The sequence below is a fragment of the Kogia breviceps genome, chromosome 4, assembly GCF_026419965.1.
Source record: "Kogia breviceps isolate mKogBre1 chromosome 4, mKogBre1 haplotype 1, whole genome shotgun sequence".
In the NCBI taxonomy this organism is placed as follows: domain Eukaryota; kingdom Metazoa; phylum Chordata; class Mammalia; order Artiodactyla; family Physeteridae; genus Kogia; species Kogia breviceps.
The window spans coordinates 176,860,276-177,116,126 of NC_081313.1; the positions used below are offsets into that span (position 1 = coordinate 176,860,276).

At 53.6% G+C, this 255,851-nt stretch overlaps 13 protein-coding genes across 43 annotated transcripts; 3 read left to right on the plus strand and 10 right to left on the minus strand.

Moving 5' to 3' along the window:
* Positions 1-5,830: 5,830 nt before the first annotated feature.
* On the minus strand, positions 5,831-6,398 carry RETN (resistin). The gene is made up of 2 exons (XM_067032922.1): positions 6,263-6,398; positions 5,831-5,964 (listed from the first exon to the last, which is right to left on the minus strand). The coding sequence occupies exons 1-2, from the start codon at positions 6,396-6,398 to the stop codon at positions 5,831-5,833; spliced, it is 270 nt and encodes an 89-aa protein (XP_066889023.1).
* Positions 6,399-16,103: 9,705 nt separating this feature from the next.
* STXBP2 (syntaxin binding protein 2) lies at positions 16,104-28,864 on the minus strand. 3 transcript variants are annotated; one of them, XM_059062637.2, is made up of 19 exons: positions 24,380-24,493; positions 23,062-23,111; positions 22,703-22,784; positions 22,127-22,203; positions 21,922-22,000; positions 21,731-21,834; positions 21,175-21,323; positions 20,915-20,999; positions 20,697-20,827; positions 20,498-20,605; positions 20,154-20,211; positions 19,930-19,995; positions 19,759-19,839; positions 19,159-19,297; positions 18,561-18,670; positions 17,661-17,756; positions 16,854-16,939; positions 16,575-16,732; positions 16,104-16,254 (listed from the first exon to the last, which is right to left on the minus strand). In XM_059062637.2, exons 1-19 carry the CDS (start codon positions 24,414-24,416, stop codon positions 16,169-16,171), a joined length of 1,782 nt encoding a protein of 593 aa, XP_058918620.1. In that variant the 5' UTR covers positions 24,417-24,493; the 3' UTR covers positions 16,104-16,168. The 3 variants fall into 3 exon arrangements, with proteins under 3 accessions (XP_058918620.1, XP_066889021.1, XP_066889022.1); XM_067032920.1 differs by lacking the exons at positions 23,062-23,111; positions 24,380-24,493 and adding an exon at positions 28,860-28,864 and having other exon boundaries at positions 22,703-22,786; XM_067032921.1 differs by lacking the exons at positions 21,731-21,834; positions 21,922-22,000 and having other exon boundaries at positions 24,380-24,466.
* Positions 28,865-28,972: 108 nt separating this feature from the next.
* Positions 28,973-30,867, plus strand: PCP2 (Purkinje cell protein 2). The gene is made up of 4 exons (XM_067033322.1): positions 28,973-29,020; positions 29,601-29,733; positions 29,960-30,084; positions 30,693-30,867. Exons 1-4 carry the CDS (start codon positions 28,973-28,975, stop codon positions 30,810-30,812), a joined length of 426 nt encoding a protein of 141 aa, XP_066889423.1. The 3' UTR covers positions 30,813-30,867.
* PET100 (PET100 cytochrome c oxidase chaperone) lies at positions 30,867-32,425 on the minus strand. The gene is made up of 4 exons (XM_059062668.2): positions 32,344-32,425; positions 31,517-31,603; positions 31,333-31,365; positions 30,867-31,026 (listed from the first exon to the last, which is right to left on the minus strand). The coding sequence occupies exons 1-4, from the start codon at positions 32,368-32,370 to the stop codon at positions 30,943-30,945; spliced, it is 231 nt and encodes a 76-aa protein (XP_058918651.1). The 5' UTR covers positions 32,371-32,425; the 3' UTR covers positions 30,867-30,942.
* A 188-nt stretch (positions 32,426-32,613) lies between these two features.
* Positions 32,614-42,389, plus strand: XAB2 (XPA binding protein 2). The gene is made up of 19 exons (XM_059062611.2): positions 32,614-32,728; positions 33,822-33,970; positions 34,274-34,397; positions 34,631-34,828; positions 35,686-35,820; positions 35,900-36,064; positions 37,377-37,521; positions 37,995-38,146; positions 38,251-38,370; positions 38,480-38,611; positions 38,714-38,845; positions 38,949-39,062; positions 40,535-40,697; positions 40,808-40,998; positions 41,219-41,341; positions 41,439-41,610; positions 41,823-41,952; positions 42,085-42,188; positions 42,277-42,389. Exons 1-19 carry the CDS (start codon positions 32,678-32,680, stop codon positions 42,336-42,338), a joined length of 2,562 nt encoding a protein of 853 aa, XP_058918594.1. The 5' UTR covers positions 32,614-32,677; the 3' UTR covers positions 42,339-42,389.
* A 1,179-nt stretch (positions 42,390-43,568) lies between these two features.
* On the minus strand, positions 43,569-59,234 carry CAMSAP3 (calmodulin regulated spectrin associated protein family member 3). 4 transcript variants are annotated; one of them, XM_067032923.1, is made up of 19 exons: positions 58,945-59,234; positions 53,115-53,368; positions 52,693-52,815; positions 52,514-52,609; positions 52,308-52,340; positions 51,393-51,440; positions 50,979-51,117; positions 50,228-50,367; positions 50,049-50,142; positions 49,914-49,968; positions 49,689-49,762; positions 49,308-49,377; positions 47,764-49,171; positions 46,492-46,631; positions 46,122-46,411; positions 45,664-45,763; positions 44,424-44,536; positions 44,227-44,345; positions 43,569-44,137 (listed from the first exon to the last, which is right to left on the minus strand). In XM_067032923.1, exons 1-19 carry the CDS (start codon positions 59,090-59,092, stop codon positions 43,832-43,834), a joined length of 3,750 nt encoding a protein of 1,249 aa, XP_066889024.1. In that variant the 5' UTR covers positions 59,093-59,234; the 3' UTR covers positions 43,569-43,831. The 4 variants fall into 4 exon arrangements, with proteins under 4 accessions (XP_066889024.1, XP_058918587.1, XP_058918582.1 ...); XM_059062604.2 differs by having other exon boundaries at positions 47,764-49,222; positions 58,945-59,233; XM_059062599.2 differs by lacking the exon at positions 51,393-51,440 and having other exon boundaries at positions 47,764-49,222; positions 58,945-59,233.
* Positions 59,235-87,897: 28,663 nt separating this feature from the next.
* PNPLA6 (patatin like phospholipase domain containing 6) lies at positions 87,898-111,024 on the minus strand. 17 transcript variants are annotated; one of them, XM_067032935.1, is made up of 35 exons: positions 110,900-110,984; positions 110,691-110,768; positions 109,647-109,715; positions 109,219-109,306; positions 108,967-109,049; positions 108,685-108,782; positions 106,781-106,921; positions 106,529-106,688; positions 105,945-106,025; positions 105,593-105,721; positions 105,155-105,235; positions 104,906-105,068; positions 104,478-104,561; positions 104,062-104,171; positions 103,765-103,920; positions 103,601-103,678; positions 98,385-98,590; positions 98,064-98,195; positions 97,848-97,971; positions 97,274-97,387; positions 96,926-97,001; positions 95,050-95,190; positions 94,792-94,855; positions 94,337-94,505; positions 93,955-94,137; positions 93,668-93,786; positions 93,323-93,479; positions 92,923-93,039; positions 92,768-92,837; positions 92,207-92,323; positions 90,309-90,610; positions 89,190-89,306; positions 88,962-89,064; positions 88,748-88,857; positions 87,898-88,643 (listed from the first exon to the last, which is right to left on the minus strand). In XM_067032935.1, the coding sequence occupies exons 3-35, from the start codon at positions 109,671-109,673 to the stop codon at positions 88,572-88,574; spliced, it is 3,972 nt and encodes a 1,323-aa protein (XP_066889036.1). In that variant the 5' UTR covers positions 109,674-109,715; positions 110,691-110,768; positions 110,900-110,984; the 3' UTR covers positions 87,898-88,571. The 17 variants fall into 17 exon arrangements, with proteins under 17 accessions (XP_066889036.1, XP_066889034.1, XP_066889032.1 ...); XM_067032933.1 differs by having other exon boundaries at positions 103,765-103,932; XM_067032931.1 differs by having other exon boundaries at positions 95,050-95,193; positions 103,765-103,932.
* A 103-nt stretch (positions 111,025-111,127) lies between these two features.
* On the minus strand, positions 111,128-119,205 carry MCOLN1 (mucolipin TRP cation channel 1). Of its 5 annotated transcripts, none has more exons than XR_010840457.1 (15): positions 118,977-119,138; positions 117,289-117,494; positions 116,585-116,752; positions 116,333-116,498; positions 115,628-115,736; positions 115,287-115,383; positions 114,964-115,063; positions 114,653-114,759; positions 114,399-114,548; positions 114,150-114,251; positions 113,598-113,720; positions 113,014-113,229; positions 111,709-112,122; positions 111,460-111,590; positions 111,128-111,355 (listed from the first exon to the last, which is right to left on the minus strand). XR_010840457.1 is itself a non-coding variant. In XM_059062640.2 (14 exons), the coding sequence occupies exons 1-14, from the start codon at positions 119,005-119,007 to the stop codon at positions 111,319-111,321; spliced, it is 1,743 nt and encodes a 580-aa protein (XP_058918623.1). In that variant the 5' UTR covers positions 119,008-119,205; the 3' UTR covers positions 111,128-111,318. The 5 variants fall into 5 exon arrangements, 3 of the variants coding, with proteins under 3 accessions (XP_058918623.1, XP_066889042.1, XP_066889043.1); XR_010840456.1 differs by having other exon boundaries at positions 111,709-112,201; XM_059062640.2 differs by lacking the exon at positions 111,709-112,122 and having other exon boundaries at positions 118,977-119,205.
* Positions 119,206-120,738: 1,533 nt separating this feature from the next.
* ZNF358 (zinc finger protein 358) lies at positions 120,739-125,187 on the minus strand. Of its 2 annotated transcripts, XM_067032981.1 has the most exons (4): positions 124,860-125,187; positions 123,456-123,575; positions 122,797-123,197; positions 120,739-122,547 (listed from the first exon to the last, which is right to left on the minus strand). In XM_067032981.1, exons 3-4 carry the CDS (start codon positions 122,867-122,869, stop codon positions 120,815-120,817), a joined length of 1,806 nt encoding a protein of 601 aa, XP_066889082.1. In that variant the 5' UTR covers positions 122,870-123,197; positions 123,456-123,575; positions 124,860-125,187; the 3' UTR covers positions 120,739-120,814. The 2 variants fall into 2 exon arrangements, with proteins under 2 accessions (XP_066889082.1, XP_066889081.1); XM_067032980.1 differs by lacking the exon at positions 124,860-125,187 and having other exon boundaries at positions 123,456-124,283.
* Positions 125,188-130,603: 5,416 nt separating this feature from the next.
* Positions 130,604-135,112, minus strand: SAXO5 (stabilizer of axonemal microtubules 5). Its single transcript, XM_067033323.1, is given in 9 exon segments — positions 130,604-131,077; positions 131,483-131,488; positions 131,540-131,621; positions 132,216-132,428; positions 132,595-132,974; positions 132,976-133,045; positions 133,309-133,409; positions 133,515-133,540; positions 134,596-135,112. Coding segments are annotated over 9 exon segments (1,605 nt in total). The 5' UTR covers positions 135,110-135,112; the 3' UTR covers positions 130,604-130,864.
* On the plus strand, positions 134,895-152,000 carry PEX11G (peroxisomal biogenesis factor 11 gamma). 3 transcript variants are annotated; one of them, XM_067032988.1, is made up of 6 exons: positions 134,895-134,990; positions 143,125-143,333; positions 145,048-145,236; positions 147,621-147,799; positions 150,739-150,801; positions 151,424-152,000. In XM_067032988.1, the coding sequence occupies exons 3-6, from the start codon at positions 145,198-145,200 to the stop codon at positions 151,731-151,733; spliced, it is 591 nt and encodes a 196-aa protein (XP_066889089.1). In that variant the 5' UTR covers positions 134,895-134,990; positions 143,125-143,333; positions 145,048-145,197; the 3' UTR covers positions 151,734-152,000. The 3 variants fall into 3 exon arrangements, with proteins under 3 accessions (XP_066889089.1, XP_066889090.1, XP_058918645.1); XM_067032989.1 differs by lacking the exon at positions 143,125-143,333 and having other exon boundaries at positions 134,895-135,184; XM_059062662.2 differs by lacking the exons at positions 134,895-134,990; positions 143,125-143,333 and adding an exon at positions 143,598-143,685.
* Positions 152,001-153,876: 1,876 nt separating this feature from the next.
* ARHGEF18 (Rho/Rac guanine nucleotide exchange factor 18) lies at positions 153,877-216,808 on the minus strand. Of its 3 annotated transcripts, none has more exons than XM_067032990.1 (20): positions 216,684-216,808; positions 181,800-181,938; positions 179,900-180,012; positions 179,602-179,742; positions 177,977-178,227; positions 177,107-177,232; positions 175,314-175,431; positions 174,146-174,394; positions 172,254-172,330; positions 170,572-170,750; positions 169,687-169,778; positions 160,968-161,150; positions 159,736-159,873; positions 159,205-159,329; positions 158,451-158,507; positions 158,324-158,371; positions 157,723-158,202; positions 157,042-157,375; positions 156,140-156,256; positions 153,877-156,053 (listed from the first exon to the last, which is right to left on the minus strand). In XM_067032990.1, the coding sequence occupies exons 2-20, from the start codon at positions 181,865-181,867 to the stop codon at positions 155,899-155,901; spliced, it is 3,051 nt and encodes a 1,016-aa protein (XP_066889091.1). In that variant the 5' UTR covers positions 181,868-181,938; positions 216,684-216,808; the 3' UTR covers positions 153,877-155,898. The 3 variants fall into 3 exon arrangements, with proteins under 3 accessions (XP_066889091.1, XP_058918590.1, XP_058918589.1); XM_059062607.2 differs by having other exon boundaries at positions 158,324-158,374; XM_059062606.2 differs by lacking the exon at positions 216,684-216,808 and having other exon boundaries at positions 181,800-182,179.
* A 6,465-nt stretch (positions 216,809-223,273) lies between these two features.
* On the minus strand, positions 223,274-236,870 carry LOC136794144 (rho guanine nucleotide exchange factor 18-like). The gene is made up of 11 exons (XM_067033324.1): positions 236,762-236,870; positions 235,280-235,401; positions 228,603-228,868; positions 227,529-227,679; positions 226,738-226,852; positions 225,971-226,028; positions 225,596-225,640; positions 225,036-225,113; positions 223,996-224,098; positions 223,702-223,843; positions 223,274-223,323 (listed from the first exon to the last, which is right to left on the minus strand). Exons 1-11 carry the CDS (start codon positions 236,868-236,870, stop codon positions 223,274-223,276), a joined length of 1,239 nt encoding a protein of 412 aa, XP_066889425.1.
* Between the last annotated feature and the right edge of the window lie 18,981 nt (positions 236,871-255,851).

Here is a 255,851-nt window from a genome sequence, read left to right on the forward strand (position 1 = left end):
AAGAAAGAGGATGGTCAGGAACTTTATAGGAAGGTGTGTGTGTGTGTGTGTGTCTACCTGGATAAACCTCATCCTCCTATCTCCTCTTGCTCTCACGGGAGATGCTGTGGCACCCCAGAGTCCCATCTTTGGGGGTAGGGGCATCCAGCCTTGGAGGCAGGATTCCTAGATCCCACACCTACCTACTCACTGCCCTAGTCCCACCCCTCAGCTCCACCCTGAGAAGTTCTACTTCTTCAAGGCCCCTTGGAGGAGAGGAATGGATATGAGGCAATGGGACTAACCACTGGAACTCCACCCCTACCCTGGAAGTAGTTCCTCCTCCACCTGGGGACCGCTGACAGAGAAACACTCAGAAACACACCCACCCTCATCCACACATCTGCTCGCCTATCCAGACCCCCCCACACACTTGCACACACACACTCCTGAACACCCCCAGTCGCATATCTGCTCACGTGTACACATGGCATGCTCATTTGCATGCTTATACATATTCATGTGCTCACACTTTCTCCACTCTGTCTAGGTGTCTTAAATCTCTCTTTGTGTCTATCAGACCTTGAGAACTGGGGATTAAAATGAGACACAGTATACAAGGAATTTTTTCTTTAAGTCTAGAGCGGTGCCTTCTGATAGAGTATAATGTGGATTTTTGGCAGGGTTTTTAAAAATTGAAGTATAGGTGGTTTATAATATTATGTTAGTTTCAGGTGTACAGCATAGTGACTCAATATTTTTAGAGACTATACTCCATGGCTATATTTCCCTGTGCTGTACCATATATCCTTGTTGCTTATCTACTTTATACATAGTAGTTTGTATCTCTTAATCCCTTAAGCATACACTGTCCCTTCCTCTTCCCTCTCCCCACTAGTAACCACTAGTTTGTTCTCTATATCTGTGAGTCTGTTTCTGTTTTTTAATATACATTCATTAAAAAAATTTTTTTTAGATTCCACATACAAGTGATAACATACAGTATTTGTCTGGTTTATATCACTAAACATAATACCCTCCAAGTCCATCCATATTGTTGCAAATGGCAGAATTTCATCCTTTTTCATGGCTGAGTAATATTCCATTGTATATATATGTGTGTGTGTGTATGTGTATATTTATATACACATATACACACATATATATCACGTCTTCTTTATCCATTCATCTGTTGATGGACACTTGGGTTGCTTCCATATCTTGGCTATTGTAAGTAATGCTGCTATGAACATTGGGGTACATTTATCTTTTCAACTTAGTGTTTTCAATTTTTTGGATATATACCCAGGAGTGAAATTTCTGGATCATATATTAGTTCCATTTTTAGTTTTTTTTTTGAGGAACCACCATAATGTTTTGCATTGTGGCTGGACCAATTTACATTCCTACCAACAGTGTGTAAGGGTTTCTATTTTCTCCACATCCTCGCCAACATTTGTCATTTGTAGGCTTTTAAATAAAGGCCGTTCTGATAAGTTGAGGGGATATCTCACTGTGGTTTTAATTTGCATCTCTTTAATAATTAGTGATGTTGAACATCTTTTTATGTGCCCGTTAGCCATCTGTATGTTTTCTTTGGAAAGATGACTGTTTCGGTTTTTGGACTATTTTTTAATCAGTTGTTTGTGAACCACATGTTTATTGAGATATTTTACCTTTTGGGGGGGGTACTAAGTCTTCAAAACCGAGCGTGTATTTACACTTTAAGGAACATTTCAACTTGGACTGGCTACATTTCACTGCCATGTTGGGCAGTGCTTGTCTAGAATATTATAATTTTCTCCTGTTACTGAACTCAGGTTTGGCATCTCACCGCTCAAAAGCCGATACTCGAGAGACAAGTGTTGGTTGAAAAGAAAAGGTTGCTTTATTCAGGAGGCCAGCAACGTGGGGAGAAGGCAGACTCATGTCCAAAAGACATCTCTCAGCTGCCGATCAGGGGGCAAAAGCTTTTAAAAGGGAGTTTCAGGGGTGGATAGATGGAGGGAGGGGGCTACATGCAGAAACAGTAGAGTCGGCTCCGACAATCCCCTTGAAGTTGGTCATGCAGTGGTCTGATCAATGTCATCTGGATTGTTTTAAGTACAATTAATCTTCAGTTCCAGGGCTGGTTTGTTCCCATTTCCTCGAGGCCAGTTCTCAAAATTGTGTAAGATGGGGCAGCTTATGTCATGGCTACAGTCTGGTCATCACGTAGTTAACTTCCCGTACCTGGTAGGGGTTTTGGTATCCACTAAGCAGCTCAAAGCCTATGGTTCAGAATATTATCTATAGCCCTTGAGGAAAAACTAAAGGTTCTGACTTTGCTTAATGGCAAAACTATTATTTTGTCCTGTTTGACTGTTTTTCTTCGCTTCTGCATTTTTCATTTCTCTGATTAAATTTATTCTTTGGCTAAAGTTTTTCTACAGACAAGAGGCAGGCAGAGGACATGGGGGGAGGTGGTGTCTGTCCTGGGAAGGCCCCATAGGGTCCTTCTCTGTTACACTTCCTTTGGAAAAACTAAGTTTAAAACTTTCTATGTGTGGAAAGTCAGTATGTTTTAGGTTTAAAACATGTGATTAAATTCTAGATAACTTTGGAATGGTCCCCGAGATCTGACTGGTGAGGATAATGTTCTCTTTCCTAAAGTATTGCCAACCTTGTCTGTTCAAGGACGATCAATTAAATAATGTTTAGATGTGATGTCCTCCATCTTCTCTTACAAAGAAGTCAGCCATTGAGAGATATGACCCCACCCCTGCTGATGTAATAGCCACAGAAGAGATGGACCAATGGGGAACTGGCTCTGCTCTGATAGACAGGCATAGGGGGCGGGGCCGTGGCATTACACATTGCCCTAGCTCCGATGAGGCTAAGACCAGGCTCCAGCCCTCTGGACTTTGAGAAAAACGTAGCCCCGGAACTGGAAATCCACAAGCAACCATGTCATGGTGGCCTAAGAGGGCTCCATGGGGTTGCCTGACCAGCTCCTTTCATGGAGCAACAGTCTCGATTTTCTGTTAAGAAAGAAAACGTGTCCTAACCAGGTATTGATTTAAGGTGAGCACATGATCCAGGCCCAGCCAATCAAAGTCCAAAATTTGGCACAGGAGTGGGCAAATGAGCCAGACTCAACCAATGAGACTTAGGCCAGAGGCTTTTGGGATTCTTTTGTTTGCTTGCTTTTTTTGGTTGTGCCAGCATGCATGTGGGATCTAGTTCCCTGACCAGGGATTGAACCTGGGCCCCCTGCATTGGGAGCACACAGTCTTACCCACTGGACCACCAGGGAAGTCCCCAAGCCTGAGGCTTTTATTGGGTTAACGAGGAAAAAGGGCATTCTCTCTTTTTTCCCCTCTGTCAGACTGCCAGGATATAAGCCTGGTGCTGTGACAGGGGAGAACTTGCTTGAGAGTGAAGCCAGCACTAAGGAGAGCAGACCTGACAGGGAGTCGGGTCCTGGAGACGTTATCTGAGACCCTAGATCCAGCCATACCTGAGTCTGTTGTTCTAACCCTGAGCCTCTCAGTTACGTAATCCAGAAATGTCCTTCCACTTATGCTTGAGCTAGCTTGACGGGGGGTCTGCGGCACCTACAACTAGCACAATCTTGGCTACTACAGGGGGCTAGGCAGTTGGCAAATGAAGAAAGAGGCTTAAGAAGGGGCTTTGCCTGTTGAAGTCTGCACTCTGAGGCAGGAGGATGACTGTGTTGGAACTGAGACCTCTAAAGAGGCTCTTCTTGGGGTCCAGATATAGGGGGACAATTGTGGGTCTTGGAGACAAAGAGGCATTCGATGGGCAAGGTACTACACTCGCCCTCTCTGGTCCTTAACACTCTTCTGACTCAGTGGTCCCACTCCAACCCCATGGCCAAGGTGGGGTTAGGAGGAAGGACCTGGGAGGGGAATCCCTGGATTGGGGTCTGGTGGGCTCAGTGGGCACCAGAAGTGTTTGTGTGATCTCAGCTCACGACTACCATGATCAGACAGGTGGGTGTACCATCACAGGGGGTGGTTGTCAGTGGGAAGAGAGTCCAAAACATCCTGAAAACCACAAACCCATCCTGTCACCCATTCTCCAGCCTCTGGAGTGTGCTGCTGGGGTCTGTGACATTGAAGTCTTGGGTCCCTCTTAAGACTGGGCACTGGGGCTTCCCTCGTGGTGCAGTGGTTAAGAATCTGCCTGCCAATGCAGGGGACACGGGTTCGAGCCCTGGCCCGGGAAGATCCCACATGCCACGGAGCAACTCAGCCCGTGCGCCACAACTACTGAGCCTGAGCTCTAGAGCCCACAAGCCACAACTACTGAGACCACATGCAACCACTACTGAAGTCTGTGCACCTAGAGCTCGTGCTCCATAACAAGAGAAGCCAAGACAGTGAGAAGCCCGCGCACCGCAACGAAGAGTATCCCCCGCTCACCGCAACTAGAGAAAGTCTGTGCACAGCAACGAAGAGCCAACGCAGCCAACAATAAATAAATAAATAAATAAATTTTTAAAACGAATAATTAAAAAAAAAAAAAGACTGGGCGCTAAGTGTTCTGAAGTCTCTGTCTGCATCTCTCAGGGGCTGGATTTTGAGACTCCTGGGTTAAGATTCTCAGGAAACCGGACCTTGAATCATCTGGATTTGTGCCCGCAGCAATGCTGACGATTTGCCTTCTAGGGCTTTGACTCCAGACTGAGACCAATGTCATCCAAGCTGGGCTGGGGACTTGATGTCGGAAGCACGAGTGTCTGTCCAAGGCATACATGTGTCTGTGTGTCCCTAGGTCCCTCTCCACAGTGGGCATGTGTGTGTCTGTGGGTGTGGTGTCTTTGTGTGACAGTGGTAACTGGGTTGTGTACTGTGTGTGCACATGGCTGTGTGTAACTGTGTACATACGTGTAGCGTGTGTACCTAGGGGGTGTATTCACCTGTGTGTGTGGTTATTTGTTCAAGACATTTTCCTGAGCACCTACTATGTGCCATGCTCTCTTCTGAGCGCCAGGATACACCAAAGGGCAAGCAAGTCCCCTACCCTGTGTTTTCATATTTGAGTGTTCATGAGGGGTATGAATGTCCCTTGATGCAGGTGGGGAGTGGGGGATGGCGCTCAGGACTCTGGACTCAGCAATGGATTCAGGGATGCACCCTGACCCTGGGGCTGCTGGTGGCTTGAGGCCCTGGAGTGTATGTGGGGTAGGGGGTGGGGGTGTTCCTGTCCTGTCCAGACCCAGATCCCAGATGAGGCTTCATTGTGAGCAGTGGGGGAGAATGGCCCAGCAACTTCCCAGGAGGCCCGAGACCCTAAGGTGACGGTCAAGGTGGCCTCAAAGGTAACACTCTTGGGACCTCCCTGCTGGTCCAGTGGTTAAGACTCCGCGCTTCCAATGCAGGGGGCGTGGGTTCGATCCCTGATCGCGGAACTAAGATCCCACATGCCCACCCGGTGTGGCCAAAAATAAATAAATAAAGGTTACACTCCCTTCCCTCCTGAAGAAGGCCATGAGCCTTGGGTGTGGCTGTAATTAGAAAATTTAAGGCCCCATTTTCAGAAGTAGAAGTGGCGGAGAAGGGAGGTGGGGGGAATGGGGCGGAAGAAAGTCACGGCTGTTCCCCACCCCCCTCCCTCCGGCGCCTATGTGCCTTGCTCTTTTTGAAGATGCCAGCTCAGTCACCCACACCCCGCAGAAGACACAGCACAGGACCCGGGCTTTCTCCATCATCTTCTCGGAGGTTTATTTCCAGACCCGCCCCTCTGAGACGGGACCCCGCCCCTCTGAGACGGGACCCCGCCCCTCCGAGGCCTGGCCACGACCCCAGGCCCGCCCCCCCCACGCCCCCGCAAGCTCAACCTTAGGCTATTGGGCCCGCAGGCGACAGCAGCGAGCTCCGGTCCAATCCATGCCGGCGCACTGGCAGTGGCACGTGGTCTCGGCGCGCAAGTCCCACGAGCCACAGGCAGAGCCACAGGTGCAGCCAGTGACGGTGAAACCTGCGAGGGGGAGCGAGGAGGAGAGAGCTTGGACTCTGAGCCAGAGGCTGCGGGCCTGGGGTTCCAGGGGTCTGGCAGCGTGGGCGGCCGGGAGGCCGGGGGCCTGGACACCAGTGTCCTGAGGAAATGGGGTCCGGGAGTTGGGGGAAGGGACAAGGCTGGGAGTGCAGACCAGGACATTACAGAAGTGGAGGCTGAGACTCTGTGGTCCTAGAAGAATAGAGGCTGGACGTAGGGGAGGGGCTTATGGGGTACTGAGAACAGAACTGAGAGCCTGGACCACCGGTTCTGTACTCACCTGAGGGGCAAGTGACCAGGTGCCCCCTGGAGGTGACACTCTGGCAGTCCAGGCCAATGTTCCTTATTGCCTCAGGAACTATGGAAGGAGTGACGGGGGTAATTGTGAAACCGAGCTGCCCCTCCCCCAATCTCATGCTGCCCAGGCCCTGGTGGTTTGGAGGTGTGCAGGGGGCTCAAGAAAACGCCCCTAGGGCTTCGCTGGTGGCGCAGTGGTTGAGAGTCCGCCTGCCGATGCGGGGGACGCGGGTTCGTGCCCCGGTCCGGGAGGATTCCGTATGCCATGGAGCCTCTAGGCCCGTGGGCCATGGCTGCTGGGCCTGCGCGTCCGGAGCCTGTGCTCCGCAACAGGAGAGGCCGCAACAGTGAGAGGCCCGCGTACCGCAAAAAAAAAAAAAAAAAAATCAATCTTATTGAGGTATAATTTCCATATAATAAAATGCATCTATCTTAAGTGTTCAGTTGGATACATTTTGACAAGTCTATATACCTGCATATTGCATGAATGTTTTGTTTTTCCCAAGTATTGCTTTTTAAAACAATCAGGTGTAATTTACATACAGCGAAATTCACCCTTTTTACTGAGTTCTATGAGTTTTGACAAATGCATACAGTTGTGTAGCCACTGCCACCAAATACTTATAATTTAAATTATAATTGGAAAAAAAAAAGAAGTTTCCCAAAGATCTGAAGGAAAACTGTGTCCTGAAGTCACAGAGAGGGAGATATTCCTACCCGTACAACTGGTTTTCCTGTGCACTGAAGATCTTGTGAATATTCATAAGTGTTACCAGCTTGTTCTCACCTCTGTTAATGTACATCTGTCCTTGAAGTAGTTTTGAACAAAGAGGCCTGTATCACTCAGAGGACTGGAAACTGTTGCCACTTCTTGTGAAACTTCCAGAGGCAACCTACACTTCTGATTGGTTGCCTTGCTACATAACTTGGCCTAGTGATGATGTCGCAATGACAGGAAGCTCTGCCAATCAGAAGAGAATCATTGACACCTGCTTCCTGTCCCACAAGAATGACAGAAAATAAAAGTAAAAGCCTTGATAGTTATTAGAGAAATGTTAATCAAAACCACAATGAGGTACCACCTCACACTGGTCAGAATGACCATCATCAAAAAGTACAAACAGGGGCTTCCCTGGTGGCGCAGTGGTTGAGAATCCGCCTGCCGATGCAGGAGACACAGGTTCGTGCCCTGGTCCGGGAAGATCCCACATGCCGCGGAGCAACTAAGCCCGTGAGCCATGGCCGCTAGGCCTGCGCGTCCGGAGCCTGTGCTCCGCAACGGGAGAGGCCACAACAGTGAGAGGCCCGCATACCGCAAAAAAAAAAAAAAAAAAAAGTACAAACAGGACTTCCCTGGAGGCACAGTGGCTGAGACTCCGCCTGCCGATGCAGGGGACGCGGGTTCGTGCCCCGGTCCGGGAAGATCCCACGTGCCGCGGAGTGGCTGGGCCCGTGAGCCATGGCCGCTGAGCCTGCGCGTCTGAAGCCTGTGCTCCGCAACGGGAGAGGCCACAACAGTGAGAGGCCCGCGGACCGCAAAAAAGCAAACAAACAATAAATATCATATATATATATATATATATCTCAACATTGTATCACTGTGTTGTACACCTGAAGCTAACATGACATTGTAAATCAACTGTACTTCAATAATAAAAAACATAATAAAATTTTAAAAATTTAGAAAACTGTTGGTGGGAATGTAAATTGATACAGCCACTATGGAGGACAGTAAGGAGGTTCCTTAAAAAGCTAAAAATAGAGCTACCATACGACCCAGCAATCCCACTACTGGGCATATACCCTGAGAAAACGATAATTCAAAAAGAGTCATGTACCACAATGTTCATTGCAGCTCTATTTACAATAGCCAGGACATGGAAGCAACCTAAGTGTCCATCAACAGATGAATGGATAAAGAAGATGTGGCACATATATACAACGGAATATCACTCAGCCATAAAAAGAAACAAAATTGAGTTATTTGTAGTGAGGTGGATGGACCTAGAGTCTGTCATGCAGAGTGAAGTAAGTCAGAAAGAGAAAAACAAGTACTGTATGCTAACCCATATATATGGAATCTAAAAAAAAAAAGGTTCTGAAGAACCTCGGGGCAGGACAGGAATAAAGACGCAGACATAGAGAATGGACTTGAGGACACGGGGAGTGGGAAGGGTAAGTTGGGACGAAGTGAGAGAGAGGCATGGACATATATACACTACCAAACGTAAACTGGATAGCTGGTGGAAAGCAGCCGCATAGCACAGGGAGATCAGCTCGGTGCTTTGTGACCACCTGGAGGGGTGGGATAGGGAGGGTGGGAGGGAGGGAGACGCAAGAGGGAAGAGATATGGGAACATATGTATATGTATAGCTGATTCACTTTGTTATACAGCAGCAACTAACACAGCATTGTAAAGCAATTATACTCCAATAAAGATGCTAAAAACTTTTTTTAAAAAGGGGAATCATGTGGAGGCGGGAGGGAGGGTCTGACCACATCTTCCTGACAGCCTCCACCTCGTGCCCCATTTCACAGATGAGAAAACTGATGTTGGTTGAGGCTGAGTCACTCCCGTAGGGGAGATTTCAGATCCAGATTTGTTGGATGCCGAAGTCCTTATTTATTTATTTATTTGGCTGCAGCTCTTGGCTTGTAGGATCTTACTTCCTGGACCAGGGATTGATCCTGGGCCCCCAGCAGTGAAAGCACTGAGTCCTAACCACTGGACCGCCAGGGAAGTCCCTCAAAGTCCTTACTTTTAACCAAGGCATTTTTCCACCCGTACCATGAGGTGAGGGGTACATGGAGTGGTACCTGCCCCCTCTCCCCTGCCCAGCATATCCAAGCAACAAGAGCAGATGCCAAGGAGCTTCAGCGATGCCCTGGTGATGCCCGCGGAGGCTGCAGCCCCCTTCCTGGGAGTCCCAGCTCAGCCACTGACCAGCTGCATGACTTTGAGCAAGTGGCTAAAGCACCTCTGGGCCTCAGTTTCCCCGTCTGTAAAATGGGATTATTCTCAGTGACTACCAGGGCCTGGGTGACAATTAAGTGAGTACTCCCACCCCCGCAGCTTTACTGAGACACAGCTGACACATAACACTGTGTGCGTTTAAGGTGTATTACGTGACGCTATGATACGTGTGTTATGTTGCAACATGATTACCACATAAGGTTAGATAACATCTCCATCACCTCACATAAGTACCTCTTGGCGTGTGTGGTAAAGAACACTGAAGATCTACTCTCTTATCAACTTTCCAGTACACAATACAGTGTTACCTGTAATCACCATGCTGCCCATTAGGTCCCCAGAATTCATTCATCATCTAACTGAAATTTTGTCTCCTTTGACAAACATCTCCTCATTTCCCCCACCTCCCAGGCCCAGGTCACAACCATTCTGTTCTCTGCTTCTGTAGCTCAGCTTTTTTAGATTTCGCATACACATCTTAAAACAAACAAAAAAAAAACCCCAAAAAACAAACCAAACTCACAGAAACAGAGATTGGCAGTTGCCAGGGGCTGGGAGGTCGGAGAGATGAGTGAAGGTGGTGGAAAGGTCCAAACTTCCAGTTATAAGAGGAATAAATTCTGGGGGTGTAATGTACAACATAATGACGATGGTTAACAATACTGTATATTATGTACTGAAAAGCTGCTGAGAGAGGAGAATTTAAAAGTTCTCCCCAGGCGCGCACGGCAACTATGTGAGGGGGTGGATCTACTATCTAACCTCACTGTGGGTGTCATTTTGCAATGTATCGTCGACGAAAATAATCAATAAACTATAATAGGAATAGAAAAGAGGGGTTTTTTGGTTTTTGTGTTTTGGGGGGCCGCGCCACAAGGCTTGTGGGATCTTAGTTCCCCGACCAGAGATCAAACCCGGGCCCACGGTAGTGAAAGGGCCGCGTCTTAACCACTGGACCGCTAGGTCCAGTGTTTTATTTGAGCCAAACTGAGGACTATAGCCTGGAAAGACAGCCTCTCTCATAACTCTGAAGAACTGCCCCAGAGACGCATGCTTTTCAGCGCAGTTTTATATCTTGTCAGAGCAAAGAACATCAAACAAGTCAGGGAGACGCTCCTTCAAGGTTTCAAAAAAAGAAAACCCGGGCTTCCCTGGTGGCGCAGTGGTTGAGAATCCGCCTGCCGATGCAGGGGACGCGGGTTCGTGCCCCGGTCCGGGAGGATCCCACGTGCCGCGGAGCGGCTGGGCCCGTGAGCCATGGCCGCTGAGCCTGCGCGTCCGGAGCCTGTGCCCCGCAACGGGAGAGGCCACGACAGTGAGAGGCCCGCGTACCGAAAAGAAAACCCAAACAGATCAGCATGTACACAGCGAGTCAGTATGACCTCGGCGCCTGGGAAGGGAGTTTTATCATCAAAGGAGGACCAGCCCTGGCATCCCAGGAAGGGAGGCATTTAATCTTTATTTTGAACACGGACATTCTTGACTTCTGGTCAATGTGCCCTTTTCTTTAATAATTAAAGCAGGTGCACAAGGTAGTTTTCATAGGCCACTAACAGGCTGTTCTAGTTAGCATCAAATTCAAGTTAACTCATGTATAAGCCAGAATGACTTTCCCTATATCTCAATATGTGAACATTTCTTTGATCAGTATATATGTATTAAATCACTACGTTGTACACCTTAAGTTTATCTCAACAAAGCTGGGGGGAACACAGATGCCACATTTAAGTATTTGTCTGTCTCCGTCTGACTTATTTCATCCAGCAAGTACTTTATGTAAATCTATGTAGACAATACAGAACGATGCACGGTATGTAGTGGATGCTTCAAACTTCCCTTTTTTTCCCGGCAGGGGTGGGATCAATATTTTCCGAGAATTTCCCCAGCCGCAGACAGGGATCAAGGCTCTGAGTGGTTACTCAATGTGGAGGGGCCACCAGCCAGGACTTCCTCTTCCTGTCCTGTCTCCTCAGTACCTCAGCCCTGGGGACCCCGCCTCAGCCAAACAGGAAGAGAACTTTCCCACTTTCAGGGCTATTTCCTCACCTCCAGGAGTCTTTGCACAATATTCTTGGCAGTAGCTGTTGGTTAACTTGTGTTTTCACATTGTGAGCAACTTTACAGGAAAAAAAAAAAAAGGCGGGGAAGCTTGCCTTGCTTCCTTGACGTCTGCTGGGTTCCTCGGGGCCACTCAGCCCGTCCCCCAGACGCTTCAGGCAATTCTTGCTTTGGCTCAGTAGTTGTGGCTCGCAGGCTAGTTGCTCCGCGGCACGTGGGATCTTCCCAGACCAGGGCTCGAACCCGTGTCCCCTGCATGGGCAGGCGGAGTCTTAACCACTGCGCCACCAGGGAAGCCCGGGTGAATTCTTTTAAATGCATGGTCAGTTTTCGTTGTCTAAATGTACCGTAAAGTATTTAAACTTTTATTTTTTTTAGCTTTTTAAAAAAACTGAAGTAGAGTTGATTTACAAGGCTGTGTTAGTTTCAAATGTACAGCAAAGTGATTCAGTTATACACACATATATATATTCCTTTTTAGATTTTTTTCCATTATAGGTTATTACAAGATACTGAGTATAATTCCCTGTGCTATACAGTAGGTCCTTGTTTACCTATTTTATATATAGTCGTGTGTCTATATTAATTCCAAAACTCCTGGGAATTCCCTGGTGGTTCAGTGGTTAGGACTCAGCACTTTCATTGCTGTGGGCCCGGGGTTCCATCCCTGGTAAGGTGCACAGTGCAGCCAAAAAAAAAAAAAAAAAAAAAAGAAAAGAAATCCAAACTCCTAATTTATCTCCTCCGTTCACTTTTTTTTTAAGTAGAGCAAATTCAAGACCACCAACTTTTCCCTCCTGTTAACTTGGATGACATATTGTTCTAGAAGAGCCCCCTGCCCTGCACAGCATGGGCTGAGAACTCTCCCTGCTATGATGTGTCCCCATGTCCCCACAACCAAGAACGTCAGTGCTCCCCACCCCAGGGGTGCCCTCCTGACCTTCCGAAGCCCTGATGCTGACCTGAGGGATCCTTTTTTCTCACTTTGTGGAGTCCTCCTTCTCAGCACATCCTGAGAACCACCGCCCAGCCGGGGCCAGACCATTTTACAATATTAAATAATAATGATGTATTATTATATTAATACTATATTATCGTGGTATATATTAATATTATATTAATATATTATTATTGTGGCAGTCAGTGGTTCCTGGATGTTGCCTCTAAGCTTATACCATGACCACCGGTGACTCTGGGGTCTGTTCCCACCCCAGGCCTCCCCGATGAGCTCGTGTGTCCAGCTGCCTCCCGGGGACTAAGCGACCTAATCCACACCCACAATAACACGTAATAAAACGCGCTAGGTTGTAACTTTCCATACGAACCAACTTCAGTAGTTGCTGAGAGTCCTTTCAAGAAGGATCCCAGGTGATTCCAGTGGGAGGAATGACAAGTTTGAAAATAATCTTCAAGAGATATTGGCAATAAATAAGTAGATAAAATTTTAAAGTACAGAAAAAAAACATTGGGGAATTCCCTGGCAGTCCAGTGGTTAGGACTCCGCGCTTTCACTGCGGTGGCCTGGGTTCAATCCCTCGTTGGGGAACTAAGATGCCACAAGCCTCGCAGCGTCGGGAAAAAAATTATAAAACTAATTTTTTTTTAAAAAAAGGGAGAGATTGGAAGGAATCCATGTCTGCTAAAACCTTTATGTGGAGAGTTGTTGGAAACCAGGGACACCTCCCACCCGCCCCCAACCCACCGACCAATCCTAGGGACATGACATCATGAAGCTCCTGACGTGAGGCTCCACAGGACGCAGAGAGAGAGGGTGGATTTTACCCTCACACGAGGGTTTTGAGAATTCTGTGTAATGCGTGTGGAGGGCTTGGCAGGATGCCTGGGACATGGGCAGGGCCTGACACTCCCGGCTGCTGTGGCCCATTTTCACGGTGGTGGTCCGTGAATATTTGTAGAATCAAAACGTCCTGAGGTGGGAGGCTTTACAACATCATTTACGTACAAATAAGGGCCAGAGGCCGAGGCGATTTAAGCAACAGAGTTTCGCTGGCGCTGAGAGCTATGAGTAACTCACGACCTACTCCCCCTCTCCCGCCCCCGCCTTCTCTAATCAGGGTCACACAAGCTCGGGTTACAGGCGCTAAAAGCAAAGCAGCCGGCAAATTGAGCCACAGCGCCCCCTGGCGCTCGGAGCGCTGACCTCCCTAAGCGGGTCCCCGAGGGAAACCGCGGCTTTCCAAGGAGAAGAGTTTGGAAGTTAAACTTTTTAAAAAATTAATTAATTGATTGATTTTTTGGCTGCGTTAGGTCTTCCTTGCTGCGCGAGGAGGCGTGGCGGCTACTCTTCGTTGCGGTATGCGGGCCTCTCACTGTTGTGGCCTCTCCCGTTGTGGAGCACAGGCTCCGGACGCACAGGCCTAGCGGCCATGGCTCACGGGCCCAGCCGCTCCGCGGCATGTGGGATCTTCCCGGACCGGGGCACGAACCCGTGTCTCCTGCATTGGCAGGCGGATTCTCAACCACTGCGCCACCAGGGAAGCCCAAAGTTAAACTTTTAAAACATCTCTCTCCCACTCCGTCTCCCAGTCGAACGGCTTCCCTGCCAAGGCTGTGGCGGGGGGTGGGGGGGGCATCCAAGGCCGGCCGTCTCAGTGGTCTGAGATGACCCACTTTCTCCCCTGCACCTCATCTACTCGACAGCCTTGCACGTCCATCTTTCTGCCCTATTATGCGTTTCGCATAAATCTTAGTAGAATTGCTGAATAGGAGGGTTTTTTGCTTCTCCAAGGCCCTACCTACAATACTGTCCGTGCGATTTTTCTGGGAAGAGTGTCTAGATTTGTCTGAATTCTCAAAAGGATAGGTGACCTCAAAATCAGGGCCAAGTCTTCCGTGGGCAGGGAAGGAGGGCCTCAAGTGTCCTGTGTCTGCCCACGCCCCCCTGGTCCCAGTCTTGGAGGGGCCACAACTCCAGAGGAGACAGGATGGAAATGAGTAGTGCTCCACTGAGGGCCGATATACCCAATTTACCCACCCACCAGGGCACCCTCCCCAGGCACTTATCCCAGCTGAGCCCCATCACCAGCATTAGACTTCACCTGACCCTGCTCAGATCCTTTCTGTAGTTTCCCATCACCCCAGCAGGGGCCAAATCTTCACTCAGTCCCCAGGTGGCTCTCAGACCTTGTCATCCCTCAGGACCTTTCCCTCTGGCTCCATTCCGCTCTCTTGCCTTTGCCTCCACTGTGCCCTCCCCTCCCCTCCCAGACTCCTCTTCACTTTCATTCTCTTAAGTGCCACCTCCTCCAGGAAACCTTCCCAGGCTGCCCCTGAGTGAGTGGATTACCGTGTTCTTGGGGCTCCCACAGCCACCTGTGCCACAGACTGCCGGCCTGGCTGTGTGTCTGTGCCCCAGAGAGAAGGGCCTTCATCTGTCTTATTCAGGCTATGAGATTCACACCTCACTTTAGCTGAGTGTTATGGGCTGAACTGTGTCCCCAGAAAATTCATATGCTGAAATCCTAACCCCCATGCCTCAGAATGTGACTGTATTTGGAAACAAGGTTTTTAAAAGATAATTAAGTCAAAATGAGGTCATTAGTATAGACTTTAAGCCAATATGACTGGTATCCTTATCAGAAGAGGAGATTAGGGGCTTCCCTGGTGGCACAGTGGTTAAGAATCCGCCTGCCAATGCAGGGGACACGGGTTTGAGCCCTGGTCCGGGAAGATGCCACATGCCGCCGAGCAACTAATCCCGTGCGCCACAACTACTGAGCCTGCGCTCTAGAGCCCACGAGCCACAACTACGGAAGCCCGCACGCCTAGAGCCCATGCTCCACAACAAGAGAAGCCACCGCAATGAGAAGCCCGCGCACCTCAACGATGGGTAGCCCCCACTCGCTGCAACTAGAGAAAGCCCGCATGCAGCAATGAAGACCCAATGCGGCCAAAAATAAAATAAATTAAAATAAATAAATTTTTTTAAAAAAGAAGACGAGGAGATTAGGACACAGACACACACAGAGGAAAGAGCATGTGAGGACACAGGGAGAAGATGGCCATCTACAAGCCAAGGAAAGAGGCTTTAGAAGAAATCAACCCCGCCAACAGCTTGATCTTGGACTCCCGGTCTCCAGAACTGTGAGAGAATAATCTCTGTTGTGTAGGTCACCCGGAATGTGGTACTTTGTTATGGCAGCCTTAGCAAACTAACATACCCAGTGAAGGGTCTGATAAGTCCTGCAGTTAGGAACCCCTGTGAACAGCCTGGAGAAAGCGGGGGCGGGGAGGAGGATAAGCAGGGAGAGTTCTAACTCTCTGGTGTGGGAACTGGGCATTGTTTGCTATGTTCCTGTCCTCACACAAATGCAGATTCTGATCCTAGGAGCCTGAGAAGACGCCTGGCCTCGTGTAGCCCCAGGCCGCACTGAGACAGTTCCTGAAGGGCTGGGGGTGCTGGGATACATGGCCTGTTCTGCTTGTTAATACTACTACTGACAGTCCCATCGGAGCAGCCGAGATAACCCTAGTACCAGTAGAGGAACAGCTGCTGTCATTTTCCTGTGCCGTCAGCTTTCGGCGCCATTTCACCTCCTCTGCAAAGCCACTGCTGTCATTGGCCCCCATGTTTTTGGAAGGGGGACCCAAGAAGTTGGCCAAAACCTAGCAGCTAGTAGATCTTGGAGCCAATATTCAAATTAGAGCTTTGGATGCCCTCTGGAAGGACAACAGGGTAGGGTGGGGCCTGAGGCACAGCTCAGGGAATGGGACCCAAGGGTGGCAGTCCCCATCTAGCTCCCACGGAAAGAAAGTGAGGTGGGGGCCAGCTGGCAAAAGATGGGAGTTTATTTCTCTGAAACGGGAGGGGGGCAGGTCAGGCGGGGGCGGGAGGGTCAGGGCAGGGAAATGTCCTCCAGCTTCTGGTCCAGCGTCTTGAGGTCATCCAGGAAGCGGGTCGGGGTGAGGATGTGTGAGGAGCCTGGGCCGGAGGATGGGGCTGGGGTAGCGGCCTCGGCCCCTGACACCCCCCAGGTGGGGTGCTCGGGAAACCAGGCCCTGACCCTGAGGACTCAGAAGGCTCACCCCTTGGAAAGAGAGGGGTCCACTCCTAGGTGACCCCTTCCCTGGGAAGCCAAGCCCTAGCCCCTCAGGTATACGGTATCCTCTCACCCAGGCCCTGCGGAGGCTCTAGACTTTGGGGACCCAGAAGGCACGCAGCTGTCAGTCCCCCAGGGACCCACACACAGGGGCAGGCTCCCGGCCCCACCCCAGCCCGGGGCCCCAGTCCTGGCCACTCACCAATGAGTACCTCCCACTTGCCATCAGTGGCCCTGGTCACCTCGTAGGCGGCCCGCATCTCTGACATGGCCACACCGCCCATGATGTAGACGATAAGCCGGGGCCCTGCCCGTGCCTCCACGCCCGTCTTGTTCTTGTGCCAGTGGCCGAAGCGGGCGCTGTCCGGGGGAGACAGGGAGAGGTCAGTCTCAACAGCAGACCACCACCCCCATACCCAAGCCTCACCTCCCACGGGCCTGGGCACAGCCTGGGGGCGGGTGGGGAATCCCTGGGCCTCACCTGACGGCAGCCTGGGAGCTGGGCGTGGGCGCAGGGTCGGACACGAAGGGCCACAGCTTCCGGTCCAGCCGGTCCTCCACGGCATCCTGGAGCCAGAGGAGGAGGCTGAAGAGAGGGGCCCGAGCGACGGGGCCCAGGGTCTGGAGCCCCCTCCATAGCGTGTGTTCGTGGGCCAAGATCCTGGCAGACACCATGTGTGTGTCCAGCCCCTTGGCGACCAGGACCCTGGACCCCTAGCTTCTTAAGGACCCTACTCCTGCTCAGCCCCTCAGGGACCCAGGAGTGTGGACCTGCAGACCCTTGGGAACCCAGGACTCTGAGCTCCCTGCCCCTCAGGTACCCAGGAGCCTCAGCATCCAGAGTCCATGGGGATACGGGGGCCAAGGTCACTGGCCTCCAAGCGGGCGGAGGTGCCAGGACTCCACACAGACGCCAGGAAGCCAGGAAGCCAGGTCCCTCGCCTGGTCCTCTTTGTTGCTGCTGCTCTTGGTTCCCAGAATGGGTAGGACAAAGGGGATCCAGGGGGCTTTCTGGGGGGCAGGAGCGAATAGAGGGGGACAGAGGAGAGGACCAACAGGTGGAGAGGAAATGAAGCTCCCCTATGAGGGACCCCTCTGGCACCCCACTTCCTCCAGTGTGGGCTTGGGAGGCCCCCATGACAGAGCAAATCGGATGCCACAGGGATGCCCATAACGAAGGATTTCCCCTTAAGCCCGGGGGCTTAGGACGGTGAGCAGGAAGAGGGCTGAGTGTTGCCTGGACAGGGGCGGGGGGTGGGATCAGGCCCCACCCCCCCAGCAGCGGTACCTCCATCACATCCTTGATGATTGGGGTCCAGCGGGACAGCTGATAGGTGGGCTCCGAGCGCTCCCTCCGCTCCAGCCGGCTTGCAGTCCCAGAGTCCTACAGGCGGGGCGGGGCGGGGTCAGTGGGGGAATCAGGGAGAAGGAGGCGGGTCATAAATGGGGCTGGGGGCTTGTCGGACTTGGGAAGGTTGCAGACAGAGATGGAGAAAGGGGACAGAGAACCAGAGAGAAAGATAGAAGGAGGGAGGGAGACACAGAGAGAGACAGACACAGAGAGAGTGAGGAACGGAAAATGAGAGAGAGGGAGGAAGAAATAGAGCGGCAGTGAGACAAAGATGCGACAAAGAGATCAGGACTCAGAGAGAAAGATGGAGACAGATGTGGGAGGACACAGAAACAAGGGAACTGAGAGGTGGCGGACAGGGCGATAGACAGAGGACCAACGGGCGAGGGGAGAACATGAGAGATGCGTGTGGCCAGAGGTGGAGGCAGGGTCAGGGGAAGCGGGATGTGTGGAGACTGGAGCACAGGAAGCTGCCATGTGTGTCCCGGCCGGGCTGGTGGCCCTCAGCCCTCTGGGAGCCCAGGGTCAACTGTATGCCCCATGCTGGTGACCCGGCTATCCGCCCCCGGGACTCGGACCCCACGGCCTGGGGCTCTGACTACACCTCATTGCCCTGTTTCTCCTATGACTGCCGAGGCTGGGGACAGCCTGGTGCCCCCCAGTCCCCAGACCCCACTCAAGCCTCCCTGTCCTCCAAGAACCACATTATGCCCTGCATATCCCTGCCCTGGTGATGGGCCCTCCGTCCCCAGTCACTGCCCTCTGACTCAGTGCCCGCTCCCCAGGCGGCCCCACCCCCATATCCGCCTCCCCCTCCCAGTCTCTGACCCAGCATACCCCAGGGCTGGTGACAGTGCCCCCCAGCTGCTCCAGGTTCTGGATGAGGCTGCTGTGCGCCTGCACGTTGGCATGCTGGATCAGCTTGGCCAGGTTCTCCTCGCTCACACCTGGAGGAGGCCGATGGGCGGGCTGACGTGGATGGGATGCTCACGGGGTGGCGGGGGGGAGGGGGGGAGGGGGGACAGAGGTGGCCATGCACACTTCTGGGTTGAGGGGCTTGTGGTGGGGTGAGGGGGTGCCAGAACCATGAGCACCCTACAGTTCAGAGGCCCTCGGGACCAGGGGAGCCACCCGGGCTGGCGCGGGGGGGGGGGTTCCTGATGTTAGAATTCTGGATGCGAATCCCAGAGGGGGTAGTAGACTGGGGGATCCTCTGGAATCAGTTGAGGGGGCCAAATTTGGAGATGTCACAGGTTTGCAGGCTCTCCACGCCAACAGAGGCCAATGGAGGGAGGCCCAGGGTCCAGAGGGGTATCTGTGGGGTTTGGGGGCATCCTGAATACAGGGTAACTGTGGGGTTTAGAGAGTCCCAGGATCACTGGAGACTGCGGTGACTGGCGGTATACCAAGCCCACCCCCCTTGCCCCCTACCCACCATTCCGTAGAAGAATGTAGAGCAATAGAACCCGGATCTTGTCGTAGGCTGGCACCGCAGCGTCCAGAAGCACCGGCACGATCAGCTTCATGGCGTCCTTGATCTTCTCACCCTCTGCGTCAGAGCCCATGGCTAAGTCCTGTGGGACATGGGGGTCAGCCACTATGTGGGGGGACGGAGCAGGGCAGGGACATACCAGGGGCCTCGGCAAGACCTTTGGGCTTCATTTCATCCGACCACCAGGTCTCTGAAGGTTCTACACGTGTTCGCAGAGAGGCCCCACCCCTCCCACAGGTCCGTCCTCTCCACAGGCTCCACCCCCTCACAGCCCCAGCCTCTTCCCCATGGGCCCCACCCCTCACAGAAGCCACACCTCTCCATAGGCCCCACCCCTTACCCTGGTCCTACCTTTCCATGGGCCTGGCACCCCCACAAGCCATACGCTACCCCAGAAAACGCCCCTCCACAGGCCCCGCCCCCCCACACCCCGCCTCCCTCACAGGGCCCGCCGCCCCCAGACCCCGCCTCCTCCACAGACCCCGCCCCCACACTCCCAGCCTCCCCTCCACAGACCCCACCCCTGCCCTGGGCTCACCCCACCTGCTCCACACTGCACAGCTTCTCCACACAGCCCTTGAAGTGCTTCATGCAGTCATCGGCTAAATGCAGGTGTGTAGAATACTGAGGGGCAGGGGTGGGAATTGGGGTAACAGAGTCAAGGTGGAGACGGGGCGGCAGTTGGAGGGGGGCAGGTTCCCCGCCCCCGCTCACCTTGTTCAGCTCCTTCTGGTACTGTGGCATCTTTTTCAGGATGTGGGACAGGTCTTTGATGTTGGCCTGGGGACAGGGAGGAGCGTGAGCCAGGCCCTGCCTACCGGAGGCCCCTGCTGCAGGCTAGGGATCCAGACTGAGGCCCCGCCCCCATCTTTGAAGGGGGGGGCGTGGGAGGGGCGTTCCTCCCAAGCTGCCCACCGTGACACAGGCCCACACCCTACCTTGTCTGTGGTCAGCCTCTTGCTCTCACAGAATGTCTTCAGGAGCTCCGTGACCTTCCTGGCAGTGAGAGTGGGCAGGGGGGAGGGTGGGGACGGGTGCCAAGACCGTAGTTTGACGGCAGAGTTGGGGGGCACTGCACGGCCAGGGGATGGGAGCCAGGCGACACGGGCCACGTGCGAGCCCACACTGGGGACGCACAGGGGAGGCCAGCTGAGGGGTGTGGCTCGTGGAGGGGCGCTCACCCAGAGCGGGAGGCCACGTACCCGGTCCACAAAGGGGTGGGAGGGGGTGGGGACCGCGTGCGGAAGGGCCCACACCCTCGGCGCCCATCACGTGCCCGTACTTGGACACATCTGCAATGTGCATGTGCCGCAGGTCCACCCACAGGTCATCGTCCTCGTCCAGCAGCACGGCCTTCTCCCGGGCCTCGCTGAGCCCCGTGGTCTCATACCTGGGGGAGCGGGAGACCTGAGGGTCGGGAGCACTGGCTGAGGACCCAGGTCCGCAGTGATGGCAGATGGCGCGTCCCGGGGTCCACCCACCTGTACGTGTCCTGCTCGATGTCCAGAAGGTCATAGGCCATGGCCTGGAAGGTGAGCTCGTGCAACAGCGGGGACACAGGGTCGGCCGCCCGGTCCATGATGAGTAGCTGTGAGCGACTTTTCTCAGGGCCCTGGGGTGGAGGGGGTGGGCAGCGATGAGGACATTGACCCTGACCCTGGCTGGGCCCTCCCCCCACCTCCCCAGAAAGCCCCCTCACCTCGCCCAGACTGGGAGTGTCTGCCTTGAAGGCGTTCAGCTTGGCCAGGACGGCGTGGGCCAGCTGGGCCGTTTCCTCTGGGCCCCTGGGGGTGGGGTGGGCAGATGTGGGGGGGGGGGAGCTCAGGGCGTGGGGTTGGGGAGGGCCAGGCGCAGACTGGGGGTCGGGGGTGGGGTTAGGGAGCAGGGTGAGGACTGGGGCTGGGGTTGGAAACAGGATGGGGTCAAGGTCAGAGGGTGGCATCCAGGTGGGGTCCCCACTTGTGATAGCGGATGGCTGGGTACTCTTGCAGTGTGGCGCACAGGGTGGCGATCTGCTGGGCCAACGCTTCGAGCTGCCGTGTCCGCTCGCCGGCCCGGAAGGGGCAGTAGAGATTGTAGGTGCTGTGCGGGGCATCCAAGGAGAACACCTGGGAGGGCAGAGAGCCGCCGCTGGAGGTGTGCCCCTGCCCAACTGCAGCAGCGGCCACCTGCCGCTCCCTGGGGCTTCCTCTGGTCTCTGGAGCCTGCTCTGCCATCCAGGAGGCAGGCCTGGAGCAGCCCCCAACTCCTGTCTAGAGGAGGAGGTGGAGAAATACCTCAGCCCCCTCCAACTTGGGTGGGACGACGCTGAGGTGAGCTCTATGCTGCCCCCTGCCGTTGCCCAGTGGGACAGAACTCCGGGTGCCACAGCGCTATGAGCTCATTCCGCCCGGTGTTGGCTCCTTTGCTTTCTGATTCAGTGTCCCCTTTACTTGTCCCGGTGCCTGTTTCTGAGGGAACCTGGGGCGTTTGGTGACAGAGCCCCACCCCTGCCCAGGACTAGCCTGGGCTGTACCTGAGCCTCGTACGGGAGGAAGGCAAGGTGGATCTCTTTCAGCGTCTTCACCACCTTCGCCAGCCGGGAGCGGCCCAGCTCACAGAACAGGGGCTCGGGGCAGGCTGGCGTGGGCAAGAGGGGGCATCAGGCCAGGGCAGCCCGCACACCCCCTCGCCCTGACCCCCACCCCACTGGCTCTCCTCACTCACTGTCAGTGAAGAAGACATGTGCCGCTTTGTAGGTGAAGGTCGGGGTCCCCTGGAAGTCTGCGATCAGGGCCTGCACCGACTGAGGAGAGCGGATCACTCTCCAGGCCTGGCCCTTAGACCGACCAGCCCCTGCCCCAGCCTCCGGCCAGCTCCCTGTCCCCCATACACTGCAGACATGCACGCACACACCCGCTCACACAGGCACCTTCTCCGTGGGGCTCAGCAGATAAATGGCCTCCAGACTGGGGATGGGTTCTCGCCGTTTGTTGATGTCCTCCACAACTAGTAGCAAGAGAGGAAGGGGCACATGTGGATGGCAGTGGGGCCAGGGCACATGGGGCGTCCCTGACTCAGGGAGCTGGACACTTGGGAAGGAGGCTCAGATCCCGGAGTGAAGCAGGGTGGCTGCACTCCCTATGGGTCCTAAGCAGGAGGTGCACACCCATGGGTCACACGGCTAAGAGTTACATGGCCAGGGTCCTGCACATTCGGGGGTCACATAGTCATACCCCCTGGGGATCGCCCATAGAAAGTTATCCATTCTGGACGTCACGCACTGAGAGTCCTACATGGGGTTCCACACACAGGGGCTGCACAGCCAGGGAGGCTGACCCCTTAGGGATCACAGCCAGGGAGCCCTGCAAGGGAAGTCTGCCTATCATGGGCTCCCAAATCAGGGCTGTCTGTGCAGTAAGCTGCATATTGGGGAGTTCTGGAGAATTTGAGGGGATCCCACACTCAGGTCCCATCTGGGCAGCATGGGGTGGGAGTATCCACTCACTGGTGATGCCCTCAGCCAGGATGTCTGACATCTTGCAGCAGGACGACAAGATGCGCATACTCGGGTGGTCCATGATGAGCACCTGTCCAGATGGACGGACAGATGGAGCGGTGGACAGACAAGAGGGCGGGAGAGGCTGAAGCTGTCCCTGAGGAGGGGCTGGGGCCGTGGGCAGGCCTGACAGCTTCAAGAGCTGGTTGAACACGAGGACCCAGGACCCCATCCCCAACCCACCCCATCCCAGACTGGCCCACCTGACCCCACCTCTGTGGACCAGCAACCTCCTTAAGGAGTTGGAGGGAGTCCCACATTCAGGACCCCCACATGGGTTTGGACAAGGCATTCTGTCTCACGCCTACCTTCCACTCCCCATCCTTCTTGACGCTCCGAATGACTCCGCTCAAAATTTCTGCGGGGAAGTGAGGGGCAGGCTCAGGATGCCAGGTCCTCTGGCCCCATCGTGCCCCCAAACCTTCTGGGTCCCGGGCTGGACCTCCATCTGAACTCACATTTACTCCTCCGCCCAGTCCTGTGAGGTAGCTCCTAGCCACCCCCAATTTATGGACAGGGCCACTGAGGTTCAGAGAAGAGAAGTAAGTTGCATAAGCACCCTCAGCACTTAAGTGGCGACTGCCTGAGGCATAAGTAGCCACTGCATAACTATGCTTTAGATAAACGAATAACTGGAAAGCCAAGACTCACATAACAGGTCTACCTGCCTCCAGAGCTCTCAGCCTCCCTATCTGCTACTCAAGTACTCCTGGCCTGTGTACTTCAGCCACACCCTCATTCCACCTCCATCAGTTTCCCCTGGACCAGAACACAGAACCCCTGGATCCCTGGTCTGCAGCATGCCTGGCTGTCGTCATCCTATTACCCAACATCCAAGACTCAGTTTCCTCATCTGTAAAATGGAATCAGCGATTCTCCTGTCTCCCTATTAACTCCTATGTAGGAGGCTCCTTTTTCAGTTGGGGTTTGGGGGGTTTGAGCCACACTGGGCCCTGCCTAGTGGAGGGAGTGGATAGGCAGCCCCGCCCGGCAAGAGTGTCGTGTCCACAGTTATCGTGACGGGCAGGGCGGAAGGAGCCGCTGAGGCCGGAACTACCGGAGGTGGGGGAGGGGGCGACCTCCACCCCTCCCCCAAGAACCCAGCCTGCGGTGCCTGGATGCCTGGGTCCTCACGCTGCATGGGGCTCTTAGCGACCGGGCAAGGAAGAAAGCGTCCCCCACCCATGGACCTGGATAGGGGCCCGGACGCGTACCCTGATCACTCTCACCACCTCGGGTCGCTGATCAGCGCACCCAGGCCCGGCCCCCGTCTGCACCAGGGGCCCCAACAGTCCAGCTCGCCGGACTTTGCCCCGCTCACAGATCCGGGAGTCTGGATGTCCAGCTGTGCCCTCCCCCCCGCTGTCACCCTAAGGGGCCCAGGAGTCCCTGCCCAGCGCCTGTCTACGCCACCCTTAGTCTGATTCCTTTGGGTCCCCGGAGTTCTGTCTCCCAACTTTGTTCCGCTCCCTCAAGGGAGAGACGGGACATCCAGCTGAGGCCAAGTCCCCGTCCGCCCCCTCGAGCGTCAGGTGCTCGACGCCCAGCCAGGCCCCCAACTCCCCGCCGCCTGGGTCCCAGAATCCGTGCGCACCCGGCCCCCCGTCCCCAGGGGGCGGCACTCACTTTCCCCCACCACCGCCTTCAGCCCCGAGGGCGCCATCTTCCCCTAGGGGCGCCGCCGCTTCCGGGTCTGTCCCAAGGTGGGGGCGTGGCCCTGAGCGTCATCCACTTGGAGTCCGCCCCGCGGGGCCTGGCTCCCGCCCCCTTCGCACCTGGCCCCGCCCCGCCGTCGGTTTTCAGAGAGGAAGATGGGTTCCGTGTACAGCCGACCCGCGAATGAGTCCACGCAGACGCGCATCAGGTCGCCGGACGACGCACTCACAGAAGTGAGCTCAGACACACTTCCCTCGCTTGTGTGCAGCGAGCAAGTGGGATCGCAAGGCAGTAATAACCTCTTCATCTTCCTCAGGCACAGCTCCACCCTGCCCGAAGTTTCTCTCTGTCTGAAAGATACTGTATGCCCACCCGGAGCCGCGGGGCCACAAACCCGTGACCCACTTATCTAATGTACCCGAGTTTAGCAGCAGCAGCGGGCTTAGGCAACACTTGATAAACTGGGGAGGAGGCCTGGAGGGATGGTTGAAGCTAAGCCTGCAACTACTGTGTGCTAGGGACCTGTGCCAGGTTCCCAGTCGATCCTGCCAGAGACCCTGACGGGAGATGCGGGATAGACAATAAAACAGCGGCTCGGCCGGACCCTTGTCCAAGGCCACGTGATGAGTAGGTCTATTGCAATCTGAAACACGAGTCTGTCCCAGAAGGTATGCTGGTCATGGCCTTGCTGATACGCACGTGGATTCAGTGGCATGCTCAACCGCTTGCTTACTCTCTCTCTCTCTCTCTCTCTCTCTCACACACACACACACATCCCCACACACCTCAATTCACGCTCGACTAGAAATTTCAGGGCCTGCCCCTGCTGTGCACCAGCAAAGGGCTGACACCTCGTCATGCAAAGGGCCCAGTCCAGCAGCACCTCATCCTTTAAATGAGGATTTAAAGTGTGACACACGTGTGTGAATGCAGAGTCCTAAGCTGGTTCAGTCCCGAACCTGTGTTTTTATTTGGCCATGTTTCTTAAGAGTCGGCCAGGTGCCAGGTCCTCTGCCACTTTCATGGGATAGGCATGGGACTGACCACAGTGAATAAGACCAGAAAGCCTGCCAGGCAGCACTTAAAGTTGAATGGAGGAGGAGGGGATAGAAAATGATCGGTTATGCCTTGAGGAAATAAACAGTGACCTGATAACAAGTGCCACGGTGGGGGGCGCTTTATTGAGGTGGTGCCGGAGGGGTACCCTATGGGTGTGGCCTTTAGGCTTAAGCCTGAATGACATCAGGGGGCAACCATGCAGAGAGAAGGGAGGTATGAGCTCAGAGGAGTGGCTGGAGTGAGGTGAGCTTGGAGGGGCCACGGAGGCCAGACCTCTGTGGGACATGGTAGGACCAACCTGATTTGCCTTGGATTGAGAGGTTCACAGGACCCAGGACTTTCAGTGCTAAAACTGGGTCAGTCCTGGGCAAACCAGGATGGCTGTTCTCTCTATGTAGGAGTTAGGGGTTTTCTTTCCATTTTCCTTTTATTTCTTTCTTTCTTTCTCTTTCTCTTTCTTGCTCACCTTCTCTTTCTCTGTCCCCCTCCCTCCCATCCTCTCCTTTTCCCTCTTTCTTTCATAGTTTTATTGCAATATAATTCACATACCATACAATACGATCACTGAGAGCATACAGTTTAATGGCTTTTAGCATATTCAGTTGTGTATTCATCACCAATTTTTTTTTTAAATTTATTTTATTGACGTAGAGTTGATATACAATGTTAATTTCTGCTGTACAGCAAAGTGATTCTGAGAATATACATATATGTATATATATATATTTAAATTAATTATTTTTGGCTGCGTTGGGTCTTCCTTGCTGCGCGTAGGCTTTCTCTAGTTGCGGCGAGTGGGGAGCTACTCTTCATTGCTGTGCATAGGCTTCTCATTGCGGTGGCCTCTTGTTGCAGAGCAGGGCTCTGGGCTTGCTGGCTTCAGTAGTTGTGGCACATGGGCTCAGTAGTTGTGGCTCATGGGCTCAGTAGTTGTGGCTCACAGGCTCTAGAGTGCAGGCTCCGTAGCTGTGGCTCACGGCCTTAGTTGCCTCATGGCATGTGGGATCTTCCTGGAGCAGGGCTCAAACCCGTGTCCCCTGCATTGGCAGGCAGATTCTTAACCACTGCACCACCAGGGGAGTCCCTATGTATATATTTTTTTCCATTATGGTTTATCACAGGATATTGAATATAGTTCCCTGTGCTGTACAGTAGGACTTTGTTGTTTATCCATTCTATGTACAATAGTTTGCGTCTGCTAATCCCAAACTCCCAATCCATCCCCCATTCCCCCCCTTGGCAACCACAAGTCTGTTCTCTACGTCTGTGAGTCCGTTGTTTTGTAGATAAGTTCATTTGTGTCATATTTTAGATTCCACATATAAGTGATACCATATGGTATTTGTCTTTCTCTTTCTGACTTTATTTAGTATGATAATCTCTAGGTCCATCCATGTTGCTGCAAATGGCATTATTTCATTCTTTTTCATGACTAATATTCCATTGTATATATTTACTACATCTTCTTTATCCATTCCTCTGTCAACGGATATTTAGTTTGCTTCCATGTCTTGGCTATTGTAAACAATGCCGCAATGAACACTGGGTATATCTTTTTATGTATCTTTGCATGTATCTTTTCAAATTATAGTTTTGTCTGGGTATATGCCCAGGAGTGGGATTGCTGGATCGTAATGTAGTTCTATTTTTAGTTTTCTGAGGAACCTCCACACTGTTTTCCATAGTGGCTGCACCAACTTACATCCCCACCAATGGTGTAGGAGGGTTTCCTTTTCTCTACACCCTCATTAGCATTTGTTGTTTGTAGATTTTAAAATGATGGCCGGTATAACCGGTCAAGTTTAGAACATTCCCATGATCCCAAGGTGCTCGGGTTTTCTCCCGAGGACAGTGGGGGCCAAGAGAGAGTTCTGAGCAGGGGAAGGAGGGGACCCTTGCAGCTCCTGGGAGGAAGGATGGATTGCAGGGGCAAAGGAGGGAGCTGGGAGACCCTGAGGAAGCTGGGACCACCTCTAGCTTCTCAGCCTGTGCCCTGGTGGTGAGGCTCTGTAGGGCCTGCCACCTCTCATTATACTCAGTGAGGATGACCAAGGTCTGCTGCTGTCACGGGCTCAAAGCTGCCCACGGAACAAAAAAAGTGTGTTGAAGTCCTAACCCCCAGAACCTTAGAACGTGCCCTTATTTGGAAATAGGGTTTCTGCAGGTGCAGTTAGTAAAGATGAGGTCGTGCTGCAGGAGGGTGAATCCCTAAAGCAACGTGACTGGTGTCCACGTCTTATGACAGCCGTGTGAAGGACACAAGGGGGACATCTGTGACAACACAGGCAGAGACTGAAGTCCTGCTGCTACAAGCCAAGGGACACCAAGGGCTGCCGGCAGCCACAAGAACCCATGGAGAGGCAAGGAAAGACCCTCTTCCATGCTACAGGAGTATAGCCCTGTCAACACCTCGATTCTGTACCTCTGGCCTCCAGCACTGTAGGACAATAAACGTCTGTTGCTCTAAGCTACCCAGTTTGGGACATTTTATTAAGGCAGCCTGGGAAACTACTATGTCCGGGGAGGAGCAGGACATCACGTTGGCATCTGGGTCTTGGGGCCATGGAGAGGGTGTGAATGGGGGCTCCGGATGGTGGACGGCTGCCTGGGGAGGAGGACCCAGCTTTTCAGTTGAGCAGAGGTGATGAGAGCGTGGCCCATGTATTGCGAGAAGAAACGTTAACTGGTTTCCAGAAAGGCATCCTGGGGGTGGGGTGGGGTGCAGGTGGGATCCTCCCAGGAGCAACCTCTCCCAGGGCACTGAGGGAGAGCCATAGCTGCTCAGCGGAGGGGGCAGGGGCTTTCCTCCCCCAGGAGTCTAGCCTCCAGTCCCTAGGCCGGGCTGGGGAGAAAGATCAGAGGAGACAGACCAACCTGGCGTTGGCGGTGGGGAGACAGGAGCTACCAGACCTTCCTGTTTGCGGAGTAGGGGGGTGGGCAACCAGACCAGGGCACAGTGAGTAGAGGAAGGGTGGCCAGGAGACAGAGGCCAGCCGGTGGAGCCTCAGCGGTCCTCGCGCCCAGCTTCCCCTCCTCCCACCACCTGCGGATGGCAACTGCCTTTCTGGCAGATAGCGGTGGGCAAGCTGGATAGCTTCAGACCTCACCTCGGCTGCCCTATGGCCCTGTCCTCTCCCTGTGGGGCCCAGCCAGCCCAAGCTCCCCACTGTGGGGGCGCTGCTTTGGCCGACTGCTGCACCCCACCTCAGAGTCCTTGGGCCCCGGTGAGTCCTGCTGGGCCAACAGTGTCCGAACCCAGGTCACCCTGCCTCCTCCCCCCAGGGCAGCCCCGGCCTCACGCTGCAAAAAACAATGATCTGGGTCATCTTTACGGGGCTTAAGCTTGGGGGTGGGGAAGATGGGGCATGAGCCGGGGATTTGGGGCTGGGTATCCACTCCCCGCCACGTCCCAGTCTCTCAAAAAGCCTGCCTTCTCTGGCACGGGGCCAGCGCAGAGGCCAGTGGAGAGGTGGACAGGACCCGGGGAGGGGAGCAGGGACAACGATGGACCAGGAAGAGAAAGAGGATGGGGGCTCGGCCTCCTGCGACAAGGTGAGCAGGCCCCGCCGCTGCCCCCCCCCCAACTCAAGGACCCGTGAATGACAAGGTTAATTAGTTTGTAGGGCACCTAATTAGCAAGTGAGTCTCCTGGGTGTCCCCCCCCACCCCGACCCAGTTGCCGCCCAAGAAGGTGCTGGTGGGCGGGAGGGTCCGAGTGCCTAACCCAGCCCCAGGGCAGAGGTCAGGGCTCTTAGTGCTGACACCCTGTGATGTGAGGGATGCCGGGACTTAGGAGCTGTCAGGGGGATGTTCCCCTGGCTTGTGTCGCAGCCCCCGGGGCCACCCCGCAGTCAGGCCCCAATCTAGGACGGTGGCCCTCTCCCTTGGGGCGGCACCACGTGACATGGCACTGCTGGTGCGGCCCCTGGGGCGGGGGCCGGGATCGGGAAGGAGACTCATGTCTCATTCGGAGCAGCTCCGCAGAGCCGCACATCGGCGGGCACCATGGTGAGAGCCACAGAAGGGGCAGGGCGGGCCCGGGGGTCGGGGGGGGGAAGCTAGCCGGCCAGGAGGGGAGCTGAGGGCTCCTCCAGCTGAGGGGCCGGCCGGACTGGGTGTGTCTGTCCCCCAGGCGGGCTCCCCAGACCAGGAGGGCTTCTTCAACCTGCTGAGCCACGTGCAGGGCGGCCGGATGGAAGAGCAGCGCTGCTCACTGCAGGCGGGGCCGGGCCCAGCCTCCGAGGGCCGTGAGAGTGGGCAGGGAGGTGTGCGGAAGTCGGTGTGATGGGAGGGCGTGGATGGGGCAAGTGGCCATCTGGGGGACCGGTGGGCAAGGGTCTGAGAAAGTGAGCAGGCAAGTGGGGACAGAGATGCCTGTGGGTTGGGGGCAGATGTGAGCATGCTTCCTGGAGAACGTGAGTGGGGGTAGAGGGATGGGTTGGGGGCCTCCAGCTGGGCTGAGTTCTTCCCCACGGCCTCTGCTTCACGCAGACAGTGGCCCTGCACCCGAGATGGACAGTCTCATGGACATGCTGGCCAGCACCCAGGGCCGCCGCCTGGATGACCAGCGTGTGACAGTCAGCGCCCTGCCTGGCTTCCAGCCTGTGGGCCCCAAGGTAGGTGATGTTCTGCCGGGGCTGAGGAGAGACCAGCCACACTGATCCCTCTATAACCCCGCCTCCCATCCCCACCCCTGTCCATCATCTGCCCCTGGGGATGAGCGCCTGGTAGGAGTGCCCACCCTGCATACTTGCCAGTCACAAGACCCCAGCCAATCCAATACCCCAGTTCAGAGGTAGGACAAAGGGCCAGACAGGGCTGGGAAGAAATCAAGGTCATGCAGGGGGCGTGTTAAAGTCAGAGCTGTGGCCAGAACTTGTGTCTCCTGCTCTCAAGTCTGACAACTTCAAGGAGGCGAGACAGAATAGACCCGCTCCTGGGAAGACAACTTGAGGGTGGAGAGCATGCGAGCTCATGCCCAGGACACATCCAGACACCCATGTGTCCATGTCACACATACTCACCCACAGCTTGGGTTCTGATCAAGATCCCAGGGACGTCCCCAAGACCCACCAGCTCCCAAATACCACCCTAAATGTTGAGTAAGTGAGGAGTGGAGAAGCTCAGGGATGGTGGGGGCAGATGGGGGAGGTGGGACTCCAGCTGCCACCTGCACTGGCCAGCACTGCCCTTGGCCCTCCGGCTGACCCCTCTGCATCCACAGGATGGAGTGCAGAAACGAGCCGGGACTCTCAGCCCCCAACCCCTCCTCACCCCTCAGGACCCGACTGCACTCAGCTTCCGTCGAAACAGCAGCCCCCAGCCCCAGACACAAGCTCCCTGAGGGCCTGAGGCGTCCTGGGCCCCACCTGGCCCCCAAAAGCAGACAATAAAACACTTCCACGAGCAACGAAGAACCGTGTATGTGTGTCATTCTGTGGGTGGAGAGGCAGATATTCAGGCACTTGGAGGCCTCAGGACCTCTGCTGGGCAGCACGCAGGAGCCTTTCCTCCCGCTGCTTCCGTATCCTTTCTTTGAATTCTTCTAGCTCTTGGCGCTGGGTAAGGGAGTGGGATGGGAAGGAAGGAGGGGCGTACACACCTCAGGGCCTGGACCTCTTTCTCAGCACCTGCCCCCCTTAATCCCCCAGACCACCACTTCACAGTTCAGTGACTACACTGGAATCCCGTGCCAATTATAACCCAGGTCCAAGTGGGATTAGCTTCAACCTTCAGGGAGAGGGCAATAAGGAAATCACGTGTCCCTCCACTCTTGGTTCCCTGCCCATGACCGAGGGTCCCATCATGGCCACGGGAACCCATGCTCCTCCCTCCTCTGGTGGGAGGAAAAGGAGGTTGCTTACCTGGTCTTCCTTCTCAGGGGGCCACAGCTCCCTCTGTAGGGACAAAGTCACAGCTGGATACACAAGCCAGGAGCCTTCAGAGCCCCACTCCCAGGGCAGGGTTGGCTCAGGGGAGGTAGACACTGGTCCCCATCAAGTTGGTGCCCCATACCCTCCCCCACCCCCGGAATGAACCTGTGCCCACCTTGCGCTGTATGACATAGTCCTCAAACCACTCGGCCTGATTGGCAATCCAGAACATAGCCACAGGGAAGGTGAGGTAGATGGTCATCTAGAAGGGCAGGGGCGAAATAAGAAGAGCTAGGAGTCACCCCCACCACCCCAAAACTGTGCAGAGGCTGCTTAGAGCCTGGAGGATCATCCTCTGACAGAGACCAGTGCTGGTCTCTACATATACCTGGCTGGTGCTTCCCCAGCGCCCCCAGAACCCCAAAACTCCCATCAAGGGTACAGAAGCCACACACCTTAAAGTCTAGCCTCCATAATCCAAGAGCCCCCTCCAAAAGCCCCCTCCAAGTCTGGGAGACGCCCTCTCAAAGAAAGACACACACACTCACACATACACACACACAGTCGCCCCAGGAACAGAAAAGCTCGTACTACAGTAAAGGCATCTCTTTGAGACCTCATTATCCCACCCCTAGTTAGATCCCGGAGCACACCCAGACCCAGGCTTCATTCTTCAGAGTCTACTCCCCTAACTTTAGGAGTATACCTATGAGAAAGACGGACACCCACTATGACCCCGAGAGCTCCCCCAGAACCTGAAGCCTTCCTTCTTAGAGCCCCCTCCCCAGATCACCCTTCTCAGAAGGCTTTCCTCACACCAGCGCTCCCAGAGCCCCGAACCCTGTGCCCCCTTCTCTGGGGTTCCAACCGTAAAGGTTCCTCTCAAATTTCAGGAGCTTTCGCTCCAGAGAGCCCTCTCCCAGAGGTCCCCCTTTTCAGAGCCTCCTCCTCAACCAGGAAGACCCCGCGCCCAGGCCTGCAACCGCTCCATTGCTCACTGACCCGAAACACCTCTAGCTTCACCCCCATCTCGCTCTTCTCAGGCTTCAAAGCCGCTTCCGCCCAAAGCCAACCATCCTGCAAGACAGCAGCTCATTGGGAGTCCGAGGGTTCCACTGCTGAACCTGATTGGTCCGATGAGCTTCGCGATGACGTCATATTCGGGCGCTTCTTCTCTGCTTCCGGTAGCTAGACGTCTACGTGAAAGTCAACAACGCAGGGCGCGCAATGGAAAAGGGTTCAACCAATAGGAACTGGGCCTGGTTCGAGGGGGCGGGCCTTCAGCCGTAGACGTCATTATAACGCGACTCCTGCGCGTACCTGGAGTGCCGGAAAAATGGTGGTGACGGCGCGCCTCTCGAGGCCCGAGCGGCCGGACCTTGTCTTCGTGAGTCCGCGGCGGGCCCGGGGGTGGCCTGCCTGGGGGCACTGGGTCTTAGATGCCTGAGGAGATTCGGGCCTGGCCGCCCGGGGGATTTAGGCCAAAGTTATGCCGGTCTGAGGGCAGGAGGACCCTTACGGGCCGGAGACCGGATCATGATGTACGGACCAGGCAAAGGAGCAAAGGTCTGGTGCTAGAGCCCAGGTGACCTGAGTAAAGAGCAGGTGGTTGAAGTTAAGGGCTTGGCGTCCCGGGCTGAAATGGGAGTGGGCGAGAAGGGAGACTCGCGTAGCTCAATCTTGAGAGGCCTGGTGTTTGAAGTAAAGGCACGACGACCAGTCCAGTTCTCTGGTTTCAGTGGTAAAATCTTGGTGTCTTGGGTAACGGTCTAGGTTTGGTCCTGAGCGTTATAGTTTCTGGGATAAGGGCATGGTGTCTGGACCGGGAGAACCCTGGAATCAGAAGTAAAGACCGGGTGATGTGGAGCTGATCAGGCGATGGCCCGTGGAATTCTGAAGAGTCAAAGGCTTGGTGTTTGAAGTAGAAGCCTGGCATCTTCACTAGATTCTTGGTGTCTCGAGTTAAAGGCTAGGCATCTTGTACATACCTTTCTTTCTGAGATAAGGGTCTAGCTTCCAAGTTCTGGGGCAGAGTTGAGCTAGACTCTGGCTAGTGGGGGCCTGAGGTGCCAAACGTCTGGTGGCTGGGAAGAGCCGTGCTGTGAGGAGGTGACGCTTGACGTCTAGGGCAGAGGCCTGGCGTCGGACCAGGGTCTTGGTGGCAAAATAGTCTGGTGATCTGGGCCAGAGAGTGGATAGCTTGATTAGGAAGGCCAAAAGAGTGATGTCTGGGTGACAGTCTCATATCTGGCCTAGAACGCTATGACCAAGGAGTCTGATGGTCTGGGTCAGATTGTAGGCAGTGGTATTCTGAAGGGTCTGGACCAGACTCCTGGTATCTGGGTGTCTGGCGACCGGGCTCCCGATGGTGGGGAGTGCGATCTGAGACCTGGGGAGGGGTCTGGAGTTTGGAGTGGAGTGGTGCTGCGCGCAGGCTCTGAGGACAGGTCTGTCTTCCCCCCGTACCCCGGCCCTGGCAGGAGGAGGAGGACCTCCCCTATGAGGAGGAAATCATGCGGAACCAGTTCTCCGTCAAGTGCTGGCTACGCTACATTGAGTTTAAGCAGGGTGCCCCGAAGCCCAGACTCAATCAGCTGTATGAGCGGGCGCTGAAGCTGCTGCCCTGCAGGTGAGATCGGTTGCAGCTGCCCTGCTTGCCCCAGCCCCACACCCACCCCACCTTATTCAATCACCCCAGAACTTGCTAGTAGGTCCCACATGACTGCTATGTGTTGTGTTGCCGAATATACATCCCCTGATCAGTGAGCACACCTCCCCTGACGTCCCGGCCATTCCACCATCGCAGAGACTTGTCACCCCTCCCCGGGCCCCTTCTCCCAGCACTTGTCTCGTGGGGCAGGATGAAGGGTCCCGAGATCCATAAAGCTGACCAATCACTGTCTGCCCCTCCCCTCTCTCCCTACCCGCCTAGCTACAAACTCTGGTACCGCTACCTGAAGGCGCGCCGGGCACAGGTGAAGCATCGCTGTGTGACCGACCCTGCCTACGAAGATGTCAACAACTGCCACGAGAGGGCCTTTGTGTTCATGCACAAGGTGGGGAGGGGGCCTGGCTGGGCCAGGGGATGAGTGGGGAGGTGGGGCTCAGAGTCCACGGAGGTGGACAGAGCAGGGGGTTGGAGTCCTGTGGCCTCTGTGCACTCAGGGTTGAACGAGACTTGGTTTCAGGGGGACGGGAGTTCCGGGTCCTGCTGCAATGGACATCTGATGTCTTTATGGGCTGGTGGTAGTGCCGGCAGCTCAGACCCTGCCTCTCCCCACACCTCCAGATGCCCCGGCTGTGGCTCGATTACTGCCAGTTCCTGATGGACCAGGGACGTGTCACACACACGCGCCGCACTTTCGACCGTGCCCTCCGAGCGTTGCCCATCACACAGCACTCTCGTATTTGGCCCTTGTACCTGCGCTTCCTGCGCTCACACCCCCTGCCTGAGACCGCCGTGCGGGGCTACCGGCGCTTCCTCAAGGTAAGCCCCTCAGAGGGCGAGATGGGGCCAGGCTCAGGCAGGTGGGCCAGTTCCCCCAGGTCAAGACTTCCCGGAAACCGGCTCGTTGGGACACTGTCTGCCCTAACAGAATACGGGAACAAGGCTTCTTAAGACAGGCCTTTGTTTGTGAGTTCTGTGTTTAATCTCCAGACAGTTTTCTAGTAACCATGTCACGTATTAAGACAGGTGCCAGGGACAGTGTGGCTAAGACAGTTGCTATCTCCGTGGAGCTTTCAGTCTAATTTTGCAGACAGATACATATTACCTGACGCATAAATCAGTAAAACTGCAACCATGGGAGGGCAGGGAATAGGAGATAAACGACTAGGGAAACAAATAACAGGCAGGGCTGAGAGTCGAGGTGCAAATAGTGGGGAGGCATTGTGCAGTTTTCCTGAACTTATAATGTCTCTTATGTGTCGTGAAATGTTTAGCATAGTGCTGTTTAGGGGCTTGTGATGAAAGCAGGTCTTGGCCTGTGCAGGCTGGACCACTAGGATGTCTAAGCTAGGCCAGTCAGGACTGAGACTGGACCAGTGGGGGCTGGGGGTGGACCAGTGAGGCCCAGGCTGGAACAGTCAGGGCTGGGGGTGGACCAGTGAGGCCCAGGCTGGAACAGTGAGGGCTGAGGCTGGACCAGTCAGGGCCCAGAGTGGACCAGTCGGGGCTGGAGCCGGACCAGTGAGGCCCAGGCTGGGCAGGTGTGGCTATGACTGGGTGTGCAGGGCGAGCTCTTGTCTGGGACAGTGGGGCGGGTGGCTGACAGAAAGTGGGAGGGGGCGCAGTGGCGTGGCCCCGTGGCCCCACTGACAGCTGGCGGGTGGGTGGGCGCCCAGCTGAGCCCCGAGAGTGCCGAGGAGTACATCGAGTACCTCAAGTCGAGCGACCGGCTGGACGAGGCCGCACAGCGCCTGGCCACCGTGGTGAACGACGAGCGCTTCGTGTCCAAGGCCGGCAAGTCCAACTACCAGGTGGGCCCCGGGGAGACGGCTGGGCGGGAGGGCTCGCCCCCTCAGGGACAAGGCTGACGCTCCTTCCTGTGCCTTGCAGCTGTGGCACGAGCTCTGCGACCTCATCTCCCAGAACCCAGACAAGGTGCAGTCTCTCAGCGTGGACGCCATCATCCGCGGGGGCCTCACCCGCTTCACCGACCAACTGGGCAAGCTCTGGTGCTCGCTGGCCGACTACTACATCCGCAGCGGTCACTTCGAGAAGGTGTTTGAGCACGCGGGGCTCCGGGAGCGGGGCGGGGTCTCCCTCCGGCACGCAGTATTGGGGGATGCCTGAGGACACGCGTGTAAGCAGAAGACGTGCACATGGACCGCTTGGGCACACGTGTGCGTGTGTGCGCCGCGCACAGTTGCCTTTCTGAAGGTGGGGAGAGGCAGGCATCACGGCCCTGCCGGCGAGTGCACCCACCTCAGGCCAGCCAGACCTGGATCTCTCTGCTCTGGCCTAGGACCTGGTTCAGCTTGGGTGTCCTCATTTGCAACATGAGAGTGACGGTCACTTCCTTGCCTACTGGGACTCAGGCACTGAGCGGGTGTCCAGTGTGAGGGTCCCTCCTGAGGTGTTGGTGTTTCTGTCAGTGTCCATGTTGGCTGTTCTCCTCATCGGGCCATGAGTGGCGAGCTCGGGGTCGCGGGGGGGTGGGGTGTGGAGCTCCGAGAGGTCCCCGGAGGGGCTGGCTTGGGACTGGCTGGGGAGGGCTGGGCCAGGGGAGCAGAGTGGGACGGAGGAGCTGGAGTCGAGGCTCAGAGGGGGTGGTGAGGGGCTAGGGAAGGGGGGGCCCTGCGGGCTGAGGGGGGTCTGGCTGTGTCCTGCTGAGGGGAGCCGCCAGCCAGCCAGCCGTGAGCAGGACGTACGTCTACCAGGTGTGTGTCTTACAAAGACCCTTCAGGCTGACACTTTGAGTGGAACGCACAGGCCGAGGCCGGCAGCAGGAGACTGGCCAGGAGGCTGCTAGAGCCAGCGGCCAGGCAGAGGCAGAGGGGCAGGATCAGCCAGGGACAGGGGTAGAGTGACGGGCCCGCCCTTGGTGGGGATGCGCCTCGCCCACGCCAGCACTTTCCTTTCATGCTGCCTTCGGGGGTTGGTGGGGGGGGGGGTGACGGGGAGAATGTGAGCTGCAGAGGGGGGTTGGGCAGGCGTGAGGGATACTTTGTAGCAACGATCGAGCGCTCCGTGGCAGGCTGAGGTTAGGGTCCCTGCAGGGTGGCTGGTCACCAATTGGGTCTCACTGAGGCCAGACCCTTTACGCGTCTCACTCGAGCCCCGCAGTGACTGCGTGAGGGGCTGTCAGTGTCGGTTTACTGCTGAGGAGCTGAGGCCCCCAGCTAGCTCTGGCAGAGGAGGGGAGGGGGGCTCCGACCACGGCTGTGCACTGACGGAGCTGGGCAGGCCCGGGGAAGGCCGTGTGGGGGCTCCGATTTGGGACTGGTGCCAAGGGCGGTGCTGCCGGGTGCCCTGTGTGCAGGAGGTGGGCACACGTGCCTCTCCCGTGCCAGCACTTTCCCCATGCCCACAGGCTCGGGACGTGTACGAGGAGGCCATCCGGACCGTGATGACCGTGCGGGACTTCACCCAGGTGTTCGACAGCTATGCCCAGTTCGAGGAGAGCATGATCGCGGCGAAGATGGAGACTGCCTCGGAGCTGGGCCGGGAGGAGGAGGGTGAGCAGCAGGGGCGGACCGCAGGGGTTGGACGGGTCCCAAGTGGCTGGGCCAGGGGAGATGTGGGTCTTGGAGTCAGAAGCCAGCAGGGAGGGGGTCTGAGTGGGCAATGCGGGTGGGATCTCGGTGGGTAGCCAGGACCGGGAACACGTCTCGGTGGGGCTTGGGCCGGACACTGGCGGGAAGGGAGGGCTGCGTGGACAGCAGGGGTGGGGAGGGGGGCCTGGGCCAGAGCTTGGCAGAGAAGAAGGGCTGGGGGGAATGGTGGGGATTGGAGGGGGTTCCAGAGTAGCCTGGCCCCGGGGCAAGTGTGAGGTCGGGGTGGCCCTGGGGCAGCTCAGGGAGGGAGTGCCCGGATGGACAGTGGGGGGGAGCTGGGGGCTGAAGGGAGAGAGAGCTGAGAGATGGAGGTGGCCAGGGGGCCGCGTGCTGAGGCCTCCCCCCATGCTCCCGGCTTTTCCCACGGGTCCCAGACGATGTGGACCTGGAGCTGCGCCTGGCTCGCTTTGAGCAGCTCATCAGCCGGCGGCCCCTGCTCCTCAACAGCGTCCTGCTGCGCCAGAACCCGCACCATGTGCACGAGTGGCACAAGCGCGTGGCCCTGCACCAGGGACGCCCGAGGGAGGTACGTGGCGGCCCCGCCCCCAGGGGCATCACCCGCGCCCCGCCCTCCCCGACCAGGGCCCCGACCAGGGCCCCGACCAGCCTGACCCAACCCCCCTTGCCCAGATCATTAACACGTACACGGAGGCCGTGCAGACGGTGGACCCCTTCAAGGCCACCGGGAAGCCCCACACCCTGTGGGTTGCGTTCGCCAAGTTTTACGAGGACAACGGGCAGCTGGATGACGTGAGTGCCGTGTCGCCTGTGCGCAGTTGCGCGTACGAGTGCTTACAGGTCCCCCGCCCCGCACCCACAGGCGGGCGGGCTCTCAGCCTGGCCTCTGCCCGCCCCACAGGCCCGCGTCATCCTGGAGAAAGCCACCAAGGTGAGCTTCAAGCAGGTGGACGACCTGGCCAGCGTGTGGTGCGAGTGTGGCGAGCTGGAGCTCCGGCATGAGAACTACGACCAGGCCTTGCGGCTGCTGCGAGTAAACACAAGCCCGGGCTGGGGCGGGTGGGGGAGCCTCAGGGTGTGCGGTCTGGTCCTGGACACCCCCCGCGGGTTTCCCCTGCTGGCGCTGCCCATGCAGAAGGCGACGGCGCTGCCCGCCCGCCGCGCTGAGTACTTCGACGGCTCGGAGCCCGTGCAGAACCGCGTATACAAGTCTCTGAAGGTGTGGTCAATGCTGGCCGACCTGGAGGAGAGCCTCGGCACCTTCCAGGTGAGCTGCCAGGATGGGATGGGGGCGTGGGGTGGGGCACGCCCCGCGGGGGGCCGCTGACTCCACCCCCGGGACACACTCTGACCGGCCCCCTGCCCCACAGTCCACCAAAGCCGTCTACGACCGCATCCTGGACCTGCGCATCGCCACGCCCCAAATCGTCATCAACTACGCCATGTTCCTGGAGGAACACAAGTACTTTGAAGAGAGCTTCAAGGTGAGGGGGCCCCGGACGGCCTTGTCCCCTGCCCGGGCTGCCGTCACCGCCGATCGGGAGGCTTACACAACAGAGATGTGTTTTCTCAGTCCTGAAGGTCGGAAGCCCGAGATCAAGGTGTCGGCAGGGCTGGTTTCCTCTGAGGCCCCTCTCCTTGGCCTGTAGAGGCTGCCTTCTCACTGTGTCTTCACGTGGACACCTTTTTGTGTGTTTCTGGTGTCCCTTCTGTGCCCAGATCGGCTTTTATGAGGCTGTCAGTTGCATTGGAATGAAATTTAGCCTAATGAGCTCTTTTGTTTTTTTAAATTTATTCATTTTTGGCTGCGTCGGGTCTTTGTTGCTTGGTTCGGGCCGTCTCTAGTTGCGGTGAGCGAGGGCTGCTCTTTGTTGTGGTGCACGGGCTTCTCATTGCGGTGGCGTCTCGTTGCGGAGCACGGAGTCTAGGCACGCGGGCTTCGGTAGTTGTGGCACACGGCCTCAGTAGTCGTGGTGCACGGGCTTACCTGCTCCGCGGCTTGTGGGATCTTCCCGGACCAGGGCTCAAACCTGTGTCCCCTGCTTTGACAGGCAGATTCTTTTTTTTTTTTTTTTTTTTTTTGTGGTATGCGGGCCTCTCACTGCTGCGGCCCCTCCCGTTGCGGAGCACAGGCTCCGGACGCGCAGGCTCAGCGGCCATGGCTCACGGGCCCAGCCGCTCCGCGGCATGTGGGATCCTCCCGGACCGGGGCACGAACCCGCGTCCCCTGCATCGGCAGGCAGGCTCCCAACCACGGCGCCACCAGGGAAGCCCGACAGGCAGATTCTTAACCGCTGTGCCACCAGGGACATCCTCTCAGTTTAACTTAGTTACTTGTTTAAAGATCTTATCTCAGAACACAGTCTCGTTCTGAGGTACGGGGAGTTAGGATTTCAACTTGAATTTGTGGGGACACAGGTCAGCCTGTCACAGGCACGGAGTTCTGCCTGTGTGTGCGGGGGTGTCCCTGCCTTGCTGCTCACGCGATGGGTTGTAGGCATGTGGGGTGTCTTCCATGTGCACGTGTACGTGTGGCGGGGCTTTGCCCCACTGCCTGAGGTTTCGTCGTGTACATGTGGAGACTGTGCACATACACGGACGGGGAGGTCATACACGCACGCAAGTGCCCCCTCTGCCTGAGTGGCCGGCCCCGCCTCTCTGCCTGGGTGGTGAACCTTCTTCCAGGACACCGGGCTCCAGTGTCTGCTGAGCTGAGGTTCCACCCTCCTCTTCAGCCATAAAGTCACTGATCTTACTGAGTCCTAGTCCAGCTCTGTCTTTGGGGTCCTTGCAGTCTCTCCAGGGAGACAGGCAGCACACAGACCCTCTTGGCTGGGCTTTGATTGCATGATCACAGGGAGAAGTGGGATGGGGAGAGGTGGGCAGACAAGGGGCCCACTTGCCGAGCCCTAAGGAGTCTCCCCCTGTGGACTCACACGGCTCCCCCTCGGGGCAGGCGTACGAGCGCGGCATCTCGCTGTTCAAGTGGCCCAACGTGTCCGACATCTGGAGTACCTACCTGACCAAGTTCATCGCCCGCTACGGGGGCCAGAAGCTGGAGCGGGCACGGGACCTGTTTGAGCAGGCGCTGGATGGCTGTCCTCCCAAATACGCAAAGAGTGAGGAGGGCCAGGCAGGCTCGGGGGCGGGGGGTGTGTTGGAGGGGGCATCACGGGCCCAGCCACTGACCTCTGACCCCCTCCACACCCCCCACTGCATCCCGTCACAGCCCTGTACCTGCTGTATGCGCAGCTGGAGGAGGAGTGGGGCTTGGCCCGGCACGCCATGGCCGTGTACGAGCGTGCCACCAGGGCCGTGGAGCCCGCCCAGCAATACGACATGTTCAACATCTACATCAAGCGGGCGGCCGAGATCTACGGGGTCACCCACACCCGCAGTATCTATCAGAAAGCCATCGAGGTGCCCGCCGCAGGGGGTGGGGTGGGGAGCTGGGGGTAGGGAAGAGGGAGAAGGGGTCCTGCATTCAGGGTATCTGAGCGAGCCTGCACGCGGCATCTGTGGGGAGGCCCGCCCGCCCAGGGGCCGGCCTGGTGTGCTGGGAACCACCGGGGCTCCTCCAGAGGGGCGGCCCCCTCCGCCTCACATCCCACCCTCCCTGATCCCTCCCGACTCCGCCCAGGTGCTGTCAGACGAGCACGCCCGGGAGATGTGCCTGCGGTTCGCGGACATGGAGTGCAAGCTCGGGGAGATCGACCGCGCCCGGGCCATCTACAGCTTCTGCTCGCAGATCTGTGACCCCCGGGTAGGGACTAGGGACGGGTCCCGGGCCCGTGGGTGTGGGAGTCTGCGGCTGAGCCAGCCGGCTCACGTGCCCCGGCCCCGCCCCCGCCCCTCTGCAGACAACCGGGGCCTTCTGGCAGACGTGGAAGGACTTCGAGGTCCGGCACGGCAACGAGGACACCATCCGGGAGATGCTGCGGATCCGCCGCAGTGTGCAGGCCACGTACAACACTCAGGTCAACTTCATGGCCTCCCAGATGCTCAAGGTGTCGGGCAGCGCCACGGGCACTGGTGAGCAGCTGCGGCCCAGTGGTGGTCTCCCGGGTCTGGGAGCATCAGCGTCTCCTCTGTCTCCCCTGCCTCAGGCTGGGAACTCCTCGAGGGCCGGGGCCTCAGGCCCAGGTCGGGGGGCGCCCAGCAGCACCCAGACCGAGGCGGGCACCTAAGGCAGTGGTCGAGGACAGCCTGCCCACGGTATCTGACCCCCACGCTTCCCCCCGCAGTGTCCGACCTGGCCCCCGGGCAGAGTGGCATGGACGACATGAAGCTGCTGGAACAGCGGGCCGAGCAGCTGGCGGCTGAGGCTGAGCAGGACCAGCCCTCGCGAGCCCAGAGCAAGATCCTGTTTGTGAGGTGAGGGCGGGGCGGCGGAGCCGGGACCGGCAGTGAGCCAGCTCTTCAGGAGGGGAGAGGTGGGGAGGTTGGGGGGCTGCCGGGCCCAGCTGAGCAATGTGGCCCCCTCCCCCGGCCGCCTGCCTTCCCCAGGAGTGACGCCTCCCGGGAGGAGCTGGCCGAGCTGGCCCAGCAGGCCAACCCGGAGGAGATCGAGCTGGGCGAGGACGAGGACGAGATGGACCTGGAGCCCAATGGTAAGAGGCCAGCTGGCCAGGCGGGGTGGGGGGCGGGGGCGGGACCCCCTCCTGGAAGGTGACCGAGTCCTCCTCGCCTCACCCCCAGAGGTGCGTCTGGAGCAGCAGAGCGTGCCGGCCGCTGTGTTCGGGAGCCTGAAGGAAGACTGACTCCCGTCCCCTACCCCTTCCACTGCTCCCCCAGTGAAGCTTGTGTTTGTACGTTCTGGTCTGAGCCTCCTTCCTCCCTGACCTCTCCTACTGCCTAGGTGCCCGTGGGGATTGCCAGCTCAGTGCCGCCCTGCCCCCCACCCCACCCCCCCAGATTGGCCGCTGTGGGGAGGTGGGGCAGCTGGGCTCCGGGCCAGAGCACACGCTCCACCCTAACCCCGCAGAGCCAGTTCTGGGCTCCGAGAGGCCAGTCTGTCTGCTGCCTGAGGCCCTGAGCCTGGAGGGGGCCCCTGTCCCCCTCCCTCTCAGCAGGTAGAGATACTCAGCCTCCCCACCACTAACCCTTCTTCCCTGGGGGAGGGCACCCCCCTCCTCTTGGGAAGAGACTGGGCTGAGAGCTCCGGAGGCAGGCGGGCCCCGACCAGCGCTGTGATCTTAGCAAGACGATTCTCTCCCTGGACAGCTGCCAGGAGCCAGACCTCGGCCATGGGCCGTGGCCTAGGTGTATCCTTAGTCCTAAGCTCCGGGAAGCCATTAGCGGGCTCTAAGCTAGTAAAGGATTTTAAGCATTCAGGGACTTAATCAGATTTGTGCCCTGAACAGGCCAGGCAGGCTGCTGTGGGGACCGGCTTGTGGCAGGAGGTGACTGGGGGCACAGTCACGGGGACTGAGAGAGGCGAGCGAGCCAGAGAGGCCCTCAGGAGGTGAATGTGCGGGATCCGGTGGCGCTGGAGAGGCTGAGCTGCAGGGAGACCCGAGCTCCGCCCGGCTCGAGCTTGTGATGTAGCTCCTCCACCTGAGACGTCCGGCAGCCATGCCAAGGCGGCAACCAGAGCCTTGGACGTGGAGCTCAGAGGAGAGAAACAGGAACCCCCGGCCCAGAGGCGGTCACAGAGCCTAGAAACGTAGGCAGGCAGCTGGAGGGGAGATCACGTTTAGCAGTTGGCCAAGGACCAAATGCCAGGAGGGGCCGATAATAACAGCCACACTGAGGAGAAAAGTGAAGCGAGTCGAGGTGGGGAGGGCTGGCTGGCCAGAGGCCTCGGGTGCCCAGGAAGTCAGTTAAGAGGCAGCTGGGAAGCGGGTCGTGTCGAGGGGGCAGAGGAGAGGCTGGAGCAGGTTCAAGAGGGAACGGGAGACAGGGAACAGCCAGCGAGTGTGGGAAACTGTCTCGGGCAGAGATGTCACCAGGCACCCCAGCCAGCCTCGGGGAGACGCCAGCAGTCGAGCTCTCTTTAAATTACTTTATTCGAGAAGGTGGGGAGGACAGACGAGGGACTGAGCTGAGCCCTGAGTCCCTGAACCTCCCAGCTCAGCCCCCACAGCAGGACGGGACCAAAGTAAGGGGGTGGGGACTCCAGCCCCACCCAGGCGAGGTCACGGTGGGGACAGACAGGACCCGGGCGTACCGACGGACTGTCCTCTGGGCTGTCCCCCGGGAGGGCGGTGGCCAGAGCACATGGGGCCCGGCCTGCGGACCACCCGGGATGGGGCTATTTAGGGGTGCTGCTGCCCTTCTTGGGAGTGGTGGGCTTCTTGCTCTGCCAGAGGTGCCCCTGGATGGTGAAGGCATCCACACTCATGGACATGGTCTTGGCGGGGATCTGGGTGAAGCGCTTTCGGTCTGAGTTGTACTTGTAGATGCCCTCCACCATGGCGGGCGTGACCGTCCGGGGGCCATAGCCCGTCAGCCGCGACAGCTCCTCCGTCTCCCCGGACAGCGTGTACAGGGCCCGGAACTGGCAGCTTGAGTCGCGGAAGAGGATCAGGAAGTGGTTGGCCTTGCTCTTCTCGATCTCCTGGGTGGGGGGGCGGAAGCAGTTAGCCAGGCCAGCAGGGCCCCCGCGACCCGCCCGCCGCCAGTCCCCCAGCCCCGGCCCAGGCCCACCTCAAGAATGCGGTTCTTCTGCGGCTCGTTCACCTTGCCCGCCAGGCAGCAGTGCGACAGGGCGTTGTGGATGATGAACTTGTTGGACTTGGCGCTCGGCTCCTTGTACAGCCGCGGACCTAGGGGCCAGGGCGGTCAGCAGGGACGACCGGCGGCACCGCTGGGGCCCGGGGCTCACCCCCCGAAGTCCCACCTACCCGTGTACTCAGGCACCGAGGCCGGGGAGGAGGCGTTGCTGCCGTTTTCCCACTCACGTTCTCGGCTGCCAGGCAGGCGACTTGGGGACATGAGGCTGGATGGAGATGGAGCCCTGCGGGGGGAGGGGTGGGGAGGGGTGCGGTCAGCGGCGGACGAAGCCTCCCAATCGGTGTGCGGTGGAACCCGGGCAGGGCGAGCCCAGGATGCAGCCGAGCAGGCAGGATGCATCCACTGACATCTGGGCTCCCAAGGCCACACAGGGCCCTCTTCCAGCCCCGGACACGTTGCGTACGGGAGCAGAGTCACGACCTCGGGTCCCGTCTCTGAGGTGTGCGGCCTTGCATCTTTGGTGGCAAATGCACACCCTCGTAAGGCGCTCTCTCTCTCTCTCTCTCACACACACACACACACTCATTCTCACACACACACACATTCTCTCACACACACATACTCATTCTCGCTCACACACAGTCTCTCTCACACACTGTCTCACACACACTCATTCTCTCACATTCATTCTCTCACTCATTCTCACACACTCATTCTCACACACACATTCTCACACACACCCATTCACACATTCTCTCACATTCTCTCTCACACACTCATTCTCACACTCACATTCTCACACTCACATTCTCACACACACATTCTGTCACACACACTCATTCTCTCACACACACACATTCTCTCATTCTCTCACACACACATTCTCACACACATTCTCACACACATTCTCATTCTCTCACACTCACACTCATTCTCTCACACACACACATTCTCTCACACACACATACTCATTCTCGCTCACACACAGTCTCTCACACTCACACATTGTCTCTCTCACACACTCATTCTCTCACACATTCTCTCACACACTTATTCTCACACACTCCTCACACTCACACTTATTCTCACACACACTCATTCTCTCTCACACACTCATTCACACACACACATTCTCACACACTCATTCTCTCTCACACACTCATTCTCTCACACACACACTCATTCTCTCTCACTCACACTCATTCTCACACATTCTCACACACTCATTCTCACACACATTCTCACACTCATTCTCACACACATTCTGTCACACACACTCATTCTCACACACACATTCTCACACACACACACTCATTCTCTCTCTCACACACACACTCATTCCCTCTCTCTCTCTCTCTCTCTCTGAGGCCACCTGGAACACAAACGCCTGCCCGCCCAGGCGAAACTCACCGAGACGTGGGCCTCTTCACGCCGAGGTTATTGGGGGCCTCGTTTGCCACGGTGGACAGAGACAGGGTGGACTGGGAGTAGACTTTGCTGAGCCGAGAGCCTGGGAGCAGAGGGTGTCGGGTCAGGCACCACCCGAAGTCCCCTTAACCTCCACATACGCCCAGGGGACCTTAGTTGGCCAGCTGGGGAGGGAATGTGCGGTCAGCCCTGTCCCAAGACCCTCGCCCTGCGCAGCCTCGCTGGAGAATGACCTCCCCACCTCGCCCCACCACGCCAGGCTGTGGGAAGCAGCCCTTCACCTATGAAGCTGTGGAGAGAACCCCAGGCCAGCTCTGCCCACAGCCCTTACCCCGCTGCAGCCCCACATCCTTGTGGAAGCCTTGACCCCTGTGAGCCCACGCTTCGGCCCTGCGGATGTACCCTGCACCGCCCGCCCCACATACCCACGGGGGCCTCACCCAGCAGGCCGCGGGCTGGGCTCCGCGCCAGGGCCGAGTCATCACAGCAACCGGAGCGTGGCCGGGGGGCCCTCCGACCGCCCCGGCCTGGCCCCCCGCTCCCCGTCGCCCGGGGCCGCAGCACCTTGTCGAGGTCATCCATCAGCTTCAGCTGGGCCCGGCGTTCATACTCGAGCCGCGTGAAGTCCCCCCGCCGGGGGCCCACCTCCTCCTCGGCTGGGGCCCGGGCAGCAGGGGCTGCGGTTGAGGTGGGGGCCGGGGGCCCGGGGACTACTTCCTCCTGGGCCAGCCTGCAGATTGAAGGGATTGAAGCAGTCAGGTGGTGGGGACGCCATTGGCAGGAGGCTCCCCAGGCCGGGCCCAGCCTCACCTCGCAGCCTCCTCCCTCCGTTGCTCCTTCTCGGCCTCCTGCCACTGTCTCCGCCGCCGTGCGTCCTCCACCCGCCGCCGCTGACGCTCCAGCAGGCTGGCCCTCTTCTGGGCCATCTCGTCCTCGGGCTTGTCTTCATCCTGGGGGCAGGCACCAAGTGTAGCTGGCTGTCCCTCCCCTGGTTCGGCTGGAGTCTGATCTTGTATCGACCCAGCCTGCCAGCCGCTCGCCTGCCCTTGAGTGTTTGTAATTGGTCTGAAGGCGCTTGGTGGGCACCTGCTGTGCACACAGCCCCATGCTGGGTTCTGGGCACAGCAGGCGCTTAACCCAGCGAGGAAGGCAATCAGGTATCACACCAACACTGGAGAACACCAGCAGAGGCTGCCGTCAGTCTACACTGTGGGGAGGGACCTATCCTGGCCTGGGGACACCGAGCGGGGCCTCCCGGAGGAAGCAACCTCAGAGAATGATGATGACTGAACTGGGTGGGGGTGAGCAGCGAGGAGAGCGTTCTGGGCAGCACGAATAGCAAGTGCAAAGGCCCTGAGGCCAGAACAAGCCTAGCAGGTGTGGAACAGCAGCAAGGCCAGTGTGCCTGGGATGCAGAGCTGGGGAGGATGCCATAGGATGAGGTCAGGGGCGAGCAGAGCCTAGGGCCATGGGAAAGACTTTTATTCTAAGAGCAAAGAGGAGCTACAGAAAGGTTTTAAATAAGGGGGTGACAAGGTCCAATTTATATTTTAAATAAATTTTGCTGACCGCTCAGTTGAAAATGGCCAGGGATTGGTGTGTGGTGAGGGGTGGGCAGTGGAGACCAATCGGGACGTGACTGCAGGTGTCCAGGTAAGAGGTGGTGGCCCAGGCTGGGGATGCCAACAGGAAGAAGAGTGATTGGATATGGAAGGGTCAGGAAGGGGAACCAGTAGGGGATGAAGGAGGGAGCAGGAGGGAGGGGATACCATAGAGGACCCTAGCCCCATCTGTCTGTATACCCACTCCTGTCCATCTGTCCGTCACCCGCCCATACGTCCGCCCAGCCCTGTCCCACTGTCTACTACCTGCTCTCCCTCTGTCTATCCACCCACCCCATCTATGTGTCCATCTGGACATACACACCTTGTCTGCCAGATGCCACCTGGCTAACCACCCATCCACCTCTGTCCCACCCCCCCCGCAGCTCCGTTTGTCCATCCATTGGGAAAGCCCTATGCATGCGACCACCTGTCTGCCCACCCGCCTGTCCCCTCCCCCACCTGCTCAGGTGACTCTCACCTTATAGAAGAATCCCAGCCCGGTCCGGGGCTCTCCCTCTGAAGATGCCTCTTCTTCTAAGGAATCCTCAGCACCAGGGGGGCTCCCATCGCCCTCATCCTCAGCCGTGGGCTCTTCCAGGCTGCTCAGCGGGATCTCGACGAGGCCGGGCCGGGCCGCGGGCTCCTCGGGAGGCGGCCCCTCCGCCAGAAGGATAGAGGAGCGCGTCTGCACGGGCACCTGGCTCGGCGAGAACTTGCGCAGGTGGGGGAGGCTGTCCACGTCGTGGGGAGGCGTGAGCACCCTCGTCAGGGGCGCCAGCCGCAGCTCCGCCGGCCGCGCGTGCTTCGGGCTCCGGGGTGTGGGGCTGGGGCCGGGCCCGGGGCTGCGCCGGGCCGCTGGAGCACGCCGGGCGGGGCTGGGGGACGCGGCTTTGGAGCCCGTCGTGGGACCAGGGATGACCCACGCGGCGGGAGGCGGGGCAGGCCCGGAGGGCTCTGGCGGGGCCAGGAGCCGCTGCTGCTGGTCCGTGAGCCTCTGCATGTCCCGTTGCAGCGAGCTCAGCGCTGCACTCAGCTTGCTGACGGCCCGGTTATAGTCCCCCAGCCCTTCGGGGGGCACCGGGCCCAGTTCCGGCGAGAAGGTCACTGCCTTCGGCCGTGGCGACGGCTCACCCTGGCCCTCGCCTGCCGGCCGCTCCCCGCCAGGGGCCAGGCCCGGCTCCGCCTCTGCTTCCCCGCCGGCCTCCCGCGGCTGCACCTGCAGAAATGCACTCTTGCCCAGTCGCTGGCGGTGCTTGGCAAAGATGGCCTCGATCCGTCGCTTCTGAGCCTCTATGGCCCGGCGTTTCTCCTCTAGCCGGGCTCCAAGCTCACTCATCTCCGAGCTCAGGGCCTCTGGTGCCACTGGGGTGGCGGCTGCCGGGGACCCTGCCTCAGCCTCGGCCTTCACCAGCTGCTTCTTGCGTTCAGCAAAGCTGGTCATCTTCACTTCAGAGTTGCTGGCCGCTGGGGACGAAGCCGCCGCCTTCGGGGAGCCCTCGGACAGGGCTGGCGGTTTCGATACGTCCCCCGCTGGGCAGGGAGACGGTTTTGAGAGGCCCTCGGGGTGGGGCGAGTAGGTGGGTGCTTTGGTGGGCCCGTCGGGCAGCGGTTTTGAGACCCCCTCGGGTGGGTAGGGGGAAGCCAGTGGCAGTTTGGAGGACCCCTCGGGAGAGTGGAGGTAGAAGCTGCCGTCGGCAGCCCCATCCGGGAGCAGCCGGGGCTCGGCACTGTGGATGATCTGCAGGGCCTCCTCGATGGTAGGCAGGTCGCCAGTCTCCGGGGCTGGTTGGGTGGGGGTCCGGGCTGGCACGGAGCGCGGGGGACCCAGGCTGTCTGAGCTGACGGAGCGGAGTAGGACGGGGTCTCCCATGACAACATCCACGTCGCTGTCCAGGCCAAAGGGAGTGCTGAACGACATGGCCTGGGAAAGGGGACGGCTGGGCGGCCGGAGGGAGGGGTCAGCCCCTGGGACAAGCCCGGGCCCCACCCGCTCCACTGCCCGGGCCCTTGCGATGCGCTCACCTGAGCTGACGGTTCCAGGCTTTGCCGAGGGCCTCCACGTGGGACATGGACGGGGAGGACTTCAGCGAGCCTGGGGAGGGGCAGTGAGTGGTCACTCAGTGCTCACTCTGGGGGGTCACTGGGGACCCTGGGTGAGTCAGCCACGGGTTGTCAGTGGGTGAGTCACTGACGGGTCATTGTGCAGATGGATATCTGTGGGTGGTGTCACTATGGGGTCCTGTTGAGCCACTGGGGGGGTCACTGGGGGGACAATGAGTGTCACCAAGGAGTCATTCGGGTGCCAGAGGGACCCGATGGAGGGGTCTAGAGGGACAGCATGAGGTCAGCTGGGGCGGCCTTTGGATGGGGGTCTCCGGTGACAAGCCGTCTCCCTGCCCTCACCTGTGGATCCTCGGAGCGGGGACTGGGGGCCGCCGGGTGACAGGAGTGGGTGGCGGAAGTTGAAGACAGGAGAACTGCCAAGAGATGCGCATCAGCCGGGGGGGGGCCCTCTCCCCCTCCCTCGCCCCTCCCGGGAGCGGAGACCAGATCACCTCCCTTCCCCGTGCCCGCAGGAGGAGGAGCCCACGGTGGCTGTGTAGTCTCAACCCAACGGGGGCGTGGTACCTGCTGCCGCTGTTGTTCTGAGGTGGGGAGGCCTCCGCGGCCCTGTGGGAGGCAGCTGCGGCACAGAGCAGAGGGTCAGGCAGGGCTTGGCCTCCCCCGCCCCCATGCCCCCCGGAACCCAGGGTCGGGCCTCACCGTGACCATCAGGCAGATCCTTGACCTGCACGAAGTCGGGTTTCAGCACCTCAAAGCACATGAACAACTCCGCTAGCAGCACCATCAGGTTGATCTGGGGGTGGAAAGCAGGGTCAGCCAACCAGGCGCACGGCCCCCGGCACCCCCCCTCTGCCCACAAGGCCCCGAGATGGCCTTACCTTGAGGGGCGGTGGGACATAAAGCAGGTCCTCGAGAGAGAGCGGGCAGCCCCGAGGAAGGCGGGAGGCGCAGAAGTCCTGCACCAGCTGGAGGTTGTACAGGCTGTCCGCCACAGACATGGGGTCCTTGAGGCACACCTCTGTAAGGACAGGATGCCTGCATCCCCAGCTCTAAGGGAAGGAGGATGGGGCCCCGGGGAAGCGGGGGCCCAGCAGCCAACATGCACAGAGGACCTCTGACCAGCCAGGTTCGGGCCCCTTCACAAGTTGTGCACCGTGACAGGCTGTTCCTCAGGCCTTTGCATCCGCTGTTCCCGCCACCTGGAGTGCTCGTCCCCCAAGAACTCATCTCAGAAAGCTTATCCTGACTACCCAGTGCCCTTCAGAGCACCTAACACCCGGAACATTCCTCTCGATGAACTTATTGTCTTTCTCTCCCAACTAGGGTGTGAGCCGCCTGAGGTCAGGAACGTGTCTGTATTGCGTTGGCTGGATCTCTGGCACCTAAAACGGGATCTGGCAGTTTGTACTCTTATCAGTATTTGCTGCAGGAGTGAATTGTGTAAAGCGCAGAGAGGTGTAGACACTTGTGCAAGGTGACACAGCTCATTACGGGAAGAGAGAGGTTCGAACCCAGGTCTGCCAATTCTGGGAGCTGCACTTATAATCGCTGCACTACTCTGGGGACAGACGCCAATGCCTGGGGGCCAGGCTTGCAAGGACGGGGTCTGGCTCAGGCGCATTCACTCACCCTCGAGTCGCAAGAGCTGGGGACAATAGCAGTGGATGGTGGCGGCCAGCGCAGCCCCACTTGCCAGGTCCTGGAGGCTGGTCACGGTCGGAAAGCAGGGGGCGCGTCGGGCCACGGCGCGGTCCTTGCGATATCGGATCTGTGGGTGGGAGCCTGGTCAGGTCAGAGGTCAAGCTGGTCCACCGCCCCCCCCCACCGAGGTCAGCAGTCATGCAGGCTGGGCGGGGAGGCCTGGGGTTTCCGCCACGAGGGGGCGTGAAGCCGGGGGTCCCAGAGCCAGAGTTGGGGGGGGGGCCAGCCTGGAGCAGGGGAAGGACAGCAGCAAGAGGCAGAGGCGGTGTCTGCGAGCAGCCAGGCCAGCAGCGGGGGCTGGGGACAGGGACTCCTGGGACCCTGGGGTGGGGGATACGTTACCATGGGGGGTTTGCTCCCCGACTCCTTCAAACAGAAGGCAATTGCGTGCTGGGGGGAGAGGAGCAGCTGTCAGCGGGGCGGGAGGGGTGCTGACTTGCTGGGCCCCCAAGCACACCTCCGGCGGGGGAGGAGATAGCCCTGACCCCTGTCCCAAGCCCTGGCCATCCAGCTCCCTGACTGCGCCCTGGCCGGCTTTGGGGACCCCAGCTCCTCCCAGCCGGGAGGGACCCCAAAGAGCAGCCACTCATGCAGGGAATCCTCTCCCCCCAACAAAAGACCCAGGTCCCAGCTGGGGGAGGGGATGCAGAGGAAGCAGGAAGGCAGGAGAGGAACCCCCAACCCAGGCCCTAGTGTGGGGGGAAGGAGGCCCTGAAGTGAGCAAAGGCAGGGACTTCAGCCCCAAACCTCCCCCCCGCCACCTGCAGTGGTCACTTTCCCCTTGTACTTCAGGGATGGACACCCCACTGCCCCCAAAACTGAGACCAGGGAGCTGTCCTTAGGGAAGCTGGAGTCTCAGTTAGGAAGGTTCTTCTACCCTCTTTGGGGTTTGAGGCTCTTTCTCTTGGCTAGAGGCGTCTTCTCCATATGCCCTGCCTGTTGGGGTCAGGATCCATGTGTCTGATGGGCTGGGGTCCTCCCTCTCCCCACCGTGGCTCAAGTGGACAAGCCTCTTGATTACTGGGAGGTGAGTCATGTACCGGGGAGAAGTCTGTCCTTTCAGGAACAGCAGAGATTCCCCCCTTCCCTTGGTTCCCAAAGGGTTTCCTCTCTGTCCCCCCAGGGCTGGGGCCCTACTTCCTTTGCTCATATCTGGGGAGAGATAGGAGCGGGAGCAGGACAGGCAGGCAGAAACAGACACAGACAGACAGCGACAAGCGGGGCAGGCAGACGGGGCAGACAGACAGCCCCACTTACAGGAACCAGCTTCCAGTACCAGCGTGTGGGACACTGATGCCAGAGAGGCAGAGAGGAGAGTGGCAGGGGCGGCAGAGGGGAGAGGGCAAAGAGAGAGAGTCACCTCCAGTGCAGGAATGGCCTCGAGGCACAGCTCCAAACCTGCCCACCCAGCCCTTGAGGGTCCGCCCTTCCTTCCTTCCTTCCATCCATCGCCCCAGGCTCACCGAGGCCTGCGCTGGGGCCACCCCATCGGCAGGGGCCGCGGGAGATGCTCTCTGGGCAGCTTCCTGCTCCGTCTTCTCCTGCAGCCGCCGGATGGTCTGGGGAGCAGCGAGAGGTCAGTGCTCCAGTCACTGGGTGATCCTGGCCCCCGCCAGCCCACCTTGGCCCAAGCCCCACCTACCGTGTCCACCCAGAAAAGGAGCTTGTGCTCCAAGCTGGCCAGGGCCAAGGGACCAGGCAGTGTCTTTGTCCACTCCAAGGCGAAGGCAACCATGAGGGCATCAACGACAGCTAGGTGGGCTCCCTGTGGAGGCAAGAGCTGAAGGGTGAGACCAGAGCGCCTCCCAGGGAGAAGAAAGAGGAAAAACCTGGAGGTGGGAGGGGCTTGAAGTGGGAGGGGCTTGGGAGGCAGTCCAAGCTTTGAGGTCACAAACTAGGCCTTAGGGATCTGGTGGGCCGGGTAGGCAAGTCCTCAGAAGCCAGAGTTGTTGTGTTTTGGGAGACGCCAGGCTTGGTAGGAGGAGCCTGGCCTAGTGGGAGTAGCCATGAGGGGAGGAGCCAGGCCTGGTGGGCGGGACCTAACAAGGTAGGGGCGTGGCCTACCATGAGGATAGGCTGGTGCCTCAGGTCGGCCTCCTGCACCGGGCGCTCGGGCAGCGCGGGCACCATGCCCCTCCGCGCCAGCAGAGCCAGTAGCGCAGAGGGGCTGGGGGGCGTCTCGAGCTGCGGCAGCGCCTGGCGCCAGGCCCGGCAGTAGAGCTCAGCCGAGAGCAGCAGCCGCGTCACCGGGGGCTTCACGTGCTCCTGCGCATACTGGTCGGTGTAGAAGGGCTCCCACAGCTCCGAGGGCACATGCTCTGCCGGGGCGAGGAGGGGGGATGGATCATGGTGGGTCAGGGCCACCGGACATAACCCCTCCGCATACATACAATTACATGGACCCAATTAAAAGGGGGGGGGTCGTTGCGGGTCTGGACCAGGGAGGATGGCACCGGGATGGGTAAATAGGGCACCTGGGCTGAGACACGAGGCGCAGGTGTGGGGGATTTTGCCAGAGGAAGGGGTGACGGTGTTCCAGGCAGGGGGTCTGCATACAAAGGCGAGAAGGTGGGAGAGAGCACATGCCTCGGGGAGATGGAGGGCTCTTGGACCCGGAGGAGAGGTGGCGGAGGCCAGATGGGCGGGGCCTTGTAGCCACCCCTCTCGCCCTCACCTAAGCACTGCACAACATTGTGACTTAATCGATCTCCCTGGGTGCCCTACACCACCCCAACGGCCTCGCTTTGCCTTAAGGCAACCCTAGGAAGAAGCAGCCAGGGCACACGTGGTAACTCCGCTTTACAGATGAGGAAACCTAGGCACCAAGAAGGCCACACAGCTCTGGACTGGGATTCAAACCCAGGCCTTAAGCAGTGGGTGGGATGAGCTGTGGAGTGGGGGGCTGGCTGGCAGGGCATGCAATGGGGGAGGGGGACAGACTGCAGACACTTTGTGTGGGGGGGCCTGAACTTGGTGACTGAAGGTGAGTGGGGGAGAGGCACCCAGGGCCCCATTGGGAGTGAGGAGGAAGAGAGAGAGAGGGAAATGGAAGGCAAGAGAAAGAGGGTGGTGGCTGAGATGGCGGTACAGGAGGGGCTGGAGCTTAGAGGCAGCCACAAAAACCCTGAAAGAGAGGGGCAGGGTAGGAAGAGGCTTGAGGAAGCCGCATGTGGACGGAGGAGGGGTGGCAGAGCCCCAACCAAGTGGGACCCGAGGGTGGGGAGGAGAAAGATCAGAATAAGCCTTCAGGAAGATCTGGGAGGTAGACAGGAGGCAACAGAGGCCATCGCGGTTGGATGTGCCCTTATGGGTCTTCCAGGGAGGCCCCAACGCATCCCAATCAGAGCTGCTGCTTTGTATACTTGGGCTTCTGCGTGTTTGAAAGGATGGGAGGGGGCAGGATTCTACTGCTTAAAAACATTTGAAGGTGTCGTACCAGGCCTTCCTCAGGTGCCTGAATTCACAGAGATGCTCTCCAGAGGCCCCTGCCCTCACCTACAAGGACCCAGGCACCCTGGCTTTCAGCCCCTCCCTGCCCCCCCCCCAAACTCACACTTGACCTTCCTACTTAATACCCAAACCCTGTGTAGAGTTGGGCCATCTCTCTGCCCCCTGAAAGAAGAGTTCTCCAGACCTAGAGATTATCATATTATGTGAAGTCAGTCAAGGACAAATATCATATGATATCCCTTATATGTGGAATCTAAAAGAAATGATACAAACGAACTTATGTACAAAACAGAAATAGACCCACAGACATAGAAAACAAACTTAGGGTTATCAAAAATGATGGGCGCGGGAGATAAATTAGGAGTTTGGGATTAACATATACACACAACCATATATAAAACAGGTAAACAACAAGGACCTACTGTATAGCACAGGGAACTATACTCATTATCTTGTAATAACCTATACTGGAAAAGAATCTGAAAAAGAATCTATATATGTGTATAACTGCATCACTTTGCTGTATCCTTGAAACTAACACAACATTGTAAATTAACTACACTTCAATTAAAAAAAAAAAAAAAAAAAGAGTTCTCCAGGTTTTCTTTCCTTCCACCCTTCCCCTGTCCCAACCTCCCTGAGCTGCCCTTGCCCTCCTAGCTCCCGGCCTCCCCAAGGCCAGCAGTGGCCTTCCAATGCCCACTATCTTGCCTGGGCTCTCTGCCGAGTACCTCCTTCTTCGGGAAAACTTCCTCCCCCTGGAATCTTTTTCTCTCTCTCCCACCACTCAAGCCAGGCCACCTCCTGACATGCCTCTTTGATGCTGGGCTCCCAACAGCTCTGTCCGAGCAGCCCTGTCGATGGACTTGCCCCCGCTACTATGATGGCTTCCATGGCCATCTGAGCACTGCCACCGCCCAGGCATCGCCCATCATGCTCAGCGTCTTACTCCTGACGTGCTCCTTCTCTCCGTCCCCGTCACAGTGAGAGATCACCACCTCTCCTTCTCTCTCCCCGCTCCAACATCCAAGCAGTCATCTGGTTTCAGCTCCTGGCATCCCCTGAAGCCAAACCCTCCTCCCCCTCTCTCCAGCTCCCGGTGGCTTCCTGCTCCCATCAGCAAAATTAAAGTTTCTTTCCTGCAGGGCTTGTCAGGGCCTTGAAGAGGACAACTTGATCTAGAGCTACGGACAGCTAATGTTTATCAAGTCCTTACTTGACACCAGTCTGTCTCCACCTGGGCACAACCGGCATTTGGGACTGGGTAACTCTGTGTTCAGTGGGGCTGAGGTGTGGGGAATTGGGGCGGATGGGGGGGTGCTGTCCTCGCGAGTAGCAACAACCAGAAATGTCCCCAGGCACTGCCAAATATCCCTTAAGTGACAAACTCATCTTTGGTTGAGGACCACCGCCCTATACTATAAAGTGTTCTATTGGGCATTTACTGCAGAGCAGTCCTGTCCGATAGGAATAGAATGTGAGCCACACAGGAAGTTTAAAATTGTCTGGGGCTTCCCTGGTGGCGCGGTGGTTGGGAGTCCGCCTGCAGATGCAGGGGACGCGGGTTCGTGCCCCGGTCCGGGAAGATCCCACGTGCCGCGGAGCGGCTGGGCCCGTGAGCCATGGCCGCTGCGCCTGCGCATCCGGAGCCTGCGCTCCGCAACGGGAGAGGCCACAGCGGTGAGAGGCCCGCGTACCGCAAAAAAAAAAAAAACATTGTCTAGTCGCTACATTAAAAAAGTAGCAACAAGTAACATTAACTTAGTAATATATTTCACCCAAAATATATACAAAATATTATCATTTCAACACGTCATCAACATAAAAACATTATTAACGAGGTATTTCACTTTTTTTTTTCGTACAAAGTCTTCCAAAGCCACTGTGTACTTTACATTTACAGCACCTCACAGTTCAGACCGGCCACGCACTGCTCGTGGCTACCACACTGGACAGCGCAGCTGAAGCGCAGCGAGCCCGTGGGCCACCGCCGCTGCCTTGTGTGCATTTGCTCATTGCATTATTCCAAGACTTATTCTTATCTGTTGTACAGATAAGAAAAAAACCGAGGCCCAGAGAGCTAAGATGACTTGTCCAAGATCACAGAGCTAGTAAAGGGCGGAGCCAATGGGACCCTAGTTCCCTAAGCATCACCTGGAGGTCTGGCGGCCCAAGGGACTGCATGTGGTGTTTCCCAAACCTGCATAAAGATGCCACCCTTCCTTATCTCTGAGCCCGAGTTCTGTGGGGCCCACTAGCCTGCATTCCTGCCCAGCCTCCTCCCGCCTGTACCCCTGGGCCATCAGAACTACCCCTTCCCCCAGCCGTTATTCCCCCGGGGCAACTGCATATCTGATCTCATCTGGCCAGTCCCCAAACACCTTCCACGGCTCCTCAGGGCCCTCAGATTCCCCATCCATGGCCTGAGGGGCCCTCATCACTTGCACCAGACTCCCTCACCTCCCTGGCCACTCCTGGCCACCACTGAGACCTGTACACTCTTCTCAGAGAACTCCCTCTTGGTCTCCTCCCCCTGGAAAACTCCTACACACCCTTCAAGGTTCAAATGCTCCCTCCTCTTGGGAGCCTTCCTTTCTCCTCCCCTCCCTGGAAGATTTCAGGGATTTCCTCCCCCATCCTGCTCGCTGGAAGGCCCGCAGCACGCCTCGACGTTAACTGGACATCACCGACTTTATCACTCTAAGCATCAACGATCTGGTTTCCAGTCTCATCCCCCTCTCTCCATCCCGAGCGCCCAGCACTGGCCTGGCACCCAACAGGCATCAGTAAAGAGTCCCAGAGTTCATGAACCAGGCAGGGCTCTGCTCCCCACTTCCTGCTCAGAGCCTGGGGTCCCACCTTCCTCAGTCCCCCTCTGTTTAGAGAACGTGGGGGGGGGCAGATTCAACGTGACCTTCGGGGAGGATGTCACACAATTGCGGGGGAGCTGGGTCAGTGAGGACAGAACCGGGTGAGTCAGGGTGTCCCCCAGGGACCTCACTCTTCTTTCTGGGAAATGGAGCAGTAATTTCTCTTCTGTCCCCTGACCAGATGATGAATAATATTATCATTAATAAAAATACCGCTGGTCATGGCAGCAGGAATAGCACCATCCACTTAGTGTGTACTGTGCGCCAGAAACAGAATTATCCTGTGGTCAGTCTCTCTCACCTTGTGAAAGGAGGAACTGGGACCCCTATCACCCCAGCACTGCCCTGGCACTTAGTGGGTGCCCCGCAGACATTTGTGAAATGGATAACAAAGTGAACAAATGCCTTCTTTTATAGAGGACTAAACAGAAGCTTAGAGAATTGGGTTAATTCGTCCACATTCTGCTGGAGCGTGGGACTCAAAGCCAATTCTGATTCCCAAAGTTGAGTCCTCTGTGGCCTCATAACCTGGGACACGAGGGGCTGGGGCAGACCTGGGTCTCTCCCCGCCAACCATCCCACCCCCTCACCCCCTTTCTCAAGCAGATCCCTGTGGGTGGTGAGCCCCAGAGTGGGCCCTGCTTGGGAGGGTGCAGGGAAAGAGACTGGGAGAAAGACAGGCTCAGGCGGAACCAGGAGAGGGACAGCTGTCACCAAGACCCACACCCAGAACAGGTTGATCTGGGAAGGCCACTGAAGGTATGATGGGCTGTGCTCAGCTGGTGCCAAGACCAGTGGGCAGGGCCAGTGGGAGGGCAGGGCGTCCCCCCCAGAAGGCCCAGACCTTAATTAACTCGTCTTCCCCATGGCCAGGCCCTGACTCTCAGCTCTGGCATGGGGCCATTACTGAGCCTTCCCTGGGCCGCAAATCCTAGGGACCCATTCGCATCCTCCCCGGTGGGGTGGCCTCAGTTCTTCACACACGTGAACCGGGGGGAGGAAGTGGGAGAAGGCCCTGCACCCGGGCCCCCAGCCCCGGCGATCTTGGATAAGCCATTTCCCTTCTGCTGGGCTCGCCCGCCTCCTAAGCAAAATGGGGCAATAAGTCACAGCTGCCAGCCGCCGGCCGGGGCCGTGGAGGCGAAACAGGGGCTTCCCGCTCCCCTCACCGCCCGCAGAGCAGGCAGGGCCGACGCGGGGTGTGCGTCCGGGCTGGACGGGGGCGGGGGTCCTCGCGGGCGCACGATGTGAGTGTGTAAAGGGGGGAGGGCAGCCAGGCGAGGCCCGCAGTGGGAGACAACACTCGGCCCACAGACGCTGCCCGGGTCACCTGGGGGCCGGGACGCCCAGGTCCCGGCGCGGAGCTGGGCCGCCGGCCCCACCCCCACCGCGCTCCCGCAGCCGGCCGGGCAAAGTCCACCGCCTGGGCCGAGCAGGAAGCCCAGAGGCCCGGCGCGCAGGGGCCCGGGCCCGGGGACCCCCGGCGACCGGCGCTATTGTTCCCACGGCCCCGGCCTCCCCGGCGCGGCGCCCCGCCCCCCGCACCTGCCGCCCCCTCTCCCCCGGCCTGGTACCTGCGCCCCCGAACGCGGCCCGCAGCACCCACGCCAGGCTGGCCGCCGCCTTGGCCCGCGAGAAATCGTACTGGTCCAGCGATTTGATCTCGGGCACAAGGAAGGTCCTCCGCAGCGGCCCGGGCCCGGGGGGCGCCGCCTCCACCATGGCGGCGCCGGGGCTGCGGGCACCGGCTCCGCGCTCGCTCGGGCTGAGCTGGGCTGGGCTGCGCCGCGCTAGCACCCGGGCCGGGCCCGCCGTCACCACCACCGTCACCGCCGCGGCCGCAGGCGAGCCAGGTGCGGCCGATCGCGCTCGCGACGCTGCGTCGGCCCCGCCCCGGGGCGGAGCCCAGGTGCGCCCCGCCCCCGGGCCTGGCCCCCGACCCTGTCCCCTCGCCTCTCCCGGCCCCTCGCCGCCGCAGGGTGAGGCGGGCCCAGACTGCGGTGGTGGAGGGGAGGCTGCCGAGGAGTGTGTGCGCGCGCGCGCGCGCCTGTGTGTGTGCGCGCGCGCGCTGGGGAGGACGAGGGTCCCTCCGCTTGCGGGTGTGTGTGCCTGCCCAAGTGTGTTTCCTTAGATGTGAGTGCGAGCTTGTCATTCCCGGCCTGGAGGCAGCGCGCGCGTGTGTGCACCTGTTTCTCATTGTGTCTTGTGAGCGTCCGAGAACGTGTGTCTGTATTCGCGTCGGTGTGTGCATCTCTGGACGTGTTTGGGTGGTGAAAGGAGGGTGTTGAGTGTGTCGGTGTGTCCGTATCTGTGCGAGTGTGACAACGCGCGCGTTTGTGTGTCCTTGTTTTTCATGTGTGTTGTGTGTACAAGGATCTGTGCTGTGTAGGTGTGGGTGTCCTGAGGATTCAGGAGTGTATGTGTGTTTGTGTTTTGTCGGTGCATTTGTGAGTTTGCCGATTTGTGAGCATCTAAATGTACTCTTTTGTGTCAGGGTGTGATGAATGTCAATGGAGGAGTATGTGCGACAAATTGAGAGTGTGTGTAATTATGCAGGAGTGTGACTGCTTGTATCTGTGAGTGTGGTTGAATGACTGTTATTGGGTATATTTGCAAATGTCTGTGTGTGCATTTGTGGTATCAACAGAATTTGTTGGGGGCCGGGCTCCAACTGTGTGTAAATGAGGATGATGGATTTGTATCTCAGTGCCTTTGTATATGAGTCTATGAGTATGATTGTGTGCACACGGGTGTGTGTATGGGGGTAGCGATTGTGGAATGTGTTTTGCTCTTATATGTGTATTTACATGTGAGTGTATTTGTGGGTGACTGTGTTTGGGTATATGGTGTGAGCTAAGGTGGTGTGACAGGGTGTGTAAACAGTGGAGGTGGGTATAATTGTGGAAGAATGTCCATTTCTGGATGCATTTATGAGAGTACCTGCGTGCCTGTTTCTCTAGGAGCTGCATATTTGTGTGAGCAAATCTATGTGTGGTATGAGCTTGATTGTGTACATCAGTATGAAGGGGTGTCTGTGTGAGAGAGAGTATATTTGTGTGTGTGTGTGTGAACGCAGATATTTGTGTACACGATGCAACTGTGTGGTTGTTACCTGGTATACTTGTAAATGTCTGATCCTCTATTTGTGGATATTCAATATTTGCTTGTGTGTTCCATGGTGGTTTTTTGTCAAGATATCTACTTAACTGCCTCTTAACTGTGTGTAATTGTGAATGCACAAGTGTTTGTGTTTGTGAGTGTTAGGTCGTGTATGTCCCAATGTGTATACCTGAGTGTAGTTTCGTGTGTATAATAAGTGTACATATGTGTTAGGGTTTATATGTTATCTGTTTATTTGTTGACATGTATCGCTGAGTGTATTTTGTGTATTGGTGTGTGTGAAGCTGGTGTTTACATCTGTGTGGATTTGTGGATATTTGCACGGATCTGTGAGTGTGAGTTTGACGAGGTGCACATGTATAAGTGTGTGTATCTGGTTTCTGAATGTAAACTGAGTATCTGAACGTATCTCTTTATGTGTAAGTGCATTTATGGGTGCCTGGTTGTGAACATATGGCTGTAGTGTGTGAGTAGGTGTACATGTGTACGGAGTTGTGTTTTGAATGGCTTTGTGGGTGTGTAAGGGTATTTGTGTACATCTAGATGCACTTGTATGTCATATATAAGTGAGACCAGGTGGGTGAATTTTTACAACTACGGCGGGGGTTTCAATCTATACACACACACAGAGAACAGTGTTTTCTTGACTGTATAAAATTCTGTGAGATGAGGGCTTCCCTGGTGGTGCAGTGGTTAAGGATCCACCTGCCAATGCAGGGGACACAGGTTCGAGCCCTGGTCTGGGAAGATCCCACATGCCATGAAGCAACCAAGCCTGCGAGCCACAACTACTGAAGCCCGCGTGCCACAACTACTGAAGCCCACGCGCAGCAACAGAGACCCAACGCAGCCAAAAATAAATAAATAATTTTAAAAAGAAAGTAAATGGAAAAAAAAATTTTGATGAGAAATCACTACAGCAAGTCAGGCTCCTGAGAACCACCCCTCCCCCCACCCATGGTGGTCCCTGAGCCCCAACCTTTGTAGAAATTCCCCATCCCCTTAACATGCGTTGCACAGGCGTGTCTGAGGCATGGGTGTCGTGGTGCGGGGCAGTGGGTGGGTGTGCCTGAAGGAGGGGAGCTGGGGCGTGGGCCCTCCTGTCGGGATGTGCCCGTGCAGGAGCAGGTGTGGGCGCACGCACCAAGGGGCCAGTGTAGATGTGTTTGAGCGCACGTGTGGGATGTGCGTGGTGCGTGTGCCCTGGCTCGTGTCCCAGCGCCCCCCGCGAAAGACCCGGACAAGTCCTTTTCGCACTGGGCTTCCGTGTCCCCATCTGCGGCTCTGCCGGGGGGTCTGGGGCGCTCAGGGCATGGGGAGGCGACCTGGCGGGGAAGGGCATGCCATCATGTCCATCCCCACCTGGGAGCGTGGCGTGTCCTGCGGGCGCACACGTGTGTTTGCTTTCCCTGGGGAGATTCTCGTGACCTTTGTGGACCCCAAGGGCAAACATGGGTGAAGACTGTGCCTGCCGCTTGCTGGGACACTCTGCCGGGGGGGCGGGGGGGGCGCTGGGACCACGCAGGCAAAGGTTTTCCCGCCTTGGGAGGCGGCCCGCAGGCCCTCAGGCGGCCTCGGAGGCGACAGCCAGGGGGCTTCCGGCGGCGTCAGAGCAGGAGCCGGGGGCCTCCTGGAGCCCAGCCCCACACCGGCCGGACTGGAAAGCCTTGCTGGGCTGGACCGCCCCACCCACGCCTGCTGGAATCGACGTCCCACCTCTCCCCGTGGGACTGTTCCTGGGGCCCAGGCAGCTCCGGACACACTGGCTGCCCTGTGTGCACCGGGAGGCCCCTTCCCCGCCGTCCCCTTTCGTTCTCCCGGCATCTCTGCTTCCAGCCTCCTCGCTCACCCGGGGCCTGGCTCTCAAGCCTCCTAACTCATTCGATGGGCCCTGGTTTTATTAAGCTGGGGGTGGGGATGACTTAGAGGCTTTATAGGTCAGGGGTTCAGGACTAGGTTTAGGGAACTGTATGAACCCCAAAAAAGTCATCTGCAAAATTCTGCACGTGTGTGCACTTCGGAGATCATGCTAACAGGTAACAACTTCCGAGAGTATTATATGCCCAGCACAATCTCATCTAATCCTCACCGCCTCCCCAGCACAGTGAGTATTATACCCATTTTATAGACAGAAGAACTGAAGCCAAGAGCCCGGAAGTCACATGGCAAGGAGAATGGAAGGAGGCTTTGAGCCCAAGTCACCTGGATCCGAGTTCCACCTGCTGAAACTTCCATCCCGAGTCTGGCCCACCTTCTCTAAATATCTATGACCTTCAAATGGGGTTGGGCGAGGCCTGTAGTTGTGGGGATCTCAGAGCAGAGGAGGAGGGTTGGGGTCCCCTCTCTGTGCCTCTAGCCCCAAGCAAGCTGTGCTGATGGGATTCAGGTATGGCCACTGTTTCTGTCCTCCTCACCCTGACAGGATCGCACGGTGGTGGCCCCTCTGAAGGTTGGCCAGAGTAGAGGGAGATTATTATCAGACCCCCAGGGACCTCAGGGAAACATTTCTAAAAGATTTCAAAATAATGTTTTTAAAAACCGAAACGCTATTGTGCACGTCCAGGACTGCCCCCGTCCTCCATGACGCTCCCATTGAGAGGCAATAAACAAATACCTCAAAGACATCATTTCAGAAACGGACAAACTATTGGGATCGTAACAGGACAAAGCTAGTGTACTGGAGGTGGGGCTGCTTTCATTTGGAACAGGGAGGCTTCTTTGAGGAGAGGGAGATGGGTAGAGACAGGAGTGACGACCTGGAACAACTAGTTGGAGGGAGAGCGTTCCAGGCAGAGAGCTGCCAGGGCAAAGGCCCTGGGGCAGGCACCAGCTTGGTGCTCGGGATGGGTCATTGCAGCTGGCTGTGAGTGAAGGACATAGGGGAAGATACTGGGAGGCTTTGGAGTGTTTCTCCAATTCTTGCCAGTCCAGACCAATGTTTGTCCCCCAATCCCTAAAATGCAATAAAAATGAATTTCAATAGGAAAATAAGGTTGAAAAAGGCATGCATGGGACTTCCCTGGTGGTCCAGTAATTAGGACTCCAGGCTTCTACCGCAGAGGGCATGTGTTCCGTCCCTGGTCGGGGAACTGAGATCCCGCAAGCCGCACGGTGAGGCCAAATGAGAAGAAGACATGCATAGTGCCAGAAACCAAGGAACATCTGACAAGGATCAAGGATGGGGGTATATTGTGGGTCCACAAGAGCCAACTGAAAGAGTTGCCGATGGCTAAAGCCAGAGCCGTGTGAACAAAAAATTAATATAGTATTGGATTATTATAACTCCAGGAATAAAATAAATTGTCCATGAGTTTGCACTGATACAAAGAAATGATCGGATACGTTAACGAATGAAGGACAGGTATGGAAGGTTTCCAGATAATTTATGTAGGTGCTTCACCCTGAGGGATGGCTAGAACTGCACACAGTGATTTCCTTCCAAAAGGAACAGTGAGTAAGGAGGGCGGAGGAGGGGGAAGAATAACTTGTCAGTGGAGAAAACTGCCAAACACACTACATCACCTGGCTGGGTGATTAAGGTCAACACCAAAGTCATAATTAGGTTGGTAATATGTACTCTTGAGATGTTGTGATGAAACTGGCACTTTACCTCTGTGATCTTTCTCCCCACAAACCCATAACCCTAGTCTAAACATAAGGGAAACATCAAAAAAAAATCCAGTTGAGAGGTATCCTCCTGTATACCTGACCATAATCCTCAAAACGGTCAAGGTCATCAAAGACAAGGGAAGCTCAAGAAACTGTTCCAGCCAAGAGAAACCTAAGGAGATGTGTCAACTAAATGTCATGTGCGATCCTGGACCAGAAAGAGGACATTCGGGGAGAATCGAAGGAATATGAATAACGCGTGAACTTTAGTTAATAATAACGTATTGATATTGGTTCACTAGTCCCAGACTAGTGTAAGATGTTACTAATAGGGGAAACTGTACGTGTGTGTGTTGAGGGAGAGACTATATGGAAACTGTACTATTTGCTCAATTTTTCTGTAAATTTAAATTTGTTCTAGAAAAGTCTATCAATTAAAAAAGAATTTACATGGAAAAGAAATCTGAAAAAGAATATACATATACATACACATATATGTATACGTGTGTATATATGTATAACTGGATCACTTTGTTATACACATGAAACTAACACAACATTGTAAATTAACTACACTTCAATTTAAAAAATGGTTAAAGGGGACTTCCCTGGTGGTCCAGTGGTTAAGACTTCACCTTCCAATGCAGGGGGTGCGGGTTTAATCCCTGGTCGGGGAGCTAAGATCCTACATGCCTGGTGGCCAAAAAAGCAAAACATAAAACAGAAGCAATATTGTAACAAAATTCAATAAAGACTTATAAAAAAAAATGGTCCACATTTTAAAAAATCTTAAAAAAATCAAAAATGGTTTTAAAAAAAGGAATTTATAAAACATGCAAATCACAAGCCCAATAGTCCATAAATGACGAGGCCCAGTTCTAGAAAGTTTCTAAACGCTTATTATTTTCTGCACTCTCTTATCTGCATGGGTAATCAGCTGGATGGGACCAGCACTGGTCTGTGGATTGATCTGAGTGGTTCTAGGACAGTGTTTCTCACCCTCGGCTCTATTGACATTTCGGGACAGGTCATTCTTTGCTGTGGGAAGCTGTGCGGTGCGTTGCAGGATGTTTAGAAGCATAGCTGACCTCCACACACTAGATGCCAGTAGCAGCCACCCTCCAATTGTGACAAGCAGAAACGTCTCCAGACATTGCCAAGCGTCCCCGGCAGCCTGAATTAATCACTCTCCCATCGAAAACCAAGCAGGTGTGCAGGTGATGAGGTCAACTCTGGAAACTTAGGCCAGAAAGACCTAGGCATGTCTGCGAGACTCAAGGCTGCCTTTGACGGGCTTGGGATCTCCAAAACAATCCTACCCGTGCCAGGTGGACCACAGAAGCGTGCTTGGCTTAGGAGGCCAATCCTAGGGTGTGGCTTTGGGACTAGAGAGAAAGCAAGGATCCGAATGTGTTTAAGGGAAAGAATTGAGGAGTTCCCTGGGGGTCCAGTGGTTAGGACTCGGTGCTTTCACTGCCGAGGGCCCAGGTTCAATCCCTAGTTGGGAACTAAATCCTGCATGCAGCCAGACCAAAAAAAAAGAGAGAGAGAGAATTGACAGGACTTGCTGATTGATGGGGGGGAGGGGGCGGGTAGTTTTGGAAGATGCCCAGATCTCTATCTTTTGCAACTGGGGAGACAGTGGAGTCGTGGGCTGAGATGGGGACATGGGATGAGAGGCCGGGTTGGGTGAGGGAGGGGAGGATGATGAGTTTCGTCTTGGACAGGTTGAGTTTTAGGTCCCAGAGGGATGGAAGGAGGGCAGAAGTTCATAATCTTTTACAGATCACGATGGGTGATGCCCCGTGTGCTTCCACGAATGTAAAATAGTCTCAAAGGGATAATTTGGCCCGTTTTGTTCCTCACACAAAAACACAGCAGAGCCTTTTTTTTTTTTTTTTTTTTTTAAATTTGGTTGTGACAGGCATGCTCCTTAGTCGCGGCGTGCATGTAGGATCTAGTTCCCTGACCAGGGATCAAACCTGGTGCCCCCTGCGTTGGGAGCGCGGAGTCTTAACCGCTCCACCACCAGGGAAGTCCCACAACAGGGTTTGAAAGTCACTAAAATGCCCTTCAGCAGGATAAATAAACTGTGGGACATTCAGACGACGGAATGTTATTTGGTGCTAAAAAGAAATGAGTGGGCTTCCCTGGTGGCGCAGTGGTTGAGAGTCCGCCTGCCGATGCAGGGGACGCGGGTTCGAGCCCCGGTCCGGGAGGATCTCACGTGCCGCGGAGCGGCTGGGCCCGTGAGCCATGGCCGCTGAGCCTGCGCGTCCGGAGCCTGTGCCACAGCAGTGAGAGGCCCGCGTACCGCAAAAAAAAAAAAAAAAAAAAAAGAAAAAAGAAAAAAAAGAAATGAGCTATCAGGCCATGAAAATAGATGGAGGAACTTCGAAAAATGCACATGACTAAGTGAAAGAAGGCAATCTGAAAAGGCTGTAGGATACAGACTGTATGATTCCAACTTTACGACATTCTGGAAAAAGCAAAGCTATGGAGACAGTAAAAGGATCAGTGGTTGCCAGGGATTGGAGGGGAAGGAGGGATAAAAGGTGGAGCACAGAGGATTTTTAAGGCAGTGAAAACACCCTGTGTGATATTATAATGACAGATACATGTCCTTATACATTTGTCCAAACCCATAGAATGTACAACACCAAGAGTGAACCCTAGTGTCAATTATCGACTCTGGGTGATGTTGAAGTGTTAGTGAAGGTTCGTCGGTAGTAACAAACGTACCGTCTGGTGGGAGACGTTGATAACGGGGGAGGAGGCTATTCGTGGGAGTGGGAGGGGGCATATGGGAATTCTGTATTTTACGCTCAGTTTTGCTGTGAACTTAAACTGCTCTAAAAATTAGTCTATAATAAACACATGCAATGGGACACATATATAAATACGAAATAAATAGCCATAAATACATACTTGGACATTTAAAATATACCTAATGGGAAGCATGCGGTGGGGGCGGGGGAGGATAGAGCAGGAGCTTGGGATCAATGTACACACACTACTATATATAAAATAGAGAACCGACAGGGAACTCGACTCAATATTCTGTAGCAGGGAATTCCCTGGTGGTTCAGTGGTTACAACTCCGTGCTTCCAATGCAGGGGTTGCGGGTTTGATCCCTGGTTGGGGAACTAAGATTCCACATGACCATGCAGTGCAGCCCTCCCCCCCAAAAAAAAATCTGTAATAACCTATACGGGGAAAGAATCTGAAAAAGAATGAATGTATGTATATGTATAACTGATTCACTTTGCTGTACAGCAGAAACTAACACAACATGATAAATCAACTCTACTCCAATAAAATTTTTTAAAATACCCAATAATACCCACACGACCACACTCGTGGATGCAAGTATCTGTATGTACGTGCGCACACACACACACACACACACACACACACACACACACACACTCACTCATGCACATTCTCGTTACTGATGTAGGTCAAGGGAAAGAGATTATCTCAAGTGTGCCTTCTGTCCTCTGCACGTCCTTGATAGGAAGAAATTTTCTATCCACTTCATTCCTTTCTCTCTTTCCCTCCTCTGGGAGGAGGAGGTCCGTGGGCAGACAGAAGGGAGGAAGTGACTTCGCAGGTTAGAAAAGCAAAGTCTAAGGTGATCGTAGGGGAAGGAGGAAGAGGGGGGAGAGGGAAGGGGGCTCTGATTGCTCTTTGGACACTGGTGAAGCCTGTGGGGTTCAACACAGATGAAGGCTCTGTTATCATCCTCTGAATTCATTGCTGTTCCCACCCGCCCTTTTCAACTCCAAGGGCACAGCTAAGGGACACACTGGAAAAAGCAAATCACACAAGTCTTGTGATGGCCCCATCTGCTATGATCCCATGGCGTGCGAGCCCCTCAAGAGTCATGGGGTCAGGGCTGCGGACACCCTGTGGAGTCAGAGAAATTGAAGCCCCAACGAAAATGAGACACCGCCTGAGGAGCAAGCAGGTGAGAGCTTCTGGAAGGTGAGAGAGATCACCAGTGTTCAGGGCTGGCTTGGAGGGTCCGCGGGAGAAGGAGTGAACAGTCACCGGTAGATGCGAGGACATAGCGATCAATGGTGACCTCTGGGAAAGTGGTCTCAAGGGTATCTGTGTGGGGAGGCCCAAGGGAGGGAGTCAGATGAAGAAGCGAGATGAGAGAGAGTGGAGACTTCAACTAAAAGTTCCCAGCCACCAGCCATGCCTATGCTCTGCTCTCTCCAAAGCTGTTCTCCCCGCCCCAGTTCCATCCTTCCTCCTCCTAGCACCCTCCCTTTGTCCTCCTTTTCCACTTCCTATCATTCCCCAAACTTAATCCCTGCAGCAGAACTGTAGACTATTAGAAACCAAAGAGGTACAAACTTCTGTACCTCATGTAATGTACAACATGAGAAATGTAATTACCACTGCTCTATGTTACATACGAGAGTTATTAAGAGAATAAATCCTGCGAGTTCTCCTCACAAGGAAAAGAAATTCTATTTCTTTAATTTTGTATCAATATGAGGTGATGGACGTTCACCAGACTTATTGTGGTAATCATTTCATGATGCATGCTTACAAGTCATTATGCTCTACACCTTAAACTTAGACAGTGCTGTATGTCAGCTATACCTCAATAAAACTGGAAGATAAAAAAAAAACCTCTGGGGAAAACAAAACAGAATATTAGACACGAAAGGAACTCAAAACATTGGCTAGTACAAATCTTCACCCAGAGCTCAAACAAACGCCCCCCCCCCCAACACACAGAGCATCTCTGTCTCCTCTCATCCAGCCTATCCTCGATTCTTTCCATGAACAGGGAGCTCACTTCTGAGAGAAGCAGCCCCTTCTAGCTCTGCTGGCCAGAGTCATTCCTTTAGCAGAATCATGCATATAGTAGGTCCTCAATTCATGCTTGTGGAATCTGTTTCACTGCCCCCCTCACCTAGTTTCTCAGCTTCCCCATTAAATTATGTATCCAAGGCATGAAGATACTTGTCAAGGTGTGAGTTATGTGTAGCATTGTAGGTTTTCATTTAGAATATATTAATTAAAGAGCGTCTACGTGGCCTTAGAAGTTGGAGATTCAAGCCAGACAAAGACAGACATAGTCTCTGCCTTTGCGGAGCTTATGTTCTAGTGGGAACAGACATTGAATAGCTGCAGACACAGTTCGTTAATTACAGTTGCAGTGAGTACTCTAGAGGAAGAGATGTAGGGTGACGTGTGGACAGGTAGACCATACAGCAAGCAGTCTTGATGTATGGCCAATAATCGTGTTACACCTCTATAAGTAAAACTGGTCACGCAAAATCACTAAGCCAGTAATATGAACAAATCTGTTGCTTAGGGCCAGAAACTTACCACAAAGAGGAACCGTGTGGCAGATTATCAGAGTAATGATTTAGCCAGGCGACTTGTTTTGGCCAGCGGGACAATAGCAAATGTGGCAGGAGCAGAGGTTTGTAAAGAACTTTCACACTGTCATAAAGGAGGGGATATCACTACAGGCCCTTCAGACACTAAAAGGTTAATGAGGGGATTTTTATGAACAGATTTATGTTGATAAATTTGACAGTTTACACGGCATAAACAAATTCCTTGAAATGCAAGACTACCAAAGCTTACTTAAGAAGAAATAGATAGAGGAGATTGGTTCAAGATGGCGGAGTAGAAGGACGTGCTCTCATTCCCTCTTGCAAGAACACCAGAATCACAACTAACTGCTGAACAGACAGGAAGACACCGGAACTCACCAAAAAAGATACCCCGCATGCAAAGACAAAGGAGAAGCCGCAATGAGACGGTAGGGGGGCGCAATCACAATCAAATCAAACCCCATAACTGCTGGGTGGGTGACCCACAAACGGGAGAACACTTATAGCACAGAAGTCCACCCACTAGAGTGAAGGTTCTGAGCCCCACGTCAGGCTTCCCAACCTGGGGGTCCGGCAACGGGAGGAGGAATTCCTAGAGAATCAGACTTTGAAGGCTAGCGGGATTTGATGGCAGGACATCGACAGGACTGGGGGAAACAGAGACTCCACTCTCGGAGGGCACACACAAAGCAGTGTGTGCATCGGGACCCAGGGGAAGGAGCAGTGACCCCAGGGGAGACTGAGCAGACCTACCTGCTGGTGTTGGAGGGTCTCCTGCAGAGGCGGGGGCTGGCTGTGTGTCACCGTGAGGACAAGGACACTGGCAGCAGAGTTCTGGGAAGTACTCCTTGGCGTGAGCCCTCCCAGAGTCCGCCATTTGCCCCACCAAAGAGCCCGGGTAGGCTCCAGTGTTGGGTTACCTCGGGCCAAACAACCAACAGGGAGGGAACCCAGCCCCACCCATCAGCAGTAAAGAGGATTAAAGTTTTGCTGAGCTCTGCCCACCAGAGCAACAGCCAGCTCTACCCAGCACCAGTCCCTCCCATCAGGAAACGTCCACAAGCCTTTAGATGGCCTCATCCGCCAGAGGGCAGACAGCAGAAGCAAGAACTACAATCCTGCAGCCTGTGGAACAAAAACCACATTCACAGAAAGATAGACAAGATGAAAAGGCAGAGGGCTATGTACCAGATGAAGGAACAAGATAAAACCCCAGAGAAACAACTAAATGAAGTGGAGATAGGCGACCGTCCAGAAAAACAATTCAGAATAATGATAGTGAAGATGATTCATGACCTCGGAAAATGAATGGAGGCAAAGATCGAGAAGATGCAAGAAATGTTTAACAAAGACCTAGAAGAATTAAAGAACAAACAAACAGAGATGAACAATACAAGAACTGAAATGAAAACTACCCTAGAAGGAATCAATAGCAGAATAACTGAGGCAGAAGAACGGATAAATGACCTGAAAGACAGAATGGTGGAATTCACTGCTGCAGAACAGAATAAAGAAAGAAGAATGAAAAGAAATGAAGACAGCCTAAGAGACCTCTGGGACAACATTAAACATAACAACATTCACATTATACGGGTCCCAGAAGGAGAAGAGAGAGAGAAAAGACCCTCACACCGGTTAGAATGGGCATCATCAGAAAATGTACAAACAACAAATGCTGGAGAGGGTGTGGAGAAAAGGGAACCCTCTTGCACTGTTGGTGGGAATGTAAATTGATACAGCCACTATGGAGAACAGTGTGGAGGTTCCTTAAAAAACTAAAAATAGAGTTACCATATGACCCAGCAATCCCACTACTGGGCATATACCCAGAGAAAACCATAATTCAAAAAGACACATGCACCCCAAGGTTCATTGCAGCGCTTTTTACAATGGCCAGGTCATGGAAGCAACCTAAATGCCCATCGACAGACGAATGGATAAAGAAGATGTGGCACATATATACAATGGAATATTACTCAGCCATAAAAAGGAATGAAATTGGGTCATTTGTAGAGACGTGGATGGATCTAGAGACTGTCATACAGAGTGAAGTAAGTCAGAAAGAGAAAAACAAATATCGTATATTAGCGCATATATGTGGAACCTAGAAAAATGGTACAGATGAACCGGTTTGCAGGGCAGAAATGGAGACACAGACGTAGAGAACAAACGTATGGACACCAAGGGGGGAAAGACGCAGGGGGGTGGGGGTGGGGGTGTGCTGAATTGGGAGATTGGGATTGACACGTATACACTGATGTGTATAAAATGGATGACTAATAAGGACCTGCTGTATAAAAAAATAAATAAAATAAAATTCAAAAAAAGAAAAGCAATATGCAGGAAAGTGTGACTAATACGACCCTGTTTTTATAAAACCAACAACAATAAAAATACTTCATATACATGTACATATTAAAAAAAGAAGAAATAGATAACCTAAATAGGCCTGTGTCTATTAAAAGAGAGAATTTGTGATTAAATACCTTCCCATAAAGAAAACTTCATGCCCAGATTCCTTCACCAGTGAATTCGACAAAAGTGAAAGAAAGAGATAATACTGATTTCAAACAAACTCTTACAGAAAAAGAAGAGGAGGGAATGCTTCCCAGTTACTTCTATGAGGGTAGCATTATCCTGATGCCATAACCAGATAAGGTTATTACAAGAAAAAAAATCCCACAGACCAATATCTTTCATGAATATGGACACAGACAACTTTTAAAAAATATTAGCGAATAGAGTTCAGCAATATATTAAAAAGAAAACACATCACGATCAAGTGGGGTTTATCTCAGCAATGCAAGGCTGGTTCGGCATTAGAAAATCAACGTAATATGTATATCATTAAACTAAAAAGGAAAAATCATATGGCAATCACTATCTCAATAGCCCAGCTTACCTACCATACCTGTCAACGGACATTACAGAGGGTCAGTCAATTTAACACTCTTTCCTGATAAAAACTCTGAAATCAAAGCCAACACCATGCTCAAGGTGAGTTCTCACAGAAATTTCAAAGAAATGAAGATGGCCTATATCACCGGTATTGTTCAGCTTTATTTCTAACAGTGCTAGCCAATGCAACAAAGCAGGAATCAGAAATGACATGCAATTAATAGGAAACAGAGACAATCCATCATTGACACGATTGTCTACTTAGACAACTAACTGAAAATTATTAGAACTAACGAATGTGGTCAGTTACAAAATAAAAATATGAAACAATAGCTTTTTTTTAATTAAAAAATTTTTTTAAAATGCCTTCCAGGCATACCTGGATTAATGCTATATAAATGTATTAAAGTTAACTCCATGTAATACATTTTAGAAAGACTGTCATCCAGATTTCCCCATAATTTATTCCAAGGTACTAATGTGAGCAGTTTGGGAGATCATTATTACCTCACCCAAATGCCTGTGTTTTTTTAAAACATCTTTATTGGAGTATAATTGCTTTACAGTGGTGTGTTAGTTGCTGCTGTATAACAAAGTGAATCAGCTATACATATACATATGTCCCCATATCTCCTCCCTTCAATAGCTTTCCTAAATGCCAGAGATGATCAACTTATAAAAATATATTTATTCACAATAATAATCAAAATTAAGATAAAACCAACAAGAAATGTGCAGGACAAGTGAGATATAACTCAAGAGGGCTTGAATCAAATGGAGAACTAAAACCTATTCCTGAATGGGGTATTTTATGTTATAAGGTTGCTGAAATTCTCTGCATTGACTTATAGGTTTAAAAAACTTACAAATAAACATTCCAGTGGGCTTGGGGGAAGCCACTTGGGAAAAGACCTTGAAGACTGACCTAGAATATATCTGGGAGAATAAATAGGCAAGAATATCACAATAAAATTTTGGAAAAGAAGAATGAAACCTACTATAAAATGACAACAATGTAAAAAGTGTGGTACTATTATAAGAATAAATAAACATTAACAGAAAAGAATAGACTCTAGTCTTCAGCTGTCTATATATCTCTCTCCTTATCTACAAAATGTAGCATAATTTATTTTTAAAATATTCAATAATAACTCATAATAAAGATGGCATTTCAAATTGGTGGGGAAAGGATGGAATATTCCATAGATGTAACTTAGACAACTGGTTTACCTTTTGGGAAAGAAATTTAGTTCAAACCTTACCATACATCATGCGACAAAATAAATTTCAGATGAAAAAAGAATTAAGAGTAAAAAAATGAAGCCATAAGGGACTTCCCTGGCGGTCCAGTGGTTAAGACTCCACACTTCCACTGCAGGGGGCGCGCTTCCAATCCCTGGTCTGGGAATTAAGATCCCACATGCCGTGTGGCATGGCAAAAAAAGAAAAAAAAGCCACAAAATAAGTTGGTATAAAATATTTGCAACATTAATTACAATGGAGTAATATCTTTGTTTTATGTGAACATCTAAAACAGGGGTAGACATTAGGACTTCCCTGGCGGTCCAGTGGTTAGGAATCCGTGCTTTCACTTCTCTGGGCCTGGGTTCGATCCCCGGTCAGGTAACTAAGATCCTGCAGGGTGTGCCGTCGTTCAAAAAATAAATTAATTAGGGCTTCCCTGGTGGCGCAGTGGTTGAGAGTCCGCCTGCCGATGCAGGGAACACGGGTTCGTGCCCCGGTCCGGGAGGATCCCACGTGCCGCGGAGCGGCTGGGCCCGTGAGCCATGGCCGCTGAGCCTGCGCGTCCGGAACCTGTGCTCCGCAACGGGAGAGGCCAGAACAGTGAGAGGCCCGCATACCACAAAAAAAAAAAAAAAAAAAAAAAAAAAAAATTAATTAATTAAAAAAAATAAAAATAAAACAGGGTTGGGCAAACTATGGCTCACTTGCCAAAACTGGCCCACTTGCATGTGTTTGTATGGCTTGCAAGCTCAGAATGATTTTGACATTTTAAAATGGTTTTTTAAAAATCAAAAGAGGACTATTTGACAATACCTGAACATTATAGGAAATTTAAAGATCATGTGTCCACAAATAAGTTCTATTGGAGCATAGCCACGTCCACTCATAGACATCTCGTCTTCTTGCTTTCGAGTTACCAGGGCAGAGTGGAGTAGCCATGACTTAAACTATGGTCCATAAAGCTGAAAATAGTTACTAACTTACCATTTGGAAAAAAAGTTAAGATTTCATGGATATTAGAAAAGGCATGAACACAGAACCTTAAGCCATTCTGGTTAGAGGTTCAACGTTCAACTCTGGGCTTCTTACTCAAAAACTCAGACCGCTGACCAAGTCACTCCATCCTCCTGTGCCTCAGTTTAAAGTAAGGGGCAGGGGCTTCCTTGGTGGCGCAGTGGTTGAGAGTCCGCCTGCAGATGCAGGGCACACGGGTTCGTGCCCCGGTCCGGGAAGATCCCACGTGCCACGGAGCGGCTGGGCCCGTGAGCCATGGCCGCTGAGCCTGCGCGTCCGGAGCCTGTGCTCCGCAACGGGAGAGGCCGCAACAGTGAGAGGCCCGTGTACCGCCAAAAAAAAAAAAAAAAAAAGTTACCTGTGTGGGCTTCCCTGGTGGCGCAGTGGTTGAGAGTCCGCCTGCAGATGCAGGGGACACGGGTTCGTGCCCGGGTCCGGGAGGATCCCACGTGCCGCGGAGCGGCTGGGCCCGTGAGCCATGGCCGCTGCGCCTGCGCGTCCGGAGCCTGTGCTCCGCAACGGGAGAGGCCGCAACAGTGAGAGACCCGCGTACCGCAAAAAAAAAAAAAAAAAGTAAGGGGCAAAGTCAGATTGTTGAAAGGAATAAATCAAAAAGTGATTTATGAAAGGCTTAAAACAGAGCCTCGCACATAATACACTACATGGATGTGAGCTATTCGGTTTTCAATTGCATCAGTAGATATTTTTAAATTGTGATCCTGTCCTATGTCTTCAAGTGTCCTACGGAGTGAGATTTTTCCTCCACTGCTGGTGGTGAGGATCATTTTTTCCAAGGCCACTTGGCAAAATGCATCAAGAACTTTAACAAAACCACTTATTTTTATTATTTTTAAATTTTTTCTTTATTTTTTTTTGGCTGTGCAGCACAGGTTGTGGGATCTTAGTTCGCCTGACCAGGATTGAACCTGTAATCTCAGCAGTGAAAGCGTGGAGTCCTAACCACTGGACTGCCAGGGAATTCCCCAACCACTTATGTTTAATCCAGTATTTCCACATCTGGGATTATTTTCCCTAAGAGCATAAGCAAAGAAACAATAAATATGTGTTGCCTATTTATTTCTTCACTAATGATTGGGAGTCATGTAAAGAAATCATCACAGAGGCAAAGAAAGATGAACATACAAGGATATTCATCCCAATTTCATTTATAACAGTGAAAAGTTAGAACCAACTTAAATGCCCAGCAGGAAAGAACTGGTTAAATAATTTTGCAGCTGTGTTGGCAGGGGAGAGGAGGAGGAGTCCTGTTTTAGAGAAATATTTAACAAGTTATTTTCTGGGGGCTTTAAAAATTATTGAAATAGTACAATCTCATTGTAAAAAGGGTCAAACAATACAAAAAGTGAAGATACAGAAGTTCCCCCTTTAACTGTCACCTTGCCACTTCTTCCAAAGAGGGAACCACTGTCAATTATTTGGAATAGATTCCCAGGGTGTCTTATGCATGTACATACTTGTGTATCATTCGTGTTCTTTAATATAAATGCAATCAGATGGTATACAATGTTGTGTTTTTTTTCCCACTGAGCAATATACCAGTAATATACACAGGGATTTTTCCATGTCAGTAATATAGTTCTATCTCATTCTTTTAAATGGCTGTGCTGCGTTCCCACAGTCTGCTGTGCCCTGATTTGTCTATGCCCCTATTGTCCATCATCAAGACTGTTTCCCATGTTTTGATTTTATGAGCAATGGCATCATTGCAAGCAAGTCTTCGATGAGCACACATCTTTGGGAACGTATATTCATGGGATCAGTTGTTGGCTGTAGAGTGGCCAGAACAAAGGTGATGTGCTTTAAATATTTTGTTCGACCACAGTCAAGTTCCGTTCCAAAAAATTTGCAATAATTTACATTTCCCCCTCCTGACAGTGTGGCAATGATTATTATTCATCCAATTCTCCATAAGACCTGATGCGTGCAATATTTTTAATGTTTGCCAAGTTAAAGAATGAGGACTAAAATTTGTCTGATTACTAGTGAGACAGAGCATGTTGCTGTCTTCTTTTTCTTTTTTCTGCTATTTATATTTCTAGCCTGCTTACACAGTCCAGATGATGTAGGGGTTAGGAGTATGGACCCCACAGCCAAGCTGCTTTGAATGAAGCTCAGCTGTTTAGTGGCTGTGTGACCTTGGGCAAGTCACTTAACCTCTCTGTTTCTCATCTGTGGAATAGAGATAATAATAGTATCCATCTCACAGGGTTGAGGATTAAATTACTTTGTGTATATAAAGCACCTAGAACAGTATCCAGTATGCAGTGAGCAGTTAATAAAACATTAGCAATTATTGCCCTTTTGCCTTTCATTTATGTTGCAAGTATTTCCTTCCAGGCTGCTGATTTGTTGGCCCTTTTGTCTTTGTTCAGCGTGTTTCCATATCATCAAATCTGTCTGTCTTTACATTCATGGCTCTGAGTTTCAATAAAAGCAAAACTGGGACATTTAAACTGAACATAGAGTAAGAAACTGGGAAAAGAGAAGAAAATATTAGCAGTGTCCACCTCGGGGCGATAGAATTCAGATGACTTATGCTCCTTTTTTATACTCCATGTTTTCTGAATGTTCTAATGAGCATATATCATGAGTATATATTTCCAAATGAACACATATTACCTTTATTTTTATGTTTTATCTGTTTTAAAATTTTATACTAAGCACACTGGTAATCATTTTATAGTGAGAAAAAGCACACACACACACACACACACCCGCCCAATAAATGTTGTTTACCTTAAAGGACCAAAAAAAAAAAAAAAAGGAGGCAGTTAGCTTGGGACTCCACACTTAACCCCACCCATAACCACCAGAGGAAAGCTCCACCCCTGCGGGCTCCGTCCTGGGACCAGACGACCAAACATTATAGCAGGACCGCCCCCTGGTGGCAAAGAGATGAGTTGATCCAAGAAGGGGTGTGTGTGTGTGTGTGTGTGTGTGTGTGTGTGTGTGTGTGTGTGTGTGTGTGTGTGTGTGTGTCTTGAGTTGGGGACTAAAATTATGTAAAAGACACAGGTGAGAAATCTGAGTCACCCAGCTGGCAAGGGGCAGCTCCCCATCCCACATGGAGAAATGTCCAGGTCCCTGTTTTTTGTGTGTTTGTTTTGCTTTTTGGTCGCACCACACGGCTTGTGGGATCTTAATTCCCTAACCAGGGATCGAATCCGTGCCCCCTACAGTGGAAGTGCAGAGTCCTAACCACTGGACCACCAGGGAATTCCCCCCAGACCCCTGGTTTTTTGTTTGTTTGTTTTTTTGCGGTACGCGGGCCTCTCACTGTTGTGGCCTCTCCCGTTGCGGAGCACAGGCTCCGGACGCGCAGGCGCAGAGGCCATGGCTCACGGGCTTAGCTGCTTCGCGGCACGTGGGATCTTCCCGGACCGGGGCACGAACCCGCGTCCCCCGCATCGGCAGGCGGACTCGCAACCACTGCGCCACCAGGGAAGCCCCAGACCCCTGTTTTTAATCACCAAGTCCTCTGCTCCCAAAGGGCCCCTGCCCTGTCAGTGGATCTAATTCACATATCATACAATTCACCAGTTGAAAGTGTACAATTCAGTGGGTTTTAGTGTATTCCCGGAGTTGTGAAACCATCATACTGTCAATCTGAAAACATTTCCATCACAGAATGCGGAGAAACGCGAAACCTTGGGCACGGTTGGTGCGAATGTTAATCGCTGCAGCCACTATGGAAAACAGTATAAAGTTTCCACAAGACATTAAAAACAGAACTATCATATGGTCCAGTGATCCCACTTCTTGATATACATCCAAAGGAAATGAAATCCTTATCTAGAAGAGATATTTGCACTCCTATTTCATAGCAGCATTATTCACAATAGCCAGGGTATGAAGACAACCTAAGTGTTCCTTGATGGATGAATGGATAAAGAAACTGTGATATATATATATTCATTCCACTGTATATGTGATGGAATATTATCAGCCTTTAAAAAGAATGAGGTTGGGGGGCTTCCTTGGTGGCGCAGTGGTTGAGAGTCCGCCTGCCGATGCAGGGGACACGGGTTCGTGCCCCGGTCCGGGAAGATCCCACATGCCGCGGAGCGGCTGGGCCCGTGAGCCATGGCCGCTGAGCCTGTGCGTCCGGAGCCTGTGCTCCGCAACGGGAGGGGCCACAACAGTGAGAGGTCCGCGTACCGCAAGAAAAAAAAAAAAAAAAAGAATGAGAGAACTTCCCTGGCAGTCCAGTGGTTCAGACTTCGCCTTCCAATGCAGGAGTTGTGGGTTCGATCCCTGGTCAGGGAACTAAGATCCCACATGCCTTGGGACCAGGAAACCAAAACATAAAACAGAAGCAATATTGTAATAAATTCATTAAAGGCTTTAAAAAATGGTCCACATCAAAAAAAATCTTTTAAAAAAATAAAAATTAAAAAGTGAAAAAAATTAAATATATAATAATATATATATTTTTTTATTTGGCTGCATCGGGTCTTAGTCGCCGCACGTGGGATCTTCCTTGGGGCACGTGGGCTCCAGAGTGCGAAGGTTCAGAAGTTGCTTAGCTGCCCCGAAGCATGTGTGATCTTAGTTCCCCGACCAGGGATCGAACTCGTGTCCCCTGCATTGGAAGGCAGATTCTTAACCACTGGACCACCAGGGAAGTCTCAAGAATGAAATTCTGTCATTTGCAACCACAAGGATGAACCTGGAGGGCATTATGCTGAGTGAAATAAGCCAGAGAAAGACAAATTGTACGGGAATCTAAAAGAAAAAAAGTAGAACTCATAGAAACTGAGAGAAGAAAAGAGGTTGCCAAGGGCTGGGGGTGGGAGAAATAGGGAGAGGCTGGTAAAGAGTACAAACTTTCAGTTAGAAGACAAATAAGGTCTCAGGATTTAATGTATAACATGGTGACTACAGTTAATAACACTGTATTGCATAACTGAAATTGACTAAGAGAGTAGAATTTAAGTGTTCTCACAGAGAGAGAGAGGGAGAGAAAGAGAGACAGGGAAAGGTAAACATGTGAGGTGATGGATGTATTAATGAACTAGTTGGGGAGGCATCCTTTCCCACTGTGTCCATTATCAAATCACCACATTGGACACTTTAAATACCTTACAGTTTTGTCAATGATACCTCGATAAAAAGAGAACATTTCCATTGCCCCAGAAAGAAACCCTGTGCTCCTTAGCAATCATTCCACATTTCCCCCTCCCACCAGCCCCTGACAACCAGCAATCTGTCTTTCTCTAGAGATTTGCCTGTTCTGGATATTTCATATTAATGGAAGCAGTCATACAAATGGGATAATACAGTATGTGGCCTTTTGTATCTGGCTTCTTTCATTTAGCATAATGTTTTCAAGTTTCATCCACATTGTAACATGTATCAGTACTTCATTATTTTTTAGGTCCAAATAATGTTCCATTGTATGGATATGCTACAGTCTGTTTATCCACTCATCAATTGCTGGGCATCTGATTGGCTATTAGGAAGAGTGCTGCTATGAAATTTCACGTACAAAATTTTGGTGGACATATATTTTCATAGGAGTGGTATTGCTGGGTCATATTTTGACTCTATGTATAAGAGGTCTTTTAACTCAGCTTCCCAGATGTCTTGGGGTCCAACATTGCTGTCACTTCCCTGTCGGATCTCTATACGGCCATTTCCAGAGACCTGGCCGGACACACACACACACACACACACACACACACACACACCCCTCTTGTGAGCCTGGCTCCACCAGCTTCCTCTGATTCCACTCTTGTCCAGCTCCTGTGGGCTGCAGGGCAGACCCTCAACCCAGAACCCAGGCCCTCACTGGAACCCCAAGATTTCTTAGCATTAGCTAAGTCTCAGAGAGAAGTAGTCTGAAGCTCCAGTGAAAGCCCAACTAACTCTGTTAGTCATGAATGTTTGTTCACCAAATGTTTTTCAGTGCTCTCTCTTCTGAGAGAATATGGTAGAGCTGTTCTGTCCTATCCGCTCTTGGTTGGGTAGGACCATGTGACTCGTTCTGACCAATGAGAAGTGAGCAGAAATGCTGTGTCATTCCTGGGCCAGAGTATTTAACTGCTGGTGTGAGGCCCGCCAGAGAGCTTCCTCTGCTATGGTGACCTGAAACATTCCAGAGAGTTGCCACTTCGTCACCTGGGTCATGGAGTGCGGCACATGGGAAAGAATCCCCAGGTGACCTGTGATGGATATGTCCTGGGAGTGAGAAATCAATTTTGTATTGCTTTAGGCCCACAGGTTAGCATCATCGAAATTATCCTGACTAATGCACCAACCCATCTACATCATGGTACCTGGGTCCAGCTAAGGGCTCTCTATTAGTTTAATAGGGCTGCCATAGCAAAGGACCACAGACCGGGTAGTTTAAACAACAACTTTGTCTCTGGAGGCTAGAAGTCCCAGATCAAAGTGTTAACAGGGTTGGTGCCTTCTGAGGGCTGTGAGGGAGAATCTGTTCTGTGCCTCTCTTCTAGCTTCTTTTTTTTTTTTTTTTTTTTGCGGTATGCGGGCCTCTCACTGCTGTGGCCTCTCCCGCTGCGGAGCACAGGCTCGGGACGCGCAGGCTCAGCGGCCATGGCTCACGGGCCCAGCCGCTCCGCGGCACGTGGGATCTTCCCGGACCGGGGCACGAACCCGCGTCCCCTCTCGACCACTGCGCCACCAGGGAAGCCCTCTCCTAGCTTCTTAAAGTCTCAGGTGTTCCTTGGCTTTGTAGATGATGTTCTCCCTGTGTCTCCACATTGCTGTCCCTCTATGTGTGTCTGGATTCAAATTCCCCCTTTTACAAGGACACCAGTCGTAGTGGATTAGGACCCATCTGAATTACCTCCTTTTAACTTTATTACCTCTTAGAGACCCTATCTCCAAATAAAGTCCCATTCTGAGGTACTGGGGATGAGGATTTCAATATATGAATTTGGGAGGGTGCAATTCAGCATAACATTCATTATTATTCATTCATTATTCATTCAGCATTATGGAGCATAACAAGCTCCATTCCAACTCCAAGGTGCCAGGGGTCCCAGCCCTCCCAGCATCAGTGAGAGAAGGTAGGAGACATTGATGCTGCGTGACCACGGGGCTCCTTCTAGATCCATGGAAGACTTCTTTCCTGAGGGTCAAGTGCTGTCCACAGGAATGCAGCCTAGCATGGAAACCTCAATAAAGCCACTTCCCAGGGAGATAGCATAGGTTGGTGGGTAAGCTTATGAATATGAATCCTGGCTGCATCTCTTAGCCACTGTGTAACTTAACCCCCTCTTTGAGCCTCAGTTATCTCTTCTATGAAATGGGATCATAATAATAATATGCCCTCCACAGAGCTATTGTGAGAATTCAGAGAGAGAATATGCATGCATCAGCATGAGGCCTGATATATGGCAATCTCTCCAAAAATGAATTATTATTGTTATTGCTGCTGGTGGTGTTCATATGTGCTTAAGGGAAAGAGGACATTATGTGGCTTCAGGGTGGGGGTTCTCGAGATTCCTAGAGAGTGGGAGACATCCCAGGTATCTTTGCTTTACCTTCAGAGCTTGACCTCATTTGACAAACATGACTGAGCACCTACTATGGGCCAGAAGCTCTTCTACACAAGGTTCTTCCAGTGCTGGAACTTATATTTGGTCATGTCTCGAAAGACAGATGATAAACATGTGAAGCGACTGTGGTTAACGAGCATGATTAAAAGGCAAGAAAGGGACATCCCTGGTAGCACAGTGGTTAGAACCCGCCTGCCAATGCAGGGGACACGGGTTCGAGCCCTGGCCCGGGAAGATCCCACATGCCATGGAGCAACTAAGCCCATGCGCCACAACTACTGAGCCTGGGCTCTAGAGTCCACAAGCTACAACTACTGAGCCCGTGTGCTACAACTACTGAAACCCGCGCGCCTAGAGCCCGTGCTCTGCAACAAGAGAAGCCACGGCAATGAGAAGCCCGCGCACCTCAACGAAGAGTAGCCCCCACTCACCACAACTAGAGAAAGCCCGCACGCAGCAACGAAGACCCAAAGCAGCCAAAAATAAATAAATAAAAATTTTAAAAAACAATAAAAAATAAAAGGCAAAAAACGGGGCACTGGGAGTGGGGAAAATGCTTTAAACAGTAGCTTCAGACAATCTGAAGGCGGGATATTTGAGAACAAACATTTCAGCTACACAGAATAAAGAGCAAAGTGCTCCAAGGCAGGAATCTATGGAGAGCTGAGTAACAGAAGAAATGCTATAGTGGAATTGAGGGGCAAGTGAGGGTGGAGTGGGGGGCAATTAGGGTGGAGACGTCAACAGGGGGCACGCTTGGGCTGAATTTTCAGCTTAATGTGCCCCCCACCCCCAGCATCTGGAAGGGGCAGGGATGTCGGGGGCTCGGAGGGGGAGGTAGAGAGGGGTGGGCTTAAGCAGCACCTTGGATAGCGCTCTCGCTGTCCGTGGTGCTGACATCCTGAGACCTGTTTCTCCAGAAGGAAGAAGCCATTGATTCAACAATGGAGACCTATCCTCGAGGTGCTGAAGTTCCAGGTACAAATAGTCAGAACATCAGTAATGACCAGCTGATCGTCCTAGTAACAACTGTAATTCATGGAGAGTCTCCTACTGGCTCAGCCCCTGAACTTGGGACGGAGCTGTGATTGGCAAAATAATGTCTACTCCCCTCCAAATAGGTATGTGTACTAATCCCTGGAACCTCTGAATGTGTCACCTTACATAGAAAATGGGCTTTAACCCACGCACCTATGGTCACCTTATCTTTGATAAAGGAGGGAAGGATATACAGTGGAGAAAAGACAGTCTCTTCAGTAAGTGGTGCTGGGAAAACTGAACAGCTACATGTAAAAGAATGAAATTAGAACATTCCCTAACACCATACACAAAAATAAACTCACAATGGATTAAAGACCTAAATGTAAGACTGGATACTATAAAATTCCTAGAGGAAGACATAGGGAGGACACTCTCTGACATAAATCGCAGCAATGTCTTTTTGGACCAGTCTCCTAGGATAATGGAAATAAAAATGAAAATAAGGAAATGGGACCTAATTAAACGTAAAAGCTTTTGCACAGCAAAGGAAACCATAAACAAAATGAAAAGACAACCTACAGAGAATGGGAGAAAATACTTGCAAACGATGCAACCGACAAGGGATTAATCTCCAAAATATACAAACAGCTCATACAGCTCAATATCCACAAACAACCTAATCACAGAAAAGGGGCTTTGCAGATATGATCTTGAGATGGGAGATGATCCTGGATTACCCAGGGGGGCCCAATGCTGTCATGAGATCCTTATACGATGGAAACAGGAAGGTCAGAGTCAGAGAGGGAGGTGGGGTAATGGAAGCAGAGGTCAGAGTGATGCATGATGGGAAAGATTCAGCCGGCCATTTGAAGGCTTCGAAGGTGGAGGAAGGAGCCATGAGCCAAGAAATGCAAGTGGCCTCTCGAAGCTGGAAAAGGCCAGGAAACAGGTTCTCCCTCAGAGCCTCCAGAAAGGAATTCAGCCCAGCTGACACCTTGGTTTCAGCCCAGTGGAACCCATTTCAGACTTCTGACCTCCTGAATTGTAAGGTAATAAATGCGTGTTGGTTTAAGCCACCAAGTTCATGGTAATCAGTTTACAGAAGCAGTAGGGAACTCATGAAGGAGCCAAAGCTTGGAAAAGCCAGGTCTCTTCCTCTCGAAATCTAGGAATTGGAAGAAGTGGGAATTCGAACCAGGTGGTCTGACTCCAGGTCTATGTCCTTCACTGCCTCATTATGCTGAAAATATCTTCCCTGGTGTTATGGATTGAACTGTGGCCCCCTCCCTTCCAAATTCGTATGTTGAAGTTCTAATCCCCATGCAGTGAACTGAAGGTTTGTGCCCCCCCCCCACAACCCAGTTCATACATTGAAATTGTAACCCTTAATGTGATGGTATCAGATGGGGCCTTTGGGAGGGAATTAGGTCATGACAGTGGAGCCCTCATGAATAGGATTAGTGACCTTATAAGAGAGACCCCAGAGAGCTCTCCTGTCCTCTTTCCATCAAGTCAGCAGTCTGTAACCCAGAAAAGGGCCTTCTCCAGAACCCTGATCTTGGACTTCTGGCCTGCAGAAGTGCAAGAAATAAATTTCCGTTGTTTATATTGCTTTACAGTAAGAAGGAACAAGGTACTGATCCATGTTTTAATATGGATGAACCTCAAAAACAAGTTGCTAAATGATAGAAGCCAGATATAAAAGATTATATTTTATATGATTCTGCTTGTATGAAATACCCCCCGCAAAAGACAAATTTGTAGAGGAAAGCAGGGTAGGTGGAAGGTGTGGCAGGGCTGGGGGAGAGACAGGCGGCTGCAATGAACTTGAGGGAATTTGGGGGGGGGGTGATGAAAATGTCCTAAAACTTGATCGCAGTGATGGTTGTACAACTCTATCCTTTTTGTTTTGTTTTGCTTTGTTTTTTGGCTGCGTTGTGGCATGCGGGATTTTTCATTGCGGCGCACGGGCTCTTCGTGGAGGTGCGCGGGTCTTCTCTCTCTAGTTGTGGAACGGGCTTAGTTGCCCCGCGGCGTGTGGGATCTTAGTTCCCCGAACAGGGATCGAACCCTCATCCCCTACACTGGAAGGTGGATTCTTTACCACTGGACCACCAGGGAAATTCCTATGGCACTTTGTTATAGCAGCTTGAATGGACTAAGACACCCCAGTAACTCAGAACGTGAGTGTTTTTAGAGAAAGGACCTTTAAAGAGGCAATTCAGTTAAAATGAGGTCAGTGGGGTGGGCCCTCATTCAAGTGACTGGTGTCCCTGTAAGAAGAGACCAGGACACAGACACACACAGAGGGGGACCATGTGAGGACACGGGGAGAAGACAGCCATCTACAAGCCAAGGAGAGAAGCCTCAGAGGGAACCAACCCTGCCGACACCTTGGTCTCTGACTTCTAATTCTCCGAAACTGTGAGAAATGGCTGTTGTTTAAGCCCATCGGTCTGGGGGTACTTTGTTATGGCAGCCCCAGCAAAGCAAAATACCTGGGGACTCTGGGAAGCTGCACCCCAGCTCTGGCCTAACCTAAGCCCCCCTGAAGAGTAACACCCCCAAAATCCACAGAGGCACCAGAATTAGGACGCTAGACCTATCCCAGCTGGTTCAAATCATGAGCTATTTCGAGGTGAGGAGGGGACTTCAGAGGACCATCTAGGGTCAGGACATACATGGGCCGCAGGGCTGTGCTCGACGGTCACAACCTCTCTGGACAACTTCACCCATCCACACGGCACCAGTCTCCACCGCTGTCCTGACACCTCCAGACATGTTCCCGGCACAAACCTCTCTTCAGTTCCCATCCCAAATGTCCAGAGCCCCCGCTGTGTCCCCTGGATTGTTCCTCTGGCTCCTCAAACTCAACATGGTCAAAACAGAGCGCAGCATCAGTGTCCCCGGCTCCTGTCCTTTCCCCTCACCCTCATCTCAGTCAAGATGCCCTTCCCTGTGGAAAAAGGGACCCCCTATACTGCTGGCGGGAATGTGAATTGGTGCACCCACCATGGAGAACGGTACGGAGATTCCTTAAAAAGCTAAGACTAGAACTACCGTATGATCCAGCAATCCCACTGTTGGGCATATATCTGGAGAAAACCATTAATGCGAAAAGATACATGCACCCCGATGTTCCAGCACTGTTTACAATAGCCAAGATGTGGAAACAACCTAAGTGTCCATTGACAGATGAACGGATAAAGAAGATGTGATATACATACACAATGGAATATTACTCAGCCGTAAAAAAGAATGAAATAAAGCCATCTGCAGTAACATGGATGGACCTAGAGATTATCATACTAAGTGAAGTAAGGCAGACAGAGAAAGACAAATATCATATGATATCACTTATATGTGGAATCTAAAAAAATGATACAAATGGGGCTTCCCTGGTGGCTCAGTGGTTGAGAGTCCGGCTGCCGATGCCGGGGACATGGGTTCGTGCCCCGATCTGGGAGGATCCCACATGCCGCGGAGAGGCTGGGCCCATGAGCCATGGCCTCTGGGCCTGCACGTCCGGAGGCTGCGCTCCGCAATGGGAGAGGCCACAACAGTGAGAGGCCCGTGTACCACAAAAAAAAAAAAAGAAAAAAAAATGATACAAATGAACTTATTTGCAAAACATAAACAGACTCCACGGACATAGAAAACAAATTTACGGTTACCGAAGGGGAAAGGTGGGGAGGGATAAACTAGGAGGTTAGGATTAACATACACACTGCTATATGTAAAATAGATAGTCAACAAGGAGCTACTGTATAGTACAAGGAACTCTACTCAATATCTTGTAGTAATCTATAAGGGAAAAGAGTCTGAAAAAGAATATATGTATATACATATATATATGTGTGTGTGTGTATGTGTGTGTATAACTGAATCACTTTGCTGTACACCTGAAACTAACACAACATTGTAAACCAACTATACTTCAATTTAATAAAAAAGAAAAGGGAATTCCCTGGCGGTTCAGTGGTTAGGACTCGGTGCTTTCACTGCAGGGGTCTGGGTTCGATCCCTGGTTGGGGAACTAAGATCCCACAAGCCGTACGGCGTGGCCAAAAATATAGTTTTTTAATTGAAAATAAATACATGTAAATTTTTTTAAAAAAGATGCCCCTCCCTGGCCACCTATGCCAAGGTCCCTTCATCCTCCTAGCCATCCCCTGCCCCGAGCTCCCACCAAGCACTAATCTCTAAGTTCTGCCAAAATTTCTTGTACACGTTTCTTGGGTGTTGTCCCCTCCCCACCGTCTCTGTGTCCACTGTCCTAATTTCGGCCTTGTCATCTCTCCCTGGTCTCTGGCCCCCTGCCTCCGCCTCCTCCAATCCATCCGCTTCCAGAAACAGATCTGACCGTTCTCTCCTTTGCTTCAAAACGACCCACGTGCATTGCAGGTGAGAACATAAAGTGGTGTAGCTGCTGTGGAAAAGGGTTTAGCACTTCCTCAAAAAGTTGACCATAGAATTACCATATGTCCAGCAAATCCACTTCTGGGTATCTACCTACAGGACTGGAAAGCAGGGATATTTGTACACCTGTTTTCACAGCAGCACGATTCACAACAGCCCCAAAGTGGAAGCAACCCAAGCGTCCATCGACGGGTAAATGGATAAACACGACGTGGTCCATCCATACAAGGGAATACTATATAGCCTTTAAAAAGGAAGGAGATTCTGACACATGCTACAACACGGAGAAACCTTGAGGACATTATGCTCAGTGAAATAAGCCAGACACAAAAGGACAAATAATGTATGATTCCACTTACGTGAGGTCCACAGACAAGTCAAATTCCTAGGGACAGAAAGTAGAGGGGTGGGGGCCAGGGGCTGGGGGAGGGGAGTAGGGAGTGAGTGTTTCATGGGGACGGAGTTTCGGCCTGGGAAGGTGAGACACTTCTGGGGATGGACGGTTGCACAATGTGAATCTATTTGGTGCCACTGAACTGTACACTTAAAAATGGGTAAAATGATAAATTTTATGCCATACGTATACATACATATGTGTGGGGGCCTAGAGGTGAATTCGGGGATGGCCACTCCCAGTGGGGGAAGCTCAGCCCGAGGCTGGGGGCACAGGTCATGTTGACAAGCTCAAGGCTGTTTCCGGCCCCAGCCCTGGCCATCCTGAGCATGGAAGGTGGGGCGAGGTGCCCCGTGAACCCAAAGATGACATACGGCCGCTCCCGAGAGGGAAAGGTTTATTGGTGTGACTGATCAAGGGTCATCAGTGCAGTGCGGCCCCTCCCCCGGGGGGACAAGCCAGTCCAGTGTGTGGACCCTGGGGGCTGGGGGTCAAGGGGGACCCCGGGCGGGGGGGTCACAGGCATAGCAGCAGGCAGAGGGGCAGTGAGCCGCCCCCAGAGGGCCCACCCCTAGTCCAGCCCAAGGGGGGACCCCTCTCGAGGTCCTCAGGCATCCGCAGATCTGGGGGCGTCCTGCGGCAGACAGCTCCGGTGCCGGAGGACCGACTTCCCCTCCTCCTGCAGGGATAGGGGTGACCCCGAACGTGACACACAGCCCGGGACACCGGCACAGTCAGCCGGGTGTCCCCACCTTGTGGGGGGCCCGAGCCGCCCGCTCTCACCGTCTCGGAGGCAGTGCTGGGGCTTGCGCCCTCTGGAGAGCCCCCTTCGTCCCGCGAGCAGTCTGGTCCCACGTCCTCCTCGTACTCCGTCAGGCAGTCCGACTCCTCCCCTGGAATGGCAGTAGGTCAAGTTGAGGGTGCCCGGGCTGGGCTGACCTCTCCAGACACCAGTACACCGACCCCGGGCTCCTGGGGATGCCCTCAGCCCCCTCACCATCTGCGCAGCCGTCGGAAACAGAAACATAGCTCGTGGGGGGCTCGATCCGGGACACGATCTCTGCCAAGTCGGTGAAGCCGGAGCTGGGGAAGGCGAGCACCTGCGGGGAGGTGTGGGTGAGGCTCTCGGGGGTCGTCTGAGGTCTGGGGGAGACCCAGAGGGGACTGGGGGCGGGGGATGTGTTGTCAAGAGTGGCCCCGCCGGAGAAGGAGGGCGCAGGCTTACGTCTGCACGGCGGCTCTCATTAAGATCTGCAGACCGTCGGTCCGTGAGCATCTTTTCAATGATGTCGCCCCGGGTCCAGCCCCCAAACACGGCCTTCCCGTACTGGTAGCCCACATCCTGCAGGAAACGAGGGGGGCTGGGGCCATGTCTGCAACCCCCGGGGTGTTCTTCTCTGCCTCATCTTCTCTGCTTATCCCCACCCTGCCTGCCCCTGCCCTGGCCCCTCCAAAGCCTGATGCTCTGGCGGAGCTGGCATTTGAGACTACACTGATTTCAGAGTCGGCCATACGTAGCACACTCACCCCCATGTCCCCTATCCTGTGCCCCTGCCAGACATTACCAATCACTCTTTGCACATTCTTTCCCACTCAGCGCCATGCAGTGTGCCAAGTACCAAATGATTCGAGATGGCGGTGTGCAGGCTTATTTCAAGGTCTGCAAATATGCGGTATACCTGTAAATATCATCATCTCCCATGCCCATAACAGACATCACTAATCCAGCATGGCACGTCTCCCCAGTGAGCCCAGAAAGGGAAATCAGACATTTTTACTCAGGGCTCTGGGCAGCAGCTACTGATCATATTCTTTTCTTTCTTTCTTTCTCTTTTTTTTTTGGCCACGCCGTGCAGCATGCGGGATCTCAGTTCCCTGACCAGGGATCGAACCCGTGTCCCCTGCAGTGGAAGCATGGAGTCTTAACCACTGGACCACCAGGGAAGTCACAGCTACTGATCATTTTCAGTTGGCATGGGCTATGACACATTTTTCTGGGTCAATGGCACATTATACAGTGCTCCATCCTGTGTATCCCAGACTTGGCATTGGACGTCACTAATTTTTAATGGTTCTCATTCCCACCTACACAGAAACGGCATTAGAAATCTCTACAGCGTGCTTCAGGCAGCGCCGCTGGCACATATTAAGAAACTTAGTTCGCACATACACATGTACATCCCCTTGCCATACTCACTGCAGACATCACTGATTGATTACCGTTCTATTGCCCACGGATCCCAAATGGAGCCCTAGAATCCTTCCCCTCATGTTGCTCTGGGCTTTCAGTAGTAAAGCTCTGCCGGCCCACCACACTGGCACCAAGTGGCTCCCACCCGCTCACATAGATCTGGTCGAACTTCCCGAAGTCCATGGTCTTGAAGCAGTCGATGGGTGGGCGCAGGTACTCGCAGTACGAGCTGGACTTCACGACCTCCAGCTGCCGCACGCAGGACACATAGGCCAGCCGAGACTGGATCTCGGCCATGTCTGGAACCTTGATCTTGTCTGCCCAGGGGTTCAGCCGCTTCCACAGCAGCCACCAGCCAGAGAGGCTGTCCCCGTAGGTGCTGAGGTCCGTCTCATCCTGGCTTCCCACGTCGATGGCGATGACTGTCTTGGCACCCATGCTGCGAGCAATGTCCGCTGTGGGGCAGGGGGGGTCAGGGGGCTGTTATCCACCAGGACTGAGCCAGGGAAGTTCAACCCAGCCCCACAAACACCAACATGCACGTGGTCACGCAAAAAAAAAACCAAAACCATGCGAACAACATGCAGGCATGCAAAGGGTATGGCTGTAGAGGCCGATGATGTGGAGGAAGGGACGGGTGTTGGAGCTTTTAGGTCTGGGGAACCAGGGCCAGAGGAATGGAGAAGATGGAGGCAGAGGGATAAAGTCACTGGGGGAAGAGACACAAGGTCAGACACGTGGGGGACAGAGATACGGAAGGAAAGTAACACGGAGAGACAGATTATAGTAAGGACACCAGGAGGCAGAGATGAAGAGATCAGAGTCATGGAAACAGATGGAGGGTCAGAGATGGATGGAGACGTGGGAATAAAGACATCGGGAGACAGAGCTGCGGGGAGAGAAATGCAGGAGACCCGAAACAGCAACAGAGATTCGTGGGAGAGAGAGATATCAGGGGCCAGAGATACGGAAGGAGAGAGAATCCAGGTGGAACGAGGGATCTTGAGGCTGAGACGAGGGACACAGAGCAAAGAGCCAGATCAAGGAGATTCAGGAAGCGGGACGGATTGGGTGAAGGGGGGGGTGATGGCGCGGTGAGGAGGGTGCTGTAGCCATGGGTCTGTGTGCCCCGCTGAGGGCCCCTGAGTGGGTCTGGGGGTGCCTGGGGGGTCATGGACAGGGTCCTGTAGCCAGGTCCAGTCCCCAAAGACACCTGAGTCTCCATCAGACTTTGCCCGTGTCCCTCACAAGCTTGTCTGTGTCTCTGTGTGTGTGTCTGTGTCTCTGTGTGTGCTGTACTCACCCCTATCAGGTATGTGCACGTCCCGTCTGTATGTTTGTGAACACACCCACCTCTGGGTGTGCTATGCCTCTGTACACATACCCAGGACTGTTTGTATTCCTTTCCCGTGTCCCTAGATCAATGTCTAAGTATGTTTCTTTGTGCGTCCAAGCGTGCCCGTCCACCTGTGAGTTTGTACACACTTGCTCATGCACATGAGGTGGCGTGAGTGTGAGTATCTGTACAGAACGCCTATGCAGGAGTTGGCAAGCTGTCTGTAAAAGGCCAGAGAAAAAATCATCTCGGCTTTGCAGGCCATATCGTCTCTGTGGCAACTACTCAACTCTACTGCAGACATAACCACAGACAAAGGATAAACGATTAGGTGTGGCTGTGTGCCAATAAAACTTTATTTACAAAATCAGGCAGGGGGCCAGATTTGGCTTGTGGGGTGCAGTGTGCGGACCCCTGATCTATGGGACCTCAAGCGCCTGTGTAGCCAGCGTAGGTGTCTACTTGTGTTTGCACGCCACTGGGTGTGTGGAATTTTAAGTTGCAAACCCCCTGCCTCTCATCTGCATGCTTCAAGTGAGTGGGTGTGAAAGAAAGCTCGTCGTGGAGGTGCCCCGCCCACCTGCGCGTGTCCACGCTTGCCCTGCGTGTGCGTGTCAAATACAGCACGTGGGCGCATCCTTCACCTGCACACACCCATGCCTGCCATGAGCTTGCCCGCGTGTCTGTGCACGGGGACAAGCAAGTGGCTACTTGCCTGGCAGGTTGTTGATGTAGCCGCCGTCCATGAGGAGGTGCCCGTCCTTGGGGTCACACAGCGGCGGCAGGTATCCCGAGAGTGTCATGCTGGCACGCACGTATCGCCACAGGGAGCCTGCCCGGCAGGACACACAGACACAGACACGCACGGGCACACTCAGACACACTTGGAGGCCCGGCCAGCCCGGTGGGCTCGCTGACCCGGCACGTTGTTGACGTAGCACCCGTCCACCAGCAGGTGCCCGTCCCTGGGGTCGCCAGGCGGGGGCAGGTAGGGGCAGTAGGAGGCACTGGCCCGGATGTAGCGCCATATGCAGCCTGCGGGGACTGGTGTGAGGGGGTGAGGCGCCCGATGAGTCTCTCGGCCTCCTGCCCGCGAGGACAGACATACCTGGGGCCTCTGGGGCGTCAGTGGGTGATGATTAGCGCTCAGCACTCAGGCCAGGAGGGATGGTCACTCATGTTAACAATGTCCCAGATGCTCGCCTGCCCCTCGCCCACACCCCCTCCCCACATGGCTCCCTACAGTGGTTTGGGTGGGGCCGGCTGGGGTACCCACCATCTTTGTGGACACGCATGGCCGAGGCGGTGATGTCCGTGGTCACGTTGAAGTACGGCAGCCACAAGTCCTACAGGGACAGGGGTTGCGGTCCAGGAGGAGTGGGGACTCCAGTGGGGAGGGGCGGGGGGGGCAGGCGTGGGGGAAGAGTGCACCTCGATCTGCTTGTCCTGGAAGACACGGTGGATGCTGCGGTTGAAGGCCGACCCCGTGAACATGGAGGTGACGGGGTAGGTGAGGTCCAGCACGGGCTCCAGAACTGAAGTCATACTCTAGGGGCAATGGGCCAGCGGGGGGTCAAACAGGAGTCACTTGGGGGTCACTGACTAGGCAGTCCCTAAGGGGCCTGATTTCTCCAGCTGGGAGCTGGAGACTAGGGTCACTAGCCAGGAAGTCACAGGGAAGACATCCAAGGTCCTGGAGGTATCTCTATAAAGGATCCAGGTGGGGTCCACAGATTAAGACGGGGAGGGTCAGGAGAAACCCAGAAGCCCCTCTAGGGTGAGGTTTCAGGGTGCTCCTGGGGTGGGGGGACCCCCTCCCCGCAACACACACCTTGGCCCACTCTCGGGCGCGCTGCTTAGTGCGGCTGGCGCTCCGCTCCTCGGCGTACAGGGCCCCGATGAAGGAGCCGATGGACGTGCCGCCCACCAGGTCGACAGGGACCCCCGCCTCCTCTAATGCCTTCAGCACCCCGATGTGTGAGCAGCCCCTGCAAGGTGCAGACCCAGTGACCCTCTGGAGATCCCCTAAGCCCCACCCCCAGGAATCTTATCCCTTCTCCCTCACCTGCTAGGAAGGTGGTGCCGGCCCACCCCTATGGGATCGGTGCCCAGGGAATCAACTCTACCCCTCAGGGCCCCTGGCCCCGCCCCTGCCAGCGCTGACCCCGTCCCTCACCTGGCCCCGCCCCCGCCCAGCACCAAGGCGATGGTGTTGCCTGTGAGCACCCGCGCCAGGCGGGAGAAGTCGCTGTGCCGGTCAGCGCGCCTCGAGAAAACCTTCTCGTAGAGCTCGTGCTGGTGTGAAAGGAGAGAGACGCGGCCCATGAGGATGCGGGTGTAGGAGCCGGCATCTCGACCTCCAAGACACTGCCCCGGCCCCACTGGTCTCTAGGCCACGCCCCTCCAGTAGCCACGCCCCTGAAAGGTCCTGAGAGCCGACCAGTCCCCTGCAGGGCCCCTCACCAGCTTGGCGGGGCTGCGGCGCGAGAAGAGGCGGCGTGGACAGCGCAGATGCAGGTGCCCCGAGCACCAGCTGCGCATGTTGAGCCACTCCACTGTGCGCGCGGGGCCCGGGCCCTCCTCGCGGTGCAGCAGGACCAGCTGCTTGAGGGCGCGCACCGCCGTGTTCTCCAGCATCTGCTCCAGCTTTGGAAGGGGTGGGGGGAGAAGGGGGAAGCATGGAAGTCACTCTCACCCGTGGTTTCCTCCCTGCCCCTCCCACACCTGGCCTCATAGTTCCTGGTCACCTAGCCCCACCGGTGAGGGTGCACGTGGCCCGGCGCAGGCACCGGAGGGCAGGGGGCGGGATCCCAGGGATGGGGGTCACTGTCAATGGTCTCCGGACCTGGCCAAGCGTGGGCTCCTGGTCGCCAAGGCCCACGATGAGGATGCAGTCGGCCTGGCGCAGGCAGCGCACGGTCCAGGGCGTCAGTGATGCATCCGTCTGGTAGAGCACGATGCGGTGTGTGTCCTCCTGCTGGGCCAGCCACCCTGACAGCCGGAATTCTTGGATGCTAGGATGGGGACGGGGGAGCGTCATCTGGGGCTGGTCAGGGATCTCTGCCCTCAGGGCCCATGTAGCTCCACTGCTCTGGGGAGGGGGACCTGGACATTCAAGCCCCACACATCTGCATCCTCCAGGGGCGGATTCACTACACTGTCTCCCCAGTGACCAGAGGGATGGGGGGGGCGCATGCTCCTTGTTTCACAGCCTAGATCTCAAATGAGATCTGAAAGAATCCTACGCTTTGAGTTTATCCCTCGCACCCCACCCTAACCTCCTGCACCCCCAACACACACCTGTCCAGCGCAGAGGCCCCCAGGCGTGCCCGGATGATGTCACTGTTGAGGAGAAGTGTGGGGCCTGGGGATGGGTGAGGAAGGGTGTTTAGGAACCCAGGTCAACGGAGCTGGAGGACCCTCCGCTCCCACAGCCCTGTTCCAGCCCCCCAGCCCCACCTCTGACCCACCCAGGCGACTCCATTCATTGGCCAATGCCCCCACCCACACGTGCCTTGCCCCATGTAGACCGAAAGCCTGCCCTTGCCCACGACTGACCAATGGCTTGCAAAGCATGCTGCAGCTCCAGCATAAAGGCCACCATGGGCACCTCGGCACACACAGGCAGCACCGCCACCGTTGCCAGGTTGCTGGCTGGGTTGGTGAGTTCCGAGTGAGGGGGAACACCTAGTCCCGAACCTGCTGAGACCCCAAAGGATGGTATTTGCTGTGCAGTCCTGTGTCTGGAAAGGTCAACTTTCCTCTGCCTTCTCAGAAATCCCTGTTCCTTGTTCCTCAGCTGAGGCTTAGTGATGCCGTAGTGAAGGTCGTGTCCTCAATCGTAGCCTCACAGCCTCAACCACTGTCCTTGATAAGACCTGGCTATCTGACCTTCAGTTTTGGCCCAATATCCTCAGTGGCCTCCATTACACAACTGTATAACCATTTCTGTTTTCCACTCCACCTGAGTGCACTGATCTGTGCCCCTACCCCACTCTGGCCTTGGGGCCTCTGGCCGCTAAAGGGACTTGAACACAAAACTAGACGGAAATAAATATATTTTTGATGCACTGATTGCTTCTCAGCTTCTCTACTTACACTTTAGACCAAGCCATCAACGCCCATCTCTTGACCGGACTTCTCCCTGCCTCCTCTCCTCCAGTTCTTCCTATAGCAGCCTGGACAAGTTCAAGTGCCTTTCGACGGCTCCCAGTCCCTGCATGACTTGCCCCCCCCATCCCTCCCCCTCACTCACTTTCCTCCTTGAAGTGTTTCACCACCACACCCTGTGTGCAGAGCCTTCAGAGTTCTGTCAGCGTCTGGCCCCATCTCATTTATCAAGTCTCAGCGCACTGTTCTCAGAAAAGCCTCCCTCCCTCCTCTAGTCATACCCCATTGAAGACCCTATTTTGTTTTCTTCACAGTACGTTATCCAACATTGTACTCTTTCTTTGTATTTTAAAAACTGTATCTTGCTTCCGAAGCTGTAAACCCTTCTAGGGCCTTTGTCTGCCTTGTGCATTCTCCAGGTTCCCAGAGGTCTGAGATTTTAAAGTCCCCGCCCCCATATCTGCCCCAGAATCACACCAAGGGCGGTCCTGGCAGCCGGATGGGAGAGAACATGTACTTGTGTGTTTGGTGAAAAGACTGGGGGAAAAGGGGAAGACGCTGGGCATGGGGGCAGTTCTTGGCCACGGCTCACCCCCGCCCCGACCCTCAGGATCCAGGTGTCAGGGCTGATGGGGCAGAAGCCCCTGGGGGGAAAAGGAGAGTAGAGGTTGCCAGGCTGATCCAGGGTCAGGTCACCATAACATAGAACCTCAGGTCCATATTTCTGCACATCTCGAATCTGACTCAATTTCCCAGTGTATCCTAGCTGACGGAAACCACATCTCCCAGCATGCCCTGGGAAGGTCACCACCACCACCCCCAGCATGCACTGGGACAGGGACCATCTCCCAGCATTCACCGGGACCAGGAACCACATCTCCCACCAGGCTGGTCACCTACGAAGCCACTTTCCAACATGCCCTGGGCCCCAAACACCACCCCACAGACTACATTTTACCAGCACACTTTAGTCTAGGTTTCCCCTTCCTAGTATGTGGACTCCATCCTCCAGCCAACCCTGACACCCAGAACCAAGCTTGCCCTAAAGACTCCTCCTTTCAGAACCACTGATACTTCCGATTCCATTAACAAGCCGGCCCTGGGTCCAGGACTCCGTTTCCCAGCATGCCCAAGAACCCGAACTGCAGCCCACAGCATGCACCAGAACTCCGGATTCCCACTTCCTGCTTGAAGCCCCGCCCAGAGCAGGTTATACGCAGGACTCCACTTCCCAGCATGCCCTGGGCTCATGGCTCCCTCTCCTAGCTCATTCTGGGCGTTGGACTAGATCCCTTAGCATTTTCCGGCGCCGGCCAGCTCTCACCTGGGAAGGGTCCTTGCAGCTGCTGCAAATTCCCCAGAATTTTCTGGCTCAGCAGGTGGATCAGGCGGGTCACAACCTGGGGCGTTGGAGGCCAGTGGTCCAGTGAGACTGGAGGAGGAATTCTGCACCACCTTTTCCTCCTCTACCAGGGCGCCTGGGTCCCTGTTACCTGAACGCCCCCCCCATGAGCCCCACCCTCACTTGGAGGCTTCACCTCCTTCCTAAGGGCTCCACCCCCATCTAACCCCCCCCTCCACACATTAGGCCCTGCCTTCTCTGGGTACCCGCCCCCACTCCCATCTGTCCAGCCCCCATTAGGAGAACAGCCCACAACCCAGCGAGCTGCACCTGCGGGTATCGACGTTTGATGTGGCCCAGGGTGCCCTCAGGGAGTTTGGCCAGCTCTGTGTCGCGCACCGCGTGCACCGTCGTGGCACGTGGCTGCCTGGTCAGCGCCTCCACCTAGGGGACAGCGTGCTTAACCAGGGCTGCGTGAGCCAGGAGCTTGATAGGTAAGGGGGAAGACGACCGTGGGTGCAGAGAGGAGGCCGTACCGAGTCCCCCCCACCCCGCCCCAACCCCCAGATGGGGGTGGAGAGAACCAAGCCTCACTACCCATCTCGGGGCTCTGAGGAAAGGGAGAGGACAGGAGGACAGGGATCCACACAGGCGAGGGTCCCCTCTTCTGATGGAGAGAGGTCTGGAGACTGATTCAGATCAGACTCACCACCCTGATGAGGTTGCCCCCATCGCCGCACCCCATGGAAAGGAGCTGGGGAAAGTGGATTGCAGGAGGTCCTAGGTTGGGGAGGGAGCGTTCTCTACCCCCAACAGGTTACCAGGGTTGAAGTGTATGTCAGGCGTGGGGGGGGGGAAACTGGACTGGGAGAGGTTAGAGGTCAGTGGGTGGGGCCGAGCTCACCACTCCTATGAGATCCCCGCGGCCGTACTCGCCCACCAGCTCCTTCTTGCCATTGCCACGCTGGATAACACTCCGCAGCCGCCCATTGAGCACGATGTAGGTGCAGTCGGAGCGGTCGCCCTGCCTGGGGTGGGGGTGGGAGGGGCGGGTCAGACAGGGTAGGTAGGGGTCCTCGTAGTCAGGGCCTGAGGGGAGAGGTGGGGGCGGGGCCCGCACCTGTACAGTGCGCGTCCCGCCTCCACCGCTGTCCAGTCGATGGCGAAGTCCATCTGGCGCACGAAGGGCGACATCCTCGCGGCCACGGTCTGCGCGGCGCTCAGCACTACGCTGGGCTGTGCGCGCATGATCCTGCAGGCGAGGGGCAGGGGTGCATGGGCCGGGGGCTCCCTAGAACGGCCCTCAGGGAGTGGAGAGGGTGGGTGACGGCCTGGAGGTGGGCCAAAGGCTGTCCAGAGGGACGGCCTCACGCGGGGAAGAACCGAGTTGGTCGGGGCTGCCTGAGCGTCACCCCCACCCCAATATCGGGCCCAGTCATACTCATAGAAGTCGGACTTGGAGATCCGCAGGAAGGTGCAATCACGCTGGGCTCTCAGCGTGAAGATGAGGGGCTCGCCGGTGAGCACGGCCAGCTGCCCCACCAGCTCCCCGGGCTGCACCACGAACAGGCACACGTCTTCGGCCTTGTCGATCATGCGCTGGTAGACGTGCAGGCAGCCCCAGAGCACGAAGTGCAGGCTCACATCCTGTAGGGCAAGGGCCAGGAGATGGGCACAGGGGCACCACCTCACCCACAACTCAGGTCAGTGCACTCCAGAGGAAAGGTTAAGGAAGGAAAAGTTGGAGGGAGTGAAGGCTTTCCGTAGCACTGAGCTGAGCAGCATATGTATCTGTATTCCCACTCAGCACCAAGAGCAACATCGCTTAATGGATCACCCAACTCAGCCCAGATTAAGGCCCATGAGTTCTTTTCAACACAGCCAGCAAGAGCCAACGAAGGCCGGCGACACAGGAGCGTGGCTGAGCTTAGAGCCTCTTTGCTTGTGCGGGGCAACTGCATAGCTACATGAAAAAGAATAAAGTTTGATTCTCACCTTATGCCATATTAAAATGGATCAAAGACATGAATCTGAGAACTTAAACTATAAAACTCTTAGAAGATGGGACTTCCCTGGTGGCGCAGTGGTTAAAAATCCGCCGGCCAATGCAGGGGACACGGGTTCAAGCCCTGGTCTGGGAAGATCCCACATGCCGCCGAGCAACAAAGCCCGTGTGCCACGACTACTGAGCCCCCGTGCCACAACTACTGAAGCCCGCGCGCCTAGAGCCTGTGCCCCACAACAAGAGAAGCCACCACAATGAGAAGCCGGCGCACCATGATGAACAGCAGCCCCTGCTCACTGCAACCAGAGAAAGCCCACGCACAGCAACGAAGACCCAACACAGCCAGATACATACATACATAAACCTCTTAGAAGAAAACATAGGGGTCAATCGTGGTCACACTGAATTTGGCAACAGAATCTTGGATATGATACTAAAAGCCCAAGCAACAAAATGAAAAATAGATAAACTGGGCTTCAACAAAATTAAAAACTTTTGAGTTTCAAAGGGCACTATCAAGGAAGTGAAAGGACAACACACCGTATGGGAGAAAATAATTTGCCGATCATATATCTGCTAAGGGTCTGGTATCCAGAATATATAACGAATTCTTACTACTCAGTACTAAAAAGACAAATAACTCAATTTAAAAATGGGCAAGGGCTTCCCTGGTGGCGCAGTGGTTAAGAATCCACCTGCCGATGCAGGTGACACGGGTTCAAGCCCTGGTCCGGGAAGATCCCACATGCCGCGGAGCAACTAAGCCCGTGTGCCACACCTACTGAGCCTGCGCTCTAGAGCCTGCGAGCCCCAACTACTGAGCCCGCGTGCTACAGCTGCTGAAGCCCGCGCCTACAGCCAATGCTCCACAACAAGAGAAGCCACCGCAATGAGAAGCCCACGCACCGCAACGAAGAGTAGTCCCCGCTCTCCGCAACTAGAGAAAGCCCGCGTGCAGCAACGAAGACCCACTGCAGCCAAAAATAAATAAATTAAATAAATTTTTAGCAAATATGGGCAAAGGCTCTGAATAGACATTTCTCCAAAGAAGATATATGAATGGCCAGTAGGCCCATGAAAAGATGCTCAGCGTCATGAATCATTAGGGAAATGCAAATCAAAACCACAATGAGATGCCACTTCACACTCACTAGGATGGCTTGAATCAGAAAGTGTTAGAGAGGATGTAAGAAACTGGAATCCTTACACACTGCTGGTGGGACTGTAAAATGGTACAGCCACTGGGAAACAATCTGGCAAAAATTTTAAAAGTCCTCAAAGAATTAAAAATAGAGTTGCCAGGACTTCTCTGGTGGCACAGTGATTGAGAATCCAGCTGCCAACGCAGGGGACACATGTTCAATCCCTGGTCTGGGAAGATCCCATATGCCACGGAGCAGCTAAGCCCGTGCGCCACAACTACTGAGCCTGCGCTCTAGAGCCTGAGAGCCACAGCTACTGAGCCCACTGGCCGCAACTAATGAAGCCCGTGTGCCTAAAGCCTGTGCTCCACAACAAGAGAAGCCACCGCAATGAGAAGCCCATGCACCGCAACAAAGAGTAGCCCCCGCTCACTGGAACTAGAGAAAGCCTGCATGCAGCAACAAAGACCCAACACAGCCAAAAAAAAAAAAAAAGAAAAAAATAGAGTTGCCATATGATCCAGCAACTCAACTCCTAGGTATCTACACAACAGAAATGAAAACGCGTCCACAAAGACATCTGCACATAAACACTCATAGCCGCATTATGTCTACTAGCCAAAAGGTAGAAATAACTCAATGTCCATCAACTGATGGATTAAGAAGCAAAATGTGGTCCATTCATACAATGGAACAGTAGTCAGCCGTAATAGAATGAAGCAATGACACATGCCACAACATGCATGAACCTTGAAAACATCATACTAAGTGAAAGAAGCCCAGACACAAGGGGCCACATATTGTATGACTCCACTTATATGAAATGTCCAGAACGGGCAAATCTATAGAAACGTAAGATTAGTAGTTGCTTAGGGCTGGGGCTGTTTAGGAGGTAGGAGACTGATGGCTTAAGGGTATGGTGTTTCTTTTTAAGGTGATGCTCTAAAATGCACAGTGGCGATGGTTGTACAACTATGTGAATATACTAAATACCACTGAATTGTACTCTTTAAATGGGTGAATTGTATAATGCATGAATTACATCTCTAAAGCTATCACCAAAAAAAAAAAAAAAAAAAAATCCCCTTTGGGAAGTTCCCTGGTGATCTAGAGGTTAGGATTCGCCACTTTCACTGCTGGAGCCCGGAACCTGGCTTCAGTCCCTGGTCAGGGAACTGAGATCCTGCAAGCCATGCAGTGCATCCGAAAAAAAAAAAAACTCCCCTTTGCTCCCAGTTCCCTTGTTCCACTCCATCCCCGTTGACTTCCTTTTGTTTCCTACAGATGGACTAGCTCTACCACAGGACATTTGCACAAACTGTCCCCTCTGCGTAGAATGCTCTTTCCTTCCCCTTGCACCTAGTTAATTCATCCTCATCCTTCCTCCTTCTCTGGAGGTCACTTCCACAGAGACACTGCCCTGACTAAACCAGACGTTGTGGAGCTGAGAACATCTCCTTTGTAGCACTAAGCACGTATGACTTAGCAACAATTTGTGTAATCCTTTGACTGTAATGTCTGTCAGAACTGTGAGCTTCCCAAAGGCAGGGGACCCCACTGGTGTTTCTTGCCTCTGCAACAACCCTGGGACACAGCAAACGCCCCTCTCCCCTCTGGTTAGGCTGCCCAGCTGGATGCTTCTCTGTCCCACCCTTTCAAATAAGGAACTGAAACCGCCCAGAGACAGAAAGATTCCTTCCTCATTCATTACACAAACCTGTCTGACACCCCACAAAGCCCCAGATGAGTGCCAAAACACTGCAAGGATCCCTGGGAGAGGCACAGGCCCAGCAGACATACACACATGCTGGAACCTTCCAAGATAGAATTCCCAGACTGGGTTTGGGATATAAACGGGAGTGACTCATAGTAGGCAGCCATTTGTCCTCACACTGGGAAGCATGTTTTTTTTTCACTGCAGGACTTCTCAGAGCCTTGACTATGCTAATAATGCTCGCTGGGAGCTGCCAAGAAGGGGTAAAATAACGTGTGTTTCTCCAACATGTTGCACACAGACCCCTTGTGATATGGCTGTTCCATGAAAGACACTTTGGGAAGTGTTTGTGGAAAGCGAGGCTTTCTCAACCTTCGCAACACTGACATCTTGGACTGGATAACTCTGTTGTAGGGGGACTGGCCCATGCAGTCTTGCATCCCTGGTCTCTAACCCATTAGACGACAGTAGCACCCTCCCAAGTCAATCAAAAATGTCTCGACGTTGCCAAATGTCGTTGACAATGACGCTGAAAACTATTGGTGTAAAGTTTCAGAGGGGGGCACAGCAGACCAGCTTTGTCCCCAACAAAGTCCTGAAGACCCTGAGGAGCCTGGTGTGTTAGCAGGCCGGGCTGGGGCTGGGGCCGGGCTGGGTTGAGCCCAGCAGAGGCTCCCAGATAAGCAGGGGCCCGGGGCCCCTGCAAGGGCCATGGTGTGACCACACTTCCTCAGCCAGTGCCCCAAGTACCTCAAACAGCTGGCACAAAACTTCCTCTGCAGAAAGGAGCCCACCCTGCAATGAGCAGCTCAACGCGATAACTCAGTCAACTGATCACGTGATATAACAACGACCCTTAAATCAACCATACTCCAAAAAAAAATAAAAAACAAACAACAATAACCACCCAGCCAGATAATAGCTGGGCCACCCCCAGCCCCTCCCCCAAGCCCAGGGCTCCTCCCCTGAGCCTGGGGCGGTGCTGTGGTCTCAACGCCTAAGTCATGTCACCCCTACTGTCACCCCCACCCCATCCCCCGACTGGGAGCTCCTGCTCCAACCCTCCCCTGGCCTGTCACCCTTGCAAACCCTAGTAGCTGCGAACTGAGTATTTCCTGTTTCATCCTCACGATTTCAGCAGATAGTTACGACACTCATTCCGCAGGCGAGGAAGATGACAAGTTTCTAGATGATTCACCCAAGGTCACACAGGGAGTCAGGGCAGAGTCCAGATTTCACCTTTGGCTTCCTCCCTAACCCTCCTCCTCTGTGCTCCTGGGCTGTGACGTCACAACGGGTCTCAGTTTCCCCCGCGCGTGGAATGGACGGATTAGTGGGATGCACAATTTCCCACGCCTGTGTGTCACCAGGAGGCACTGAAATCCAGCTCGTGGGGCTAGTTCCCAGCCTCCAGGTCCAGATTCTGACCTGCTCCCGTTTACTGAGTGCCCCCATCCCAGCAGGGACCCAGGAATGAGAAGCAGACAGAGCAACAGAGTATGTTGTAGAGTTGAAAGGTCAGAAGATAGAGGTTGCAGAAAATGCCAGGACAGGGAAGAGAAATCTAGGGGTGGGGGTCCTAGTGTGCAAGGTTCAGGGCTTAGAGGAGAAAGGTCAATATGTCCAGAGGACATGGGGAGGGAGGGCTGTGAGTCGGAGTCATAGGAGCCAAAGGCCAGGGGTCGGAAATCATATACTGGGAGGTCTACATCTAAGGTGAAAAGGCAAGGATCAGAGATCAGAGGGAGAGGTCTTGGGTCAGGGCCGCATGATCAGAGTTCAGGGCTCAGCCTCACCTGGTCCCCCTGGCGGGCAATGATGGTGCCGGCTTTGGTGTGATGCAGCAAGACTCGGCTATTCAAAAGGGAGGGGTCCTGGGGAGGAAGGAAAAGGGGTTGAGACTGGCCCAGCCAGGCCTCCCACCCCCAACCCGGTCCCCCAGACACCCTCAGCTGCCCACCTCAATCCGCATCAGCTTGGCCAGCTCCCGCTTCGCCGCCTCAAAGATGCTGCTCGTCTGGCGGCCCTGGTAGGGCCCGAAGGGACACCCGCCGGTGGCCGACTCATCCTCACAATAGCTGTACTCACAGGCGCCGGCTGGCTGCTCCCGCGGCTCCTGAGTAGGGGTCTGTGTGGGGCAAGGCCTGTGATCTCCCTGCTCCCACCCGACCTTCCTCCTCGGGGGACTCCCCCTGTGGCCAGACCAGGGTCCCAGGAGGGGACTGGGCTGGGGTGGGGGAAGAGGGCAGGGCCTTACCCGAGCCGGGGCTGCCTGGGGCCCCCCTGAGGCCTCTTCCTGCAGGGACACGGAGATCCGGCCCCGCTCATATGCCATGTCGAAGTCCGAGCGAGGGCCGCCCTGCAAGCCTGAAGTGGGCAGGGGGCGATAAATGCAATAAAGATGAGAGTGACCACAGCTGGAGTCTAAGCAGGCACTACCTACGTACCCGAGGCCACAGCTACACAGACACGACTAATCGATCACCGCTCTGGCCCTTGCAACCCTTCTCACCACAGCTGAGAGGGCGCCATCTCGACGACTACCCGCAAAAGAAGACATGAGAAAGTGTTGCCGATATTCCCATTTCACGGATGAGAAAAATCGAGACTGGCAGACCTGCATCCAACCCAGAAATTCGATGGCCTCCCCCCACTCCACTTGATGCCCCAAACCTGAGATGTCCACTGGCATCGAGATGCAGCGACTCAGCAAGGGGGCCGAGGGGGCTTCCATGGATGTGGGCTTCACTGGGTCCCCTGGGGGAGACGCGTGTTCAGGCTCCTGCCCCTCAGAGCACCCAGGGCTGGGGGTGGGGAGCTGAAGGGGGCCTGGGGCGGGGTCAGCTCTGGGTCCCTGGGGACTGGGGGACTAGGAAAAGCGATTCCAGTGGGCCCAGGGGACTGAGGCCAGGGGTCCTGGGGGAACCAAACAGGAGTCACACCTGGGTACCGAGCTAAGCGGGTCCCTGGGGGGCTGGGCAGGTCAGGTGGGAGTACCTGAGGAACTGAGACAGGCAGTGAGGGGCGGAGCCTGGGCTTCTTGGGAGTGGGCTGGGCCAGCCTACTGTTCCTGGGGGTCAGGCAGGGGTCGTGTTGGGTACCTGCAGTTCCAGGCAGCGGGGCCCCGGTGGGGTCAGGTGGCCGGCCAGGCGTCTCCCTCGCCTCCTCAGTAGCCGAGGTGCTGACTATGCGCTTGGAGCCACGCACAGGGCTGGTGCGGGCTGGGAGGCCCGGGCTGGGGAAGAGGCGGAGGGGCTGGATCTCCTGGGGGCAGAGGGGATCCTGTGGCGTGTCCGGGGAGGCACACGCCACACACCCCTCTGGGCCCTGGTGCTCTCCACGTAACTCACATGGCTGAAGAGCTCATTGGTCAGACCCAGGTAGTTGTGAAGTGCCAGGAAAGTGACCCGCTGCAGCCTCACCATGATGATCTTTGTGGGCACGGTCGTCAGAGGAGGGGGCCAGGGAGAAAAAGGGTGAGCCACGGGGCTTAGCGCTAAGGGGGTGGGGTCGTGGATGGGGAGATGGAGATGGAGCCAAGGTCAGAAGATCAAGGTCGGAGCAGGAAGGGGCTGGGCAGGGCCCCAGGAGCCAGGGAGAAGCGTACAATCAGGCGGCAGAAACCTGGGGACGTGGGGCTGGAGGCAGCTCATGGGAGGAGTCAGGGAGGTCCGGCTGCCCAGGGCCGATAAGCACAGCTTCAGTGCCTGTTGGCTGCTGGGTCCCAGCCCCCAGGAGCCTGGGATGGGTGGGGGGGGGTTACGGAAGGAAGTGGATGGCCCGCTGACCTGCACCACCCGCACCAAGCTCTCGGGATACTTGGTGAAGACGGCTGAGAAGGCCTCGACCGGAAGCCGCAGCACCGTGGAGTCTCGGGCCGCCCGAGCGGACACAGTGCGCTGGGGGTGCTGGTGACCCTGGGGGTGCGGGGGGCACAAGGAGAATCAAGGTCAGGGGCTGTGAGAGCCCCTCTTCCTGCTCCCCCCCCCGACCCCTCCTGATGCCACTGCCTTGAGGGACCACTGGCAACATCAGGGACGCATCAGAGAGGGGGGCCCTGGGGGTGACCCTCGCTCACCCAGCCGGGTGGGCGTGGCCTCCCGCCGAGCCTCCCCAGCCCCCTCCGTACTGGTCACTCACGGTGATGACATCCAGGATGCTCAGAAGGCTGTTGACACTGTCCCCAGGAACCACTTCCTTCACCACACACTCCTTCCCGTCCTGAGACACGGGGGGGGGGGGGGGGGGGGGGGGGGGGCGCTGACCAGTGCTGTCCCTGCCCTGCCAGCCCACAGCCTGCCCCCGACCACGCCACTGGTCCTCATTCCCCCTCGGTGATCACTGACACCCGGACCCCACCGAACCTTCCGACCAGCATCACTAACCCTAACCGGCGACCGTGCAGGCCACCCCAGACGCCCTTGGACACCCGTTGCCAGCTCCTGCCTGCACGTCCCAGAAGACCACCAACCCTGGAAGTTCCCTGGTGGTCTAGTGGTTAGGATTTGGCGCTTTCACTGCCGTGGCCCGGGTTCAATCCCTGGTGGGGGAACTGAGGTCCCACAAGCTGCGCCTCGCGGCGTTGCCAGAAAAAAAAAAAAAAAAAAAAAAAAAGCCCAACCCTGCTGACCAAAAGCACTGCCCGTCCCCAGTGACCGCTGCACCATTGCTGATCCCCGCCACCCATCTCCCTGTGGTGCCCCCCGGGGTGGAAGGCCACTCACGGGAGCCGGCAGACAGAGCTCCAGCAGCCCATCCTGCACCACGTAGATGCTGGCATCGGGCTGGCCTGGCCGGAAGACGTAGTCACCCTGGCTGAGCCGCTGGAAGACCATGTGCCGGCACAGCTCCAGGAAGAGCGGCTTCTCAAAGTGGCCCAGCACCCTGTTGCATAGGGGCCGGGGAACGGAGAGATGCAGGAGGAGGTCAGGTCAGCCCCAGCTCTGCAGCCCCCCCGCCGGCACCCTGACACTGACCGGACGTTCTTGAGCATGTAGAGCACCTCGGAGGGCAGGTGGGAGTTGGCTAGGTCGCCCTCGGTCAGGTCAGCCTCCAGCACCGCAGGTGGGGGCTCCTTCCGCTGCAGCGTTGGCGCCTCTTTCTGGATGCGCAGGATCCTGGTGGGAGGGGAGGGGAGTGAGGTGGGGGTGAAGAGCAGGGAGGGGGCTCAGGAAGACCTGAGACCCCCCCACACACACAGCCCTTCCCTGGGGTCACCAGAGGAGGGTTCAGCAAACTCTGGCCCGCTGGCCAAATTAGGCCAGCCCCCTCCTTTTGTAAATAAAGTTTTATTGGCATGAGCTATTAATACATTCGTTCATTTACATATTGTCTGAGGCTGCCTTAACGCTACAACAGCAGAGTTGAGTCGTTGCAGTAGCGTTGCGTGGCAGCCTGCAAAGCCCCAGATGTGGCCCCAAAAAGAAAAAAGTTGCTGACCCCTGAAGCAGAACCCTGAGGTCACCCTTCACTGGTCACAGGCTCCCTAGATGGACCCTCTCATTAAGCAGGCCCCTGACACAGCTTCCAAGATATGGGCAGACCCCAGAAAAGCACCTCTGTTCATCATGGGACCCCAGATATTGCACGCCTCCATCATGTAGCCTCCGTCATGTAGGCAGAGCCCTGGGGTAGCTTCCATTATATCAGGAGACCCCAGATACAGCCTCTCTGATCCTTGTAAAAATCCCTGAGATAACCCTTCCTCCCCAGTCTCAGACAACCCTGAGATAGCCTCTTTGATGGTCACAGAGACTCTTGAGATAACCCTGGTTACATGCAGAGAATCCAGATACAGCCCCTCTGCTAACCGTGGACCTAGGAGAGCTCCTCCTGGGAAGTCACAGTTGCTACTGAAGACAGTCCTTCCACTAGTCACAAAATGCTCAAGATAGACCCTCTAGAATGAGCTTAAACTGAGTTAAACTCCACATTACAGAGAAATCCAGAAAAAGCTCCTCTTCTGATCAGGAAGATCCTTAGGCTAGCCCTTGCCCAGGTCACAGAGAGCTGAGATATCTCTCTCAAGGTCATGGCAACATCAGGGTAGCTCCTCAAGGGTGTGCAGACACTGAAACTGCTCCCAGGGGGTGGACAGACCCTCAACTAACTGTGGAAGATCTACAGATAGCCCTTCTACTCAAGTCATAGAAAGCCATGGGATAGCACATCTGTTGACCATGGACATCCCTGGAATGGCCCCTCAGTGTGAAGAAACACTTGAGACAGACCTTCAAAATAGACTCTGTGATGTCAAGAGACCCCAGAGCCAGCTCCCAACTTGGAAAGATCCCTGAGAGAGCCTTTCTCAGAGACCCTGAGGGAGCCCTTTGCTGATGACATGCCCTGACATGCCCTTCCCGTGTCTCTAATCCCAAAAGATTCTTGAGATGACTCCTAGGGAACAGAACCCCCTAACACAGCCTCCGTGTAGTGTGGGAAAAATCCAAGGGAGGTGACAGAGAGTTGCTTCCCAATGCAGAGAGACTGCTGAGATTACCCCTAAGGAACAAAAGCCAGAGACAGCCCCTCCTGCAGGTCCCAGAAAAACCTGCAATAACTCCAGTGAGACTCTGGAATAAACCCTCTCGTGTGGGGAGACCCCAGATTTGACCCCTAAGGGTATGACAAGACATCGGAGATAGTGCCTGGAGATTAAATAACTCACGGATGCCCCTGTGGCAGGGAACATCACTGAAAGAGCCCTCAGGTGATACAGACAGCCTGTCCGGTGGGGGAGAGCTCTGAAATAGTCCCACTGACATGGAAGGACTCCTAAGACAGTCCGTGGAGTTCACAGAAGCCTGAGATACACCCTTCAGTGTGGGATGATCACTCAAAAAGCCCTGGACAGCCCCAAGTACACCTAGCACAGCCTTACTTCTTAGCAATGTTGAGCATCTTAAGTTTCTTCTTCATGCGTGGCCGGGAAGTGGTGGAGACGGAGGCATCCACCAGCGAAGAAGTGGATTGTGATACCTGGGAGGATTAAGGTGAGGGGGTGGAAGGAATGCGTCAACTGCCAGTTCAGACCCTAGGGAAGAGGGGGGCAGATCCAGAGGCCCTTGATCAAGGAGGGCGGCCGGCTTTCTAAGAAGTATAACCAAGGGAAGAGCAGGGTCTCTGTGTGGCCAGTGGGAGCCTCAGGGGTTCCCAGACTCACCTTCCGCATAATCTTCCGGCCATAGAAAAGCACTTTATCTCTCTTCCGGAATCGATACCGCGGGCCATCCGGGGCTGGGGTTTCTGGGGATAAGTGCGGAGAGGGGCATTCTGAGCTCTACGCACACTCTGCACGGTCAGAGATGGGGACGCTGCGTGCAGGCTCCAGCAAATCATATCTCTACTGCCTCAGGGGCCCGGACATTTCAGCTCCCATCCCTCAGCACTCCCAGAAGGCCCTCCGGGTCCTTACTCGGCACTCGAAGCCTCCGTACCAGCAGGAGGATGAGCACGGCCGTGACCAGCACCGCGACTCCAGCCCCGATCATCACGCCCAGCACCTGCGGGACGAACGGCACTGGCTGCGCGTCGCATACCCGCTCCGCCAAGCCTGCCCTGGGGGCCGGGACGGCCGGGACCTCACCCCACAGAGCCAAGGCCGCCCCTGACATCGCAGTCGGCCCGGGCCTCGACGTCCCCATCTGCAAAATGGGCCAGCGCGGCTCCCTCCCATGGGGAGCAACGCTTTTTGGAGGCTCGGCGTCCCGCAGTGCACACCGGGAAACGTAGTTCCGCCTGAACGGACGCAGACTGGCTCTCGCGGGACCGCGATGATGCGCGCTGAGCACGTCGGGAATTGTAGTCCCCGCGGCGCCACACACACAAACTCCCAACCCTTACCATTCCGGTTTGCAGCGGCGCCTCCATCAGTTGTTTCAGGCTGGGCGGCAGGTCTGGTAGTTCAGACTCCTGGAGAGTAAGAAGCAGGATGAACCCGGGCAAGTTATTACTCTGGGCCCGCCCCTCCCCTGCTGCAAGCCCTGCCCCCTTCGTACCCACTGCTGGGGCGGCTTCTCCGCAGGCCTGCGGAGCAGAGGGGTGGGGCAAATTGACCTCGGGGCCCGAGCTAGGGAGTAATGTGGGTCCCCGGGTCCCCACCAGTCTCCCCTTACCTACGCACCAGGCCGACCTGATGCCCCACTTATCCAGACCCACCCTGGGGCCAAGGGCAGCCGGCCGGGCACCCACTGTTAGCAGCCAGCGAACAAGTCCCTGAAGGGGCACGGCTCTCTCCAGCAGGTGGCTCCTCCCCAGTCTCTGCAGGATTCATCAATCCTGATCCACCGATCCCTAGGTCACACCCCAGCACCCCCTGCGAAGACTGGATGCCCGCACCCCACGAAAACTGGGCCCGAGTCTTGGGGCCGGGGAGATGCCTGGCTCCCGGCCCAAGCCTGGCCCCGGGGAGACAGAGGCTGGGGCACGCGGGAGTGCAGCCGGGAACTCCTTCACAAGGGGTCGTGGTGCAATGCCGAGGTCTCAGTAGCATCCTGGGACGCTCGGAGTGGGCTGGGCTCGCAAAGTGTTACTGGGTGATGCTGATTTACTGTCACGTAATAGTAAAGTTATGGGGCCTCCGATGGTGCGGAGCGTCACTCGGACTCCAGGAACGATGCTGGCGCCATTGCTGGGAGACGTAACCAGGGACGCTGGAATTACGGGTGGGTGGGGGGTCACTAAGAAGTTACCGAGAGATTCTGAGGACTATAGGACTATTACTGGGAAAACCGGGAGCTGGTTGGGCACGTCCCTGGAGTCGTTCGAGCATGATACTGAGGAATGCTGTAATATTACTGAGACTTTTCTGGGAGGCTGAGGCTGTTTCTAGCGCCATTCGAGTATTAATGGAAATTTGGGGGAGTCACTGGGTCCTTGAGACATTACCTGTAAAATTCACGGGGGACTAGTCCTCTTCCACCCGAGGGTGCACCTGGCTACCGGTGCGAAAACACCTGCCGGAAGCTGAGGGGTGGGGGGGATGGGAGAGTCAGAAAGTCGAGAGCTACCGGGAATCGCCGGAGGACACACCTTGGGAAAGCCGACGGCTCGCTAACAACCCACGAAAGGACGGGGCGAAGAAAACCCGGACTCACCCAAAGGGCCGCAGCCGGGGTCCACTCTGCGCCAACTCCGTTAGCGTTCTGCCCAGCGCTGCAAGCGCGGCCCCTTTAAGTTATTCACCTCAGGGCGTGCCACAGCCCCGCCCCCCGCCATGCTTGGAAGGTCGCGCGGAGCCAGCCACACTGAGCGTGGCGACGCTTTAAAGGGACCGGAGACCAGTTGGCGCAGGGAATACCCCTCCCGCTAGAAATGAGAACGAGTTAATTTTCCCGTTTATTTAACACCCACTCTAACCCTCCCTGTCCCACTCCAATGTCCGACCCGACTAGCTCAGGCCCTCACAGGGCGCGACAAGAAGCCGGTCCTTGAAAAGCAAAGGCTAAAATAAATAAGCATGGGTCTCCGCAGTCCGGGGGCTAATGTCCTATGACGGTCGGGGTCCGGGTCCGAGTCAATTCACTAGCAACGAATGCTCCTCCGAAGCGTCCCTGGAGGAGGGTCGGTGTCAGCGGAGGCGGAAGGCATCAGTTCCCTCAGGCCCGCTTCCCTTCCCCCCAGCCAATCCCAAACCCAAGCCAACCCGGCCTCCAACCTGCCGCAGCAGCAGAGGAGGCTGCAGGCGGAGCCGCTCCCACGGCGGAATTTGCCGGAGGTGGGGCTGTCCTGGCACTGCGCGATGTAGGCCTGGAGCTCGCTCTCCTCTCCGCCCGCTCCGCCCGGATGCTGGGGAGAGATGCCCGGCGGCCCGGCATGAAAGTGGCCTCTGACTTCCGAGGCCCTTGAGATGCGCCCTCCCCTCCCCCTCCTCCCCCCTTCTCTCCAGTCATCTGGATCTTCTCACCGGTCCTCGCGGACCAACCAGGCTCCCACCTCTGGGCCTCTGCACCGTGCTGTGCCCTCCACCTGCTGTTCCTCGTGGTTTGCTTCACCCGGAGACATTTCCTGACTACTGAATGTGTGCACACCCTGAATCTTGGTCAGTTGGTGCCCTCCGCTGTGGCTCCAGCGCCTCGAGCCGCGCCTGACTCAATCTGGGTGCTTGACAACCACCCACTTGGGGGGGGGGCGGGGTGCAAACATCTGCATTCCCAGCAGCAGTGAATGTTCTGGCTTTTAGCCTTGTCTTCATCTCTCTCAACCTCACAGGGCCAATATCTTCTCTCCAAGTCCTTTCTGGCTCTAGGTCTTTACTTTGGCTCTTCCTTCTCCCTGGTGCTCTCTCTTTTGAGCTCCTGTCTCATCAATCCAGAACTTCCTGAGATGATGGAAAGGTGTGATATCTATGCTGTCCAAATCTGGTAGCTGCTAGTCACATTGGCTTTGGGGCGCTTGCTCTGTGGATGGTGTGAGTGAGGAACTGAGTTTGTAATTGTATTTCATTTTCATACTAGAGACTACTATTGGACAGCACATTCTAGAAACTTTCCTGGACTCAGCCCAATACGAGTCTAGAGCAGGGGCCTCTCTGTAACCTTCCATACTTCCTTTATACCTCTCATCAGTTGGCTGTTATACTCCCGTTTATGCATCATTCATCCTGCCCACCAGTCTTGGACAGACCATGTATGCCTCTTTCCTCAGATGCCTGGTACCCAGCACCAGGCTTGGCACACAGTAGGCTGTCACATGTGTTTTCCAGAAGATCCTGTCTACCTGCCACGCCCACGTTCTGCTCTGAGCCTCGAAGGCTGCAGGACAACCACCCTTCCCCGGACCCACAGGACAGAGGGGTTGGGAGCGGGGTTTCCGGAATGAGACAGCCGCAGGATGAGCTGGGTTCCACCACGTGCTTGGTAGCTGACCTTGGGCGAGTCACTGAAATTCTATGGCTTGGTTTCCCTGTCGGTGACAGCAGACGCAGGAACCCTACCTGGCCCGAGCCCCACACCTTGATAAAACTGAGTGTGGCAGCTGTGACTGGGACAGTATGGGTCCCTCCTGGGCCCCCCAATTCCGAGCCACCCTCTCCTCTGGCCTCGTAGAGTCTCCCACATTCTCTCCCTGGGTCCTCCTCTCTGCATCCCGCCGTGGCCAACCACGGGGGACTCAGAGCCCGAGTCTGGGGCATGCACACGTGCATGCACGGCCCCACGGGGAGGCAGGGGGAAGGCAGGCCGGGGAGGGGGCGGGTGGGCCGGCAGCTGACCTTGATGGTGTCGTAGGCACCGGTGATGAGCGCGATAAAGAGGCTGAGCACCATGTAGATGAACAGGCTGATGAAGGAGTACAGGTAGAGCTGGGAGAACAGCCAGACCAGGCTGCTGCGGCCCTGCTGCGCCTGCATCGCCGCGAACGTCACGAACATGTCATCCCCGTTGATGAGCGAGAAAAGGCACTCGGACACCATGGACAGCGAGCGGAACTGCCGGCGGGCAGGGGGGTCGGTGGTCAGAGGGCGTTGTGGGCACGGCTGGGGGCCGGGGTTGGGAGCTTTGTGGGGTCAGAGGGGACAGCGTACAGAGTACCAGTAGTCACGACAGGGCCACTTAGAGGGGGGGGTCACTGAATAATGACAAGATCATAGAGTCAAGGCTAGGGTCACCGGGGATCAGAGGGAACAGTGGGTAGAACTGCTGCAAACTTGCTGGTAAGGAACCAGGGGTCATTCGGTGTCACCAAGTCAACAATAGATAGACCAGGAGTCAGGGGGCCCGGGAAGTAAGATGGGGAGCCAGGGATCCCTCATCTGTGGGTCACAAGCGCCACCCACAGGTCCCGGCCAGCCCCTACCTTCACATGGTAGGGCCCCAACACAATCCAGCCGCAGAAGCAATAGCCCAGGTAGATGACGGCCACACAGCAGCAGAAGCGCATGACGCTGGGCAGGGCCACCCGCAGCGTGGCGATGAGGATCTGCGGAGGGGCGGGGGTTGGGGTCGGGCGAGGGTGGGGGGGGTGTCAGCAGTGGGGACAGGACCACAAGCCAGGTGGCCGTGAGCCTGCGGATGGGGTGAAGCCTGCCCAAGGGCGTGACGGGGTGACCACAGAAGCTGGGCTGACCACCGACAAGGCAGGGTGGTGCCGAGTGGGCCCGAGGGCACCCCCTGGCTGGACTCAGCTCGGGGCAGGAGTGTGAAAGAGCAGGCTCACGTGACCCCTGCCCAGGTGGAGTCAGTGACAGGTGTGCCTGCTGTGGGCAGGTATGGGGAAGAGGCTCCTGGCAGGTCATCTGCAGGGGCTGGTGATGGCAACACGTGTCCGAATTTATCTGGGGGTGGGGGCGGGAGTTAAGGGACACGTGGCTGCCCCCGGGAGGGCCCCGCCTGCATGTCGGAGGCTTACGTTGTACTTGTGGAAGAAGGTCAGGTAGCGGATGACGCCGACCCAGACGAGCAGCGTCGAGGTGCCCAGGAGGATGCTGCAGACATCATAGCTTGCCAGGTTCTAGGGGCGGGTTAGCAGCGTCAACCCCATCCAGCCTGGCCCCTCCCTGGGGATGGGGCCCCGGGCAGGCATCAGCAGGGGTGGGGGGGGGGCCAGGGTCTGGAACGAGTCCCCGGGGCTCGGGGGCAGGGCGCGGGCACGACCCACCTTGGCTTCAATGCCGATCTTCATGATGGTGCCTGAGATGGTGAGCACGTCGCTGGTGACCAGCAGGATGTACCAGCCGTTGACGAATTCCAGCCGCTCCCACAGGCTGATGACCTGTCCCCGCTGCCGCCGCATGAACCTGACGAACTCCTGCAGGGGGAGGTGGGCGGGGTGAGGGCCGGTCCGGACACGGGAGGCTTGCCACCCCGGCCTTGCTGGTCCCAGAGCTGGGTGAGGCTGGGGGCGGCTCTCACGTTCTGCAGCAGGAAGCCTCGGAGCAGTGAGCGGGCGCACAGCAGGAAGGAGAAGGCACAAGTGAGGATCACGACCACATCAAACAGGAGGCGGAAGCTGTTGTCTCCTGTGGGGAGGGGGCCGAAGGCAGGGCCAGGAGTGAGGCAGCTGGGCCAGGCCTAGGGGGCTTCAGGGCTGGTCTGGGTTGGTCATCAGGCCCATGGGTTTCTCTGGGTACGGCGGGAGTTTGGTCCGGGCTGGTCTGGGGCTTAGGGAATTCCTGGGCAGGTTGGGGCCCCTGCTCAGTGCCAGTCGGGGGCTTGGGGCTCACCATGGCCGAAGACGCTGGGGTGCTTACACTCCTGGATGTGGGCCTGGGTCTCCAGGCTGATGGGGATACGCCCGCTGTGTGCCTTATTGTCAAAGGTGATCTGCAGGGGTGTGGCGGGACGGGACGGGACGGAGTAAACCTCAGCAGACCTAGGCTCCCAGAGGCGCGGGACAGATGGTCTCTCCGGCCCCAGCCTCCCCCATCACCCCCACGCTGACCTTGGCCGAGGGTCCCCAGCTCCAGGACTCAGAAGTCCCACGCCCCCCATGCCATCCCATCACTGGCCGGTCCCTCGCCCCACACCCCAGGCGCTGAGGGCTCACCAGGATGCTGAAGGTGTAGCAGTCTGGGATTTCATTGTTGATCAGGCTCTGGAGGTTGATGGTCTTCAGCTGGAAGTGGATGGTGACGTTGATCAGCCTGGGTGGGGGAGGCTTGGGTGAGGGGGAGGGGGCTCTGCCCACCCCTCCGGCCCCAGGCTGCCGACACTCCTGCCCCACGCTGACTCCGCAGCTGGCCGAGGAAGTGCTCCCATGGCAGCGTCGGCACGGCCCGCCCCTGCCCCCGCCTGGGGGGAAGCAGCTGCCCCTCCCCCCACCCCCACCCCTGAAGATGCCTGGAGTCCTGCCTCCCCCGTCCTCGGCCCCCCTGGGTGGGGCAGTACTTGTGGAATTTGAGCGTGAGGTTCCTGTAACTGGTGCTGCCATCCAGGAGGGAGAGCTCGTCACTGGGGGGCACAAGGGGTCTCTCGGGAGGGTCCACCCGGATACAGTCTGAAGACAGGGAGTCAGGGAAGGGACACTGGGGACAGGGGAGGCACAGGCAGGTCTCCCCACAGTCCCCGACAGACCCCTTCCCTGCTTTCCTTCCCCCTTCATACTTCGACATTTGTCGTTTGTTCCTGCTACCTCCCACCAGGGTCATGCCTGGTCTGTCTCACTGCCTACACCCACCCTAGTGCCTGGCGCTCAGTGGGCCCCCCAAATGTTTAGGGAATGAATGACAGTGAAACGTAACACTCAGCTCCTTCCACGGGCCAAGCATTCTGCTAATCATCAAATTATTAACAATAGTGACCACCCCATCTCCTGGACGAGCAGGAGGCAAAGTGGATTTCAAAGATTTTTGTTTTTGATGTGGACCATTTTTAAAGTCGTTATTGAATTTGTGACAATATTGCTTCTATGTTTGTTTGTTTGTTTCCGGCTGCCAGGCATGTGGGATCTTAGCTCCCTCATCAGGGATCGAAACCACATCCTCTGCACTGGAAGGCAAAGTCTTGACCACTGGACCACCAGGGAAGTCCCTAAAGTGGGATTTTTTTTTTTTTTTTTAATCCCGACAGCTGAGCCCTGCCCGGCCCACTCACCAGTGACGACCATCGGGTCGATGTCAAAGGTGTCATTGGCTGGGTCCACGTGGCCCCGGTGGTAGTAGCACTGGCAGAGGGCCAGGGCTGAGCCATTGGCCCAGGGCCCGCCCCCGCCCTGCACGTAAGCATACCGACCCAGGGACACGTCGGGGAGCATCAGGTACTGTGGGCAAAGGAGGGGAGGGTCAGTCAGCCCCGCCTGTTCTCCCGGGCGGGCCCACCTGCCCATCTGCTCCTGGTCGCCCGCACCTGGTCTATGGCGTGGAAGATGGCCTGGTACAGCTGCTCCCGGGTGTAGGCCGCGAAGGTGTCATCCGCCCCGTCCGAGTAGCCCAGCAGGAAGAGGTGCCGGAAGGCAATGGTGTTCTCCTCCCGGAATGTCACCGCCAGCTGGTTGCTGAGCCCAAACAGGATGAGCTGGCGGGAGGGACGGGGAGGATTGGCACTGCCGGAATAGGGTCTTCCACGGCGCATGAGTGGAGGCAGAGAAAAGAGAAGGCCCGCCCCATGAGGGCATGAGCGCCAGACGTCCCCAAGGCACAGCACAGAGTGGCCACTCGCAGAACTCGTGGCAACAACGGACGTTCATGAAACGTTTACCGGATGAACGTTCGAGAGTCAGCACAGCATCAGACTGCCAGGGTCCGAGGGCCACCTTCCAAGGCTCAGCTGCTATGTGACTTTGGACAAATCCCTTAACCTCTCTGAGCCTCAGCTGTCCTATCTACAGAAAGGGGCAAGAGCAGTGGCTAGGACCTCCGAGGGCATTTATGAAGCTTAAAGGAGCTGCTCCCATGCAGATCCGAGAGGCCTTCCTGACGGATCAGTGCCACTGTCATTATCATCATATGGGGCTGTGGGGTCAGGACTAGGCTCTGACTCCAAGATTCTCCTTCAAGGAAAATAGCAACCACAGGTGGCACTCTGTGGGGTGGGGCCCCTGAAGGTCTCACCTGCACTGTGACCACCAGGATCTTCACCACCTGCAGCATGAGCTTGAAGGGCTTGCGGCCCTTGGCCCGAAATTTATCACAGGGGCTCATGAAGAAGTACTTGAGACGACGGCGGAGATCCTCCTCTTCTGGAGGGGTTGAAGGGGTTGGGGAAGGCCCCACCCGGGTCCCATACCCAGGTTTGGGTGTCAGGAGGCGCTCAGTCTCTGTGGGATGGGAGAGGGCAGTGGGGACCAGGCCTAGGCAGGTTCACCTGCTAATAGGGGAGGCAGGTCCCAAGCTCCAGCCAAGAAAGAACTCTGAGAGATCTAAGGAAAATCAGAAAACCCGTAACATTTTAGGGATATATGCAGCAGTGCTGGCTCAGTGGCTTCAAGTTACTCAGAAGGGCCTGCGTTGATTCTTGCCCCTGCTCCAGGGCAATCAGCTTCCCTGAGCCTCAGCTACCTCGTCTGCAAAACGGGGCAATAAAATCTCTCACCAAGAAGCTAAGGATTTGACACTTACAAAGCATTCGGTCTCTGAGTCTCAAGAATTCCTCAATGAATAGAGCCTATTCTATTTTTTTGGTTTGTTTTTGGTTTTTTTTGGCTGTGCCATGCGGCACGTGGGATCTTAGTTCCCCGACCAGGGATTGAACCGGGCCACAACAGTGAAAGTGCTGAGTCCTAACCACTGGACCCCCAGAGAACTCCTGAATAGAGGCTCCTCCAAGGACCACTTATTCCTTTCAATCCTGACCAGTCCAAGAGGAAAGCCCAAGTTTTCAGCAACGGCTCGGGTCATAGCTGGTCACAGCAGCCCAGAACTGTTCCTGACACAACCCACCATCCCCACTGGGAGAACCCCGCTTCCTTCCAGGGTCTGGCTGGCCCCCTGCCTGGCATGGCCACCAGGATGAAATGTAGGCACTGTCAGAACCTGTCCGGCAAGGAGAGCCAGCCCCTGGTCCCTTTGGAGCTCAGATGCTGTCGTGGTTGTTTACAAGATAGTTGGATGGGAAGCCAGAGGGGAGGTTGCCTCCCTGGCTGGGATCACAGCTAATCCATCCCAGACTCTACCAGCCAGGACATCTTTCAGGAGTCTGAAGCTAGCTTAAGAAGGGAAGATCAACACAAAAGGCATTCCTCCATGCTGCCCTGTGAGAGGCGACTGGGCTTCATTGTGTTTGGAGATCTGAAATTGAGTTAGGCGCCTGCGCTTAAGGTGGAAACCCCGCCCCCAGCACGCCTGCCTAAGTTTAGAGAAGCTGAACATTTGCCTCCTGGTTTGTGGAAGGAAAGCCTGGGAGTCTGACCGTGTGGGTTGGAGAAGCTGGGGCCCGCTGTCGGAGTTCCAGCAAAGCTGAGCAATCCGAATCTAGGCTCAGAATGCAAATCCTGGGACCCTCGCCGCCCGAGTCGGAAAAGCTGGCGATCCGCCAGTTGCCTGAGCTGAGGTACTCAGAGCAGAGCCTGGGTTCAGAAAGGGCGGTCGGAATCCCGCCACTCCGAGGTCGGAGAAGCTGATGCCCACCCGCCCCCCAGTTCTAGGAGCCGTCTGCCCATATCTACGCCAAGGGGACGCTGAGAGGTCAGCACTGGAGTTGAGGAAAGGGAAACCGGGAGCTCCGCCGCCCCGCGTCGGAGAAGCCGCCCGCCCGTCCGCCGCACGCGTTCTGGGACTTGCGGGGCCGCTCGCGCCCTCACCTGAGCCGCGCGGGCCTACGGGCCCTGCCATGCCGGGGCGGGGAGCGCCGAACGCCGGCGGGCGCGGCGGTGCGACCGGCGTCTGAACACCCGCTGCTGTCACTGCGGCCTCGCTCCCTCGCGGTGCAGCTTCAAACCCTCCCGCGTCAGCTGACTCGAGCCCCAGTCACATGACCAGCGCGGCCCTGGAGGCAGGTGACAGGATCCGGTCCCTCCCCCTGCGCCACGACGACCCCTGCCGAAGCAGCACGCATGCGTGCCTCAGCTGGCGACTTGCCCTTAGGAGGTCCCGAGGTCCTAGCGCCGACGGGCGGAAATGTGCTGGGGGATGGGCTGGCTGCTGGCTCCGTCCTGGCTGCCTATCATGCGCCCGTCAGTGCTAACCTCTTGACTTACATGTCCAGTGTTTGACCCCTTTCCCTCCGCGGTGTTGGATGACGATCCTATCTCAAGGCTGCCCCGCTCCATCCTCCCAGAAACTCTGCGTTACTCTCAACCCCCTCTCATCCAAACTGTCATGAAACCCTACTTCATTTCCTAATTACATCGCAAATAGGACCACTTTTCCCCACTCCTATGGCTATAAACCCAGAGTCCCCCAACATTCCCTATGGCCTGGACCACTGCAACAACCTTCCTGATCTTAGGCTCCCATTCCGGATCCCCGCCATTCCACTCGCCATCCAGCAGCCAGAAGCATCTTCAAAAAATAATTCATATCGGTCAGAACCTGCTGGTAGCTTCCCATTTCTCTGGGATGACAAGAAACCTCCCCACTTCAGTCTACCAGGGCCTTCTGTTCTGGCCCCGCCTAACTCCTCCCCTAGCTCATCTCTCAATGGCCTCAGGGCCTTTGCACAATCTTGCCCTAGAGCATAAAGGTTAAGAACTTAGGCTCTGGAGGGCAGACAATTTGGGTTTAAATCTAGGCGCTCCCAACCACTTCTGGGTCTTCCAAAAAGTCCCTTAAACTACATGTGCCTCAGTGTCCTCATTTGCAAAATGGGAATACTCATCGTTACCTGCCTCATGGAGCTGCTGAGAGAATCAAATGAGAAAATGCTAAAGCATAGCACAAGCCTGGGCAAACGGTACTGATGGTTAAATTAGAGGTTATTGGGATTATAAACTCCGTCCTTGGGAAGGCTGTCTGCCATCTAAATCAGAAGTCTTGTTACGCTTCTTGTTGAATGTACCACACTCTGTAATTACATTTTAAATGTTTCTAAACTTGGTCTCTGAGCTCTGTGAGGGCCAAGGCCATGCTTATCTTGCTCCTTGCTGAGACCCAAGCAATCAACAGATGTTTGTTGAATGCATAAATGAGTGACCTCCTTTGTCCCGTGGTGTACCTGCAATGTGGGCTTTGAAGGGCAAGGGATAAGTTGGGGAGCAGACAGGGCAGGGCCGCCCACATGGTTTCATATCAGACTCCACTATCAGCCTGCTAGACGGTCAACATGCCAGAAATCCCACCATTCCTGGGAAAGCCAACTCCAAAAGGAAGGGAGTTAGACCACCCACAGGATAAGTCTGCCCCTGACTGGGGCGGCCAGGTCTGGGGGATCAGAGAGTGGCGACTGCTGGGTGGACCAGTGTGAGACCTTGTGGGGGAAGCTAGGAAGCCTGGAGGGTATTGTGGGGGGAGCCAGGACATCGACGTCCTATTTGTATGTTTGGCTCTGGCCATACCCTCCCATCTCCAGAAGAAGAGGCTGTGCATGAGAGAAAAAACAGCAACAGGAGAACCACAACACAGAGCCAGGAGGCAGTGGGAGGATTTTACTAACTGCACAACACACAACTTTCCCAGGCCCCCGTGGGTGCCAGCGTGCCCTTCAGCCATCAGGCCCCAGCAGTGCCCCTTGCTCCTGCACCCACTCGGGACTCTCGCCGGTAGGGAGGACTGGGCTGACAGTGTCATGGGTGGGAGAGCCGGGGTCAGGGTGGGACTCAGAGCTGGGGTCAGGGCTGGGCACAGGATCCGGGTCGGGGCTGGGACCAGATCTGTGATCAGGGCTGGCCACAAGGTCGGAATTGGCATTGTGCCCAGGCTCAGGGTCAGAAGATTTGATAAAATCAGGGGTGGGGGTAGATCCAGAGCCAGGGATGGGTTTGGGGCTGGGATTGGGGGGGGAGCCCAGCGCAGAGCCAGGGTCGGGGTCAAGGCCAGAGCTGGGGCCGGGGCTGAGGCCCAGGCCTGAACCCAGCACAGAGACGGCATCAGGACCCAGAAGGGAGACCTGCCCCGGCCTCAACATCGAGGCGGGGCTGAGGCCCAAACCGGCGGCGGCCGCAGCAGCTGCAGCGGCCGCGCCCTCATGCACCCGCTTGTGCTTGGTGAGGCTGGAGGCTTGGCCGAAGGCCTTGCCGCAGAGCTGGCAGCGGTAGGGGCGCTCGCCCGAATGCACGTGCAGGTGTTGCAGCAGTGCCGAACTCTGCCCAAAGGCCTTGGAGCAGTGGGGGCAGGCGTAGGGCCGCTCGCCGGTGTGGATGCGCAGGTGATGCTGCAGGTTGGAACTCTGGCCGAAGGCCTTGCCGCAGTGGGGGCAGCGGTAGGGGCGCTCGGCCGTGTGTGTGCGCTGGTGCTGCAGCAGCGCGGAGCTCTGGCCGAAGGCCTTGCCGCACTGCGGGCACGGGTACGGCCGCTCCCCCGTGTGCGTGCGCAGGTGCTTCAGCAGCGCCGAGCCCTGCCCGAAGCCCTTGGCGCACACCGGGCACTTGTGCGGCCGCGGGCCACCGTGCGTGCGCAGGTGCTGCGCCAGCAGCGAACCGTGCCCGAAGGCTTTGCCGCACACGGGGCAGTGGTGCGGCTTCTCGCCGCTGTGGCTGCTGCGGTGCTTGAGCAGCGTGGAGCGCCAGCCAAAGGCCTTGCCGCACGCCGCGCACTGGTAGGGCCGCGCGCCCGTGTGGATGCCGCGGTGCTGGGCCAGCGTGGCGCCGTGGCTGAACGACTTGCCACAGTCGGGGCAGCGGTAAGGCTTCTCGCCGCTGTGGGTGCGGCGGTGCTGGCTCAGACCCGAGCTGCGGCGGAAGGCTCGCCCGCAATCCGGGCAGGAGAAGGGCCGGGGCGGGCTGGCAGGTGCAGGGAGCACCGCGGGGCCGGCGGCCAGGACCTCGGGGGTGGCAGTGAGGTCGGACGAGATGGGGTCCAGGTCTGGGGTGGCAGCGGGACTGAGGGTGTCGCTGTTAGGGTCGAGAACCAGGGGGACGGGGCCGATGACGTCTGGGTCGTCAAAACTTGAAGACATGGGGTCGAGATCTTGGGGATCCGAGTCACGGATCCCCGAGATGGAGCTCGGAGCTTCCACATCGGGATCCAGATCCTCGGAGACAGGCTCCAGATCTTCATAGCTGGGGTCCACATCTTCAGAGACAGTGTTGAGGTCTTCCGGCTCAGGCTCTGGGTTTTCAGAAATTGGGTCCAGCTCTTCCCTCTTGGGGCCTAGGTCTTCTGAGTCGGAGTCAAGCTCTTCATAATTGGGCCTCGGGCCTTTGTGGCCTGGGTTCCTGACGAGGACTGAACGCCGCATCCCGGGTGTGGAAGTGCTGGCTGCTTCCGGGGCAGGATCTACAGGGTGAGGGCAGAAGATGAGTGGAGGTAGGTTCTGGAGAACCGGGGGTCTCTTTTGGAGCCTGAGCAGGGAAGGGAGAGGAGGCCAGACCATGCCCCAGATCCCACTCCGGGGCACACACACGGATCATTCTCTTGTCCTGTACTGCAGGGAGATTTTGTACTCACCCCTGCCAGGGCAGGGAGAAGAGGGACCCTGGTGGGACATGGGGAGGTGGGGGGGGGACTCCCTTCTCAGCCCCACACCTGGATAGAAGTCGTGGGACCCAGCACTAGAGGTCTCCAGTACCCAGCTCCATGGCTCTGCCCCTCTCTCCATCCTGGGCTCCTCCTCTCGCGGGAAGCTTGGGTCCTGTGGAGGAGAGAGAGTCTAGATACCTATCCCCTTGACCATGGCCCCTTCATGGGGAAGAGGGTGGGTGTCTGGGTTCCCATGCTTTCTGCTAAGTTCATGGCCTGAATTCCAGTCCCATAGTTGGGGGTGGCATGTTTCGGGGTTCCTAGTAGGGAGGGTGACCCCTGGCTCACCTCCTAGAAAAGAAGCATCCTGACCTCTGAAGCCTCTATCTGGGGGATGCGTGGGGCGGGGGCAAACAACAACCGGTACTCCTCACTGGGGGAGTGCAGAAAGACCCCTGGCTTGCTTCCTGGGGAAGAGACAACGTGAATTCCAAACCTTACAATTCTGGGGTGGGACTGAGTCAAAACACCTGTATTCTATCTTAGATAGAAGATCCTGAATGCAGATTTCTAAAGCTAGAGTGAGTGTGGGGATATAATATGTGGGACAAGCAGGGAGACCCATGGATCCATTAGCCAGGAGAGTAGGGACAGGTGTCCCTGTTTGCCCAAGTAGATAGAAGATCCTGAATTCTAACCCCTAGCTGGGGTGGGCAAAATAATACCTGGGGCTCCTCTTGGGTTACTGGAGGGACCCTGAGCCATCTCCTAGGAAGGGGAGCTTCCTGAGTGACTGACCCCACGACCGACGTACGGGAATGGGCGCCAGGAACTCTGGTCCCCACCTGGAAGAAAGATCCTGAATTCTAGCTCCATGGCTAGAAGTAGGGAGGCGGGGGGCAGAGAAACAAGCTGGGATCCCTTCAGGGGAGCAGGAGGAACTCAGGATTACCTGAAGGGGAGGTGATGCCCACCCCATGGCTAGGCCTTGGGGAGAAAACAACAAATAGATCTATTCCTGGGAGACAGGGGAGGACCTTTGCCTCTCCTTCTGGGGAGGGGGGCCTCTCGAGCCACAACCCCAGACCTGGGAGTGGGTATGCAAAGAGAGAGGCCTGAGTTCCTAGTTCACCTCCTTAAATTCCACGACGGAGGGTCAGGGGACAGTGCTGAGTCCCCTCCTGGATTCCCAGGGGCAGGGGGACCCTTAGATTCGCTCCTGAATTCCCATCTCTGAACTGCATGCTGGGAGGAGAAATAACTGGGGTCCTTCTCTGAGTTCCTGGGGGGCAGGTGGAACCCTGGATCACCTCCTGAGGAAGGGGCTTCCAGAACTCTGGACCCCAAGACGGAAGAGTGAGGGAAACAATAACTGGGGTCCTGGGGGAGGGAGGGAACCCCTGGATCCCCCTCTGGAGGATGGGCCTCCTGAACTCCTTACCCCAGGCTGAAGGGTGAGGAGAACAATACCTGGGGCCACTTCTGAGTTCCTGGGGTGGTGGGTCTGGATCGCCTCCAGGGGAGGCGGGCGTCCTGGACTCCCGCCCCCACCCCAACTGAGGGGTTCTCCCCCCACCCCCATACCTCCCGCTTGACGGCGCCCAGCTCGGGCCGGGCCCTCCCCCGGGGCCGCAACGGCGGAACCGGCGCGCTAGGCCCGCGGGTCGCGCGGCCCCCTCCCATCGCGCCGGCGTCTCTGCTCTCCCGGGCCGGGGCTGGCGGCGCGCGAGGCGAGGGAGGGAGGTGGACAGAGGTCGCCCAGGGCCGCGCCCCGCGCCGGGGCCCGCCGCCCAACCCCCTCACCCCCGCCCCATCGCGGCCGCCGCCCGCCCGACCAGCTCACGGGGACACTCACCCAGCGCCCCTCGCCCCAGCCCGGCCCGCCGCGCCCGCCGGCGCCCCCAGGGCCCGCAGGAAGCCCCCCGCCCGCCAGCCCCGCCGGCGGCCCCCTCGGCCCTGCGGCCCCGCCAAGCGCTCCCGGGGAGCGAGAGGGGCCGGCCGAGGGCCGCAGCGGGAGCTGCTGGGACTTGTAGTTCGCCCGCGTCCGCCTCGGCCGTCGCCATCGTTGCCCCCGCCTCCCCCCGGGCCAGCCTTTGTCCGGGCCCGGCCACCCGGCCGCTCGGCCGCGCCTTTGTCTGCTCCGCGCCCCGCCCGCGCTGTCCCCGCCGCGGCCTCTCCTCTTCTGCGTCTCTCTCAGCCGCTCTCGATTCCTCTCCGCCTCTTCCTCTCTCTCTCTGTCCCTTCTCTGTCGCTCTGTCCCTTCTCTGTCGCTCTGTCCCTCTATTTCTGTGTCTCTCTCCATTTCAGTCTCTTTGCCTCTCTTGCCCTCACTTTTTCCTGCCTCTGTCCCTCTGTGTCTCTATCCTCTTCTCTCTCCCTGTCTCTGCCTCCTGCCCAGGTCTCGGACTCTCTCTGGTTTCAAGAAACACCGAACATTCCCTCTCTGTCCTGAAGACTGGCAACGCACATCAGCATAGTCAAGACGCTGAGAATTTACAAACTTGTGTATCTTTGCTCAGTCCAGCATCTCCCTCTAAGACTCCTCCTCGAAGGAAAAGAGTTGGGGATACTGAGTGTTTCCTCCTCCTCCTCCCTGGTCACGCACCGCTGTCACTGGTGGACTCCCCGTGCCCGATGCTCCCTCTGAAGTCTAGACCAGATCTGGGAAGCACTCTGGGCTGACTTTACCTGGAGACACAGATCCCTGTGAGGAGGGAGTGAAATACAGCCCCGGCAGCTGGCAGCTGGGCTGTGTGAGGTTCTTCCCTGAACATAAACAACGATCCCAGAATATAAACAATGATCACACAAGGCCGCTCTGTGACCGCGTCTGAGCCGAGATAGACACAAGGACACTCTGCAACCGCAAAAATGAATACACACACCCTCCTCTCCCCCTACCAACTAACTCAGATGACTGCAGCTTCTTCCCAATGACTGCCCCATGTCCATCCTCCCACTTCTGAGATAAGAATCACCAAAATACCCAGTCCCAGTCGCCGACCTGCTCCCTGCTTGCTGACAGCACCAGGCTAGAATTGCTTCTACTCTCCTCTTCTTAAAAGTACCCAGCACAAGCCTGAATCCTATAAGATGCCCTCCTGTCCCCCAACTCTTCTGGAGATGCCCCATGGTTCCTCCCTGCTATGGGATCTTCCTTGCTGCGCAAGCCAAAAAAATTTTTTTTTGACTACAGGTGTGCTTCTGATGGTCTTTGACTGGTGAATTTGGACAACACCTACCCTTGCATGCAAATCGGGCCTCCGGGAGACTCTGCTTTTCCTTCCAGAACCTTCTAGATCTGGTCTGAACTTATGGCCTGAGACCTGCTTTCCAGCTCTCTGTGGAGAAGCCAGCAGCAGATCTGAGAGACTTGAGACTGCAATTGGATTATGTTGCTTGTTCTTCATCCTGCTGGATGATCCCATTACAAATAATACTTGTAATGACAGCTGTCTGAAAGAACAGTCTGCAGACTGAAACCAATCTATACCAGGATGTAGAGGTGAGAGACAGAGAGACAGCTCTAGCTATATTGGTTGAGCTCCTGGACATAGCCATACCTGAAGCCGGAAGCCCACAGTCTTTCAATATCACGAGCCAGCAGATTTCCTGGGTATTTGAGCTAGTTTAGTGGGTTTCTGTCTCTTGCAGTCATGACAGTCTTGACTAATTTGGACATGATTTCCAGAAAAGGGAAGGGTATTGAAGGAAATAACTTAAAATGTGAAATTGGCTGAACAAAGGTGAAGTAGAGGGCCAGGGCCACCTTGTCATATATATTCATTATAAAGTGAATAGGGCTTCAAGATCTGTGCAGTGCACAACCTCCCCAGATATATGTGGCAGCCCTGTAGAAGGACCTTGCTCAGGAAACCAGAAATCTGTTATGTTGAAGAAAAATAGACGATTAAATTATTGCCCATTTTATCTTCGCACTCTGTGTGTCATCTGAGACTGTGGCTCGAGTGGCTTTGGAGGAAAGTATCAGGATGCTGGAATATGTAGGAGCTTTCATGAAGTCTTCGCAAAGTCTTATAAGATAGACAAGCTACCTCTATGTGCTCCTTCTTTTTTAAAGTAAATTTATATTTATTTATCTGGCTGCACTGGGTCTTTACTGCTGCACATGGGCAGTACTCTTTGTCACGGTGCATGGGCTTCTCTTTTTGCGGTGGCTTGTTGCGGAGCACGGGCTCTAGGCACGCCGGCTTCAGTAGTTGTGGCTTGCGGGCTCTAGAGCGCAGGCTCAGTAGTTGTGGCGCATGGGCTTAGTTGCTCCACAGCATGTGGGATCTTCCCCGACCAGGGCTCGAACCCGTGCCCCCTGCATTGGCAGGCGGATTCTTAACCACTGCACCACCAGGGAAGCCCGCATATACCATTCTTAAAACAGGCCCTCGTTCCCGGTCCGGGAAGATCCCACATGCCGTGGAGCGGCTGGGCCCGTGAGCCATGGCCGCTGAGCCTGCACATCCGAAGCCTGTGCTCCGCAACGGGAGAGGCCACAACAGTGAGAGGCCCGCGTACCGCAAAAAAGACCACAAAAAAAAAAAACAAAAAAAAAACAGGGCCTCTCACTTGGCTGCAGCTCAATAAACAGTGCCTAAACTTTGTTAATGTCTTTGGTATTTTTGTTGCAAGTGTCAGAAACCCAGCTGTATCTGCTCAAGCAGAAAGAGATTTTATTGACTTAGAAACAAGAAAGTCTGTAATTAGGTCTAACATCAAGCCTGCTAATTCCTCATCAGGCATGCTCTCTCCCTCGCCGCCTCTCAGTCCAAGCAGTGGCAAAAAACAAAAGCAAAACCAATACAAAACAAAATGCAAATCCTAATGATTAATCCCCAAAGGAAGGGGTGGAGGTCTTCCCCGCAACTTCTCACGTTAGAATTTAACAACCCTCCGACTGGCCCATTTGAGTCACATGTCCAGCTGGGAACCAATCACTGTGCCCAGAGGGATGGAATGCTGTGATTGGATGCCTGGGTGATTTGGTTCCCCAAACCTCACCAGGATCTTGGAGTCTAGAGCCCAATCTTGCTGGATCCTATCTCCTAGCAACAGACCAGTGCCTGCCCAGCCCCATAGCATCTCTCTTGCCCCAGGTTACAATCTAGAGGGCAGAAAGACTCAGCCAATAGGCTCTTCCCAATGAGGGAAGTTGTGTCTTTATAGACAGGTAGTGTTCAGTGTTCAATGCTTGAAAGGCTAAGGCATTAAGAGCACACCAGATCTCTGATAATCGCAATCTTATCTCCCCATCTCAGTACTAACTTCCTTAGCTTGGGGCAGAGAATTCAGCCCTAGCAATCTCACAAAATTGAGCAGGTGCTAGATTCTGCTTTAAGAAGGTGCTCATAGGGACCTCCCTGGTGGCACAGTGGTTAAGAATCTGCCTGCCAATGCAGGGGACACGGGTTCAAGCCCTGGTCCGGGAAGATCCCATATGCCGTGGAGCAACTAAGCCCGTGTGCCACAACTACTGAGCCTGTGCTCTAGAGCCTGTGAGCCACAACTACTGAAGCCCACGTGCCTAGAGCCCGTGCTCCACAAGAGAAGCCACCGCAATGAGAAGCCTACACACTGCAATGAAGAGTAGCCCCCACTCGCTGCAACTAGAGAAAGCGTGCGTGCAGCAACGAAGACCCAACACAGCCAAAATTAAATAAATAAATAAATATATATATATATATAAAAGAATGGTACACGCACATTTTATTTACTCCTTGTAACCACCCCACGAAGGAGGAACTGTTGCGATCCCCATTTTACAGATGAGGAAAGTGAGGGTCAGAGCATGAACTCATTTGCCTAGGGACAGAAAAAGACAAGTCTGCTGCTTAGCAATGATTACCATTGACAAAATGTTTTCCTTTAAAAATTAATGTTTTCCCATGTTCAATCCTATTTTACTCATCTTATTTCATAAGTCTTTTTAGTTTTTGTAGTTCATATGAAATGCCTTTTCTGGGGGGTAAGTGGGATATCGGAGTGATAGACAGAAATCCATAGAATACATCCAGAATCATCATAATGTAGTGTCTTTCTGTACTGAAGACATCTTGAGTAAAGTGTCTGTTTTTTTCCTGGCAAACCCATCCTGGGGCTGGTCAGTTCCATTGTTAGAAAATGCTTCAAGTTGTGCTGAAATCTGCTTCCTTGTAACTCCTACCCATTATTTCTCATCTGATGTCTCTGTTGTTTAAACCATTCCTAGAACCAGGCAGGAGCACACATAATCGTGCAACTGGAGCTACATGGAATCAAAGCAAGTTTTCTGAGCTTCCTGGCAGGCAAGGCAAAAAGGAAATGCTTTTTGTACATGTAGTCTGGTTAACAAGCAGACCGGTTTTGCCAGGAGAGCCTAATTTTATCCTAGGAATCATTGTGGGATGGGTTTATTGCAGTGGTTCTCAACCAGGGGCAACTTTTCCCCCCAAGGGACATTTGGCAATGTCTGGAGACAATTTTGGTTGTCACAACTTGGAGGGGGAGAAGGAATGTGCTACTGGCAGGTAGTGGATAGAGGTCAGGGATGATGGCAAGCATCCTACAATGCACAAGACAGCCTCCAACCGCAAAGAATGATCCTATCCGGAATGTCAATAGTGCCGAGATTGAGAAAGCTTGTTTTATCATGAGGTAATTCAGATGAGTGTCATCTGCATTACTAGTGGAAGATGAGTGTCATCTACCTCATTAGTGGAAGCAAGCAGAAGAGGTGTTCTGCCTCTAGCAGACCCTCTCATGGTCAACATGGATACCATGACTGCAGCCAAAAGGTCCATCTTGTCCCCGTGGGACCCAAAACTAGACTCCCCCTCCTTCCTGTGGAAATGACAAGGTGGTCTCACAGAATTGCTGCCCATGGGGAAAGGGCTCCTGGCCAGGCTTGAGGTTGGCTCTTAGTGGCCCATTGGATCGGGGGCCTTGGTCTTTAAAGGTCTGTCTACAGGGTCAGGGAGCCGTGTTCATTCCCTGAAACCAGATTCTCAACAGCCTGCAGAGGCAGGGCCCAGGCATGGCCACCAAGGCCCATCTTATCGTCCCAGACAGATCTGGCTTCGTGGTGCTGATTCATCAGACCCCAAGACTTTCAAGGTGGGGTGCTGTCCAAGGTACTAGTCCTTGACATACTTGATGTCCTTGACATACTTACCAGCTTCAAGGCTCCACTCCATACTCCTCCTTTCCACCCTTTTCATTCTGTCTCTGGCCGATCACCTACCCCCTTGGGCCTGATCACATCCTGATGACTTTTGTTGATTTGCCCCTGGACCCAGCTGTGATCTGGGGGCCAGCTGCCCAAGCAGCCAGTGCACCAACCATTCAGCTTCCAGCCTCTGCTCACAATAGGGGACATTGCTGGGCCATTCTCAACATGTCCACCCTTTCATGCCCCCTCTGAGCCTCACCCAGTCTCTCAATGATTGAGCTCCATCCTACACCCTCCTTACCTTCATCCTTGGAAAGGAAGCTCTCCCTTCTTGACCCCCAGCCATGCACACTAACCAGTGTGTACATTTCTCATTTATAACAATCTAATGAGAGAGAGAGCTATTATTTATCTCCATTTTACAGATGAGCAAATAGAGGCTCAGAGAGGTCAAATGACTTGCCCAAGACTACTTTCCAGGACATGGAGGCGTCAGGATTTGCAGTCTGTCCATTCAGCCCCAGGAGCCTACATTCTCAACCTCTCACCACACTGCCTCCGTTCAACTCTGTAACTCCATCCTCCCACACCATTCAGAACTTCGGGCAGCGAGAATTCCCTGGCGGTCCAGTGGTTAAGACTTGGCGCTTTCACTGACGTGGACCTGGGTTCAATCCCTGGTTGAGGAAGTAAGATCCCACAAGCCCTGTGGCACAGCCAAACAAAAAGAAAGAAAGAACTTGTGGTATCACCTGAACACCTTACAAGTGTTGGACCACCAAGCTTTTGCACAAACTGAGATGGCCTCCCTGCCCAGAGTGGGGTGACACCCAGGGTCTGCAGAAGTTCGGGGCTTCTCCATGGAAGTCATTCTCTCCCGTACATTCTCTCACCAACCCCACAGACACCCTATCCTCTTTCATGGCTGATTGATGGAAAGTTGTGGGATGTTGCCAAAGTGGTGTTTATTGCTGGCTACGGGCATGGGTAGGTAGGGGTCTGGGGGGCCCGAGGGTCCACCTTCCCAGCCCCACAGCCCCACTGGCGAGGGGAGCCCAGGGGCACATGACTCTCCTGCAGGTCGTCCCATCTCAGCACTGCTGGGCCCTGGTACTTGAAAGCAAACTCATCCTTGTTTAGGGTTGAGAAGAAGCGCTGTCTACCCAGCAGGGGCTCCAAGTGGCTATGCTTGCAGTGTGGAGTCAGGGTGGGGAGCCTGGCAGGGCAGCCTGGAGGATGGCTGGCCCACCCTGGCCACCCTGTAGTTCCTGCACCACCTTGGGGGCACAGCTCAGTGCAGTTTGGCTGATGACTCGGTCCTGGGGAGGTGGGCAAAAGGGAACCCCAGGTTGGGCTGACCCAGGAGCTGGATGAGAAGCTGGAGAGAAAGCACGTGGGGCCCCTGGAATGACCCCAGGGCTGGGTTGACCCTAGGTGACTCTGAGCTAACCCTCGGCTTGGAGTATAACTGTGGCTGGTGATACGAAGATGACCCTGACATGACCCTGGGGCTGGGGTGACCCTAGAGTGACCCTGAGCGGACTTGACACTAACTCTGAGTCTGAGTTGATGCTATAATTTTCCTGAGATAACTCTACACTGATTTCGGGGGTTACCTGGTTAGAGAGACACCCCTTCCCACTCCCTCACCCTCTGTAGCATCTCCTCAGTCACGGAGGCTGGAGCTATTCTGTGTGGCTTCAGCACCTTCTGGTTCATGGTTAAAAAAAATCTGTTTCTGGAGATTTGGGAGGGGTGGCTGAGCTGAGGGGCTGAGGGAGGAAAGGCAGGGCCCAGGGGGAGGGGACATGGGAGACTAAGGATGGGGTAAGGGTTCAAGGGCGACGCCTGGGCTAGTGCCGAAGTTGTCAGGGGAGGAGGATGGATTATGGGGCAGGGAGGATGGGGCAGCCAGGGTAAGGCTGAGGACGCCAGGGGCGGGGCAAGGGTAGACTAGCGAGGGTCGGGGGCTGGGGGGGAGGGGTGGGCAGGAAGAATAGGCTAGCTGGTCAGGGGGCGGAGCCAGAGTGTCGCAGAAGAGGAGGGGTAAGAGTCAGGAGAAGGCGGATATGGTGAGGGGCGGGGCCAGACCAGAGGGGCGGAGTCATGCAACGGTGGGGCCGTGACGGGGTTGTGGGGGGGGCGTTGGGAGTCACGATCACGAGGGAGTGGGGTTGTTCAGGGTCAGAGCAGGTAATCTCGGCTCATGGGGTGGGATCTAGCCCTTAAGGAGGCGGAGCCAGACTCGGGCAGGGGGAGGGGTGGGATCGGCCGGGGGCGGGACCACAGCTGGGGCAAGGGCGGAGCTTCCGAGGTGGGGCCTCGCTCACCGCCTGTGCCCTGGGGCAGGTTGCTCTGCAGTAAGTGGAGGTTGAGCGCTTTCGGCGGCTTCTGCATCCCAGAGAGTAAATAGTCTGTGCCCATGGAGGTCTGGAAGAACACACGAGCAGCGACGGCTCTCCTAGGGTTGTGGCGGCTGGGCGGCTTGGTCGCGGGCAGCGGTTGTAGGACCACATGGCATCTGGGAAGCTCCCGGTGTCAGGGATGTCCCATGGCCAGGACGGAGGGCAGAAGTGGGCGCTGTGTGACCTTGGACGGCTCACACTCTCTCTGGGTCCCACGTGATGGCGCTGGGAGTTGGTACTGTTATCTCAGTTTACAGGCAGAGCCACTGAGGTTTGGAGTGGTTAAGCGACTCACCCTACATCACGCAAACAGATCCAGGAGATCCCCGCACACATGTCAAGCTCCCTCCCACCTCAGGGCCTTTGCACTTGCTATTATTCACTCTGCTTGGGAAGCCCTTTTCCCTGATGAGCCCTGCTGCCTTCTTCCCCTTCCTGCTGACCTGGCCGTGGAAGAACTGCGTGGAGGTGGTGAGGCTGCCCGGACCAGGGCACGCATTTCCTTCCAGGATGTGCGACTCCGGAGTCTGGTCGTGGTGAAGAACAAAAGGCTCTGCCAGTGGCACAGTAGGTCCTGAGCAGCTCTGAGAGGCTGCTTTGGGAGCGAGGGGCGGGGCAGGCAGCAGGCTCTCACCGGGCTCCCGGGCATAGTAGAAGTGTTTACCCTTGGTGGTCCTGTCAGTGGAAGAGGCCATCTCCAGGTCAAATAGTCACACAGTGGATGTGGGCTGAGGCCTGGGCCTTGTCATACCTGCCGATAAGGAGGTGGGAGAAGGAGGACCCATCTGATCTGGGCCCTTGCAACTCCCAGGAAAAAGGAGAGAGGGACAGACTTTCCAATGGCCGAGCTGTGGGGTGCTAATTGTGGGAAGTGTGGCATAATAGTGGGTCTTGCCTGTGGGTGATGGAGAATTCAAAGGCACAGCATGGGCCCTAGAACCTCAGGTGACACGTCCCACATGTCGTTGAGAGCCATTTGTCCCGTCTTAGTAGTAGGCCATGGTCCCTTCGTACGTGTCTGGGGGCAGAACCTGGGGCCTGTAGGCTTGTTTCCGCTCTGCACACATGGGCCCATAGCCAACCTTGAAGTCTCCCAGTTCTGTGCTGGAGGAGGCCTGTGGGAGGACAGGGGTGAGAAGAAGGGTAAGACCACCCAGCGCCCACCTCTGCCCCTCCCACCCCCACCCCCCGCCAGCAGCACCAGCCCAGCCTCAATTTACCCTCTTACACGTCAAGGCAGGTGGGCCTGGAGGAAGTGCTGTCATCCTGTCTCCTGTGCTCCCACTCCAAAAATAATAAAAAAATAATGAGAACAAGGGCGTTCCTTGGTGGCCTAGTGGTTAGGATTCTGGGCTTTCACTGCTGTGAGCCGGGTTCAATCCCTGCTCGGGGAACTGAGATCCCGCAAGCCGCGTGGTGTGGCCAATAATAATAATAATAATAATGACAACAAGAATAGCTACCAAGTTTTGAGCCCAGTACCTAGGTTAAGTGCTTTGCACCTCATTTGGGGGGCCGATATTATCCCCCCCACCTGAAGCCTCCTTGAAGCTCGGAGAGGTCAAACAACCTGCCAGAAATAATAGAAATTCAGAACCAGGTGAAGTCAAAGCCAAGTGACAATCCGTGAACCCAGCTTGGAGGGTCTCTGATTAGTGATATCTACCAGAAGGTCCTCTGTATCACAGAATTGGAAAATCATATGCATGACAGCGACCCTTTGTTGAGTGCTCAGTATTTGACAGGCATATTCTGCACTCGGGGCTCTTCCGGCTTCACCAGTAACTATAAAGTGGGGCCCTGTTGCACCCACTTTGCAGATGAGTGAACTGAGGCTGGGAGAGGTCGACTTGCTCAGAGTCACACAACTACTAAGGTCGCAGGGCTGGGGTGGTGGTGGGGGGCACTTAGCAGATTTGTCTGAACCCAAACCAGCTTTCATGACTTCGGGCCACCGCACAGCACCCTGGAGAGATTCGGGAGACATGCCCACTGTGTGGATGCAGAAACTGAGGCTCAAGGAGGTTCCAGTGTGTCTCAGCCTCTGCGCTATTGCCATTTGGGGCTGGATAATTCTTTACTGTGGGAAGCTCTCCTGCGCGTGGTAGGATGTTTAGCAGCATCCCTGGCCTCCAGCCGCTCCCTGACGGTACCACCTTCTCCCCCCCACACCCCCACGCCCAGTCGTGAAGACCAAAATATGATCCCCAGGCATTGCCAAATGTCCGCTGGGGTGGGCACAGAATCCCTGCTCGCCATGAGAAACACTGTGTTGGGTAAATTGCCCGGGCGCGCTCTCACCGGAGTGGCAGGAGGGCTCGCGGAGCTTCGGGCAAATGTCGTGGAGCCGGAAGAACTCCTGGTGCGCGGTGGGCGGGATGGGCAGCTTGGCTCGGTCGCGGGACGGCACCGAGTTGCGGTCGAAGATGAGGCGCGCGCCGCGGATCTGCTCGCTGGCGCGCTCCGGAAGCGCCGGCCCGCCGAAGTGGGCGCGCGCGGTGGAGAGGCCGGTGCGGGCGCGGGAGTCCGCGTGCGCGTGCAGGTTGCTGGCCTGCAGGGCCAGCGTGCGCTCCCGTGCCAGTTCCCGCTCTCGCTCCCTTGACAGCAGCGGTGACGCGGGCGCATACGCGCAGTGCGTCTCCGACAGGAGCTCCTGGCCGGCCCAGCGCGCGTCCTGTTGGAAGAGCGGCCCACGGGTAACGTTCCGGTAGGCGGGAAAGTCCCGGTGCGACGTGGACTGCTTGGCGTCCACGTGCAGCCGCGGGTCGCGACCCAGCGCAGAGTGCGAGGCCTTGAGGAATTCCAGCCAGGACATTGGGCACGGCAGGAGGGGTCCCGCGGCTATCGCGGGACGCGGCGCCACCTGTGAAGGCGCGAAGGGACTGAGCAGGTGCCCGCGGGGTCAATGCTGCCTTTTACTCCTTTCTATGTGCCAGGCACTGGACATCATAAGAAACAGGTGTAGAGGATTCCCTGGTGGCCTAGTGGTTAGGACTCCGGGCTTTCACTGTGGGGCTCGGGTTCAATCCCTGGTCAGGAAACTGAGGTCTCGCAAGGCCGAAAAAAAGAAAAAAAAAGAAACAGGTGTAGCCCCTCTGCCTGCCCCCAGGGAAAGTAGAGCTATAAGTCATCACTCATATGGCACTTATAGTGTGCGAGGCACGGTTCTAGGCCCCCAGAGGGGGTCCATCATTAACAGACCAAGAGCCTTGCTTTTGTGGAGATGGACATGGGGCCCAGAGGGGACAAACAATAATGTATACATGTAATCACATAACTTGCAGAGTCAGTTACAAGCTGATAAGTGCTGTGGGGAAGAAAGTCACACAGGGTAGAAGGATGGGGTTTTGGGAGGAAGGGTTGTAGTTTCAAATAGTCAGGGAAGGCACCACTGAGATGACAGTTGAGCAAAGACCTGGTAAGAGGGGCAGCGGGGCATTTGGGTATCTGGGGGTAAGAGCATTGTGGGCAGAAGAAACAGCAGGTGCAAAGGCCCTGAGGCTGGTGCAGAGAAAGGGGAAGAGCTGTAGAATGAACCAGTGCATTTGACAGTTTGCTGCTGGAACCCACTCTCCTCACTCTCAGTGAGTTGTCAAGGCCATGGCTCTCCGCTCCTTCATGTCTGGGAACCCGCTTCCGTCTCTCTGCCCAACCCTGGCCACTGTCCCATCTCTGCCACCCCCCCCCCCACTGGTTTTCCTGCCCTCTGCAGTTGTCCCAGGTCCTGACTATTCTTTCTGTCCTCAAGCTGTTTGAGGATTACACACCTCCTACTCATTTCTCTGGGCTTTTAGCTCCGGGCTCCCAGCACCCCACTTAGCCGACTGCGACTTTCTGGTCTTTGCTCAGAGCTGAGGTGTCTCCCTCACCCTCCTCTCTGCACCTTAGAGACCAGACCCTTGGATGCCACCAGCACCCCTGGCTCAGCCTCACCTCCTGTGGGAAGCCCTCCTGGATCACTTCAGCCCACAGCTATTTGCTCATGTCAATCTCTTTAGAAAACACATATCAAAGGTTTTAACGAAACCACGGTGGTGTTTTTTTTTTTTTTCTATCATTTCACCACCTAAAATAAAATACATGAGGGTCAAGAAGATTTCAGATAATCTGTGGGAGAATCTGACAACTGAAATGACTAGCCGGGTCACCTTGGAATAAGTAACTGGGCTCCTGTGAGCTTCGTTTTGTTTCCTGATCAGGGATGAGGAGAGTGTACTTACCTCGAGGAGGGGCATGGGGGCTAATGAGTCTTAGAAGCTGTGCTTGGCATGGGCCTGACCCTTGAGACTCCCTCTGGCCCCGGTCTCCCAGAGGATGCTTGGATGTTCCATCTGAGTCTGCATCCAAGTGTGGTCCAGCCCTGCCCACTGTGACCCAGTAAGCTGCCTGGGGCAATGCTGTCACAGTGGCCCCCCAGAAACCCTGGGGGTCAACGGGAGGAAAATCGGGAGCGAGGCCAGAGGATCTTGCCCCCTGAGAGCTCAAGGGAGCCTGGCCCGTGACTTGGCTTCTCGAAGACTCAGTTGTATCATCTGGAAAACGGGGCTGGGAATGGCAACCACTTCAGTGTGGAGGATTTGATGTCAGAGGCCGCTGATGTCCACAATCCCCATTTCTCCAGGTTTTCCTCCTTGTCTGCTTTCTAACACTCTTCTGCACAGGATAGGCCAAACTGTCTGAGTCACGGTACCGCTTAAGGCCACTCCAGGGCTCACATACCTGCAACGTAGCCTTAGAGACATCCGTGCTCCCCACCTCCAGCCCCAAGACCACCAGGAACACACATGTATTTGAACACATAGGGCTTGTCACTTGTTGCAGCGGGGAGGGCATACTCTATGGACCTATCAGACTTGGGCTTGTCTTAGGTGATTCCTGGGAGGTTTCAGTAAGCGGGGCTTTGCTCCGTGTTGCATGCTTTTACTGGTTGGAGATTTGACTTCCTTTTTTTGAATGTTCCGACAAATAAAAATAATATATAAAAACATCAGGACAGGGAAGGGGGGCGGGGAGATGGGAAGTTGATGCTTATTGGGGACAGAGTTTCAGTTTGGGAAGATGAGAGAGTTCTGGAGATGGATGGCGGGGATGGCTGCACGACAGTGTGAATGCACTTAATGCCACTGATCTGTGCGCTTAAAGATGTTTAAAATGGTCAGTTTTATGTATATTTTACCACAATACAAAAAAATTTTTTAAAGGAGAAAGCAATTTCTTAAAAAAAAAAAAACCTCACAAACAGATGAAATAAACATGTAAAGGTGGTGAAACTGTCCCAGTTCACGGTGCCCTAAATCACCTACTGAATGGGATCCTCCCTCCCTCCCTCCCTCCCTTCCTTCCTCTCTCCCTCTCTCTCTTTCTTTCTTCTTTCCTTTCCATATAGTTGACATAACACTGTGTGAGTTTAAGGTATACAACATACCGATTTTTGATACATTTCTGTTGCAACATGTTTGCTATTGTAGCCTTAGCCAACACCTCTATGGTGTCACATAACTATCCCTTTTTTCTAGTGTCTGCAACAATTAACATCTGGTCTCTTGGCGGGTTTAATGTTTATAATACAGCCTGTCGTCCCTGTACTTTGAATTTGAGCTCCAGGACTTATGTACTCAGTGGGTTCCTTTTCACTAAATTCAAGCAAAGTGTTGTTTTGTCCACTGGGTCGAGGTCCCATTACCTGCCCCCCAGCCCACGGCTCTGCTGAGGGCTTGGGCCCAGCCAGGGCGATGCAAATATACATTTTCCCTGCCTGCTGGGCAAAGGAGGACCGAGGAGGGTGTAGATCCTGGATGCTGTCAGGAAGCAAGGGGGAGAGGTAACACTCTTACAGAGAAACAATAATTTTGCTCATGAAGTCTAAGGAATGAAGTAAGATTAAAGCAGCGATTGGCAAAGACACAGAAGTCATTTAGATTAGCCGGGAAATGTCTGGCCGCTGTTGTGATTTGGACAATGTTCATGTTTTGTCTGTGTTCAGACACCATGATGGAGTGGGCTTGTTTTGTCTTGTTCCACCACGGTCACAGAGTGGCCTTGTCCAGTGTGGGCGTTCTGTGAAATTATTCGTGTCCAGCAGGAGAACACCAGCGTCTAGCTGTGATCACCAGGCCAGGCCCTAAGCAACCACAAGGCCGGCTGTGAATGCCAGGCCAGTTCCTGTCTCTTTCCCAAAGGTCAAGCTCAGCCCTAACCCGATGGTGGCAGACACTGGGAGGGTGGGGCCCTGCCCACAAGACTCACCGCTGTCTCCTTGGTGCCTAGAACAGAGCCTGGTGCACAGCAGGCATCAGAGGAATGCCTTGTGTTTTTACAAGGTCCATGGGGACAGTACAGCCTCAAGAGAAGGGATCCAGTCACTCATGGAGCCGCTCCACAGCCCAAGGGCCCCCTTCCCTCTGTGGGCCTTGGGCTTGGCTTGGACTTTTTCTGCTCTCTGTGTGTGTGTGTGTGTGTGTGTGTATAGTTTTTGTTTTTGTTTTAATTTTTTTGGCCGTACCATGCGGCTTGTGGGATCTTAATTCCTCGACCAGGGATTGAACCCATGCCCCCTGCAGTGGAAGCGTCGAGTACTAACCACTGGACCGCCGGGGAAGTCCCTGGATTTTTTTCTGCTGATGGAGCAGTGTCCCCAGTTAGGGGGCTGGGGAGCACACAGACCCCTGCCCCCAAGTCTTAAGCAAGGAGGGCTGTGGTCAAATGTGAGGATTAAAGAGTCTCTTGGATGTCTTGGGGAAGGCAGGCCCTCGGGGGGAGGCTGGGGCTTGGGGTCCAGGTGAGAGAGAATGGGGGCTGCCTATGAAGGAGGATGTGGGCTGGGAAAAAGTGGATGGATTCCAGGGATATTTTGGTGGCTGTAGGGACATGGGAGGGGCGTACTGAGGTAAAGAGGTGAGCGTGATATCCAGGTCTGTGCCTGCGTGATGGGCAGGTGAGCCTCGAGATGGGAGTACAGAAGAGCAAGATGATGTTGGTGTCAGTCTGGGAGTAGCTGAGTGTGAGGAGGCTTGTAGGATTTGCAGGGGAACTGTCCAGGGGGCAGGTGGGAGCAGGAGACAGGGCAGGATTGGAGAGAGATGGGGGAGAGGCCAGCAAAGAGGTGGCTAGGGGAATCGTGGGAGTGGATAGGATCTCCCAGGACAGTGTGGATGGAGCAGAAACAGTGAGCTTTCCCCCCACCCCACCCCCCCCGCACGCACAGGCTCAGCGGCCATGGCTCACGGGCCCAGCCACTCCGCGGCACCTGGGATCCTCCCGGACCGGGACACACACCCGTGTCCCCTGCATTGGCAGGCGGACTCGCAACCACTGCACCACCAGGGAAGCCCGGGAAACAGTGAGCTTTTGACAGGGCGCTGAGCCCCACAGGCAACACCGTTTACTGAGAACCTATTTTGTGCCCTGCTGTGGGCATCTAGCTGTGACCTAGACAGATCAAAAGCCCTGCCCTGGTGGAGTTCACATTCTGTTGAGGAGAGACAAATAACTAGACAACCAGACAAATAACTAGATGACTAGGTTAAGCAGCAACACAGACAGTTATGTTAGGTAGTGTTACCAACTAAGAAGAAAAATAAGGCAGCGAGAAATGTGGGCAGGAAGTGCCCAGAAGGGTGTGCAGGGGAGGTCCCATGAGAGGATGACATTTGAGTAAACATGAGGAGGAGGGGAGGGAGGGAGCCATGTGGGTATCTGGAGGGAGAGCCTTCCAGGCAGAGCGAACAGCACAGGCAGAGGTCCTGAGTCAGGTATGGGCTGCAACTTCAAGGAACAGGAGGAGGGCAGTGTGGTTGCATAGGAGTGAATGAGGCTGGAAGAGTAATAGGAGTCGAAATCAAGAGGAAATTTTTGTTTTTTTAAAGGAAATCAGTCAACATCATTAGTGATTAGGGACATGCAAAACAAAACCACAGTGAGATACCACTTCACAGCTAGTAGGAGATGTGCCATCTGTCTCTCCTTACTGGTAAGCCAGCTTATCTTTCCCTGACCTCTATTTATTATTTTAGCCTCAGGAAAAACAGGAGAGCAGACGCAGTCTTTCAAAGGAGGAAAGTATGTGGAGGCATTTCCTCAGCTGTCTAAGAAGAGGAAGAAGAAAGCTGATGCACTATGAGAAGAGGATGGAGGTGGGGGGAGTAGGTGGTAAAACGTATGTACGTTAGTCCGGACTGATCCCATGCTGGCACGACAACATTTTTGGCTATGCTGGGTTAAAATGTATTATTAAAATTAATGGTCCAAGTGTTGGCATGAATGTGGAGAAATTGGAACCCTTGTGCATTGCTGGTGGGAATGTAAAATGGTGCAGCCACTGTGGAAAACAGTCTGGTGGCTTCTCAAAAAGTCAAACATTGTTACCATATAATCCAGCAATTCTGCTCCTAAGTATATGCCCAATGGAATTGAAAGCAGGGACTAGAATGAGTACACGTATACCACGTTCATAGCAGCACTATTCACAAGAGTCAAAAGGTAGAAACAACCCAAGTGTCCATCAACCGATGAGCAGATAAACAAAATGTGACAGAGCCAGAGCATGGAATATTATTCAGCCACAAAAGGAATGAAGTACTGAGACATGCACAACGTGGATGAACCTCGAAAACAGGGTCAGTGAAAGAAGCCAGACACAAATGTTCACATATGGTATGATTCTATTTATATGAAATATCCACAATAGGTAAGTCCATAGACACAGAAAGCAGATGGTGGTTGCTAGGGGTTAGGGAGAGGAGGAATAGAGTGACTGCTTGAAAGAGTGACAGAGTTTCCTTTGAGGGTGATGAAAACATTTTAAAACTCTAAAGGTGGGGGCTTCCCTGGTGGCGCAGTGGTTGAGAGTCCGCCTGCCGATGCAGGGGACACGGGTTCGTGCCCCAGTCCGGGAGGATCCCACATGCCGCGGAGCGGCTGGGCCCGTGAGCCATGGCCGCTGAGCCTGTGCGTCCGGAGCCTGCGCTCCGCAACGGGAGAGGCCACAACAGTGAGAGGCCCGCGTACCACCAAAAAAAAAAAAAAAAAAAAAACCTCTAAAGGTGGGATGTCTGTACAACACGTGAGTGTGCTAAATGCCACTGAATTGTACATATATATATATATATATATATATTTTAATATTTAGTTATTTATTTTTATCTGGTGGCTCTGGGTCTTAGTTGCAGCAGGCTGGCTCCTTAGTTGCGGCTTGCAGGATCCTTAGTTGTGGCATGTGAACTCTTAGTTGCAGCACAAATATGGGATCTAGTTCCCTGACCAGGGATTGAAACTGGGCCCCCTGCATTGGGAGTATGGAGTCTTTTTAAAAAAAATTTTAATAAATTTATTTATTTATTCATTTATTTAATTTTTGGCTGCATTGGGTCTTTGCTGTTGCACGTGGGTTTTCTCTAGTTGCTGAGAGCCGGGGCTACTCTTTGTTGTGGTGTGCAGGCTTCTCGTTGTGGTGGCTTCTCTTGTTGTGGAGCACCGGCTCTAGGCGCGTGGGCTTCAGTAGTTGAGGCTTGCGGGTTCTAAAGCGCAGGCTCAGTAGTTGTGGCACATGGGCTTAGTTGCTCCGCAGCATGTGGGATCTTCCCGGACCAGGGCTCGAACCCGTGTCCCCTGCATTGGCAGGCGGATTCTTAACCACTGCGTCACCAGGGAAGCCCTGGGAGTGCAGAGTCTTAACCACGGTGCCACCAGGGAAGTCACTGAATTGTATATCTTAAAATGGTGAACTTTTTGTTATGTGAATTTCACCTCAATTTAAAGAAAAAAAAAAAAAAAGGAAACAGGCTATGCTAACTTTTTGAGAAAATGTCTTTGATTTTTTTGACCGGCTAGTCCATGCAGACTGCGCAAAATTCGAAAGCTACAAAACAGCACAAAGGTGAACATTTTAATCTCTTCCCAGTGACAACCAAAGAATGTTGCTCACTGTCTGGCTCTACAAGGACTGAGTCATTGGCAACTGCAGTCACTGACCTTCATCACACCCTGACAGGAGTTCAGGGCCGAAGATGAGGAATGAGGCTCTCTCTGCTCGGGGAAAACTGGCAGGACTTCAGATAGATATTTTCAGGACAAATTTTTTATGAGCCTGGATTCTTGCATCTTTCCAAACTAAGAAAAGCACTAAAATCATTAACTGCGGTATTTGCTCCTTGTGACCAGAAGCAACCTTCTCCTGAGATGTGTGATAACACATACCCTTCTCCAAAATCACATATACAGACCTTCCCCCCACCTTTTCCTCAGAGCTGACTGAGGCTGTGTCTAGGGCTACAGTCCTCAGTAAATCCCTCAATAAAACGGAAACTTGGGCTTCCCTGGTGGCGCAGTGGTTGAGAATCTGCCTGCCGATGCAGGGGACACGGGTTCGAGACCTGGTCTGTGAGGATCCCACATGCCGCAGAGCCACTAGGCCCGTGAGCCACAACTACTGAGCCTGCGCGTCTGGAGCCTGTGCTCCGCAACGAGAGGCCGCGATAGTGAGAGGCCTGCGCACCGCGATGAAGAGTGGGCCCCACTCGCTGCGACTAGAGAAAGCCCTCGCACAGAAACGAAGACCCAACAGAGCCAAAACTAAATAATTAAATAAATTTTAAAAAGAAAACAAACAAAAAAACCCTGAAACTCACAGCTCTCACGGTGTGCGTTTTTATTTCAGTCAATACTAGCTACCCAGTTATCCTCTCTGGTGCAATTCCACTTATCAGATTCTTGTCTATTCTTCTAGAACGGTTCTATGCGTTTCCTTGACTTTTTTTTTTAAGGGGTATAGTATGTATGTATGTATTTATTTATTTATTTATGCATTTATGCATTCATGCATGCATATCTTAGTCCCAGGGACTGAACCTTCGTCCCCTGCAGTGGAAGCACAGCGTCCTAACCACTGGACCGCCAGGGAATTCCCCAAAGTTTCCTTGACTTTCTAAAAATGCCTTACATGATGTGACAACAACCATCCATGCTCCCTACAGACAAGTAGACAATGCAGAAAGGGTGAAGCAGGAAAATTAGAGAACTCCCTTCCCAACCACGGCAAACAGGTTGGTGCTTTTGCTTGAAATATTTTTTTGTGTGTGGGCAGTTGGTTACCTTTGAAAACACGGGTAGCTAACTCCGAGGGTCCACCTGGGTGCACAGGCCCTGGGGAGCGCACACGTGGCGGCCCCAAGGTTGCAAACTCTGTCCCTTCCAGCAGCAGACACACGGTGACGGCCCCGACACATAGTCGCGGCCGCGCCTGCGTAGAACGTCCCCGGGAGCGCGCAGCCTGGTGCCGGGTCCGCCCCCTGGCGCGGCGCGCTGACGTCACGGTGACGTCACGGCGGAGTCGCCATGGTGGCCATGAGCGGTCTGGCGTCGGCGCTGGAGTCCTATAGGGGCCGCGACCGCCTGGTGAGGCTGGGGTGGAGCGCGGCCAGAGGTCTCGGAGTCGGGCCAAAGCCCCGAGACCCGGACCCTGAGGCCAGAGAGGGAGCGGGGTCACTCAGGATCCCCTAGGGCAGAGGCCCTGTCCGCGAGTAGTGGACATGTAGGTTGTTCCGGCCACCCCATCGCGACTGGACATTTACAGTACCAACCAAATCCTCACGTTTGCACATTGGGATCCGGCCGGATCACTGTGGCTGGTCGTTGTGTGTCCCAAACAATATCGTATGCGGATTTAGGATGTTGCAGGGTCCCCTCTGGCTGGACATTTGGATCCTGAAAAATCCCCTATAGCCCGGCACTTAGGTTGTTCTGGCCAATTCAACCTGGCTGGACATTTCCATGCCAAACAAATCCATGTCTGGACATGTAGGCTCGGACTAGGCCACTGTAGTTGGTCCCTGAGCTGTCCCAAACAATCTCATATGAGGATTTAAGATTTTGCAGGGCTTTCCCTATGGCTGGATGTGTAGGATCTGACCACATTCCCTCTCGTTGGGTATTTAGATTGTTCCTTCCAGGCCCCTGAGGTCAGACTCTGAGCCTGTCCCAATCAGTCTCTTACAGGTAGGCATTCAGGTTGTACCAGGGGGTGTACCAGTAGCTGGGCATTCAGGTTCCAACCAAATCCCGTATGATTGGGTGTTCAGGTTTTAACAAATGCCCCAAGCTGGACATTTAAATTGCAGCGTTTTTGCCATTACAAAGGGGCTGAAAAGGAATTACAAGTAAAAATAATATATAAAACAACAGGAAAAAGTATCTTCTGAAAAGCAGATGAAATCAAGATATAAGGGTAGTGATGCAGACCCAGTTCACCATGCCCCAAATCACCCACTGATTCCCAAATCACCACTGGGCTCCTTCCCACTAAAGTAATAAAAACAAATTATCCTTTTGTCCACTGGATTGAGGCCTGGTCACCTTTCCAATCCACAGCCCAGCCACAGAATTTGGTGCAGCCAGGTAGATGCAAATATATTCCATACATTTCCACCTAGCCCTCCTACATGCTGGGAAAAGGAAGATCTAGGAGGCGGGAAATGGGGGTTTCTTTTTCTTGTCCCCATCACATATGTCTCCAAAGACTGTGCCATTCAGTGCCATAAGCCAATACTCTGTTCGTTTCCCAGTGCCTTTGGGGCAATGATGTCATGTGTCTCCATTGATCCCACCTACAAGTATCCTTTTCAACTTTTGGCTTTTACTGGAAGTTTGTTGATTGAGACTTTTCCTCCCACTTGATCTTATGGGGTCCACGGCCAGGTCAGGGGTGATCCACCTCAGTCCTGCAGCAGGGCCATGCTGACTGCTTCTGGTTTCCCACAGATCCGAACGCTGGGGTACTGCTGCCAGCTGGTGGGCGGGGTCCTGGTGGAACAATGTCCTGCCGGGTCAGAAGTGGGGACACGCCTGCTGGCACTGTCCTCCCAACTCAGCCACTGCAGGACCGTCCTGCGACTCTTTGATGACGTGGCCATGTTTGTCTACACTAAGCAGTACGGCCTGGGGGCAGAGGTAACAGGGCGCATTGGGCTGAAGGGAGGGGGTATGGACCCCGGGAGGTCAGCGTCTTATGGACTGGTCTTTATAAAGGCAATCATGTGGGCAGTTTATTATTTTTTTCAATTTTACTCTTTTTTTTTTTTTTTTTTGGCCACACTGCACAGCATGTGGGATCTTAGCTCCCTGACCAGGGATGGAACCTGTGCCCCCTGCATTGGAAGTGTGGCGTCTTGACCACTGGACCGCCAGGGAAGTCCCCAATTTTACTTCTTTTGGAGACGATCAGATGTTCTCATTTCAATTTTAATTTAAAAAATTAGCTCATACGTTTGCACATCCCTAAAGACTACATAATTTTAAAGTCTCTCTCCTTCCTGACCCTCTGGGCCGCCAATTTTCCTCCTCAGAGACAGCCACTGTTGTCAGCTTCTTGTGTTTCCTTTATGAGATCTCCTGCACCTGCACAGGCAAATACCCATTGCTTACATAAATAGCTGCATGCTATTTACACTCTTCTGCCACTTGCTTTTTTCACGTAACAGTACAACTTGGAGGTCATTCCATATCAATCCAAAAGAAGCTCCTTCCAGGAATTCCCTGGCAGTCCAGTGGTTAGGACTCCACGCTTTCACTGCCGAGGGCCCAGGTTCCATCCCTGGTTGGGGAACTGAGATCCTAGCAAGCCACATGGTGCAGCCAAAAACAAAAACAAAAAACAAAAAAAGAAGCTTATTCTTCGTTATGGCCACATAGTACACACATATGGCCAGATGATGATTTATTTAACTGATCCCCTGTAGGACGTGTAGATTAATTACATCTTGCTGTTACAACAGAACCGCATCATTTCACCGGTGGGTCTAGAGCAGTGTTCCTCATCCGGCCTGGATGGTGGTACGATCTTGTACCCCCCAGGGGATGGGCTGAGAAGCTGCCCTGGGCCAGCCTGGCTGAGTCATGCCCCCCTTCCTGGGCCGCCCCGCCCCTCCTCACTGCTCTCCAAGGGTCTCCTCTCTGACCCACTGACTCAGATGCGCCCCCAGTGCCCGTGGCCTGGTCATCTCCAATCTCAAGTGTTTCCCTGGACTTTCCTCCTGCCTTGACCCCCGTCTCTTCAGCTTCCTGTGCATCCCCCCCATCTCCTCTGTGAGGACTCCCCTGAGTCCCCAGGCAAGGGGTGGGGGGCTCCCTGCATCTCCTATGTCCCTTGGCCAGAACAAGAACCTCTTTTGTTGGCCCCCCCGGCTCCCACCTCCTGCCCTGGTGAGAATCTCCTCCCCAGCATAGGGCCCGGCCCTTGCTGCTTCTCAGGAAACACCAGCGGAATGAGCATGTTGGGGTGGGGGTGGGAGGCCCCGTCCCCACGGAGGGGTGAAGTGTGCTAGGACACCCCAGAAGGCCTCAGACAGGATGGCGGAGCTGGAGTGGGATCCAGAACCCTGAGGGAGGCAGGGTCACAGCTGGCCAGTAGGAAGGAGGCGGGCAGCGAGCTTCGGTGGGGCCTTGGCTGGGAGGGCGGGGTTCCTGGGAAGACAGAGAAGAGGCAGAGGGTATGGCAGGCAGTGAGGATGACGAGGTTAAGGTGAAGGACTTGGCTGGCGACCCGAGCAGCTTGGAGGCCTTGAGGGGGCCGCGCCCTGAGGGGCGGAGCCCGGGGTAGAGGCTCCGGCAGCCTCAGCTGGCCCTGCCTCGCTGGATGCAGGCAGGGGTTCAGGACTCAGGGTTGGAGGGCATGATGGGATTTGCAACTCAGCAGCCTGAGGCCCATCCCTGTATGAGATGGGGCAGCTGGCAGCTTCCTCTAAGAGCCTCAGTTTGCCTGTTTGCAGGGGTGGTGACCCCTTTCTGCTTTGGGGCAGGTGACTCAAGCCTTGCAGCGCAGTGCCTGCTGGAAGTTGGCACCGGGTGTGTGGCAGCCCACCCGGCCACCCTGATCTGCCTGCTCAGGGCTCCGTGTGGGGCTGCCTCCCCTGCTCCCCTCGCAGGGTCCCGTACCTCACACCCACGCACAGGAGCTAGGAAGGCTCTGATGCAGGGTGTCCCAAGTTGTCCTACACGGGAATCACCCGGGGACTTAAAAAAAATTCCTGGCGCTGGGGCCCACCCCAGCCTTGGTGAGGCGGAATCCCTGGGGCTGGGGGCTGGCTGTGGCGTTTGTGAAACTCCCTGGGGGATTCCACTGAGCGGCTGAGCTGAGACCCAGTACTCCACTGGGCAATGTTGACCACACTGCTGAGAAATCAGGCCTTTCTTCTCCTGCAGTGCCAGCTACAGGCCAGCCCGCCAGGCCTGGACACTGCCCTGTGACTGCCACCTGGCATGGCCTGGGCCCCTAGCATGGGCAGCGGGTAGGTCTGACCCCAGGCCCAATTCCCCCATCTCTCCCGGTCCCTCAGGAGGACGCCATCTTTGTCCGCTGCGTGTCTGTCCTGGGCAACCTGGCTGACCAGCTCTACTACCCCTGTGAGCACGTTGCCTGGGCTGCCGACGCCAAAATCCTGCACGTGGAGTCTGCGCCGTGGTGGGCACTGAGCACAGCCCTCTGGGGCCTCTCCCTGCTCCTGGGGATTGCTAGGTAAGCAGCGCTGCCGCCCGCCAGGGGGCTGGAAGGGAACAGCTGAGATTCCCCGGGCTGACGGGCAGACGGGCTGCAGGCGCGGGGGTCTTTGCCTCCTCTGCTCTCCCTCCTCACCACCTCACTGTCTCCGTCCCCGATTGCTGCCGAAACAGATTTCCACAAACTCGGCGGCTTTAAGCAACACAGATGGATCATCTTAACGGTTCTGGAGGTCGGAAGTCCAAAATGGGTCTCGCTGGGCTAAAATCAAGGTGTGGGCGGGGCTGAGTTCCTTTCTGGGGGCTCCAGGCGGGAACTTGTTTCCTGGCCTTTTCCAGCTTCTAGAGGCTGCCTGCATTCCTTGGCTCGTGGCCCCATCCTCCATCTGTATTTTGGTTTTTGTTTTTTGCTTTTTAAAAATTTTATTTATTTATTTATTTATTTATTTGGCTGCGTTGGGTCTTTGTTGCTGCGCACGGGCTTGCTCTAGTTGCGGCGAGCGGGGGCTACTCTTCGTCGTGGGGCACGGGCTCTAGGCGTGTGGGCTTCAGTAGTTGTGGCTCGCGGGCTCTAGAGTGCAGGCTCAGCAGTTGTGGCTCGCGGGCTCTAGAGTGCAGGCTCAGCAGTTGTGGCACACAGGCTTAGTTGCCTTGGGGTATGTGGGATCTTCCTGCAGCAGGGCTCGAACCCGTGCCCCCTGCGTTGGCAGGTGGATTCTTAACCACTGCATCACCAGGGAAGCCTGCGGCTCCTTTTTGATGTAAGCTCCCCTCGCAGCCACAGTGGCTGTCGTGGAGCTGGCCCATCTCTCTGGGCATTGGCTTTCCCCACGTGATTGGGCTGCCTGGGCTGGGCTATGGCTGCTCTGAGGCTTCAGCATCTCCTCAGGCTGCCTTGTGACCTCCGGCCCCAAGAGACTTCCCGTTCCTGCTTAAGGGGCAGCCTTGGTTCCCTTAATTTTTTTTTTTTTTTTTTTAGATGTTGGGGGTAGATTATTTATTTATTTATGGCTGTGTTGTGTCTTCGTTTCTGCGCGAGGGCTTTCTCTAGTTGCGGCGAGCGGGGGCCGCTCTTCATCGCGGCCCCTCTTGTTGCGGAGCACAGGCTGCAGATGTGCAGGCTCAGTAGTTGTGGCTCACAGGCCCAGTTGCTCCGCGGCATGTGGGATCTTCCCAGACCGGGGCTCGAACCCGTGTCCCCTGCATTAGCAGGCAGATTCTCAACCACTGTGCCACCAGGGAAGCCCCCTTAATTTTTTTTTTTTTTTTTTTTTGGTGTTACGCGGGCCTCTCACTGTTGTGGCCTCTCCCGTTGCGGAGCACAGGCTCCGGATGCGCAGGCTCAGCGGCCATGGCTCACGGGCCCAGCCGCTCCGCGGCATGTGGGAGCTTCCCGGACTGGGGCACGAACCCGTGTCCCATGCATCGGCAGGCGGACTCTCAACCACTGCGCCACCAGGGAAGCCCCCCCTTAATTTTTTAAATAGACTTTTTCTTGGGGGCAGTTTTAGGTTCACAGCAAAACGGAGCCAGAAGTAGAGAGTTCCCATATACGTACCCTCTGCACACACACAGCCTCCCCTACGATCCACACGGCACCCCAGCACGACATTTGTTACAATCGATGAACCGACGCTGGCACAGCATAATCACCCCACGTCCATGGTTTACATCAGGGTTCACTCCCTGTGTTGCCCGCTCTATGAGTTTGGACAAATGTATCATGACATGTATCCAGCAGTGGAGTATCGTACAGAGTCTTTCCACTGCCCTAAAAATCCCATTTTTAGGATGATTATGCTCTGCCTGTCATTCCATTCATTTTTAGAGCTTCTGGTTTCCCCCTCATTTCTCTGTATGTGGCGTGAACAAGGGTGTGGGGCTTGGGAAGCATTTAGTGGGTGCTCATCATGACCAGGGGTTCCTAAGACCCCAGGGTGCCCGAGAGTCATGTGGGAGGTCGTTGAAGTGTAGGTGCCTGGCCCAGGCTCCCAGAGGTTCTGATTCTTCAGGTCTGGGGGCCCAGGAAGCATCATTTTGCCTGAGTCCCCCCCCCCCCCGGTGGCTCTGATGCAGAGCCACTGACCTCACTGCAGGTGCTGCCCTCTGTCCCCTCCCCTCAGGGGACATGTGCCCTGGATGGGTACCCAGTGGCGGAGAAGATGTGAGCAGGCCCAGGACGGACCTCTGAGGCAGGAAGTCTGGCTGAGGTCGGCCTTCCGAGCAGTGGGGCGCGGCACATTCGGGTCCCTGCAAGCCCCACAGCCCAGGCTGCAGGCTGCAGGGCGCAGGGGCCGTGCAGAGTGGCCCGGTTGGACACCACAAGGGCCCCAGAGCCCCCAGGGAGCACTAGAGGATGCCCACCTGATGGCCGCTTCCTCAGTCTGCAGACGCCAGCCCTCAGGGCCCGGAAGGCCATCTAGTTTCAGACAGGTCTGGCCGGTGTCCAGGGTGTGTGTATGTGGGGGGGGAGGGGAGGGGACAGGCCTGGCGCCCATCTGGACCCCATTTCCCTGGTGAGCCAGCCAAGGCGCAGGGAGGGGAACAGCTTTCCCAGGCCAGCTGTGGGCCAGCCTCGGTGTCCTCATCCACCGAGGGGCGGCTTCCCGGCTGGGCCATCAACCCTGCACGTGGCACAACGTTCTTTTGAGCTGTGGTCCTGGGGCCAGTGGTTCAGAGGCTGGGCTGGAGCCTGACCCGCCAGGTCAGAAGCACTGGACGCTCCCAAACCTGCAGCCCAAATAGGTGGGGGGCCTGCCTTAGGGATGAGTCCCCAGGAGCTTCCGAGGCACGGCTGCTCTGGGGCTCCAGAAGGGTGCAGGACACATGCAGCCACCCACCGGTGAGGCTGGCAAACTTCACAGGGAACCCGTGGCCACAGTGGCAGGCGGAAGCCTCCCCTCAGGCCTCTGCGCACCCCACCCGGCTTCTCCAACCCCATCCTTTGTGGCGTCGCAGGTCCCTGTGGATGGTCCTGAAGCTGAGACAGAAGCTGAGGAGCCCCCTGGCAGCCCTCACCAGGTACGACGTCCGGGGTTTTGCCCAGGAGACAGGCCGACTTCTTCCTGCAGGCTGGGTACCCCAGAGGGTCTCCCCAAGCCAGGGAGGTGTTCAGAGTCAACATCGATCAGCCCTGCCCTGTTGCAGGCCCCGTTGTTGTGGGGACATGATATGTGCCACGTCGAGGGGCCTCGCTGCTGCCTCCGGGTGGATGTAGCACTTTTATAGATGGGGAAACTGAGGCTAGCTGGAGGCCCCCTAGGCAGGAAGTGGCAGAGCCAGGACTCCAGGGCTGGGCCTTCACGGCCGTGTCCCCATCAGGGAGGATGATGGGAGATGGAGTCCATTTGCTGAGGACCGAGGTCAGTCACTGTCTCATCCTGGGAGAGAACACGGGGTAGGGCCACGCCCAGCACAGGCCCAGAAGCTGACCGCCCCGCTGCCCAGCTCCACGGGTTCAGGAGGACGGAGGTGTGGCCCTGAGACTCGCGCTCCCACCGTGGGCTCCCTCTGGCGAGTGTGACCCGGACACAGCCCCGCCAGTCCTCCTCCTTCCCCAGCGCTCCTTGCCCTGCCCCTGCGGGGGGCGGGGCGAGGGGGCGCCCAGGCCTTCCCTGAGCGCCCTCCCCCTCCGCTCCCACAGCCGGCTGCCCCAGGGCAAGCGGAGGGCCGCGGAGGCCCAGATCCGGTCGGAGGTGCTGACCCTACTGAGCAACCTGGCTGACCTGGCCAATGCGGTTCACGGGCTGCCCCCGGGCGTCCTGTGGGCCGGCCGCTTCCCCCCGTGGCTGGTGGGCCTCCTGGGCACCATCTCCTCGCTGCTCAGCACGTACCAGGCAGTCGGCGCCGGCGGCCAGGCCTACGCCCCGCCCCCTGACGGACCGGGGAGCCGGGACCCCGACGGCGGCCCTTCCCACGGAGCAGGGGTCGCCCGGGAGGGGCCAGGTCTTTAATTGAGCAGATCAAGGCCGGGCGTGGGGAGGCGCGGCCAGAGGAGGCGCAGAGCAGCCTGGGGCACGAGCCCCCAGGGGGGCGGGGGTGTGGGGGCGGAGTGGGTAGACCCGGAGGCCGGGTGCAGTGGAACAGGCACCCGCCCGGGCCGGAGTCCTGCATCCAAAAGGCGAGCCGGGGAGCCGGGTTGGGATGGCGGGTTGGGATGGCGAGCGCCAGGTGGGCCTGAAGAAAGTGGAATGAGAATCAATTAAAGGCGGTGGTGCTGGTGCCAGGCCAGGTGCGAGAGCTTATTCCTAACGCCCCGGTCCCTCCTGTCCACTCACTCACACGCCCTCTCTCCCGGGCGGGCGGGGGTGCCCCTGGGCCTTATTTTAGGGAGGGTGTGCAGGTGCCCCTGTGGGCCTGGGTTCAGCCTCCCGCGCGCTGGAGCCGCAGTGGGAAACCACACTTCCCCGCCCGCCTTCTGGAGCATCCCTGGCTGGTGGTCCCCTCCGACGCTGCCAAGCGCAGCCCGCCGACCCTGAGTGGCCCTCGGCCATGGAGGGCGGTCCTCCCTCCCCGCGGGCTCGGGTACCCCGGCCGTGGATGCTGCCTCCACCAGGCTGTGCCCGGGTCTCGTGCTCCTGGGCATCGCGGGGTGCCTGTCACGGCCGAAGCATCTCACAGCCACCGCCTGGACCCAGAGCTGCCGTTGTCCGTTCAGAGCTGGTCTGAGCATTTCGTGGGCTCTGAGCATCTCTGGAGACGCCCGAGGCTCCTGTCTCCCAGCTCGTGGGGAGCACGGCCGGCAGGACAGGACGAGCTTGTTTTCCAGTCTGACGTTTGAGCGGCCACACGCACGTGGCCTCGGGTGGCCTCGGTGGGGGTGGGCGGCCCACATCTGCCCCTGGCTCTTGCCTGCGACCCTCTGCATCTGAGTCCTGGCGGGAAGGCGGAGGGAACGGCGCTCTCCCTCACAACTCAGAAGCACCAGAAAGAGCCAACGGACCGGCGGGGTTCACAGTCCCTAAAGCCTCATGTGGTTTCAACCGCATTTCGTTCTCTTACAAAGAAGGTACGTGGCTGGGCAGAGCTGGGGTGGGTGCAGGGACCCCCCGGCCCCATCCAACGGGGGGGCTCCCTCTGGGCTAGGGGAGGGGGTCCCTCTTCCCTCTGGTAAAGGAGGGGGCACGCTCTGCCTTCCCAGCACCCAGAGGCACCAGCGACATCAGGGTGGGGGTCAGAGCAGCACCTGCCTACCTGTCGGGAGACTCAGTGAGTTAACACCTGGAAGGCGGCGCGTTTGTCAGGGGACCACGCGAACACCTGGATGTGTAACACAGCAGGTCACAGGCGCCCCAGGAGGCTGGCGTCCCCCCGGGGCCAGGGCAGCGGGGCGGGGACGCAGCTGCACGGCCTCAGGCACAGCTGGGTGGGCTGGTGACGAGGAGCTCCAACTGTCGTGTGGCCACACCCCCTGCCCCGCGCCCTTCCCCGGGCTGGCAGCTCAGCCGCAGGTTGGGGTGAAGCAAGACAATTCCAGGTGACGGGGCCCTGGCGGATCTCCAGCCGTTACGCAGGAAGGCTGACACCCCGGGACCACGGGGGCGGCCTAAGTGGGAGGGGACCGGCCAGGGCGGGAGGACCTGGCGGCGTTCTCCGCACCCTGGCTTCGTCAGCGCTCCCCCTGGGGGCCACTGTAGCCACCTTGGCACTGGCACTGCCTCCAACTCTGTCCAGCTGGACTCACCGTCTGGGGCTTCCTCACCGGGAACAGAGCAGGCTACCTGGCTTGGGCTCTCTGTGCAGTCCATCCAACCACTGGTCTGAGCTGGTGCCCAGCGGTGGGAAGGTGCTGTCACTTGCCTGGGAGGTGTCCCCGCCTCCCTACATTCCCCAGCCCAGCCTCCGGGCAGGGGGAGCAGTGCACCCAGCAGGAGAGGTGACAGCGGCAGAGAGCACTGCTGTGATGTCTGGGCCCACATGGGAGGGACAGGGCATCACAGCCTGGTTGCCAGGCGGGCCCTGGGCCTGGCGTTCAGGCCTCCTAGTGCGGCAGAGGGTCCGAGGCTCCTCTCCTCCCCGCCCCCCAGCCCCGAAAGCACACTGCAGCACCAACCTTTGGGCAGGTGATCCTAAAACAAAACTCCAAAGAAGCGCCACTCCGGTCAGCTCATCTCAGACACGTTTATTGCTAGAATCAGGTCTTGAGCTCTAGGGCGGTTCCGACATATATCACAGTGAGGAAATGCTGCCATCATTGTAAAAATAATCGTCGGGTGGACTAAGGTCATGGTCACGATTAACGTGCACAGATCCCACAGAAATAGGAACATCTGCTCGACCGCTAACTTTACAAATAAGACTGGGCTCTACCCGGGAGTGACCTCGGGGCCCTGGTGAGATGTGCCCACGGTGCTGCCCAGCTGCTGGCACCACCCGGAAATCTCCTCGGCTGATACCCACGTGGCCTCGAGCCGCTGACCGCCCGAGGAACCCTCTGGGAGGGTCACAGCGGGTCTGCGGGCAGGGTTCGCAGCCCAGGAATGTCTCTTCGCGACAGGACAGGAACTTAAAAGTCAACTTTTCTAAAGTGCTCTGATGCGTCTCAGTACAAAACACAAACACTGATTACAGACGTGGCACAGATGACCTGGACGTGTCCTGGGGCAGGGAGGCTGCTGCTCTTTGCTGCTCGCTGGTGCCGCAGGCCCTTGGGCAAGGGCGAGGTGGGGGAGGTCCCCAGAGGGTCAGGAAACAGCTCGGGAGAGGTCCGGAACCACTGTCAGTTCCCTGTCACTGCTGGCTGTGTCACCTCCCACCTGGTGCCCGGGCTCCTGTTCCGCCAGGACTCAGTCTTCCCGCCAATGCTTCAGGAGGTACTGGGCTGTGGGTTCCACTGGGGAGCCTGGGGTGCAGGAAAAGGCCGGAATGCCCCGCCCCCCCCCCGCCTGGCACCCAAGCCCACACTTGGCCAGAGCTGGAACGTGGGTCTGACCCAGTTGCCACCCTGGGACTGTTCCTGGACATGCGACGCCATCCCCGACACCTACAGCCTCGCCTCGAGGCTGGACCGGTGGCCCTCTCCCTTCTCCTGGGTGTTTGTTGACAATAAGCTGCGACAGCTCACTGGACGTGAGGTGCCCGCGAGGCGGCCGTCTGTGCGCTCGCTGGCAACAGTCACCACCCAGGCCACGTGGGTCCCTCCAGCGTTCCGCCCCACTGCTCTTCGGCCCAGCATCTGCCCATGGGCTCGAGACACCAGCCCTAGGGGCTACCCCCCGACAGCCCTGGCACAACTGGCTCATCTCATGGGGATGGAGGACCCTCCACCGGGGGCTGGGACCCTCAGGTGTGTCCAGCCCCGGCTGAAGCTCTGGACTTGGCTTCCTGGGCGCCTGGTGTTCGAGAGGCCCACAGAACCACGCTGCCTTGCTGAGGCGCCTTGGGAAAGCACCGAGTTTGACAAGAGCAGGTTTTAAAAACCTCCACCAGATTAAAATGAGCTACGGTCAGTCCCTTCCAGGTCAGCCCCTTTCAGGACGAGTTTCTGCACCTGTAGGACCCGCCAGGCAAGCCATCAGCCAACCTCTCTGGCTGCCCAGCCCTGTGGCCCTGTCCCGGGAGAGCTGCGTGCCACCCCTGGCTGGGCTCATGTCTTGGCCTGGAGGTTCACCATGAACCCACGCATGGAAGTCAATTCTGCCTGATTCTGTGGACAGAGCCATCACCACTGGGCCCCTTCTGGTGCCGTAATGACTCGCCCCAGGGTCTCCTGGTGGCCATGGAGCCCAGCCTGGGCCAGCATCTCCTCAGGCCAGGGTCTGGCCTATTGTCATGCTCTAGGTGGAACCACCACAGTTGGTCACTACCTTGGAAACACAGCCTGGAGTCGGTCTCTCCTCTACCCAAATGGGGCGCTACGATGACAGCTCCATGGGTTAGCTTTGGTTCAACCTTCCGTTAAAAACTCTCCTTTCTGTATTAGAAAAAATAGGTTTACAAAGTTGCCCAGGCACCACTGCTAATCCTACAGAGAGCCTCAGGATGGCAGGCCAGCGCTGCCCCGGCCTGGTGGTGGTTGGCGGAGGCCTACTTGGGAAGGGGAGAGGGCCGGGGGTCGCGTCCCCAGAGGGCACGGATGGTGGCGGCACAGGGAGGGGTCTGAACCCCGAGCCACGCCCCCTAGAAGAAGATGACATCTTCCTTGCTGGCTTCTTCCTTGTCGAGTGGTGTGGAGGACGGGGCCACGGGTGAGAAGGATGCCCCCCAGGCCTTGAGGGTGAAGTACTCGTTGGGGACGTCAGCCGGCACCGGGGTCGGGGCTGGGAGGCAGGAGTCTGCAAGAGAGAGGGGGTTGTGGGTGTCAGCAGCTGCCAGGCACCGTGGGTGCCAGGGGGTGGGGGCGGGGTGCAGGCCGGCTCACCTGGGGGTGGCGTGGAGCTGCGCAGGACGGGACTCAGCGAGCGGCGGCTCCGAGAGGCGTTCTCCTCTTTGCCCATGAACTTGTTGAGAAGCAGTGGCTGCTTCAGGTCGAATGAGGCTGGAAGCGGGAGGAAGGCGCCGGCTGGGGTGCTCGGCTTCGCTCCAGGCGCAGGAGCGCTCTGAGGACCCGGGCCAGGGCCTCATCCCACTTCTTGCCCACACCTTCCCCAGCGCCCGTTCCCAGGGATAGATCCCACTCAGACGTTCGGCCCCAAATTCAGTGACAAAATCCAGGGCAGACACCCCTGCCCGACCACAGAAGGCCCTGGAGTCATTCAGCCTTTGGACCAGAGGCCCTGTGACCCTGCTGCCCAGTGGTCCTGGGACACAGGCCCTGCTCCCCAGGCATGTCCCAGGGACTCTCCCCCTGGGCTTCCCTACCAGGGACCACCGGCTGCAGGCTGCTCTGGTGCAAGGGCTGAGTGTGCCATCGGCGGAGCAAGGGCACCAGCAGAGCTGGCGGCACCTGGACCAGCGCAGGGCGGGGCTCAGTGGGGGAGCGGGAGCACAGATCACCGTGCAACGTCCTGCCCGACTTCCCGCGCCGCGCGACTAACCGCGCAAAGGTTTCCGAGGCTCGTTTCTGAATCACCAGCATGTTCCCTTGTCCCCGATCCCGGAGTGAGGGCCAAGGTGGGAACAGCAGCCGAGGTTTGATGTTTCCATTTTTTTGCTCTTTGAGATGAAGGACCTCCACGTGTGTGTGTGTGTGTGGGGGGGGGCAACCTCAGCTGCATCGCCAGCTGTGCCTTGGCGTCTCCTCCCGATGCCCCCTCCAGAGGCGAGGGGCCAGGCGGGCCCGGGGCAAGGTAGGGAGGGGGCTGCCGGGAGGCCCCGACTCACCTGAGCTCTCCGAGCGGTGGGAGCCCCGGCTCTTGCCGCCCTTGTCCTTGCCGCCCTTGGTGGAGGCGGCCAGCTTGGTGGGGATCTGCTGCTGCACGGCCGCCTGCCTCTGGATCTGGTTAGTGGCGCTAAGCAGCTGGATGGGCACGTCGCTCTTGGCTGGCCGACCCTCAGCCGGGGTGCTGTCCCTGCGGGTCACCTCGGGGCGCTCTGCGTACTCGGGCCCGGCACCAGACAGCAGCGAGCTCACCCGGGGCCCTGGCGCTTTAGCCAGGGCCGCGGGCCCTTCCAGCCCTTCCCCGTTGAAGCTGGGAGTGTGGCTGGGGGGCTGGGCCTGAAAGAGCGACAGAAGACACCAACGGTGGTTCCTCCGGGAAGCCCTTCCGTGTCCTGACAAGGAGCCACGCCCCGCAGATTCGCATGGCGCCCGGGTGGGGCGGGGTTTTGGGAGATATATGGACCCGGCCTGCCTGCCCGCCCAGCTCCCGGGTCAGGGGTGGCTTAACGGAAGCTTCTTAGCTGGGAGGGTCAGATCTGGGCAGAGGCTGACGCCGGCCCGACGGAGCTGCCATTTACCGCCTGTCCCCAAAACACAGCCACAGCCACGCATGTGCTCACGCACTCACAACTCATAGACGCGCCCGCGCCCACACGGGCCCAGGACGCACCCCCAGCGCTCACCTCCGCTAGCACCTCGGGCGGCAGCGCCCCGGCCGCCCCGGGCACCGTGTTCTGCTTCTTCACTCTGCGCAGCAGCTCCAGCCGCTCGCGCTCCCGCCCCACGGCGCGCTGGGCTTCGCGCAGCCGCTCCAGGTCGTGCTGGTAGGCCTCGCGCTGGCGCGCCAGCTCCTCGCGCTCCTGGCCCAGCTGCTCCTGCACCCGCAGTGCCTCGCTCTCGCGCTGCTGCAGCTGCGCCGAGGCCAGGGCCAGCTCCTGGCGCTGGCGCTCCCGCTCTCGCTCCCAGTGCTGCTGCTGCAGCCGCAGCTGGCCCTGCAGCCTCTGCACGCCCGCCAGCTCCTCCCGCTGCTTCTCGAAGTTGCGCTGCCGCTCCTGCTCCAGCAGCAGGTTCCCGCGCGTCGACTGCAGCCCGAACTGCTTCTCGCGCTCCTGGATGGCCGCCCTCTGCGTCTCCACGTAGCTGTCCTGCTGAGCGATGACCGCCTGGGGGAGGGGCGGGCCGGTGAGTGGCCGGCTTTAGGAAGGGCCCGGCCTTCCCCCAGACCGCAGCCTCAACCCGGAGAAGGGCACGTGCGGCCTGCCACGTTCCCCGAAAGCTGCGTACCTGGAGGCTGAGGAGCAGCTGGGACAGTGTCTGGATGCGCCGGACGAGCTGCTGAGAGAGGGAGAGGGACGTTGGCGCCCCGTGCCGGCCCAGGGTCGGGGGGGAGGACGCACAAACCCGCGCTTACCTCCGACTCCAGGAGGGCAGGCAGCCGGGGGCTGGGCTCAGCACCTGGTGCCTCCGCCTGTGGAAACACGGCATCACAGCACAGAGAGAGTCTAAGGGCCAATCCAACTCGAGCGGGAACCGCGTATTATCGCGAAGGCATCCCCTTAGCATGGGACCGACGAGTGCCAGCCTTGGTGTCTGGAAACTGAGGGCACAGGGTGGGGGCAGGGTGGCCTCCGGGAGGTGCGAGGGCGGCGGGCGGGCTGGGCCTGGCCGTGGGGCTGGGGTGGTAGGGGGTGGTTGTCGGAAGAGCCCAGGCCTCAGACCTCAGAGGTGGCCAGAGGCAGCCGGCCTCCAACTCTGACCCCAGCGCTTGGCAAGGGTGGGCCTTCTGAGTCAAAGAGGAGGGAACAGCCAGTGACCTCGGCATCCGGCCGCGGGGGCGGGGGAGGACACCTGTGCAGACGCTCGTGGTCCCCGCATGGTGGCTCTCACCTGTTGCTGAGGCCGCCGCCCTGAGCCCACCCCTCCCCTGCCTCCCACCCTGCCCTTGCCGGGGCCTGCGGGGAGAACCAGGAGGGTCACCCGGCCACACGTCAATCTGCACATTAACTACGAGTCACCGTCAATCGGGACGACGCTGCTCACTATTTGCCCTGAGACGGAAAAGCCAGGCAAGCCAAGCACGGGCTGTTCACCCTCGCTGACGATAATGAAAAGCACTGGGGCCGACTCTGTATGGAGCTCGGGAACATGCCAAGGGGGCAGCGTACCGCCTGCGGTGCTTCCTCGGAGGCCCCCGGGGCGTCGCCGAGCCTTGAGTCCGGGCTGCCCGCGGGGCCCTGCCAGTCTCGGAGGCTGGGGTTGCTGCTGCAGATGTTCTTCTGAAAACTGCCATCTGAAACCCCAAGCCAGGCGCGTGAGAGGCCGCAGGTCCCGAGGGGTCTGCATGCCCTGTTCCCCACCCTGCCCCCAGCCTGGGTAGGAATCGCGGCCGGGCTGCTGCCTTCCGACCTGGGCAGAAAGGGCGGCATCTGGGGCCCAGAGACCAGCGCAGGAACTGGCCTGGGTGCTGCTGTCAGAACGTGACTCACCACCCTTGGAAAGTTCCAGAACCCTGACCCTGGAGAGTTTATAGAAGGTTGAGGGGAATCAGCAGCAGAGATGCTGAACAGCAAACGTCTGGGCTTTGCCAAGGATGCTTTGTGAAGGGAACGTTTTAAGAAACTGCACATCCTCCTGAACCCGCCGACCTCCTGAGGTCCCCAGAAGCTCCAGCCCCGAGAGGAGGCGGCGCCACTCACTCTTGCTGGGGCTGCTGGCGCTGTCGTAGCCCCCGGAGGCCTCCACCCTCCGAGCTGGGGACAAGGAGCCGCCCCCATCATCCACCTGGCCGTTAGCGCTGCCCAGCTGCCTGCAGATCAGGCTCTGGATGTCCTCGACTGTGGAAGGAGATGGAGGGGAACCAAGTCACCCTGCGGCCCTGCCGTGGGCATCAGAGCAGGGCGCAGGGACCCGGGCCACGGCCTTGCAGGGTGTCGGTCACCCCCTCTGACTCTGTGCGCCCCCTATACAGGTACGGCACCCAGGATGTGCCAACCTGTATCTACACGAGGCCAGACCTCAGGGCGCTCCAGCCCCCGGGCCTGGTGCTGTGCTGGGCCCAGGAGGGAACTCGGTGTGGCCACTGCCCGTGTGCTGACGGTCATACAGAAGGTCAGGGGCCACGGGAGGTGGCCTTGGGGAAGCAGGGCTGGTCACACAAGGTGCTCGAGGACAGACGGGCTTTGGCCAGGTGAGGAGGTGGGGAGGCTATTCTAGGCCGAGGCACAGGACATGAGAGGGTCTCGGGAGCCCAAGAACAGTGATGCCTGGAGACATGGGAGGCATGGCCGGAGGGAGCAAGGCTGAGCAGGAGTACAGTCCAAGCGGGACCCCTCGGGCCTTTTCACTCTGATGGAAAATTCTGGAGGGCACGGCTGTGTCTGTCTTGCCTGCTGCTGAAAGAACACTGCTGGCCCTCCTGCCTGACTGCCCGGCAGGAGCACATGCCCTGGCCTAGCATGGGGCTCAGCAGCTGTGTGCAAGCTTCTAGGAGCTCCACAAGGACCCTGTCAGCTCCCGGAAGCAGGCCGCTTACCGGCCAGCGCCCTCCCGTGGCTGTGCAGCCAGGAGCCCCTGAAATGACCCACCAAATGTGTATGTGTGTATTTTTCTGGGGACAGCAGCATCAGTGACCCACTCATCAGAAAAGAGGAACCATCTCAGTCAATTTGAGACCCCCAGGTCCAGCACCGGGAGTGTTTGTTGAGTGAATAGGAGATGGTACTTTAAATCTGCGGCGAGAGGTCTGCACCCGACTGGGTCCAAGGACCTTCCAGCTCTTAGCAGAAGAGAGGCAGACAGAATCATGCGCCCGGACAGGGTGGCCTGTGGGCCCCACAGGGCTGTGTGCCCAGCCTGGGGTCTCCCAGGAGCCCACCAGGCAGCACAGGGAGGGCGGGCAGGCGCTCAGCGAGGGCTGGTGGCTACTTACTCTCACTCATGGCCGACTTGAGAATCAGCTCCCCCTGCAGGTTCTCGGGGGGCTCCCCTCCCCGGAAGAGGAGCCGAGCCGGGGCGAGGTCCTCGAGGCCGCTCATCTCAGCCATCTCCAGGTAGATGTGCTGCTTCTCACTGAGGCTCTGGGCGATCTGCTGGTCTTTAATGTTAAGTCGCTCTGCAAAGTGGCGATGGGCGTGGCGGTCGGCCTCCTCTGGGGTAGTTTCCCCCAGGAGCCGGTGTAAGGATGCCTCATAGGGCCAGGCGGGCCTCCGGGAACCCTGCTGATCCACGCCCTGCCCGGAGCCGGACCTCTCCCTTTGTCCAACATTCCCGACAGGCAGGCAAGGGTGTGGCCCTGTCTCCAGCTTGTTTCCCTCAATTATAAAAATCAAACACGGTGGGGGTATGGGGGGGGACCCTAACGGGCTGATTTTTATTAGTTTGGGACAAATTGAGAGCCTTATAAGAGTTAGTTTTCTAATCTTCTTACAAGTCTCTGGGTTTGATACTTTTTTTTGGGGGCCGCACCACGAGGCATGTGGGATCTTAGTTCCCTGACCAGGGGTTGAACCCGGGCCCCCTGCAATGGAAGCATGGAGACTTAACCACTGGACCACCAGGGAAGTCCCTATACCTTTTTTTTTGCTGCCATGACTACGAATTATTTTATTAGACTTTCTCACTGGTGATTGCTAGTATAAATATACACATCCCATTCAGCTAAATTATTGAGCTCTCTTACATTTCAAATAGTTTTCCAGTTGATTCTACAGGATTTCCTAGGCAGATAATCATGTCACCTGCAAAAAATAACTCTGCCACCTCCCTACCAGTCGTGATCTCTTACTTCCGCTTCTTCCCTTACTACCCTGGCCGGAACATCCAGGAGGAAGATACTAATGGTGAGAGTGGGGGGCTGGGGGGTCCTGGCTCGCTCCTGACTTTGGTGGGAGTGTCCCTGATGGCCCGGTGTGAAGGATGAGATTGGCTTTTGGTCCAAGATAATAAAGGAGATCTTGGTGAAGGAAACATCTATTTCTAATTCACTAAGGCTCTTGTCAGGAATGGGTGATGAGGAGACATTCCTGTACGATTCTGTGGAATCCATGGACATGCATCTGTGCAGGGCATGTATTTTATTACCCTCTGGCAGAAATAAGAGTTAGAACGGGACACACTGGGGAGGAGGTGAACCAGCCCCGAGGGACCGGCGGAGCCCTGACAACATGGGAACAGCCCTGAGGCTGAGTGGATGTGCCCCTACTTTCTAGATGTTGGCCTTCTACCACTATTTGCCACGTGGCCGACAGGCTCTTGGTGCTCCAGCCTGGTGTCAGGCCTGAGCCTCCGAGGTGGGAGAGCCGAGTTCAGGACACTGGCCCACCAGAGACCTCCAGGCTCCACGTAATATCAATTGGTGAGAGCTCTCCCAGAGATTTCCGTCTCAAGGCTAAGACCCAGCTCCACCCAATGGCTAGCGAGCTCTAGTGCTGGATGCCCCATGCCACACAACTAGCAAGACAGGAACACAACCCCACCCATTAGCAGAGAGGCTGTTCAAAAATCATACTAAGTTGACAGACACCCTGACACACACCACCAGATGCGGCCCTGCCCACCACAAAGACAAGATCCAGTCTCATCCACCAGAACACAGGCACCAGTCCCCTCCACCAGGAAGCCTACACAAGCCAGTGAACCAACCTTAGCCACTGGGGGCAGACACCCAAAACAACAGGAACTATGAACCTGCAGCCTGCGAAAAGGAGACCCCAAACACAGTAAGTTAAGCAAAATGAGAAGACAGAGAAATATGCAGCAGATGAAGGAGCAAGGTAAAAACCCACCAGACCAAACAAATGAAGAGGAAATAGGCAGTCTACCTGAAAAAGAATTCAGAATAATGTTAGTAAAGATGATCCAAAATCTTGGAAATAGAATGGAGAAAATACAAGAAACATTTAACAAGGACCTAGAAGAACTAAAGAGGAAACAAACAATGATGAACAACACAATAAATGAAATTAAAAATACTCTAGAAGGATTCAGTGGCAGAATAACTGAGGCAGAAGAATGGATAAGTGACCTGGAAGATAAAATATTGGAAATAACTACCACAGAGCAGAATAAACAGAAAAGAATGAAAAGAATTGAGGACAGTCTCAGAGACCTCTGGGACAACATTAAACACAACAACATTCGAATTATAGGGGTCCCAGAAGAAGAAGAGAAAACAAGGGACTGAGAAAATATTTGAAGAGATTATAGTTCAAAACTTCCCTAACATGGGAAAGGAAATAGTCAATCAAGTCCAGGCAGCACAGAGAGTCCCATACAGGATAAACCCAAGGAGAAACATGCCAAGACACATATTAATCAAACCATCAAAAATTAAATACAAAGAAAAAATATTAAAAGCAGCAAGGCAAAAGCAACAAATAACATACAAGGGAATCCCCATAATGTTAACAGCTGATCTTTCAGCAGAAACTCTACAAGCCAGAAGGGAGTGGCAGGACATATTTAAAGTGATGAAAGGGAAAAACCTGCAACCAAGATTACTCTACCCAACAAGGATCTCATTCACATTCGACGGAGAAATTAAAACCTTTACAGACAAGCAAAAGTTAAGAGAATTCAGCACCACCAAACCAGCTTTACAACAAATGCTAAAGGAACTTCTCTAGGCAGGAAACATAAGAGAAGGAAAAGACCTACAAAAACAAATCCAAAACAATTAAGAAAATGGTAATAGGAACATACATATCGATAATTACCTTAAATGTAAATGGATTAGATGTGCCAACCAAAAGACACAGACTGGCTGAATGGATATAAAAACAAGACCTGTATATATGCTGTCCACAAGAGACCCACTTCAGACCTAGGGACACATACAGACTGAAAGTGAGGGGATGGAAAAAGATATTCCATGCAAGTGGAAATCAAAAGGAAGTTGGAATAGCAATTCTTATGTCAGACAAAATAGACTTTAAAATAAGGACTATTACAAGAGACAAAGAAGGATACTACAAAATGATCAAGGGATCAATCCAAGAAGAAAATATAACAATTGTAAATATTTAGGCACCCAACATAGGAGCACCTCGATACATAAGGCAAGTACTAACAGCCATAAAAAGGGAAATTGACAGTAACACAATAATAGTAGGGGACTTTAACACCCCATTTTCACCAATGGACAGATCATCCAAAATGAAAACAAATAAGAAAACACAAGATGTTTTAATAATGACACATTAGACAAGATGGACTTAATTGATATTTATAGGACAGTCCATCCGAAAACAACAGAATATACTTTCTTCTCAAGCGCTCATGGAACATTCTCCAGGATAGATCATATATATCCTGGGTCACAAATCAAGCTTTGGTAAATTTAAGAAAATTGAAATTGTATCAGGTATCTTTTCCAACCACAACACTGTGAGACTAGATATCAATTAAATGAAAAAAACTCTAAAAAAATACAAACACATGGAGGCTAAATAATACACTACTAAATAACCAAGAGATCACTGAAGAAATCAAAGAGGAAATAAAAAAATACCTAGAAACAAATGACAATGAAAACACGATGACCCAAAACCTATGGGACACAGCAAAAGCAGTTCTAAGAGGGAGGTTTATATCAATACAGTCCTACCCCAAGAAACAAGAAAAATCTCAAATAAACAACCTAACGTTACACCTAAAGCAATTAGAGAAAGAAGAACAAAAAACCCCCAAAGTTAGCAGAAGGAAAGAAATCATAAAGATCAGATGGGAAGAAGTGAAAAAGAAATTAAGGAAACAATAGCAAAGATCAATAAAACTAAAATCTGGTTCAATGAGAAGATAAACAAAATTGACAAACCATTAGCCAGATTCATCAAGAAAAAAAAGAAGACTCAAATCAATAGAATTAGAAATGAAAAAGGAGAAGTAAAAACTGACACTGCAGAAATACAAAGGATCATGAGAGATTACTACAAGCTACTATATGCAAATAAAATTAACAACCTGGAAGAAACGGACAAATTCTTAGAAAAGCACAACCTTCCAGACTGAACCAGGAAGAAATAGAAAATATAAACAGACTAATCACAAGCACTGAAATTGAAACTGTGATTAAAAATCTTTCAACAAACAAAAGCCCAGGACCAGATGGCTTCACAGGCAGATTCTATCTTCTCTATCTTTAGAGAAGAGCTAATGCCTGTCCTTCTCAAAGTCTTCCAAAATATAGCAGAGGGAGGAACGCTCCCAAACTCATTCTACGAGGCCACCATCACCCTGATACCAAAACCAGACAAAGATGTCACACAAAAAAGAAAACTACAGGCCAATATCACTGATGAACATAGATGCAAAAATCCTCAACAGAATACTAGCAAACATAATCCAACAGCACATTAAATCATGATCAAGTGGGATTTATCCCAGGAATGCAAGGATTCTTCAATATATGCAAAACAATCATTGTGATACACCATATTAACAAACTGAAGGATAAAAATCATATAATCATCTCAATAGATGCAGAAAAAGCTTTTGACAAAATTCAGTACCCATTTATGATAAAAACTCTCCATAAAGTAGGCACAGAGGGAACCTACCTCAACATAATAAAAAGGCCATATATGACAAACCCACAGCCAACATCATTCTCAATGGTGAAAAACTGAAACCATTTCCTCTAAGATCAGGAACAAGACAAGGTTGCCCACTTTCATGACTATTATTCAATGTAGTTTTGGAAGTTTTAGCCACAGCAATCAAAGAAAAAGAAATAAAAAGAATCCAAATTGGAAAAGAAGAAGTAAAACTGTCACTGTTTGCCACTGACATGATACTATACACAGAGAATCCTAAAGATGCTACCAGAAAACTACTAGAGCTAATCAATGAATTTGGTAAAGTAGCAGGATACAAAATTAATGCACAGAAACCTCTTGCCTTCCCAACCTAAGTGTCCATCAACAGATGAATGGATAAAGAAGATGTGGCACATATATACAATGGAATATTACTCAGCCATAAAAAGAAATGAAACTGAGTTATTTATAATGAGGTGGATGGACCTGGAGTCTGTCATACAGAGTGAAGTAAGTCAGAAGGAGAAAAACAAATACCATATGCTAACACATATATATGGAATCTAAGGGAAAAAAATGTCATGAAGAGATTAGTGGTAGGACAGGAATAAAACACAGACTTACTAGAGCATGGACTTGAGGATATGGGGAGGGGGAAGGGTGGGCTGTGATGAAGTGGGAGAGTGGCAGGGACATATATACACTACCAAATGTAAATTAGATAGCTAGTGGGAAGCTGCCACGTAGCACAGGGAGATCACCTCTGTGCTTTGTGACCACCTAGAGGGGTGGGATAGGGAGGGTGGGAGAGAGGGTGATGCAAGAGGGAAGAGATATGGGAACATATGTATATGTATAACTGATTCACTTTGTTGTAAAGGAAAAACTAACACACTATTGTAAAACAGTTATACTCCAATAAAGATGTTAAAAAAAAAAAAAAAAGAAACCTCTTGCCTTCCTATATGCTAATGACGAAAAATCCGAAAGAGAAATTAAGGAAACACTCCCATTTACCACTGCAGCAAACAGAATAAAATACCTAGGAATAAACCTACCTAAGGAGACAAAAGGCCTGTATGCAGAAAACTACACAACACTGACGAAAGAAATTAAAGATGATACAAACAGATGGAGAGATGCACCATGTTCTTGGACTGGAAGAATCAACATTGTGAAAATGACTATACTACCCAAAGCAATCTACAGATTCAATGCAATCCCTATCAAACTACCAATGGTATTTTTCACAGAACTAGAACAAAAAATTTCACAATTTGTATGGAAACACAAAAGACCCCGAATAGCCAAAGCAAACTTGAGAAAGAGAAACGGAGCTAGAGGACAGGCTCCCTGACTTCAGACTATACTACAAAGCTACAGTAATCAATACAGTATGGTACTGGCACAAAAACAGAACTATAGATCAATGGAACAGGATAGAAAGCCCAGAGATAAACCTACACACAAATGGTCACCTTATCTTTGATAAAGGAGGCAAGAATATACAGTGGAGAAAAGACAGCCTCTTCAACAAGTGGTGCTGGGAAAACTGGAGAGCTACATGTAAAAGAATGAAATTAGAACACTTTCTAACACCATACACAAAAATAAACACAAAATGGATTAGAGACCTAAATGTAAGGCCAGACACTATAAAACTCTTAGAGGAAAACATAAGCAGAACACTCTATGACATAAATCACAACAAGATCCTTTTTGACCCACCTCCTAGAGTAATGGAAACAAAAACAAAAATAAACAAATGGGACCTAATGAAACTTAAAAGCTTTTGCAAAGGAAACCAAAACAAGATGAAAAGACAACCCTCAGAATGGGAGAAAATATTTGCAAACGAAGCAACAGACAAAGGATTAATCTCCAAAATATAAAAGCAGGTTGTGCAGCTCAATATCAAAAAAACCCAAACAACCCAATCCAAAAATGGGCAGAAGACCTAAATAGACATTACTCCAAAGAAGATATACAGATTGCCAACAAACAGGATGCTCAACATCACTAATCATTAAAGCAATGCAAATGGAAACTATAATGAGGTATCACCTCACACCCGTCAGAATGGCCATCATCAAAAAATCTACAAACAATAAATGCTGGAGAAGGTGTGGAGAAAAGGGAACCCTCTTGCACTGTTGGTGGGAATGTAAATTGATACAGCCACTATGGAGAACAGTACAGAGGTTCCTTAAAAAGCTAAAAACAGAACTACCACATGACTCTGCAATCCCACTACTGGGCATATACCCTGAGAAAACCATAATTCAAAAAGAGACATGTACCAAAATGTTCACTGCAGCACTGTTTACAATAGCCAGGACATGGAAGCAACCTAAGTGTCCATCAACAGATGAATGGATAAAGTAGATGTGGCACATATATACAATGGAATATTACTCAGCCATAAAAAGAAACGAAATTGAGTTATTTGTAGTGAGGTGGATGGACCCAGAGTCTGTTGTACAGAGTGAAGTAAGTCAGAAAGAGAAAAACAAATACCGTACGCTAACACATACATATGGAATCTAAAAAAAAAGAAAAAAAAGGTTCTAATGAACCTAGGGGCAGGACAGGAATAAAGATGCAGACGCACAGAATGGACTTCAGGACACAGTGGGGGAAGGGTAAGCTGGGACGAAGTGAGAGAGTGGCACGGACATACATACACTACCAAATGTAAAATGGATAGCTGGTGGGAAGCAGCCGCATAGCACAGGGAGATCAGCTCGGTGCTTTGTGACCACCTAAAGGGTAGGATAGGGAGGGTGGGAGGGAGACGTGAGAGGGAGGGGATATGGGGATATATGATTCACCTTGTTGTACAGCAGAAACTAACACAACATTGTAAAGAAATTATACTCCAGTAAAGATGTTAAAAAAAATTTAGAACAGGATGAAATGAATACTATGTTAACATTATACTTTCAGGGGTCAGTGGGATTTCTCTCCCTGATTTCTTTTGGACATTTTTATTCCTTAACACCCTCAAACTTGCACCTCTCCCCACAAAAAGAAATAAAATACATACTGCCTAATTTTATGTCCTTACTGCTCAAATGTTACCTGTGTTAAACACAAATATCACAGTGAGTGAGAGAGAGGAGGGGAGTTGACTGAGACCACAAAGTACTGAGATGGATTCTTGGCAATGACCTGGCTGAAATCTCACAGGAATCTGTTAAAACCGGGGAACAGAATAAGCACGATGTGGTCCATCCATACGATGGAATATTATTCAGCCTTAAAAAGGAAAGAGATTCTGCCACAGGGATGAACCTTGAAAACATCACGCTTGGTGAAATAAGCCAGTCACAAAGCGACAGATATCGCCATTTATACGAGGTGTCTGGAATAAGTAAATTCATAGACAGATAGGCAGCAGGACAGAAGTTCCCAGCTGCTGGAGATGGGGAAAGCACGGGAGTGACTACTACTGGGGATGGGGTTTCTTTCTGGGGTGATGAAAACAGCCTAAAACTGACTGCGATGGTTGTACATCCTTTTGGTATATACTAAAAGCCACTGCATGGCACACTTTAAATGGGTGGCTGGTAAGGTATGTGAATTTTTTTTTTTTTTTTTTTTGTGGTATGCGGGCCTCTCACTGCCGTGGCCTCTCCCGTTGCGGAGCACAGGCTCCGGACGCGCAGGCTCAGCAGCCATGGCTCACGGGCTTAGTTGCTCCGCGGCATGTGGGATCTTCCCGGACCAGGGCACGAACCCGTGACCCCTGCATCGGCAGGCGGATTCTCAACCACTGCGCCACCAGGGAAGCCCGGTATGTGAATTTTTGAGCCCTTCTCGAGCGAGGACAGAGGGAGCAACCCTAGCGCCCCACCCCCCTTTCCCACACGCCCTCTGGAAGATTGCTACCCCAAGGCAAATGGCCCACAGAACCGCAGGACGTGGGACAGCCCACAGCAGCCAAACTCCTGGTCCCTTGGGCGGTTCTTCACTCCATGGCCAGTTTTGATGGGATAGAACAGAAAGGCCGCTGCCGGGCCCAGGAGGGCTCTCGGGGCCAAGTCACCAGACAGGGGCCATGCCGTGGGTGCGGAGGTCACACTGACCCCATCCCCCCCACCCCGCCCTTACCTTGGAAGTCCCTCAGCCTCACGGCGCGGGCCTCGATCAGCTTCCTCTCCTCCTCGGCTTCGCTGTAGGGGCCCTCCTCCTCGTCCGGGCAGCTGCAGGGAGAGGGGACAGATGGGCGAGCACGCTCCATGGACTGGCTGCCTCTGAAACAGCACTGAGGTCTGCCTGCAGATCTGGCTGCAAAGAGCATCTCTGATGTGCTGATTTCGCTTGTAAACGGTCAACCGTGCAGGATAGAAACACAGCCGTCGGCAAGCATCCGGTCTCAAAGTGTCAGGACGTAACCGGCCACAGGTTTTAAATGTCTGGTGCAACTCGCGGGGGGTGGGGGGGGGAGGAGGAGACAGAGCAGCTCATTCCCTGGGGACCTCCCAGCTACAGGAGGCTGCAAGGCCAGCAGAGCCGCAAGTTGAGTACTGAGGGGGCTCTGAGAAGCTTCCAGGCATAAAGAGAGGAAGCAGCGGGCTGGGCACGGGGGCCGGACACCGTCCGTCGGTGGACCAGGAGCCAGGCACAGCTCAGAGCCACGGGGCTGGGGTCCTGAGGGGTTCCCTGGTCCGAGGAGGAAGGACAGCCCCCCGTGTCAGGTGGACAGCCCACCAATACAGAAGGTTAGAGCTGCGGGCGCCGCATCCTCCAGCCACAGACGTCTGGGCCTCTTTAGCCACTGTCGGAAGGGGCTGAATGGCGTCTTCTGTCTGCCCTTAGGTGAGGGGACGGACAGAGCACCCAGGTGGAATGACAGGGAGGGGAAAAGCGAAGGGGTCTTCTGCCTGCGACCCCCAGCACCCTCACAGGCGCTCCAAGGTCTCTGCTGATTTGCCAGCCACCAAAGCCAGGGGCACAGCTGTCGGTGGAGGGAAGGCCCACCCGGGCCCCTCTCACCTCTCCACGGCCCTTCGGATGTGAGCCATCCAGGTGTTCCTGTCCTCCTTGGAGCTGGTGTAGATCTCGTACATCTCAGGCCCGTGCAGGGAGGCGCTGATCAGAAACATGGCTTTCTCCTCGTTGGCCACCTCCCTCACGATGAGCTTTTGCAGCGAGATGATGGGGTGCTTGGAGTCCTGCACGGGTGGGACGGGGCGGGGAGGGTCACCCTGTAGCTGCTGCAGCCCCACAGCCGTGGAGCCATGAGCCGGCGGAGAAGGGGACTGGGGGGGAGCGGGGGAGGCGTGCACCCTGCTTAGCCTCCAACAATTCAAAGCAGAAAGATTTTGCCACCCGGGGGAAATGGTGGACACTATCGCAACAATACCCTCACATCCTTTTCATGTGCCTGTTCAACGTGCTTAAAAAATGTTTTATAATTGCTAATGCACGTACACCGTATAAAACTCACAAGATACAAGAGCAGGCAGTCTGTGATGACAAATAAATCCTCCTCCCAACCCTGTGCCCCAAACACCCAGAGCCAGCCAGTATTCCCAATCTGTGGTGTGTCTGACAAGAGACAATGCTCTGACCGACCAGTAAAATGCACAACTTTAACTGGTTGTTATGGGCTATACTGCATTTCCCCCCCACCCCCCACTAAATCCAGATGCCGAGGTCCTAGCCTCAGAATGTGATGGTATTTGGAGACAGGGTCTTTAAAGAGGTGATTAAGTTAAAGCGAGGTCATGAGGGTGGGCCCTCACCCAACAGGACTGCTGTCTTTCTGAGGAGAGGCAATCAGGACACACACGCACACACGCACACACACAGAGCGCGAGCAGGGGAGGCCGTGGGGAGCAGACAGCACAGCAGATCATAGATGTCGCATCACCCTCGTGAGCGAACACACAGCACACATGAGGTGGGCTGGCGTCGGGGCGAGACCACCCTTTGGCAAGACAGCGTGACCTATTTCTGGAAACTTCCTGAGAAGCTAGTTTAAGTCCCTGGGAAAGGGGCGAGACTCTGGAGTTGAGTGACAAAGGCCACCTTCCTCTCCAGGTGAACCCAGAGGCAAACGGGTTCGCTGAGCCCCTCCGCAGCAGGTACCCATGGGTCACCCAGGCGAGCAGGGGCGGAGGCCGGGTCCCCGGTGGACGTGGGCCGGGTGGGATGGGCGGAATCCCAGCCTGACTCCGAGTCCTCCGTCCGCACGGAGCTCCCGGCCAGCTCGGCTCCCGGGATGCGTCTGTTCTGGGACCCGCGTGCCGTGAGGCTAACGCGGTCGTAGCTCCCGGGGCAGAGGCTGCCTGAGCGCCCATCCTCAGCGATGCGCTAGCTCCCCGGAAAGGAGGGACAGGCTCTCCCGGCGAGGTTGCCCGGGCCTCCGAGAGCCCGGGCGCCTGTGAGGGGAAGGGCCACGGAAGCACAGAGCCCGGGCAGAACTGGGCAAGATGTTGGCGTGACCCTGAAGCCGCCTCAGGCCACCGGACAGGAGCCCATTCTTGGCAAATTCTACTCCTGCCTTGCTGGCACCTTCTGGCCCTGGGACGACGGGGTAACATGTGGATGTGCTCTTCTAGCCTCCTTGCTCTTGTGCTGTCCCCCTTCCCTGGCAGTGGGGCGGTCCCCCCTCCCCGGCCCGTGCAGGCAGCTTTCGAGCGGCCCTTTCTGCGAAGGGACGGGACACATACCACAGAAGCAAAGACGTATTTTTGATCCTTTTCTTGTAGCAGCAGAAGCACATCCGTCAACAGGACAGCAAGGACATCTAAGGGGAGAATGCAGAAGGAAACATCTTACAGGGTCCCACCGGGCAGAAGCGGAATCCCAGGCCGGCACCACAGCCCGTGGGCACCCTTCAACCTGACCCCACCCCATCACCCTCCTGGTTTCAGATTTTTTTTTTTTTTTTGCGGTACGCGGGCCTCTCACTGTTGTGGCCTCTCCCGTTGCGGAGCACAGGCTCCGGACGCGCAGGCTCAGCGGCCATGGCTCACGGGCCGAGCCGCCCCGCAGTATGCGGGATCTTCCCGGACCGGGGCACGAACCCGCGTCCCCTGTATCGGCAGGTGGACTCTCAGCCACTGCGCCACCAGGGAAGCCCCTGGTTTAAGCTTTTAACGCTGAGCCCCTGGACGCTCGTGACCTGCTTCCTGCCATAGCAAAACTCTCATGCCCACATGCCCGAGCTTCCTGGTGGCGGCAGGCTCGGAGCCTTGTCCCTGTAGGGACATGGTGCGGTGGCCCGCCCGGCAGAGCTGGTGCACGTGGGTGCTAATCCCGAGCTGTGTTTCCAACAGGAGCGCTCGCGCTGCGGGAAACGAAAATACCGCCTCCTTGGGGAGCTTGTTGAGACACCCCATCCCAATCAGACGCCCTCTCCTCACGGAACTCTCTCGCGCCGCAGCCTGCTGGGCTCCTCTAAAGCACTTACTGTGCTTTTCACTGTTTTTGTGCTTACTTCTCTTCTGCCCACCAACTGGAGCCCCACGTGGGCAGGGGCCTCTGCCACCCATCTCGGTGCCTGGCATGCAGGGGGTGCTCAACTGTAAACTGTATCTTTTGGCTGCTCACCTGCTCAAATTAAGAACAAGCACATCCTGTCGTCTGGCTACCTGCGACACCCCCCAAAGATCTTTAAGAGGCTGATGCCAGTGGACAGGTTAGGATGTTTCTAGAGGCTCATGAAATGGATAAGAAACTCGGGGATGAGGCCTGGGCGCTCTCTGGTCTGGAACCACACCACGATCTTGAAAGTAGGGCGTGGAGCTCACCCCGAACAGCGGGTGGGATGCTGGGGGCCACAGAGGTCCGTGGCCCAGGTGGCATCCTCTAGCCCACTGGGGCCCATGACTGTTGTTTAGAACCCTGGGGCCTCTGCTAAATCTGGGGTGTCCTGATACCCCAGGTTTCTGTTCAGGAGTCAATGACTCGGCGTGCCCTCTTCACCCAGCGGCCTTCCCTGTGTGCACCACACCATCTCAACCATCGGACACAGAGGGTGCTGGTACGACCACCTCCACCTCGTTCCTGCTCTACTTCTGTGCTCGACCTGACTCAGCAGGTAACCTCCCTTCAGCCACGAAGCAGCCAGGCTGCAGTGGCTCTGTGCCAGCTGGTGCCCGTCAATCCAAAATAGTGCTCACTCATCCAAGAAGGTACCCAAGACTCCAAGGTGGTGGCACCGACCCAGGATGGCGTCCACCACTCCAAGGTGGCGCCACTGATCCAAGATGGCACCCACCGATCCAAGATGGCACCCACCACTCCAAGATGGCACCACTGATCCAAGATGGCACCCACCACTCCAAGATGGCGCCACTGATCCAAGATGGCACCCACCACTTCAAGATGGCGCCACTGATCCAAGATGGCACCCACCACTTCAAGATGGTGCCACTGATCCAAGGTGGCACCCACCGCTCCAAGATGGCGCCACTGATCCAAGATGGCACCCACCACTTCAAGATGGCGCCACTGATCCAAGATGGCACCCACCACTTCAAGATGGTGTCACTGATCTGAGATGGCACCCACCAACCCAGGATGGCGTCCAGCAGAGGTGACTGGAGCGGGACTTTACCTTTTAGGCGCCCGGACGTGGTCTTCCAGCACAGCGTGCCCTCCAGGTGGAGCTGCCGCCGCAGCATGTCCTCCTTAAGGAAGATCAGCCCGTTCTTGAGCTTGCCGGAGGACTTGAGGTCCATCTTCCCCACGATCTCCCTGAGGCGCTGGCCTTTCTCACACTCGCTGACCCTGGTGTCCACTTGCGAGATGATGCCTTTGATGAGGTTCAGGGCCTGGATCAGGTCTTTGTGGTCCTCGGAGTCAGCTGCCACACACAGCAGAGTTAGCGCTTTCCTTGGTCTGCGTCCATGAACACGACGGAGGCGGACAGGCTACGGGGTCGAGGAGGTGTGTCCCGAGGCCACTACTCAGAGGACCCTCGAGAATCACCTTTCAACTCAAATTTCCTGAGATGTAAACGCTTCTCCAAAGTAAACGTGACAGCCCAGCGTTTGGTTTTCACCAAGACAGAGCTTCTGTCGAATGCAGAAGCTGAGGTGCAAATCAAGCGGCAAAAACAGCCCCTGCATAACTCCGCCGGCCATTCCTCGGTAAACAGACTCTCCTCTGCCCTCCAGCTCTCCACAAAAGACTCCCTCCACCTCCGACCATTAGCAAGAGCTGGCTCCTCCCACTCCAAGGGCTCCGCTTGGCTCCTCCCACTCCAAGGGCTCCACTTTCAGGGCAGGGGAACTTTGTGCATTCTCCCACCACCCAAATCCCCTGGAGATAACGGAGGTGCGGTCAGCACTGCCCTGGCCTCCGGGAACCCCTGGCTGGGCTACATACCCGTTCTCTCTGCCCTCCATGGCACCAGGCATGTGACATGGAGGTCACCTCTGGGCCTGTGTGGGTCACCCAGGGGTGACCTTAGCAAGGGCACTACCTGTGTCTTTTCATCCACTCTCCAATACTGACTGAGGGCTGCTCCAGCCCAGACTGTGCGGGGACTGGGGGGTAACGGCAGGCGAGACCAGGCACCCTGGCTGGAAACCCTAGCAACCAGCACAGTGGATTCTGCAAGGTGGCAGCTCAGTTAGTGACTGCTGAGCCCAGCTGCCTCTGGAGAACCAGGGACAGATCGCAGAGTGGATTATCTAACCCACTATTAGAATAGGGGGTGGGGAGACAGAGACCCTCCTCCCCACCAAGCACCTAAGGGCAAGACAGGAGAACTACCGCACCTTCTGTGTTCTGAATAACACGCTCCACCAGCACGGGGTACTTGGTTATGCGCTGGGTGACCAGAAGGATACACTCCTGCACGCCGAGCCGCCTCACAATGGAGAAGTTGCCGATTCTCTATGAAACACGGAGAAAACAAAGCCATGCTGCGTGGGTGTCTAATCTCCCGCCACATCAGTTCATGGTCGGATAGCAAGTGATATCCAGTTCACGGTCCCTTTTTGGCTTACGGGGACCTTTTCCTTGACGCTTTGCAGGTACTTGAAAGCAGGGACTGCCTGCTGTATACAGAAAGGACACAAAGGCAGAGGCAGCCTCACCTGCTATAAAATGTGGGCTCCCGCAGAACCCATTAGGAAGAAACCAGCCGGGGTGGGCGGGAGGGAGTGGGGGGTGGTTATGGGAATCGCCTGGAGAGCTGGCCACGTGCCCACGCGCATGCGCAGACCCTAACCCTGCTGATGGCCGTTAGGACCCTCCAGAGGCGTCTGGGCCGGTGCTCTCTGAACTGGCTCCCTGGCGGCTGCCGGTGCACCCTTCTGGCTAAGAGCCTAAGAAGTGGTCACCTGAAGTCACTTTTTTCCCCCAGCCACATCATGTGGCTTGTGGGATCTTAGTTCCCTGACCAGGGATTGAACCTGGGCCCGCGGCAGTGAAAGCGCCAAGTCCTAACCACTGGACTCAGGCCCCCAAACGACCCTCTCCTTTTCACATCTATTCAACTGCCGGGATAATGGGGTGAAAGTTTTTTAGAATTTTTTTCTTTTTTTGGCCACACCTCGTGGCGTGCAGGATCTTAGTTCCCCGACCAGGGATCGGACCCGTGCCCCCTGCAGTGGAAGCACGGGGTCTTAACCACTGGACCGCCAGGCAAGTTCCCGGGGGTGAAATTTAACAACCCTGAATCCCTAACTCTAGACCTTTAGTTGCTGGATAGCACTTCAGGGCAGAGTCCTTGGGGTATAGGCTGCAGGTGTGGAGCTGTTGTGGGGTACAGTGGGCCAGGGCTGCCGCAGGGCACATGCTGACCAGGCGCCCAGCAGCCTTGACCCAGAGGCGCCTCCCAGGATGCGGGGCGGAGGGGTCCTGCCCGACCACCGACTCAGCTCCTGGGCCCTGAGCACTTGCTCACTGCTGGGTGGAAAGAAGACGGGTATGGGTCATTCCACGGGCTGCGGGGGATGAATGGGGACCAGACGGGGGAGGAGGTGACGAAAGGACAAAGGCTGAGAGGAAGGCAGGCTGTGCACCTGCCGGAGCATCGGAGGCAGAGCTGGTGGGGAGGCACCTTGCGAGGACACTCGTGTCCCCTGAACGGTCTGAGGACCCATGGCCATCCACTGAGGGCCATCTCAGGGGCCACCCTGCTGCAGCAGGAACAAAACCCTAGGCCTGCTTTGCTTTACACCCGGGGATTCTCCAGAGCTTTCACCACTGTGTTCTGAATGAGTTTGTGGTTAAAAATGAGACAGAACCTTGAAAAAAATCACTGCCTTATAACAAGTCGTTTATAATCCCAAGTTCTCCAAAAGACTACACAGTTCTTTGGGGGTGGGGGGTGGGTAGTGGGGAACAACCCATTGCAAAGAGGATACTTCTTTTTTTTTTTTAATTTTGAAATTTTTTGGCCGTACCGTGCAGCACGCGGGATCTCAGTTCCCTGATCAGGGATCAAATCCGTGCCCCCTGCATTGGAAGCGTGGATTCTTAACCACTGGACTGCCGGGGAAGTCCTGAGGATATGTTTTTAATTAAAAATAAATAAACACCTCTTTTTTTTTTTTTTTTTTACCTTGATCAAGTTTTGAAATTTCTTATTTTGCTGCAGTAGCAACTTGTAGTGACTGACGGCTTCGTTGTGGCCGCTACAAAAGACACCGTATTTTTCTTTCATTCTCTCCCCGTTTTCACCTGAAAACTGAAGAGAGGCCGTGGAGGCGTTACTAGAAGGAAACACAAAAACTGCCAGGGAATGTTTTCACCTCATTCGCCTGACTCTGCTAAAACGCAGATTGACTTGACTTGGGATTTTTCACTTTCTTGTCTGGCTCGCTGGCACCCAAACAGAGAAATGCTTCAGTACGTGGTGTCTCAGCACAAGGTACCGAAAGGGAAAAGGAGAAAATGTCTACACATCACAGGTGCTTGTAAAACATCCCGAAACCCAAGAAGGAAAAATAAATTTAAGTGGAAGAATGTTAGAAAAATTCAAAAGCGAACGGCGTCTTCTCACGCATCCCAGTTAGCTGACTTGGGATGCTTCGGGCACTCCAAGGGCAGACGAGGGGTCCCGGGTCCCCTCTGTCAATCTCGGTCTCGGCCCAGAAGTCCACTCAGAAGTCAGCTCAGGGTCAACGGCCCTACCATGGATGGCTCTGGTCCAAAAACCAAACAGCCGTCAAGACCAAAAAAAATAAAAGCCAGCCAACCAACCAACCAAAAGCCCAGAACACCCACTGGATAGTGTCTAGACAAGTGCGTTCGCCATTTAGGTCTCTGTGTTTCTAGGCTGGTGGCAGGGTGTGCGGCTGTTAAGGGGCCAGGACTGCAGTCCTCGGGGGCTGGGGCTCTCAGTAAATGGGGGGCATGTTCTTTCTGCATCGGAAGGAAAGAGACGGGGCAGGGGCTGGTCCAGGCCCTGAGCCGCCCTGGCCGCGCCCACCTGCTGTACCAGGAGGTCCCCGATCTTCTGGATGATATAATTGCGGTCACTGCCCTCCTCCAGGGACTCCTGACGGCGCTCCTTCAGCCGAGACAGGAAGTGGCCGTGCACCTCCAGCAGGTCGTCTGCGCCCGGGAAGAGGAGGCTGACGGCCTTGGGGCTGAACTGCAGCTCCTCCCGCAGGGCCCTGGAGTAGACCTTCAGCATGATCTTGAGCGTCCGCACGTGGTGGGCCTCCGTCTGCATCAGCTCTGCAGGGACAGGGACGCGAGACTTAGCGGTGCGGAGCCAACGCCCCGGCTCGGCCCTCCCTTGTCCCGCGACGGGCCAGGCCGGCTTCTCAGGTTTCCGCGAAGCCCTCGCACTGGTGGTCTGACAGCCCAGGGGCCAGGCTTCCTGTTCTCCCCGGCCCAGCAGTGCTGGGGGCCCAGCTTAAGGGGGCAGCGAGGGGTGGAGGGACATCAGGAAAGAGAGGACCTGGATGTGGGCTGGGACCTCAAATTCACAGGAGGGGTTCCTGCCTAATGTCAACCGAAGATGCTTCCAGGCTGTTTGAAACAAGAAGACTGTTCTGATGAACACCCCTCCCTGGGAGGTGAAACTTGCGTGTCAGAGACCTGTCCCAGACTATAACTGATGGGAAAAGTAGAGCTCCAGGGAGGATTTTAATTCACTGTTAAAGGCAAAGAAAGATTCGAATTTGTGATGGAGTTCCTCTGCCGCTTAAGTCAAGGCCTTGAAGTTGTTAGAGATGAAACAGAAGTCAGTGGCGCCAGCCGGGGCCAGGGTCGCCAGCCACGGGGCTGGAAGGGCTCTGCGCCTGCCCAGCAGTGGAGACAGTGTGACACAGGGCTGCCCAGAGGGGAGCGACGGACTGCGCCGCCCCCCCCACCCTCTAGGCAGGACTCCTGGCCGGGCCCGGCTCTCCTCCCCACCCACACCCCACCCTGCTCTGGCCCTGGCAGGGCGCTCAGTGTGTGAAACGTGGAAGGAAGTGAGGGTCCACTGGTGAGTGGACACCACTGAGCAGTGTTGGGGGCCTGGAGGAACCCACGGGGGGCACCCAGCCCAGGGATGGGCGGTGCCGGGGAGATGTGGTTTCCACAGTGACTGCAACATCTCATCTAAGGACAGCGGCCGCCTACGGCCAGGTTTTCCAACAGCCGGTGGGAAGGGGCGCCCACCCCGGAGCAGCGCTACAGTCACATGCAGAGAGGGACCCGCCCCCAAAACCTCCACCACGCCCGGGCCTGTCTGTGGTCACCAGGGATGGCTGGGGTGGGCCCAGGCGGTCTTCTCTCTCGGGCTCACCAGCAAGGTAAGGACGAGTCAGGACTGGGCATTCGGCCATTCCTGTCCTCGGGGACTGGTTCTCACAGAGCCCCGTCCGGCCACCTCCTTCCGGGCCTGGAAGGCAGGGCTACCCTGGGGGAGTAGGTGGAGCGGGTCACACAGTCTCAGGGAGGGTCAGCAGTGGAGCCCTGGCTCCCAGATGGAATTAATAAATTTAAAAAAAAAAAAAAAATCAAGAAGAAGAAGAGGGAGGAGGGGGAGGAGGGGGAGGAGGAAGAGAAGAGGGAGGGGAGGGGGAGGAAGTGAAGGGCTGGCGTGGCGGGCCTCCTTACCATAAAGCACATCCTGCCTTTTCACCACCTCCCTCTTCTGTTTCTTCACATATGCGGGGTCCACGGAGAGGCTCCAGGACTCGGCCTCGAACTCGTGGGCATCTGCTTCGATCTCACGCCTCAGCGAGGCAGTGTAGGAGTCTGAGGGAAGGATAGGAGGCCGCTGCTCAGGGGCCCGGGGCCTGGCAGGCTCGGGGCTGCCCCTGCCCGTGCCGCCTGGACGCCCGGATGTGGGTCCCGGCGCCTCCCAGTGGACGGAGACCACCTGACACCCGAGAAAGCATCGAGGCGACGGTACCTTCTATAAAGATGGAGTCAGCGTTCAAAGATGTAAGTGAAAGAGAGTCGTCGGCTGCCTGCTTGAACTTCAGAGACACTGTGTCGGTTTCATCCATCTCTCCTGTGACTGGTCTAGATGGAAATCATAAAACCAGTCATTAAAAAAAATTGCATCAGGGCTTCCCTGGTGGCGCAGTGGTTGAGAGTCCACCTGCCGATGCAGGAGACACGGGTTCGTTCCCGGGTCCGGGAAGATCCCACGTGCCGCGGAGCGGCTGGGCCCGTGAGCCATGGCCGCTGAGCCTGCGCGTCCGGAGCCTGTGCTCCGCAACGGGAGAGGCCACGACAGTGAGGCCCGCGTACCACAAAAAGAAAAAAAAATAAATAAATAAAAATAAAAAAAAATAAAAAATAAAAAAAATTGCATCAAACACACACACACACACACACACACACACACACACACACACACTCTACAAAGGCAAATCACGTTATTACTCAACCTGCTTAGATACTATTTGAGAACTTTCTGGCTATCAGCATAAGCCTAACTCACAGATCATTTTGAAAAATTAGGAGACTATCTGTCAATGTGACATCAGGTCTTCTTCCATCAAAACTGCCCTTTTTTATGGGGGAAGTACACTTGATGTACAATATTATATTAGTTACAGGTGTATAACAGTGATTCACAATTTTTAAAGGTTATACTCCATTTATACTTATTAAAAAAAAAAAACACTGGCGATATTCCCTGTGTTGTATAATATACCCGTGTAGTTTGTCTATTTTATTTTTTAAAATAAATATATTTATTTAATTTATTTATTTTTGGCCGCGTTGAGTCTGTTGCTGCGCGCGGGCTTTCTCTAGTTGCGGTGAGCGGGGGCTACTCTTCGTTGCGGTGCTTGGGCTTCTCATTGCGGTGGCTTCTCTGTTGAAAAGCACGGGCTCTAGACATGCGGGCTTCAGCAGCTGTGGCACGTGGGCTCAGCAGTTGTGGCTCACGGGCTCTAGAGCGCAGGTTCAGTAGTTGTGGTGCATGGGCTCAGTTGCTCCACAGCGTGAGGGATGTTCCCGGACCAGGGCTCGAACCCATGTCCCCATGCACTGGCAGGCGGATTCTTAACCACTGAGCCACCAGGGAAGCCCTATCTATTTTATACATAGTTGTTTGTACCTCTTAATCCCCTGCCCCTGTCTTGCCCCTTTCCCCTTCCCTCTCCCCACTGGCAACCACTAGTTTGTTCCCTATATCTGCCATCAAAACTAACTTTAATTTAATGTTCAAGTACACTCTAAGGGTGCATTCATTATATGCCTCCTTTCCTGGCCACCGGAGCCCTCAGGAGCCCCTGGAATTCTTTCTGGCCAGAGTAGGGTGGACACAGCCTCATTCCCACTTGAGATTGGAGGGAGAATCCTTTCTAGAGGAAAAAGAAAATCAGCTCCCTTCCCCACCGACTCATCCAAGGATCACTGCAGTGACATTTTTTTTTTTTTACGTGAGTTTTTCTACCTGAACGCTGCTGAATGCAATATTACAAGAACCACCTCAAAGTCCTAGGAAAATCGGATTAAGGCATGAATAACAGGACACAAACTTCATGGCAACCTCAGTGGACTTCCAGCCTCGTCTGGAGGACACAAAGGAGCCCTGTCCAAGGGTCCTTCAAGAGCAGGAAGCAAACTGGCTCCAAATGGCCGAGGACCCCCAGAACACATCATTTTTGAAAAAGGAAAAGGAGTGAATCTCCAAAGCATGTGTTAACAGCAATCTCACTGCATAGTGGGGCTCTCCCCAACTCCCCCCCACCGAGGGTCTCCTTCCGGAGAGGCTGTCCTCGGGGTCCCTGAGGAACGCCACCCCTGCTCCCTCCCTTCGCCAGCCCCTGTGGCAGAGGGGCTGCCCGACTCACCCAAGTCTCGTCCCCGTTCCCGCCGGGCTGGGTGCTGGCTGTGGACCCCCCTTGTGCGAGACCGTCATGCCGACATTCCTGGCCAGGCCCGGGCTGCCATCGGACAGGACGGTGGTCCTCGGGTGCTCCTTCAGGGATGCTGCGACGGAGGCAAAGACAGAGCTGGTGCTGAGGAAGTGGGCAGGGTAGCGGAGGTGGCCCGTCCGGAGGCCCCGCTCCGACTGGGGCCGCAGCACGGACAGAATCTTGGAGGTCAGCAGCTCGTTATCCAGAAAGACGTTCTCGCTCCACTTCCTGGGGAAAGAGCTGTAGAACGAGAGCTCGGGGCGGCCACGGAGTGAGCTGGCCCCGTCGCTGCTCTTGGAGCGTGCGTTCCCCATGGCCACGCTGGGGGCGCCGAGACCCAGCCGGGCTGTGCCGTTTCTATAGCCCCGGGGGTGATCCTTCTAGAAGCGGAAAGCTGCTTCTCTTACTGTATTGGCTGAAGCCTCGGGTATGGAGGGCAGGAAGCTGGTCCCCGCTGTGACCGTTTAGTGTGGAGATCACACCGTATTTTCTCCTCAGGTAAAACAAGAATAACACGACAACTCCTCCACCCCACACCCCTCCGTCTTGGTAGGGGGTAAAAAGCAAAGAGCAGTTTACATCCACCGCAAAGAGTCTTAAGATCACGGATTGGGAGCCTGTGCTGACATCACACACATCTCAGATTGTAATTAATCTGAGACCGGCCGTCAGGATGATTCTGAGATGCAGAGACCATGGGGTCTCTGGTGTTGGGCCGCATGCACCACTGTTCGCAATTGCTCCGATAGAATCTGACTCCCAAGGTTGATGAGAGGCCCTGGTCCTATATTACAAGGTGATCGTAAACCAACCTAACACACAACAGGGGCCCCGAAGGGCTGTCCGCCCTCATCTGCTCGTTAAGAGTTGGGATATTACTGTTGCCAACTACCTCCAGTAGATCATATACTTGAATATGTTTCTTCCCATATGTTGTATGTTAATTCATTCCATCCTCTCAATAAGTATCAAGGTATGCAATCTTATCTTCACCTTGATAAATAAGGACAGTGAGAATTAAGAAGATGTGTACAATGTCCAGTGCCACTTATATTTGATAAATGAAAGTCCATGACCTCACTCACAGGACTGACTACCTGATTCAAATCTGCAATTTTTTTCATACTCAGTACTAGCAAGAATGTGTATGTTCTATTAAGGTCATAATCTAGAGACAAGTATTGATCTATTATAATTATACTTGAAGTACACGATTGTACTGGATTTTGGACACATACACCCAAACACATACACACACATAACAAAAACAGAAACAAACAAAAACAGAAATCTAGCATCAGACTGGATAGTGAATAGAAAGGATGTTGAACACAAGGTAAGGGACAGAGTCAAATTATTTTTAAAAAAATGTGATATTAGAATAAGTGTTCAAAGAACGTGAATGTAATTTTTACCTTTTTTAATTAAAAAATATGTATTGAAAAGAAAAAAAAGAGTTGGAATGTTCAGATGTATTGTACCCACTGCTCCTTCCCCATCGATAGAAAGATGCAGCTCTTGGAAAGCCAGGCTGTCATTAATGAGGCTGTTTTTTTTTTTTTTTCCTCCTCCTATTTGACAAGTCGACCATTTAAGTCAAGCCTAGTTGCGACGGGCCGCTTGGCTAATTTATTTATTCTCAGGGTGAAAGCCACATTTGAAAGCTTTGCTCTAAGACAAAAGACATCTGGGGACTTTCCTGGTGGTCCAGTGGTTAAGACTCCGTGGTCCCAATGCAGGGGACACGGGTTCCATCCCCGGTCAGGGAACTAAGATCCCGCATGCCGAGCAGCATGGCAAAAAAAAAAAACAAAACCGAAAGAAAGAAAGAAAGAAAAAGAAAAAGAAAAAGAAAAAAGAAAAAAAGAAGAAATCTGTCCAGTGGCCTTCCTGACCTGGCTCCTGGGTCCCCAATGCACCCACCCACCAGTTTCTCTATGTCACACAAGGAAAGTGGTTGGGACTCTGGTTCCGAGCAGCACGGAGACGTGATGCCATTTGGTCGGTGACCTCAAACATCCTGACGTCATGATCATAAATAGCTAACAATGGCTATTATCATAGTAGACAAAGGTGACAAGGCTGTCACTCACATACCAACACTAGTTTGCAATGGTGAAAATCATAAATCGAGGCCTCCACGGTCCAGGGCAGGCACTTCCTGGCATTTCTACGCCCAGTGGACTCCACCCAGGCAATTATGACCTGGATGTACAAATATGGGGCAAATGCTAAAATGAAGACTTTGCCCGGCGTCCTGGTGCGGCTGACAGATTGTTCCTGTGATGCGAGGTCCTGCCTGAAGTCGGGTGGATTCTGCTTTAATCAAACAGCCCGTGGGAGGAAAAGTCACCCTAAACACCCTCTAAGCATCACTGGTTCCAGAGAATTTTTAGAAAATGATCGGTAATGCTAAATCTACGATAAATGGAATTAGATCTTCCTTGGATGATTAAGAAGACACTTAGAGGTTTTCATGTCTTGGGGCCCCAGGTACCACTGGACTCAAAAGGGTACAAGGGGTAGAATTCCAGCTAAAAGAATAATGAACTAGCCCCCTAAACGTATGATATAATTTACTTATTCCGATCACTGTCTGCCTCCCCAGTAGATGGAGGACAGTACCTCCCACAAAACAGGTGCCAAGAAATCACTGTTTCACGGGATTTTATTTAGCCATAAAAAGGAAGGAAATTCTGACACTTGCTACAACATGGATGAAACGTGAGGACATGGTGTCAGTGAAATAAAGTCAGACACAAAAATGACAAATACCCTCGGATTCCACTTCTAGGAGGTCCCAAAAGGAGTCAGGTTCATAGAGAGAAAAATTAGAATGGGGGGTTCCCAGGGACTGAGGAAGGGGAATGGGGAGTTTTGTTTAAGACGGACAGAGTATCAATTGGGGGAAATGCAGAGAGTTTTGAAGATGGATGGTGGTACTGGTTGCCAACACTGTGGATGCACTTAATGCCACTGGATTGTACTCTGGTTAAACTAGTCAGTTTTAGGTTTATTTTACCACCATTTTTGTGGTTTTTTTTTTTTTTTTTCTGAATCAAAACCCCACATTTGTTTATTTATTTATTTTTGGCTGTGTTGGGTCTTCATTTCTGTGCAAGGGCTTTCTCTAGTTGTGGCGAGCGGGGGGCCACTCTTCATCGCGGTGCGCGGGCCTCACTATCTAGCTGAAGCGCTAGACAGCACTTCAGCACTATGCTTGGGGGCCCCTTTGCCAAATCACTCTCACTGTCGCGGCCTCTCCTGTTGCAGAGCACAGGCTCCAGACGCGCAGGCTCAGCAGTTGTGGCGCACAGGCCTAGTTGCTCCGCGGCACGTGGGATCTTCCCGGACCAGGGCTCGAACCCGTGTCCCCTGCATTAGCTGGCAGATTCTCAACCACTGCGCCCCCAGGGAAGCCCTACCACCGTTTTTTAAAAAAGAAATCATTGTTTATTTAGGGTGATGGAATAGTTCTGCCTCTTGACTGTGGTACTGGTTACTCACATCTACACCTGGAAAACATTTCATAGATATATACACTCCCCTTTCCCTCACAAGAGTGCAGGTAACAACTAGCAAAACCCAAATAGGGTCTGCCACTGGACTATGGTTATCTGAGATGTCATGACGGGGCCGGGGGTGGGGGATATGCTTGGTGGAAGGTACACAGGAAGTCTATTTTTACAACTTCTTGTAAGTCTTGAACTACTCCAGAATAAAAAGTTACAGTCAATTCTTGTTATTCGTGGTAGTGACTGAATTAGCTAATACGGAACCACAGCTCCTATGGGAGCTTCTGGCTGCACTTTTGCCAACCATTCATCCTGTAACCTTGTTTTATTTGAGTTTCTATTGAAAAACGCATTGTTTAACATATACTGTTGATTCAGTAACGTTGAACTTGTGTCTGAACGAAGCTGGTCTAACACAGATTTTTCTCTTAAGGCCCACTGTAGCCTTCTGGTGCTTAAGACCACTAGACAGCACTTCAGCGCTATGCTTGGGGGCCCCTTTGCCAAATCACCAACAAAAAGCTCCCCCCCACCAAAAAAAAGGGCAAAACACGTGGCACCAAATACCCTGCAAAAAGGACACGTGTTTGCAGTACGAACTGAAGCAAGAATGCAGGGCACGGCCTGTTCAACCTCAGCTGGGAACGTGCGCCTCAGTGACTCACATTTTTCAGCGCACGTGTCTCTGCACGTGACTGTGAAAACACCCCACAAGTACCGACTGGAGGGTTACAGATACATTTTAGCCAGCAGGTGAATTTGCAAAGACAGAATCCTGCATCCATACGATGGGAGAGCATTCATCTAAAGAAGAAATGAGATGCTGAAACGTGCTCCGACGTGGGTGGACCCGGGAAATACCCTGCTGAGGGCGAGTGGTCAGGCACACGAGACCAGGCGGTGTAGGGGTCCATCTATAGGAAACATGCAGAATGGGTAAATCCCCAATGATGGGAAGTAGTAGATCAATAGGTAGGTGCCTAGGACTTGGGGAGATTGGAGGGTGACAGCTAATGGGTACGGGGTTTCTCTTGGGGGTTCTAAAATTGATTGCGGGGGAAAAAAAGGGGGGGAATTCCCTGGCAGTCTAGTGGTTAGGATCCGGCGCTCTCGCTGCTGAGGGCCTGGGTGCGACCCCTGGTTGGGGAACTAAGATTCCCCAAGCTGTGCGGCATGGCCAAAAATAAATAAAACAAAACAAAATAAAATGAATTGATTGCGGTGATTCTGAATACACTAGAAGCCACTGTACTGTACACTGAAATGGGTGCATGGTATGATATGTGAATTACATCTCAGTTAAAGCTGTTCGGCGGATAAACTCCTGTGCAGAAGCGCTACCTTTCTGCAGGAGAACAAGCCCAGTGATTTGCAGGTTTCACACCCAGGATGACTTAGCCATGCTGCCCCTGGCTCTGAGACAGACAGGAATCTGTATTCATCCTGCCCTCGTGTTTTCCTGAACCAGACAGCCATGGTGGGGTAGACAGGGGGTGGTGGGTCGCTGGGATCTGGGCTGTGCTGTCTGCACGGCCATCGAACCCGATTCGGAGCTTAATTAGCACCGTCTGCCCACCGGCTGAGAGGTGCCATCGACCGGCACGCTCCTGGCCCGCTGCGGCAACCGGTCCACCACAGAGGGGAGGGGACCCAGAGGAGAGCCAGGAATGACAATGAGAAGTGAACGGTGAAAATGGAAAAAAACGTTCTTGGCCCGGAGGAGAAAACACAGCCCCTCTCGGCCACAGACAGACAGCGGCCTGTTCTCATGACTTTTTTTTTTTTTTTAAACCTGTTTTGCCTCGGTTTCTTGAAGAGTGGTCTCTGTGAGCAAATCAGACGACGAAGCTGGTGTGACAGCTGCGATGACCCCACTCCGGGATTTCACTTGGACAACAGACCCCACGCCACGAAGTTCAGGTTAACAGGGGCTAATTTCTAGCGTACTTAGGCTCCCGGGTGACCTGCAGTCTGTAAATCCTCTGATACACAAGCACAACCCCATCAGCCCTTGGGGGAATGTAAGGACCCTTGAGGGAAGTCCATGAGCAAGACTTGATAGTTAAGAACCTGTTGAAAGTCATTTTTCAAGGAAATTCATTATGACATATCAAGTGACCATCTTAATTGAGCTTAAACTGTCCTTTATAATCTAGAAGCACACTGGCTTCTAGAAACACCAACTTCCAAGCAAGAATTCTATATTCTAACCAACAAGGACCTACTGTATAGCACAGGGAACTATACTCAATATCTGATAATAACCAGTAATGGAAAAAAATCTGAAAAAGAACATATAGATATATATACCTATAACTGATTCACTTTGCTGTACACCTGAAACTAACACAACACTGTCAATCAACTATACTTCAATTTAAAAAAAAAAAGAATTCTATATTCTAAATGGCAGATTCCTCCTGCTGCTCGATGGGAAAGTAACTGGAAACATCTTTGGGAGGCAGCTGGGCCCGGGCACAGAGGTCCCTGCAGTTTTCTGCAAAAGGCCACGCAGGGGACTTCCCTGGTGGTCCAGTGGGTAAGACTCCACGCTCCCAATGCAGGCGGCCTGGGTTCGATCTCTGGTCAGGGAACTAGATCCCGCATGCCACAACTAAGAAGTCCACGTGCCGCAACTAAGACCCGGAGCAGCCAAAATAAACAAACAAATAAATAAATAAATATTAAAAACAAAAAAAAAACAAACAGTAAAACCACCAGCCGCCCAGCAGGTTCAAAGCCCTGGCTTCGAAACAGCTGCCCCTTTTCTCATATTTGGTGGGTCCTAGGCCCCCCTCCCTGCCCCCTTCTTTGTGTCTTCGAAGACTTTTCTCTCAGGCTGCGAGTGCCACCTGTCTCTGGAGAGTTCTAGCAAGCATGGGCTGCGGGCGAGTGTTCTAGAGACAATTACGAAAATCTGATACCAAATGAAGTTTTCAGTTCACAGTTCCCGGCCTGGCAGCCACCTGGGAATAGACTAAATCAATGCTGAGACAACTCATTGATTTCTCTGCCCTGCTTTAGCTGGATGTTACAAAAGCAAGACAGCATAAAAAAGAAAAAAAGGAAAAATACAGGAGGGGGAAAAAAAACCCCAAACCCCAAACCTTGACCCCATGCCTCAGAGGACAAAGAGAGAAAAAAAAAAAAAGAAAAAAAGAAAAGAAAAGAAAAAAGGCATATTGGGGCTTAGAAGTGTGAGCCAGAAAGAATACTCTTTGTGAACCTGAAATTTAAAAAATACACAAGCCCCCCCAGCCACTCCCAAATTACGTCAAACCCTGCAAACACCACTTAAAAAAGAATTGTGGGATCTTCTTGACTCTGTGTGCAGAAGACTTAAAAATCACAAAACAGCATAAAAGTAGAAATAACCTGTACTGCTACCACCCACAGTTAATTGCTTCTGGGATGAAGATTTATAAGTTGCGAATTAATGTTTAATAATGAGTGATCTAGAGATCTGTGTTGAAAAATCCCTCACGTACAGCAAAAGGATAATATGGTAGCAAATATATATTTCTGGCGTAAATATCATGCAGGACACGTGTTATACCATCAAGCGATATGCTTGCAAATCACTATTCTACAAAACAGTTTGTATTGTTCTATGGATAATTCTGGAAGTTAACACAGAAAGGACCAATGGCCATGTCCGTGGGCATAAAAATGAACCTCAACCTAAACTTCATGTTTTTCACAAACAAGAACTCAAAATGGGCCACAGATTTAAACAGAAAATGTAGAACTATAACACTTTTCAGAGCTAACATAGGAGAAAATCTTCAGGAACTGGGGCTTGGATGGGTCAAAGAGTTCTTTGCTATGACACCAGAAGCCTGATCCACAAAAGAAAAATATATCTTTAAATTGACTTCGTCATAATTAAAAATATTTGCTTGTGGAACATCTATTAAAAGTATGAAAAGACAGGCTACAGAGTGGGAGGAAATATTTTGCAAACTGCCTATCTGATGAAGGACTAGCATTTAGAATATATGACGTGCTCTCAAAATCCAACAGTAAAAATACAAACAACCCATTCAGAAAATGAGCACAGGGCTTCCCTGGTGGCGCAGTGGTTGAGAGTCCACCTGCCGATGCAGGGGACACGGGTTCGTGCCCCGGTCCGGGAAGATCCCACAAGCCGCAGAGCGGCTAGGCCCGTGAGCCACGGCCGCTGAGCCTGCGCGTCCGGAGCCTGTGCTCCGCAACGGGAGAGGCCACAACAGTGAGAGGCCCGCGTACCGCAAAAAAAAAAAAAAAAAAAAGAGCATAAGAGATGAAGACTACATTTCACCAAAGAAGATACACAGACAGTAAAAAAAGCACATGAAATGATGTTCAACATCATTTAGCCATCAGAGAAATGCAAAATCACCATGAGCCACCACTACAAGCACAGCAAAAATTAAAAACGGTGATGCTAAATGCTGGTGAGGATGTGGAGAAACTGGATCACTCATACATTGCTGGTGGGAATGTAAAAGGGTGCAACCACTCTGGAAAATAGTTGGGTGGTCTGTAAAGAAAACTAAACAATTGCATTCTTGTGTATTTATCTCAGAGAAATGCAAAACTCAGGTCCAGACAAAAACCTTTACATGACTGTTTGCAGCTGCTTTGAGGCCAAAACAGGAAACAACACAGATGTCCTTCACTGAGTAAATAGTCAGACAAACTGCGGTCCGCCCATGCCACGGAGTACTACTCGGCAAGGAAAAGGGACTGTCGAGGGCACACAGCAACCTGGGTGGACCTCACTGGCGCCATACTGAAATAAAAGCCAATCTCAAAAGGTCACCGTATGATTCCATTTATGTAACATTCTTTTTGTTTTGTTTTTGTTTTTGTTTTTTTTTGGCTGCACTGAGTGGCTTGCGGGGTCTCAGCTCCCCAACCAGGGATCAAATCCAGGCCCCCAGCAAGGGAAGTGCGGAGTCCTAACCACTGAACCGCCAGGGAATTCCCTATGTAGCATTCTTGAAATGACAAAATTATAGACAGAGAAAAGATTTGTGGTTGCTGGAGTTACCAGTGGAGGGGGGGGGGGCGGGTGCGTGAAGAGTGGGTGAGAATTTAAGGCAGAAGTTCAAGGGCAATCTGTGGTGATGGAACAGTCTTGGATTTTGAGGGAAGTGGTGGCTGTGGGAAACTACACATGTAATAAAATGGCATTGGACCAGACTCACATATTGTCCAGATGACAATTTCCTCATTTTGATATCCTATTATATTGTAGTTACAAAGAAGTAACCAGTGGGGGAAACTGTGTGAGGGGTATACGTGACCTCTCGGTACCACCTTTGCAATTTCCTGTGAATCTGTAATGATTTCAAAAGAAAAAGTGTGAAACAAACAAAAGCATCACTACCACCAAAAAAAAAAAAGAAAGAACACTCATGCCCAAAGTCGTAAACAGCTCCGGCTGCCATAATAAAATAACAGATTGGGTGGCTTAAACAATAGACATTTATGTCTTACAGTCCTGGAGGCTGGGAAGTCCAAGACTAAGGTGCCAGTAGATTCAGCCTTTGCTGAGGGCTTGCTTCCTGGCTTCAGATGGCCACCTTCTTGCTGGGTCCTTACATGGTAGAGAGAGTGAGAACAAGCTATCTAGGGTTTTTTCTTATAAGGGCACTAATCCCGTCATGGGGGCCCCAACCTCATGACCTCATTTACTCCTATCACCTTGCAAAGGCCCCACCGCCTACTACCATCACGCTGGGGGCTTAGGGATGCAACATGGGAATTGGAGGGAAACACAATTCAGACCAGCACACAGTGAATAAAGTCGTGTTTCCTGCGAACTCATTTAATTCCAGAGCTTCTCTTATCACTCACTGGACACCTCAGCAGAAAGAACAAGCAGCCTTCCTCTTTCTTCCCTCCCTTCATCTCTTAGAGGGAAGGCCAAAGGGCACAGCCTCTTAAGAAAAATTCCTGCAGAAGGTGATGGACACTCAACCGAGACCTCAGAGATCAGTTCTGATGGCCAAGGAGGAGGGTCTGGGAATAGTGCTTTATAAGAAGGCAGGCTTGGAGATATTCAGAGAGGGTCACAATGAAAACAAGAAATGCCCGAGGACCTCATGGCAAGTCACCATAATTTGGGAGAAGAGACTGTGAGAGTATAAAAAGTAATGAGAGGGACTTCCCTGGTGGTCCAGCAGTGAGGACTCGGCGCTTCCACTTCAGGGGGCATGGGTTTGATGCCTGGCTGGGGAACTAAGATCCCACAAGATCCCACAAGCTTCACAGTGCGGCAAAAAAAAAAAAAAAAAAAAAAAAAAAAGTGCCACCCAACGGGATGTGGGCCTGCTCCACTGAGAGTGGCCGAACGCTGAGACTTTGCCCTGGCTGGAAACCTGGGGACTTCGTGCAGAAGCCTCTGCCAGGGGCCACCACGTAAAGGAGAAATGCGCAAAGGTGTGGATGGTAAGCAATGATACCTGGCTGAGAGAGCTGCCAGATGGCCCTGGGCCGGCCATCCCTGCCTGTCCCTGACCTCATGGGAGAATCTGCCCTTAATGAGTAAATCCTCAACATCACCGCACGGCATAGAAAATATTTACTTTGGGGGCTTCCCTGGTGACGCAGGGGTTAAGAATCTGCCTGCCAGTGCAGGGGACATGGGTTCAAGCCCTGGTCCGGGAAGATCCCACACGCCGTGGAGCAACTAAGCCCGTGCGCCACAATTACTGAGCCTGCGCTCTAGAGCCCGCGAGCCACAACTACTGAAGCCCACGCGCCACAACTACTGAAGTCCGCACGCCTAGAGCCTGTGCTCCGCGACAAGAGAAGCTACCATAATGAGAAGCCTGTTCCCCGCAACGAAGAGTAGCCCCTGCTCGCCGCAATTAGAGAAAGCCCGCGCACAGCAATGAAGACCCGACGCAGCCAAAAATAAATAAATAAAATAAATTTTTTAAAAAAGAAAAATTTACTTTGTTATTAGCATGAATGTTAAATACGGTCATCCCTCGGTATCCGGAGAGGACTGGTTTCAGGGCCTCTAGGATGCCAAAATCCCAAATCCCAGGATGTTGAATCCCTTGTATGAAATGGTGAAGTATCAATACAGTTGACCCTTGAACAACACGGGTGTGAACTGTGCAGGTCCACTTACAGCGGATTTTTTTTCCCCACTAAATATGTGCTATAGTTCTATACAATCCGTGGTTGGTTGAATCTGAGGATGTGGAGCCACAGATATAAAGGGTCAACTATAAAGTTATACTCAGATTTTCAACTGCACAGAGGGTCAGCGCCCCTACCTCACGCCCCCGCACTGTTCAGGGGTCAGCTGAATCTGCACAGAACCTATGCACACCCTCAGGTATACTTTAAATCATCTCAAGGTTACGTATAATACCTAATACAATGTAAATGCTAGGTAAATAGTTGGCTGTGAGTGCAGCAAATTCAAGTTTTGCTTTCTGGAAGTTTCTGGGGTATTTCTGATCCTTGGTTGGCTGAATCAAGGATGTGGAACATGTGGATATGGGGGGGGGGGCAACTGTACCCTTTCTGCTTAGCTAAGGAACTGTGCCCAACTCACTGTCTGCCTGTGTCTAGAGAAAAGGGAACTGCGTGATCTTTTATGTATGTGTATCTTGCTGAAAATTAATCTGAGTAAAAGATTTTTGGAAAGCTCAGGTCTGAAATGACATTTTGCTGGATACACCTGACATCTGTGAATGTTACGTTACCGAACGGGGCCTGCAACTTAGGTAGCATTCGTACCTTAAAATTAAAACAAAAACAAACAATAACAAAAAAGAATGGCCAAGGAGCTTCCTCTCTCTGAAATGGGTTGTTTGGCAGATAACTTGGAGGTTCATCACCTGAATGGCATTTTCCTTTTCTCCAATGACATCAATGAATATGTTGGTACCAAAATGCAGTAATGTTTTATAATGAGTAGATGCCTGCCTATTGTGATTATAGATAATTCCCCCTTTGTTTGGTTTTGTGTTAAGAGTTTACTTTTGAGAAGAAGAAGAAAAGAGGGGTTTATTTCAAAGACCTGATATCTGAGATTAAAGGAGGAAGGGGGGGGGTCTTAAAAATTTGGAAAATGAACCCAGACAAAACTATAATTCAAAAAGATACATGCACCCCAATGTTCGTAGCAGCACTGTTCACAATAGCCAAGACACGGAAGCAACCTATATGTCCATTGACAGAGGAATGGATAAAGAAGATGTGGTACATATACACAATGGAATATTACTCAGCCATAAAAAAAGAATGACATAATGCCATTTGCAGCAACATGGATGGACCTAGAGATTATCATACTAAGTGAAGTAAGTCAGACAGAGAAAGACAAATATCATATGATATCACTTATAGGTGGAATCTAAAATACGACACAAATGAACATACCTACGAAACAAAAACAGACTCACAGACATAGAGAACAGACTGGGGGTGGGGGTGGGGGAGGGAAGGATTAGGAGTTTGGAATTAGCAGATGCAAACTAGTATATACAGGATGGATAAACAACGAAGTCCTACTGTGTAGCACAGGGAACGATATTCAATACCCTAATGAACCATAATGGAAAAGAATATAAAAAGAATATATATACATATAACTGAGTCACTTTGCTGTACAGCAAAAATTAACACAACGTTGTAAATCAACTATACTTCAATAAAATAAAAGATGTGGAGAATGATTTGATGAAGAATCCCGAGGAGTAAGGAAAGGGGGCAGGATCTGAAGGAGGAGGGTGAGGGGCTGCCACGGAAGACCACCAAGTTCAGGTTTTCAAAGGCTGGTGATTAGAACGGGACAACGGGGCTCCGCTGGTGGCGCAGTGGTTATTAGAACCGGACAAATGCTTAATGGCAAAGGATCACAACATTAGGGAAGTAGCTCAAAAGTGAAATCCGCTCAGTGCAATGTGGGCTCCTGGGCTGGATCTTGGCACAGAAAACCTGGTGAAACCTGAATAAAGTACAGAGTTTAGTCAACAGTAATGTGAACATCAGGGGAAACTATGTGGCGGCGGGGGGTAGGGGGGGCGTATAAGGAAACTCCATACTCTCTTTGCAAGTTTTTTATAAACTGAAAACTATTCTCAAATGAAAGTTTCCTTTGTTTAAAAAAAAAAAGTTCAGTTCGGGAGGAACTGAGCCTTGTTAAGAACAAAAGAATAACATTTGAAAAGGTATGCGTGTGCCGGTGCTCTGAGTTATGTTTCAAAAGGGCAGGAATGGGCCAGGCCCCTCTTGGGACAGAGGGAGGGAAGTGACAAATAATCGAAAATATTTAGGGACACCCATGTTCACAGCAGCATTATTCACAATAATGCTGAGGTGGAAGCAACCCAAGTGTCCACTGATGGATGAATGGATAAACAAAATGTGGTCCTTTCATAACACTGGAATATTATTTGGCCCTAAAAAGGAAGGAGATTCTGACACCTGCTACAACACGGATGGACCCTGAGGACATGATCCTCAGTGAAATAACTCAGACACAAAAGCACAAATACTGTCTGATTCCACTCATGTGAGGTCCCTAAATGAGTCACATCCACAGAGACAAGAAGTAGATGGTGGGGGCCAGGGGCTGGGGGAGGGGGATGGAGTCGGTGTTTCATGGGGACAGAGTTTCAGTTTGGGAAGATGAGAAAGTTCTGGAGATGATGGTGGGGATGGTTGCACAACAATGTGAATGTGCTTAGTGCCACTGAATTGTGCACTTATGATGGTGAAGATGATAAAGCTTTTGCACAGCAAAGGAAACCATAAACAAAACGAAAAGACAACCTACGAACTGGGAGAAAATATTTGCAAGTGATGTGACTGATAAGGGTTTAATTTCCAAAATATACAAACAGCTCATACAATTCAATAACAAAAAAAACCCCAAAAACCCAATCGAAAAATGGGCAGAAGACCAAAATAAACATTTCTCCAAAGACATACAGATGGTCAATAGGCACATGGAAAGATGCTTAACATCGCTAATCATTAGAGAAATGCAAATCAAAACTGCAATGGGGTACCACCTCACACAGGTCAGAATGGCCATCATTAAAAAGTCTACAAATAATAAATGCTGGAGAGGGTGTGCAGAAAAGGGACCCTTCTTACACTGTTGGTGGGAATGTAAATTGGTGCAGCCACTATGGAGAACAGTGTGGAGGTTCCTCAAAAAACTAAAAATAGAGTTGTCATATGATCCAACAATTACACTCCTGGGCATATACACAGACAAAACTATAATTTGAAAAGATACATGTGCCCCTAGGTTGATAGCAGCACTATTCACAATAGCCAAGACATGGAATCAACCTAAGTGTCCATCGACAAAGCAATCAATGGATAAAGAAGACGTGGCACACATATACAATGGAATATTACTCAGCCAGTAAAAAGAATGAAATAATGTCATTTGCAGCAACATGGATGGACCTAGAGATGATCATACTAAGTGAAGTAAGTCAGACAGAGAAAGACAAACACCATGTGATATCACTTACATGTGGAATTTAAAAATATGACACAAATGAACTTATCTACAAAACAGAAACAGACTCGCAGACACACAGACCTGTGGTTACCAAGGGACTGGGGGAGGGAAGTACTGGGAGTTTGGGATTAGCAGACGCAAACTATTATATATAGGATGGATAACATCAAGGTCCAACTGTATAGAACAGGGAACTATATTCGATATCCTGTGATAAACCATAATGGGGAAAAATATAAAAAAGAATGTATATATGTATAACTGAATCATTTTGCCGTACAACTGCAATTAACACAACACTGTAAATCAACTATACTTCAATAAAATTAAAAATAAAAACAAAAAAAGATGGTTAAGATGACAAATTTTATGCATATTTTACCTCTATTGAAGATGAAAACGAAATTAAAGGACCCAGAGTGTGTCCACATAATACCACTTAACAGAGAAAAAAATGAGACTCCCCCCTCCCCCCCCATTTTTTGGGGGCCACACCGTGTGGCTTGTGGGATCTCGGTTCAGGGATTGAACCTGGGCCACAGCAGTGAAAGCCCAGGATCCTAACCACTAAGCCACCAGGGAACTCCCTAAAACGAGACTCCTTAACCGTGGTTTCCTTTTGTCTCCTCTGTTGGTGAGATGGCACCTGGACCAGGAAGGATCAGAGAAAACACATTAAGAACGGTGTCGAAGCTCAGTGCAGGACGAGGGACGTGTAGCTGACCTCAACTCCTCAGTACCTGGCACGTGACTGTCCAGGGACACAGATGGCACCAACTAAAGTCACCAGATCGGACAACGTTTGCGTCAGACACGGAGACAGTTGGCGGAGCGTGTGTGGGGTGCCTTTGAGGAGAGCAGAGTGACAGAAAACAACAGAAGGGCAAAGCGATCCTGATTGGAAAAGAGGAAGGAAGTTAATCTCACAAACTCGATGTCAATCTCTGGCAAAGGATGGCTTATGGGCTTTGGGGATGGGAAATAGGCCGTGAATCCTGGGTTTCCCGTTTCCTGGAGCAAATCAAGACTAAACTCTGAGAGGTGTGCTTTGCAGCCCTACAGGAGAGTAGACAGAGAGAAGGTGTTTACAGCCACTACAGCAAATGGGTCGCTAATCCTCGTGGCTCTGGGCACAGTGGGGAGACAGAGTGCATACGGGCCCCTGCGGCATCAGCTAGGTGCTGGCTGAATCCCTCATGACATCCTTGTAAATTCCAGGGGGTATTAAGAACCGATGGGTGCAGGTTGGGCGACTTTAAAATTTCCTGGGCATCCACACTCAAGCTTGGTAATGGACCGATCTTACGTAGAAAGAGGGTCTCTAGTGGAACGCCAAAGGGCTCTGTCCTCGGTCTTGCCTGAGATGAGACCATAGGAGGCTCGCTTATCAAATTCACAGGTGACATGGAGCAGAGAAGCTGTCCCACATTTTGTTTGGAAATAAAGACAGAGAGATGAATTAACACAAAGCTTTTCTTTTTGGGGAGGGGCCGCCCCGCGTGGCACGCGGGATCCCCGACCACTGATCGAACCTGGGACCCCTCGGCAGTGGAAGTGCCGAGTCCTAACCACTGGACCGCCAGGGAATTCCCAAACACAAAACCATCTTGATAGGCTACTATGGAGGAAATATCAAGAGATTCGGCAAAGATGGGGGGCATGGGAGGTTCCCACCTGTAGCAGCAGCACAGGTGAGAAAACCAAAGGGGCTTTTGGTGCCTGCAGGCAGGCTCAATAAACCAACAGTGTGGTGCCCACGGGGCTGGGTCATCTTAGGTCACAGCAGTATCAGTGCGATAACCAGAGCTAGGAGGGCCAAACTGCTGGCCGGCCAAGCCTGCCCTGGAGTTTATCTAGGGCCTGGGCCAAGTTCGGTGAGTTCTTTGGCCGGAAGTGGCACCTAGAAAGCTGTGTTCTAGTAAGTTCCGTGGAGGGTCGGATGTAGGTGGACTGAGGCCCCCATGAGGGCCAACTGGGGCTGAGTGGGGTATGCCCTGGAGAGTTTATAGAACTACCGAGGGGTTCCAGCCGTGACTTGAGAGCAAGGGGCCGAAGGATGGGGGTGATGCTTGGAGGAAAGGAAGTCCAGGATGGCGGTCCCCATGAACGGCTGGCTCATGGGCGGGCGTGGAAGTGGGCTCTCCTGGGGGGCTCCCCTATGTAACAGGTGACGTTAACACAGATGAAGGATTTCTAGTTTTCCATAATAATTAAATAGCAACCGCCTGGGATTTCACAAACCAGACAGAACCACTGCTCCGGTTTTAGCACATTCCTTTCCATTCTTATTTCTGTTCATTTCAACGAGGTCACACGGTCGCCAACCATCAACCATTTCTGACCTACAAAAACGACCATTTCCCACAGTTTGACCTAATACATGGGTGAGCTCCTGCCCAAACTTAATTTTACATCCTGCTTTTCCATTTAAGATGTGTCATAAACATTCTGCCAGCCTGTCAAGTACATTGTGTAAAGCTTTTACAACAGCTTTCTCATGGAAATCTTTTGCAATGGCTGTAAAATCACTTATTAAACACGACCATTCCTCTAATGTCATGTTCTTGGGGTATTTCCGACGTTTCCTGTGGTTGTAAATTAAACTGTGATGGACATCCGCGTGACATACGTCATCAGCAATGGATACTCTCCTGGGATAAATTCTTAGCAGCTGGGTCCCCCACCCCTTGTTTCCACAGTCCATCTTCCCCCACCATAGCACAGACTGTCCGGAAGCTTCCTGAGAGCAGGCCGCTGTCTGGTCAAGCGCTGTATCCCCAGCTGCTGGGGAGCTCAGTGGGTCTCACTCTGCAAGCAGGGTCGAGGGTCTGGATTCTCAGATACTTTAGATCCGCTCAAAAGAGCTCTTCGGGGGGCAGGGGAGAGGGATAAATTTGGAGAATGGTATTGACACAGACACACTACTATATATAAAATAGATAACTAATAAGGACCTACTGCATAGCATAGGGAACTCTACTCAGTGCTCTGTAATGACCCATATGGGAAAAGAATCTAGAAAAGAGTGGCTATAGGTGTATGTATAACTGATTCACTTTGCTGTAGAGCAGAAACTAACATGGCATTGTAAATCAACTAGACTCCAATAAAAATTAAAAATTAATTAAACAAAGAGCTCTGCTGAGCACGTGGCCTGCCCCCACCAGGGAACCTGGACTTGACACACTTCCCAGGAGTGGTGGCTCCCGCCGCACCACGCTCATTCTCGCTCATTCTCTCCCTGCACCGTCCCCGGGCCCCTCCCCGTGCTCTCTGGGAGCCTCCTCCCCTCCGCGCAGGGCCCTCCCTCCGTGCCAGCGGGACAAGTTCTGGCCGTTTAGCCAAGGCTGTGACCTCCTTGGCTGGCTGCCCGTCCAAACTTGCCACCCCAGTCCCTCTCCACCTGCTGCCTGTGCAGCTTCCCACACACCTGGTCGGCGTCCCCACGGCTTTGGTATAAAGTCCTAACTCCCTGGCCTCCTTGTGCGGGACTCTCCAGGGTTCGGGCCCCTCCCAGGCCTCACTTCTTGCCACCAATTGCACCCTGTACCCCAACTGTGCCGTCAGGCAGCACTGGGGAGCCCTGGAGTCCCTGGGGGCCCTGGCCCAGGTGCCTCTGTGCTCGGGCAGCTTTGAGGTCAGGTCAGAGTCTCTCTGGGTTGCCCTGCCCTGCTCCCCCACCCTCATGGTCTAGGCCTCCCGGTGCGCATCCGTTACCTGCCCCCCACCCCATCAAACCTTGACCTCGTCAGGGTGAGGGTCGTGTGTCACTCATCTCTGTGTGACATCACCGGCCATCTCTGTGCTCATGGCACAGGTACACAGAAAGACCTGGTCCCTGCCAGGAAGGTCAAGGGTAGACACCCAAGGGTGAGGCCTGCAGGGGTCGGGTGCGAGTCCGTCCCTGGCTATTTCACTTTAAAGACAACTTGTCACCTTTCCACTTAAGAAACAAAAAAATCTCCACGGAACAGACTGGGCTCTGCTGGAAGGTGGGGGAACGAAATGAGGGTCTGTCAACCCTCACGGCTCCTCTCTTGATGAACTCCCTGCCCCCCGCCCCCCCCCGCCCCAGAACCTTATGCACTTTCTCACCCCCAGACCTGTCATTTACTGAGCCAGCATCACCCCGACAGGACCTGTCCCTGGCCCTGAAAGTTGACCTCCCCCTGCCCAAGCCCACTCTTCTCCTGGGGTCTCCGTGGCCCTCTTGCTACCCTGGCTGACTTCATGAAGACAGCTCTCCTCCTCTGCACGGTGCCCAGAGACATTCCCACCCTTGGGAACTGGGCAGACACAACTGCCCTTGGCCCAGAGGGTGGGCTCTCCTGGCAGAGTTTATTTATTTTTATTTTTTAAAATTTATTTATTTAGGCCACACTGTGTGGCTTGTGGGATCTTAGTTCCCCGACCAGGGATCAACCCCGGGCCCTTGGCAGTGAAAGCGCGGAGTCCTAACCACTGGACCGCCAGGGAACTCCCTCCTGGCAGGTTTTTAAGTTCTGCGTCTGCAAGCAGGCCAGATGGAACCCCATTACCCGTCTGGAAGCAGGGTGATGGGCCAGGTAGCCTCTAGCTTGTCAGGGGAAAGATGAGGGTGGGGCCGTGGGTGGTCTCATCTCTAACCCCCCAGAGATCAGGAGCCGGTCTCCCTCTGGCTCCTCCAGCCCCAGAGTCCTGAGAGATGCAGAAGGGCTCTTCAGAACCTTTCCACACTGCGAGGTGACCTCTGATTAAAAAGTTCTGATGGCACACTAAGGAAAAACTCAGATGCGTGGGGAGAAACCACACCCCTCCATGAAAACTGTTCGAAGCTGCTTTTTCTGCCGGGACATCTAAGAGTCACGGACGCTTCATGGCACAAAATACACGCTAACTGGAACTATACATGGGAGACCTTTATCCCAGCAGAAATGGGCCAATCCGTCCCCATGATCCCTCAAGCAGTCTAGCATAATTTCGGTGACACGATGTGTAGAAAAATTGTACTCTGATTTTGCATATGGGAAAAAATGAGGTTGGCGTGGGACAGTCAGGCAGAGAGCTAGATTTTAGTGCCCAAATCACTAGATGTCAATTAAGTAGCTGGTGTACGGCCTAGGAGTGAATTCTTAGTGAGTGTTCCTTTTTTAAAAAATAAATTTATTTATTTATTTATTATTTATGTTGGGCTGCATTGGGTCTTCGCTGCTGCTTGCGGCTTTCTCTAGCTGCGGCCAGCAGGGGCTACTCCTCACCGCAGTGCATGGGCCTCTCCCGCCGCAGGGCTTGGGCTCCAGCCACACGGGCCTCAGTAGCTGTGGCCTGCGGGCTGTAGAGCGCAGGTTCAGTAGTTGTGGCTCGTGGGCTCTAGAGCGCAGGCTCAGTAGTTGTGGCGCACGGGCTCAGTTGCTCTGCGGCATGTGGGATCTTCCTGGACCAGGGCTCGAACCCGTGTCCGGACACTGGCAGGCGGACTCCCAACCACTGCACCACCAGGGAAGCCCTTAGCGAGCGTTCTTAATAAACCTTAACCTCAAAGGTTTTTTTTTGGGGGGGTGGGCGGGCACTGGCTTAATTAGTCCATCGATAAATAAGGCACATCTCTGATTAATATCTAATGACAAGATGGCGTTTCTCTAAATTATTCTTCTTTAAGAAGGATAAGAACTAACTGAGGCAAACTGCTAGTGGTGAGTCATCTTAGGGGCAAAAAAAAAAAAAGAACAAAGTGGAACATTCTTGGGCATAAATCCAGCCGGCTGCATATTATGGTCCTGAAGAACAAATGTGGTACAAACTCTTCACCTGCAAAGATTCCTGGATGATAAGAAACGGCCTTCATGAAACACTGGTAAGGGCTCATGAAAAATTGTCACCTATGTCACTGTTACCTGAATTTGATCCCTCAATTAATAGTACAGGAGTAAACTTTAAAAAATTTTTAAAGGAAAAAATTAAAAGAAAATGAAAATTGGCCAATAGTCTTGCCATCATTTACAAATGTCACTGTGCCCCAATCTTTATTTGCCTGGGTGTATACGATGACAGTTGTCATCTCGGTGAATATACCAACGTTCCACGTTTGTAAGTATTGCTTTAATCATTTCCCTGTTGTCAGATGTCAGATGTATGCATTCCAATCACACACACACACACACACACACACACACACACACACACACCTCAAAGGGACAGAACTGCGGAGGCAAAGGTTAGAAATGCTTTATGATTTTAGATATGCATCACCAAACTGCTTTTTCAAATGACTGTACCGACAAGAACAACCCTGCAGGAAAACAGGGGTAAAGAAAGAAACTCCCGGGAGGTGATACAACAAAATGACAACTAACTGTAGTTGCAAGGGATTTGGGGTGTTTTCCCCCATTTTTCTATTTTCCAAATTTTCTGCAATGGTCGTATGACATTTATACTTTTTTAAAAAGTTAATGCTAGGAAGCTGGGTGCAGGGTATGTGGGAACTCTCTGCACAATCTTTTTTTCTTTTCAGCTGCGCCACGCGGCTTACAGGATCCTAGTTCCCTGACCAGGGATCGAACCTGGGTCCCAGCAGTGAAAGCATCAAGTCCCAACCACTGGACTGCCAGGGAATACCTGCATGATCTTTCTTTTTTAACCCTTCGTAAACCTAAAATTGTTTCAAAGGATTCAGCAGTTGGATGGCCGGAGGTTTCTTTAAACTTCTGATTAAATGGAAATTAGAGAGCAGAGTCTCTACCATAGGTCTGGTTTCAAGAAACATGACAAATTTCCATCGGTGGAAAGGCTGTTGGATCTACACCAAAAGACAGGCAAATAAAAGTACATTTATCTACTTTAAGCTAACTACTGAAGGCATATGACTTTTAAAAATAAATGCTGGCCTTTTGTGATGAGTTGATCATCTCTGAGTGCTCACAGGCTGGAGGTGAGGCCTCGGGCTGGGCTCGGTCCTCCCGTGGGCAGCCACCTATCGTGCAGTGCGTGCAGTTCAGAAAACCCACACTGACCAGGTAAGGACCACCAGGGCAGGCACTGCCCCAGACTTCCTGTGTGACTCATTCATGTCCCACAGGAACCTGTCCTCCTCCAGCTGGCTGATCCAGAGCATGGGGAAAAGCTGGGGTGGCTCCTTGGAATGAGGAGACCGGAGTGAAAAGGGGCTTGGAGGAGCAAGGGTCGGGAGAGTAAGACGCGGAGACAGATGCCTGTCCTGCAGCAGGCATGGCAGGGCCTCCAATTCAGGGCAAGGGTGTGCTCCCGAGACAGGCTGGGGATGGGGGTTCCCTGCACAGTGGCTGGGGATCCCAGGCTGCAGATGCCCCTGGGGTGCAGGGGACAATCGTGGCTGGAGAGAAGACATACCTGCAGGGCAGAAGTGAAGGGGAAGATCAAGGAGGCCCAATCTGGGAGGTTTCTGCACCCACTCGTGCACTAGTTACGTCTAGAAAGTTGTTGCAGACACTGAGTTAGTGGATACCGAGCCGTTGCTTCTAGGGCAAATCTGGGGTTAGATTCCAAGAGCCTCTGGTCATACTTTCATCAACTCATTAATAAAGAACCTTGTGTGATGTGTGTTTCTGTTGAAAGGTGACTTACTGAATATGTATCGCTGATTCATTAACACTGAACTCGTGGCCAACAGCTCTGTAACGTACAGAGCTCATGGAACACACGTGTTTTCCCCAAGAGTGAGCATCGCAGCCTCCCCGGGCTTAGGACACTAGACAGCGCTTCAGCCCTAGGCTTGGGGGCCATTTTCAAAACAGCGAAATTGCCCACAGAAAGCACAAGAATGCAGAAAATGTGGCACTAAACACACCACAAAAAGGATGCTTGTTTACAGAACAAGCTGAGACAGGGGAAGGTCGGAAGGGGAAGGCGGGAAGGCGGAGTGTGCAGTTCAACCTCAGCCAGGAACGCGCTGTTGAATGGCGGAGAAAGCTCTGTGAGCAATGACTTGGGGGGATTACAGATAAACTTTAGCCAGTAGGCGAATTCGTGAGTACAGAATCCACAAATAATGAGGAGGGTACTGCATATTCATGTTTTACTTAGGAAACTTCATGCAGGTGGGGATCTCTGTGTTGTCGGTTATGGGCACAGGGCCTGGTGCAGGGTGGATGCCCAATAAATATTTGCTTGGGGGAGGGAGAGAGAGAGGCAGGGAAGTAAGGGAAGTGCCTGGTCTGGAGTTTGGAAGAGGAGAAACAAAGTGGGGTGGGGGTGCAGTCGGGGAGGGGATGCCTTGTGCACAGTGGTTCTGTGGTGGGCCTTAGGGGGCCCCTGGGGGTTATACTTTATCCTTGAAACTGAAGCTACAGAAAGGTTTATGTATGAGGTTATTAGTTCAGATTTGCCTCTGGAAGCAGCAGGTGCGACCGGGCAGCAGACTGGAAGGGGCTGAGGGTGGAGGGTGCCAGGACCACTGACCCGGGGGTGGGAGACAGGCAGGGCAGACTTGGGGCGGGGTGGGGGGGAAGAGGTGGCGGGTTTGACCCAAGCTGCTTGGGAGGACTCGGGGTGATGGCAGGAGGCAGCTAGACACAGGAGTGGGGCGCTCAGGAGACAGGTCTAGAAGAGGGATGGAGATTTGGGCAGAGGACGGTACCCGAAGCCAAGGAGTTTACGAGATTCCAGGGCTAGGGAGACTGCTTTGCAGAGCTGCCTTGGGACTGAGTGAGACAAGACACGGAAATGACAGCCCTGAGGGACGCTGCTTTGTTGCAAGTAGTACCGGAACAGGAAAGGGGGGCGAGGAGTAGTTCATCTCAGAACCACTGGTTCAAACTATTATTATTATCCACTGAAGTCTCTAGGTGGTTTTCTCACAGGCTGTCATTCAGTCCTATTTTCCCATCCTATATTTCCATAGTTGCTTATTTAGACCAGTGGTTGATTCAGATCCCTGGGAGACATTTGGCAGCATCTGGAAACATTTTTGATCATTACTACCAGGGGTTATGGGGGGTGCTCCTGACATCGAGTGGGTCACCACCAAGGATGCAGCTCAGCATCCCACAACCACGGAGAATCAGCTGGCCCCTAACGTCCACGCGTCCAGGCCAGGAAATGCCGAGTCAGATCCAGGCATGGGAATCGAAATGTTCCTTGCCCCGAAGCCCACCTTGCTGGCTTCAGCTAACTATTTCAGTCACTGAGATTTGGGGGCCCCGATTCTATGACACAGAGATGGAGGCCACCCCTCCAGCTTTGATAAGCAAACTTTCCACATCTTTGCTTTTCTAAATGACATGGCAGGGACTTCCCTGGTGGTCCAGTGGTAAAAAATTTGCCTTCCAATGCAGGGGACGTGGGTTCGATCCCCGGTCAGGGAACTAAAAGCCGGCATGCCGCAAAGAAGACCAGACACAGCCAAAATAAATTTAAAAAAAAAAAAAATTACATGGTAAATGACTGGTAGACAGAGCAGAGGATGGAACCCGGGCGGGAGGCGGGGGGCGTTCTCCCTCTAATTAACGCCGTTTGGGAATTTTCATCCAACTAGTTATAAGCCTGGTGATTAGCTCAGAATTATCTTAACATCTCTGCGTGCTTCTCACTTCTGCCCCCGAGAATGATGTCCAGGACCCGATCTGACGCTTCCCATCTCCCCACGTTCCACCCCGTTCTCCTGGTCTACTGACTAGACGGTCACCTGCCAGAAGAGGAAATGAGGCTGATGTGACACCATTTCTTCCTATGATTCATGCTGGCTTTCAGGCTCATGACTTCAGCTTTGATAACCCACTCTTCTGGGGGACAGGGGGAAGACAGCAGGTTGGCTGGTCTCTAGTTGGGAGATTGCCCTGGGCCAGTTCTTCTGCTTCCTTCCCAGGCCTGGGACCATAGTTACCGGCACCAGTCTTCTGGTGGAATGCCTGGAGGTGTCAGAGGTCATGGGTATCTAAGACTTGCTTTTAAGTTCTTACAACCCTCCGGTGTCAGAGGCAATGAGTGTAGAGAAGTCTTACCATTTAACGATTAAAAAACAAACAATCTGATTCAAAAATGGGCAAAGGGCGTGAATAGACATTTCTCTAAAGAAGACACAGAAATGGCCAGTAAGCACGTGAAAAGATGCTCAACATTATGAATCATTGGGGAAAATGCAAATCAAAACCACAATGAGATGCCACTTCACACCCACTAGGATGGTACAATGGAAAGTAACAAGGGTTGGTGAGGATGTAGAGGAACTAGAATCCTTTCATGTTGCTGGTGGGAATGCGAAACGGTGCGGCGGCTATGGAAAAGTATGGCAGTTCCTCAGAAAAGTCAAACACGGAATCACCATATGAGCCAACAATTCCACTTCTGGGTATGGACCCGAAAGAACTGAAAGCAGGGACTCAGATAGATATTTGCACACCCGTGTCCATAGCAGCATGATTCACAACACTCACCCAAGTGTCCACTGACAGACGAATGGATACACAAAATGTGATATATCCGTAAAATGTAATATTATCCAGCCTTCAAAAGGAAGGAAATTCTCACACCTGCTACACCTGGGTGAGGACATCATGCTCCGTGAAATAAGCCAGTCACAAAAGGACAAATACTGCATGATTTTACGTATATACGAGGGACTTAGTGTAGTCAAATTCTTAGAGGCAGAAAGTAGAGTGGTGGGGGACAGCGGGCTGGGGAGTCAGTGTTTAATGGGGACAGAATTGGGGAAGATGAGGAAGTCCAGGAGATGGGTGGAGGGGATGGATGCACAGCAATGTGAACCTATACTTAAAAATGGTTAAATGTTTTCTTAAAAAAAAGCACAGCTAGAGCTGTAGGAGACTTGACACCTGCGGAGCAAACATCTGCTGCTCAACCATCGTGGATTTCAACTTCCTCCCATGAACCTGACATGCCCGGGACAGAAGACAGGCTCAAACAGCACTTAAGGACTTCATTCCTCCTTCTCTACTGACAGCTGTCCTGCGTGATGGGTGGGACCCAGAGAGCTTCGTTGAGGAACTGGTTCCGACACCCAGGGAGCCCCAAAGTGCTCTGTAAGTGGCCTGGAAGGCATCCTGTAGTGCTCACTCCTCAGAGCTCCCTTAGAATTTGACAAGGATGGTTCATGGAAATAAGGGGGAAAAAATGCTCCATTTAGTGTTTTGAGACATTCTGATGAACAAGTTTAACCACTGCATGGGGGGGAGGAGTGGGGGAGTGGGGGAGGCGGGGGTGTCCCTGGAACTTTTTACCAAGAGTAAACTAGTAATTACCATATGACCCAGCAATCCCATTCCTGGGCATATATCCAGAGAAAAGTCTAATTTGAAAAGATACATGCACCCCTATGCTCACAGCAGCACTATTTACAAATAGCCGGGACATGGAAACAATCTGAATATCCATCGACAGATGAATGGATAAAGAAGATGTGAGATAGATAGATAGATAGATACACGTACACACACACATATGAAATAGAATATTACTCAGTCATAAAGAAGAATGAAATAATGCCCTTTGCAGCAACATGGATGGACCTAGAGATGATCATACTAAGTGAAGTAAGCCAGACAGAGAAAGGCAAATATCATATGATATCACTTATATGTGGAATCTAAAAAAAATGATACAAGTGATCTAATTTACAAAACAGAAATAGACTTACAGACATAGTGAACAAACTCATGGTTACCAAAGGGGAGAGTGGGGGGGGAGGAGAGATAAATTAGGAGTTTGGGATTCACATATACACACTACTATATGTAAACCAGGTAAACAAAAAAGACCTACTGTATAGCACCGGGAACTATACTCGATATCTTGTAATAATCCATAATGGAAAAGAATCTGAAAAAGAATACACACACACACACACACACACACACACACACACGTATATATTTCTGAATCACTTTGCTGTACACCTGAAACTAACACAGTATTTTAAATTAACTATACTTCAATTAAAAAGAAATTCTATAGTGATTAAAAAAAAAAAAAAAAGAGTAAACTATTAAGAATCACACCTAAAGGATGACACTGACCGCCAACGGAAATGGCCTTCCAACATGAGGTTGAAAAAGGGCAAATCTGGTCGGGAGGACAGAGGTATGACCTTGACACTTAGGTATGAACACAGCTGGGAAAGAACATGAGGAAGACATCCCTGCACTGTCCAGGCTTGTCCCAGAGCTTATCCACTCCCCTTTGCTCCATTTCACACTACTTTCTGGTGTCAGGAAGGAGGCACCTTCAGTCTTATCCACAGGGAGTTCAGACCCTAAGAAAGCATATGCCTCGTGGGTAAGTATTTTTCGTCCCTCTGAGTACAAGGCCAGATGCTTGCACTGGCCCCAGCAAAACCATTCCACCCCCTTAGGCCCCGCCAGGCAGGGCAGCCAGCTTTTCGTCACTGGCGTGTTTTAAACAATTATGTTAATTCAACTGACTGTCCAGAAATCAAAATGACATGACTGAAAAACATTTTAATGAAAACAGATGATTTTGAAAAGATTAATTCAGGTGTAGCTACTACACATCTGAAATCTTCCAGAAAACCCCAACTGGCCTTATTATGTATTATTACTATTTTAAAAACCTTTAACGCAGGAAACACAGAGCAAATGTTAGCAGAGGTGGCTGGAAGGAGGGCAGAGGAAATCAAACACTTGACAGAGGCCAGTGGGTTTCTCTTTCAGCAGATAAAAAGCATTCTGTTAAAGGCGGAAGGGAGGAAAGAAAAACTTGCACCTACAATGCCAGGAAAAAAAAACACACCAAAACCTGTTTGCTTGCAATGGCCTGGGAAATTATTCAAGGGCACTGCATTTCTGTCAAAAGACAACCAAAATGGTGTGAGGGGTAGGTGAGGCTTAGCAAGACCCTCCACGGGGAGTTCCCAGTGCAAACTCACATCGGTGAGGAACTCCTGTCCCCACTGCACCTGTGTCCCTCACCAAATTTACAAGATCAGAGTCATGGGCCTAGAAAGAGAACAGGAAATGTCGTGAGCCTATTGTGGGGGGTGGCAGACTCTGGCCTGTGGGCCAGCCACCTGTTTTTGTAAATAAAGGTTTACTGACTCCCAGCCAGGCCCACTTGTTTCCGCATAGTCTGGGGCTGCTTTAGCAAGTTGGGTAGCTGTGACGGAGGCTGTGTGAGACCTGCAGAGACTATAATATATACTATCGGGCTCTTTACGGAAAAAGTCTGCTGAGCCCTGGTCTACTGTATCTAATTGGTTTGTTTTGGAAACGAGGGCCTATTCCCAACAATCAAGACGCACCCAACAGGGTTCACGGGACACGGGAAGCTCCCATTTTTAATCCCCGACACACACACACAAAGGAATGGAATAAAGGAAGCAGCAAAGTGGCTTAACTTTGTGGAGTCATTACTGAATTCTAGAGCCCTGAAATAGTCCATGCCGGGAGCAAACAGGTATGAGGTGGGTTTCTGAGCATTTCAAGATCCTCACCATCCTAAGAATGCCAGCTCTAACCAGCTCCTATATTAGGAAAATTCCAGAACCTTGCAAAACCTTCATTAGTATTCCTTTTAGTGCTGCAACGGTGTGAGCACGAATATATTTTAATATATCTCATGTCTCAAGGTCAGGAAGAAAACACTTTCATGTACTTATGTAAGCTAGCTAGGTGCAGGGCTAGGCAGACGGAACATTTTTTTCCCTCTCTAAGGTACAAGAGTTTTGTGTTTGATGAGGGCGGTATTTGAACGCATGGAGAAGGAGCAGATTATTCAGAGTGCAGGCAAACAGCCAAACATTTTGATCCACTGTAATATAATATATTAGGCACCTATTTATACTTTATAGCAAATTATATTCACAGAGGATTCAGATTTAGAAGCTTCCAAGCAAGGCACTAGTTCTCCTTAAGATCTCCTCTTTCCTTTTCTTACTGGGCTCCTGAGAGTGAGCCAAAGTTCAACACTTAACTTTAAAATACCTGAAAATTACAATGTGTTCTAAAGAATGTAAGAATGAAGTACTAATAACCCCTGTAAACTTGTTCTCATTTACAAGTCACTGGAAATAGAAAGCTCCTGAGGGGGGTGGAATAGGGTCCCCCCCAGATTCATGTCTACCCGGAACCTCAGAATGTGGCCTTATTTGGAAATGGGGTCTTTGCAGATGTAATCAAGTCAAGGATCTCAAGATGAGATCATCCTGGATTTAGGGTGGGCCCTCCTAGATCCAAAAGATGGTGTCTTTATAAGGGAAAGAAGAGGGAGATTTGGATGCAGAGAGACACACCGATACAGAGACAGACAGACACACAGAGAGGAGAAGGCCATGTGAAGATGGAGGCAGGGGCTTCCGTGGTGGTGCAGTGGTTAAGAATCCGCCTGCCAATGCAGGGGACACGGGTTCGAGCCCTGGTCCGGGAAGATCCCACATGCCGCGGAGCAAATAAGCCCGGGCGCCACAACTACTGAGCCTGCGCTCTAGAGCCTGCGAGCCACAACTATTGAGCCCACGTGCCACAACTACTGAGCCTGCGTTTCACAACTACTGAGCCCATGTGCCTAGAGCCTGTGCTCTGCAACAAGAGAAGCCACCGCAATGAGAAGCCCGCACACTGCAACGAAGAGTAGCCCCTGCTCGCCACAACTAGAGAAAAACCGCACGCAGCAACGAAGACCCAACACAGACAAAAATAAAAATAAATAAAATAAATTTATTTTTTTTAAAAAGATGGAGGCAGAAGGATGGATAAACAACAAGGTCCTACTGTATAACACAGGAAACTATATTCAATATCCTGTGATAAACCATAATGGAAAAGAATATGAAAAAGAATGTGTATATATGTATAACTGAATCACTTTCCTGTACAGTAGAAATTAATACAACATTGTAAATCAACTATATTTCAATTAAAAAAAAAAAAAAAAAAGATGGCCAAAGCCAAAGATCACCTCTGGCCACCTCTAGAAGCTGCAAGAGTCCATTAAAAGGAAGGATCCTTCCCTAAAGCCTTCTGAAGAAGAATGGCCCTGCAGACACCTTGATTTCAGACTTCTGGCCTCCAGAACCATGAAAGAATATATTTCTGTCATTTTATGGTTTTTTTTTTTTTTTTTTTTTTGGCAGTACGCGGCCCTCTCACTGTCGTGGCCTCTCCCGTTGCGGAGCACAGGCTCCGGACGCGCAGGCTCAGCGGCCATGGCTCATGGGCCCAGCCGCTCCGCAGCATGTGGGATATTCCCAAACCGGGGCACGAACCCGTGTCCCCTGCATCAGCAGGCAGACTCTCAACCACTGTGCCACCAGGGAAGCCCTATTTCTGTCATTTTAAACCACCCATTTTTTAGTCATTTGTTACAGTAACCCTAGGAAACTAATACAGTTCCTCAAAAGTCAGAGTTATTGTGTCATCAAGTGCTTCATCCTTTTCTAAACATTTTTTTTACTGTCTGGTGCACTGGGACCCCGGCGTGGCATTCTGACATTGAGGACACAGGTCCATTCATGAGCTGGGAAGACAGCTGATAATAAAATAGAATAGAAACCACCAGAGTAAACCTTTGGATCCCATGGAGTGTGTGTGTGTGTATGTATGTGTGTGTCTGTGCACGTGTGCGCATGCTTATGACATCACTGTGTAAAATGTTAGTTTTCATTATGATTGTGGTCAAAACCAAACACACAATAGTGTCCCAGAAGCCCCCATATCCAGGCCCATCTACAGGACAAACCTTCCAGACCAACGGAAAGCAACCCCAGTTTTTAAAAATCTCCGGGGACAGTGTTTAGTTTTACCATCTAGAAGTCCTTCAGATTTTACCTTAACTCCGTTTCTGCTTTTTGTTTGTTTGTTTATCTTTTGGCCTTGCCTTGCAGGATGTGGGATCTTAAGTTCCCCGACCAGGGATGGAACCCGCGCCCCCTGCAGTGGAAGCGTGGTGTCTTAACCCCTGGACCGCCAGAGGATTCCCTCTGCTTATTGACTAGAGATCAGTTGTCCAGGCAAAATCCATAGAGACAGGAAATAGATTTGTGCCTGGGGACAGGGAAACGGGGGGGTGACTGCTAATGAGTAGGAGATTTCCTTTTCCGGTGATGAGAATGTTCTGGAATTAGTGGCGATGGTTGTACAACTCTGTGATTGTATTAAAAACCACTGACTCATACACTTTATAAGGGTGAATGCTGTGGTATATGAATTATAATATCCCAATTAAAAAAAGCAGCAGCAGAATAGCTGACCCTGTGGATGGCAGAGCTCTCCCTTCCCCTTTGATCAGAGCTCTGGGAATATTCTAGAAGAGGGAGAAACACCACAAGAAAGGTTTTAGCTTCCTGATCATAAGCGGGGAGGGTGTGCGGGGGGTGGGGGGGAAACCTGGTGACAAACTTAGAAGCACTGATTTACCAGGTGTGACTTATAATTGGGCCTCAGGTTTCTGGAGTAGACCACTGTGGTTGTACTTCGTTTAAGAAAAAAACTATATATATGTATGTATATATTTGTTTTGAAAGAAGGTTTTTTTTTTTTTTTTTGCGGTACGCGGGCCTCTCACTGCTGTGGCCTCTCCCGTTGTGGAGCACAGGCTCCGGACGCGCAGGCGCAGCGGCCATGGCTCACGGGCCCAGCCGCCCCGCGGCACGTGGGATCCTCCCGGACCGGGGCACGAACCCGCGTCCCCTGCATCGGCAGGCGGACTCCCAACCACTGCGCCACCAGGGAAGCCCGAAAGAAGTTATTTTTTAAAAAAAGCACAGTTGTGTTCTCTGTTGTAACCCTAGGACCTGGTTCACAGAGGATGATGTCAGGTAATAATCTGCTGAATGAATGAATGAATGAATGAATGAACGAACGAACACACCCAAACACTGCAGGAGCACGCCATACGCAATGGCAACCCTAGGAAATAAGGAGCGGTATTATGTTTCTAATTTGATAGACAGGAAACTGAGGATCAGACCTGGGCTCCCTGCTGCCACCTCTGTGTTCAAGGTGCTCACGGCTATGTGTGCAGAGAAGGGGCTGCAGGGCAGGTCAGCGAAGGTGGGGTGACAGCGGCTTGCTGTGGAATGTTAAAAAGCCTGGAATAGGGCTTCCCTGGTGGCGCAGTGGCTGAGAGTCCGCCTGCCGATGCAGGGGACGCGGGTTCGTGCCCCGGTCCGGGAGGATCCCACGTGCCGCGGAGCGGCTGGGCCCGTGAGCCATGGCCACTGAGCCTGCGCGTCCGGAGCCTGCGCGTCCGGAGCCTGTGCTCCGCAACAGGAGAGGCCACAACGGTGAGAGGCCCGCGTACCGCAAAAAAAATTTTTTTTAAAGCCTGTAATGTTAGAAGCTTCCGTGGTAGAAGGACAGACGGAAAGGGAAATGAGATGGCGCAGGGGTGTGCATAGGAGGCTCCCAAGTCAAATGAGAAGGAAAACCAGGTGCACGAGTTTCCTATTGCTTCTGTAGCAAACTACCACAAACGCTGGCTGAGAACAACACAAACCTATTCTCTTTCGGTTTTGGAGGTCCGAAGTCTAAAACAGGTCAAGGGTTTCCTTGGTGGCACAGTGGTTAAGAATCCGTCTGCCAATGCAGGGGACAAGGATTTGATCCCTGCTCTGGGAAAATCTCACGTGCCGCGGAGCAACTAGGCCCATGCGCCACAACTACTGAGCCCATGCAGCGCAACTACTGAGCCTGCATGCTGCAACTACTGAAGCCGGTGCGCCTGGAGCCCGTGATCCGCAACACGGGAAGCCACCGCAATGAGTAGCCACTGCTCGCTGCAACTTGAGAAAGCTCCCGCGCAGCAACGAACGCAGCCGTTAAAAAAAATAAAAACAGAACAAAAATAAGATGTAACCACCCACAATGCGTTAACCGTATATACTCTAAATGAAACCTTTAGAATATTAGTTTTTCAAGACACGATGGCAAATCGGCTGTGTATTTGCTACTTTGAACGTAACCAAACGCTACTTTAATCTCAGTGGAAACTATGAATCTACCTAAGAACAAAAGCAAAGAAACGCCAGTTTAATTTAGTTTACACCCAAAGCAATTTTAACCACACAAAAAGCGAGCATAGCTGCAGGGGTCCTTTCCAAGACCTCCACAAGGACATTATTTTAATCACCCTGCCCCTCCCCCGTCAGCCACATTCCTCCTCCAAAAAAATTCCTACCGGCCGCTCCAGAGCTGTGACTGGAATTGTTTTGCACCTGGAGAGAGGGTTTTCAAAACAGAGCGGCTCTTCGCCACTTTCAGGGGAAAAGTAAAGTTTAACTAACAAATAACAAAGAAACAGTGATTGGGCTGGACGTAACAAAGACCTCTGGGCTTAAAATAACTTAGGAGAGCCCCGATGAAAATGTTTAGATGAAAGTGTTTAAAAAGTCATCGATGGAATTTGAGGAAATGGAAACAGGACCCAGGATGAGTGAAGAAAAATGAAGGAGACCTTGACACAAGGATCAGAAATATGCTAAACACGTGGAAGGTAAACACCCAGGGAGGCACAGCTGGTGACCACAGCCCTAGTCCCAGGAGCTGGTGACATGGGCAACGGGCCCTGCAGCCAGCTGTAATCGTTACTGTGTGACAAGAATGAAAATTATACCACAGTTTCTGCCAGGAACAAACGTACGTGCCACCACAACTTTCAGCGTGGGGGCATTCTCAAGTCGACTGAAGAAATAAAAGAGAAAGAAAGGAATCAAAGAATCCCTTTCTCCTTTCTCTCAGGTATGCCATTGAAAAGGGACGTAAGGGATACAAACCCCAAACAAGTTACATTTACAAGGATTAAATTTAGTATGCCCGCCAGCTGTATGCTCTAACTGGATTTAGAGCAACCTTTTTTTTTTTCTTTCCCACTCAAAAGGGCTTGACCCACAGAACTAGCAAGCTATTGATAAAGCATAAAACTCTGACCCAGTCCAAACAACCGAGATGCTCAAACTTTCCAGACTCTTTATTACTTGGAATGTCAACTTAAAAATACAGGCCTGGGATGGAAGGAAGGAAGGAAGGAAGGAAGGAATGAAGGGAGAAATAATGCCACTTGCAGCAACATGAATGAACCTAGAGAATATCATATTAAGCGAAGTAAGTCAGAAAGAGAAAGACAGGGTTTCCTTGGTGCTACAGTGGTTAAGAATCCGCCTGCCAATGCAGGGGACACGGGTTCGAGCCCTGGTCCGGGAAGATCTCACATGCCGCTGAGCAACTAAGCCCATGCGCCACAACTACTGAGCCTGTGCGCCATACTACTGAGCCCACGCGCCTAGAGTCCACGCTCCGCAACAAGAGAAACCACCACAAGAAGCCCACGCACTGCAATGAAGAGTAGCGCCCGCTCGCCGCAACTAGAGAAAGCCCGAGCGCAGCAACGAAGACCCAACGCAGCCAAAAATAAATGATAATAAATAAAATAAACATAAAAAACGTATCTATAAAAAAAGACAAATATCGCATATCACTTATATGTGGAATCTAAAAAAAATGATACAAATGAACTTATCTACGAAGCAGAAATAGACTCACAGACATAGGAAACAAACTTATGGTTACCAAAGGGGATGGCGGGGGTGGGGGATAAACCAGGAATTTGGGATTAACATATACACACCTGTTGTTTACCTGTTCATATATAAAGCAGGTAAACAACAAGGACTTACTGTATAGCACAGGGAACTATACTCAATATCTGAAAGAATCTGAAAAAGAGTATATATAACTGAATCACTTTGCTGTACACTTGAAATTAACACAACTTTGTAAATCAACTGTATTTCAAAAAAATTAAAATTAAAATACAGGCCTGGGAGCATACCATATGCACGGAGTATATAACATTTACTGAGCATTCACCATATGCTAGGCGCTGTGCCATGCACCTTACACATATGATCCCATCAAATCCCCAACCAATCCTTATTCCTGGTTTAAAGGTGGGGAGACTGAGACTTAGTGGTGGAAACTGGCACCAGAACCCAGATCTGATTTGACACTCAAGCCTGGGCTCTGGACACTTCTCCGTACAGCTCCAGAATTACCCATTCACCCGGATACCTGCAAAATCATCCCCAGATCGCCCTTGGCCATACGGCTGTTCACCTGTCCTGAACTCTCTCTAGTCAACAAGAAGGGACCCGCCCTTCCTCGCTCCTGGCTGGAGTTCTACTCTCCCCGAACCGAGGCAAAAGGGGGAAACGCTGTGTTCTTCGCTTCTGTGGTAAAACTTCGCGAACACTTTTGACCCCTTGGGCCAGCCATCTCTTCTACAGCTTCGATCTCAACAGAGCACCAGGTAGAAAAGACAAGGAGAAGACACCTACAACAAACCGTGCAAGGACCAAGGGCCTCTCATTCCTGCACCGCACCATCTAAATTCTCCCACAAGAGAGAAACTGGAGAGAGAACTAAGGAAGACCCAAAGCACATACACTTCGTATGTTTTTGGTATCCCAACGATCAATTGTCAGGAGGCCGTCTGCTCCGCGGAATAAGTGCTGCTCGGAGGCTTCCAGTCCCCCGGTGCTGGGTATTGTTATGGTTATTGCCACATCCCAGGTCCTGCCCCGGGGAGCTCCAGAACCTGGAACTCGTGTCCTTTCGTGTCCTGAACCACGGAGGTTGCACCGCCCAAGCGCTGGGGCTCGGACAGAACCGGCGGGCATCGTCTGCACTCTGCATTCGCCAAACACAGCCCACACGCACGGAAGGGGCAGCCTGCACTGCAGGACCCGCCCGCCAGTTTTGACGAGCCCATGGGGGCCGGGCCCGAGGCCGAGGCAGCCCCGGGGGTCCAGCGCCCGAGGCCGCCCCGAGGCCCCGACGGTGCCTCCCCGGGGCCCGAGCCCCGTTCTCCTCAGCCCCGGCCCGCCGGCCTTACCTCGGTCCCCCGCAGGTCACTCGCCGCCCGCAGCTCCGTTAGTGACCCGGCCGCCTCTGCCGCCCGGCCTCCCGGGATCCACTGCCGCCCTCAGCCCGGAGCCGGAAGCGGGAAACCGCGCGGGCGAGGTGCGCACGCGCCGCTCCGCCCCGGAGGGCGGACTAGAGGGTGTGGGCCCGGAAGGGGGCGTGGCCGCGAGGATCGGTGGGTCCCGGTAACGAAGGACTTGGGTTGAAGCTGAACCTGGGGCCTCAGGCAGGGGTCGTTCGCTCGGGTTTATGCGGGGCGAGGGGACTGAAGAGTATTTGCGAGGAGGGTGAGAGTGATCCTTGAGGGGCGGGTTAGTGGAGCAGGGGGGCGCCTACGGGCGATCCTGAGGGGAAATCCGCGGGGTGGGGGGCTTTTTTGGGGAGGGGTTCGGTGGGGCGCTGGGGTATCTGTGGGACTGGGGGGCGCTTAGAGGGGATCCTAAGGGGAGATCAGAGGGGTTGGGGGGCGTTTTGTGGGGTCAACGGGGGCCTGGGTGATTAGCAGGACTGGGAGGGGTTTCCTGGGAGAAGATAGCGGTGCTTGGGGGGCGACTTGGGGAACTGGGGGGTGTCTGGAGGCGGGAATTGGGGTACAGTGGAAGCCTGGGGATATCTAAGGGGGATGAGTCCGGGGGCAAGAAGTGTGAGAGGGGAGAGTACAAGAAATGGAGAGAACAGGTCTGTCTCCTGTGAAAAAGTGGCAGCATAGATTACAGGAAATGAAGATTACAGGTCTTAGAAGAATGAGTCATATATCTCTCAAGTGGTCCCAGACACCCCAGCATAGGTACCACCAGATACCCCAAGCACATACCATACACCCAGGCAGATGCCATCAGATACTTGCTTTCAGGTACCCGCAAATAGGTCAGACACCCACGTAGGTCTGTTAAATGCCCCCAAACTATTCAGAATCTGAAAAACATGCCAAATATCTCAAAAGTACCGGACACCTTCATCCAGGAGCCATCAGATACCCCCAAACAGGCTTTCAGACACCCAGAAACATACCAGAGACCCCACATGGACACTTTGAGACAGCCTCCAACACAGATGCTATCAGATACCCCCAAACAGGTGTTCAGAGTCTGAAACACATGCCAGACACCCCCACACAGATGTTTTTAGACACCTATAGCCATGCCAGATGTCTCTCCAAGTGTCAACACCCCTCAGGTGCCATCAGCCATCCAGGTCCTGAGGCTTCTTGTCTAACCCAGGTCCCCCATAAGTGGAGGGGGTGGGCAGGAACCAGGAGAGAAGCCAAGCACCTTTCACCTAAGGCCCAAGTTGTTCCACCAGGTCAACGTCGCCCCAAACCAAACTCACCTCAAAACACACACCATCTGTGGTTGAGAGCTCTCAGTTCAGAAACTGGGTGGCAAAGTCCCCAAGTGACCTGCCTTCACTTTAAGCTTCATGATCAAGAGAGGGAGCATGTCCAGGGAATTGGAGGGTCCAGAAGTGCAAGAATCCCACCCCGGTTGAGGCCTTCAGATACCCCACCCCACCTGAGGTCAGAAGCCCAGACACAGGTATTTCGAGGTCTCGATGGATCTGTAAATGTTCACTCTCTGAATTGCTATGACTTTTGGACTTTATCCCAAAGGCAATGGGGAGCCATTGAAGATTCTAAGCAGGAAGAATGGCACGATCCTTATTTCTATAGCCCCCTTGGTTATAGAAACATTCAGGTTGACAAAGTTCTCCCCTAAAACCTTTTCAAGGGGCCTGTCAGGAAGGAGAGGTATCTCTTGTCTTCCTTTTATCCATCCAGCCATTTCCTGCATTTTATTGAGTGCTTATCATGGGCCAGGGACTCTGCTAAGAGCTAAGGAACTATATGTCTATAGCTGCATCTCCCAGTCTTGGTACTAATGACAACTGGGGCTGGATACTTCTCTGTCGTCAGGGGCTTCTGGTCTCTTCCCGTTAGTTGCAAGTAGCACTCCTAGTCCTGACAACCAATAATGTCTCCAGATATTGCCAAATGTTCTTTAGGGGGACCAAAGGGCCCTTGGCTGACAGCAGTTGGCCTCAGAGACGCTCAGAACTTACAGTCACCTAATGCCGGCTTCCTGGGGAGGTGGCCCTCCGCTTTGTTTTAAAGAGTGAGTAAGAGTTATGTGGAAGAGGGAGTTCCAGGAACAGCGCTGAATGTGCAAGGCGCAGGTGATGGGTATAGGCAGCCACAAGACTTCAGGGTGGTGGCGCTGGGCAATCCTTGTGGCTGAGTAGTGGGAGAGAAGGGTGGAGGGGTAGGCGGGGTCAGACCACGGAGGGACCTCAGAGGTCAAGGCGGGGCTGGTCTCTAGGAAAGCATCTCAGCTTTACCCTTGAGACGCACCTTCCATAATTACCTGGAGCGTGACTCATTCACTGTTGTGGTTAACTTACTGTGGGGCTGTTTCCTTAAGTCAGTAACATCTGGCTTTGAATACCTGAGATGGGAGGTAGACTTGTGACGAGTTATACCTGGGCGGTGCCTGCTCTCAGCCTGCTGGGAGCAAGACACAGCTGTTCTGGCCTCACATGCTTCCTTAGACAGGTGTGGGGCTGTGGTCAGAGCCCAGGGTTAGGGTCTGTGATTTAGATGCTAGCTTTGCCTCCTCAACAACAAGAAATAATGATGATGTCAGTAGGTGCTACCATTGCCTGTAAGTACCAGAAGCCACCCTGAGTGCTAGCCACATCATTTCTGTGACACGAACTCCAATCTTCCCTGACCTCAAAGCGTTGTCCTGAAAGTCAAATGATGTTTCCAGGAGATGGAACTTGACCACCGCCATCCTGAGAGTAGGCTGGATTGAGGGACTCGCTTCCAAAGAAGAGAGTAGGGAAACAGGAAGATAGTAACCTGGCAGATGTTACCTTGACCAGGTGTTAAAGGTTAACATCTTTAGGGATGTCATGTCAATAGCACGTCCCCCCGATCTGATGAGCCAGGAAGGTTCCCCAAACCCATGACCCCTTTCACCTTTCAACATCAGACAAACCCAGATTAAAGGACATCGTACAAGACACCTGGGTAATATTTCTCAAGACTGTCAAGGTCATGAACAATAAGAAGAGACAGAGAAACCCTCAAAGACCAGAGAAACTGGGAAGACAGGGTGGTTGAAGATAAGGTAGTATCTGAATTGGATCCTGAAACAGAAGGAGAACAGTAATGGAAACAAACAAAGAAAACTGGTGAGATCTGAATTAAGTCTGGAGTTTGGTTACTAGTACTGTACCAATGTTGGTTCCTAAATTGTGACAAGCATATTGTGGTCATATAAGATATTAACATGAGGGGAAAAGCTAGGTGAACCGTGTAAGGGGCTCTCTCTGCACTTTTCTGTAAATCAAAATGAAAGGACTTCCCTGGTGGCGCAGCGGTTAAGAATCCGACTGCCGATGCAGGGGACACGGGTTCGAGCCCTGGTCCGGGAAGATCCCACGTGCCGCGGAGCAACTAAGCCCGTGCGCCACAACTACTGAGCCCGCGAGCCACAACTACTGAAGCCCGCGCGCCTAGAGCCCGCGCTCCACAACAAGAGAAGCCACCGCAATGAGAAGCCCGCGCGCTGCAACAAAGAGTAGCCCCCGCTCGCCACAACTAGAGAAACCCCGCATGCAGCAATGAAGACCCAGCGCAGCAAAAAAAAAAAAAAAAAAAGAAAAAGAAAAATTTAAAAAGTTAAAAAATAAAATGAAAAGTTTTGGGGAGAAAAGGGATCTGCCGCCCACTGGAGGGTTAGGAGAGTCCTCAGATAGATAGTTGTATACTCTAAGTTAGGGTATAATGCCAAAATGCAGCAAAAGATTCCACTTGCAAGTCCCAGGTCTGGTCTTTTTGAAGTAACAAACACAACATTAAGTTATCCCTCCTGCCTGCCTTGCATTGCATTCTACGCGTGGTAATTCGTTGGTTTTTGCTAGCCACGGACGGCAATCCACAACAGTTTCACGCTTATACCAAAGAATGGAATCTGATCCTTAGTACCTGGTATTTTGCCTGTAAGTCTACTGGTAAAAGATTATTGGAAGCCAGTCACAGAATCTGAAAATAAACTCTAGTCTCTCGTTTACTATTTTAGGGCTTTCATAGAAGCCAAGGACTCATTGCAAAACATTTTTGCAAGGATGACCGCTTGTATTCCATCCAGGAACAATACAGTTTTGCCTGGTTTAGGATTACCGGTAGCTTATTTCAAAGTGAAGGAAAACCAACTGAGCACGTGTTTGCTGTCTTTAGAACAGCTGGCAAAAATATGGCATGAAAGTGTTTTCATCTTCCTATTATTCTAAATGTTATTGTACAGAGCTATTATTAATGCCGTTTTTTGGTGGGAAAAACCTTAAAAATTGCCCCAAATATTGACATTAAGCGCGTCAAAACAACAGAGTGTCTTTGGTATATTAAACTTTTGGTTTTCATGTATCTGTAATTTCATTTTCTTTTAAACTATAAAATTTTGCCTTTGGTACAACTGAAAGAATTAAAAGTTAATTTTACTAAACAAAAAATAGGGACTTCTCTGGCGCTCTAGTGGTTAAGACTTCCTCTTCCATTGCAGGCGGTGAGGGTTTGATCCCTGGTCGGGGAGCTAAGATCCCACATGCCCCGCGGCCAAAAAACCAAAACATGAAACAGAAGCCACATTGTAACAACAACAACAAAAAAAGTTAAAAAAAATATTAAATGGTGTCATGTGGCAGTGGACTGGTGATCAGGGGCTCAGGCTCTGAGTTCAGACCCTGCTGTGTGACCTTTGACAAGAACTTAACTCCTCTGGGCCTCAGATCCCTCATCTGTAGAAAGGGGGAATACTAGTGCCCATCTTACAGAGTTGTGAAGATTAATGAGGAAATCTGTTTAAAGGACTTGGTGTTTGGGATATTGTATCTGCTCCGTATAGTAATGTTACTCTCTTACTATATGTGCGAATTCTTCTGTGATTGTAACGTGACCTTCAGGAAATTAGTCTCTGTTGGAACCCTCATCTTCAAGGTCAGACGTGTAAGGGGTTCATTGATCTGTTGGCTACTGTCAGTCACTTCCCTGGGTCTTCCTTGCTGCTGGGAAAGCTAGCTTGGGGACCGGCAAACTTTGGCTGTAAAGAGCCGTAAGGTAAATATTTTCAGCTTTGCGAGCATGCTGCAAAATACTCCACCCTGCCATTACAGCGTGGATGCATTTCTGTACTGTGCATGGCCCAGTCCCGGATCTTTGACCTCATTCTTCCTCCTGCCAACCTCCCACTTATCCCCTTGAATTGGATGCCTGAGATACAGCTCCGTGGGGCTTGATCCGGGCCCTCCAGGGAAGTCTGTATCCATTAGACCTCACCCCTGACCCCCAGAAGAAGAGATTAGGAAGTCAGCAGAAACAGGAAGTCACCTGCTGCTTAAAAGGACCTTAAGATGCTGAAGACTTTTGCGGAGCCCAGGTGGCGTCGGCTGAAAACAGCTCACGTGTCAGAAAGCGGGTTGGAGATCTTCCAATGCAGAGAGAGCTCCGAAGGGGACACGCTGACAAGAGCAGCCAACAGTCCCACCACCAGCAAAAACAGTGCTCCGCAAAGAGGGAGGAAATCAGGAAGAAGGAAGCTGCCCACGTGTGGGGCCAGGCAAGGAGGAAATGCAAAGCCTGGGGCTCAGGTCACAGGGAGGCACCTGCCGTGCAGGTGGAGGGACAGCTCGCACGGCACAGCCCATCCCGGGGCCAGTTCTCTACTGAACCCCCCAGTGATTCTCACCGGGGCAACCCTAGCCCCCAGGGGACATTTGGCCACATCTAGAGACATTTTTGGTTGTCATGACTCATGGGATGGGGGGGAATAGGTACCTAGTAGGTGGAGACCAGGGGTGCTGCTCAGCATCCTCCAGTGCACAAAATAGCTCCCCCTTCCCCCAACAAAGAATTACTAGGCCTCAAATAGCAGTAGGGCCACGGTTGAGGAACCCTGCACTAGCCTGAATTTGCAACTAACACGCAGTTGCTGGTGCCTCCTCTCTCTCCCTTACAAAGCCCGATTTGTTTTCAAAAAGGTGACATGCTAAATCTCAGAAAAGGCCAGTCATCTCCCTCCAAGGCCTCTGGAACCTAGTACTTTTTTCCTGAGCAGACACCATTACCCCCCCCCCCCCCCCCAGACAGCCCCGGGAGGCAGGAAATTGCCTGTTATGGGCTGATCGTGCCTCCCCCCCACCGACCCCAATGCGTATGTTTCAGTCCTAATCCCCCTCAGCACATCAGAAGGTGGCCTTATTTGGAAATAGGGTCATTGCCATTTTGTTTAGTTCGATGAGGTCATACTACGGTAGGGTCGGCCCCTAATACAATGTGACTGGTGTCCTCAGGAAAAGGGGCATTTCAGACGTAGACAGGCATACAGGGACAACGTCATGTGAAGAGTATAGTTCTGCTGGCACAAGCCACCAGACTTCCAGAAGCCAGGAGAGGGACCTGGGGTCCAGAAGCCAGGAGAGGCACCTGGGGTCCAGAAGCCAGGAGAGGGACCTGGGGTCCAGAAGCCAGGAGAGGGACCTGGGGTGGACCCTCCCCTAGCACCTTCAGAGGGAGCCTGGCCCTGCTGACACCTCGTTGTCGAACTTCTTCAGAACTGTGAGACAGTGCATTTCTGTGGTCTAAGCCAACCAGACGGTGTTACTTTGTTACGCAGCCCTAGCTAACCAATATACTGCCTGAGTCTGGATTTTGCCAAAGGATTTTTGCAACGACGAAAGCTGAGACTTAAAGGGAATCTGGGGCGGGGGGGTGGTGGTGGTGGGGGGGTGGTGGTGGCGAGCTAACCAATTGGTCCCTGCTCTTAAGGATGGATCCCTGGTGACATCCAGGAAACCCGAGCTGGTCCGAGCTGAGAAAGGGTGAAATAGGACGAGGATGCAAAGAGCGAAGGAGGCCACGAGAGCGATTTAGGGGAAGTGAAGGAGAGAAGGTGGCTGCCAGCCAGGGGGATGGGCTGGGCCACCAGACTTACCAGAGCTCAGAAAAGGTTTGCCACACAGCAGGCAGCTGGAGTGGCCAGAGAAGGTTCCCTGAGCGAGCTGGTGCCCGTTGACACATTCTTTCTGCTCTCGAGCATCCTGGCCTTTGTCTTTCAGAAGCACTGGGCTCTTCCCCTGTTGGAGACAGAGGCAGGCCTTGGAATGCCCTGTGCATCCAGTCTCGCCTCGAATCATAGAGATCTGGAGCCAGGGGCACCCTGACAAGCTGAAGAAGGCAGAGGGGGAGTCCCCCACCCCCACCCCTACCCCCGGCCCGGCCCCCTGACCTTCTCCTTCTGCCTGGTGACTCGACATCGGAGGGAACTCAGTCTACGCTTCACCCTGGCACTCCTGTCACTTCTCTCCATCTTCCCCACTCTCTCCTCGCTCCTGAGGGGCAGAAAATGTGGTGAGCAGAGCACAGCAGACCCAGAAGGCCCTTCTGAGCCGGTCCTGCAGGTCGCTTCTGGGATCCACCTGGAATCTGTCTCCCTGAGGCCCCTCCCATCCTGGGTCTCCCCTGCTGTGGTCCCTAACTCTCTCCCTCCTTCTCTCCCTCACTCATTCCCTGAACAAACATTTACAGAGGTTTGCAACTTTCAGGAACCTTGGGGACCAGGTTTGCAGAGGGGAAGGCGACGTGGTCTCAGACTTGAGGTCCCTGGATGGACCTTGTCCACCTCAGCCTCCTCCCTCCGATTCATGCCCCCTCCCTACCTCATCAGCCTAAAATCCTGCCCATTCTTTCTGTGGGATCTCTGTCCAACCCGGCTGCCCTCTTCCCGTCCGATGCTCCAGCCCCAGATGGTACCTCTCCTGGATGACTGGCACACCCTCACTTAATAAATATGTATCAAGTCATTGGCAAAGAAACCCAGCCCCTGCAGAATCTAGTCCCTGGAGGGAGAGTCCGTGCCTCCAGTCTGTACCCCTGACAGCGCTCACCATCATCGGTCACCACAGAGCTGTGCTCCTTTGCTTCCCAGGTGTGATCTGGCCTCTGCTGACTGCCCCTCCCTCCCCTCCTCCCAGCCCCACCCTGACACTCTTCCTGAGGAAGGCACCGATTCCTTTTCCCCATCCTCATTTCTTCAGATTGGTGAACTCCTACTCTTCCCTCGGAACCCAGCTCAAGCTGTCACCTCCTCCGAGAAGTCTTCCTCTGCCCTCCCAGGGCATATGAGGAGCCCCCCCCCACCACCCCTACCGTTGCCCTGGCGGTTCCGGTGAGAGGATGGGGGCCCCGGCTCCTGCCCCCAGCTCAGGGGGCAGTGGTTAACCTCTTTGGGAAGCCAGTGGCGGCCCGCCAACAGCTCTGCGTACTCACTCGGACAGGAACTCAAACCAGGTGAGGTTTGAGTGGGCCTCTCCGGGGCTGACGGACAAGCGAGCCCTCTGCCAGGCCCTGCAGGATCAGAGGGGACAGACACAGCAGTCCTTCCTTCCTCCCGCACATGCCCCCTCTCGCGCCCCTCTCCCTCTGCGCTCCTGTGGATAGGTGTGCCCCCCGTGCCACGTCTGAGATCCCACCATCCCTCCACGTGTGGGCTTGTATACATGGCCACTGTGATGGGTTTTCCAGCAAAGGGTGATAACAGGTCTCGGTCAAACAAAATCAGGAAGTTTTTCTAACAGACGGCAGTATTTTGGGAAAGAGGTACCTTTTCCCATTTGTACAAAGGTAGTGCGTGGACTGGTGGCGGCTTGCTTCTGTACCCTGTCCTTTCCCACACCTGTGCGTCCTCCTACTCTCCTGTCACCGTTCTCCTCCCATTTCTCCTGTCTTCACACCGTGCCTGGTCACTCCTATACCTGTCCCCCTACACCTGTCCTCCGCACCTGTCCTCACATACCTGTTGCCTCACACCTAGCCCCCTTTCCACTCACCCATGGTACTGTCGGAGTTCTTGAAGCACCTGCTGCACAATCAGCCTGCAATGGCAGATAAAAACAGCCCACAGTTGCCGCCACATGACGGACATTCCCCAAGGCGAGCTGTGACTGCCCGGCCCGGTCCCGGGTCCCGATGCAGCCCCTAAACTGGATGCCCAGCCCCTCCCTATGCTGTCGAGAACCTTTCGGAGGGGCCTGGATCCCTCTCCTGGGAGAAGGATGGTGTGGTAGAGAAGATGGAGATTATTATAGGGGGACAGTGGCTGGTCACTTAGAGCCAGTGATGCTACACCCGGCATCCCTCCTCCTCCAGCCTTGACTCCTTGGCTGTCCAGGGGGTCCCTCCCTGAGCCGGGGGCGGACACTCACACATGACCTGGCTCCACGTGGTCCTTTTCCATGCACTCCAGCACCGGTGGATCCAGGCCTGGAAGCAGCCCCCACCCCAAGAGGCACAGGCGTGAAGGGGGCCCTGGGGCAGGACCAGCCCGGCACGGCGCCCCCCGAACCCACCCCTGCAGAAATGGAGACTGTCCAGATGTGGCTTGCCACTCTCGGGGAGGAGAGGTGAAAAGAGGGCAGGGAGCCGGGGATGGAGGTGTCCCCGGCGTGTCACGAGTGCTTATGACTGGCTAAACGCTTTACACATATGCGGTCGGTGAACCCTCCAAGCGACCCTAAGGAGGTACAGTAATTGTCCCATTCTCAGCAAGAAAGCTCAGGAAGCTTAGAGACTTGCTAGAAAGTGGTAGATTCCGGTTTGGCCTGTAGGTCTGTCTGACACCAGAGGGACACAAGCTCTTCAGATAGAGATTCAGAGACAAAGAAGGAGATAAAGAAAGAGACAGAGTCAGAGGGAGAAGAGGGAGCCCTGCTGGTCATTGCAGTGTTGTGTCCACCTTGGCTAGAGGATCCCTGGGCAGGGGGTGGGGGGGTGGGGTGGGGTGGGGGGAGTGGGGTGGGGGGTGTAGGGGTGGGGGAAGGGCAGATGATGCAGGAACCCCCCCCCCAGCATTCTGCCCAGTTCCTGTCCAGGGGACCCTAAGCCCCCTCCACCAGCCCCATCCAAGGGACCCTCCAGCAGAAAGCCCCTACTCCACTTGGTTTGAATGAAGGAAAGCCCCAGGCTGGGCTACCTTGAACCGCTGGAGCGGGCACTTCCAAAGGCGGAAAGATTTCCAGGGAGCTGATCTCATCGAAGGACACGGGAACTGACCGTGACCTCACTCTTTTTTCGGGGCTGTCACATTCCTGCAGGGAATAAGCATCTCGCTAAGCCTGGAGACAGCCCAGGCTGCAGGCAGGCTCGCCGGGTCGAGGGTCCCCAGCCTTCAGCTGCAGACAGGGGCTGCCCCCAGCCATGGGGCATGAACACAGCGTTGGAACTCCGTAGCAGCTGAGGGCTGGAGCCATACCCTCCCCAGCCGTGGGCTGCAGTCCTGCCAAGGACCACCAACTCCCCACCCCAACTGTGGGCTTGGAGCTCTGGAATTCTGAGCCACAAATTCCAGCCATGGCCAGTAATTTCCCCCCCAGGTCATGGTCATGAGCAAAGATGCCCCAGGCAGAGGCAACAGCTCCGAGCATGCATTCCCCAGGTTTGAGCTAAAATCCCAGACCTCAGACGAGCCCTCCCTACTTGCAAACTCCAGTCACAGGCAGGGCCTCCTTCCAGCTGCAAAGATGCGGAGACATGCCCCTGCTCCCCAGCCCAGGGGTACCCTGATGGCCAAGGATCCCAGCTCAGCAAAGGACCTTCAGGTCTGGGCTGCAATCTCAGGACCCAGCGACTCCTCAGTCACGGGCTATGCCTGCCATGATAAAGCAGTCCCCCCAGCTATGGGCAAGGCACTCCTTGGAACCTGCAGAGACCGTGCCTAGGCCCACATGTGCGCTATCATCCGGGGCGGCTGCAGGTTGCACCCACCTTGTTTGGTGCCTCTGGGGGGGTTCCAACCCCAGACAGACACCCTTGGGTCCAGGCCTGGAGGCCCTCTCCCGGCAGGTTCAGAGCAAGGCTGGCCAGAGTCCGAGGGAGACAGGGCCCCTCATTTGCAGCTGAGGCTTCGAGACTGAGCCTGGCGGAGGAAGGGAGGGAGTTGGTCTCTTCCACCTGCCCCAGCTCCAGCATGTGAGGCATGGGGGCCTGGAGGGAACCCGTGGGTAGCCCTCTGGGGGGACAAGGCACAGAGAGGGGTCCAGCTCTCCCAGTACCAGAGAGGTGGGTGGGGAGTCTGGCTGGGGGATTTGATGCTAAAGTTCCATTTGCATCGCGGGCCCACTGTTTTGGGGATTTTTTTACCTTTTTTTTTTTTTTTTTTTCTTGACCCAGCGGCATGTGGTATTAACTTAGTTCCCCGATCAGGCATCAAACCCGTGCCCCTGGATTGGAAGCTCGGAGTCTTAACCACTGGACCACCAGGGAAGTCCTCCTTCCCACTGTTTTATTTACACAGACTGGATTTCTATCTGGGGGGACCTGTGAGGGGTGGAGAGGGCAGCTAAAGCACCCCTCTCTACTGTTTGGGGCTGCCACTGTGGTTTGTTTGTGGGTGGCACCGAGCACGCATCTGTGTTTTGATCACAAGTGCATCTGTGGCTTTGTGCACGCATGTGCCAGTGACATGTTTATGCGTTCCTGGGTTTGAGCAGGGGGAGGGTGCACGCCTGCGTGTCGAGCGTGGGCGTGTACGCCCAGGGTGGGTGCGCACACCTAGGTCTGAGCCTGCCTGCCGGGTTCACGCAGTTCCGGTCTGGGCTGGGGCACGCTCCTTCAGCGTGTGCCCGCTTACGCACGCACACGGATTCATGTGCCCACGTGGGCTCTGTGTGCAGGCCTGCATCTCCGGAGAGGGCCTTTGGGGCTGCCTTCTGACAGTGCAGACACCTCTGGTGGCCCTTGAGCTAGATGACAGAGAGGCAGGGGGGGGGGGGGGGCAGCGTGGCCTGGCCACCCTGGGGGTGTGTCCTGGAAGGCGTTAGCAGGGTGGGGGGGACTGACCTCTGCCAGGTCTCAGAGCAGCTCCGCGACCTCTCCCAGCTGCGTCTTCGAGGCAGGCCCTGGGACCCTGCCAGGCTGGAGAAGGGCGAGTCTTCTCCGGCTTCTTCGCTAGGGGGCCCACTGCCCCTGGCCCCCCTAGGCTGGCTTTGTGAAGGGACCTCAAGGCCCAGGTCCTGGATATACTCACTGCCCTGAAGGTCCCCCAAGTCCAGGCTGAAGTCCTCTGAGCTCTCGCCATCGCCGAGCAGTCCTGGAATTCCATCCTCCTGGAGACGGATGGGGAAAAGGCAGTGACCGAGGGCAGCAGAGGCCCCCAACTCACAGACCCTGCCCATACCCCTCCCGTCCAACCTGGGTTCAGCGCCCATCTAGTGGCAGGTGGGGTAGGATGGGGGTGGTCCCCTCAGTGCAATGTCTAACCCAGGCCTTCAAGGCTTTATCCCCCAAAAAGGGGCCAGAAATCTGGGCTGGCAGACCTGATTCCAGCTCCCTTACTGAATTTCTGTCTGACGGTCTTATGAAACAGACAAAATAACCTCTGTCCTGTCGGCTCACTCAGCTTGTTTAAGATCATGCCTGTGAACGCAATTTGTAAAAGCGCTGCACGGAGGTAAATTATCCTCGGTGCTACTGCTACTGGTGTAATTTCAGGCAGTGTCAGGGCTCGTAGTCTTTTTTTTTTTGGCCTCACTGCGCGACATGCGCTATCTTCATTCCCCCACCCGGGATCGGACCCGCACCCCCTGCAGTGGAAGCGCGGAGTCTTAACCACCGGACGGCCACGGAAGTCCCAAGGGGCTCCTAGTCTTTTCCCGGGGCTGCTTAGGGTGTGTACTCATGGGTCTCCTGTACCCTAAGTCTCCCTCCCAGGCCTAGGGTGAGGCAAGTGAGGCACTCACCTCGGACACAAAATTGTAGGGGGTGCCCCCAAACTCAGGAATAAAGAAAATCATACTTTAATATAATATTTTTTAAAAAAGAACTCAATACAGTGCGAAGAGTTCCATGATGAGCAAATTATCAAAATGTTAAGACATGACAGTTTCGGACCCCGCACCTCGCTTGCCTCCCCCTATTTCCGGCCCTGCTCCGTCCTACCAGAGGGTAGCCTGGAACCTCTGCGCTCCTAAATCCCCTGCAATAACTTCGGCTCGCGGACCGCAGAAGCCTGAGCTCGTGAGCACAGGGCAAAGGGCTCCAGGGTCGGCTGCCTCCCGCTTCTGGCCCGTCTGCAGCCTCACGTTGCAACCCACCCATGAGGCATCGATGTGCCAGACGCTGTTAGACACGGAAGATACACAGGGGTGGACGATGATTGCCACATCCACCCAAGCAGCGACCAATCTGCACCCAGAACTACACGGGTGTTAGCCATAATCGCACCGCAGCTCCACCAGGGGGCGTCGTTGTCCGACTTTCCAGATCAGGAGACAGGCTCAGGGAGGAGAAAGGACCACACAGTCCTGGGCCACACAGTCAGTAAACCTCAGAGCCAGACCCAAACTCAGATCTGTCTGGATCCAAAGCTCTATCCTCTTCCTTACCCTTGTTACTCTTCTATTTCTTTTTCCTCTCTCTCCCACCCAGTCATTCTATTTGTCATTTCCCCCCCCCAGCCAGAGCACCTGCTTTTTCCTCTCCCTGGAGGACCTCTTCTCCCAAGCCACCCAGAGACAGCCTAGAGAACTCCTATTCACCCGTGAAAACCCAGCTTGGGCATGCCCTCCAGGCTGCCTTCCTGATTCCTCCAGTCTAAATAAGGTGTCCCTCCTTTGGGTCGTCAGGATTTGCAGGACAGGGACTGTCCTTTTCCAGGCCTTCCTTAGTACTGTCCTCAGACAGGGTTCTGTGGGTAGGTGGGGGGTCCTCTACCAATGCTCCATGCAAAACCAACCCTGAGATGTGACCCCAGACATCTGTGTGAGCTCAGGCAGCCCCTGATGGACTGTCCCAATTGGTGGCCTGAAGGGGCCCCCTGAGCAGACCTGACCTCCTTTATGAGTTCTATAAGAGGCCCCCAGGATAGGACTGCCAGATAAAATGCAGGACGTCCAGTGAAATTCCAGTTTCATATAAACAACGAATTTTTTTTCTAGTGTAAGTAGATTCCAAACATTACAATATTCAAGTCTAACTGTGCATCCTTTAATTTTGTCTGCTCCATGTTGCAACCCTATTTATCCCTGGACTATTTGGCCGGTCATGGCCAGTCTTTACTAGGGGAAGGGTGAACAGGAAGGTCCTTGCTAACACTTGGTGTGGGGAATTTTCAGAGAAGCAGCCAATTGAAAGGGGCAAACACCTGCCAGCCAAGAGCCACGCTCTTGGTCGGCTGAGGATCTTGGCTGGGAGGACGCAGGTGGCAGTGTTCACACCTGCCGTGGAATGAGCGTGGAAGAGCTAGGCAGGGTCTGGCGTTCTCCTCACCTCCCCCACTTGGAGCTTTCTACAGTTTTGCCACCTTCCTTGTTTTTTAAAATCGTAGTAATGTATACATAACATAGAATTCACCATTTAAACCATTTTTAAGTATACGAGTCAGTGGCATTAAGTGCGTTTACAACTATTGTGCAATTGCCACCACCATCCATCTCCAGAATTTTTTTTCATCTTCCTCCAAAGAAGGTTTGTACCCATTAAACAGTAACTCCCCATTCTAACATCCTTGAGCCCCTGGTCACCTCGACTCTACTGTGTCTTATTGAATTTGCCTATTCTAGGGACTTCGTATAAGTGGAATCATACGATATTTGTCCTCTTGTGTCTAGTTTATTTCACTTAGCATAATGTTTTCAAGTTCACCCGTATTTTAGCATGGGTCAGAATGTCCTTCCTTTTAAAGGCTAACATTCCACTGTATGGATGGACCATATTGTATGGATATAAACAAAAGTACATTTTGCTTATCCATTCAGTCTTTGATGGACATTTGGGTTGCTTCCACATTTTGGTTCTTGTGGATTATGCTGCTATGAATACGGTTGTACAACATCTGTCTGAGTCCCTGCTTTCGCCTCTTTTGGGTAGATCTGCGGAAGTGGGGTTGCTGGATCGTACGGCAATTCTCTGGTTGGCTTTTTGAGCCCCGGCCATACTGTTTTCCATGGTCTTGAATCTTTCCTTTGCTCCCACTGATCTTTTTTTGGGGGGGCGGGGGGGGTGCTGCACTGCGTGGCATGTGGGATCTTAGTTCCCCGACCAGTGATCGAACCCATGCCCCCTGCAATGGAAGTGCAGAGTCTTAACCACTGCACTGCCAGGGAAATGCCTGCACCCACTGATTTTGCTCCCCTCCCACCTCCCTGGCTGCTCCTTCTCTGCCTGCTGCTTCCTCCCCATATCTTTCATATCCCAGGGTCCCTCTTCTTCAGTCTCTCTGTCCAAAAACCCCACACCTCTGGCCCTGGCGGGTCCAGGTTCCCCTGGTTCTCCTATGACTTCAGCAGCAGCCTTCCCGAGATCGCTCCAATCCCACCCCTGGTGCCTCGGTAACCTCTGCCAACTCCCGTCTCCTCTGCCACGGCCCCAGAAGTTTCCTTTTGCCTCCCTGGTTTTCATCCTCCTGTAAATATAAATACATCAGGACAGCCTCTTGGCCTGGGCTGGGCCCTCTCCACTCCCTCTCCTACATCTGGCCTCCCTCACAGAAGCAGAAGTGGGAACCCCGCCAGAGCTTTGGGTGGAAGGGGATGGTGGGCAGCTGTGGCAGGTATAGCGATGGAGGGGGAGGGAGGGGGCTTTGTCCTTTGCTGGGGAACTTGTATCTTTCCTCCAACATTTCCTGGGTCCGGAATGGGAGCCGGCCCACCGAGGGCCTTCCCAGGCATCTCCCTAAACATTTGTATGCTGGCCCTGATGCCCCAGAGAGGATACAGTAAATCCAGGCTCCTGCTCCCTGGAACCCTGGGGAACCTTGAGGGACGGGTCCCCCCACAATGGCAGACCCAGAGACGAGATGTCCCAGGAATCCCACTCTACCAAAGGGCTTGCTGTGTGCAGATTGAGATAGTACATGGATCAACGTTTTTAAAAAAGGTAAAGAGTTCTTTATCTCCTTGTATATTAAGAAAAAGTAGCACGCCAAAGCAACTTCAAGCATTTCGTTTCTCTGGTTCCATTTTATCGTGTGAAAAGGGAATTGATTGCAAACAAAAGAGCAAATAAGTAACAGGGACAGACACTTTTCGGATGGCTGGAACGATAGAAAGGTCTTAGTCACAGTTTGCATCCTTCGCGTGTCTTTTATTAGCTCAGTGTGACCTCAGGCAAGTTTCTAACCCTCTCTGGGCCTCAGTCTTCTCATCTCTAAAATGGGCGTGATGATGCCTTCTTGTAGGATTGCTGGGCAGGTAAAATGAGATGATGCTTACACATGGCAAGCCCTCGATCAATGAAAGCAGATATTGGTTGTTGCGACCGTGGTTGTTGTTTTTAAACTTTAGGAGTCAGGGCCCTTCCTCTGGGCAAATTGATGACTCTGCCAGATGGAGCTAATTGGAGTAGACTGACAACTAAATCTAGCGATTATCATCAAGGATGAGTGAATGTTCTAGAAAATGGGCTGGAGAAGAACTGAAGGGGGGCCAGCTGACCCTGTTTGAAGGGACAGGAATTCTGGTTTGGAGTTCTACTTCGAAAATCCCTTTTTTGTTATTATTATTTTAAACTTAAATTTAATTTTTTTAAGTTTGAAAAATAAGATTTATTCTAAGCCAAATCATATAGAAAATTCCTTTTTTTAAAAAGGACAAACCCTGGGGTAATCATTGGTGTGCAAAATCTACTAAGGACAACTCAACCAGGACAGGTTAGACCATCTTTAGACAGTTTCCGTAACAAAATAAAACCCCCAAACCCTACTTCCAACCACATAAAATAGTGTCTATGTGACATGTAAATGATTTCTTGAGCTGGCTATATAGGTCAAGTTGCATATATTTTAAAATAATTTATATCTTACCAGTATATATATCTTTTTCAATGAAAAGTCCCACTGAGTGTTTTTTTAAAAGAAAGAAAGAAAGAAAGAAAGAAAGAAAGAAAGAAAGAAAGAAGGAAGGAAGGAAGGAAGAAAGAAAGAAAGAAAGAAAGAAAGAAAGGAAGGAAGGAAGGAAGAAAGAAAGAAAGAAAAAGAAAGAAAAGAAGAAGAAGGGAAGAAAGAAAGGAAGGAAAGAAGAAATCAGGGAGGGCTTCCTGGAGGAAGTGACAGTGAGGGAAGCCCCGAGGAATGAGTAGGAGTTAGCTAGGTAGAGGGTCTGGGTGAGGGCATTCCAGGCATTAAGAGAACAGGATGTTCAGAAGCCTGCTGGCTTGAGAGCTCACAGTGCTTCCCCCACAAACTGGCAAGATTTCCTTATGGCTGAAGGGGTTTGTGTGGGGGAGGGAATGAGGTTGGATCAGCAGGCCTGGTAGGCCAAGGGAGGATTTAATCTCTAAGTTCCAAACAATGGTGGTATGGAGGCCAGGGGACTGTGATTTGCCTTCAGAAAGATGATGCAAGATGCAGAGCCCAGATAGGCTTGGACAGGGGCAGGGCTGTTGCAGCAGAGAAGACACCTGTGCAAATCACCCGGGTGAGCAATTACAGTGGCCTCCACCAGGGCAGTGGAGAAGGAAGGAGAGACATGGACAGAATTGAGGGTTGTACAGGTGTAGTGTTCACAGGGCCTGGGGAGGGAAGGGCAAGGATGTTGCCTTCTGCTGCTTCCAGCTCTGGTAACCAACTAGATAAGGACAGGGATGCGGGTGACGGGGCTTATTTGGTGGTGGGGGGGTAGAGCCTCCCTGTATATACCCAGGGCTCCCTGCTTCTCCAGGTACACGCTCCCTCCATTGCCATCCTATCTGCCCAATTGCCTTCGGCTCAGGGCTCCGATTCCAAGAGGTCCAGAGCCCTGGAAGGATCCAGAACTAAACTGGAGTCCTGGTCCTGTCTTCATTTACCCTGGATTCTCCCTGGCACCTAGGCCAATTCTTTCCCTGCTTGGACCCCGGGATGCTCTTCTGTAAAATGACAGGGGCAGATACACAGAATTTCCTACATATGGTTTGACTGTAATGGAGCCTCCTTCCTTAGTGTGGTGGGTGTTATAAAATGCCACCCAGACCACCCCATCAGTGAGGATGTGCTGCCCCAGATGCTGGGGGAGGGCTGCCAGAAGATGACTGTCAGCTGTCAGTCTCTTTCTGGGAAGTCACATCCCTTCCTGAGCAGTCCACAGGCCACGACTGACTGACGTGGGGACGTAATGGCTTGGCCATCTCAACCTGATTTAGGACCCGTCTGCAGGGCTGTTCTAGCTCAGAGGTCCCCATGGGAGCTTTTTCCTTCCTTTTTCATTGATTGTTCTATCCACCCATGCACCCACGTCGCCACCCTTCCCCCCTCCCTCCCTCCCTTCCCTCCATTCTTTCATCCACCCAGCCATCCATCTCTTTTGTCAATCCTTCCTTCCTTCCATCCATCCATCAACCCTCCCTTCTACTCACCCCACTCTCCCTCTTGTTCCAGAAAGGATTCATTTTCTCATCTGTAGAATGGGATAATAACTACTCTGCCATGTTTTGATGAGAGTTCCCTGAAATAATGCACACAAAGTTCCTGCAGGTGCTAAAAAAGTGTACTTGCTGCCACAGGCGTCATCAGCTCCTGCCCGTCTCAGCAGTCAGACACATGCCTGCTCGTCCTCCATGGCGGAGAAGTCTGGGTCCTCGGGCCTCCAGGGTCCACCGCTGCTCTTGGAGGCTGAGTCTGCAGCTCCAGAGTCAAAGGGCTGGACACATGGCTTGGGCTCAGAGCCTGTGGGGAAAGGAGGGACGAGGTGTCACGGCTGAGTGGGAGGCCTGAAGAGTCAGGGCCTGAGTGCTGCATCTGGGCCTCAGTTTTCTCATCTGTAAAATGGGATGGCAGGGGAGGATGGTCCCAATGATTTTTTTTTTTTTTTGGCCACACCCTGTGGCTTGTGGGCTCTTAGTTCCCTGACCAGGGCTCGAATCCAGGCCCTCGGCAGTGAAAGAGTGAGTCCTAACCACTGGACCGCCAGAGAATTCCCTCTTGAAGCCAACATACAGGACACCACTCGACACCACTCATGCTGAGCCTAGGACAGATATTTCTACTCAATCCCAGGGCTCTTTCTTCCTGAGCCACGGTCCCCACTGCATCATTTATGGAAGCCATCTCCAGCCGATCCGAGTTAGCTCATGAGATGAAATCGATTTGTCATGTCTGCGCTAGCAAAAAGCCCTCATTTGCTAGAATGGGTCCCTAAGACCAAAGGCAAGTACCCAGTGCCCACATTTAGAGGGTCCCTAATGGTAGAACTTCAGGCTGTCTCTGTCCCTATATTGTACTTTGAGTTCCAGGGACCCCTGGGTGGCATGGTATAGAGGAGAGAACAAGGGGTTTGGGGTCAACCAGACTGTGTCCTTGCCTGGACCTGCCCCTGATGGCTTCACACCTTTGGGGAAGTCACCTCTCTGAGCCTCAGTTTCCTCACCTGGAAGGTGGATGTGATGGTGCCCACCTCTCAGGGCCCGATCCTGGGGTGCTTGGTCACCTTCCTTGCCCTCCAGGTCAGGAGGGTGCCCTGGCTTGATCTTGGGCGTTGGATGGAGCCTTTTGCTTTGGGAGAAGCAGGCACCCCCCGACTCTCTCCCCCTACCCCTTACTTACACTGCAGCTAGAGCGCCTCACCCCTGCCTATCGGAATCCCCACGGAGGTTACCCACCGCCCGCAGGAAGAAGGTCAAACGTCTTGGTCCAGCCACCGATATGCACCAGGATCCTCCTTCTGTGCCTTGCTGCTGCCGTTGCAGGACCCGCTGCCTGAGAGCCCCCCGTTCCTGGTGTAGGGCCGCCTGCCTAAAGACCTCACCCTATTCGCTCCAGAAATCTCCGTCCACTCCCCCGTCTACGGCGCCCCTCTCCTGTGCATTGCATCGCACAGTACAACACTGCCTTGTGTTGTACTGCACTGCACTGCATTGCACTGCCTTGGCATCTGGACTCCCTTCACTCCTCCGCACCCCCTGCCAAAACATCCTGGGTCCTGCTGAAACCAGGGAGCCGAGGGGAGAGTGCCTGGAGGTGAGGCTGGAGGGTATGGGTGAAGGTGGAGGCAAGGAATCCAATGGAGGTGATACCCAGGGAGACTGACCAGCACGTCCGCGGTACGAGCGATATAGCAGCTTCAGGAAGGGCCAAGGTGGGGGTGGGGAGCAGGACGGCGATGCCTTTTGGACGGTGGCGGTTAGGTCCTCATCCATGCCTTAGCTTGGGTCCCCTGTGGCTGGGTGACCCCATGCCTCAGCTTGCTGGGGACAGTCCTGGTTTATGCTACTGGGTCAAGTAATGACCCAGTCATTACAGTAGCACCACTTTCACCCTCCAAAGGGCACAGGCGGGGTGATCTATTTTGTGGCCACGCTGCCTGTAACCATTGCAGCTGGCAGAGGGGAAGGGGTGATGCTGTCCTTTTCTATCCCAACATGGGGTGAGCTGTCTGTACCCACTTACGTTCCCTGTCCTCCCAGCTGTGTAAGTACAAACACTGCCCCAAGTTTTGGGGGTGCTGACAGTTGTATAATTTGGGGAGCCTTCTTTAAAAAAGAACAAATACAAAATTGTGAATGCAAAACTGCTGGGGCTTTTGGAAGTTAGCAAGAACAGTAGCTAAGGCCGAAATAAACACGTTTCATAAACAGATGAATGAAAAGGTATCACACGGGCATAAAAAACTCAAGGAGTCTGGAAAACATTTTGGCAATTCTTCAAAAAATTAAGCATAGAGTTGCCATAAAACCCAGCCATTCCACTCCTAGGTCTATACCCAAGAGAATGGAGAACATAGATCCACCCAAAAACTTGTACAGGACAGTTCATGGCGGTATTAGTCTCAATAGCCAAAAGGTGGAAACAGCCCAAATGTCCATAAACAGACGAATGGTTACACAAAATGTGGTCCATCCATACAATGGAATATTATTCAGTCATAATGAGGAATGGAGTTCTGGGAGTTCCCTGGCTGTACAGTGGTTAGGACTTGCGCCTTCACTGCCAAAGGCCTGGGGTTCAATCCCTGGTTGGGGAACTAAGATCCCACGAGCCGCACAGCACAGCAAAAAAAAAAAAAAAAGAAGAAGAAGAAGGAATGGAGTTCTGACACCTGCTATACAATGAATGAACCTTAAAGACATGATGTGACATACAGAAGTCAGTCAGTCACAAAAGACCACATGTTATGTGATTCCATTTATATGAAATGTTCAGAATAGGTGACTCCATAGAGGCAGAAAGTAGATTAGTGATTGCCTAGGGCTGGAGAGAAATGGGAAACTTTGGGGTATGACTAAAGGATACAGATTTCCTTTGGGGGGTGATGAAAATATCCCACAATTGACTGTGGTGACGGTTGCACAACACAGGGCTTGTGAGATCTTAGTTCCCTGACCGCGGAATGAACCCGGACCTGGCAGTGAAAGTGAAAGCACCAAGTCCTAACCACTGAACTGCCAGGGAATTCCCATCACTGAGAATATTCTAGAAACCATCACTACTTTCCCAGCTACTCTCCCAATGTGTTTGAGGGCCTCTGTTCTGCTGCCCTCATTCAACCTTGCATCTCCCGTGAGGCAGCTTCTATGACTCAGGGAAATGTAGGGACACGACAAGCAGGCTGTGAAGGACGAGAAAAGCCAGATGTGGGGTTGGGTCCTGGAGGCTGATGGGAGCTTGGTAGGGGAAGGGGAGCCGCCCGGAGGGGCCATCCTATCCCTCAGCTAAGGCCCCAGGAGGCCTCAGGAGAGGATGCAGGGTCTGCCTGCTTTCCTGGGCAGGGACCTCACAGAGGCCTGAGGCCTTCTGCAGCCTGTAGAGGCCCAAAGCAGAACCTTATGCCTTGCGTCTATGACCCTAAAAGTCTGGGATCCAAAGGCTAAAGGTGAAAGGCCGGGGCTGAGTTTATTCTTTGCATGGAAGCTTCCGGCCCAGGAACAGGCCGAGCTTGACCCTGATGACAGACTCCATTCTGATCCCAGTGTCACATGTTGAGCCTCAAACTTTGTGTCCCAGACTGAGCCCCTAACCCAGTGTCATAGACTGAACCTCAACCTGGTGTCCCGGACTGAGCCCTGACTTTGGTGTCATGTCCTGATCCCGGTGTCATGGACTGAGCCCTGATCCCGGTGTCATGGACTGAGCCCTGATCCCGGTGTCATAGACTGAGTTCCCATCCTAGAGCCACAATCTGAACCCCAACCCTCATCATGTGCTGAACCCTGACCCCAGGTACAGACTGAGCCTTCGTTCCGGTGACAGATTATCTCCTGCAAGCTCCTGCCTTTGTCTCCAGTGGTGACTTCCTGATATTGCCACCCGCACTCCAATCTCAAGCCGTCAAGGCCAAACACCTTGTTTTCTTCCCTCCTTCTGTGTCCCCATATCAGTGTGACTGCACCGTCTTCCCAGTGACCCTGCCAGAGATCCGGACATGAGCCTTGCCTCCTTACTACCCCGCAGGACACCAAGCCCTGTCAATTTCACCTCCACGACATTTCTCTACTCCACCCTCTTTTCTTTTTGCCTCTGCTACTATCTTAATGTCAGTCTCCATTATAGCTCTTTCTACACAACCACAGCTCTTGTTCCTGCAGAAACAGTTGCCAACCATATTGGCTTCTTCTGTCACAGCAGCTGGTATGTCTTCTTGGCGTGACATTTCAGAGAGTCACCCTCCTTCCTTCTGGTCCCCTTAGAAGGACAATCGAGCACTTTTCAGTCTACCCTCTCAACTCCCCCCGACACACCTGAGCCCCTAACTCACTATTCTATACTGTGTGCCCCCGTGCTGTTTCCACCACCCTTTTCCAGTCTTCCTGCCTCGGCAACCAAGGACTTTCTCTGATCCTCTGCAGACCGTCGTAGCCAGAGGACTTTGGATTCGTCTGCACCCCTTTTCTACTCCCTGTTGTACTTTAACTGGCTTCCTTGTTCGCTTCTAGACCAGGAGTTTCACAGGCCAGATCGGACTCAACACCTGATTTTGTAAATAAAGTTTTAAAAGCACAAGGCCACACCCATCCGTGTACGTACTGTCTGGCAGCTTTCACGCTACAACTGCAGAGTTCAGTAGTTGTATCAGAGACCCTAGGACCTGCAAATCTGAAGACACTTACTCTCTGGCCTTCTACAGAAAAAGTTTGCTGTCCCCCACTGCAGAGTGTGAGGCAAGTTCTGTATCCAACCCCCTTTTATACCCCCAAGTCCCAAGTGGTAAAATCTTACATGTGTTGATCAGTTCCAATATGCCTTGCCTTGTGCGAAGCCTGTCGTGTCCTTTGCATTCTTCTGTCCTCACAACAACCCTCTGAGTCCCCCCGTTATGGAGGGGGAAACTGAGGCTCAGAGAGATGTACTGACTCATCCAAGGTCATAGTGGACTGGCAAGAGGTAGAGTTGGGTTGTGAACCCAGGGGTTTCTTGCTCCGAAGCAAGGGCTCACAACCACAGAGGTATCCTGTGGTGAGCAGATGAGTGGATGGACGGATGTGTGGGTGCGGGGATGGATGGATGGGTGGATCGTTGGGGTGAGTGGTGCGTCAGTGCCCAGCGGCAGTGATGCATTACGTCCAGGAGATGGTATTCTGAGGGGATGAGGAGGGGAGAAACGTAGACGGAAAGAGGCGGAATTGTGGCGGAGAAGCCAGGCAAGGAGGAAACCAAGTCGAGACACAGAATGCACACGTTATATAGACACTTAGTATGTACTAGGGAATGAGTGGAAAAGTATGGCCGAAATGGGTAATGGAGCAACTGAGGGGAAGGGGCAGGGGGGCTCTGCCCCGGGGAACTTCCCTGTAGGTCCCACCAAAGCCCCTTTCATGGTCTTGGCTGCCCCTCCAAATCCACGCCATTATTTTCCCAGGAGGTCCCATCTGGTGCCCAGACAGCCCGTCACAGAGCTTAAGGAGGGTACAGAAAGGCAAAAGAATGGAAGGCCACGGTTAGGGAGTCCGTCTCTGCCTCCCACCCCCATGCTTCTGGCTGAGGAGCCGCCTATCAGCCTGTATTCAAGTTCTAGGCAGCCTCTTCCAACAGCAGCCCCTGCAGCATCAGCCATAAAAGGGTTTAAGAGTTACCACTGGTTCCCACAGCTCACTCCCCAACCTGTCGGCCTATAAATCACACAGCTTCCACCTTCCTGGGCAGGGAGACAGGGTGGGCTGGGCGGCCAAGAGCGGGTAGACCTTCATAAGGATCTGGGTCCCAGGTGGGATCCGTGGCTGATACCCTAATTCTCTACCATTACCGTCCACTGGTGGATTTAAAACCCCTCCCCAAGCCCTCCAGCTGCCCACACTGGTAGCTTTGTTCACCGGTCAGAACACACCACAGAGGTAGCCTTGAGACGGACCCGCTTTCAAACCCTGGCTCCTTCGGCATGGACTTGCTGTGTGACCCTGAGATCATCACTCTCCTGTTCTGAGCTGAAGCTCACAAGGGCTCAATAGCTGGCAGCAATTTCCACTATTATGAGTGCTCTTCTGTTGCATCTCAGTCCGCACGCCGCAGTCTCCCTCCCCAGCCCCAGCCTCCAGGTCCCCCGATATTCCAGTCTCCTCCAGCACAGTGCCTGGCACACGACATGTCCTCAACCAGCGTGTATGTAACGAACAAGCCAATGAATCTTCTTATCGACTGCTCTCCTGCATGGAAACTCATTCATGAACAAGTACTCGGCTAATGTAGGGGGTACGGGGGGGCTCCTATCACACTATCCCCAATGCCCCATGGCCTTGCATACCATCTGGCTATCTTCCAGGACTAAACTCCTGCCAAGATTTAAGAAATGCCTTTTTGCAAAAGCAATTCACCCAGACCTTGGGGGATATGATACGAGGGTCTCTCCAGCCCCCACGGAGTAAACTGAAGTCCTGGGACCTAGGGGTGTTACCAGCCAATGTGTGTGTGTGTGTGTGTGTGTGTGTGTGTGTGTGTGTGTGTGTGTGTGTGTGTGTGTTCTAGGGAGGTGTCTACCAGAATTTTTGGAAGTCTCAAACCTCCTTCCTTTTCCTGCCTCTCCGAACCTCTGTCCTGCAGCCATCCGGAACAAATCGCTTCAGGACCCCCCAGGAAGCCACCAGGCTACCCCAGTTCTAGGGTGGATTCTCCTTCTACAGATTTACCTCCTAAGACACGTTCCTGGCTGAGCCTGGGGACACGTTTCCTCTGAGACAAGAGGGACCCCACGAGTCTGTGGTGTTCTGTTGGGGGTCCCAGGGAACCAGAGATCATGAAATGTGGGGCTGGCCCAGGCAGACTCTGTGCCCCTGGGCTGAGGAAAGGTTTGGGGTGGGATGGTGGACAGGCTGTCCAGGGAGCCCTGCCCGGGTGGCCGGTACCCATTGCTCACCGCCTGTCCCCTTACCTCTCTTGAAGGCCCACCGCTTCAGCCAGAGCTTGGAGAAGGCCGGCCAGGAGTGGCTGAGCGCTGAGCTAGCCATGGGGGCCGCGTGTGCGAGCATGTGAGTGAACGGTAGGGTGAACAAGGCAATCAGCTGGGAATATCTGCCAGGACCGGGCTGCCAGCAAGAGGGGCGGAGACTGTCTGCAGGGGCTGCCAGATGCATCAGCTGATGGGAGCTTGGGGGCTGGGGCGGGGGGGGGCGGCCCAGGGACTCCAGCCTTGGGGGACACCAAGTCCTTAGTACTACCCCCCCCCCACCTCCCCTGCCCTATAGGCTTTTCACCCTGGCTGGACAAGACATTCCCAGGAGGAGCTGAAGGGTGCAGTGAGGGGTCCTCAGAAAACAAGTATAGACTGGGTCCTGAGGTGGACCTGGGTACGCATGAACGTCTGAGTGTGTGTGTGTGTGTGTGTATGTGTTTCATTGTCTCTGTGCTTTTGATGGTGTATTTGTGTGTTAGCACAGAGTGTGTGTTTTCAAGTCCTGAGTGTCAGCTTGTCTATGGGGGGGGGGAGTGTATATAAGCATTTTAGGATTTTTTTTCCCAGTTTCATTGCGATATAACTGACATACAGCACCGTATAAGTTGAAGGTGTAGAGCATAATGATTTGACTTACATATATGGTGAAATGATTACTACAGTAAGTTTAGTTAACTTCCATCATCTCATACAGATACCAAAAAAAAAAAAAAAAAAAAAAGAGAAAATAATGTTTTGTTGCTCTTGTCCTGAGGAGAACTCTTAGGATTTACTGTCTTAGCTTTAACTTTCAAACACACCATGCAGCAACATTAACTATAGTCACCATGCAGTACATTACATCCCCAGGACTTATTTATCTTATAACTAGAAGTTGGTACCCTTTGACCCTCTTCAATCAATTCCCCCACCACCGCCCCCTGCCTCTGATAACCAGAAATCTGATCTCTTTTTCTATGAGTTTGGTGGTGGTGTTTTTCTTTTAAAAATTAATTAATTAATTAGTTTATTTATTTATTTTTGGCTGCGTTGGGTTTTCGTTGCTGTGCGTGGGCTTCCTCTAGTTGTGGTGAGTGGGGGCTACTCTTCATTGCGGTGCGTGGGCTTCTCATTGCGGTGGCTTCTCTTGTTGCGGAGCACGGGCTCTGGGTGTGTGGGTTTCAGTAGTTGTGGCACACGGGCTCAGTAGTTGTGGCTCGTGGGCTCTAGAGCACAGGCTCAGTAGCTGTGGCCCACGGGCTTGGTTGCTCCGCAGCACGTGGGATCTTCCCAGATCAGGGCTCAAACCCGTGTCCCCTGCATCAGCAGGTGGATTCTTAACCACTGCGCCACCAGCGAATTCCCTGGTGGTGGTGTTTTTTTTTTTTAGATTCCACATCTAAATGAGATCACACAGTATTTGTCTTTCTCTGTCTGACTTATTTCACTTAGCATAACGTCCTCAAAGTCTATCCATGTTGTTACAAATGGCAGGATTCCCTTCTTTTTTTTATGGCTGAATAATATTATTCACGCCGTTTTAAACATCTCCGTGATCCTGTGTGTGTGTGTGTGTGTGTGTGTGTGTGTGTGTGTGTGTGTGTGTGTCTGAATGTCCATCAGTATCTGTGGGGTTGGATCTACATGACTCATCTGGGACTTGGGGAGATCTGCATCTGGTATTTGTGGGGGGGGGTTGTGTCTGCCTGGGTTTCTTTGTGTCTACTTTTGTGTCTTTATCTCTGTGTGTATCTGTGTGGGTGCCAGCCAGCGCCTGTCGGTACAAGTGCTGCCCCCTGGTGGTGGAAGCCTCCTTACTTGCATTTTCACTAACGTCTGAAAAATTCCTGGCTGTCCCTTCTCTCTTCAGTCACCTCTCAGCCTCCACCCTTCCTTCTCAAAGGGCTAGCCACAAGTCTGTCTTTACCTACACATACCTACTCGACTCCACCATCCACTGAAGTCTTATTTCCATCCCCTCCAGTCTTCTAGCTCTCTCTGGGACTAAATCTAATGGGCGCTTTTCAGTTTCACCTTCAAGTATGACCACTTTCTTCTTGAAATCCATTCCTCTCGTGCCTTTTCTTCTTCTGTCTGCCCCTTCTCAGTCTCCCTTCCTGACTCGGCTCCTCTTCCTTTCTCTGCCTGACCTTTAAACTCTGTGTTCCCAGGGCTCTGTCCTTAGCCACTTCATGGTCTCCCCACTGGCCTTGGTGACCCCATCTGCACCTCTCTCATCACTTCCGCTCTCCTATTATGAGTAGGTGGCCTCCAAATCTTTCACTCACAAAAAGACATAAAAACACACATTCTAGACACCAACACCACCCAATACACTTCCCAGTGCATGTAGACAATGGCAAACATACACACGCAAATAGTCAGACATATGTTCACACACACACACACACACACACAATTATACACAAACAGCCAGATACAAACATAGAAATCCAGATAACAGCTCAGGGAGATTTTAAAAATCACCTTCTCTGCTGTGCTCCAGGTTTTAATTCCTCATCTCCCACCACATACTTTTCCCTGGACAGACTACGAATGCCTCTTGGATCTTCCAGACCTTTGGGTGGAGAGCAGATATGAGAACTTCAGGGAAATTAAAAGCAGTGAGAAGCTCGGAGGGACCTCCATCAAACTGATGGCAACAAAGACAGGGACCCAGGAGCCCAGAAACAGAGAAACACGGTGAGTCAAGCACAGTTAGCAATGGAGGCTTGATAAAAATCTTGTGTTAAAAATACAACAGGGATACCTATTTCTAATGATGGCAGGCTGCCTTATTGCAGATTTACCTTTCCACCAGGGTAAATCCAGCTTAAAAAGCTGGATAAAATCAGAAGAAAAAAAAACACCCTCAATCTGAAGGCATTGGCAGCCAAGGTTTGAGGTGTCAGTATCCTAGAGAGGTGAGGTAGACATAATGCAACACTGGGTGTTTTTTTTCCCTCACAAGCAAATTGTTGATATAAATGGAGTTCTTAAGTGTGAAGCAGACCAGAAAGGGGCTGAGAAACTGAGTGTAGCTTCTGGCAATCTTCTGGGACTGGAGAAATAGACAGTGGAAGTCAGGGCTCACAAAGAGGAGAGAGCTGGGGTCACCAAAGACTATATCCTAGGAGCAAGGGGAGACCAGAAATGGACCAACCTTCACCCAGACCAAAATCCAGCTTCGAGTCAGCTTAATCCCTGATTAGACTAAAGTCACCTGCCTTTACTTTCACTACCTCCCAGAAGCAAAAGTAAAACCTCTCTGGAGGGAAATAACACCATGAAGAACCACCAATGATATCTACAGTTTTTCATAAACAATATCAGGCATTCAATCTAAATTGGAGCACATCAGAAGGTAGAATCTCGTGACCTAAAATCAGAAGAAAAACCGACAATAGCCACAGACCCCCAGAAGATACAGATACTGCAGTGAAAAGTACAGCAGAATGTGGTACAGAGAGGGGTTGGTCTGGTGTAAAACATCACGGGGAAGGGATATTTCCAGGTATCCTCTCCATGGGCAGTATCAAGGGTACCCACTTAGTGGAAAGCTCTGATATACACCCATCCCTTGCTACCTGCATGGGATTGGTTCCAGGACCTGCGGTGAATACCAAAACCCTCAGATGTTCAAGTCCCATAGCTGGCCCTCTGCATCTATGGATTCAACCAACAGCAGATCATAAACATAGCACGTGATCCGCAGTTAATTGAATCCACAGCTGCAGAACCTGTAGATACGGAGGGTTGACTATGTAGTGAGTAAAAGTGGGAGGTGACTTCTACTGTGGTTAATCCCCCAATTTCTCTTATTTCACCAGGGCCAGAGTTGACCATGGTGTTGATTGAGTACTAGGTTAGGAACCAGTGGTTCCCACCTTGAGCTGTCGAGCTGATTGTGATGTTGTGGGGAGAGGAGGAAGGCTGGGTGGATTTGCATGGGTAGGAGTCATTGGAGGCAGAGGGCCAAGTGACCTTGAATGTCTCGGGTTAAAGTGTTCTGATTTTATTGTATGTCTGTGCCAGAAGGAGGCCCTGATGGCATTTGCCACTTGGATTGCTTCCTCTAACCTGATGCTAGTTACTGTGAGCTGTAAATAGCCCGCCCCTTGGCCTGCCAAAGGGCGGTCTTCTGGTCCTGGATGGTAATAGTAGAAAGAGCTGGTGGAGAGTTTGAATGGAGTTGCAGAGTATGGAATGTGTTCCATCTTTTTTTTTTAAAGATTCTTTTTTTTTTTTGATGTGAACAATTTTCTAATTTTTAAAATTTTTATTATTATTATTTTAAATTTTATTTTATTTTATAAAATTTTTATTTTATTTATTTTATTTTATTTTATTTATTTTTGGGTCTTCGTTGCTGTGCGCAGGCTTTCTCTAGTTGCGGTGAGCGAGGGCTACTCTTTGTTGTGGTGCACGGGCTTCTCGTTGCGGTGGCTTCTCTTGTTTTGGCACACGGGCTCCAGGCGCACGGGCTTCAGTAGTTGTGGCACGCGGGCTCAGTAGCTGTGGCTCGCGGGCTGCAGAGCGCAGGCTCGGTAGTTGTGGCACACAGGCTTAGCTGCTCCGCGGCATGTGGGATCTTCCCGGACCGAGGATCAAACCCGTGTCCTCTGCATTGGCAGGTGGACTGTTAACCACTGCACCACCAGGGAAGTCCCTGGACCATTTTTTTAAAAAATTCTTTATTGAATTTGCTACAATACTGCTTCTGTTCTATGTTTTTGGCTTTTTGGCCACGAGGTACATGGGATCTCAGCTCCTGACCAGGGAATAGAACCCATACCCTCCCTGCATTGGAAGACGAAGTCTGAACCACTGGACCACCAGGGAAGTCCCAGAATGTGTTCCATCTGGATAGAAGTATCTGCCATCTTGGCAAGGATAGCCTCCATATTGGTGAGGGCACCTACCATCAGGTGAGAGTGTCCGCCATTTTAGTGAGGTCTTTTACCATCTTGTTGATGGTGACTGCCATCTTGGTAAGGGTACCCTTAGTAAGGGTACTCTCTTGACACAACGGTGTCCTGACACCTAGAAAGGGCAGATTCCAGGGAAGCCTCCATGACAGTGTCCCATGAATCCATTAGTGAACCCAGCAGAGATTGACTGAGGCAAGAAGAACTACCCAGCTTAGCCAACAAATCATGAGCTAAACAATTGGATGAAGGCAGACAAAAGATACAAACTTCAGCTGTAAGATACATCAGTACTACTAGGGATGTAATGTACAACACGATAAATATAATGAACACTGTTGTATGTTCTATATGAAAGCTGTCAAGAGAGTAAATCCTAAGCATTCTCATCACAAAAAATTTTTTTTCTATTTCTTTAACTTTGTATTTGTATGAGATGATGGATGTTCACTAAACGTATTGTGAAAATCATTTCATAATGTATGTAACTCAAATCATTATGCTGTACATCTTAAACATAGACAGGGCTGTATGTTAATTATGTCTCAATAAAACTGGAAGAAAAAAAAATCATGAACTTGGGAGTTCCCTCGTGGCTTAATGGTTAGGATTCTGGGCTTTCACTGTGGTGGCCCAGGGTTCAATCCCTGGTTGGGGAACTGAGATTCCCACAAGCTGCATGGCATGGCAAAAAAACCCAAAAACCAAGAAAAACACCATGAGCTAAATAAATCGCTATTGTTTGAAGCTACTATGTTTTGGGGGTGCAATGCAGGGTGCTCTGGTTATTCCCTGTTGCATAACCAATCACCCCCAAACCTAGAGGATTAAAACAACAACAATCATTTATTATTTCTCAAGGTTTCCATGGGACAGGAATTTGGAAGTACGTGGCCTGACTGGGTGGTTTTGGTGTGGGGTCACCCATGGGATCCTAGCCAGACATGGGCTGGGGCTAGGCCATCAAGAAGGCATCTTTGCTCATACAGTTGGGAAAACTCAAAGAGTTGGGGTTCCATGGGCATCTCTTTTCGTCTCTATGTGGTCTTTTCTCATAGTCTCTCCTGCATGTCATCCTCAGGGAAGCCAGATTTCTCAACTTGGAGGCTCAGGACTCCCAAGGAGAGAGAGAGAGCGAGAGAGAGCACTATAGCTAGGTATATGTGGCCTTGTCTTTTATGATCTCACATTGCTTCTGCTAGACTTTATTAGTTGAGGGACCCATGAAGGTCTGCCCAAGTCCAGGCACAAGGGATTCCACCTTGATTCCACCTCTTGATGTGGAGAGGTGAGATTCTGGAAGAGCATGTGGGCCTGGAGTCCATGTGGGCAGGTGTAGGGACAGGTTAAGATGGTGGGCATTGACAGGGGGTGCCAACTAGGGGGCCAGCTGTGTGGGTCCTGCCAGCCTAAAGGCCAGGGGTGAAGTAGTAGCAACCCAAGCCAACATTTAACAAGAGCTTATGTTGGGCCAGGCACCAGTCCAAAGGTTTTGCATCAATAGCTCATTTAGTCTTCTCAGCCACTCTATGGTGGGATGATAGTAGGGACACTTCCATCACTCCCATTGTCCAAATGAGGAAACTGAGACACAAGGAGGGCAAGTAACAAACATCTTTAACACAGCTTCTTCTCAAATCACCTCCATCCCCTCATTCAAGTGGAAATCAGCACCTTGTCCTAGATTCCCTCTTAACCTGAACCCCATCTAGAGCCACCAAATGGTCCCCAAGTCTTGTCCCCGGTCCTCCTCCTGCATCTGTATCCTTCTTGCCCTGACCTGGTCCAGCAACCTTCATCTCCTGAGAGGGTCTCCCTACTCCCAGGATATCCTCTTCCACCCAGTTGCTTCTCCATGGGGGTGTGGTCCCAAGGGATCTTCTAAAGTGAACCTCACTGCTGTGCTCCGATGCTTCTGTGGATGCTAAAACCCCACCCCTCTTGAGGAAGAGCCCACCTCAAGCAGAGTCCAAGGAGGCGGTTGCCGTGTTTTTTACAAGTCTACCCCACATACCTGATAGAGATTGAGACCCACCATTGGTCCCTCTTTCTAGGTGCGGCACAGAAAGTTTCTGAGATTGCACGCCTGTGGCACGGGCAGGGATTGTTCAGGGAAGCCAGGTTTAGGGACAGGGACAGAATAGGAGAGAACAGGCCAGGCTGACAATGTTTCAGAGCCCCTACTGCATGCCAGGCACTGTGCCATGATTTCACATGCCAGGTCTGCGACGCCCCTTTTACAGAGGGGCAAACGGAAGCCCAGAGGGGTGAAGTCCCTTGCATGCAGCCACACAGAGGCAGGGGAGCAGGCATTTGAACCCACAACTGGCTGACACAGTCAACCTCTCATCCACAACAGTATTGAGTGCTGGCAGGTGTCCAGCCCTGTGTCAGGGGCTGGGGGGGCCAGGGCGCATGTGGGGAACGTCCCAGACTAGATACACTGGTGGGTTTGCGGTTGACATTCCACTGGTGCTTCAAGGTCCAGTGACAAGCCTGCCTCTGCCAGGAAGCCTTCCCACAGGGACTCACTTGCATCGGTGGCCAGGGAGCTCAAAGGTGGCGGGTAGTGGGGACAGCATTCCCTTGCTGTCGCTGGTTGTCAAACCCTTTCCTTAGAACCGTGGGCGACGCAGCCAGTGGAATTCTCCGTGCAGAGTCCAGTCTCTGAGGGCGGCCTTCAGGGCCTTCCCCGAGGTACCCCCTGGCCTGACCCCACCGGCTCCATCGCCCCTGGCCCCAGCCGTCCAGTCCAACTCACCCCCTCCTGGCTGTTCCTGGGTCACCCCCCCGACCCCAGAGTGCCTGAAACCCACCTGCTGGCCTTGTTGGCAACCAGGGCAGGGAGGAAGCAGCAGGCCTGGGCGTGCCCTGCAGAAACCACAGCCTCGCCCCGCCCCCTCACCCCACCCCAGGCAGCCGGGGCAGTGAGGCTGCCCTTGGTGGGCCCCCGGGAGGGCTCCAAGCAGGAGGGCTGCCTGGGTGGAAGGTCCTCCTTCTCGGATGACCTTGGGAGATCAGGGTGAGGCTCTCCTCGGGACTGGCTCTCAGACCTCCGTCGTAAGTGGGAATTTGTTTTGAATGTCAGTCCCCAGCGCCTCTCTTCAGATTCTGTTTCAGGGAGGTCTGCGACCTCTCTCTTCACCCCAAGGCTCTAGTTGAAGAAGCAAAGCATCCCTGGCGACTCTGCCATCCCCTGTCCCTTGTGCCCTGTGCAGGCTTTGGCTACAAGGGGCTCCATCTTTCTGCCTGGCTTTGTCACCCATCACGGACCCCACCCCCCTGAGGTCTAACTTCTTACGACCACAGACTTTTGCAGAGGAACAAGCAGCCTCCCCCAACCCACCCGGGAAGTGGGCTGACCAGAAGGTGGACAGAAATTATGGACGGTCTGTCTGTTGTCCCTCAGGCCTCCCCCGCGGACCCCAATACCGCTGTGTCCCTATTGGTCCATGTGTCCCCCACGCCCCAGCGATGGTCACTCACCAGACGGAGCCTTGTCCTCGCTGCTGTGGGTATCCAGCGCGGCTACGAGCTCCTGCATCCCCCGGGACCCATGGCTTGGGCTTTGAGCCTGCCTAGCGGGGGAGCATCTGTGGGCCAGAGCCCGGGGTAAACCGCGGGGTGACCCAACTCTGCCCTAACTTCCTCTTCCACGATTGCCGCCTGCCTGGCTGACACCTCCACTCCCAGCGGGGGGGGCTGAGGCAGGGGTCTGAGTACAGCACAGGACTGGGTTTTAGAAGAGGGAGCCCCTCCTCTCTCGCTCAGACCTGGGCATGCGGGTGTCTTGAGCAGCCAGGGCAGGGGACGGGGGGAACCTCAGCACCCTCCCCCCACCCAGACAACTTCCTGCAGAAATAACTGCCGAAGAGGTACGGGGTGCTGGGGCCTCACCCGAGCACGTGGGTACACACACAGAGATGCACGGGGACACACCAGTCACGTGTATCCGCGGAGACACAGGCACTCATGCACACCCTTGAACATGCACTGGCATGCGGGCACACGCGAGGTTACATGGGGCACATGGGTCCCCACGGTGTGTTGGTAAAGGAGGAACAACCTCCCCTCTTGACCACACACACAAAAAAGAGCCACGGTGTGAGCATTTGCAGATCCCTGTGGTGTAAATACTCCCATCGTGGCTGATTTCAACTGCTAAGCTGATGTTGTCTGGTGCGGGCTTAGGAAGAGATGCTCAGACTTGCCTCCCGCATGCCGCTGGAGTGGGTACCCAGGCAAGTGGATTCTCTCGTAGAGACACGGGCCCCCAGGCTCGCAGGTGTGTAGATAACTGTGGGTGTAGAAGACATGGGGGGGCGGTGCAGACAGAGCGGTCTGCCTGCAGACACACCTGGGTGCGTGCAAGGCACAGCTATAGGCTCTTTTGCACTCAGAGACATGTGGGTGCATAGGTACACAAACACAGTCATGCAGGGTCCGGGAACCACTCACGTGGGGACACACACCTGGATGCTGAGGCTAGAAGGAGCCTGTGACGGGACATGCAGACAGGCCGGCCAGCCGTCCTGGCTCACAGGAGCCTGTCCTTAAATGTTTAGGAATTTTGCCAGCTAGTTGTTAAAGGCAGGCGTCATAAAAATTTAATGATATGAATTTATGGTTAAATAAATTCTGTTCATATCTCTTCCCTCTTGCGTCTCCCTCCCTCCCACCGTCCCTATCCCACCCCTCTAGGTGGACACAAAGCACCGAGCTGATCTCCCTGTGCTATGCGGCTGCTTCCCACTAGCTATCCACCCTACGTTTGGTAGTGTATACGTGTCCATGCCACTCTCTCACATTGTCCCAGCTTACCCTTCCCCCTCCCCATATCCTCAAGTCCATGCTCTAGGAGGTCTGTGTCTTATTCCCGTCTTACCCCTAGGTTCTTCATGACCTTTTTTAAATTTTTTATTTTTTCTTAGATTCCATATATATGGGTTAGCATACGGTACTTGTTTTTCTCTTTCTGACTTACTTCACTCTGTATGACACACTCTAGGTCCATCCACCTCACTACAGATAACTCAATTTCATTTCTTTTTATGGCTGGGTAATATTCCATTGTATATATGTGCCACTTCTTCTTTATCCATTCATTTTTGGTTCTGGTTCTGTGAAAAATGCCATTGGTAGTTTGATAGGGATTGCATTGAATCTGTAGATTGCTTTGGGTAGTAGAGTCATTTTCACAATGTTGATTCTTCCAGTCCAAGAACATGGTATATCTCTCCATCTGTTTGTATCATCTTTAATTTCTTTCATCAGTGTCATAGTTTTCTGCTTACAGGTCTTTTGTCTCCTTAGGTAGGTTTATTCCTAGGTATTTTATTCTTTTTGTTGCAGTGGTAAACGGGAGTGTTTCCTTAATTTCTCTTTCAGGTTTTTCATCATTAGTGTATAGGAATGCAAGAGATTTCTGTGCATTAATTTTGTATCCTGCTACTTTACCAAATTCGCTGATTAGCTCTAGTAGTTTTCTGGTAGCATCTTTAGGATTCTCTATGTATAGTATCATGTCATCTGCAAACAGTGACAGCTTCACTTCTTCTTTTCTGATTTGGATTCCTTTTATTTCTTTTTCCTCTCTGATTGCTGTGGCTAAAACTTCCAAAACAATGTTGAATAATAGCGGTGAGAGTGGACAGCCTTGTTTTGTTCCTGATCTTAGAGGAAATAGTTTCAGTTTTCCACCATTGAGAACGATGCTGGCTGTGGGTTTGTCATATATTATTATTATTATGTTGTCTTACTCATGCTCTTGAGGTTATTTATATCTACTGAAACTGCCTGATGGAAATAGTGTATAAAGGCATTATATACTATTCCATATCTATATATCTATATTGATCTATCTATCATCTGTCTCTGAGGGTATATATTTGTATACCGGACTGTATCTTTGCAATTCTATATTTGGTGACATCACGTCGGTACTTTGAAGTTGATCGCGGTGAGGGTATTTACACCATGCAAATGGGCAAATCAGCGTCCTCCACTTGAGAGCCAGCTGTTTGCCACTTACTAGCACACCACTGCACCTGCACGTGTGACACCCCATTCATGAATGCAGGAGTCCCCAACCCCCCACCCCCACAGGACACCAGAGACACACACAGGCACAGCAGGCTCCTGGACCCCTGGGCACATGAACCTGCAGAGATGCCTCCAGAGTGGGGCAGGCAAGGAGATACTCACACTGCGCTCATGCACACAGGGTCACACGTGAGCACGTGCCATCACGCGGACACCCAGGAGGGAAATGAGGACATACACACAGAGTGCACAGCCCTGGACATACATGGGACCACATAATGACTCACACACACATACATGCACACAAGGGCAGATGCCGGGCACCTGTGAGAACACACGTGGAGACACGGACACACGGGCTGTCTTGTGACACAATCCCCCCCCGCCCACAAAAACCACAAGTACACAGACCCAGGGGCCTTCAACACAAACCCTCCCTGACCCAGAACCCCGTGCTCATCCATGGGACCCACACACGACTGTCCACAGAAACATGCAAATGCAAGATACACCCGGAACCAAGGAGACACAAAGGCAGGCAGATTTGCGTGCACGACACTTCCTGCAACCGGATGATTATTTGTTTAATGCAGCACACATTGATTGAGCGCCTGCTGTATGCTGGGCACTTTCGTAGGCGTGGGATTATGGTGAACAAGACAGAAGCAGCCCCCTGTTCTGGGGAAGCTCACTGGTTCACCCAAACTGTGAACCAGGAAACAGACCCACAAGGTAACTTCAGATGGTGTTAACTGCTGTGACAGGAAGTAAACATCGTGATGTGACAGAGCTGGGGTGGGGGTGGTGGCTGCTTTAGCTGGGGACAGGGAGAAGGGTGTCAGGGAAGGCCATGGGAACTGAGACCTGAGTGCCCAGGAGTCAGGCATATCAATGAAGGTCTGGGGAAGGTGGCAGGAACCGCAGGGGCAAAGGCTAGGAGGCAGGGCTGAGCCTGAAGTGTTTGAGGAATAGGAGGAGGCCAGCACGGCTGGGAGATGCTGGTGGGGACAGCGGCGGTGAGGCTGGCGGGGCTCAGACCTTCGGGACCTCGGGAGCCCCGACTGCAGGTATGATTGATGGGTACCATTGGAGGGGTTTAAGCAGGGACTGAACGGGCAGAGGATGTGGGAGCCCCAGAGACCCACAGAGACGCCGTCACAGGGCAGCGCTGGGGGAAGGCGGGGTCAGGATCTTACGTCCAGGAGAGGCTGCTCTCTGCCTCTCTCAGGCTTCTCCCCTGACTCCACTGCCCCCTCCCTGCTGCCCTGTCCTGTTCTTCCCTCTTAGGGCCCAAGGGATCGAGAATGTTGTAGACTCTCAGTCTCCATCCCCATGGCCCCATCGCCTCCCTGCTGAGGTCCCCACTGGCCTCCTGGATGCGGACCCCTCAGCCGTGCGCCCCTGGCTCCCCTCTCCCCACCCACTACCCCCCCTCACCTCCACGAGGCTCCCCGCCCCCCGGCCCCCGCCTGTGCTACACTTCCCTGCTTTCCTCCGTGGTGAAATATACATAACGTAAGATTCACCACGCCAACCATTTTTAAGTGCACATTTCAGGGGCACTAAGCACATTCACACGGCTTGGCAACCATCCCCACCCTCCATCTCCAGAACTTTCTCATCTTCCCAAACGGAAACTCTGTCCCCATGAAACGCTGAGTCTCCAGCCCCTCCCCCAGCCCCTGGAACCCACCATTCTACTTTCTTTCTTATTTTTTTAAAGATTTTTTTTTTTTTTTTTGATGTGGAGCTTTTTTTTTTTTTTTTTTTTAAGTCTTCATTGAATTTGTTACAATATTGCTTCTGTTTTATGCTTTGGTGTTTTGGCTGTGAGGAGTGTGGGATCTTAACTCCCCAACCAGGGGATCGAACCCGTACCCCCTGCACTGGAAGGGGAATTCCCCCACCATCCTACTTTCTGTCTCTATGGATTTGACTCCTCTAGAGACCTCATGTAAGTGGAATTTGTCCTTTTGTGTCTGGTTTATTTCACTGAGCTTCATGTCCTCGAGTCTCAACACATTGGGGCTTCCCTGGTGGTGCAGCGGTTGAGAATCTGCCTGCCAATGCAGGGGACACAGGTTTGATCTCTGGTCCGGGAAGATCCCACGTGCCACGGAGCAACTAAGCCCGTGTGCCACAACTACCGAAGGCCCCGTGCCTAGAGCCCATGCTCTGCAAGAAGAGAAGCCACCACAATGAGAAGCCCATGCACTGCAACAAAGAGCAGTCCCCTCTCGCCACAACTAGAGAAAAGCCTGCGCACAGCAATGAAGACCCAACTCAGCCAAAAGAAAAAGTTTCATCCTGTCGTAGCATGTGTCAGGATTTCCTTCCTTTTAAAGGCTGAATAATATTCCATGTGTGTATGGAGCACATTTTGTTTATTCATTCATCTGTCAATGGACGCTTGAGTCGTTTCCACCTTTTGGCTACTGTGATAATGCCGCTGTGAACACGGATGCACAAATACCTGTTTGAGTCCTTAATTTCAATCCTTTTGGTATCTGCTGCTGGAGACTTTTAAGCCCAGGCATGTAAATAGATCCTGCTTTTAGCTTTAAGAGATGGCTTTTTCTTCTGGATGTAGGTGCTATCACTTTGATAGCCAATAGAAGGCAGTGCTTTCCCAGGGCTTCTCTGGCTGGGCTAAGACCACAGAGGGATTAAGAAGGAAAAACCAGACCAAGGATAGAACACCCGAGGCCAAGGGGCCAGACCATGGCTGAGTTAGTGAGGGTCATGGGTGTGGAACACACGTGGACCTTAGGTTTACCTTTCTTTCTCCCACTGTTCATAGAAATGTGATTGAGTGAAATACTTCTGTGCTGCAGAAAAAATTCCAGAAGGGC

Excerpts from the sequence above, each read along its gene's own strand:
- PCP2 (XM_067033322.1), top strand. The coding sequence starts at position 28,973 with ATGGACCAGGAAGAGAAAGAGGATGGGGGCTCGGCCTCCTGCGACAAG. Across the intron at positions 29,021-29,600 it reads GCTCGGCCTCCTGCGACAAG|GCGGGCTCCCCAGACCAGGA; the intron begins GTGAGCAGGCCC and ends TCTGTCCCCCAG. Across the intron at positions 30,085-30,692 it reads TCCAGCCTGTGGGCCCCAAG|GATGGAGTGCAGAAACGAGC; the intron begins GTAGGTGATGTT and ends CTGCATCCACAG.
- ARHGEF18 (XM_059062606.2), bottom strand. The coding sequence starts at position 182,179 with ATGGGGAACGCACGCTCCAAGAGCAGCGACGGGGCCAGCTCACTCCGT. Across the intron at positions 170,751-172,253 it reads AATACGTCTTTGCTTCTGTG|GACTCCAAGCACCCCATCAT; the intron begins GTATGTGTCCCG and ends CCACCCGTGCAG. Across the intron at positions 169,779-170,571 it reads ATCCGAAGGGCCGTGGAGAG|CTGCCCGGACGAGGAGGAGG; the intron begins GTGAGAGGGGCC and ends CTCTCCCTGCAG.
- MCOLN1 (XM_059062640.2), bottom strand. The coding sequence starts at position 119,007 with ATGGCAGGGCCCGTAGGCCCGCGCGGCTCAG. Across the intron at positions 116,753-117,288 it reads TCCTGGTGGTCACAGTGCAG|CTCATCCTGTTTGGGCTCAG; the intron begins GTGAGACCTTCA and ends CCCTCCCGCCAG. Across the intron at positions 114,252-114,398 it reads AGATCGGCATTGAAGCCAAG|AACCTGGCAAGCTATGATGT; the intron begins GTGGGTCGTGCC and ends ACCCGCCCCTAG.
- LOC136794144 (XM_067033324.1), bottom strand. The coding sequence starts at position 236,870 with ATGGATGAGGACCTAACCGCCACCGTCCAAAAGGCATCGCCGTCCTGC. Across the intron at positions 235,402-236,761 it reads CTCGTACCGCGGACGTGCTG|GCTCTGAGCCCAAGCCATGT; the intron begins GTCAGTCTCCCT and ends CTTTCCCCACAG. Across the intron at positions 224,099-225,035 it reads TGGTTTGAGTTCCTGTCCGA|GAGCGAGGAGAGAGTGGGGA; the intron begins GTGAGTACGCAG and ends TCTGCCCCTCAG.
- ZNF358 (XM_067032981.1), bottom strand. The coding sequence starts at position 122,869 with ATGGAGAGAGGGGCAGAGCCATGGAGCTGGGTACTGGAGACCTCTAGT. Across the intron at positions 122,548-122,796 it reads GTCCCACGACTTCTATCCAG|ATCCTGCCCCGGAAGCAGCC; the intron begins GTGTGGGGCTGA and ends CTCACCCTGTAG.
- PNPLA6 (XM_059062588.2), bottom strand. The coding sequence starts at position 109,447 with ATGGGGACGTCGAGGCCCGGGCCGACTGCGATGTCAGGGGCGGCCTTG. Across the intron at positions 97,388-97,847 it reads GCGGGGATCTCATAGGAGTG|GTGGAGGCGCTGACCAGGCA; the intron begins GTGAGCTCGGCC and ends GCTGTCCCCTAG. Across the intron at positions 93,480-93,667 it reads CTGGGCGGGGGCGGGGCCAG|GGGCTGCTCACACATCGGGG; the intron begins GTGAGGGACGGG and ends TGCACCTTGCAG.
- PET100 (XM_059062668.2), bottom strand. The coding sequence starts at position 32,370 with ATGGGGGTGAAGCTAGAGGTGTTTCGG. Across the intron at positions 31,604-32,343 it reads TGAAGCTAGAGGTGTTTCGG|ATGACCATCTACCTCACCTT; the intron begins GTCAGTGAGCAA and ends CTGCCCTTCTAG. Across the intron at positions 31,366-31,516 it reads ACTATGTCATACAGCGCAAG|AGGGAGCTGTGGCCCCCTGA; the intron begins GTGGGCACAGGT and ends TTGTCCCTACAG.
- RETN (XM_067032922.1), bottom strand. The coding sequence starts at position 6,398 with ATGAGATTGGGGGAGGGGCAGCTCGGTTTCACAATTACCCCCGTCACT. Across the intron at positions 5,965-6,262 it reads CCTGGTCACTTGCCCCTCAG|GTTTCACCGTCACTGGCTGC; the intron begins GTGAGTACAGAA and ends TCCCCCTCGCAG.
- XAB2 (XM_059062611.2), top strand. The coding sequence starts at position 32,678 with ATGGTGGTGACGGCGCGCCTCTCGAGGCCCGAGCGGCCGGACCTTGTC. Across the intron at positions 32,729-33,821 it reads AGCGGCCGGACCTTGTCTTC|GAGGAGGAGGACCTCCCCTA; the intron begins GTGAGTCCGCGG and ends CGGCCCTGGCAG. Across the intron at positions 38,371-38,479 it reads ACAACGGGCAGCTGGATGAC|GCCCGCGTCATCCTGGAGAA; the intron begins GTGAGTGCCGTG and ends CCCGCCCCACAG.
- STXBP2 (XM_059062637.2), bottom strand. The coding sequence starts at position 24,416 with ATGGCGCCCTCGGGGCTGAAGGCGGTGGTGGGGGAAA. Across the intron at positions 20,212-20,497 it reads CACATTGCAGATGTGTCCAA|GAAGGTCACGGAGCTCCTGA; the intron begins GTACGGGCACGT and ends TCTCACTGCCAG. Across the intron at positions 16,940-17,660 it reads TCATCAAGGATGTGATGGAG|GATGCCGTGGAGGACCGGCT; the intron begins GTACCGCTGCTG and ends CTCTGGCTCCAG.
- CAMSAP3 (XM_059062604.2), bottom strand. The coding sequence starts at position 59,092 with ATGGTGGAGGCGGCGCCCCCCGGGCCCGGGCCGCTGCGGAGGACCTTC. Across the intron at positions 52,816-53,114 it reads GGCACCAGCCTATCCTCATG|GGAGCCCACCTAGCTGTCGT; the intron begins GTAGGCCACGCC and ends TTGCCTCCACAG. Across the intron at positions 51,441-52,307 it reads GGTACTGGAAGCTGGTTCCT|CACGCAATTGCCTTCTGTTT; the intron begins GTAAGTGGGGCT and ends CTCTCCCCCCAG.
- PEX11G (XM_059062662.2), top strand. The coding sequence starts at position 143,626 with ATGGTGGCCATGAGCGGTCTGGCGTCGGCGCTGGAGTCCTATAGGGGC. Across the intron at positions 143,686-145,047 it reads ATAGGGGCCGCGACCGCCTG|ATCCGAACGCTGGGGTACTG; the intron begins GTGAGGCTGGGG and ends GGTTTCCCACAG. Across the intron at positions 147,800-150,738 it reads CTGCTCCTGGGGATTGCTAG|GTCCCTGTGGATGGTCCTGA; the intron begins GTAAGCAGCGCT and ends GTGGCGTCGCAG.